This window comes from Micromys minutus (assembly GCF_963924665.1).
Source record: "Micromys minutus genome assembly, chromosome: 12".
Lineage (NCBI taxonomy): Eukaryota > Metazoa > Chordata > Mammalia > Rodentia > Muridae > Micromys > Micromys minutus.
Window position 1 is genome coordinate 26,249,606 of NC_137981.1, and position 288,358 is coordinate 26,537,963.

At 41.0% G+C, this 288,358-nt stretch overlaps 5 protein-coding genes across 6 annotated transcripts; 1 reads left to right on the forward strand and 4 right to left on the reverse strand.

The window, feature by feature from the left end:
* Nucleotides 1–17,086: 17,086 nt before the first annotated feature.
* PTPN20 (protein tyrosine phosphatase non-receptor type 20) lies at nt 17,087–88,017 on the reverse strand (the record flags this gene model as incomplete). The annotated part of the gene is given in 14 exon segments (XM_080926730.1): nt 17,087–17,152; nt 17,821–17,883; nt 23,398–23,613; nt 25,203–25,537; nt 34,053–34,143; nt 36,758–36,903; nt 44,817–44,822; nt 44,825–44,949; nt 47,366–47,463; nt 50,176–50,270; nt 64,582–64,757; nt 72,655–72,760; nt 73,653–73,852; nt 87,647–88,017. Coding segments are annotated over 14 exon segments (2,094 nt in total).
* An 802-nt stretch (nt 88,018–88,819) lies between these two features.
* Nucleotides 88,820–111,533, reverse strand: LOC308428136 (putative protein FRMPD2-like; the record flags this gene model as incomplete). The annotated part of the gene is made up of 6 exons (XM_080926449.1): nt 88,820–88,868; nt 93,417–93,760; nt 104,787–104,885; nt 107,480–107,694; nt 109,533–109,680; nt 111,426–111,533. The coding sequence occupies 6 exons, from the start codon at nt 111,531–111,533 to the stop codon at nt 88,820–88,822; spliced, it is 963 nt and encodes a 320-aa protein (XP_080782575.1).
* Nucleotides 111,534–115,369: 3,836 nt separating this feature from the next.
* On the reverse strand, nt 115,370–158,884 carry LOC308428307 (FERM and PDZ domain-containing protein 2-like; the record flags this gene model as incomplete). Its single annotated transcript, XM_080926731.1, has 16 exons — nt 115,370–115,504; nt 117,934–118,085; nt 122,449–122,556; nt 123,663–123,809; nt 126,481–126,575; nt 131,307–131,511; nt 135,525–135,681; nt 139,100–139,285; nt 145,043–145,198; nt 149,820–149,958; nt 150,553–150,700; nt 153,967–154,141; nt 155,391–155,462; nt 156,976–157,178; nt 158,162–158,228; nt 158,753–158,884. The coding sequence occupies 16 exons, from the start codon at nt 158,882–158,884 to the stop codon at nt 115,370–115,372; spliced, it is 2,277 nt and encodes a 758-aa protein (XP_080782857.1).
* A 462-nt stretch (nt 158,885–159,346) lies between these two features.
* On the reverse strand, nt 159,347–167,469 carry LOC308428308 (FERM and PDZ domain-containing protein 2-like; the record flags this gene model as incomplete). Its single annotated transcript, XM_080926732.1, has 5 exons — nt 159,347–159,487; nt 159,736–159,927; nt 161,899–161,964; nt 165,824–165,978; nt 167,346–167,469. 5 exons carry the CDS (start codon nt 167,467–167,469, stop codon nt 159,347–159,349), a joined length of 678 nt encoding a protein of 225 aa, XP_080782858.1.
* Nucleotides 167,470–223,261: 55,792 nt separating this feature from the next.
* MAPK8 (mitogen-activated protein kinase 8) lies at nt 223,262–285,171 on the forward strand (the record flags this gene model as incomplete). 2 transcript variants are annotated; one of them, XM_080925836.1, is made up of 12 exons in its annotated part: nt 223,262–223,399; nt 258,287–258,455; nt 260,171–260,300; nt 265,574–265,632; nt 265,735–265,873; nt 274,948–275,113; nt 277,785–277,856; nt 279,131–279,313; nt 280,429–280,553; nt 281,094–281,157; nt 283,535–283,612; nt 285,026–285,171. In XM_080925836.1, the coding sequence occupies exons 2-12, from the start codon at nt 258,334–258,336 to the stop codon at nt 285,169–285,171; spliced, it is 1,284 nt and encodes a 427-aa protein (XP_080781962.1). In that variant the 5' UTR covers nt 223,262–223,399; nt 258,287–258,333. The 2 variants fall into 2 exon arrangements, with proteins under 2 accessions (XP_080781962.1, XP_080781963.1); XM_080925837.1 differs by having other exon boundaries at nt 285,021–285,169.
* Nucleotides 285,172–288,358: the final 3,187 nt, after the last annotated feature.

Genomic DNA, 288,358 nt, shown 5'->3' on the forward strand with positions numbered 1-288,358 from the left:
TTTAAATTCATATTCATGGGATTAGTGGTTTTGAAATACAGAAATGCTTTAAGGGAAGCCAAAGCCATCCTTAGGATTTTCAACATCTTGTGAGACCATAACATATTTCACTGATGTGTGACTGCTCACAACCTCACATTCTGAAAACCATTATTCTATGATGCTAATATGTCCCACCACCTGCTCCTTCTCTTTGGTCACCATGGAGACATAAGCTAAGTGACCCCTTCTTCACCCCAGCCACTCTGGTTTCCATTGAGATAATTAACTTGTGCTTCTCTGAGTAAAGGCATCAGACAGTTTCTCACACTTCCATGAATTTACCTCCCAGGGACTGGGACTGAAGACAGGTAGTTTTGAAAACACATATATTTGAACCATCTCAATGAGCTTGAAAATCGTGTGTGTGTGTGTGTGTGTGTGTGTGTGTGTGTGTGTGTGTAAAATCATATTGACTTCTGCCTATAACACTGCTCCAAGAAAGAAGGGAAAACTAAAAAAAAGAATATAATGAATTGCTAGATAAATGGGTGGATGGATGGGCAAATGTATGAATGCATAATTTATGGTATCCATATTCAAGGATCTTATCTAATGAGAAAGTAAAATATGTGGCTTGATGAAGATCCATTTCTTGGCTGACTCTTGAGTCCCCTTGAGGCCTGCTCTTCCCCAGGGCCTTGCTGAGTTTTCCAAGAGGCTTGTTGAATTCTGCTCTGGATACTTTCCTCAATCCTTGATATCAACCAAGTTCCGCCAAGTGATTTCCCACCCGCTGATCCCTGCCTATGCCTTTTGGCTCCATCTCCCAACTGCCTTTGTTCTATGTAGAGCTGAGCTCCATCTGTAGTTCTACATTGTTCTCAAGCAGTATCCTGAGTAGAATCCGTTTGCCATGTGATTTCTACTTACCAGGCTATGGGTGTGCATGCACCGACTGCAGCCTGGGTGCCATTGGCCACGCTGGGTTAGACTTAAGTTACATGACGTTTCTCTTCTCGCTTTCATACTTGGCGTTTGAAGGGGCCAGGAGAAGATTTTCACAGTCTGGCCTGTACCCCACAAGTAGCCTAGATTTAAAGTACAGCACCCACACCTCTGTCAGAAGAAACACTGTGTTCTTCCCCCATTGGGACCACACTGTCGTCAGGGTCATTGATCCAAGTTTGTTCTCTTGGCCTAGGTCTGCCAAAATAAGAATGAGCTAACGAGAGGTAAGGCAACAGGCATAGGGGATGAACCCTGGTTCAGTTGCCACAATGCACCCAGCTTTGTGCTAAGTTGTCTGACCAGTCATCACATCTGATCTTGACCATCTCCCACTTTCATGATTGACACCCACCTTGTGGCCTGTTAACAGGAGTTGATCCAGCCTGTGCACTGTACAACATGGTAGTGGTTCTCCTGAGAAAGTCCTGAGACTGGCCTAGAGCCATCACCTAACCCACAGCTTTTTGATAAAGACCCATTAAAGATCTAATCTATATCCCCCAGGCAGAAAAGACTACATCTCAAAAAAAAAAAAAAACAGAGTAGTGTTCATGCATTAGGGAAAAGGAAAACCAACACCATTTACAGCTCACACATAGAATTTCCACCTTGGAGAAATATAAAAGGTTCTGATCACTGAGACCAGAAAGTAGTTGTTAGGCACCTTTGGGATCATAGACAAGAAGTGTGTCACCATTTACCTGGATAGGTGCTTACAGATTCAAAAGGGGACAAGAGGATTCCGCATTGAATTCTATGATAAACACTTGTTTATAGGAAGCCCAAGAACCCCAAACACAAGGTGACCCTAAAAATGAACTATGCCTCTCTCTCCTAAGCCATGAATAGCACTAGGCTGTAGCAGCTGGTTGACCAGCCCAAGAGATGTCTCGGGACATGCCTGGTACTTGCTGGTGTAGCTGAGTGAGGTGTACCGCTACAGCAGAATCTAAACCTCATCTTCCAAGCTTTCCCAAGCCGAATTCTGGAGGCAAAAACACCTCCTGGTTGTTCTCATTCCCCAAATGGCTGTGTTTTATGATGTGTTAAGTTTGGGGGAAAGAGAAAGTTCCTCCAGCTGTGGTGTCCTCCCAGCTGAAGACATTCCAGGGTTGGAGATTTATGACCTGCTGAGTGCCAACAGCCCACTGGCTCCACGAGAGTTCAGAGGATTGCCAGGGCTCTGTACCCAGCCCTGCATGGACTGTAGCCATGGCTCCCAGGCCAAGGTGTATTCTCTACAGGCTCCTGACTCCTGTGTGCTGGCTGAGTTGGTGGCCTGCTGTGTCCCAGCATCAGTGATCAGGAGGATGTCTCAGAAGAAGGGCTGGGCCCAAACAGTGGTGACAGAAGTGTGAAGGTCCTTCCTTGCCCTTCCTCAGGATCAGGGTCAGGTGGTAACTGCCAACGAGCCGTTGTTGTTTGTCAGTATCCCGCTCCCTAACCAACACCCCTAAGCTTTACCCCCTAGCAAGCCTCCTTTTACAAAAGGCTGTACTGAGAAAGAAGGCTTTGCAGTTGTCCAGCTTGGGCTCCTGTAGTGGGACTTATGCCAAGCTCTTGAGGAGGGTTTCTTCCTTAAAAGTGTACCTTAGAAAGAGGCTTCCCTAGAATGGCATGTACAATGCTTGCTGTGACATGTATGTGACACCGGCCATGGGAGTACTCATGTCTGAGATGCCTGAAGCAGGCGTGAATCAGAGAGGAATGGTTAGGGTAAGAAGGCTATGTATGGCAGGAAGGTTTTTTACAGAAGGTTAGAATGGTCCACCTAAGTCCCGTCCAGGGTCTCCCCCTGTGATGGTGTGTATCCTACCTGTGAAAATCTCTCTTGCAGATTCCTCTTACCTGGAAGGATGCCTCTGGGTTCTAGAAGGTGAGAAAGAGGGCCTTGATGTGGACTGAGATTTCAGGTTCGTGTCTCTGTGGCAAGGCTGTGAACAGCATGGTGGGAAAACAGTAAGTACACAGGGAGAGTGCTGGGCCATGCTCCTCTAAGCAGAACTCAATTGTGTCACAATTTCCAACTCCGAATAGCAAAAGACCACAGAGAGGTCACTTTGATGTACACACACCATACACCAATAGTCATTGCCCTTATTTACCTGTTCTTAGGGATAGCCTAACCTCATTGGGAGAACCTAAACTCTGAGCTCCTAGTGGACAAAAAACTAGAACATCAGCATTTAGTTCTGGCCTGCCATAGGAGCTGAGCATCCCAGTCCTCAAGTCCTTCAAAGACCACAGACCTCCCTTGAGGATTGCTGTGCACTTCCTGGGAGATTCTGGCCGGCAAGGGCTGCTGTGATCCCATAAACCATGTCTTCTCCGCAGGAAGCACAAACCCTTACACTCTAGCACTGCTCTCTCCAAGAGGTCATGCAAGAACAGGTTACTGTTGAGTTAGTATGATCTCACTTTGCTGCCCGTTCTCATTAACATTTATTTATTCAGTTATATAACGAATGTGTCCGGGGCCCAGAAAACACGCCAGGTGGAAAAAAATACAGAATAAATACTCCAGAGTTGGAAATATTCTTGACCCAAGGATTGAGCTTCTTATTAATTCAATGATCAACTGTGATCCGTTGCTCTGGGGGTGGTTGTATGAGGAAATTCTATCTGAGCAACTGGACAATAAAGGTTCTGGTGGTTGCTTTGCCCACTCTGTTTGTTCATAAGAAATTCTTATAGATGCCCTTTGACTTACAGTGGAATCGCTTCCCAGTGTAAGTTAAACCATCAGTCTCAAATCATAAAAAACAACCTCTAAGAATCTTAGCTCAGTCTAGCCTGCCTTAAATGTGGTACATAAGCCTATGTAGTTAGACAAGACCATCCTACACACAGCCTGTTTTATAATGACACATTGATTGTCTCATGTAATTCACTGAATGTTGTTGTTATAAACATGACAAATGGAAGGGCTTTTTGGATACTTTCACATCATCATAAAGTTGGAAATTGTAACTCAGCCCAATCTTTGTAATTAAGAAACCATCTGTGTATGGACAAGGGATAGGCAAATGCAAGGGATACAGTGGGCCAGCCTTTCTAGCTCCACCCCTTCCTCCCCAACTGTCTGCACAGGGCCAAGGCTTTCTCATAACAAGAGTGTGTTCTAGCTGGGGCTGGACAACACTGGCCAGAAAAAATTATGACACCAGCAGGCTGAAAGTTGTTACTAATGTCTGCAAGAGAATAAACAGGGACTTAAACTTGAAGAAATATCAGTCCAACTTTCTATCATGGAAGCACTCACAGACAAACCCACACCTGCTAAGGAGCATTCTGTACAGGGCCAAGACAAGACCACAGTAAGATCAAGCCAAGAAAGAGTCAAGGTGTCCTGACCCCAACAGGGATGCTAAGAAGAGGGCCACATTGCAACCTTTCTGTGATCCCAGAAAATTCTAGCTGAGCTGGAAAGTTGATTCTTAGCATTTTTACTGTACCTTTTCTATACTTAGGAACAGAAATGTTGCCATTTGGCTACAATTACCTGTGGTACCCATACAGTAGCATGCTGCACAGGTGGGCCACCTAGAAGTCACATGCTATATCATCTAACCTGAGTGTGTGGTAAACTACCATCTAGCCAAATGTGTGACTCTGAGATGTTTGTATAACAGTGCATTTATAAGAATGAGTTCTGGTTCTTCAGTGATACAGGGCTGATGCAGAGAATTCACATGCACTGTGGAACTACTGTTTTGATTACAGGTCTACCTCTTTTCTTCTTTTTTCTTTCTTTGCTTTCCTGCTTCTAATTGTTCTCAGTGAGTGGGCTGTCCCTGGCACTGGAGAGAAGAGTTCCTTCTCTACTTTTAATCATGTGGTACCATCTTTTCCAGCTTTCTGAGATAGAACAGGCAGGGGGTAGGATGCTAATTTCCACTATAACTTGCCACATTTAGAAAGGGGAAGCCTCAGTTGAGTAATTACTTTCATTGGATTGACCCATGGGCATGTCATTATGGCCATTTTCTTGACTGCTAACTAATGTAGGAGGGCCTAGCCCACTGTGGGTGGTATCATCTCTAGGTAGGTGGGCTTAGGCTGTATAAAAAAGGTTCCTTCCTCCAGGTTTCTTTTCAACTCTTCTCAAAAATGGACTGTGACCTGGAATCACAGGATAAAATAAAACTTTTCCTCCCCAAGTTGCTTTCTGTCATGGTGCTTAGCAGAGCAACAGAAAACAAACTAGGAGTGGAACTGAGATATTTAAGCCACCACACACAAAGGGCACCATCCTCTTACAGATGATTTATTTCAACTAGAAAATCTTTCATCTTTCTTTTATCACCAGAAGGGCATAAGCAAAACAAGAATTTCAGAAATTGAAGGATTTAGTGAACAGATTTCTCCAATGCCCATAAGAACACAAAAGCGAGCAAACTGTGATCCTGTTGCACATTCACTATAGAGAGCTTGCCTCTATTAAAAAACTGTAGGATGATGTCATTCTACAACAAAGTGGGTCGAGCCTATTATTGGATGAGAAAAAAAGGTAGGTGGGAAAAGTCTAGGAAAACAGAAGAGGAGGAGAAAGAGGGATATAGAGAAAAAGGCAACATGGAATCAGACGTGGATGTTTCTCTCAGCACATCTCTATATGGATAAGGGTTTCTATGGGTCAATTTATCTTATCTAGGTGGGTAGTTGATATCTTTGTCAACTAGTTGTAAGCTTATTATGTAGAGAGATTGTTGATTGAGAATTTTACATATAAACCTTTTTGATAAGTTACTGATTGTAGAGTCATGTTTTTACCAGGTGGTGGAGAACAGTGTGTGAAAGCAACACACTGGACGGTCGTGGATCACTCGGGACAGAGGCAGCCAGGGCAAGTGGAGTGGACCAAGCCTGGGTCAAAAGAGACTGGTGTCTGGGAGTACTGAGCGGTGGCGTGGAGCTGCTAAGATACAGATACCCCACAGTGCCATGTGACCCTATGGTTGCCAGTACTGGCGTGGGATAAAAGGTTTTTTCTTTTAATATTTATCATGACAGGAAACGTCTTGGAAAGAAATAGGACTCAGGTGTGGAAAGGTGCCTGTCTATGCAAAAGGCAAAGGAAGCTTCCTGACACTTGTATGAAATGCATGGTGAAAATAAGGTCTCTGCATTTGTTGTGTGGACTAAAGCCCCAAGAAAGCAGGAGTAGGGCTGGCAGTTAGGGGATGAGGGCTGAATAGAGGAGTAGCCACACCCATGTTAATGATTCCACAAGGTCTATTGCCTCATTAGAAAAAAATTGACTGTAGAGAGTTGAATGTCACAGGACCAGAGACAAATTGTCTCATATTATCTTTAGTCTTTCACAGCCATTCATTGCCAACCAGTGTATTCTACTCTTTGCAACCATCAGGTAACATTTTTGGGGTATAGTAACAACCCATTAGGAAGCAGTAAAACCTATTCCCTCACTTTGCTGAGACTCACTTCGCTTAAGTCGCCATCAAGACTCTTGGCGATGCCTTGGTTTACGACTTTTTGTTCTGTGACTGTAAAGGTTGGTGGGATCGATTCCACCTTGAAACACATTACTTGGAACAGCCTAAAATCCATGCTTCTGGGCCATGGTCATGGACATGTGGCTTAGAATATTCTTTCTCTTATTTCCTTTGAGGTAAAACTATGTTTCTGTTGGCAGTGTTACTCATTTAAAAGTCCTGAACTACTTGCAGGACAGGGACACCAAGTGTCCCTTGTAGCTGAGAGTGTATAGAGATAAGAGAAAAATCTAAGCTGCCTCTGATGGCAGGGTATGTGACTCAGGCAGCAGGCAGCACTTGTCTAGAGAAATAAGAGACAGAAAACAACCAAAACCTGGGGCTGTGAATGGACTGCAGCAACCAGCTGTAGCTCAACCAGCAGTAGCTCATAGAGAGAAGGGCTGGCCTTCCATGGGAAAAGAGCAGTAGGGAAACTGACCCAAGATCCTAGACGAAAGGAAATCAACAGTGCATTGATGAGAATACTAAACCAGAAAGGGATGATACTGAGGTTTCCACAAGACAGAGAAGAGGAAGGCCCTTGATAAGGGATGATGGGACAACAAACGATGTTGAAGCAAGAGGACAGTGTCTGTAAGAGATATTCTTGTTCATTATCCAACAGAACTCTGGCTTCCTGCTGGCTTAATGAACAGAAGGAATCAACAAACCATGCAGGCTCATGAAACTTGTGTTCAACATGCAGCAACAGTGGTGCTAAGAGAAAAGGAAATCATGTGTGGGAGACTCCAAGTGAGGAAAGCTTGGTACACAAACTTTACAGAGATCCAAAGTGCCACTCACACCAAGACAGTCCATACATGCAGTCAAGAAAGGCAGAGCTGGAGAGCTCACCCAGAGACGGGGGCTGAAGGACAAGTTCCCATTAACCAAGCCTTGCATCCTCTGAGGCAAAATCAAATACATTTCATTCTTCAGCTCTTTAACCTGCTCATCTCTACTCCTACACTCATGATTTCATACTGTTGGCCAAGGGCCCTGACGCCTTTCTCTGTCACTCTGTTCCTCCAGGTGTGAATATGCTAGCAGACACTCTGGGACACTGAGAGAAACAGTAGAGTATTTCCCAACCCCCTGTAATCACGAGCTCTTTCTCTTTTGGAGTGTACAGTAGGACTGGCTTTGTATAATATGCCTCAGCATTTGCATTTGGAGGTCATGCACCCATGTAAGAAACAAATTATAAACTAGGCACAAGAAGTAGCTACTAGTTCTCTATCCATGAAGACCGTTCATGGAAGCCACATACTGGGTAAATGACTCAAAGCCAAGCAAAGAATGGGTGAGTCTTTGAAAAGATCATGGAAAACGTATAAACAAAGAGCTAGGAAATGTGCTTACCACAGCACGTGCACAAGTAAGTCTGTCACCAGACTACCAGAGGGAAGTGACACTATGCATTGCACGACGCTATGAGAATCTACCACAGCTCCTGACTCCCCTCACCTGTGGCAGAAAAGAGCTGCTGACAAGAATGAGGCCGTGGTATTGCCTACCCTGTGTGGAAGAGAGGTGTCGGTTAGGGCGAAAGATACATGCCTGCACAAAGGCCCATGCATACAGGTGTCAAGGCTAAACATTACATTCTCCATGATCCTCATTGCAAAACGGAGTCACATCTTGGTAAACCCATGGAGGGGTGAAAATGCATGAATCAACCTAACTTACTGGCATCAGGCTTAGTGTCACAGCACCCATAGCGCATAAAACATTTCTCCCTCATGATCACACTGCTGACAGGCTGGTGGCTTCAGCAGCTGTTCAGCGTCTCGGCTGAGTATCATACTGTATACCATCTCTAAATTCATAGAATATGCACTGCCTTCACATTATGTCAAAGTGTTTTGTAAAAATCCCAAATTGAACTATCACTGGGTGGGGGACTCTAAAAATTAGCTATAGTTAGTTTGAGGTGTTTCTACCCTGCACAGCCAGGGTAGAACAAAACCACAGAACAGAGCCACATCCACACACAAGCTTTTCTTGACTTGGTACTTCCGGATTGACAGCCATTCTGAGGTTTCCTGTTCCCTTCCACAGCAACTTCTCTCTTGTCTAGTAGTCCCTGTCCCCAGGTACCCACCAGGACACCTGCAGGTCACCAGTGCCTGTCTGGCTTCTAGTAAGCAAGCATCAGTGATAAGCCAAACACTCCTTCCTCTCATTGAAAACCCTGGAGAAGGGCAATGGTTGGGATTCCCAGGCATTTCATAGCTGTCCTTCTTCGATTTATGGTTTACCTCTGCTCCAGCCCTTCCCCAGCTTGACATTGGTATCAGCACCACTGTAATGCTCTCGCTGTAATGTTTCGGGTAAGTTATGACAACTCTTGAACATTAAGTAATTTGGTTTCTAGACCCTTGCCCTCCTGGCCCTATTGACCCAGTAATGGGGCAGATGTGTTTTTCAGTTGCCTCATATTAACCTACCAATCCCAGATTACCAACAAGTAGCAACAGCCAAGTCTAGCCAGAACAGAAAATCTTTGTTTCCTCCCTCCCTCCCTTCATCTGAAACTTCTAAGGGAGCCCTTAAACTCTGTCACATGGACCTGATTTCCTCGGGGCTCCTGCAATTGCTTGTCTGCTTGTTTCTGACATGAATCACTCTTCAAATATGTTTCCTACCACTTTCAGAACAATCTTCCCCCATGTTCCCCATGAACCCCAAATCTGAAACCCTTCAGACTCACTAGCCAAAGGTGTAGCTTCAGATAAACAGGAGCAACCCTGCTCCAGGGTGGATCTGCCTTGCAAACTGATTACACAGAGGCTTTGGCTCTCTCTCAGGAGCCTTGGCACTCTCTACCTTCTGGACAAATCTCTCCCATAGAACTTGAGTATGAAATTAGGGTTTGGCCATTGTGCGTAAATGTCACAGTGACTTTCTACATAGCTCTGAGAGCAGTCATTAATGTTGGGGTTAGGAATTAGAGGACGGGGTGTGGGGGTGGGGCAGGTATTTTTTCCAAAGGCACTGGAAGTTTCTTGTTGACAGGTGTGCCACCCAGCATCCTGAGCAGGTTTCAGCACATCCAGCCTTGGTGAGAGTCAGCTATGACAGTCACTAAAGGGTACGTGTGCTAGTTTGTAGTGTGGAGACCAGTACTTCTCAGACTCTCTTGTTTGCCCTTGACAGTTTAATGTTCTGCCTTATTATCTGCTTCTTTCAGGCAGAATTCCCAGGAAAGAAGCAACTGGGCTCCACTTTACTAGAGATGGATATGCTGTAGAAAGAAATACTGCCTGTATGCACATTTGGGTTTGGTCTGTGAGGAGCGTTTTACATGTTAAGAAAGGAGAGGTTCTGATTGCCAGCATCTCAGTAAGCTTTAGCAGGAAGACATCACAGAGAATGGCAGGTGTACTCTGCGGCTTCTGGTAATCAAATTCACTCCTGTATCTATAAAGAATTTTAGCCCCATCACCAGTGAGGAAGAAGAGTTCTTTCTCAGAAAGGACACCCTGTCTCTTACTTGGGGTTGCCATCTGCGCCTGGCTATGGAGTGGACAAAGTTTTCCCACCTTCACCCCCATACATTCTGTGGAAGATGTGAGAGACGGGTGTGTGGGAGCCATACCTTCACGTTTAGTGAGTGCCTGCTGGAAATTTGCCTCCGATGCAAGGCAGTGGCTGGGAGATCAATACATTTCTGCTATTCTTAGTCTTCTAAGACTCCCTGTTTAACATTGAAAATGGGCAAAAAACCGGATTCAAATATTTCTTTGTGTCTGTGGAGTTGCACAAAGGGCTCTTAGGAATGACCTCACCCCACCCCAGCACCTCTCTGTGCACCATTTGAACCTCAATGTCAGTCTTCTAAGACAAAATCCTTGCTTCTTAATGTCTCGCTGGAAACCATTTTATGTTTCTTTTTGTTATAAATCTTTGCTTTCAAAAAGACTGACAGTGATCTAATTTTCCTATCACACTTTGAATAGATGCCCGAAGGAGTTTTAATTTGTTTCAAACTTCAGTGATTTCACTAGAAAAAAATCTTTGGTGTTATTGTTACTCATGTGATACCCTCAAGAATGTACATTAAAACTTCAACACATCGATGTAAATCTTTTACTTCAGGAATATTTGAGTGACTATCCAAACTGCTCTTGAACGACTGTATTTATTTCTGAATCTTTATGTTAAGTCTTCAACACCGGTTATCTATATGTTGGTTATATGTTACTTTTCAACTGTTGTGCTAAAACACCATGGCTATACGTGATTTACAGAAAAAGTCTAGTTGGGCTCACAGATCCAGAAGAATCCAAAATGATAGGAGCAGGCTGATTATATTTTATTCGTACACACAAAATAGAGGGAGGAGGTGGGCTGAGTCTAAGAAAACTCATACAGCCCTGCTTCCTCCTGAATAATTCCTCTGGTAAGGCTCCACCTGCCATCTCTTCCATAAGTTCCCAAACAGCGCCACCAACTGGGGAGCAAGTGACCAGACTGCTAAGCCCACAGAGGACATTTCTCACTCACCACCACACTCAAACATAAGCTTAATTTTTTTCAGGAATATCCAGTAAATTACTATTCAGAATTGTCCTTCGCTGTCTGAACCCTCACTTTGGTTACGTCTCCAACACTTGATATTGATAACTTTGTCCTGCTCACCTTCCCTCCTCACCTCCCCCCTTCACCTGCCCTCCTCACCTCTCCTCCTCACCTGCCCTTCTTACCTCCCCTCCTCACCTCCCCCTCACCTGCCCTCCTCACCTCCCCTCCTTACCTCCCCCCTCACCTCCCCCCTCACCTGCCCTTCTTACCTCCCCTCCTTACCTCCCCCCTCACCTCCCCTCCTCACCTCCCCCACTCACCTGCCCTCCTTACCTCTCCTTAGTGCTTATTATGATCAGAAATTTCCATTTTCTGTTTTGTTCGGCAACTGCTTCTTCTTTTCAACATTAATGTCTTACAAGGAGTTTACTTGTCTAACTGGGTTTACTTGCTTATTTGTGCCAAGTTTTTTCTTGATGTGTCAACTGATGTCGAGTTTTTTGTTTCTGCTGCTCTTTGGGTCCTATGTGACATTTCTAATGTCTGAAAATGAACTTGGAAATAGGCTATAGTTTCATCTGCTTTTTAAGAAAAAATGTTATTTCCCAAAATAATGAGTTTTTTGGGAATGTCATGTGATGCACCTTATCCTGCTGACTTCTCATTCCTCTCACATCTTCCCCTTACCTTTCATCTTCCCCACAGACAGACAGACAAGCAAATTATAGAAGTTTGGTTTGCTTCTTCCTCCCAGCCCTATGCTCCCAGAAATAAGACTCGGATCTAAGATTTATTCACAAATACCTTTGCCATATAGCTAGGCTCTCCTTTGACTAGATCACAACTTAAAATAACCCAATTGTTTTAATTCTGACACATAACTGGTTACCTGTGCTTAAGTGTTGTGCATTCCTCTTGACACATCATTTTGGGTGAATCAGCTGTGCCTGGCTCTATCCCAGAATCCTCTCTGCCTCCTGGATGTCCTGCCTTCTACTCTTTTCTATAGGCCACAGTTTGGAGAGTTCAACACTTATCTTAGTAATTGTTAGGATAACAGGAAAAAAATTGACATTGCTCAGATCGGGACTGTCAACCAGATCCACATACTATTTTTAAGACCCTGCAACAAATTATAGCAGAATCTGCTTTCTTTTGCAATGTACTGAATATTCTATAAGAGAGAATTATATATCTCAGTAAAATTTAAAAGAATTATAATGTTAATATTTAAAGTATGTTTATGTATAAACTAAAAATAGTTTTCAAAATATTTGGAGCATTTACTTCTTACATTTATTTTGTGAAGGGAACAATACATTGTGTCACCATATGAATGTGGAGGTCAGCGGACAACTTGTAAAGCAAGTAGGTCCTCTTCTCCCACATGTGTTCCAGAGATCAGGACTGGCAGGCTTGACAGCAAAAGCCCTTACCTATTAAGCCATCTGACCAGCCCAAAATATATCTGCATATTTCTAAATAACCCAGATGTCAAAGGGGGAAATTCAAAGAGAAGTTAAAGAATATTTCAAATGAAATGGAAATAACGCTTTTGCGATATGATGACATAGTCAGGAGAGCCGGTATATTTGGTTTGAGTTCTGACATACTTTATACCATTGAGACTTCCATATTAACTTTTCAAAACCTATTCTCAAGCTGAATATTGCTTTTACTATGTTTATATATAGACCTTGAATTCCTGATATTTCCAATAGTTTTAACATGAAGGGGTGTTGAATTTTGTCAAATGCTTTCTCAGCATCTAATGAGATGATCATGTTGATAAAACCAACTCCTGGTTTATTGATTCTTTGTATAGATTTTTGGTGTTGTTCTTGTTTGTTTGTTTCTACGTGGTTGATTTCAGCCCTGAGTTTGACTAAATACCTCTTGGGTGTATTTGCTTCTTTTTGTTCTAGAGCTTTTAGGTGAGCTCTCAAGCGCTAGTATATGCTTTCTCCAGTTTCCTTTTGGAGGCGCTCAGAGCTATGTGTTTTCCTCTTAGCACTGATTTCACTGAATTCCATGAGTTTGGGTATGTTGTGCCTTCATTTTCATTAAATTCTAAAAAGTCTTTAATTTCTCTATTTCTTCCCTGACTAAGTTATCATTGAGTAGAGCATTGTTCAGCTTCCATGTGTAGGTGGGCTTTCTGTCGTTCTTGTTGTTATTGAAGACCAGTCTTAGTCCATGGTGATCTGATAGGATGCATGAGATTATTTCAATCTTCTTGTATCTGTTGAGGGCTTTTTTTGTGACTAATTATATAGTCAATTTTGGAGAAGGTGCTATGAGGTGCTGAGAAGAAGGTATATTCTTTTGTTTTAGGATGAAATGTTCTATAGATGTCTGTTAAATCCATTTGGTTCATAACTTCTGTTAGTTTTACTGTGTCTCTATTTAGTTTTTGTTTCTATGATATGTCCATTGATGAGAGTGGGGTGTTAAAGTCTCCCACTATTATTGTGTGAGGTTCAATGTGTGCTTTGAGCTTTAGGAATGGTTCTCTTATGAATGTAGATGCCCTTGCAGCTCTGGACTTTTAATGCTAACCTTAACATATAACAGTTTTTTAAAAAATTACAGAATAGACGGGGATGATGAGGTGTCTCAGAGGTTACAGCCACTAGCTGACAAAGCTGGTGTCCCAAGTTAAGCCCCTAGGCCCCACAAGTAAAAGGAGAAAACTGACTTCTGGAAGCTGTCTTCTGACCCCCACAGGCAGTGTGGCATACACCCACCAAAGCATATGCATGATGGATCAAACTCAGGTGCATGCTAGACAAATGCTCTACCACTGAGCTACAATCCTGCCAAGAAACAGTGCTTAAGATGCTTTAAATTTTCCACCATAATTTCATTATTTTCCTTTCATCTCAATTAATTCTCTTTTTTTTCAAAACTCTCTTAGCTCTGTAGTGAATATAGTGCTCATCTAGAACCTGATCTACTCAGTTCTTATTAAGTTTAACCTTAAGTTGTTTTGCTTTTTGAAAGAGGGTCTCACTGTTTAGGCTTGGCTAACTTGGAACTCATGTGTCGGTACTTGAGTTCCCTTGGACTTACAGACATCTGCCTTCTGAAGGTTGGGGTTAAAACATGTGCCACAATGCCTATGTCTGATTTTGTACGACTGTTTTGTTGTTTTATGTTTAACATCTCTGTGGCTAATATAAAGAGATTGGCAAAACTCCCCTTTAAAATGGACAAGGAAGTAAATACTTTAGACTGCATAAACCATGCATTCCCTGAAAATATGAATAACCTAGACATTTCTATTACAGCACAAAAGCAGCTATAGATAATAATTTGTAAGGGACATTAGGAATGAAGACAGGCTAAGGTCAGTATGTTATCTATAGATAGCTGAACAACTATAAAGAAAGAGTACATTTCACAAAGGTGCCTTGAATTCTGACTTTTGGATACATTTTCTAATATTATTTTCAGTAAACTATTATTTTTATGAAGGCAAACAAGTAATTCTGTTCTGCCAAGTAATTCTGTTCTACAAACACTAATACTAGTGATTGTACTGTGTATTCTCACACTCTCACCAGCTACCAGCTAACTCCTGTGACAGTGCTGGTGCCTTTGTTAATAGGTTCTATTTCTCCACCCTCAAATATGATGTGATTTTCTAAAGAGCTTTGCCATTTTCAACCTTCAGTGATGATAGCTGTATTGGTCAGCTTCAAATTCCGACTGTTTCCTAATGAAAGCATTACTCCTACTTTTGGATCATAGCTGTTGACTAAGAACTCTGAGCCATCTGCCCTCCCCACTGAGTTCACTGACCGATATATATACAACTCTTTTTCAGTTATTCAAATCTCAAGACAACACAGAAGAAAATTAAGTCTTTCCAGAGCTTAGAAAAAAAGCTAAGTAGGAAATGAAACTTTCACTTTAGGTCTTCAGGGGTGTTTTCCTTTGAGATTTCTCAATAAAATAAATCACTGAAATGGCCTTGAGTTATATATGTAAGCCCCGTTGGAAGCTCAGTGCTCCAAAGAGACTAAGAGTGAGAAGGTCCAAAAAAAGTAAATCAGTAAAACCAGTGTGGAGGAAAAATATGTAACACTTCATTCTGAAAAGTCTTGGTCTAACACTTAAGCATCATTAAAAATATTTTTTGAAGTTGGAAGTTAACTAAATATCCATGCTTCTATTTAAATATCTTTAAGCTTGCTTTAAATAGGCTGTTACATCCTCAGCAAGGTTTCACATCCGAGGTAGGAAATGATTCATTACTAGTGTAGAAGTGTGGATTTCAAGCAATTCAAAGTTTTGCTTTGAAATTCACTTTCATGAATGAAATGAAAACAAATGTGGTCAGTATTTCCATGTTTACTTAAATTCACAGTAAAATTCAAAATAGCTTAGCTGTGAAAACACCTCAAAGAAGAGGCTCAACAAGACATGGGAATGACTTCTTCACAACACATCACAAGATCCTGATGAATTAAAATATTCCAGGCAATGCATAGTAAATATTTCCATTTAATAACAACATACAGGCCATGTTAGAAACATTGTTTTATATTATACTTATTATTTTATAGTAACAGAGTGAAAATACAGTTACAGATACAAATGTTAATGACCAATAATCAGAATGATAGTATTGCTCAGCACAGACTATTATGCATATAAACAGTATAAATAGCTATAATTATCAACTTGAGTTAATGTCAAATATATGGCATATAATTATTTTTAAAGTGAGAATTATCAATTTTAATTCAACCAATTCAAGTATTCATTTAACCAAAGAAATAAGCCTCTTAAAAGTTTAGCATTTATAATTTCAAGAATTTTCAATATGATTCACAGCTCTGACCGATACTGAATTCACTGTACAAATACACTTATCAATTTTCTTGTGGCTTATAATTAGGAGTGTCTGATCATTGAAAACCTTCAACCAAAGAATCACTACAATTGTCTGAGGCAGAATCCTGATATGATGAATATAACAATGGCCAGAATTTTTTTAACAAACATATGGAAGTTTTCACTTTCAAAACTATAAATTTGGTTTTCCAAAATCTAGTCCAATGTCTAGCATCTAAATAATCCTGTAGAGGAAAGAAAAAACTTAATGGTCCTCTAGAGGAAGAAAAAAATCTTTTTTTAGATCTAGGTCAAAAAGAAAAAAACTTGACAGAACATGTGCCAAGAATGACTCAAATTTATATAGTGATAGCATTATATTAAAGTTTATGGGATATTTAAGATTAAGAGGCAAGTGTCATGTAATACTTGCTTCTGATAAAGCAGATGGAAGAGTGTGCTAACTCTTGGGGCAGGATAGGAAAGTCTAGTTGGGTCTGGCAAACATTTCCATTGAATTTACAGATGGATGTGTATTTTGGTTTGAAACTGTTCACCGGTGTGTACAGGAGATGGTAGAGAGGGACACTATTCACCTACAAGGCGCTTTCCAGGGCAGCAGACAAGGGTCTGACTGCTGCTCCAGGAATGTAGCTCTTCCTTCGAAATCCCTAGGGCACTCTGGGACCATGGAAGTATAGGACACAAAAACCATTTTATATCAAAAGCCAGTCCCTCCTAATTAGAGTCCTTTTGAGTTATGCTGTTAGCAGCTGGGAGTATAGACTCTAGCTTCTTTAAATAGCACAGATAAATATGTCTGCAAAATGCCCACAAGAGGTCAGTCTATGAGCCTGCAGTCCATTGCCTCCAGGTTCTCCCAGAGTAGGGCTTGTAAAATGCTGGAAATTGTCTGAGGCTTTTGGCCACCTTTCCAAATAAAATCTTAACAAATACATTTAAGTCTTTTATTAAACTCTAAAATCCTACAAACCAAACAGCCAAGCCAAGGTTGTTTCCGGTAACTTAGTTCCAGTGGAAGGCATCGAGGTATTTTGCTCTTGTCCAGAAGGATCAAGTGAAAACAGTTCATTCTGTGCCCAGTGGTGCTGCCCTCAGAGACTTTCAGAGAGAAAATCAGCAGGCAGACTGCATGGCCAGCAGACGCTTGAACACAGATCAGGCTCCGAGCTGCTTGGTATCTCAAATGACAGGTGCAGAAGTCTTTCTTAATTCAGAGCCAGGAGATTCTGAAGAACTTCAAGCACAATTTCATAACAGAATTGATACTGCTCCTGTACACAACACATGAATGGCACAGTGGTAGGTAAAAAGACCCCAGTGTCTCCTTGGAAGAACACACCTGAAAGTTTTTTTACAGTCTCATCGAAAATTCCTCTCAAGCAACAAATATTTATCTATAAACACATAGGAATTTCTTTATGCAAATATTGATTTTAAACATTAAGAATATAAATGACCAAAATAACTGTCTTAGCCTAGGACTCCTTAACAGAGATTCTAAATGAAAGGAAAATGTCAGCGTCCACTTCTGTGCATCTTCTCTAGCTAATCTAACTCTAATTTTAAACATTTTTCACATTAATTTTAACATTTCAAATGTATACAATTGTTTTATGTTTCTATACCCAAACATATCTCTACTTATATAGACATATTATACATACCAGTTCAGAGGCAACTGTTTTTGTTGTAAATATTCTCTTTGTTTCTCCTGGCAATTACAAACTAATCTATGATATAAAAATATTTTTAAAACATGCTGATAGATAGATAGATAGACACACAGACAGACAGACAGACAGACAGATAGATAGATGATAGGCAAACAGACATAAATAGAGGCATATTCAACATTTCAAATGACTGTCTAGAAACTTAGTAATGCATTAGATCCACTTCTGCCGCATGGTGTTTGTCAGGTTAGGCTGGGAGTACTTGCCTTGGTTTGAATCATGCCAAAGCGCTGCTTCCTCATCTGGGTCACTATGTTCATGATGTCGAACTGAAAAGAGATGAAGGTAACTGGGTTATTCAGACAACAGAGAACATAAACTCATAGATTGATAAATGACTACCCAATGTCCCTTTCTAGTAAAAAGGGATGTCAAGAAGTAACTAATCTAGAAAGGTCTCCTTTCCAGTCACACTATACATCCAGCCTAATGAATAAGAAAGACTTGTTTTAGCTTTTGAAGGGGAAAAAGAAAACCATCATTTGTGAGGAAGAACACTCTCAGAGAATATACTCCCTTTATGCTAACCAAAGGAAGAGCTGAAAGCAGCAGTATGATTCTGGACAAGCATAGAAGACCTGCCTTGACCACATTATGTTTCTTATATGAAGAGCCCTGTTGATTCAAATAGAAACTTCTGGCAACAGTCACTGACACTGCAGTGTGTAACTGACAGCTAGAGACAGCTACAGACTGCCTGTCACAAAGGTCTGCTGCTAGTTCATAATGACATGAGCAGAACTGTGACAGGTTTAAGAAGTCTTCTAGCCACTGGGCACTGGTGGTGAGCACTCCAGAGAGAGACCAAGTGAGCACCCTGTGGATCAGCACAGGCACTCACCTGAAAAGTCAGCCTATGCTCACATGATGTTTTCAGATTTCTCGACTATAATTCCTCATATTTTATGTCCTCTCTCTCTCTCTCTCTCTCTCTCTCTCTCTCTCTCTCTCTCTCTCTCTCTCTCTCTCTCTCTGTCTCTCTGTCTCTGTCTCTGTCTCTGTCTCTCTCTCTCTCTCTCTCTCCCCCCCCCCCCGTGGGGATGCGGGTGGGGGGTGTGTACATATAGGATGCAGAAGTCAATGTTAGGTCTCCTCTCTCAGGAATTGTTCACCTCCTTTTATGAGCTAGATTCCTTCTGGAACGTGGGTCTCATCGATTAGGCTGGACAGGCTAATCAGTGATCTGTAGAGATCCACCTGTCTCTGCCTCCCAAGTGCTAGGATTACAAGTGAGTGGTATCATGCTCAACTTTTTACGTGGGCCTCAAGATTGACCTCAGGCCCTCATTATTACATGGTAAACATTGTTTTTAGAGATTTTTTTTTATGTATTCCAGATGCATGGCATTTCTTAAATTCAAAGTTTGAAATTATTTTCTCCTAATCTTTAGCCTGCCTTTCATCTTCTCCCGAGGGTCTTTTATAGAACAAATTATAGAGGGATTAGTCCAGAAAATAAAAAAGCCATGTATATTGAAAAGAAAGCAATAGATCTATTTTCAGATGACAAAATCATCTATGTAGAAATGACAAGTAACTAAGCCATAAATAAGATTCAGGAAAAATGAGATTGACAAAGTCATAGATAGAAAACCAACATTCAAAAATCATTTGCATACCTATGTCTTATTTCCATTGCAATAAATATAAGACAACAGAAAATTAAAACAGTAAATTTCCAATTTTGTCAAAGAAAATAAAATAAGATAAATTTAATGGAATACATAAAGAATTTATGTTCAGAAAGTTGTGGAATGCTTACAAGAGAATCCAAAAAGGACCTATTAAATTAAAAAAATATAAAATATATTCATGGATTTACTGATTCAATATAGGAAAGATGTCAATTCTCCCCAAAATTTATATAGACATAAAGTAATTTTTAACCACAATCCCAGAAGGCAAGCTATGGTGACTAGTTTTATGTCAACTTGTCAGATATTAGAGACATACTTGGAAAAAAGAAATCTTAACCCAGCAAATGTCTCCATAGCACTCATCATGGGCATGTGACTGATGATGGATGTGGGAGGGCCTAGTCCACTGTCAGTTGTGCCATCCCTGGGGAGGTTGGTCATGGGAAGCAGCCCTGTAACTAGCACTCCTCCTGCCTCTGGTGTAGCCTTGAGTTTCTGCCCTGACTTCCACCAGTGATGTACTGTGTGTGACATGGAACTGTGAGCTGAAATAACCCTTTGTCCTCAGGCTGCTTTGGTCCTGACGTTTTATCACAGCAATATTCTAATGAAGGCACAAACTAATCACAAAATGTATATTGGAAAATATAGACTCTGAACTGTCTAAGATGATCTTAAAATGTAAGAATGAAGTGTAAGGAATCACTCTATCTAATATTAAATCTTTTACATAGTTACAGACACACAGATCAATGGAACTGAGTACGGAATCAAAACAGCCCCTTGAGAACGCCCCAAGTAATGTTTGATAAAGGTATATCAGCAGTTCTGTGTAGGAAGAATAACCTTTTCAACAACAGTTCTGCAACAACTGGTTATTCGAGGCCAATAAGTAAATAAGAGAATTCTTCTCAATCAAAACCGCATGCTCAACACAGAGTGGGGACTTGGGTCTAAAATATAGAACTAGAATTTCTCAGAATCTCAGTTCCTAGACTTGATATTTGAAACATGATGCACAAAAAGGGAAACGAAGTAAAAGTCATTAAAGTTAAAACCTCTATCTCTTTGGAAGCTTTAAGATCGTAACAGTGCTAGGTAAAATTTTAACAATCAATCTGCAGTTCTCAACCTTAATTTACTGATAGGAAAAGAAGCTTTGCTGTATTATTTTATCAGAACAGACACAGTCTTTCCAGTGTGGTTGTACTGGCCAACAACAATACAACAAAAACAACTATTACATCTACAGCAATAACTACAACCACAACCACAACAATTACAACAACCACAACAACAACTACTACTACAATACAACAACAACCACAACAACTACAACAAGACAGTGGAAATGACTAGAAGAAATAAAGAGCAAAAAAGAATCAAACAAATTCTTTCTACTGGAACTGGGTCTCCACATATAATTATTTTTGGGATGTGCTAAAACTACACTTGCATTATTTACAAAGATGTGCTAGCTAACAAAACAAAGGAACTATTAACTTAATTGACATTCATAATAAGAAAGCATTTTTACAAAACCAGAAGGATAATTTTATAGAGTAGTAGATTAGAAAGCCAACGAAAGCAGATATTTAGCATTTCACATATTACTGCTCAATAGACTTCTTACAAAATAGTGTTTGATTTGCTAAAAGTAAAAATCATATACAGTCATCAAAAATGGTCAAAACTACTCTAATTTCTTTGACATTTTGGTAAATAGATGGCAAAAGACAGTTATTTCTAATGGTGCTTTAGATTGGTAAGTTAGCTAATGACAGGGATGACAGCAGTGTTGTTGAAGGAATCTAGAAACATTGCTACCATGATCCAATCAGTGTGTGACTGGTAGGCACATGATACAACCAAGAGGCTTCACTTTGGTCAACTGTGTTCGCATTCCTGACAGATGTACCTAGTGCTAAACTATAAAAATCCACATCACCACAGCACAGATGTGACTTGCACCTTATATTTCATAGGATGAAAATTGGGCATTTAAGTTGCAATGACACACACACAGAGAAAAGGACTTTAAGTTTCGATGGTAAATCAGCAAACTGCTTTATCAGGACTCCTCTACTAACAAATCAAAATGCAAAACCCAGTACCTTCCAGATGAGACGAGGTTACCACTGTTGTATAAAAGTTAAAGTATATAAAGGAAAACGTGTTAAACTTTGCATCAAGACTCCCTTCACTGCATTAGCTGCTGGTTAACACTTACTGTGTGCCAATGATAGGGAAAAAGGAAACAAGTTTCACTGAGAATATCTGACAAACCCTTCATGTTTCTTCAAGACAAAAACTAGTTTGTGTTCAAATGTTATAAGGGGTTTTCACCTAACTTGGTTAAATATTAAAGTGACTCTAAATATCAATAAGAAGGCATAAATGGTTGTGTATTCTATTTTTATATCTGTAAGGAGCACGGGAAGACACCCTGAGCAGTTGACACAGGCACAGGAAAGTCAGGGTCCCAGAGGCCTTTTCACAGAATAAACTCCCTGTGACAAAAGGCAAGCTCTGCTCAGTGAAGTTTCCCAGGCAAGTAGGACAGGGCATCTGTAAGAACTTCAGTTACTGACAGTCTGGGTGGTACAGAAAATCAAGAAACAATGGCTATGTTTCTTACTTTTAGCCACAGTATTTCATCAAACAGAAACATTATTTTTCATTGCTTTATCAAAGCTTGCAAGTGCTAGGCAAGCATGCACCACTGAGATAAACTCTCGACTCAAAGTACCACTGAGAAGGAAAAACTGCTAAATAAACTGTAAGATCAGCACTAAGGCTCATTTAAAGTGGAAGGAGCTATTCTGTGGGGACACGGTGCTGCTTTGGTTTGACAGTAGATGATAGACAGCGTTTACAGCTGCCACAGTCATTGAAACAAGAATAAGCATGCCATCATTTTCAGCATTTCAGAGCATGTCTCTGATTTTGGTTTCTGACCAGCCAGTTTACATTCACTCTTCAGAATGATATTCTGGTTTGTTTTGAAATACAATGTCGTTCTCATTCTCAGTCTCCCAGCCTGGAGTGGTCACAAGGGTCTGAATATGCCAGCACCGTCCTTCAGTGTTCAGAGACTAACACAGAAAAGTGAAAGACTAAGAGACACGGGCCCTGATTTTATAAAGAGACTCATCTTCCCCTAAAGACTGTTTTTCTAGCACCTCTTTGATGTCCTCTGTGGGTAAACACTGAAAATACAGCATCCATTTTTCTACCACAGGATGGCTGCTTGTTTTTTGAAGTATGGCTGTGCGAAGCCGAAGACTCCAGGAAACTGACCTCATCCCCCAGACAGGTAATAGCTTCCCTTCCTCAGTACTGCAGCACAGAATAGTCCAGGAATCTATTGTGCCTCACAATAATCCCCATATATCAGACTCTGTCTGACACCTCGGTTTAGGAGAAAGGAAGGGATTGCTAATCTTTGGCTCATACCCAGGAATACTTATCTCCTCGTTTTATGTTTTTAAAAAACCTGATTTTGAGGCTGGAGAGTAAACTCCCTGCTCAACAGAATTTACCACTGCTCCTGCAGAGGACTTGAGTTCAATTCCCAGCACCCATGCTGAACAACTTCCAACCACCTATAACTCCAGCTCCAGGAGGATCTGATGTCTCCATCCTTTCCTGGTGTGACCGTTAAATGATATAAAACAAAAAATGCATAAAAGAATAAACTGGTATTTGAGAAGATGTGCAATTTACATAAAACCACCCAAATCTAAAGTAGATAGTAAAATCAGCAGTTAAGCCTGGAGGCCCCTCATCAACCGAGCCTAAGATTTTTCAACAAGAATGTCAGATTTGCTCACTGAAAGAAAACATACTTCATTGATATCATCTAAAAAAAAGAAAGGAAAAAGAACACTAAAGCCCTAAGTGGCACACCAAGGAGGAAATGGCTATGTACAGAGTGCCATTACTCTCTACCCAAACCTAGCTATTCATTGACACAAGACACTTCAATCCTCACTGCCATTCCCAGGAGCCCGACGCAAACCCAGTGAGAATGTGGTCTCCCAAGCTAATGTGCATTCGCTGTGCTCAGATCACAGGCGTCCAGTAAGGACAGGCTATGAGAAGTTTAGAAACACGATCAGTTCATCTGCTTCACCACACACTTACCGAGTAGTTCTTCTCGATGGCACAGAACACAACATCCACACATATGAAAACCCCCGTTCGGCCCACACCAGCACTGCAGTGAACAAGGAGGGGTCCTGTAATGTGGCTCTTCCTCACATAACGAACATATTTTATGAAAAAATCTGCTGAGGCAGGAGTGCCATGGTCTGGCCATTTGGTGAACTGCAAGTGTTTTACAGAGTGGCTCTTTCCTGTCTGTTAGAGACAGAAAGAGGTTCATTGATTTCTTATATTAGAGATCTCATTTCAACTTCTACTACGGTAACAATGACGACACCGCTGCAGATGGAGACAGTGCACACCCTCAGCTTCATGTTAATAAAATCTCTGAAAGTTGCCAGAATTAGCTTTTCTCCATTTTGGAAAGAGGAACACAGGGAAAACAGTGAAGATGGGAATGTTGTCAGGGTGCAGGAATCCAGCACTCGCTCCCACCAGTCATGAGCTAGGAGCTTCACACGGGTTATCGACTCTAATACTTACATCAGCCTAAGATAAATGTACTATTTTGTCTCTAGGTCACAGGGCTCACATATTTAGAGCTTGGATTTGAATGTTTGCCTTCCAAATCCTACACGAACACTTCTCTTCTGTATCATGAAGCTGTGGGTAAACCAAGATTTCCAAGTACTTAAGAGTAGAAAGTGGGTTGACACCTCCAGAAGGACCTGTACTTCCTGAACAGGAGTCAATACTAATGTAGGACCAGCATGGCTGCAAACCCACTTGGTGTCACAGGTACCAAGTCCTAAGTGCCTTCTACGTCTGGCAATTTTATTAAAAAACAAAACAACTTCACCTGTGAGTGTTTTAGTTCCAATTGCTACTTAATCAAACTCATGCTCTTCTGCAGAAGTAGGGCATTTTATGTCCTAGCTGGTCCCTGCTTTTGTCCACAACCACCCTTTATCCCTCACTGTTCCTTGATAATGTACAAATTTCTGTTCCATGAGCATGTAATTTATTTGCTTCTTTAACTATACCCATGGCAATGTCTTTTTCAATTGTCAGCTTCCTTTCTTTCTCATCTGGGACCTTCACCACCCAGATGTGTTGTTAGCTTCAGTAATCCTCTTTCCAAATGATTTCCCATCTCAGTTCCCAAAGCACCCCATGTGACAACGTGAACCTTGGCATTATCATCGAGCACATCAACTGGAGCACTGGAGAGTGTGGGTGTCTCCTTGTTTGCTTGCCCTGTGGTAGAGCAATCCATCACAGCAGTAGGTACTCTTGACAAACTCAATACAGCCTGCCACACTTGGCAGAAGCCACCAAAAACATCCGACAGCCACTCCTTGACACTTTATGTTTTCTTTCTCTCCAGTCAAAGTCTGGCTAATCAGAAGTAAAAACTTACAGCTTTGTTTTTAGATTACAAAGAGGTAAAAAGTTACTCTATTTTCTTCTAGAGCTGGCTGTCCTGGAACTCACTCTGTAGACCAGGATGGCCTTGAACTTACAGAGATCCACCTGCCTCTGCCTTCTGAGTGCTGGGATTAAAAGTGTATTACCACCAGTAACAAAAGTTACCCATTACATTTTTTCTTTTTATTTACTCGTTGCTCATACAATACATCCCAACACCAGCCTCCCTATCTGCATTCCTCCCAGTCCTTTCCCCCTACCAACCTTCCCACAGATCCATGGATCCTCCATTTCCCTTCACAAAAGAGCAAGCTTCCCAGTGATGTCAAGCAAGCATGGCATGCTCTCAGTATATATACAAACACAGCAGCTTATATGGTAAAACATGCGTCTACAAGCAGCATGATAAAACTTACAGACTTCTTCACAATTTGAAATATTCGAATGATGAAATATTGAGTTATCTGAAAGTTCTCCAGAAGGACACGAAAGTGTTTGAATTCCAAAGGCTCCTTCAGAGATATGGGCCAGTAACTGTAACACTTGATAACTCCAGCTTCTATCTCTCTGGTGATCATAGCAATAACATTACAATTATTTTCCATGACCATTTGCCAAAAGTCTTCTATAGTATCTGGCAGTGGTCCTTGAGTGGCAATATAAATATACTCTTCTTCATGATTTACTATTCTAATATAACTAGCGTTGATGTAGTCCTTGTGTTTTCCAAGAGGAACACGTGTTGAATCATCTGTTATGGAAACAGAAACATGTGGTAAAAATGATGGACGAGTGGACTATGCTACCCAGACTTTATGTCCATGAATTTTTTTACTGCTCCCTCAAAAGAAAACAGCGTAGGAGATAATTTTCAAAAGGGCTGAGTTTAAATTCATCCCACCATTGCAACGAGACATTGGTCTGGTTCGAGGCCTCTGGCTTCTGAGACACTGTGAATACTGGATCCTCACTGGAACTCCCACTGGTTATCCTGTTGCCCTGTGTCATGGAGATCCTGCAGATTTGTTTCAGCAGGACTGGCCTTTCCATGTCCCATTCACAGATAACATAAACTTTGGGGGGTGGGTGAGTGGAGTATACTACGGGACACACTGTGACACTACAGCTTCCACGAGATGCTTTCTATGTTTTGCTTTGTTTTGCTCACTTGTTTGTGAGTGTGTGTGTGTGTGTGCTTTATTGTGCAAGGACAGAGGGTGGAGACGAGGGGACGGGGAGATGAGTAGGACTGGGCTGCATGATGTTAACTTCATAAAGAATCAATAAAATGTTAAAAAAATTCATCCCTCCATAAAACCTATTTGCAAGACATTAGACTTATACAATTAGGAGGAATTTAAGGGCTTGTTTTAAGAAACGAAAAAAGAGTGCCATCAGCATGTCCTATAGGACTTCTGTGAGATACAGCAGTGTTAGACCAAAGGGCGGTCGGTGTCCACTACTGTGCCAGTGAACACAGCACAGAAACACTCTCAGGGGCAACAGCAAATGGCACTCTCCTGAAAACTAGGAAAGTCTGTAAGTTTAGGGCAACAGAGAACAGAGTTTTTACAAAGTAGGATAAAGGTTTGGAGACAAACTCTAGTATTAATGGAAGTCTACCAATGCCCTTGTTCTAGCCGGGCAACCACCTCTCCCAATCCTTTCTCAGCCTCTACTGCGTGCACTGATGTGGCAATCAAAACAAGGTATATGGCAAAAACCAAAGCTGCTCAACGTACTGGCTCCACACAGCTGGGGCTTTGCCTCATATTGTCAGGAAGCATGAGAGAAAATGTCATTTGTCCCATAGTAATCATCACCTTTCAGGAGCCCTGACTTTACTGCACATAGTTATCTGTGCTCTGTCCCACCAATATCCACCTACGTTATGCTGACTTGTCACCAAGCAAGGCCTATGACTTCCAACATACTATACAAAATTCTCTTATTAAGATGAATATAAAAATATATTGCAAAATATAGAAAGGTACCAAAAATTTCAAAATGGGAGTAAGAGCAATACATGGGGCTAACTGATATAACATCACACCATCCCAAATGCTACTTTATATAAATATTTTTCATTTTAAAAAAGATTGAATGTGCCAAATAATTTAGTAAAATCTAGCTTACAGAAACAAACCACAATTACTCACTTCAAACTCCTGTCCTACTTGTCCCATTCAATGAAGCCTTTCTGGGCTCTACAAATCCCCAAGTAATTAAGTGTTCATTGACTCTTAAGAAAGACTCAGGTTTGCAGAAAGACATTGCTGGAGTTGGGATAACATTAATGAAGAGAAATATTAAGACCTCAAGGCCAACATCATGGAAGCAAACAACCACTTTCTGACTGGATTAAAGGTCCATTCCACATGATGAAGCCCATACTGAACACCATGATCAGACCAAGAACCTAAGGCTACAGAGTTACAGACCTGGGAGACTATTATGATGCTAGATGGATATAGTATTAAATCAACTCCTAATGACCTACCATTATACCCATATAGTAATGTGCCTCTTAGCCCTCATCAGAGGATCTTATATTTGTAGCAGATATTAATGATCAATGTATATATTTATAGCAGATAATTAATAATCAATGTAGACACCCATGGCTGGAGAAAATGCAGAGAACAAGAGACTGCAGAATGTTCTTCTCTAAATAAAACCTATATACAAACTTCCTCCACCAAAGGCTCGGGCACCACTGCAGAAGAGGGTGCATAAAAACAAGCCACAGAAGATGATGACAACAAGGGTGTGATTTCTGGACACAGCAGGCAGCTGCATGTGTGAACTCACTATATGTAGCAGCACATATAAGACCTGCAAAAGCCCGACAAGAGCAGACCTTAGCATCAAGAGGAGCATTGGGCACAACTCTGGCTTTCTTCAAAAGGGTAGGAGGAGGGGCTCTAGGAAGAGCTGGGAGAAGATGAACAGAATCAAAGCATGTAAAAAATTCTCAAAGAACTAATAAAACATTCTTAAAGCAACAAAACAAAAAAGACAGAGTGGGAAGGCACAGGTATATGAGTCAAAACTTGTGCTAAGGCATTATTAGGGTCATGTTGCTCCCATGTGCACCCCTGAATTTCTGAATCCTGGCTATAGCAGGTACTGTATGTTCAGTCAACTAAAGAATATTGTTCCAGAAGGTTCTGTCATCTATATTTATAATTTCCCTCAAAACATTATTCAGTCTTTAGATCAAGTAAGTCTCCTCAGATGGTGGATTCTAAATGAACCTCACAGGAAAAAAACACTGCTAAGAGCCATTTGCCACCTTTGTGTGGACCATGATATAAGACATTCTTTAGGTAAATTCAGAAAATGTACTGCACCTAGGAAAGGTAAATTTATAGACAAAACTTCTTTCTCCCCCCTTTTTTTAGAAAAAAAAAATCAGTTTTTTTCATGATAGAAGTTGCCATAACCTGCCACCTCGGGGAATAGGTTTCCTATCAAGGACTCGGCAACACCACATGCTTCTTGAAGCCTAGATACTTGGCAATGACTGGGTATAACCTGGTTGCTTTGGTTGAGTGTCAAGAAGTTTGTGAAGCTGAATTATAGTCTCCAATAGTGACAAATAGGCTGGTTTTATTTTATTTTTCATGAGCTAACAAACAATGGCAGAGTAATTACAGAAAATGACTGTTGTCCAGAGACAATATCCTACCCACATGGTTACTGTCCTCTGTTGAAGTCATTGTTTATGAACACCCACGTGAGACATAGGGTTTACGCGGGTTTGCTCGTTTGGACAGCTCTTCCCATATTCCATTTGCCTAGACCTCCTTTGTTATTACTTTTTCAACTTTGTTCCTTCTAAGGCCTAGACTACTCATCCAGTTAAGGCTGGCTATCACCTAAGTTTACCCGCCAACCATTTCTCCAAGAAAAGTTAACCAAGTACACCAAACAAAGTTCTTTTCAGGCAGTATAATTAATTCCCTTCACCATTACACTTCAGAAATGTTTCAAAAATGAGCTATAGTAGTGCAACTGTCTTGTGACTCAGGTAATCCACAGAAACAATTCAGAGCCATGTAGAACTCTGTTTCTCCTATCAATTGATTATAGGGAACTCCTCATAAGAACATAGATATAAGCTGAAAGAGAAGCCAGTGTTCCAGAAATGGAGATCATGGATATGTGGGCATTTTTTTTTTTTTTTTTTTTTTTTTTTTTGGCCGAAAAACTTACTTGTGCTTTCAGGGTTGTGGTGGTTGAATGAGAATGGGCCCCATCAGCTTGTAGATTTGAATGTTTGTTCCCCAGTTGGTGGAACTGTTTGGGAAGGATTAGGAGGTCTGACTTTATTGTAGAAGGTGTGTCACTGGGTGGGCTTTGAGATTTGAGATGTCACTTCCCAGTTCTCTCACTGTCTTATGCTTGTGGATCGAATATGAACTCTCAGCTCCTGCTCCAGGGCCATGCTGGCCTGCCTGTTGCCATGATGCTCATGGACTCTAATCCTCTGGAAACATGAGCTCCCAAATTAAATGCTTTCTTTTACAAGTTGTCTTGGTCATATGCTTTGTCACAGCAATAGAAAAGTTAGTAGTCAAGGGTCTAATTAAGAAGAATCTCACAACTACCATTTCTTTCTGATAAGCAAATGTTGTTGTGTACACCCAGTTTAATGGCTTGGTTGTTGACAGAGAACCATTATCTACTTAGTTCTCTATAATGTCATGCCGTCTCTGCTAAGATGTAATAATAGGCTGAAAACCTGCCTCTCCAAAGGAAAGCAGCTCCTAAAGGGATTGCAGGGCATCGCTCCAAAATCCCAAGGCTCTCTCTAGCATTGCAGCAAGTTCTGAAGAGCATCCCTCCTAGTAACCATTACATCTGCTGAATCTGAGCAGCAGAGCAGTTTTCAGAGTGGTCTACATTTGCAGCAGAATCTTTTCTTGAGAATCCTATCTAAAAGACGAATATGTTGCCACCAAGGAGCTACGGAGGCTCACAAGACTTTGTGTCTTCTTTTTGGCTATAGAAGCCTGATAAAGCAATTTACCCTTATCCATAGAAGGGTGCATTTAAAATTGTCCTACACACTTGGACCCTAGACATTTTAATCCCAGATATTCCCTTTAGTTGTAACTTCCACTTTCTGACATGAAGATGTGCTGTAAACAAATCCAGAGTATTTGCCACTGTTTATGCACTATAATGGCCTGTGAGAAACCGGATAGAAGGGAAAGATGGTTGAAATCCCTTTGAACTACATTAGGACATGACTGAAAAGCTGCTCTATCCCTGCATTTAAACTGTCAGGTGAGTTCCAGGCTTTGCCAACTGAAAGCAAACTACTTTCTAATGCCATCCACACACCTCCTCAAAGAGCCTTCTCAGATCTTTGCTCACTGATTGTAGGGTTATTGTTCTTTGACTTACAGAAATTCTTACTGTATTATAAATGTATTCTTTGTCAAGTGGATGTTTTGTACTTAAATTCCTTCTAGCCTGATACTTGCCATTTTGTCTTTCGAATGGTATACTTAGGAGAACAATTTTTAAAACGTTTGATGAAGACTAATTATTTTTCCCTTGGCAGTTTCAAAGTTTTGTATCCTACTGAGAACATTTTTACTAAATATAATGATGCTAAATTTTTTTCTTGGGTTTAACTCCAAGAAGTTGCATGCTTTTATATTTTTAATTAAAGACATCATTTATGTGTATTTTTATATCTATGTGTGCCAACTGTGGTATGTGGGGTGTGTGTGCATGCACATGTGTGTATGTGCACATGCACAGAATAAAAGAGATGTTAGATTCCATGAACTTGGGGTTTTAGGCAGTTATGAGCCATCTGATATGAATCCTGAGAATTGTACTAAAAAGAACAGCAGGAGTTCTTAACTACTCAACCATCTCTCTGGTACCAAATATGGTTTTTATTATATTTAGTTCTGTGACCTATTTTGAGTTCATTTTTATATAAAGTATAGGGTAAAGGTTAGAAGTATTTTCATTATTGTTGTTGTTATAAATATAGAGTTGACTGGAACCTTTCCTGGAAAAACACCTTTTCCATATTTTTTTGGCATCCTTAAATTCACATATTATCATCTTCCTTGCCTCCTCACATTGTTATAAAGAACACTCAGAAATTTAAGATATTACCATTGTCAGCACTGATTATGTCTTTATCCAGATACAAGTTACAAAAAAAGTAATCATCTTGAAGGAGGAGACTTGATATATAATATGTTCTCACTCCGTAAGCAGTTATTAAAATGATTTTAAAGTCATAAAATGTTAAATAAATACAATATGTTGTGTTTCCACATGGAAATCATTGTAATAAAGGCCTTCCTTTTTGCTTTGCATGATGGTACAAAGCCATAAATATGACTATGTAAACTGGAGTTCCAAGATATCTTAATAATCAATAGTAAAAATATGATTGTTTCAGGCCCTTAAAATTTTTGTCAAGGCTTTAAAAACCTTCCTGCTGATTATAAATTAACAGAAAAAATTAAAGCAAGATCCATATTTTGAACACTAACCCTAAGCCATTACAAACACAGAATTGAAGCACTTCATTTTCAGTTTAAACCGAATTTACTCCTTTTCGTTATAACTTAGAGTGAGCTTCTTACTGTGTCTTGATTGTCATATTCCATTATACATTTGAATTTGTTCTTATTGTTTTACCCTTTATATTTTCTCTGTTCTGAAACTATCCTAAAGTTTCTATACTGTAAAGCCTCTAGCCAGTACACATCTCCCAAGTGGCCTTCATCCTAACCACCCCAACTACTTAATGGTTTCATTTTGGTAAGTCACCAAATGTCATATGTATATATATATGGTTTTGCTGTCACTGACTCTGTGTTTGTGAGTCAGTTCTCTTGGTTACCCTGTTTGCAGGATGCCACACAGGATCCTCACTGGGAGATCAAGGGGCAGCACAGCTGCGAGCCCTGCTGTTCGTTCACACAACACAAACAGATTTGGAAAGAAGTCAGGTGAAGCCCTGGTGTGCTCCCCAACTTTTACTGACAGTCATTTGTACACTGAGGAGGTAACTCATACTGGCTATGTCTGCACCATTCACAGCTAAGGCACGGTGATGACTGAAATCTGCCTCGTGTTACAGTATTTCTAACAGTGTGCTGTATTATCAACAACATGTATGCATGCTCGAGTTTGCAAAGTGACGACTAACTGAACCAGGGGATAATAAATGACTTCAGAACTTTCTCTGTATGCATGATGTAGAAACCAGGCATGTTCATAGGCTGCTGTTCAGATTAGACTAGACTGTGTAAGCAAATCTTAAAATAGAACTCAGTTGAATTAGAGTTTAAGTAAAGCAAAAACTTTAGGATAATTTTCCTTATTTTTTAATCATTTAAGTAAACTGTTTTGCATCTCTACACGTCCTTCTCCACAGGATAGACTTGGAAGAGGATCATGTGCATGTGAACTTCATCTCCTCAAGTGTGGTTCTACTTCTTCTAGTCCTGCGAGGATCATTTTAAAAACCTCTTTACTTTCAGTCCTTGAAGAGTAATTAATTGCACACTGAAGGGATAAAAATCAACATGTAAGACCTTTGATCTTTCAGAGGAGCACCAAATTGTTTGCACTGCTAAAATGTTGTATAGTGGCCCACTGACCAGAGTTTCAGAAATACATACTAGTGAATCTCAGACTGTCTCACAGAAGATGACACAACGTACTGGTTTAACCATCTTGAGAAGGTGCTCATTGCTTTATAACAAGTCATTTTAATCTGAATGAATTAACAAAACATAAAAGCATCTATTCTGTCTTGGCAGACACTGTCCCCTTTGATTTGTACTATTCTCAAGTGTATTCAGAGAAACAATGAAAATCATTAAAGCATACTTTAGTGAGTAGGAAGTGTACTCACTCCCAAGGTAGTAGAACCCTTTGGAGAATCACCAAATCTAGTTTTGAGGAAAACAGCAAAGTCTAGGCTGATGAGCTATGAGAGACAGAGGGATTACCACAGCACAGAATGAAGGTAGTTCTTGCCTAGTGTCTTAGTTAGGGTTTTACTGCTGTGAACAGACACCATGACCAAGGCAAGTGTTATAAAAACATTTAATTGGGGCCGGCTTACAGGTTCAGAGGTTCAGCACATTATCATCCAGACAGGAACATGGCAGCATCCAGGCAGGCATGGTGCAGGAAGAGCAGAGAGTTCTACATCTTCATCTGAAGGAAGCCAGGAGCAGACTGGGCATCCTCAGGCAGCTAGAAGGAGTGTCTCCAAGCCCATCCCCACAGTGACACACTTCCTTTAACAAGGCCACACGTTCTAACAGTGCCACACTCTGGGCCAAGCATATGCAAACCATCACACCTAGTTTTAAGGTTTAATCATATAGAGGTAAGAAAAGAAACCCACAGAAGCTTTAGAGACAAACACAGAGAGAAACCACTGTGATGGTACCAGAGAGCCATGGAAGAGAACAGCTGGATGTCCTGACTAGATTGTAAGAAAATCACTGCAGCAGCTTTTTGAGTAAGAAAGGGACACATGAAGAAGATAGACATCAGCTGAGAAGTTGGAGACACTCAGTCCAGATTGGCAGCAATATAAACAAGAAGGATGGGGAGATTCTAGAGGTATTAAACAGGTGGGAGGAAGAATTAGCAAGCTCTTCTTGCATATAACAAGTGACTCAGCTTTCTGGCTTTAATGGTGAATGATTATATTAAGAAATGATCATAGAATAAAATTTCCAGTAAGACTGCATTTGAATTATTGTATTTTTGTTGCTGTCTTTTTGGGTGGTTGAGACTGACAAATGCTGTGAGCAAATACACTGAGGAAGAGAAACTGGTCTACTTTCCACCGGTGTAGGGAGCCATGAGTAGAGACCTTGGGATACCATCAAAAAGCAGCTGCCTGTTGGGCAGCAAAGTAGTAAGTTAGCTTTAATGTCTAGGGCAGAGGATATAAAAAGCCCCATTGTGTTTTAATTGTTTAAACAAACTGCTAGGGAAGGTAGGCAGGCTTAAGATACCAAGTGACAGATGTCTCAGATTTTGTTTTAGATGGGCAATCAAGACTAAAGGGCTGTGGAAATAGTTCATTGACAGTTGTCAGAAGAGACAGCATATATCCTAGAATATGCCCAGGTAACCCAGTGCTAGCTACTAGAGTTATTCGTGGCAAAGTTCAGAATTTTTCATGCAAAGAGTGGGCTTTTCCCTTTTCCCTACTGTTACCAGGAAAGAAATTTAAAATGTTCTCAGCTTACATGGAAGAATATCTCGGTATCTGTTCTTGTGTCTGTGCTTTAGCTCGTTCCCAACCTTGAAGTCATCAGGCAGAGTCATTTGTTCTAACTCCTTCAAAAATTAAAAAAGGCCATGTATTTACTCTTTTAAAAAAGTAAAAATCTCCATTTGTTAAGCATTTATTATCCTTAAGTTCCTATGTTGTAACCTGCTATTCAATGTTATATAATAAACAAGAGAAACTAGAATCTTATCCAATAAAGACTGCATACACTATCCCCAGTTAAGAGAATAAGTCTATGAGTCACTTGATAAAAAATGTTACATTCTCAAAATAGTTTTACTCCCTGAACACGACTGTTTACCTTTTCATGAAAAATAAAATAAAATAATACTTAATTCTTAGCTCCTAATCATCCATTACCATTTTATAAACAAAACAACTATAACAAATATTTCAACAAAAAGCTACAAAAAGGTTTACAGTTTACTTCTTGAAGAAATTATAGCTGGGTTACTGACAAAAGAATTATCTTCCTCTCAAAAGAAATTCTTTAACAAGTGTGAATTCACAAAAATTTATCAATCAGCTAGTTCTAGATACTGCAAAACAAAGACAAAACAAAACACTTTCCCATCCTTAAGCAGTTAATAAGAATATTTAACCAGGTATCATGTGACTTAAGGAAATTATAGTATTAGTGATCAAGTCTACTTGTGTCTGAAGATACATAAAGAAAACACCGAGAGTGAGCAACAGTTAATGTGAGTCTCAGTGAGTCACCAAGTGACTGTGTGAGCTGTAATGTGTGTGGGGGAAAGGTGAAGGATGCTCAAGGGTGTCCTTCCAGGCACAGCAGAGCAGCAAGAGTCGAAAGCATCTGTTAGCTCAGAGGTAGGATAAAACTAGGATACACCCTATTTCCTCATTCATTGGAATCTGTAAGGAACTGGTCCCAGGACTCCCATGGAAATAAAAATCTTTAAATTTTAAAGCATGTATATAAAATGGGAGGCAGTGTTTTCACATGACCTATGCACATTCTCCCTTACTTAAATGATCTTCCAGTCACTTGCACTCAATATAATCTAAATCCTACACACACAGTTCTAAAAGGCAGGATAGGAATCTGTACATTTCAACACAGATGCAATGTATTGCCAAGTATTTTTGACCTATAGTTGACTGAGACAAGTAATGTGGAGCTCACAGACACAGAGGTCCAATGGCACAAAAGAGACTAGGAAGCATCAGGTCTTCCTTGTTTAATATATATGGATAAATCCCAAGACTCTGTGTATTTTTCATGTTCTCTGCTAATCTCTGTGTATCCACTATTTAATCACCAGTGTTTAAACAAGTGCAATGGCTGCTGCCATCCTAAGAAGGTGCTGGCCTAGATGTCAAGCCCTAGGACACAGCAGCCAATTTTACTCTCTCTAAAAGCCAATTCTAAAACTAGCCCAGAAAAAAAAATCTTTAAGAAAAATCACGGAAAAAATTACACAACAGCAATGAAGGTTAGTCTTATTATATGATAAAGCTTAGAAATATGGAACCAGTGCCTGAATGACTGTCAATTTTTAAAAATCTAAAATAAAATGCCATCATTCATTACCAAAAAAATTAAAAATTAAAAACAATAAAATTCAGTAGAGTCTTAAGAAAAATGCAGATACAAAATAATGGTTTCTTCTAAAAGCCTTAAATCAAGTTAAATGCTAACTGGACACTGAATAAAAAATTAAAATACTGAAAAATATTTTAATTGTTCCTGAAAAGTATAATTATTATATTCTTAGAGTGAAATGAATATTACTAAAAATGGATATAATGTAAAAATCCAAAAGTTCTTTGATCACTGAATTTTCCTACTAAAAATTAGTTATCCCTTCATAGTAAACAGGTACATATTCATGTGCTCACATCTATGTGTCTAAATATACTACATATGTAGACTATACATACTATTTGTATGTGTATATAAAACTATACTATATGTAACTTATTATATGAAGAGTAATATAAAAAATAATAAGCAAAAATATGAGTAAAACTGCATGTTAATATGCAATGCTTAAAAACATAGAAAGATAATTTTATATTTTACAATAAATGATAGATCATCAACAAAACTCATGATCAACAGATGTGAAATTTTGACAGCACAAATACTCTTTCCAGAAATTTGTCCTTTAAATAGATACTTATAAAAAGTATATGAAGAACTATTGCTCTTTAAAAAGCAGAGAGTAGAACAAGCTAAATTTCCCAGAACTATTTTTAAAAATGAAGATATTTGACATGCAATGAACTCAGAGATACAGCTGTATACAGTGGTAATATGAGTGAGAATTGTTTCTTATAGAGAAGTTTCTTTAACACAGGAGACTTGTGAATAAAGAACACACCAACACTTCTTTAAGTCTACAATAGCAATACAAATGATAAAGGGGGCCCTAGAGAGAAATGGGAGGAAAAGATAAGAGAGTATCTATATATTTTATAGCCTTTTATGCTACTTGATTATTTTTACCATGTACATTTATTATTTTAAAGATATGGTATTTTAACATACAAGTAATATACTAAGTTAAAAAAAAGAACAGGAAAAAGAGGAAGAGGAACAAAAGGAAGAGAAAGGGGGAGGATAATAAAAGAGAAATTTCTTGTTGTGGTAGAAGAAAGGAAATTAGGAACTTTTCTTTAGACCAACATATTTACCAAAAACTCACGGATGATATCAAGCTCTTTTTTCTGGAGCATTTTCAAGCAATCCCTCAAGGCAGCTTGTGAGGAGCTGTTGAATATTAATGGCTGGATCTGAGCAATCTGAGCCAGCTCCTTCTCAGAGAAAATTGCTTCTGTGTCTGAGAAACACAAACGCCCACATTTGTAAGTTCTGTGTAGACCATGGACACTTAAGAAATATTTTATGTTTCTTAGACTCTTTTCCTCTTTCAATACAAATATTTAAACTTTAACTGATATTTACTTTTCCATAAGAGTTTGTTACATTTAAATAGATTGTCATTTTTAAAAAACAATATGCTATGTACCATGAAGTTATAAAAATCTGTCATTTGAAGACAAGATCCATTCAGAGTTATTAGACATAAGGTAGACTGAAGAATGTTCAGTTTTATACTATGAACATGTATGAATTAACAATCACACCAAGGAAAGAATGCTTAACATGGTGGATTTTTGAAAAGACAGAGCTTTTTGTCCTCCATGGAATCAAGTATTTCGAAGCCCCTGGAGTATGTATGAGAGGACATGCAGATTCCAACACATCTCCCTCTACAAGAACAGACCAAACAACATGAAACACATCGAAAGGCAGAGAGGGCCTAAGAATCATAACTCATAAGACAGAATAAAGGATATATACCATCACATACTAATAGAAGAGTGTATTCTTTATCAAAGAGCACATATGGAATCCATCATTTTAAAATGACCTTTGGGTCAAATGGTCAGTATAAGTTCCAAGTATCTGAAACTTTATAAATATCATCTGTGGGTCAAAAAATTTAATAAGTCTAGAAGTTCATAATAAAATATACTTTAAAAGTTTTACAATTTTAAGGTAAAATAATGAAGTTTTCAAACTCTCTTTTCAAAGAAAACAATGAACAGAAAGTAAGTTACTAAAATTAAGTTACTAGTAATAAAAGATATAAACATAATTAAACAAAAGAAGAAGATCATTTCCAAGAACCTGAACATCCTTGGGTAGCTCATGTTATACTGAAACATCTTGGAATGTCTTTAGAAGCCTTTTTGGGAGGCAGAAGGAAGAGGCTATTAGGTAGAGACAGCCAAAAAACTTGTTCTACAATTCTTATAAGCTTCTCTGACAATAGTAGGATAGGCAGTATTCACAGCCCATGAGAGGAGATACAGTTCTCACAACAGAGGAGGCTATTTTGATCTTCTTTGAACCAGGACAAAACAAACAAAAACACAAAAGCCTCAGAGATTTCAGTTGTATAGCATATCATATCAAAGCCAAAATCCATCTGGTAATTTGACAGATGCAGAGGCAGCAGTTAGAAAAACTCAACATCCTTTCATGTTCAAACAAAACCTTTAAATCCCAATAAATTAAAATTCTAAGGCATGTACCTTAACACCATAAAAGATATACATTATAACCCACAGCAAATTAACTGAATGAAGAAAAGCTAAACGTTTTTACTCAGAGAGCATGAGTTGAGCTAATGTCCATTTTCATACTATTATTCAACAGAGGACTGGAAATCTTATCCAGTGAGAAATGACAAAAAGGGAAAAGGAAGTGAGAGATCACTCATTAGTAGATGACACATTTTTCTATGTAAAAAAAAATCTGTTTTCCTCCCAAAACAAAACCTGCTAGAACAGATGAACTTACTAAATTTACAGGATGCAAAATCAACAGGTAAAGCCTATGTAATTTTATAAAATAATAATAAACTTGCTTATCAAGAAACCAATAAGCAAGCCAATTCAAGTCAGCTAAAATAAAATACCTAGTATACAGTGGTGTACTTCGATAATTCCTGTGGCTGAATTAGGGAAAGGCTGGAAGAAGCTGAGGAGGAGGGTGACCCCATAGGAAGACCAGCCATCTCAACTAACTCAGACCCCTGAGATCTCTGAGCTGCCAACCAGGCAGCATACAGCCAACCTCAGAGCTGGTCTGCGTTCCCAACTCACATATAGTAGCATACTGCCTGGTCTGGCCTCAGTGGGAGAAGAGGAGCCTGACCCTAAAGAGATTTGAGACCCAGGGAGTGGGGAGGCCTGGCAGGAGTTGGGAGACATCTCTTGGAGACCAGGGTGGGGGTGGAGTGGGGGAATGGGATGAGAACTGTGGAGGGCAGACCAGAAGGGAGACTGTAAAAAAAAGTAAAGTTATTTTTTTTTAACTTTAAAGAAAAGTGCCAAAGTACACATTGAAAAATAATAGTTTCTCTATTGTATGATGCTAGGAAAACTAAATATCTACACACACACACACACACACACACACACACACACACACACACACTCCATCTTCCACTGCCTAAAAATTTTTGAATGGACCAAATGCTTAAATGTCTGACATTAAATTACAAAACTATTTACTTCAAGAAAACATAGAAGTGTTTCAAGAAATTCACATAGACAACAATGCTAAAAGCTGAGATCCATATACAAGAAGGAAAATGTGACACGTGTTCTATTAAGTCTGGGTTACCTTTTATAATTGAACATTTTCCAGTTCTGTATGTTTTCCCTGTAAATTACTTTTTAAAAATTTATTCCTGAATAATTTTGTATTGTGTATTTGTATTATATATTCATCTGTTGACAAATACATCTATGCTGATTCTACTTCTCCAATATTGAGAATAGAGCATCCATAAAAATGAATAAGTATCTCTTGTGTAGAAGTGGTCTAGCTATGTCATACGGTAGTGATATTTTTAGTTTTTGAGTTTACTTTCCCACCAACAATGAATAAGGATTCCTCTTCCCACGCCTTGCCAGCATTTTCTTTCTGATGACAGCTATTCTTCCTGGGAGGAGATGAGCTCTCAAATGGATTTGTGTTTCCCTGATGGGTAAGGATGCTGAACACTTTAAGAATGCTTACTGACATTCTTACTTCTTCTTTTGAGAAGGATCTGGTCAGTTTACTGACCTGGCAGTTTTGTTTTAGGGAATATATATGGATTTCTTTACATACTCCAAATGCTAGCTGTTTGTCTGAAATATAGCTGAGAACAACCCCCCCTCCCTGTCTGCAGGCCATTGCTTCATTCCGGATCCCTTTGTACACAGAAGGCTCTTACTTCTTCTATTTTCTGTGCTATTAGGGTTCTGTTCCCAAATTCTCGTCTAGTAGTACTCCCTGTTACTGGCTTCAACTTTTCAAGTTTTAAGTTGAAGTCTTTAGTACAGTTTAATCTTACTTTTGTTCAGGACAAGCAATAACAGACCCAATTTCATTCTTTGCAGGTAGATACCCAGTTTTGCATAGCATCCTTTTGGGCTCTTATTCAACAAGTTATGGTCTTTTGTGTCTTTTTGTGTGTTTCATGAAACTGAGGACCCCATGATTTGGTGCATGAGTATTTAGCATTAATATGTCTTCATATAATAATTCTTCAAACTGAACAACAGCATTAACAAAATAGTACTAAGCATTACCCTAGAATTATTTCTTGACCAAAGTGGAGACTCTTAGCAAAGGTGTCTACTCTTTTCCTTCTCATTCAGTATTTTTAACTAGCCAGTGTAGTAAGTACAGAAAATCACATGAGAGGCAGATAAAGGGGGGATGTCTGTGAGTTAAGTATTACCATTAGAAAAGTTATAAATATATACAGGCTCAGCTATTGAGAGCACTTCCTGCTCTTTCAGAGGACCTGAGTTTTGTTCCCGGCATCAACATCAGGTGACTCACAACTGCTATAACTCCAACTCTAGGAATCTGATGCTCACTTCTGAACTTTGCAGAAACCTATAGTCATATTTATACATAATTCTGTGAAAATAATAAACTTAAAAATTATGTGTAGCTAGGCACAGGAGTGCCTTTAATCTCAGCACTCAGGAGGCAGAGTCAGGTAGATCTCTAAAAGTTCAAGCCAGCCCGTACTACATAGTGAGACACTGTCTTAAAAAAAGCCTCAATATGTATATTTGTGTGCATATGTGTATATATGTATACATGTGTATATATGGCTACACACATATATATCCTGAAATTAGTGAATTCAAAGAAGTCATTAAAAACTACAAGGGCAATTTACAAGTCAGTCATATTTTTACATTCTAAGAATGAATAGTCTACATTAAAATATTTTCACAAGTCCCATTTATAATAGAACCAAAACATGATATATTTAACATACAGACTTAAAATAAATGTACAAAATCTGTATAATGTAATTTCAGAACAACCAAATATTAATGAAAGAAATTAATGAAGAACCAAGAAGATTGAGAAATAAGTCTATTGGGGGTAAATAATGATTATTGAAGTAAAGGTGACAATGTCACCTGGCTCTCTGTCTGCTCACACACCACCAATGGGTGAATGAAAATTATTATATTGTCTGGTGTGACAGATTCTCCTTATCAAGGGGAAATGGGAATGCCTCTACCCAATGAGGATAAGGAGGGGTATGGCTGAAAGCCAGGGACCCTCTAAGGAATGACTAAGACAACTAAAGGCAAAAGAAAACCATAGCCATCCAATTTAAGCAGAAATGCTAATTGCTTGTATATTACAGAATGAATGCTGCAATCATTTTATCAGACCAAATAGACATAATTGTGCCTATGTAATTCACTTAAAAATACAAAACTTAGACCCAGTCCTTCTATAGCTGTTATTACAAACTATTTAGGATGATTAAGCAATGCAAGTTAAGGGTCAGAGAGTAAACTCATGGTAATATTAGATTCTGAGTTAATTATAATAAAGTGTTTTCAATATTATTCAAATAGAAATAGCTAAGAGTAGTCAAGGTTTAACAGTTCAGATATACTATATATACATAGTCTTCAAAAGCATTAAAAAGTCATAAAATGTGACATTTAAAATCATTTCATTATCAATAGATATTTTGACTAAAAGACATGTCTGCTCCTGATAGTACCTCCATCCCACTTCAAAGAAGATATTGAGCATCATAACCTTCATATGGAGTTGCTACAATTGTGGCAAGGTAGCCACTGGGCAAGAATTTCCCTAATTCATCTGCAGACAAAATTGCTATCCAGAAAAGGACACATGATGTGGGATAGTTGACAACTTAGTTCTGCAAAGACAGGATGAGCTAGTCATTCATAATTCCTGTTTCACATAAGGTCTGTCAGATGTTTGGTCTGTAAGATGGTGTATGCAAGTGCGTGCGTGCGTGCGTGCGTGCGTGCGTGCGTGTGTGTGTGTAGTTCATCTGGGAGCCCAGGACACTGGGGCAGGTAGCAAGGAATGCACCACCACTGACAGATCAATTTAAGTATTTAATTGGGTACAACTACACAAGCACACACATGCCACAATCAAATGAGGCGCTTGCAGATATGAAAGAGAAAAGAAAAAGTCATTATTGAGGGCATATGCAGCTTGAATAAGTATAATTGGAATGAAACTTTTTCTTTCAATATGAATATATGATGAAAAATAATCTTTCTCCTTTATAAGGTAGTAAAGGAAATGTAAGCTAGAGAAGATCAAAAACATTCAAGCAAAAGATAGAATTATTTTCTTTTCTGGGCAAAGATTATAAATGTGTACAATTGAAAATTATTTCAGCCATGACACATGCTTATAAAGACGGACTCTTAACACATTTGGTATTTTAAAATAATTAGTTTACACTGTTCATTACAGTTTATACAATTATCTCATTGTTATTGAATTTGTATTTTCCTGATTTACAATTAGATTAAAATACTTTTTCGTACTTCTCTTCTATAATGTGCCTGTTAATGTCTTTAGCCCATTTTTCTATTGGTTGTTCTTTACTTGTTGACATCTAATTCTTCGCATTTTGAGGACATTAATTTTTTGTTATTAAGGCCTCTAGGAGCCAACTCTTGGAAGTGTCTAATCTTTGTCCTATACTGAAACTGAGAAGACATGTACTTATAAATAAGATATTTTTTTTCAAGTATTCCTTAGCATGTTGAGAATCAGCCATGAAAGTCCTTGGTTAAAAGAAACAAATGTCATGCCCCAAAAACTTGAGCTGTCCTTCAAAGCTCATAATAAAGCAAAAAAGGTCATTGTGTCTGAATGCTGGCAGAACTGATAAGAACAGCCCCAGATATACAGGGTGTAAGTGTGTGTTTTTCTATGGCTCTCAATATCACCCTTTCCTTTTAAAACTTCTGGATACCTTATTTTTATTCTGGATATCATGTGCTTGTTAGGCACTAGACTAAGTTTTTGTTAAGCTTGTACTGCTGTTACAGTAGTATAAATCTGAGTAACACCATTTTTTTTACAAACTCAATCTAAAAGTATTATTCCTAAAACCTCATCCCCAATAATATTTGTCAAAGCATCTATATACCTAACAGAAAATCAATAATATAGATTATGGTACAGTCATACAATGGGTATTTACTATTTTTAAAGGCTAAAAAAAAATCTGTGATATGCAAAGCTACTTGTTTTGAAAACAATTATTACAAAGGATTGTATTCATATTTTGCAGACATACTTATATTAAAAGTTCTACCTTTTCTTAAGATATAGAAAGCTATTGTTAATATTACTCATGTCCTTATATATACAAGTTGCTAATCCCACTAAATTATTCTTTTGCTGAACTATCAGACAGCTGAGAGCAGAGCAACCAAAGTTTCTGAAATCTAAGACTGGGTCCTCTAATGAGTGTCAGGAATTGGAACACTATCACACTTATAGTAGCTAGTGGAAAAGAGAGAAGCCAAGAACTGCACACATGGCAAAGAACACGTGGACACTTGCAGTGCATTGACAGCTATGATATGAGTCAGTGTGACAATACCGAATCCTAAGTAGTCAAGAACACAGTTGGACTCAGTGTCCCAGATATCTAACAGGTACTCGTTAGAAGACCTGGGAGGACACGAGGGAATGGAAAGGATCATTTCCCAAGTAATACAGGCTTGGAAGAGGGGGGCTATTACCACTACGGAAAATGCATAATGCCCGAAGACGATCTAGCTCCCCACAAAACCAAAGTCTTAACAGTAGACAGAATTACAGCAAATTATTGTAGGAAACTGAGGACCAGCTGCAGTTAGGAAAAGAGCGTCCAACTAAGACTGTACTCCAAGTGAGTGGGAAAGAAACAGTGCTGGGCCCACCGTTCCAATGGGCCAACACTGTTACAAATCTCCTGTCACTGAGTGGGGACAAGAAACCTCTCACAGCAGAACTGCCAAAGACCTATGGAGAGGAGGGAATAAAATGGATTGAAGGGTGGGAATTGATCTCATAAGTATGAAGGGCTAGTGTATTTGATTTTAAAGTATGTATGTATAGGTCATGAAACAGAAATGGGAAAGAAGAGATCCTGAGAGGCAGATGAGGTAACAGAATAGATAGGGCCTGAAAGCAGAACCAGGACTATTGGTGAAGGAGGCAGGGGGACCAGCAAAGGGGGTTCAAGGGAAGGGGTGAGAACAATAGGGAGGTGTTGTGGGTTGGCCCACTGCTTTTTATATTCTGATGTTAGTTCTGCTTCCTTCAAAGGGGATGTTCCCTACAAGCAGTCCGACATGTACCCAGGTGATCTCTGTGAACCTTCTCCCCATTCTAACGGGTCAGTAAAGGCTAGAGCCTGTGATCGGACAGTGGAGGGGGAAGGGTAGGACTGGAGGCTTGAGAGTGGGTGCAGGTAGAGAGGCAGAAGAGTACAAGAAGGAGACCTGAAGTAGAGAGAGCCAAAAAAGAGATGAGGGAACCACAAGTAACTGGGGGTCTTATAAATGGAGAATAAATTAGTATAGTGTTATATCTGCCCAATCTAGGCTTATAGCTTATAATTAGAATAACTGGATTGTGTGTTTTTATATGGGCTTACTGGGGTTGAAAAAACCAGCAACAGAGAGAATAATGTAAAAACATTACGAAAGTGCCTTAATGAAATCCATTATTTTAAATATTAACTTCAAAAAATTAATTGAAAATAAAAAGTTAATATAAAGAAAAAAGTGTATGTAAAACCTTAAAATTTTATTTTCACATTTAAATTTTTTCATATCTCTTTCTTTCATTTCTTATTAAAAATATCTTTGTGCATACATTTGAGAGCTTACTAGTACCAGAAAGCACTGAAGAGACAGTCTTTGATGGCCCTGCAGACTCCGTATCCACATTGCTCCACCTGTTTCTGTGGGACAGGTCATTGACATCCCACATTGTCTCATCACTGTCACTAGAAGAAAAATATCCATGAGATTTAGAAAAATATGTAACTCATACATTTAGAGAAGACTCTCTCATAACTTAATTACTCAGCAGATAACCACCTTCATTTCATTCCAGCCAAGAATGGCTGCTCTCATCACCTGTGGACTGCTTCCTCCTGGGGTAACTCTACACTTAACATCTGGTCACACTGCATATCCCTCTACACTGGGCTTGAAAACCTGTAACCACTCCACCTATCCATCCTCCATGCTCCTTAGCTGGGCAACAATAAGTAATGGCACAGCTGGGACTCTGTAGACTAGTTTCAAAGCCACTGTTCTGTCCTTGAATAACTCCCACCATCCACCCCCCTCATGTAATCCATATGGAGTTACTTTCCTTCCAGAAAAGCAGTCCCTACTCCTAGAAGGCACAAACCAGAATTTCCTCTTGAAAACAGATTATCAACTTTCCTCATCCCTCTGTATCTGTCTGTTCTTCGATAACCCACTGTCTACATTTTCTCTCATCCTGAAGACTCATTCAGTTCTCCATCTGTTGAGCTAACAACTGTTAACAAGTTTTTAAAGCTCACTATACTCACTTCCTGTTCCCTCTACAACTTCTCACTACTGAGTTGACTTAGTCTATGTACGTGGTCCTGCACTTGCATTTGCAATCTCACTGAGAAAATCTTCCTCCTTTGATGTCTGAACTTAATTTTCAATATCTAGAAAACTTTTTTCAAAACTGTACTATGCTTGCAAGACCATAAGGAAAGGACACTTCATTGCACACAAACAATGTTGCGGCTGCTTCTTTTCACCATCCTTTCTACTGATCTTCTAATCGCACTTTATGCTTTACCATGCCCTTTTCTTTGGTTCTGTAGGAATTTTTATCTTATTTTATTTATTTACAATTTCCTCTTCATTTTTTGGAGCCACTGTAAATGTATTATTGATGTGCTTTTCCTACAATTCTAAACCACCCTCATTATTCCTTCAGTAACTTTCAAGGTAGGGGCTGGCAGAAAGAGGATAGAGGACAGGCAGACTGTCAGAGGAAAGAACCTGGAAATCTAACTTACTTCATTTTAATTTTAATAGACAATAAATATATAGGCTTAGATCCGCACATCCTGAGTTCCTTCACTCCAGCCCACACTATATCTTTAGTTTTTATTCTTTTCTTCTCCAGCTTTCTGTCATCCCAACTTAAATGCATCATTTCATTCTTGACAGACACTCTTGCCATTAGTAAGATAACTTCACAGGCCCCTACTTTTCCAAAACATCTCTCTTTTCTGAAATTTTCTCCCCTCTTTTTATCTGCTAGGTTTTTATTTATTTAAATTCTAAATCCAGAATTATCTCTTTTTCAAAAAGGCTTGTGAGGGGCTGGAGAGATGACTCAGCAGTTAAAAGTGCATAGTGCTCTTGTAGAGGACCTATGTTTACTTCTTAGCACCCACAACCACCTTCAATTGCAACTTCAGAGGATCTGACACCCTATGGTCTTCATGGGCACCTGCACACACATGCACAGATATACAAGTATACATGCACAGACACACATAATTAAAACTTAAGTAAATCTTTTTAAAATTTGTGAAAAACTTCTTTCTGTAAATAGTTATAAACTTCCTATAGCACAGTCTTTGTGTTTTAATGATACAATATTTGCTGTGAAACCATTTGTCTTTTTATGTCTGTTTGCCTAATTAAGCAACGATCTGAGTGGCAAAGGTATATATAGAGCGCTCCAGACAGTAGGGTATCAAAACACCTTGGAATCACCATTCTATTTTTGTTCCTTTAATGGGACAAAATATAATGGGACTTGTGAATGTGATACACATACACTTTACACAGACACACACATGTAATTATTTTAGAGTAGTGTTCTAGTGATTATAGCCAATGTTATTGGTAAATCTCCCTGGAAACAGTTTAATCCAACAGGTTTTGATTTACTATATAATACCTAAAAATAAACATTTCATAAGAAAACTTTTGTTTTAAAATAAAGATTTACTTTCTCTGATTCTTTTTTCTCAGACACAGTACTAAGAATGAATCATTCTATTAGTATCATTAATTAAAAACAAATTTTTCTTTCCAAAAACAGATCAACCGTTTAAGGAATCTCAATGCACACTATGCTTTATGCTACTTCCAAAACACTGTCTCCTCGCAGAGCGCCACACACATTTACAAAGCAGCTTTGTATCTACTGAAATAATAAAGATAATCTTTTGAGAAGTTATTTTTCTTGTTAATATCCTATCCTAAAAAAGATAAATCAGGTTTAGAAAGAATTGCATCATGAAAAAACCATCAGACATTAAGGGTCATTAAACACATCTCCATTTAGACGCCAGGTATGAAGAGCAAGCAGAGGACAGACAGAGAGCTCACTGGGTAATACCTTGTGCTTACCTCTCTAAAGGCTCTCGAAAAACAAGCTCATACTTATTTGAGAATGACAGATGGTGGGAGGAGTTTACATTCTCTGAATTCACTTTATTCCCAAAAATCTATAGGCATAAGAAAGTAAACAAATTATTATAGGCAAAACTTTAGGAAATTATAGTTTAAAAATATGATTGGTACAGTAAATCTTATGAGTAATAAGATTTTTATGATAAAGACGCTTGAAATGTACATTGATTTAGCAACTATTTCTCAATTTTCCAAAATAGAGTACAGAGTTCTATGTAAATACAAATACTACACTTAACATAATCAAGTTATCTAAAACCAATAAAAAACGCTTTATTTGGAAATGTTGGTTATTACTACAAGCTAAAAAGAAATTTCTGTGAGTGCTTATGACACTCTATTTAGTGTGAGTATAAAGTAGTTCGTAGCACTAGATTTATCTTTATTTCAGTACTTTCACAATCCAAGTTCAGTAATTCTAATTGTGTCTTCAACATGAACTCTTGCACTGCCTAAGGGAAAATGGTTGCTCTTCTTTCAGTTACTCACAACATTCTGTACTGCACCTGGCTAACTGGGAGACAACACTGAATTTAATTCATCAGAGGGATAAAAATCACATAAGGACACTTTTCAAATCACACTTCAATTCCATTTTTAAAGAGGCAAATTATTCTATCGGCTGGTAAGGGCTTAAGAACAGCTGTTGTTCTTTCAAACGACAACTTGCACAAGACTGGACACTCAGTATCCGGTCATGAGGGGAGGGGGTTACAACAAGGCTCACTCTTCCATGAGGAGTTTAAGAAGTTAACCTGAACTAGGGAAATGAGTTTCACAAGGTCTTACCATTCCATGAGGATCTATAAGTAGTTAAATTGTTACTAGTATGGTGGCTTGAATGAGAAATGCCCCTATAGGTGCTCATGTACCTGAACACTTGGTACCCATTTAATGTTGCTATTTGAGAACTTTTGGGACTTGGATCTTTGCTGGAGGAAGTACATCAATTGTAGTGGACTTTTGAGAGTATGACCTCATACCACTTCCTATTTGTTTCCTATGTGTGCAGTTGATATCGATCTCTTGACTGCCTATTACTGCTGCCTTTACCACAATTATGGACATATATCCATCTTGGAACCATACTCCAAAATTAATTCCCTAAGTTGCATTTGACTGTAATATTTTATCACAGCAACAAAAGTTTAACTTATACAGTAGTGGGATGTTTCTTTGAAGAACCTGGCCTTGTTGGGTTTTGGAAGAATATGGACAACTTTGAAACTTTGGACTAGAAGAACAGTTCAACTCTGTAAACAGAGATTAACGGGCTGTTTTATTAGGAACCTGAAATATAGCAGTGCTGAGAGTAACGCAGAGGGTAAAGACCCAGCTCAAGAGGTTTCAGAGAGTAACAAACTATATGAGCAATTGGGCTAAAGGACATTCCTATGATATCTGGACAAAGAATCTAGCAGTCTTCTTCCCATGTCCCTGAGACCTTACCTAAGATGAAACTAAAAAGTAAAGGACTGATCTATTTGCCCAGGAAAATTTCAAGTCTGCATAAAAATGAACCTGTGGAATGGTTATTTGTGACTACTTTTTTATATGTCTATAAAGAAAAGAAGCAAGTAGGGCAGAGAAAAATACAAATGTACAGTTTAGAGAGGGAAAAGAAGCACCAATAAACATAATGCTGCCCCAAGGCATTGAGTAGAAAAAAGAATGTAATTGCTAAGGAGATAAATGTTGTTTAGGAGATACCCAATCTGCACTAAAAAAAAATGAGAAAGATGCATCAGAAAGATCACATCCAGCTAAGCTTCCAACTTAGACCTAGGGCTAGAATATGATCAAAACACATTATATGAATGCATAAAAATGTCATAATGAAACCCATTACTCTCTATAATGAATATGTGCTAATAAAAAGGAAGTTCCTTGAGACATTCTGTGAAGTTGCTCGTCTTCAAATAATCTTTATTGAAGAAGAAAAACTTATTCTGTGGACTAACAGTCAAACATGACCCTAAGCTAAAGATTCCAAGCCAGATGTGGTGATAGCCTTGACATGTCTACCACACATATAACAAAAAGGCAGACAAGACTGCAAGAGACTACAACCAAGCTTCATCATTCGTTAAAGCAGCACTTTTCTTGCTGTACCTTCTAGGAGATGGAAGTGAGTGCAGCAGCAGCAGCTAAGTCCCCAAGCTCCAATGGACTGGAGAAGAGAAAAAGAAAATGCAACTGGGCATGTTACACACATGTGATCCCAGCTGAGAGAGGAGGGTTAGAAGAGAAACACAAGCCTCAGCTCTCCTTCAACACCCTGTGCAAAGCACCTATAAGCTTAAATATGTACTTCCCATCTTGACTGTATCCCTGTGTCGCTTCTAAAAAATGTGTATGCTAAGGATTACTTACAAGCTTGCCTTTCCATAATTTGAAAACATTGTACCATATGGTATAAAAAAAAATCTTCAATATATCTAAGAGTTCTTCATACTTCATGAAATTTTATTTTGTACCTGTTAGTAACACAAAATGGCATGAATGTCAAAACAAGTAAAATTTCTAGAGTAGCAATGAAAGATGTTTCCTTTAGATTGGCAAAAACAAAACCCTCCAATCTTTTCAATTTCTATTTTGGTCATTTTTAATATCAGAAGTATTCTTTTTAAATAAGAAGTAATTGTGGTAAGAAAAAGTAAATATATACTTATTCCTAAAAGAGCTGAGTCAATGGTCTAAGAACTACCATCAGCAGTTAGCAGACAGCCCACCCCCTTTTGTTTTACCGGTTTTGTAGGTGTCGTTTTCTGACTTGATGAAGGCAAAGACTTCCGGAGATTCAGGTCATCTGGCTCATCCTCATCTTCATTCTTCGCTCTTCCTAAACAAAAAGAAACAAAGATTTAATCACCTGAAAAGCACTAACAGAAGTTGAAGACCTGGTGAGAAAAGTCAAGCTATGGAAGAGAAACTCACCTACTTTCCAAATCGTCCTATGTTTATGTCATATATTAATTTCTTCCCCCTGCTTTGAAAAGCCAGCACCAAAGAGTATTTTGTTTTCTAATATTATACTTATGAAGCTGATCTCTCAGCAATTCCCTTTTTTCTTAATTGATAAATTATTTAACAAAATATTCTTTAAGGAAATTTTAAGTATAAACAACCTATAGAATCTACACATTGAGAGCTATAAAATAAAGTTACTCTGTATTTCAGAGTCCATGAAGCAGAAAGATATCTGTGAGTTTGGCTAGCCTGTTCTACACAGTGAGTTCCAGAACAGTCAGGGATACACACTAGAGAGATAATATCCCAAAAAAGACTGAGCCAAAACAAATACAAAAATAATCCTAAACATCTGAGAAATAAAAACAAAAAGAAACTCAGAGCAGCAATTTTACATCAAATTAGTAACATTTCTTTTTTGCCATGACAACTACTGGTGGGTTTTACAGTTTAAGAGCATACTGCTGGTAAAGTGCTTATACCTTTTCTGGAAAATGATACAGCAATAGAAAAAAAAAAAAAAAAAACACCCAGACACTTTATGTCAAGCTACCCAATCCTGTGTATTTATAATAAAAGCTATAATTTTCAATATGTAGTCCATAGCATGTCTATACTAAAAGGGGAAATCTGAGAATAATTCATGTGCTAAGTAAATAACAAAGAGAAAGGAAGCGACCACCTGGTCTGTCTGTGTATAAAGGGGACCTGAAGGACCTCTAGAGTTGGAGCTGCAAAGTCAGGAAATGACCACCCTCGCAGAGCCTAGCTTGTACCTCTAACGAAATAAATACAGAGGATCCTGAAAAAAAAGCCAAGCAGTCTTAAGCAAAAAGAAAAAGCTAAATCCATCATTCTTCCTCATTTCAAGGAACTTTACAAAGCTATAGCTATGATGATGACAATAGTATGCTGCCAGCATAAAATGTACACATGGGCTAAGAGAACAAAATAGACAGCACAGAAATAAACCCACACTTTGACTGACAACTGATTTTTCTCAAGGGGGCCAAGAATAAACAATAAAGAAAAGGTAGTTTCTCATGCCTGGCACTGTGCACCTAGCCTCCACTCATGGATACAGAGGCCAAAAACCCTACGAGAAGCTACTACTGCCATTTACCTAAACTAATACAATTTTTAACTTCTGAATATGAATCCTATGCCCACAATTAAGTGTAGCTCTCACCCCTCACCAAAGAAGACTTTTTGCAGCAGATAAAGGCTACTTATGGAGATCAACATTTGGTCATTTGGTCATCATGCTGAGAATAAGTGAGCTCAGGTTGCTGAGCTCCAGTTGGTACAATACAACCACACACCTAAGGCTCAGAAAACATTATGAAGAGGGAGAGGAATTGCAAGAGCCGGATAATCAGGATAGAGGGTGCTAGATGGTATCTTTGACATGAAAGCCAAGTCAGTATAGTTGCATCCATGAAATCTCAACATCTATGCCTAAATGAAACAGGCATCACAACGGTCTCAACCTTAGAAGAAGAACAACATAGCTCCTCAGAGAAAAATCAGTCTTCTCCAGGGATGAGCTCTCTGACAGATTACCTAATCCCAAGTGGTCATCCCTAAATATATGAACATAAAAACAAGACTAAATGAGCTCAGTAGGTTGGTTGGTTGGGTATGTACTAAAAGACTTTTGGTCAACCTGAAACAAGGGAGAATTATATGGGAAGAACACCAACTGGAAAAAAAAATGACCACTAGGTTGGTTTGCAGGCACGTCTTTAGGGAATTTTTTGATTAATGATTTATGTGGGTAATGCTAGCCCTGGGCTGGTGGTCCTGGGTTCTATAAAAAAAAAAAAAGCAGGATGAGCAAGCCATGAGGAGCCAATAAGCAGCACCCCTTCATGGCCTCTGCATCAGCTCCTACCTCCAGGTTTCTGCCCTGCATGAGTTTCTGACTTCTTTTGATGATAAACTGTGATGTGAAAATGTAAGCTGAATAAACCCTTTCCTCCCCAAGTTGATTTGATCAGTATTTTATCACAGCACTAGTAACTAAGAAAAATGCTCATGGTGCTTTATCACAGCCTTAACTGAGACGTGTGTGTGTATGTGTGTGTGTGTGTGTGTGTGTGTGTGCTCGAGTGCTCGTGTGCACATGCAAGATATCATGAACTTTAGAGGGAAAGCAGATGCAAGAAGAGCTCAAATTGGGAAAGATAGGGGTGGAAATAATATATAGTGCTCCTGAATGAAATTCTGAAACAATTAATAATCAACATTTTTAAAAGCCTAATCACTTTCATAAGTGATATTAGAGAAACCAGAATCCACATTCAGAAAAATAACACTATATCCCTAACCCAAACTAAAAACAAATTGTCAAAAATTATAGTATAAATTTATATTATCTTAAAATTAAAGACCAAAACTACCAACAACTAGAGTGAAAAATTCTTGGAACTGGTTTGAGTAATGAATTTCTAATATGACACCAAAAGTAAAAGTAACAGAGGCAAAAATAAACAAGCATCAAATTAAAGTAACTGCAAAGCAAAAGAAACAACAGAGAGAGAGGAAACCTAGAGAAGGAGAAGATATTTAAACCATCTCTGATAAGGGCTAATATCCAAAGTACGTAAGGAATTCAGACAACTCAAAAGGAAGGAAGACAACCTGATTCTAAAATGGGTCAAGGGCTAAACATGTATGCAAAGAAGAAATACAAATGTTGGCCAGATGAATGTGAAGGTTCAGTGTCAATGGTCAGTAGGAAAATCCAAGTCAAAAGTATGAGTGTGGTCACACACCAGTTAAAGACTACTACTACCAAAAAGGCGGAAGAGAGCAAGTGCTGGCTGGAATGCTAAAAGGCCTTCATTCTACAGTGTTGTCTGTAAGGTTGCAGAACGCCTGTCATCGAAGCAGTCTGCTGTTTCCATGCAAAACTCAGAACCACCAGAAAGTCCATAAACCCCACTGCTAGGTATGTTGTACTCAAAAAGAGTGAACTGAATATCTCAAAAGAACACGTGCTTCCCCTGATCCCTGCACTATGACTCTCAGCAGCCAAGATGTGGAACTAACCTGCCTGTTAAAAAAAAAAAATGGAGAAATAAAATACTGTAAACATAAATATCATGTAATAGTCATCATAAAAAGAAGGAAATTCTGCCATTTATAACAACATGGATGAACCTAGAGGACATTATGTTAAGTAAAATAAGCCAGCTCAGAAAACAAAACTGCATTATCTCAACTATAAATGGAATACAAAATCACATGCACAGAAGCAGAGGGAAGAGGGGTGTTGGTGGAAGGATACAAAGTCTTACTCACATAAACAAACATATCCTGAAGGTTGAATGCACTGCACTATTTCTAGTTAGTCATACTGTCACTGTAACTGGAGAGGTGCTACCTTACTTAACCATTCTTAACCATTCCTGCTACACAACAAAACTAGACACTGGTTATATAAAGTACTGGATACGTTCATTAGCTGAATTGTAGTGCTTAACTCACAATGTATAGCAAGGCTAGGGTGGGATCCCCTACGAAGAATCGAAGAATAGTGTGGACAGAGACTGTAGAAAAAGAAATAAAAGTTGGATCCAGAAAGAATAAAGGCAGGAATTCTAAAAGCAATGGCCAAAGCTGGTGGGTGCCACAAGTACATAATCCCAGCGCGAGGGAGGCTGAGGCAGGAGAACTTACAGTTCCAGACCATTGCAGAGGGGGTTTGAGGCTGACTGAAGCTAAACTGAAGATCCTTCCTCATAAAAACTAGACAACTAGACGAGGGGGGGTGGGGGTGGGGAGAAGGACAGGGAGGAGGACAAAAGGATGATCGTAAGCTACTGACTGGGGCTAGAGAATGACAGCACGGGCCAACGGAGAAAGGCGACATTGTATCATAAACGAAGCCCTGAGAAATGTGGATATCCTGAGCTCATATCTAAAAAAAATAACAGCTTGATGAGAAAGTCAGTGGTTTCATTATCGTCTTTGTGGTTTTTCAGGGCAGTGTGGTTTTCAAAAATTCTATATAATAAACTTGGTTTATGATAAGCAAAAATAATGTCATTTGAAAGGGATCGAGTGGGACGTGAATGTACTCCTTAGTGCTGTGCACATGAAGGCTTTCTACATGCCCATTCCTAGAGTCAGAGAGCTGGCCTCTGCTAGCTGACAAAGCCGCAGTCAGTCCCACAACTCCAGTTGCTCCTATACCCAAGATCCTCTGGGTGAAGGACTCATGAGAACTTACCGTTTTTTTTTCTAACCTCCCTGGGTGAAGACATGTTATCCCCATAGCCGGAATGAGATGGGCAAAAAGCTTCTGCAGACACTAAGCCTTAGTGCCTGGAGTCAGGCAGGTCTGGTTAGTATCCAGGGGCCAGCATACAACTGGAGCGCTCCTAATCAAATACACGAAGCAAACACAGTTTTTCTGTTAGACAACTGAGATTTTCACATTTTAACTAATAATTCAGTCACTGTCTTTGAAAGGGAACTCAATTCTTTAAATGCCTTATCTATGTTATTCAAATCAGAATAAAAAGAATTAGCTGCAAAGCCTATCACTGAGCTATTCATGTTCATTTAATTAATAAAAGGTCCTCACATGAATACTTTTTATTTTCTAATCATTGCCATAATTGCCTCCAGAAGATCATGTTTCATTCTTTCTACTGGTAACACACACACACACACACACACACACACACACACACACACTCACACACATGTGTGCTCACATTCACACATGCATATATGCAATCTTGAACTTAAAGTAAATCCCCTGCCTCAGCATCTCAAATTCTGGGATTTTAAATGTGGAGATATTTTTTATTAGCTGTCCAAAAATGAATTAACACGAATTTAAAGTGAATGTCTCAATATAAAGCATTTTAAAATGACTTACAATTTGAAATAAGACTGATGGAATCTTTCCAGTGTCTTGTAATGGCAAACTACTCCAACTATTTATGTGGAAAAAGTATAACCTGTTCAGATGTCTACTATTAAGCCTTCTAGATTTATTGAACACATTTGCTGATAGAAAAGATAGCACTAAAGACCAGAATTTACTGCTGCCTCCATCATTAGCCAGTGCTTTAAGTGTAACTCACACTTACTCTAATCTTAGTTCAAAATTCCAATTAAGAATCTAGATCTTCAAACTGTCTCAGAATGACCTTTGCTATCCTTCTGGTTCCTTCGGTGATTAATAAGCTTAATAAGATCTTAGATGTGATTTTAAATTCATGAGTAGCATTTTTAATTTCTTGGAAAATCTACTTTAAAACAGAAGAAAAAAATATTTTTGTTTATAGAAGGAAGCTAACAGAAGACTTCCAGCTGATAGTGAGGCAAATGACTCACTTGTGGAGCACTGAGTAGCACTGAGTAGCACTGAGGAACACTGAGGAGCACTCCCAGAGGCAGAGCCGAGATGCTGAGCTGTGTGTTAAGATCCTCTGATAATGACAATCCTCCACCCTTCCAACTACATAGTTAAAAATATGTTCAACGGTTCATTTTTAATTAAAGCCAAATTAATTTCCCTTGGAATTTTGTCACTTAAATTCTAAATATTCCTTGGTAAGTAGAGACCTAATTCCTTATTTAACATCAGGGTTTAGATATGCCATACCTCATACCTGAGAGCCCACCAAAAATGTGTTAAAAAAAAAAAAAAACTCAAATTCAATGATTTGTTTTCTTTACATAAATATACAAATATTGGATCTCTCTAGATCACAAATAAGTAGGGTGAAATCTTTATTAATCTATACCCAATAATCACCAAAAGTTAAAAATGCATCCAAGCAACGTTTTACGTATGCCTTTTTAAAATGTTTCCAGCATGACTGGGATGTTTTTAAAACAAAATTTTTGTTTAGTTTTCTATAAAGATAACCAATATTTAAAGTGACAATTAAGTTACCATTGATCATTTCATTCAAAAGTGCACACCCTCTTCTGAGATGCTTCTGCCAAACTCCAATGCAGTGAGTCACAGATAATACTGTAGAAAAACAAAAGGGAGAGTGGGTGAATAGACAAAACTAATATTGAGTTGATGAACATTTAGTTCCATGTTGAGCTGCAGGACAGAAATAGAATGAAGCCATACAGTCACCACTGTGGAGATCTGGCTATGCCCTATTCCTAAATTACTCCACACTGTATAAAACAGTACTTTTTCAGCCTGTGGCGTTTCCTATGAGATTTCATTCTACTAGCAGTGTCGTTTCTGTGGGCTACTGTGTATATCTGATTTGAAAGAGTTACTTTGTTTTTCTCTCACTCAGGCTTCCATGTCTGCCTCTGCCAATGCTGCAGTGATGAGATGCTGCTTGCCTCTGCTACTGATGCTGCACTGATGTGATGCTGTTTGCCTGTCTCCCTGCTTCTTCTCTTTGCTATTTGCTATTCTTGTACTTTTGCTTTCCACATGCTTCATAAACTCATTCATTTGAGATCCCAAATACGGCTATCATAGATCACCCTCCAGACCAAATACAAAGGCCTCTCTCTTAGGAGAGATGTGATAATGTATAGAATTAAAGGATTAGCTCTGAGAAGAAAGACCTAAAAGGGGGGAAAAGATGCTCAGTTGAGGGGCTAAGACAGACTCTTCACTATGGATTTTAGACTGGGTAAAAGATGCCACACTGACTACTTAGAGTGACATGTTCAGCACACTGCTCTGGCAGTTACTTCCAGGGCTCATGCTGTTGAAATACTTCTTAAAGTGCTAAAATGCCCTACTCTAAGAAGCCTACACTAGCCAGGAAAGATGAAAGAAACCTCAAGAACTGAAAACTGTTGAATCTGGAATTCCTATAGTCACCTGAAGAGATTATTTTTCTTGAAAAACAATAATTTCCTATATTTTTTTCCAAATACAAGTTTCTAAAGCTGTATTACTTGATAAGACTCATGTCTTAAGAATTGTTTTTGTTTTAGTTGGGGTTCTTTTAAAAATAAATGTTTTTCTCTCATCTAATTACAAAAATAGCCAGGAACAGGGATCAGCTCAGTAGTCAGGGTGCCTGCCTATCCTGCTCAAAGCTCTGAGTTCAATCCCTAACATCACATAAACCAGATATATGATGATGGTACACACTTGTACCTTCAGTTTTTAGGAAGCTAGAGACGGTAGGATTAGAACTTCAAGGTCATTCTATGGCTACACACTGAGTTCAAGACCCATCTGGGATGTATAAATCCCTGTATCCAAAAATAAATAAATAAAATAAAATGACAGCCAATATTCACAGTGAGTAAATTTCCCTGGTATACTGCATTCATCAGATTACTGATTACTTTGCAGTGTGGATATGTACGTGTTGAGGGTTATCAGGGAAGCACAGGGAAAGTAAAGGGCTCACAGTATCTTCTAAGCATCAACATGTTTGTCTTACACTGTGAAGAAAAAATGTAAGAAGGAAAGAGAAAACAATTCAGATTAGAAAGGAATTAAGAACATCACATGCATTCACAAGACCAAGATTTTTCTATGTGCTTATACTTCAATAAGGTGATATTTAGTAAAATAAAAATATAATATACTTCAATAAAATTGAGGTCACATAAATAAGAACAAGTACATAAAAGCAACTGTAAGTTACTAATGTAAAGCATTTTAAAGAGCTATGATCTAATTACAGACTGTGTCAATATTAAGTTTGTTGAGAAGTACTGTGACCATCCTTTTGAACAGGGAGGAATTTAAGATTCAAAAGCATTAGAATCCTATGTCAACTATGATTACTAAGTTATAATCAGGGAACTGAGAGTTATGAGACACTCTGAGCCTGCTCTCTTATTAGAACTAAAAATGGTCATTTAAACATCCTTTTGTTGCTCTTGTTTCGTTTTTGAGGAAGGGAAGCATTAGGTAGCCCTGATCAAACTACTCTGAAACTCACAGAGCTCTACCTGCTTCTGCTTCCCAAATGCTAGGATTAAAAAGCATGAGCCACCACATCAGCCTTTTTTGAAATTTGTTACTGCTGTTGTTTCCTTAATTATCTTTTGAAAGTGACTCCACAATCTGGAATATTTCTGCCATTCTGTACCAAGTAAATAATCTACTGTTCCATTCATGACTTAAATTCCTTCAGTAAAGCCCTTCCAACCTTCTGGACCTCAGAGCCATCTGCCATTCTGCTCTCTCTTTTAGAAGTATGCCTCTAGAAGATCTCAGAAAATGGAAAGATCTCCCATGCTCATGAACTGGAAGGATCAACATTTTAAAAATGGTCATCTTACCAAAAGCAATCTACAGATTCAATGCAATCCCCATCAAAATTCCAACCCAGTTCTTCACTGAGTTGGAAAGAGCAATGTGCAATTTCATCTGAAATAACAAAAGACCTAGAATAGCGAAATCCATCCTCAACAACAAGAAAACATCTGTGGGAATCACTATCCCTGACCTCAAGCTATATTACAAGGCAATTGTGCTGAAAACTGCATGGTACTGGTACAGAAATAGGCACATGGATCAATGGAATAGAATAGAAGATCCAGAAATGAGCCCTCGTGTATATGGTCACCTGATTTTTGAGAAAGGAGCTGTAAACATTCAATGGAAAAAGGACAGCCTATTCAACAAATGGTGTTGGTCCAACTGGCACTCAGCATGCAGAAGAATGAAAACAGACCCTTTCTTATCTCCTTGTACAAAGCTCAAGTGTAAGTGGATCAAAGATCTCCACATTAAACCAGGTACACTGAAACTATTAGATGAGAAAGTAGGGAAAACCTTAGAACTCATAGGCACAGGAGAAATTTCCTGAACAGAACACCAATGGCTTGTGCTCTAAGGTCAAAGATTGACAAATGGGACTTAATGAGATTGCAAAGTTTCTGTAAGGCTAAAGACACTGTCAAGAAAACAAAACGGCAGCCAACAGAATGGGAAAAGATCTTTACCAACCCCACATCAGATAGAGGCCTAATATCCAAGGTATACAAAGAACTCAAAAAGCTAGACACCAGAGAATCAAACAACCCTATTTAAAAATGGGGTATAGACTTAAACAAAAAGTTTTCAATCGAGGAATATCGAATGGCTGAGAAATATCTGAGGAAGTGCTCGACATCCTTAGCCATCAGAGAAATGCAAATCAAAACAACCCTGAGATTCCACCTCACACCAGTCAGATTGGCCAAGATCCAAAACTCAGATGACAACAGATGTTGGTGAGGATGTGGAGAAAGAGGAACACTTCTCCACTGCTGGTGGGGTTGTAAACTGATACAACCACTCTGGAAATCAGTCTGGCAGTTCCTCAGAAAAATGGACATAGCACTACCTGAAGACCCAGTTATTCCACTTCTGGGCATTTACCCCAGAGATGCTCCAACATACAACAAAGATACATGCACCACAATGTTCACTACAGCTCTATTTATAATAGCCAGAAGCTGGAAAGAACCCAGATGTCCTTCAGTAGATGAATGGATACAAAAATTGTGGTAGATTTACACAATCGAGTACTACTCAGCTATCAGAAACAATGACTTAACAAAATTTTTAAGAAAATGGATACATCTTGAGAACATCATCCTGAGTGAGATAACCCAGTCACAAAAGAACAGACATAATATGCAGTCACTGATAGTGGGATGCTAACCCCAGAAAGCTCTGAAAACCCCAGAAACAACTCACAGACTGTGTGAAGTTCAACAACAAAAAAAAGAATACATTTTAATTAAAATAGAACTGTATCACATCCCCCTTTCCTCCCTATAGCCCCTCCTAGTTTCTCTCCTATTCCCTCAAATTAATAGCCTCTTTTCCTATATTATTGTTACATATATACATGTGTGTATGTATATGTACCCACAAATACTTAATTACAACCTTTAAAAATGTATTCATATACTTTTATGCAAAAATGCTGAAAATTTGTACATTTATATTTGTTTTTTAAAATAAAGTTTTTCAATAAAAAAATTATAGATCTTACACAGGCATTCATGTAAACACAAGTCTGTTCACTTAAATCTAAAAGGACCAGAAAGATGTGTTTCCACTCATTTGACACGTCTGACAGCTGTAGTGGTCAGGGTTCTCTGGAGTAAGAGAACGTATGAATGGTTAGAATTACAGGCTGTGGTCTAGATAATCCAACAATGGGTATCTATCAATAAAAGGTCCAAAAATCCAGTAGTTGTTCAGTTTTTTGAGGCTGGGGGGTGTGTCTCTGCTGGACTTCAGTATATATTAGAATCCCAAAGATGTGGGCTCTAATGCCAGTGAAGGAATTGATTTGCTAGGGGAAAAAAAAGAGCAAACAGGAAAAGAACAAAACTTTTTTTTCCCATGTCCTTTATATAGGCTGCAAGCAGACAGTATGGCTGATTAAAGTCAAATCTTCTCACCCAAAAGGTAATTTAACACCAATGAAGGGAATATCAAGGATTATCATATGTAACTTGAGAGAATAAAAGAATGTCTCTCAAGAGATATTTCCACCTATTCTAAAAATTTATAGGGCTATGCATAGAAAAAGTTTGTGGCTATGCACGGAATCTGTATCATGTTAGGTATAATTATAACAGTTAAATAGATAATGCATTTGTGATTATAGATGGAATAGTTATGTTATGATAGGTGTAATCATGACCTGTTAATTGTTTGCATTTGGAAATTAAGCATGACATAAGGATATATGATTGGGTATTATGTTGACAAAGAGTGGAATTGTGATGGTTATTCTTGTCAACTTGATTGTATCTGGAATATAAAATATAAATATAAAATATAAAATTCAAAAAAAAAAAACAGAAGTATACCTCTAACTTCATGGATGCTTTATTTTAAAACACACAGTTCTTTATCACCAACCACAAAGAACCTCTGGTTCACAGGGTAGGATAAACCACTGTAACTGTGATCATGCCAGTTGCAAACACATGCACAGCACTTACAAGCGCAAACAAAAGCTGACATTCAAACCTGAAACCCTTCTCTTAGAAATGTATTCTTGAAAAACTGAGGGAAGGGCTAACCAATGATTGGCCTAACCTGAGACCCATGCAATGAGAGAGAGCCTGCTCCCAACAATTAATGACAGATCGTCTGCTCTATTTGCCTAGCATACTGTAGTCAGAGAGACTCCCCTCAGCAACTGATAGAAACTCACAGCCAAACATTAGGTAGAGCTGGGGAATCCTGTGGAAGAGGGGGAGGAAGGATTGAAGGAGCCAGAGAGGTCAAGGATACCACAAGGAAACCTATAGAATCAACTAACTTGGACCCACAGGGATTGAATGGCCTAACAGAGAACATGCATGGGATGAACCTAAACCCTCAACATGTATGTAGAAGTTGTGCAGCTTGGTCTTCATGTGGGATTCCTAACAGCAGGAGCAGGGGCCATCTCTGACTCTACTGCCTGCCTTTTGCTCCTTTCCCTTGATGGGGCTGCCCTGAGTAGCTATAATTAAAAGAAAATGTGCCTAGTCCTACTGTAACTTGATATGCCAAGGTGGATTATTATTCATAGGATGCTGCCCTTTTTATGAGGAAAGAAGGAGGGCTGGAGGATGGGGCGGTGAGATTGGGATGTAAAGTTAATTAGTTAGGTAATTAGGTAGTTAACTAATTTTTTAAATGTCTGCATGAGAAATCTGGCCCTTATTTGCTGTCTGTTCTAAAAAAAAATAACAAAATGTTCCACTGGCATCTTTCTCCCCAAGATAAACTGCCTAAAAGGGTCATTGGGGTGGTAAAAGTCAAGCCTAAGAAGTGGTGGGTCTAGAGAGCAGCCAGTACATTCAGCATCTACAGCAAACAGCAAAGCAATGGAAGGGCTGTGGATCTATGAGTCACCCAACTACCTAACTGCTCAGTAATAGGTGTCTGGAGTGCTTTTGCTCTACACAGACAGAAATCATGGGGAGAAAAGACAAAGCTCTTTAGTGCAGTTCATGGGAAGCTTCTGAAACCGCTGTAAGCATCAACAACAGACAACCTGAAGCAACAGCAGGTAATGCCTCCTAGTGTCACAACTCAGATGTAAGCCTTTGGCCGAGTGCACCCAGGTCCGAGAGCCCACCAAGACTCTTAACTTTAGGCTGTCAAGTGTGATAGCTTTTGTGTAGGCCTAGGAAGTTAACTCTTGACAGTGGCTAGCTTTGGCCCATGTATTAATCAGGGTTCTCTAGAGGAACAGAGCTTATTGGGGGGAAGGAGGGAGGAGGAAGTGAAAGTGGGTTCACGTGTATGCATGCACGCTCATGTGCATGTTTATTAGAATGGCTTACAGGCTATGGTCCAAGTAGTCCAACAATAGATGTCTTCCAACAAAAAGGCCAAGTATCCAGTAGTTGTTCGGTCTCTGAAACTAGATGTCTTGGGAGTCCCAATCTGGTGCTGGAGTCTCAGAAAGCTGCTGGGCTTCAGGCTATGTTAGAATCCTGAGAAGCAGGTTCTAATGCCAGCGAAGGAATGCCTTGGCAACAGGACAAATGAACTTGCTAGTGCAGGCAAAGGCAGCCAAGTTAAATGCAAAAACTTCCTTCTTCCTTGTCCATTTCTATAAACTGCCATCAGAAGGTGTAGCCAAGATTTGGGATGGATCTTCCCACTTCAAATGATCCAATCAAGAAGTCACAAATGTGCACAGCTATATGGGTTTCCAATGATCCCAGATGTGGTCGACAGCCAAGATTAGCCATCCTAGCCCTTCAGGCCGTGGCTGCCACAGCCATCTCTGCTACAGCTCTGTGGTTGGCTCCTTCCACAGCCACTGCTTTGCTATAGTGTATTTGTTGTTGTTTGTTCTGTTTGGCCTCTCCTGCAACTCCACTGTTGCTGTTGTAACGGCCTCCAGCAGTTCCCATGGCTCTCTCCTGCAGTTGTTCGAGCCTTGGCCAGTCACTGTACCACTTCTGTGGCCCCGTCTGTCTGTCACTCTCCACTGCTTGGCAGTGTTGGATCACAGCACTTTGCCAACTGTTCGATGTCAGTGCTGAAGCTTCTCAGCTGTTGCCACCGCCTCGTCTTTCTTTCTGACTCTGTGGTTTCTGCTGATATGGGACACTTCAAGATTTATTGTTGTGTTATGCATATCAGTGTTTTTCTTAATGTATGTACGACCACTGTGTGCATGTCTTGTGCCCGCAGAGGCCAGAGAAGTGTGCTAGGTGCCCTGGAACTGGAATTACATATGGTTGTAAGCTGCTATATGGGGGCTGAGAACTGACCCCGAGTCCTCTGCAAGAGCAACAAGTGCTCTTAACCACCGAGCCCTCTCCTCAACCATTCACCCAGCTGTAGAGCACAATCCCGGCAAGTTTATGACAGTCTTAAGGAGGTGCTTGCCTCTCCTCAGTGTCAGTTATGGCAATTTCCATCACTTTAAGATCTCACCCATGAGGTCCATGTTTCTAATAAAATTCTGCTCATGGTGATATACGTATTCTCCCAAACAAATGCGTGTTTACACAATTCTCTTGTCTTTTCCAGAATCATATCTATACTGCGACCCAAAACTTGTTAATCTCATCTAGAGTTTTTATGTCCTGTGCCTCACCACTCTTCCTGTGTCTACCCAAGTGGTACCCAATTCCAAAACCTGTGCCAGGATATGTGTCAGTTTCCTAGAGCTTCCAAAACAGAGCACTATACAACGAATTGGATGGCCTTTTTAAAAATTTAAAAATGTTTTATCCCACAGTTCTGGAAACAGAAATTCAAGTGTCAGCAAAACCATCCCTCCCCACCTCAGAAAGCTTGAGGAAAGGAGCGTTCCTTCCTTCTAATTCCTCTGGCTCAGCAACAGGCTTTCGTTACCCCTGGCTTTTGGTCACAGCTTTCCAAGTTCTGCCTCTACTGTCATATCATGTTCTCCCTGTGTGTTTACTGGGGGGAGGGGGATGCAGCAGAAATTTATCAATGGTATTCAAGAGAGTAGGGAGGGCCTCTCTTGTTATTATTGGGGTCTGGGATAGAAATTGTGAGGGAGATGCTCAGTGCTGGGAGCCGAGTTGAAATGGGGACTCCTCAGCAACTGAGGGCCTCTCTCTTACTTATCCTTGCTGGGGCAGGGGACGATGGTCCAGGATTTTTTACTCCTTAGAGGCCATGTAGGCCATGAGATCCACCACCCTGTTGTTGTAGCCGTATTCATTGTCATACCAGGAAATGAGATTCACAAAGTTGTCATTGAGAGCGATGCCAGCACCAGCATCAAAGATGGAAGAGTGGGAGTTGCTGTTCAAGTCGCAGCAGACAACCTGGTCTTCAGTGTAGCCCAGAATGCAATTTAGTGGGCCTTCAGCTGCCTGCTTCACCACCTTCTTGATGTTATCATACTTGACAGGTTTCTCCAGGCAGCATATCAGATCCACAACAAATACACTGAGGGTAAGACACAGAAGGGCATACCAGTGAGCTTCCAGTTCAGCTCTGGGATGACCTTGCCCACAGCCTTGGCAGCACCAGTGGATGCAGGGATGATGTTCTGGGCTGCCCCATGGCCATCACGCCACAGCTTTCCAGGGAGGGCCATCCACAGTCTTCTGAGTGGCAGTGATGGCATGGACTGTGGTCATGAGTCCTCGTGGTGCCAAAGTTGTCATGGATGACATTAGACAGGGGGCTAAGCAGTTGGTGGTGCAGGATGCATTGCTGACAATCTTGAGTGAGTTGTCATATTTCTCATGGTTCATAGCCATCACAAACATGGGGGCATCGGCTGAAGGGGCGGAGATGATGACCCTTATGGCCCCACCCTTCAAGTGGGCCCCTCCTTCTCCATGGTGGTGAAGATGCCAGTAGAGTCCACAAGATACTCAGCACCAGCATCACCCCATTTGATGTTAATGCGATCTTGCTCCTGGAAGATGGTCAATGGAAAGGGGTCATTGATGGCAACAATCTCTACCTTGCCAGATCCAGAGCTGATAGCCAGGCAACAAATATGGCCAAATCCATTCACACCAAACTTCATTATCTTGTCTAAGGGACGAGGCTGGCACTGCATGAGACAATGCAGCTATCGCTGGAAGAGGGAGAAGCAGAGGGTCTCCCTGTGTGTTTATATTTGAATGTCCCTTTTCCTACAAGAACACAAGTTATTGGATGGAACTTGCATTTATTTACTTCTGAAAAGGCTTTATTTCCAAATAAACTCAGAGTACCCAGTGCCAGGCTTAGAATTTTAAAGCATCTTGTGGGAAGTCAAAAATTCAAAATAAGAAAATTACAAGGATAAAATCTAGTTAACCTAAGTTTTGGCGATTAGTTTTCTGTTGTCTTTACTGTTGTTTTCTGTGTGTTTGATTCCTTGCTTGCTTGGTTTTTGAGACAAAGTCTCACTCATACACCCCAGTGCCCTGGGATTCATATGCAGATCAGACTGGCACTTAGCTGTGGTGATACTCCTGTCGCATGCTCCTGAGTGCTAAGGTTACAGACCTGCCACCACACTCGGCTGGCAAAAAGTTTTTCTACTTTATTAAAATTTTTAAAACTTCTATTTTTAAAGACATTGTTGAGAATAAAGAAATAAAAAGACCCAAAGAAAATATCTACAGAACAGATAACTAATCATTATAATCAAAAATTACAAAGAACTCTTAACATCATCAAGAAAACAAAATAATTTAAAATAAAGATCTGAACTAACTTGGCAAAGAAATAAACAGATATCTAATATGTTTCACATTCTACATTATTAAGAAATTACTAAACAAAACCAAATATCACTACTTATCTGTTCTAGTGGCTAATCAACAATACCAAATACTAGTGAGAATGCAGACTATCAGGAGTAAGTCATTGCTGGTGGGAAGGGAATACGGTGTCTACTCTGGTAGATAGTTTTAGCGTATTCTTACAGAGCTAAACATAGTATTATCTACCATGAGATTCAGTAATTATTCACTGGAGTTTTAAACATTTGTAGCTATTTTATTCACAATCATCCAAAATTAGAAACAACTAAGAGATACTTCAGTATGTGAATGGATACACTGTGATCTGTCCATCAAAGAAATATTACTAAATAATAAACAAATGGGCTTTCAGGCCAGATGAGATATGGCAATCTTAATGAATGTTGCTGAGAGACAGAAACAAATATGCATAGACATACTGGCTGACTCAACTAAGTAACACTGTAAAAAGGGTGAAGCTGGAAAGACAAGATGGCCCAATGGGTGGCGGGGGTTTGGAGAGTAAGTTCAAGGATGAATCAATAGAGCAGAGGGGTTTTTAAAGAAATAATACTGTAACTGTGGAAATACAGTATATTTTTCAAATTCTAGAGGAATATGCTAGGTAAAGAGTAAACCCTAGCGCCGAGTAGAGGCTTTTGTGGGTGCTAATACACAGTGATTACTAAGTAACAAGTGTGTTAAAGTAATAAACAATAACAACAGAGACAGAGAGATGAGCCCTCTGCATTGTTGCCCAGTTTCTCCATATGTTTATAAACTCCTTTTAAAAGCCTATGAAATAAAATGTTTAAACAAATGAGACAAGAAACTTTTATAATAACTGTCTGAGGCAAAAATAATAATTATACTGTGGAATTTACAACATCTAAACAATAAGACATATAACAAGTAGAGGTTTGAGATGCCGTGGTAGCTCACTGATATAAAATTACATTCTAGTGAAATGAGGCATTATTAAAAATAGACTGTGATACACTCTAAGTCTAAAACAATTAAGAAAAGGGAGAAGAGGCAGAAAGAAGGAAATGCAACAGCCAGTGTCAAGAAAGAATTATAAAGGATTCTTTAAAACATCCCTATCTAAATAAAAAAATGGGATGAGAAAGAATAGGTTAAAGAAACAAACATAAAATGGGCAAGACTTCAGAGAAACAGCCAACCTCAGCAATAATTATATGAACTGTTTGTAATCTTGTAATACAAATCAAAGAGACTGATAAAATTGAAAAAGTCAAATCCAATTATTTTTAATCTCAAAGAAGCCCACTTTATATAAGGAATTGATGTAAGAAAGAAAAAGATAACCAATGCAAGCACTGATTACAAGAAAAGTAAACACAAGCATCAGATAGCACAAACTCCAATTTTCCAAAAGAAGTTCCATAAAAACAGGCATCAAGAAAAATGTACAACCATTCCAGTGTATATTTATTTAAAAAAGACATGGCTTCAAATGTCATTAAAAGGTATTGGAGAGATGCTAAATAGTTAAAAGGACCTGCAGAGGACCTGGTCTGTTCTTAGCACTAACACAGCAACATATAACCTTCTGTAACTCCAGTTCTACAGAACCCAACACCCTTTCCTGGCCTCTATGGGTACCAGTCACATGTATGATACCCATACATTAGATTTTGGCAATACTCATACACATCACATTAAAAAATATTTTTCAAGTCATAAAAAAAAAAGGGAAAGGAACATCCACAATACAGGTGGAGAGAAGCAGAGAGAAAACCCAAGAGGACGCAGAAAACAAGAGCAACCCTGAAGTCATCTGACCTAAGTTTCACGGACACCTCACCCGTGTAGCACAAGAACAAACAGTGTTCTAAGTGGACAAGAGGCTTCCACCAGCTAAGTCATATTCAGGTTAAAAAATCATTACAAATCTTATGCTGACGGGCTAGAGAGATGGCTCGGGAGTTAAGAGTAATAACTGCTCTTCTAGAGGATTCAGGTTCAATGCCCAGACTCCACATGGCGGCTCAGAGCCCTCTGTAACTCCAGTTCTGGGATATTCAAAATCCTCTTCTGACTTCCATGGGTACCAGACATGTATGTGATGCCCATACATGTATCAAAATAAATAAATAAATCTAATTTTAACTAATTTAAAAATCTTACGTTGAAATACAAGATAAGTATGAATATGAAGATAAAGGGAAATCAAAACTGCAAGTCCTCAAACTGGGGGGTAGTTAAACTCATTCCTAAATAACTATCACCCCAGCTCAGTGACACAGAAAATACTTATTTTAATTGAATAAATAAAAATAAAACATCACAAACTTTAGGCGCACAACCAAAGTGGTGCTTCCGCTGTACAGTACAGATGTCTGTATGGAAAGTGATAATTTGAAAGATTCATGTTCTGATGTAAGAAATCTATAAAAGAAATGAAAGCCCAGAACAAAGGAATGGAATAAGGGACAGGAATCAGTAAGTAATGATGCCAACAAATAAAAGAAATACCAGTCTATTCAGAAGTATATCTGAAAACTAAGGAAAAAAAAAAAAAAAAAACAATTACTCCCAGACCACACTGCCCAGCAGAGCACTGTATGTGGCAAAAGCATCATTTAACTGCACAGCCCAGGTGACTACTATAAACTTAAAATGGAAATAGGGTGACTGAGAAATTCTATTTTTATTAATTTCATTTAAATCAACTTACACCACAGTAGCTGTGTGGCTGGTGGTCGTTGTCAGGCAAAATAACTGTGCTCACACTACTGAACAGATGAAAATGGACTGGGTCGGGGGGAGACAGAGGGGAAGGGGAGAGCAGGAGAGGATGGAAACGGTGAGGAAACAACAAAAAGCAGAAAAGATGATAGACCACGCCAGTGCCGTCTAGACAAATCGATATCTTACAAACAGTCTAGAACAGGTTTGATGCAGAGAGCAAGGAGTATTTCCAGAAAGACAGAGTCCTGCCGCTCACTCAAAGGAACTGACAGAGGCCTTGTGAGGGTAGCGAGTCACAGCATACAGACACCACAGGAATCTGGCCCATGTGCTTTCCAGCTGAGCTCTATTAGCTGGGAAAGTACCCAACAGAAGAGCACCAAGTAGAATTAATATATTGCTCTACTCATCTGGTTTTCCTTAACTTCCTTTATAAATGTTAAATAGTTTTGAGAATTCAGATATTGCAGAATTTCATTAAACGTATCTATATTTTTTTCATGTCATTGTAACTGATTGTTATGTTTGATTTTTTTCAGTTGTACACCTCCAGCCTAGAAATACAAAGCTGACCTTACATTTTGTCTTAGTTAAAGTCACTCACTGTTTCTAACAGCCTTGACTCCTTGGGACTTCCTATATTATCATGACCACAAATGCATTTTCATGTTTTTCTTAAAATCTACATATTTTTGTATCTTTTCACTCCATTGCATTTCCAGAAATTTATATTATTAGTACTGGACCCTTTGCATATTTCATTCTCCCTCCCTCCTCAAACCAGCACAAGCCTGTATCGCTCAAAAGCAGTTTTATCATACCAACAGCTCTTCACTATGAGTTCTTGTAAGAGTATCTGAAAAATGGATGGCTCAATGCATCTACTTTTAACGTACACATACATTTCTAAACATCAGAAAGACTAGATGTTTCATGTAAGGACTTATATTGTCCACACTGAGGTCTTCCTTACAATGAACAGAAATGGTGAAGCATGCACCCAGACACCATGACATTGGTGTAAGTACAGAAATAAACCTAAGCATAAATGAACAAAAAGGTAGAAAAAAATTCACATGGGGTCAATTAAGCTGTGTGACAAGTGCCTAGACTGTGGGAACAGGACAGTATTTTCAACAAATAATGATGAAAAAGCGGACATCTGTATGCAAAATTATGGATTTCACTCAAAGTTCATACTATGTAACGAAATTAATGTAAAATAGATTACATACCAAATCTAACCCCATAAAGTTGCCCGATAAAAACCTAGGAGAAGCCGAGTGGGGTGGTGCAGACCTGTCTATCAACCCAGCACCTGAGAGGCAGAGACAGGAATACCACAGCAATGTTCAAGATCAGTCTGGACTACATGAGAATTCAGTATAGATGGAGTGCATGGTACACGGGTGGGACGGTGCAGTGGTTGGAGATGCATGTCCATCAAGTCTGGCAACCTGAGTGGATGGAGACAGTCAACTCCACAGAACTGTCTGTCCTCTGGCTTTCACGCATGTGCATGACATGTGCACACATTAACTCCCCGCAATGATAATAAACAAAAGCTTTCTTAGAGATCGACCACCTCATGCGCATACTACAATCAGATGAAGAGCTTTGTAAAACCCCAGTGCCTGGCCACCCCGGAATAACGAGATCGGCATATTTGAGGATGAGATCCCAGCACTGGTTGTCTTTAAAGTTCCCTTGGGTCACCCCAAAGTGAGCTCCAATTTGAGAAGCACTGAAGAAATGAATCTATGCTTATTAACTGTCAATAACAAGACATAGAAACATATGCAAGTTAATTAACCCTTTTTCAGCCTCAGAATTGCATGTAAATTATGAAAAAAAAATACAAATCCTATGGAAGGAAATATGGCTGATTATGGCAGTGATCTTCAAACCTAGAAGCACGGGAGAATCAACCAGAGAACATTTTTAAAGTGCCAATGTCCAGACCCTACCCGAGCCATCCTAGCCAATTTAATCTGAATCCCCAGGTACAGCACCAGAATGCCGGTAGCTTCACTGAAAAGGGATTATGAAGCACCCAGTGCTGATATGCACTGCTTTGCTCTAACGAGATCCCAAACAAACTGCATAACCAAGTCACTCATGGAATTGTTTACAACTTGATGGATCCCAGAGCCTTACTACGACTTACTGATTCTGAATCTGTGAAAATGGAGCACTTCATCCTGCAAATGCTCATACAGCCTCGACTGCAGACTGGCTGGGCCACTTCTTCAAAGTGCATTTACTTTCTCTATCATCGCCTATCAGCAAAGATCATTTGGAATTTTCACTCGTTCCAAATTCCAAGCCTGTCCAGTTGCTTTCAATCAGTAACAAACGCATTCCTTTTGTTAACCTCTTTATACAGAATGCAGTGTGCAGTATACAGTATACATCATACAGTAACCCTCTTACAGATTTTGGCTTGGGGTCTCTTATGTACAGCCAAATAACTTACATCATTTACCATGAGCTGTACCCAGCACTGGCCATGTAGAAATACTGATCTTTGTAACCAAATATTTTCAATGATTTGCCAGTTTAGGACATCCCTCCCCTCCAAAAATGGACTCAGACCCCAAGCTTTTTGTAGCAGGCAATACTAATGAAATGTACCCTGTTGATGAGGTTCCTAAGTCCAGAGGAAATTTAAGTTATATTTTGCACCTATAAGCAAACCGATATCCATTTATTTTCCTCATATAGACAATACAACCAGAGGGTTTTGAAATAATCAAGCCCCAAAGGAGAAGAAATAATACCATGCCTGAACTCTAAGAAAACACAATGACTGCATAATTTTAATGGAACTTATCAACAAATAAAAATACTTCTATGAAGTCATCACATTGACTTCTTTGATCCTTACAATAACCTTATCAGGCAACTACTCTTTCCACATCATGCATTATTTAAAAGGAAACACAGTAGTTGAATGATCTGCTCACAGTCACATAATAAGGCAGAGTAGGACACAGCTGATCTGGCCTTGGGGTCTAATACTTTTAAATATTCTGCTGAAGTTATAGAAGAGTTATGGCCAAGCAGTTGGGAAAAAATGCAGATAAAGTCTACCACAAAAACCAGGACCTGGAGCTGTCAACATCAGCCATTTATTATTATATCTTAATACTGCCCAAGTGGTCAGGGAGGGATAATAGCCTATAAAGCTGACTCTTTTTTTCTGCCTGGTGATATTGGAGCTGTAGATTTTGTAACTTCGGGTAAATTAGGTCCAATATGAAATATAGCAATAAAAATATTTTTTACAAAAACTTAGGAATTGTCACTGTAATGAACTCCCAACCCACCCAGGATGATAGCTCCCAACACAAGCTGCCAGAATTACAAAGCTTCATAAATCCAACCAAACCAGGAGCAGATGCCTAAAGACAGCTGTACACTTCAGTGAAATCCGGTTTGACTGAAGAATGTGCCAAAGGAGAGGATCCTCTCCGTTGGTAAATGGCCCCTCTCTTAGGCACATTTGTAAAAACAGTGGAGGGGAAAGCAAGCAAACTGAGAACTCAGAGATTATATTATAAATGGCATTGACGCTTTTCATGAGTCTAATTCATTTAATCTTTGTAAAACCTTCCCAAGGTTGAACACATGCACAGAAAAAATACACCGTGAATCCACACTGGCTGGCCTCCCAAATCCTTGACAAAAACAGTCGCTTACACTGCAGCAACTCAATTACGTTTCCTATTTCCTTTCCCATCCACAGGACTATGTTACTGAATTCTTCTCCAGCAATATTTCCCCTCCCACACCAGCCCCGTTCCTGACGCACAGGCCTGCTGCCTCAATTTCCAGCCTGATCTCTACTGTGGTCTGTTTCCCTTCTACCTGGCCTGCTGTACCTCTGCTGCAGGCTTTCAAGGACTCCCTCAAGCAAAATTCTTCCTTTATCTTTGATCCTTTCTATGATCTCAATTACATCAGCATACGGACAAATTCTAGTTTCTCCTATTTAAAAAAAAAAAAATCAATTTGACCAAAAGGTCTCTCTTTCTTATACACTAATGTTGTGTTTAAATTTATTAAAAATTTTCCTACTTGTCAGAAACAAGGAAGGGGGTGAATTCTGTTTCCATTTGGCCCTGGTTTTTAGTTTGAGGTTGTTTTGAGGCAGGCTCGACCAGGCTGGCCTAACACTATCTTGTCTCAGCCTGCTTCGCAAACATCTTACACGGTAGCAATCACCACGAGCGACCACCTGTTTCCCCTCTCAATTATTTGATGTTCCCCTCTTCTTTATGGAACGCTCAATTCCATCCAGTTCCTTGAATGCCGTGCATACGGTAATAACTAAGAATGTTGACCCCAGCCCTAACATCCCCCCTGGCTTTAGAGCCAAAACCACACTAGTCTGTGTAACTTCAAGTTAAATTTGATCTCAGTTTTAAAATCCACTAGGTGATTGCTATTACGTTTTGTCACAACAAAAGTAAATCTACTCAGTGACAGATGGGTTGGGACAGATGGATATGAAAAAATAATAATAATAACGTAGTAGGTGCGAAGTTCACTGTAAAATTCTTCCCAAGCACGTTCTTTGTGTGCCTACACAAACAGACATCTCAAACTCAACATCAAAAGCCACTTCTAATCTGAAAACACTGTTGGTTTTTATTCAACAGTGACTTGTTACCTAAAGGACAGGGAATGGGCTTATTTCTTTCCTCTACACCTAGCTTCTGGAACATGTGCCAGGTACACTTTCCCCAACAGTTCCTGGTCAACTGATTTTCTCTCTAGCCATCCCACCCCCTCACTGGCTCTAGTGTCCATGATGCCCTTGATCTCCAAACCTCTGGGTCATTAAAGCCTGGCCTTAAGGCCCAGAGCAGCTTATTACCAATCCTGTCAGAAGCACATATGTCAGCAGGACTTCCTTTAGCACACTCCAGGGCTGGCAGGCCCACAGCTGTCACTGTCATCCTGAGGGTAGGGCTAGCCCAGCCCTCTCGACCCATGGTCAGGTTCACTCCACAGCCACAGGGAGCCTCGGAGTCCAGCCTGCGCTCTAGGCCTCTGCGCACCAATAGCTCCTTCTCCCTGAGAGGCAAAGGAAGGAGTCCCCTCATGCTTCAGCACCCCCTGACCTGGCCCACCTCTCCTCACCTGGACCTGTCGGCCCCCTGGGCCCCAACCGCCTCACCAGGAGGTTCGCGCCAGAGCCTCTATGTGTCCAATCTGTCCAATCCCGGAGACTGCCACGAGTCTGCGCACTGCTGTCCTAGCCTGAGCCAGTGCAAGTCTGGTCAGAGAGGACAGTGCTCCCCCTGCTGGTCTTCCGAGGAACTTCAGTGCCCACTGTGGGTCCTGCTCTTAGGTTCGGTTCTCTGCAGCCTATGCATTTCCCTCTCGGTCCAGGCTCATAAGGCCAACTGTTGTGAGAGCAGTAGCTGAACTGTCTACTGAATCCCAAGGCAACGCAGAAAGATTGGTACAAACGGAGTCCCCTAGTCTGTGCCAGGATAGGAAATGAATTGATCGCGCCAGTTGAGACAGTTTCAGCTACAGTGGTCAGAGTAAAAGAACTGAAGACGTAGACGTTGTCTCAAAGTGTGAAGCTAGAATAACTTGGCAAGAATAACTCCATTCATTTAGCCCAGTTTTCTAGGATAATGACAAGATGTATATCTGCACCGAGCCCCAACTTTTCATGCTTGTCCAAAAAGAAAGTCACACGTCTGAGCTGCCGTGTAGCTTAACAGCAAGAACCAACCTTTATCCAGGTACAGAGCAATGAGTTTCCTGTTCAAGGCTTCAAGGATGGGAGATACTCTCTCTTCATTGGTAACGTTTCTAAACCTGTGTTTCACCAGTGTTAAGTAGCATGAAGCATTTTACAGGTCCGACCATAAGCAAAGTCATCCCTTTGTTTCAAGAGAACAAGTCACATCAAGAAACGTTCCAACTTTTGTCTCAGTGTTTCAAAGGAGACAGTATTACAGATGTTGACTGAGACAAGGAACAGAGCATTGAGCCACATTGTGCTTACCCTCTATCTTCACTTCCTGCTTCTCACTAAACAATGAACTCACCGCCATCTCCCCTTGGTCCTGCTGAAAGAAGGGCTGGATGCCCTCATGGGCCAGACAGTGGTCCCAAAACAGAGGCTGAGAACCTGGTTACCAAGGTTCCTCTTCTCACTGAACCAGAGCTTAACCTCAAATGGCTTCCTACCACACTCCCAATCCCTTGCTCCACAGTGCAGTCCGGGTCCTACTCTACCGTCCCCCAGCCCCGGTCTCAGCTTTGCCTGTCAGGTTGCATTCTTCCACATCCCCATTCAACTTGGCAGACAAATGTATATAGTGGTCCTGGGCCTGCTGTTCCTCAGATCCCACCAACTTACTATTTTTGATGGTATAAGAAAATACCTGAGGCTGACTCCACCCATGGGATACTTGGTAAGAGCCCCCATAGATGCCTGAAATCACCAATGGTACCAGAGACAGATATACTCCTCCTTCCACAGATAGAGATAGATATAGATGCTATAGATATAGATATAGATATGGATGTGTGTGTACAGCTTAGTTTATAAATAAAGTGCAATAATATATACTTGACAATATTCATAATAAAGAAGACATTTTAAAATAATTTATTGTAATAAAACTACCACCATTCTACTCTTACATTCTTAACTAGCATTTGTTAGAACAAAGTACTGAGAAATCATGAAAGTCTCTCTGAAAACCAAGAAAGGCTACTAATTGACTGATGGGTGGGTAGCATATGCTACATAGATGAAGTTGATAAAGTTATTCTTGGGTCATGCATGTTGACTAGAGGAGATTGGGCTTTTATCACACTGAGAATTGTGATGCTAAACCTATAAATTATCTGGGAAGATTTTCCACCAAACATTTTTTGGACCACAGTAGATTACAGGTAACTAAAACTTTTTTAAAAAATCAAAATTGTGAATAATGAGGGGGATCTCTGTAATTTACAAGGTGTCTTAGTAATAAGAGTTTTACTTGAGTGAACAGACACCATGACCAAGGCAACTCTTATAAAGACAATATGTGGTTGGGGCTGGTTTACAGGTTCAGAAGTTCAGACCATTATCATCAAGGCGTGAGCATGAGGCACACAGGCAGACATGGCACAGGAGGAACTGAGAGTTCAACATTTTGCTCAGAAGACAAACAGGAAAAGACTGGCTTCCAGACAGCTAGGACAAAGATCTTAAAGCCCATGCCCACAGTGACACACTTCCTCCAACAAGGCCACACCAATTCTAATAAGGCCACACCTCCAAATAGTGCCACTCCCTGGGCCAAGCATTTTCAAACCACCATATTCTATTCCCTGGCCCCCATAGGCTTAATCAAACATATGAATCTATGGGGACCATATCTAAACATAACATGATGCAACATATATTTAGAGCAGCTTCCAAAGTTTTTATAGTCTATAGCAGTTTCAACAATGTTAAAAGTTCAAAGTTTAAAGTCTCTTCAAAGATTCATCCAATCATTTCCCAAAGAAAAACAGAAAACTAGCTGGGCAAACCCCAAACTCTGTATCTCCATGTATGATTTCAAGGCAGTCTTCAAATCTCCAACTCTTTTGGCATCTTTGTTGACTACAACAAACTTCTTTCTTCCTGAGCTAGTTCCACTCCATGTTAGCAGTTTTCCTCAGCAGGTATCCAAGAGCTCTGGCATTTTTAACATCTTGGGGTCTCCACATCATCTTCAATTTACAGCTTCTTGTTCCAATGTCTGGGATCAACACACGATCTTCTGGGCTCCTCCAAAAGGCTTACGTCACATCTCCAGATCTGTCCTCTGTAGCACTCTAGGCTTTGATTAACTCCACACCACTGCCACTGCTATTCTTGGTGGTCATCCTATGGTACTGGCATCTCCAATGCACTGCTGTCTTCCACTGCAACCAAGATTCACCAATAGCCTTTCATAGGCACTGTTCATGGTGACAAGCCACACTTCTTTGCATGGCCACTTCAGTCCTGGGCTATCAACTGCAACTGAGGTTGCACCTTCACCAATGACAAGCCTCAGCTGCTCTCCAGGACCCCTTCATAACTTCAAAACCAGTGCCACCTGGATGATTCTTACACATTATTAAGTCCAGCTGCAGCATGAGGTACAACCTTGACTATCTCTGGAACACAGCTTCTTTGTGTTTTCAGAAAATACTTCCCAAATTTCACCTCAGTGATGCTGGTCTCTTCTTAATCACAGCTAATTTTTTAACTCCAGATAACCAACATCAATTGCTTCAGTAGTCCCTTCTATTTTTGACTCTAAAACAGAGCCCCATGGCTGAATCTGCTGAGTTGTGTTGCTTGCTGGAGCTGGAACATGGCCCCTTGTTCTATTACATCAGCAGCAGCTTTCTGTTTCCCAACTCTATTACTGCCTAAACTTGGATTTCCTGTAATTTGTTCTGTTGAACAATCTGTTAGATTGACCTTGAACTCAGAGACCTGCATAGTTCTGTCTCCTGAATGCTAAGATCAAAGGTGCGTACCACCATGTCTAGACTTAAGTTTTTCTCTACTTGGAACTTGCTCTATACCAGGCTGGCATTGAACTTAGGGATTTGCTTGACTCTGTCTGCTGGGATTGAAGGTGTGTACCACCATGTTTAGACCTAAACTTAGCTGGGTGAGGATGACTATGAACCTTCCCCTGCTTTGCTCTCCAGCAATTTCTCCTATATTCCTCCCACCGTATTTTCCTGTTAACTTCATGTGCTCGCTCTTGTTTCTTTTGAATACTGAGTACATTTAGCGCTGCTTATATTTGCATGGGTATAGACCCATATACCTGTTGCATGAGTAGTCTTCGAGTGTCCCCATCCTTGAAGAAAACAGACTGACCCCCACCGCCCCCAATCATAAGTTGCCAATAGCTCCTTCATGTACACCATCTATGCTGGAATTTTGTCTGGCTTGATCTTGTGCAGATCTTGTGCAGGGAATCGTAGCCTCTGATTTTATGTGCCTAACAGCACAGTCATATCCAGAAAAATAGTTTTACTACAGGAATCTATTTTCTCTGACTCTTACAATCTTTCCACACCCTTTTCCTGGATGATCCTTAAGCCTTGAGCACAGGAAGTATGATATAGATGTCTGTTGGTCCATGTTCCACCTTTCCACTGAGGTGTGGGACATGGCTGCTGGGGAGGTGAAATACGGGGAATATTTGACTGTGTCTCTCTGTACCACTGCCACTGGGTGATGGGCTTTTGGGAAGCACTGAGACACCACTCAGGGGTTAGAAACATTCAGTCTAAGATGGAGAGGCTGAAGTTGGGGTTCCCTGACTCTCAAACATACAGTTGCCACTGGGGTGTTGCACAGAAGAGAGGAAACGGAGGATCAGGGGGTTCATGAGCCCTTGAAGAGGCCAGAACTATGAGGACGACAATGAACCCTGGCCAGTGAAATGAGGAGCTCTGGCTTAAGCTCATCCGTAAAGGTTGCAGCAGTTGTGTGGAAGTGCAGAGAGGCCTTCTATGAGCGACATGGGCTGCAGTTCTGTAGGCTAAGGCCTTCTCTATGCACCCCACGTTGGTTTCAATGGAAGAGATAGTCCATGATTATCCATAGCATTTATTGACTATTCATTGTGGAAAGTTGATTTGTATCAACTCATCAGGGTAGACTAGAGATTAAATACCTTTTGCAAGGAGGAATGTCCAGGAAAGGAAGCTTGTTGGCTAAACCCTCAGGGCCTCTAGGTACCTGATTAGCATGAAGAACTCTATCTTAGGGCTACATGACCACAAGTCATGTTTCCTTATGTGAGAAGTGTGTCATATGTTCCAGGCCAGAAATCTGGCAGGGGGCAGGGAGACACCTACCATCTCAGGTGGGTGGGTACCTGGGTGTCGGGGTATCAGGCATTCTCAATTTTTCTGGCATGGTCTATTGTCCCACAGCTGTCCTATTTAGAACTAAGCACTCCACGGTCACTTATTCTCTGCATGTGACCAGTTGTAGGAGGATCAAGAGTTTGTACCCAAGCTGGGGAAGTGGTTCAGTGGTGTAATACATGCCATAAAAGTATGAGGACCTGGATTCAGATCCCCAGAACACAAGTGAAAAACTGGGCACAGTGGCATGTGTTTAAAATGCTAATAATAGGAGTGGGATATGGAACTAGTGGATCCCTAAGCCTCACAGTGATATTCCTGGTCTCAAATAAATAAATAATAAAATGAATCAATAAAAATAAATGAATATATATCCATATATATGGAGACTGATCTAACATTTTTCTCTAAACAACCACATACATGAGAACACCTACATTAGCAATGACATACAACATATATCATACATACACCTCACAACACAGATGTACACTCACATTTACACGCACGAATGCACAGGGGAAAGTGTGTCCAAGTAAGGATTTTACTGCTGTGACACCATTACCAAGGCACTCTTATAAATGACAACATTTAATTGGGGCTGGCTTACAGGTTCAGTCTATTATCATCAAAGTAGAAGCATGGCAGCATCCAGGCAGACTTGGTGCAGGAGGAACTGACAGTTCTACATCTACATTTCAAGGCAAACAGGAGAAGAAAGGGCTGGCTTCCAGGCAGCTAGGATGAGGGTATTAAAGCCCATGTTTACCATGACACACTTCCCCAAAAAAGGCAGTGCCTCCTAATAGTGTCACTCCCTAGGCCAAGCATATTCAAACCACCACAGTGTACGTGTGTGTGTGTGTGTGTGTGTGTGTGTGTGTGTGTGAGAGAGAGAGAGAGAGAGAGAGAGAGAGAGAGAGAGAGAGAGAGAGACAGACAGACAGACAGACAGACAGACAGGCAGGCAGGCAGGCAGGCAGGCAGACAGAGACAGAGACAGAGACAGAGACAGAGAGACAGAGACAGAGAGAGACAGAGAGAGAGGCAGGCTAGGCTACATAGTGAATCCCAGACTAGTGTGGGAGACTGGCAAATGAGAAGAAATGGAAAAAGAGAAACAGCGACAGAAACAGAATAATCCCTTGAGTGACATTTACCCTCCACAGCACCCCTGTGCAGGTCTTTGCTTGGCTGCTTAGTTTATTTTGGGATGGAATTCTTCACAGCCAGAACTAAATATGAGTTGATGAGAACCATGAGCTTAAAAGAAGCTGTGTGGCCTCTCCGTGTGCTGCTTCCTTCCTTCCTGGCTTTGAGACACTTGCCATAAAAGACTCTATAAAAATAAATTGAGCGAAGCCTAATCCCAATAAAAGTTCCAGAGGAGACTGAAAACCATTTTATTTAAAGAGCAGAAGGACATGCACTTACCTCACCATAAACGTCTGGAGCCTGAGCCTGGCAGATGGCAGATACCCCATGAATATAAAATGATTGTTCCATTAGGTGGTAACTTACCCATCTACAGCTTCAATGTACCCATTGCTCTGCAAGTGGCAGCTCAAGGAGAGAAACTGTAGGCTTTGCCTGGAGAGAGCTGCATGAGGACCTGCCACGAGCTCTTGTATACCTATACCCAGTTCTACATGTCAGCTATAAAACAATGCTGTGGCAGGAAGCTGAATGCACACTGCCAGGTCTAAGAGACAAGCTGGACTCAGGGGTTTCAGTCCTATGAGTTGTTACTTGGTCAGAGCCCAGCCTTGTGCTTTATAGAGGGAATGCAGCATCGCCGATTTATTGTCTCTTATTATTTGAACTTAACAGAGCACAACTTCTTTGTGCTTTTCTAGTATCACTCAAACTTGTCCTACTGTCTTATTTCACTGGGCTCTCTTGCATGTAAAATCTCGGTCTGGCCCACAATGTGGAATGCCCAGAACAGTCCCATATCAGAGTAAGGCTCCCTCTGCCTTACTCATTGCTAGTCCCCATTTTATATTCCTGCCTGGCAGAGAGTGATCTCTGTAGTCACCTCCTTTCTCCCCTTGCTTTATATGCGTTCTCTACTCACCAGACTCAGGACCTGGCACCTCTGCAGTTGGCATTCTCAGTAAAGAGATGTCCAAGCAGGAATTTGAGCTGAGTCAAAGCTACTCATTGGTTTCTCAAGGATTCCCCCTGCAGAAAATCACCACATCCAATTCATGGCCAATGTGATGGTGCATGACCTCCACCCACTGTGGTAATTACTCACCATGAGGTCTCCAGCAGCCTCTGCAGGGCAAGACATCTAGATAGTGGGCTTACAAACTCAGTTATATAGTTCCAAAGACCCAGGTTCTCTCCATCTTTCTGCTCTGGCTTCCATAACACTAAGTTCATTTGGCTGACTCTTAGGATTAGTTTCATTTTCTGGGTCCTGAGAAGGCCATCAAAATCTACCCAGTGGGGTGCAGAAATAACTACTTGTAAATTTCTTCTATAGATTCACAGAGGAATGTTTTTAAAACACCCATCCCCAAATACCTATGTGTCTCCTGAATTAAATGTAATGTTCCATTCTATCACTACCAAGAGGCATTTCTCTGAAGCCAGCCAGCCAGGCATACCCAACAGGAAGAAGGATGTCATGATGCTGAAAAGGCCATTCATGGTCTATTCTTTCTGCAGTCAGAGCATACTGGCAGGAAGACTCAGAGAATCTGGAGCCTGTTGATCTTGAACAATTTCTTATCAGAAAGGAGGGTCATGGGTCTGACAGCCACAGATGGGTCTAAAATAACAGAATAGGACTCACAGCTCCCACCATTTCTCTCTTGTTCTATTTACCCTCACACCCACTGCCTCCTACTGTTGCTCTCTAGCTATTCAGTGTGTGCAACACATCTATCTCGGCACAGTCCCTGAGGCATAAAGCCATGGCTCGTGTTGCTTTGAGACCTTAGTAATTGCATTCTCTGCCAAAGAGTACAACATAACCTCGCCCCAATAATAACTTACCTCTGTGATGCTCTGCACCTTGGGAAATCTCAAATTCTAAGTGTGCAAAACCAAACTTATCACCAAATAAATTATCCTTCAATAGTCCCTGGATTAGCCAGCTTTCTGTTACTGTAACAAAACATCTGAGATTATCTGCTTTAAAAAGAGGAAAGGTTTATTTAGACTCTCACTTTGAGAGGTATCAGTCCATCCTCATTTGGTCTGATTGTATTTGGGCCTGTCTTCCTTGAGCCAATTGTTTTCCTACTCCACAAATCAGATTTACTCTCTCCAGTGTGAATACTTCAACGGACAGCAACTGTTTGATAATTCAAACTCCTTTACTCACAGTATTGGCTCCTCTACCTCAGCTTGCCACTGTTCCGTGCCCTACAACACAACTCCCCTCATTCAAGATTCACCCCTCTGTTGGTGGTAGACACTTCTTTTGAGTTTCAAATGTATCTGTTGTTTGTGTGCTGATTCCTGTGCCATCATTCTGCCACCAAAGCTGTGGTTATACTATCCTATGTGTTTGTATTTGATCTCCTCCATAGGAAGCAGGACCCTCATAGACAATCCATACCCACGTTCATCACTGTTTCCTTAGCCTGGCTGTGTAGTGAGTGCTCAACCAATACACATCATGGTGGAATGGGGCAAATAGGTACAGGTTTTCCCAGACGCTTTTGGTTCCTTTTATCTCCATGATTGCATTCAGCAACAGAGCTCATGTAACGAGAAAAGAGAATTGCTTTCGATCATTTCAATTTGTGGGAAACTACTACAAATTCCACAGTGATGTTTCCATGTAGACAGACATATCCATTAGCAGTCGCAGGCAACTCAGATGCAGTCAGTCCCTGTGGCCTATAGATCTGCAGGCCCATTCGGACTGTATGTAGGGGCAGCCATGGAGTAGTTCAAGTAGGTAAAGGTTGTAACCCGTCCATCTTGATCAGATCATCTCTGATTTTTCTCTTACTCGTGTGTGATAAATGTCATATAATTGTCTCACTACACAGATTCACACACTCACTATATCACCACAATCAGGATTACAGGGCACTTCCATCATCAATGGGGATGATTCCTGTTGCCGTCTCTCCCCCTCGCCTCTACATTTTCTTTAACCTCTATCTCTGTTTTCTAGAATGTTGTTATTTTAAGACTCTTATCCAAATGGTATCAAACTTGTTCTGTCTTTTGGACTGTTTTTTTTGTCTTACTTAGCATTAAGTCTTTAGAATTCCATCCACCTGGTTGTGTGTGTTAATGGCCTGTTCATTTATACATGGTTTTTCCCTCTTTAGTCCTTTATTTGTTGAAAGACACAGGTTGGGGAGGGGGGGGAGTTGGTGCTATCACAAAGTTACAATGAATAATTATATAAACATAAACTTTAATTTTGCTGGGATATACTCTAGTGTGCGATTTCTAAGTGTTGTGGTTATTACATGTTTAGTTTTATTGGATGTTTTAAAAGAGCATTCCTGGATTAAATTACTAAGTTACAATCTTAGCAGCAATGAAGAGATGGTGCAGCTTTTCCACATCCTCACTAGCTTTCGGTATTGTGTATATGAGTTTATATTGTCATGCAGATACATGTATAAATATATTAAAACTTTATTTTTCAACTCCTGGTGGCTCATGGGATTCAGCATATTTTTATTGTTTATATGAATCCGTCTAGAATCTGCAGAGCAGTATCTACTAACAACATGTCAATTTTCTATTTGGATTTTTTTTTTTTTTTTTTTTTTTTGCTATTAAGTTTTGAGGGTTCTTTTTATACTCTAGATACTAGCTCCTCGTTGGGCCCAGTTTCAATCCTTTTACCACTGTCTTTACAGAGGAAATGTTTCAACATTTTCTTTTATGGATCATCAAATACAAGATCTCTCTGTCAAGTCTTGGGTCCCAAAGAGGTTTTTTTAATCCTTTTCTAAAAGTTTTACCTTTTTGCAGTTACATTTAAGTCCATGACTTGTTTTATACAAAATGTGGAGTTTAGAGTAATGTTCATTGCTATCCCCATAGCTGCATTGAAAATTATTCTTTCTCTATTGAATTTCTTCTGTACTTCTCTCAAAAACTCCATTAAGAATATCTATTTCTGGGTCCTGTATTCTGTTCTGTGGATCTGTGCATATCTACATAGCCATAGAGCAAACCTTAATTTGGGGTACAGTGGCTTCTCCTACTCTATTCTTCTTCTAAAAGAGATTTTATCTATTCTAGAGCCTGTAGTCTAATATAAATATCAGAACACAGTTTCTTCATAGAATTATATTATGGACACATAACAAAATTGATTGCAGAATAAAATTATTGTGCCAGAATTATGATAGCGGTTTAGTAATTGCAGTAGACACAAAACAATTTGGGGAGACTGTCATCTTTACTACCTTGAATGAGTTAGCCCACCTTACATTCTATTGAGGGATAAATATGCATATATTTCAGCAACTTCTGGCACATATGAGAACTTGAAAGTTTTTTGGGGGGGCAAGGAACGAGGATGAGGGGGCAAGACAATTCTGGGTCAGTTGTCCCCAAATCTGGCCACATAAACAATCACCTGCTTGATAAAAGTAGGTCTCTCTGGGCATCATCTATCTCCAGTGACTCAGGAACCTCTAAGGATAAGGCCGTGAGTCTGGGGTTTTAGACCTCAATCATAGTCAGGTCTCTATGTGTTCCCTGTAGAGAAGATGTGTGAAGAGTGATTCGGGGCTCACTCTCCTCATGCTGCCTCTCACATGAAGCAAGTGAAAGCTGCAACCCAACTTTACAGGCTAGTTAACAGGTTTTTATGAAAATTGGCCCAGCACTGACATATACAGCAGAACATCAGGGGCTCTGTCCTATGGGGAAAAAGATTCTGTTTATTTGGTTATGTATCTTCCCATTTCATGTCTGGGTATGGAAGAAACAGCCAGGGTTCAGCAGATTGGTAAATGTTATTATGTAGTCATTTTATTGTATAGTTAATCAATTCTCCAAGCCCAAGGCCTATAAAACTATACAGCAACATGTAGAGCTATAACAGTCTGAAACAAGGGCTACTCTGATTGCTGAAACTTTCTTTTCCATAAGCAGCAGAACATGCCTATATAGCAGAACACGCCTATAGCAAGCACTCTCTCATTACATTATTAGGTTGCTCCCATTTCTCTGATGTGAGACCTTGTCTCTGCTATGTAGGCTTCATTATACAGGGTCACACTAATGTCTTTCACTATGGCCCAACAGGTCTATTTCTTCCATATATGTGTTAATTCTACTAGTTTTTGCTTATTAATGGTGGCAGCTCCATATCAACGTCAAGTAATGGTGACTCTACTACACTTCATGTTCTAAATGGTGAGAATCAGGCACTGGGATCCAAAGAGAGAAAAATCATTTAAAAAGAACACACAACTGTTTGGAGCTGAAGAAAGGACATAGAAAAATCAGCACAGAAATATACTTCTCAAGTGGCCTTTGAGCCAAGCTCTTGCCAGATGTTTTCCAGGACGCCTGGATAAGCACAGAGCCCAATAAGGACTCAAGAGTTAAACCAGAATGTGGCATCCGTCTTGGAAAATGGAGCACCAGTGTGGCAGACAGACACATTCTCTGCTCCAGCTAACCTTACTTAAAGAAATTAGCTCCCAATTCCTTTCATGAGGGGAACCCCACCCATACACACAAAAATTTGCTTGACTTAAACTTCAGAACTGAAGAGGAAGTTGTGGCTACTAAGGATGATTGACCTCAGAACTAGCCCAGGAGCTCCAGCCTAGCCCATTGTCTCAAAGACGCTTCTTTTTAGGATAGCAGAGCAAGCAGGTACACTTTCTGGACTGAAGTCAGCTGAGGGCTCTACCATCCAAAGGATGCCCACGCAGGAACCCTCGGGGTTCTGTCTCAGGAGACTGCCTCCATGAGTGTGTCCACCTAAAAGAGTAAGCAGATTTTAACAGGTGGATCATTGTTTGGACAGAAACCTCTCTAAATCACACAATTCAATCCTTTTCTTACAATCTCAGGCTGTGGGTTGGTAATTTTTTTTTCTATCTTTTGTTGTTGTTGTTGTTACTGTCTGCGGTGTTTTGGGTGGGGCAGGGGTTGTTATTGTTGTTTACTTTTGTCTGGGTTTCATTTTGCTTCAAGAAAGAAAAATGCTTTCTGAAAATGTGGGGGAAGGGTGAAAGGATGGGAGGGGGAGGGGGAGTGGTCTACTAGGAGGATTTTAGTGTTACTGCTCCCTTAGATGATATTCGATGGAACAGCTTGTGTGCATACACTTTATTCGGGGTGAACAAGGGCTATATATGAACCTTGGGGAGTGGGAAGGAGTCTTCAGAATGTAAATCATTGGCTGAGGCTTAGTACTAGAAATGTCTCATTTGCATAAAACAGCAGTCCAGGAATCCCAGGTACTTGCTGGGAAGGTTCTTATTGGGAAAGAGGAGGTTGAACCTGTAGTTTTCCCAAGGACTGCTTGGCCTTCCTCAGGTAAGGGGTGCCGTGTTAGAGCTCCCTAGACAAGGACAGGCAGAGAAGAGGAAGCTCTGTTGGTAAAGGGAGTCAGTCCATTTTGCACAGAGCTCAGAGGAGCTATCCTGATATGGTAGACTGTGGCCTCAAATAGCAGGTCCCCACACCTCTCACTGAAATGCCCATTCTCACCACGCTCTCTCTGGGAACTTAGGGTCCTTACCTGGGTCCTGTGGGTACCCACAGATTGTTCAGCCTTCTCTTAACACTCTGGCCCACTAAACTCAATAGATGAGTTCTCCATATATAAGCCTCTCCCTGGTAGTTTCACCATCCTATAAACTTGTAGACTTCAGTCCATGTCTGATTCCCTAGAAATGTATGTGAACTGCTTTCAAAGCCTCAGAATCCTCCTAGTGACAAGCTGTCTGTTTTAGATAAGAATGGGGCTTTTAGCATCTTATTCAATTTTCAAATACCCATCTCCTTCTCTGCTTGTCTGCCATTGTCCTTTGAGGTTCCAAGTTCAGGCATCTGTGACGGCAAAACATCCTTTTATACAGCCAGGGAAAGGCCCTCCAGGCTGAGACACAATGGGACCAAGGAGAACACATCTTTTAACTATTCCAGAATCTTCCAAAATGAACACCTGGTAGCTTTTGGTGCATTTTGGAAATAGGAAGAAACTATCAGGGGAAGTTTCTTGAATATTCTACATCTTTTTTGTACATTGGATCCTTACACATGGTAGGATTTTATGCAGGTATTGATTAGTCACATGCCTATAGAAACGCATTCTCCTCTTACTCCCAATCCGAAGGCTTATTTTACTTATTATTATTTACTTAGTCCTCTGTTGACTTTGATGCCAGCTCTACCCTCAGCTTTAAACTCCACTCCCCGATTCCAGAACGGGCCCTTGCATTCGTAGTTTTTGTTTTATTTTCGTTTTTGAGATAGGAACTTACATAGCCCAGACTAGCCTCTAATTTTCTGTGTAGCTGAGGATGCCCTTGCTTTTCTGATTCTCTTGTCTTTTTACTGGGATTACAAATGGTGCCACCGTGCCTGATGTTATGTGTACACGACCACCACGGCTCTACAAGCAGCATCCAGGAACATGATGCCTGGAGTACTCTCTCAATACATGCAGCCCAGGGGCAGGTGGGTGCAGACAAAGCTGACATTAGCCCTTGATGTGCTGACTCCTAAGAGCTAAGCCTGAGGAGAGGAGTGTCTGCCCATGTGCTGGAGGCAGCAGGGGGTGCATTTAACATGTGAACCCATGAGCAAGAAGGGAAAGCTTGAATTCTACCTGTGTGCTTTAGTCACTGTAGAGCCCGAAAGTAGCCTACCATGTGAGACAGCCTCCAGTTGGTAAGGTAATCATTATGAAAAAGGAACCACAGTAAGCACTCAGAAGAAATGGTTTCCAGATGATACCCAGGGGGACCATCCCTTAGTGAGCCTTGTGAAGCCTCACCCCACACCGAGTGTGATACCCACCTGAGCCCCTCATCCCGATCCACAGGTTCATCCAGGTCTTCCCAGTCACTCTCACTCCCTTGCGATCCTTCTGGAAGTGAAGGCTTTAGGAGAGCACCCAACAAACAGAACTGAGGCAGAGGAATAGTCTCTGAGTCCACCTCCAGACACTCCTCACAGGGCAGCTGGCCTGCGGGTGTGGAGGTGAGGGTCAGGTATTCTTCATAGTCCAAGGTGAGAGAAGAGCTTTCAGGTAAAAAGCACATGGCACCATCAGCATCATCCCTGTCCAATTCAAGACCGGAAAACAGAGACGCGGGAGTATTCCAGCCTGCATCAGAAGTTCCTGGCCCATCTTCTCCTTGCCTCTCAGGACCCTCAGCCTGGTTCATCACCTAAGACCCAGCCAGGTTCAAACAGTTCCTGCCAAAAGATACCCTTGGTACCAGGATGCAAACAGCAAATATAAAATGGTCTCTGAACTGGTGAGCTTCCCACGCTAATGAAAGCAAGAACAGATCAGAAATACTGTAGTGTGGGTAGCAAGCAGAGGCAACTCGATGTATTATTCCTAGGAGCCCATGGGGGAGCTGCTAGAGGGCACAGGACTGCAGGCAAAGCTATGAGCTGGGATCAGTTCTAGGACCTGCTTTTTACACTAAGATTCTGGATAGCTTTATTCTTCTTGTAACCTTAACTTTCTTATCTGAAACAGTGGAATATGATTGATAGGATTGTTAAAATGTTTAAATTAAATGATTGCTATACATCATATGCTTTCCAGAACTCCTGGCACAGGGTAAGGTTTCAATTGGTGAGATGCTGTTTTTGTGACTTTGATAGTCTGAACTATTTTGGCAGACAGATTAGAGGGAAAGAGCCCACAGAGAGTAGGAACAACCTTCAAAGCACTTTGTGCAAATACCAGGTCCTTTTCTAAGCACTGATAAAACGTGTGTGTTTGGAGAGGCAGCCAGCTGGAGTGACATTTATTCCCCATGTCAAAAAAAGGACACAGGAGGCAGACCGGTGAGACTCATTATTGGGCGATACACACAGATTCAAGAGAAAGATTCAGCCTTCCAGGGAGAATCCACGTTAGCCATGCCTGCCTTGGATGAGAAAGAGTAGTCCTGCAGACAGTGGGGTGCTCTGTGCAGCACAGCAGGCATGCAGAGAGATGCAGAGAGACACTCAGAAGATGTCGGTTGCTAATCTGGTTAGAGAAGATGAGAAGGAAAATCTAAGAGAGAAGGACAGAGATTTGGTTATTGTTGTTTTAACAAAAGAATGGGTGCTCATTTCTCAGCCTTTTCCTCTACACCAGACCAATGAATTAGTTCTGTTCCCTGCTCCCATCCCTGCTACCCTTCCCGCAATGGGCCTGTCACTTAAAAAATCAACTCTAGAATGCGCTGATAGCTGCTAACCCACAAAGAGCAGACAGTATGTACCCCAGCCTGGGTTTTTCTGTCAAAGGGCATTATTTCCATTCCTGAAAGATCACTACAAGATGCGTAAAACATGTGCTTCATGTGAATATATGCAGGCTCGTGTATAAAAAAAAAATGATTCTACCGCAACTGTAAAACAATTTGGAAATGGCCGAGTGCTTGGGAGAGAAATTGGTTTAAAAATTTAATAAATGTGATCAAACTGTGCATAAATTATGTTTTCTTATAAGCATAGTGAGGGAACACCAGGGAGTTATAACACAAAGCAAGCAAAGCCAAGCACTGCACAGGAAGAAACAGGAGGCCCTGGGAATGCAGAACACAGCTGCCGATGGCCCAGTGGAGCTGCCTGGCTGACCAAGCCGCGTCTTCGCCATCAGCCCCCTCCATACTTTTAAGGAATACCTCTAGTTTTGATGTGAGACTTAGCGGAAGAGAGAGAGACCTACTCCTACATCAAAAGAATAGGTGGTGTTGGGCTTCCTACAGTGACGCCCAAACATAATGAGATTTTATGTGATTGTCACCTTAAGCCCAAAGTTGAGTAAACCGCCTTGTGTAGAAACGTATCCTCAGCCATAGGTAGGCAATCCAGCCCTTCCGTGACAATGTACTATGAGAGTTTCTAGTCTCTGGCTATAGGATATAGATGAGAATGAGGAAGGAAAAGAAATGGACTCTGTGTTTGCTCGCATTCTAGCAGCCATCTGGTGTTAAGAAGGAGCCACCTGGCAGGAAGTTCTGGCAGCTTTCTGGGAATTTCAATTGATGAGGTTTGTCCTTTCTCAAAAAACTGCCCGGGAAAGACTAAGAGCACACTGTAGTGCTGAGTTCCTACTGTGTACCAGGCACTGAACTGTCCTGTTTCTTCTGACTTGCACAGCAGCCTGGGAGTCATGGGGCTAGTTTACAACTGGGAAGCCCTCAACTAAGGGAAAACAACTCTCCAGGCCCAAGCACTAGCAACTACTGACGCTGACTCTATAAACTACATGCTCCACCGTTTGTGCCTTTTGTTTTAACTGCACAGTGTGTGACCCAGAAAGGCCAGAGTCAAAGGGCTCACAGCCACCTCAGACCTGTGGTGCTCCTCAGGAGTCCATAGGGAACCTCAGTACCACTTTTGAACACTACCTAGGACCCTACTCACAAGTTGGGGAACCCTTTTGTTAGTGACTGTCCAGTGGAGGAAGGATGCCCATGCTTTATGTCTTTTTAGAGAGGAGACACATTCTTAAATAGAAGAAAATGAGGCAAAAGAAAAACCGGGAAGGGGGGGGCTTGTGGTGGAGATTGTTGCCATCCCTAGGACCATCATGCAATCAAGTGTAAAGGGGCACACGGTGCCAGAGGGCACAGCACAAAGGATGCTAAGGGTGCGGCTGCCTGTGGTCACAAGAGTCACCAAAAAAAAAAAAAAAAGTAAAACAAAAACTGGTAACCACAGTAACTGAGGATCAAAAGCCTCACTAGCCTCATTTGAATGTTTTGCACAAAACTGAAGGACTCCAAACGACCCTCAAAAGGAGGACACCCTCCAACAATGACAGGTTTGAGGCACATGATGTACCTTTGCAAGTAAGCCAAATTTAATCTGGTTCAGAAAAACAAAAACAAACAAACAAAAAAAAACAAAATAAAATGATTATCTTGGAAAAATGTTCTATTTCTTGCCAAGAAGTTATTGGCTTTTAATTGCTGCTAGGTGAGGGAAAGTCAGTTTTTTTCTTTCTTTTTTTTTTTAAATGGAATTACACTTGGTATATTGATCACAATCCAGAGCTGGCCACACACCCAGGAGTAGTCAGCCAACACAAACAAGACTCTGCGGTTTTTGGGTTGTTTGTTGTTTAAGAGGTAAGAGATGAGGTTGTGTGGGTAGGGAGGGCAATGTGGGAAGGTCTTGGAGGCTGAATTCAATCAAAATATATTACATGAAAATTTCAAAGAGTAAATAAAATATTTTCTAAAATAAAATATAAGTAGGAAAGAGAAAATGGGGTTTGGACTTGCTAGCAAAAAGTACAAAAAGGTAAATTTCAGCATAACACAAGGGAGTGTTGTCTGACCAACAGGGGTGTGGTAAGAAAAGTCTACTCACACAGGAGCAAGTTGTGTACCCTGGAAGCACTCAGGGAGCCCTTTCTGCAGAGCATGTGCTCCCACGTGGAGTATGAGCTTAGAGCTGACCATTTTTATATAAAACTGCTATGATGCCATATCATAAATGAAGTGCAGATGGCCTGTGCTAATTAAAAGTTTTAAATGTTTTTATTAATTTTGATGAGTTAAAGCCATCACATAAATCTAGAAATAACTAGACTTGCACTTAAACCCAGAAATTTTTAAACCCAGAAATCAACAATCCCTTTCCAAACTCCCTGATAACAAAACTTTTGGACATCTAAGGATGTTGAGATGGCTCAGCAGGTGAGAGGGCTTGCGGCCAAATGTGATGGCCTGAGTTTAAGTACAGAGAAAGAACTCTCCCAAGTGTTCTTGCAACTTCTGCACATTTTCTATAGTTTTTGCATTCATCACACACACACACACACACACACACACACACACACACACACACACACAATCATATTTTTAAAACCTTTAGATTTCTAAACAAATGGCATTATACCTATAGGGAAGAATTCTAATGTGTCTCACAGAAGCATATACTAAGTTTTTTCCTTTATCACCTCATCAAGAACATCATTTGATGCCCAGGATTCTATTGTAAGGAACTGTAGCTGTAACATTGTAAGGAACTGTAGCTGTAACACTGTAAGGAACTGTAGCTGTAACATTGTAAAGAACTGTAACTGTAACATTGTAAGGAACTGTAACATTGTAAGAACTTGTAACTGTAACATTGTAAAGAACTATATAACATTGTAAGGACTTGTAACTGTAACATTGTAAGGAACTGTAGCATTGTAAGAACTTGTAACTGTAACATTGTAAGGAACTGTAACTAACATTGTAAGGAACTGTAACTATAACATTGTAAAGAACTGTAACTGTAACATTGTAAGAAACAATTAGATGAGAATTAGGGATGGATATGCTTGCTCATGTTGTTTCTATGTTGCAAAGCCGTTGGGTTTTGTTTGATTTGTACAGTTTTAAATATTGTATCTGGATGCCTTTATGTACAGTAATTTTGACCCCTATTTGCCACAGTTCTCCCAGAGCCGAGCTGTAACATCCTCTCTTCATATAGTGGTCTCTTACTATCTGTCTGAGATAAGTTCAAGGACTCCCTCCAGATACCAGAATCCCCAGATGCTGGAACCCCTTACATAAAAGGTAGTACATGTTTCTGTATCTGCCACAGACCTCCTATTGTAAATATTAACTCATTTTTAGATTACTTATAATAACAATACAATGAGAATGGTTTATAGATAGTTGTTAGACTATATTGCTTAGAAAATAATAGCCCAAACACCTGTGTATATACAGTAGAAATTTATTCTCTAATATTTTTAATCTGGGGTTGGTCAGACACACAAGTAGGGAATCCATTGGCACAGAAGATTGAGCATGTTGTGCCACCTGTTGGTCCCCATGAGTCTGCTCTTGTCATTCTGTTACAATGACCAGGAAAGAGAGTCACTGAATCCCAACAGCTTCATATAATTTCAAACACAAATTATTATTACTGGTTGTTACCTGTTCATGTCCATGCATTAAGCTAAAAAATGTCAAGCCGCAGAAACAAACTCGGCCTCCTCTGGACTTCTTCTCTTTCCCCTCTCCCTGCCCCCTCCCAAGTTTCAAGACATATATATATATGAATGTTTTCAAACTGAATTGAAAAGTATTTTATCATAAGAATAAGAATTAAAACTAGAAACTTTTAAGTGTGGATAGGTACTGAACTACAGACTAATTTAAAAAAATAGTCTCTATAATGAAAGCTTCATCCTGGTTTGAAGATGGAAATACACTTTCAGGTAGTGTTGATAATAAAGTTTTATGTCATCAGTAGAAATGCACAAGGTCTCCCTTTGTACCACAGCAGCTGAAGAGGCCATGGGGGTGCGGGGGTGCAGAACACACACTGTGTGCTGGGGGAGAGCACGAGGCCTGCCATCAATAGTCTCTAGGACATACTGGGGATGATTGTCACCTGAGTGGAGTTTGCTTTTCCCCAAAGTTTACAGGTAAGGTTGTAGCAACTGCAACCACAGGCTTCCATTGTTTCTTGCTCCCCTCAAAAGCCTGAAACTGGGCTGGGCACCAAAAACCTCTCTATGGTGAGTGCTCGATTGATTGTGATCTGCTGTCATTACAATGCACACAGTTTACCAAGTGTCTGCAAACATGGCAAATCTTACCTTCCCAGTCTCCTGATATCACACACGGAATAGCAGTTTTCTCTCATATCCTTTTCCAAAGAGGTGGCCAGTGCTGCTGTCTCTGGTTCTGGATGCAGTTTGCACAGATGAGAATGGGTCTCTATCGGATGCATCAAGGACCTGGTCCAGGGCTTCTGTTTGTCTCCGTCTCCCTTCATCTCTCTCTCAGCCTTGTAGGAAGACTCTGGCCTGGGACTCAGACCTTCTCCTGCATCCATATAGGTACTGTCCCTCCAGTTGTCCTCTTGATCTGGGCTGGGGCTCTGCTCTGATACAGCACAGGTTGCCATGGTGAGTCTTTGGTCACCCGATAGTTCAGGGGACTATTGAAGAAATGGGAATGGTTACAAGCACTGTCTCAGACACTGAAGAAACTCTAAAAAAGGTTTAAGAGACAAAAAGGTATGGTATATATGAAACATATATATATTATATAGTAGTTTCTCTAGCCCATAATTTCAGTCTTTCTGATTTCTTTTACTGCACTCTAGAAATATTATATGGAAAGTTCAAAATATAATGAATCCATATATTAAAGCTGAAATGTTCTTCTGAGTAGCATGACAAATTCCCAAGTTATCCTCTTGCCGCATCCTGCACGTGGGTCACCCCTTGTGCCTAGTGTTTCCATGCTATATATACTACCTGCACGATATCACACTACCTCTCTTGGCCTGCAGCAGTGGTGCTGTGTTCATTTTAGTTGCTAATGGCCTTAAATGCAAGAAAGTGGTGTAAAGAAATATGGAGGCCAGAGTAGTTCTGTTGAGTTAATCTGCCAATGTCATTGGGTATATAGGAAAAAAAAAAGTACACAGAGGGTTCAGAATTGCCCAACCTTTTAGGTACCTACTGCAGGTCATCTTCCATGAAAGAGGGGAAATGGCTATATTAGCAAATTAAACAAAATGAAAGCAGGAGGAGAAAGGAAAAGAAAAGGAAAGAAAAAGGGACAAAAGGGAAAGAAAAAAATACTGTGCTTTAAACAAGATTCCTAGCCTCATCCCAAGTTCTGCAAGAGAATACCAGCTGCATCTTTCCCTCAACCTCCTCACAACTGCTGTGAACCCCACAGACCATACCCTCCCGGCACCCCCACACACTTGTTGCTTTGTCTCAGACCCCAACTCCAGCAGGTCCTATCTGCTAACCAAAGGGGTGCACTTCCCAAGCAAACAAGCAGACTGAAGGCAGATCCACACTCCTGCTCTTGAGATCCAGTAGCACCCAATCTCATCCCTATTGTGATGGCCCTTTCTTCACAAAGACCTTTCCTTGCCGCAACCCATCCCAGTTACACAGCCCCCTACAGTAGCGGGCACTAGCAGCTGAACAAGCTAGAGAAACAGGTAACGCATGGCATTCAGACTCTCTGAAAATCCAGAGAAAAAACAGAAACAAAGGTACAAAACATCCCTCCAACACAGACAAACCCAGAAATCAGCACCTAGGTCTTGAATCGTCCCATAAACAGATGCCCAGATGTCAGCAAAGAAATGCAATTAACAGCAGCCAAGACAACATGTCTCCACTACAGCCCACCTATCCTATCACATCAGGCCCTGAATATTCCAACACAGCTGAGGCACAAGAAAACGATCTTTAAACCAACTACACAAGGTTGATAGCAGCCCTTAAACATGAAATGAATAAACTCCTCAGAGGAATCCAGGAAAACACAAAAACAAATGGAGGAAATTGATATATGCCTTAAAAAAACCCAGAAAAACATAAACCAAGCAATGGGAGAAATATATTTAAAAAATTCTTAAAGATAGAAAAAAATCCACATACAAACAAGTAAAGAAAATAACTAAAACAGTTTAAGACCTAAAACTGGAAATAAAAGCAATAAAAAAAAAAAAAAAACACAAATTAAGGAAATTCTAGAAATAAAAATTTAGGATTTGTTGGGATTCTGTAAACCCCACCCCTCAGTTACCTGGCAACAGCCAAGAATATTCCACCCCACAATTATCTGGCAACAGCCAGGTATGCTCCACCCCACTTACCTGGCATTGTAAAAGGGGCTGCTTGCCTCCTCCTCTCTTTCCTGCTCTCTTACTCTCTCTCTTGCTCTCTTGCCCTTCCTCTACCCATTCCCTCTCCACGTGCTCATGGCCAGATTCTGCTCTTCTACTCCTCTTTTTCTCTTCCCTTCCCTTCCCTTCCCTTCCCTTCCCTTCCCTTCCCTCCCTCCCCCCCCTCTCTCTTTCTACCTCTAATACCCTCTTAACTCCCCCCCTCCATCTCATGACCTGAACCAACTCTATTCTGTACTATACCATCATGTGGCTGCTCCCTCAGGGGGAAGGGATTTCCAACATGGGTCCACCAGAGGCATCCCCCTTGCCCCCAGGCCTCACCACACCTCCATGGGCCATATCCCTCCCCTACTCTCTTCGTCTTTGTCCTAACAGGATTTTGAACTGGAACTACAGAGATATGTTTCACCAACAGAATACGAGAGATGGAAGAGGCTCAAGCACTGATATGATGGAAGAAATAGATAAGTCAGTTAAAGAAAATGTTACATATGAAACACTCCTGACACAACCAAGAAACAATGAAAATTCCAAACCTAAGAATAATAAATATAAAGAAAGAAAAAGAAACCCAGTTCAAGACTCAGAAAATGTTTTCAACAAAATCATAGAAGAAAATTTTGCTATCCTAAAGAAAGGGATGTCTATAAAAGTACAAGAAGATTACAGAACACCAAACAGAATGGACCAGGAAAGAAAGTGCCCTCACAACATAACAATCAAAGCACTAAACATATAGAACAAAGAAAGAATAGTAAAAGTTTCATGGAAAAAAGATCAAGTAAAACATAAATGCAGACCTATTAGAATTACATCTGACTCTCTAAAAGCCAGAAGAGCCTAGACAGATGTGCCGCAGACTATAACAGACCAGCCCACATTACTACACCCAGAAATATTTTTTTAAAAAAAATGATCAATGAAGAAAATAAGATATTCCATAATAATGTCAAATTTAAACAATATCTATCTACAAATCCATCCCTGTAACAGGTGCTGAAAGGAAAACACTAACCTAAGAATGTTAACTACACCCATGAAAACACAGGGAGTAAAAAATTTCACACCAACAAAATGAAGAGAAACATTTGCATACACACAACCACCACCAACAACAAAATAACAAGATCAAAAGTCATTGGTCAGTGATATCTCTCAATATTAATAGTTCAATTCCGTAATAAATAGATGCAAAACAAAACAAAACAAACAGGATGCATTCTTTTGCTGTATCTAACTAACAAAAACACCTCAGGGTAAAAGGTTAGAAAAACAATATTGCAAACAAATAGACCTTAGAAGCAAGCTGGTATAGCCATTTTATAATCTAACAAAATAGATTTCAAACCAAAACTAACCAAAGGGATAGGGAAGAATGACACATATTCATCAAAGAAAAAAAAATCCATCAAAATAACATTTCAGTTTAACATCTATGACCCAAACACAAAAGCACGCAAGTTTATAAAGAAACACCACTACAGCTTAAATCACATATTGTCTCTCACACACTGATATTGGGAGACTTCAATATCTTATCTCACCAATGGACAGGTGATCCAGACAAAAACCAAACAGAGAAATCGTGGAGCTTACAGACATGACAAACCAAATGGACCTAACAGAAATTTCCAGAACATTTCACCCAAACACAAAAGAATATACATTCTTCTCTGTACCTCATGGAACTTTCTCCAAAACTGATCATATAGTTGGACAAAAATAAAAGTCCAAACATACAGAAGAAAATTAAAACAATTCCCTATATCCTACCAGATGACCACAGATTAAAGTTAGATATCAACAACAACAGAAACACCAGAAAACTTACAAACTCATGGAAACAAAGCAACTTTCTACTGAATGAAAAAATGGGTCAAGACAGAAAGAAATTGAAAACATTCTAAAATTCAATTAAAATGAATACACAGTATATTCAAACTTGTGGGACACAATGAAAATAATGCTAAGAAGTTCGTGGTACTAAGTGTCTCTCCATTGTTTTTAGAAAATGGAGAGACTTCTTATTTGCAAGCACATCTGTAAGCTCTAGGACAGAAAGAAGTAACCATACATAAAAGGAGTAGATAGCAAGAAATAATCAAAACTGGGCTGAAATCAATAAGATGGAAAAAGAAGAAAAAAAGAAAACACTACAAAGAATAAATGAAACAATGGTTCTTTTAGAAAATCTACAAGATAAACAAACCCTTATTCAAACTAATTAAAAGGCAGAAAGAATATTCAAATTAACAAAATCAGAAACAAAGGGGGGATACCACAACAGACACTGAGGAAATTCAAGGAATCATTAGATTTTACTTTAAAAAAACTGTACTCCACAAAATCAGAAGATTTAAAAGAAATGAACAATTTTCCAATAGATATCACTTACCAACATTAAACTAAGATCAGATAAACCTGATAACTGCTAAGGAAATAGAAGCAATCATTAAAAGGTTCCCCCTCCCCGCAAAAAAAAACAAAACAAAAAAACAAAAAAAAACAAACAAACAAAAAAAAAAAACCAGATGGTTTTGGTGCTGATTTCTTTCAAAGAGAACATAATAACAATACTCCTAAAATTATTCCACAAAATACAAACAAAAGAAACATTGCCAAATTAATTTTATGAGGCTACAGTCACCCTGATGCCTAACAACATAAAAAACCCACAAGACTAATTGCAGATAAATTTCTACTATGATCATAAATGCAAAAATACTCAACAAAATACTTGCAAACCAAATCCAAGAACACATAAAAAAGATCAGCCATTTTGATCAAATAGTCTTTAATCCCAGAGATGCAGAAATAGTTTAATATATAAAAATCAGTAAATATAATCCACTATATAAAAAATTAAAGAAAAATAATCATTAACTTCTTGTCAAAGGTTTCTGGCAAATACAACACCCCTACATGATAAAAATCCTGGAGAGATGGGATCCAAGAACATGCATACACATAATAAAGTCAGCAAGCCAATAGCCAACATCAAATTAAATGGAGAGAAACTCAAAGCAAGCTCATTAAAATCAGGAAAACAACAAGGTTGTCCACTCTATATCTATTCAATATAGTTTTTGAGGTCCTAGCTAGAGCAATAGTCCAACTGCATGAGATCAAGGGGATACAAATGGGAAAGGAAGAAGTCAAAGTATCTTTATCTGCAGAAGATATGATAGTATACATAAGTGACCCTAAAACTTCTGCCAGGGAACTCCCACAGCTGATAAACAATTTCACCAAAGTAGCTGGGTGTAAAATTACCTTACAAAATCCTTCTCTATATACAAATAACAAGCAGACTAAGAAAGAAATCAAGGAATCATCTTGCATAACAGCCTCAGAGAATACATTTTGGGTAATTCTAACCAAACAAATAAAATCCTCAGATCTTTGAAGAAAGAAATTTGAGAAGATATCAAAAGATGGAATGATCTTTCATGCTCATTAGTAAGTAGAATTAACATAGTGAAAATGGGCATTCTACCCAAAGCAATCTACAAATTATGCAATTATTATCAAAATTCCAACACAATTCTTTACAGACCTTGAAAGGACAACTCTCAACTTCATACAGAAATTTTTTGAAAACCCAGGATAGTTAAGACAATCCTGAATAATAGAAGAACTTCTGGAGGTATCCACATCCCTGACTTCAAGCTGTACTAAAAAGTTATAAAAATAAAAATTACATAGTGTCAGTATAAAAACAGACATTTGACCAGTGGAATAAACCTGAAGACCCAGATATAAACCTACACACACACATGGATACTTGATTTTTGGTAAAGAGGCTAGAAATATACACTGGAAAAAAGCAAGTGTCTTCAACAAATGGTGCTGGTCAAACTGGATGTCTTCGTGGAGAAGAATGCAAGTAGACATGCCCTGCACAAAACTCAAGTCCAAATGGACCAAAGACATACAATAAAGGCAGATACACTGAACCTGATACAAGAGACATTAGGGATTGTCTTTGAATGCATTGGCACAGAACAGGACTTTCTGAACAGAATAGCAATCCTGTAGGCACTAATTAGCAACAACTGGTAAATGGTACCTCATGAAACTGAAAAGGCAAAGGACAATATCGGACAAAGAGGCAGTCTACAGAATGGGAAAAGATTTCACCAACTTTACATCTGACAGAGGGCTGATATCCAAAACATATAAAGAACTCAAAAAAATAGATATCAAAAATCCAAAATAGCCAATTAAAAATAGGGAACTGATCTAAACCCCAATAGAGCAAGCTCAAATGGCTAAAAACACTCAAAGAAATGTTCAACAACCTTAGCCATCAAGAAAATGCAAATCCCCTCTCTTGGCCTCTCTTGCCCTTGTGCTCTTGCAGCCTTGCTCTCCCTCTTCCCTTCCCTTCCCCCTTCTCTCCCAGGTGCTCATGGCCTGCCTCTACTCCTCTACTTCTCTCTCTGTCTCTACTACCCTCTTAACTCTCCCATGACCTGAATAAACTCTATTCCATACTATAAAAAGAAAGAAAGAAAAGAAAATGCAAATCAAAATGAGTCTGTGATTCCAACTTACACCTGTCTGAATATATAATATTAATAACAGGTGACAGTTCATGCTGACAAGGACATTGAACAAGGGGAATGCTTCTCCATTGCTGGTGTCTGCAAACTTGTATAGCACTATGGAAATCAATAATGATTCCTTGGGATATTAGCTATTAAGTAAATGATAATCAAGATAATAATCCATAAACCCAGAGGGATTAAGTAAGGAGGAAGGTTCCAGGAGGGATGTAGGGATCTCCCTCGGAGGGGTAAATAGAATTGAGTTTATGAGAAAATGGGAGGGGATGGGGAGCAGGTGTGGGGACATGGGGTAGGAGAAAATGCAATGAAAGACAGCTAGAATTGGAGGAGAGAACTTAGTACGAAGGAGAACCTAAAGCTGGAATCTACAACCCTAATAAATCTAGGATCCTAATGAGGAATCCTTGAAATGGGGGATACAGAGTCTCAGCTGGTCATCTCTTGTAGTCAGGCAAGGCTTCCAACGGTTGGCCACAGAAGACTCTAAATGACTTTGACTGTTGCTATCACAGAAGGATGCTCTCTAAAAAATGACAGTGGACCCCAATACCAAGGACAGGAACCACACAGCTCATTGGAGAAGATGAACCAGTGCCTACACAGAGTTCCCACCCTACATTCTAGTCTCTTTAGTGTGGGAAGGTACTCTGCAAGCTGCCAAAAGGAAAATATGGACACCAACCCAGCCAGGGAAACACTGACCCTCAATCTGCCCTGCCTGCAAACTACATCAGGACAATGGTGGCACAGGACCTGAGGGCGCAGCTAGCTAATGTCTGATTTGACCTAAGGACCACTCCACGACACTGCTTGGGTAACCAAGAACCAGAGACAAGAAAACCAAAGGATCTAGGGTAAAGCTAAACACGACTGATCTAGAAGCAAATGAAGAAATAAATAAAATTATTCTGGATGATATTCTGCTATACTCATAGATCACTGTCTAATCCACTCATTATCAGAGAGGCATCCTCTGGCAGGAGAGAGGAACAGATTCAGAAACCCACAGCCAGATATTATGTGGAGAGGGAGTCTAACCCGGAGTGCTCCAACAAATCTCTGCTCCTCAGAGCTCAGGAATCCTGCACAACCTTTGGAAAGGCTGTAAGAGACAGAGGATGTGGACACCAGGAGAACGAGGCCCTTAGAATCAACTAAGCAAGGCACATACAAGCAACCGAAGCATCAAGCACAGGACTGACCTGGGTCCAACCAGGTCCTCTAAGTGGTTTTTGGGGTATTTTGTTTGTTTGTTTGTTTGTTTTTGTTTTGTTTTTTGGTTTGGTTTGTTGTTTTGTTTTTGTTTCGTTTGGGGTTTTTATGTGACTTTTCACTGTGAGAATGAGGAGTCCCTGACTCTTGTACCTGTTCTCGGAACTCTTCCTCATGTTGGGCTACCACATCCAACTTTGCTTCGTCTTATATTTTATTTTGTCATGTTTGATTATCTCTTAGAAGCCTGTTCTTTTCTAATGAGAGACAGAAAGGAAGTGGTTCCGGAGGGAAGGAAAGGTTGGAAGAACTGGGAGGAGTTGAGGGAGGGAAACTATAATTAGGGTGTATCGTATGAGGGGGGAAATCTATTCTCAATAAAAGGAAAGAGGGAGAGAAAAAAAAACAAATTTTTTAAAATCCCTCTTTTCCGTAAGAATTGTTAAGTTTCTTTGTCTTTGCCTGTCATCAGAGATTCCTCTGGACTCCTAGCACAGGGCTCTTTCCTGCACCACACACCACTTCTCCCTAACAGACTTGATGACATCCTCTGATTGCAACCATTTCGCTTCTGGCTTTAATGACCTATTGTGACTTTTTAAAGTGTGAGGCTGCTTTTTTTTTTCTTTCTTTTCTTTTCTTTTCTTTTCTTTTTTTTTTTTTTTTCGTAGCAAGACAATTATGTATACAGCAGGGCATTCTTGTCTGAGCTAAGCCTCGCTGATAACAATAAAGATGTTTACCAGCTCCAGAAGTTAATATGCTGGTCTTTGATTTCTTTTTGGAGCCATTTTTATAAGTTTTTAACATCTGCCTAGTTCCCTCTTTGAACAGGTTAAGTGTGTGTTGATCTTTATAACTGTGTGGAAGTTAGGATTTTACACTTTCCTGAAAACTAGGTCAGCATTTCTACCCAACAACCAACTCCCTTCCTTTGCAGAGCAAAAAAAGCAAAAGGCTGAAGTCCCAAGCCTGGTCTCACTTGAACAGGAAAAGCTTCACATCCACCACCAAGGATCCTCCCTTGGGTGGGCCTTTATGACATCATACCTTCTTCCCCCCACCGCCACCAAGAGAAAGGGACACCCACAAAGATGCACACATATTATAAATCAAAAACAGTTACCCATAGACTGTATCTATTACAAAGAATATAATAAAATCTAAATCTAAAATGGATAAGATTTTTAACAAGAGACTGAAAAGTTACACCATTTTTACTCCTGGGAGAGTCCTTGCTCTCACTCTACCTTGGACATTCTCTGCAGGAGTCACTCCTCAAAGCTCCCAGCCTGTGATATCCATTGCCTTTTGATATCCCTAATACCTACAGCTTCACTGGCCCTGACTCAGCCTCTCCCCATCCCAATGTTACCTTCTTAAAAAACATACCCAGCCTCCTCCTCCTATACTTCTCAGTTAGCTTCCACCTCTGTGCCTTTCACTTGCTACAAAGTTTCTTTAGGCTCCCAGTGAAACTGTGTGGCCTTCCCAATCTGCTGCCAAGCCTCTGGCCTGCTCCATGCCAGAGGTGTGCCTGTAGATGTCACCTAGATATCACTGCTCTCTCATTTGAGGCTCCTGATGACCTTCTCTGCACCAGATCATTTTCCTATAGATGATCTTCCATCTTGCCCAAGGACCCAACCACTTTCTCCCACTTCCACCTCACAGCAAGAACAGCACATTAGTTAAGAGTCCTCCATCCAGGCTGGAGAGATGGCTTAGCAATTAAGAGCACTGACTGAGTTCAATTCCCAGCTCACGTCTGTAATAGGATCAGATGCTCTCTTCTGGCGTGTCTGAAGAGAGTGACAGTGTACTCAGATAAAGCAAATAAATAAATCTTTAAAAAAAAAAAAAAAAGATTTCTCCATCACTCACAGATGTCCTCCTTGTCAGCTTGTACCCTCACTGCATTCGTCATTAGCCTACCAGCCATTCTCTCCTTTGCTCTGTTCATGGTGCACTCTGAAGGAACTATCTCTAGTAAATTATCTCTTCCTAAAGCCACAGGGTGTTTCCCTGATCTTCTCTCTCTCTAGCTTTCAGCAACCATATTCAAACTGTTGCACTCTGCTTAGTGGCACCTTTGCTCACACTCTGTGTGCAAAACACACACTGCTTACTGGTTCCAGCTCTTCCCCCGCTTCTTCTCAACCTTAGCTGACTATACCAGATCTTTTAGTGCTGGGCTCTTCTTGTTACCCCCAGGGGAGGTGGTTGGCTCAACTATCCCATGCTTTTATGTAAGTTTATGTACTAGCAATTTCCAAACTCATTTTGGTTTTTCTGGGGATTTTGTTGTATTGTGTTTTGTGTTTTCTTTTTCATAGCCTGGATCTCATAGTTGTTCTCCACAAACCTGACAGAGCTCTTTACTGGATTCTTCAAAGCCTCTCCATTTTCTGTGGTCCCAGAAACTATTGTTTCTTTTCCATGTGCTCTGGAAAAGCAGCTGTGGCTCATAACCATGCTTCCCTGCCACCCAGGAGCTACCTTCAGCTCAAGGGATGTTTCAGTCAACGCTTGGGTTTGTCCCCTGGGCCAGTGCACACTAATGTGAGTGTGCTATTCTGCACAGGTTCCAGGGGCTATCTCAGCTCCAGCGCTCCCTGTGGGATCAGCTGAGATCCCTGTTATAGCTGTACCCTGACCTCATCCTCTGCTGAGGACAGGTTCCTAACCCACACAGGTGATGTTCCAGGAGGCCAGGCACATAGGCTCTCTGTCCTCAAGTCTCTGTCAAAGAATCAATTCCCAGAGATCCAACAGGGAGCCCCCAACAGGTGACAGACCATTTCATGTGTCAACTTCATTAGTCAAGAGTGCCCAGATACTTGGTTAAACACCGCTGACACAACTATGCCTTTGACCAAAGCAAGTACACGCCAGGCTGTGGGGCACCTTATCCAACCAGCAGAAGTCTTGGAGAGTAGACTAGCTTGCAGTCAGAGAAAGTTTGCCTCCAAGCTATCACCCCACTTACACCACACAGAACCTGTGCTCATGCGCTGCCACCTCTCCAGCTTTCCTGTCCCAACTGCTCCCCTGGGGACCACAGTCCGAACTTCTCAGATCTCCTGGGCAGGTCAGACCTACTGATTGGCCTTGTAGAGTTTACACTGGCAAGCCCCAGAATTACATAAGTTAATTCCATACAATAAGTGCCCCATCTGTCTATTGATCCATCCATCTATCTATCCATCTATCCATCCATTCATCCATCCATTAATTATCTCTCTCCTTTCCTCTGTTTATTTGGAGAATCAGACTAATATAAGCATCCAGGAAAATCTCTCCCATTTCTGGAGTTCCAAAAGCTCTGATCTATGCACCAGCCACATTCTTCTGTTTGGGGGAATCAGATGAATATACGTTTTATTTCTCAGTGTGAAAACTCCTGCAGGAAGTTCTTTGCCTTTGTCATGTGCTTAAGAGGCCAAAAGACACAGCCTAGAACTTGTATGACCAGAATGACTGGCAGGGCCAGTGAAGAGAAATAAGGACCCATGTCTCACCTGCCATCCCTGCTCCATCTCAGGCAGTGTCCCTGGAGGGGGTCGGCAGAGCAGGAGTGTCACTTCCTCTGGAGCCCCACGCAATAAATGGAGCACTTCCTACAAGAAAACCAGTCACAGTCATATCTGAGGTTGCCTCACTTGAGGCTGCTGCCTTGTGCTATTAACCTATTGTTTGGCTCCAGAAAATTTGGGATAGCAATACTGTAAGCTTAACCCCCCCCCCAAACTCCCAGTAGCTAAGAGCTGAGAACAGCATCTTGAGATCTCACAGCAGTGATTCGGCAGAGGCCTTCAGGGATCTCTTCCTGAAGAGGCTGAGGCCCTGGGGATGCTCCCTGTGGAACTGCAGTAACCTCATCTCTTTTCCTTGACTTTCCTCGTGAACCTGCCCAGGGTAATTCTTTCAAGGCTGACTCCTGCTGAGTGACCTGCCTGCTTAACCCAAATCACACAGCTCACAAACCCTGCCTGTGCCTGCCACTGCCTTTCACAACTGCTTTCTCCACCTGTTCATCTTTGCAACATAACCCAAGCTTCCACAATACTACCCCAGTGCTCAGACCATCCTCTCACTGACAGGGGGCGCAAGGAGATTGTATTCCCATCTCTTATCTACACCGGGATCTTTCAACCTCCTACCTCAGCCACCTCTGGGCTAGATATTCTTTGTTGGGGCCTGTATGTTGAAGGATATTCAGCATATCTCTCGTCTAAAATGGCAGCTAAAATGTATCAGCTGTGACAGCCACAAATGTCTCAGGATTCACCAAATATCCTCCCACAAAAGGCAACATTGTGCTCTTTAAGATCCTCTAGCCCAGCTGCTCCAGAATGCCCACTCAACTACTTGGGTCTGCTTTAAATTGTATTCTCCAAGTTTATGTGTGAAATGTCCTCCAAATGCTGGGGTGACGAAGGGTCCTCAACACATGGAGCTGTTGGAGGTGATGAAATCTACAGGAAGTGGAGCCTATACCCTTAAAGGGAATATTGGGTCTCTCTTCCTCTGTGTCTCACTATCTCTGTCTCTCTGTCTGTCTGTCTGTCTCTGTGTGTGTGTGTTTGTGTCTCTCTCTCTCTCTCTCTCTCTCTCTCTCTCTGTGTGTGTGTGTGTGTGTGTGTGTGTGTGTGTGTGTGTGTGTCTCCATTCCAGATGCTATTAGTAGAGAAGCTTCACTTTGCCCCACATTCCCCAACATAAAGTTTGTTTCATCACAGTCCCATAGACAGTGGAACTCGTGATATAGACATAGATATAGACAGAGACACCCCTGAAGCTGTGAGGCAAAATAAAATTTCCCTTTTTAAAGTCAGTTTTCTCAAGCATGTTGTCATTGGCCTAAAGATCACACAGCCCCTCTTCCTAGCATTTGAATATTTACACAGAAGTCTGGGCTTTCCTTCCCATGATTCATCCTTTGCAGTCTCTGTGGTTTTCCTGTCTTTTCCATCACATCATGGCATCTGAGGATGCACAGCTGTCTCCTCGTTGTCTATAGCTCCTCATGAGCTCCCCAGCAGATGATCCAAGAGATCTGCACTTGGATCACATAAATGTCTATAAACCCATGCAGCTCTGGGACCTTCACAGCCTCCTATCCCACACAGTACTATTTTCTATCTTTGAATGCTCTGCTTTGGCGTGCCCTATTTGGGCTGCATGAGGTCTCTTCATGGGCTTGGCTGGAGGAAGAGACAAGGAAGAGAAGGAGGTTGGTGTTGGCTTCTGGCTTCCTCTGCTGGGTCATCACAGATGATTCAGTCTCTCAATGAAGACCTCAGATCATGCCAGAGAATCCTTGTACCGGTTCTGTCTCTTGAGTTGAATAGCTTTTCCTTCCCACCCCTATTTGACTTTGGAAAAGTGAATAGCTATACTCCACATCGGGGTGCTCACCTCTAACTTCCTAATAACGTGCCCACACCATTATTGAAATCTCTTCAACTGATTCTATTTTCTACCAATAGCCCAACTAACAAAGACATTTTCTTGGGTTTTGTACAAGTCAATCTCTCTGTGTGTTTGTCTCTGTCTGTCTCTCTTTTCCACCCTCACTCTCATATTTTATATTTCATTTTATTCTTAATTCTGTATATGCTTATATCTTATATCAGCATGAATATGTTGTACATGTGAGTACAGAAGCCTGTAGAGGTCAAAAGAAGGACCAGATCCCTTGGAGCTGGAGTTACAAGAAGTTGTGAGCCATTGGACACAGGTGCTAAGAACCAAACTCAGGCCTTCTGCCAAACAGAACATGATCTTACTGACTGAGCCATCTCCCTGACCCTGCATATTTTTGACCACAGGTGAGACAGTCTATGTATGATACCTAAGCATGCAAAGCTATAAATTCAGCACACAAATCTCAAGGAGAGTGGAAGGGTCCCTTTGTGATCCCTTCAGCTTCATATGACCTCCCAGAATGTACTCAGAGAAACCATTAGCCAGCAACTCAAGTAAGGTTTCATGTTCAGTTCTCCAAGGGGCATGCTGAAAAGCAATACCTACTCACGGTCAGACAGAAAATAAATATGGGCACTTCCTGACGATTGCTTTCTATAGGCTCCAAGCCCAGATCCAGCTATAAATTCCAAAGTATTCTCTGTGGAGCTAGCCTTCAAAGAATCAGGGCTTCTATCTGCAAGCATCCAGAGTTGTACTTCCCCACCCCCACGGCTCTGAGCACCTGGAAAGTGAGGCCTTCTATGGGCTTTCCATTCACTGCCAGGATAATGTCACCAGCTGCAATGGCTCCGTGTGCTTCAGCTGGCTGCCCAGGGAAGAGCCTCTTAATCCTTACAAGGTCGCTCTTTGTGTGGATGCCGTCTCCTCTCTCCATCTGCACGAAACTGAATCCCAAACCACTGCTGTTCTTCTTCAGTTTGACTGCAAACTTAGGACCTGTTAACATGAGAACTCATGAAAACAGCCCCTTTGGTGTGCTGCAACTGGCCGGCCTTGACCTGCGAGTCACTGTGAGATAAATATTTCCTGTGCTAACCTTGACGATAGAGCCCATCACACGCATGACAGGTCAGCCCTGCCCACAAATAGAATCTAAACTGTAAATACACACCATCAAGTTCCCTTCAAAGCTTGCAAGTAGCTATATGCTTTAAAAATGAAAGGAAATGGGAAAGGTTAAATTATGTATCATATTTTAGTCAATACAGATGCTCCTCAGTTTATAAGGGGATAGCATCTTGGCAAATCCCATGCAAGATGGAAAGACTGTGTTGAGAATGCATTGAATGAACCTAACCTTCCCAGCATCCTAGCTTAGCAACACAGCCCACTGTGGTTTCCCCTGGCAACTGTGGCACTAAGCCACATCCACCACCACTTCCCAGGATCTCAGTGAGAGGCTCAAGCTCAAACTATGGTCTTTTTTGAGTGGTGTGACTTTCACACTCTCATTGTGCTATGTTAGACTGTTGGGATGTCTAAATCGATGTAGAATCAACACAAAAGATGGCTGAGGCTGTCTTCACTCTTCTTCCTGAATGTCTTTGCACTCCTGTGCATTCTACCCATTTGGATTGCCACATTTTAAATGTTCAACAGTCAGGCACATATGACAACTGACTTCCATACTACATGTTTAAATATAAACAACTAAATTTATAAGTAAGGATGGTGCTTTAGATGTACACCATCTGCTTACAGGATCAAATGAAATGTATTACATCTAGATTCCAATGTAGGATCTTACCGGTTTTTAGTACGTGCAGTATTACTAAATGGATCATAGGGACAGTGACATTCCACTCTGGAGAATGTTCTAGCTACTGTTTTGCTTAGCCATCTACACTGACCATAGACCAGTCACTGGCCTTGGGCACCTAGGGAGTCTGGTAACCAAAGGGAGCCTCAGAACTTTTCCTGGTTTGTCTTCACTAACTTAGAAGGTAGCCAGAGGGCATAGTGACGGAGCACTGTAACTTTTCACTGAAGCAGGAGTTAAAACAGCTGAAGCCAAGGATAAGGTCTATGGCATAAGTATGCCATTGCCATACTGGCCTCTGCTGTTAAGTGGGCTCATTGTTCAAATGGCCCATTTGGAGTGCACAGAAGAGGTAAGGGGGAACAGATAGAACTGATTTAAGGATGACGGCACCACCATGCATCCAACCTGCCTCATACCTCCTGTAGCAGGGCCATAAAACGCCCTGAGGAGAGGGAGGGATGTGGCTGAGCTCTAGCCCATGGCGTTCTATGCAAACAGGCCTTGCCTAGCAGAAAACAGAGAGGCAGAAATATACAGAGAGGCAACCCATTAGGAGATGCATGATGACCCTCTAGGCTAGTCATGGCTTTGCCTTTTAAATAATGCTACTAACAAGGCTGGGTTCCTGGCCTTGTCTCCCTGTCTGCCTAATCAGTCCTAGGATGGCATTGTTACGTGTGCCTAGCTGGGACAGGGAAACAATTGGATCTGAAAATAGCTGACCCTTCATGTGAACTTCATCCGTAAATGTTTGTGTGCATTAATATTCAGGCAGGTGATCAGGAAACTACACACAGCTTGGGAGCAGAATCCTTGGTGGTAGTCATTTGGGAATCACTCATTTTTGTTTTATAAGAACATTTTCTACCAGCTTGGATGATGATCATGAGCCACACTGCTGGCATTTTTTTTAAACCCAGAGGAAACCTCCCTGCCTTCCCCCCTTGACTTGACAACCCTAACGCAGTACCAAATGATATAACAATAGTAACACCCCGTTCTCTCCTCTTACCATCTGTCACTGAGACACAGCTCACAGGTCTGCCAGGCCTGGCTGTTACCAGGGAAACAGCCATGTGGACGTCTCCCATCCTGTCATCAGCAGAAGGACACTGTGGTGTAGCCCTGGGACCTCTTCTCTCTAAGACCAGCCGTGCCACCTAGAAGGATGAGTGGACAAACTCAGTTTACACTTCATAGCATGGCAACCACAGATGCTTCTTAAGTTTCTGGTGCCTCCAATAAGCTGCTTCATTTCGTTCTCAAATCCAAATCTCCAGTCTAGCTCTTCCTGTGATACAGATGAACAGATCCAATTGTAAACAAGTGTCATTGAAGGTAGTGTGTGTGTGTGTGTGTGTGTGTGTGTGTGTGTGTGTGTGCGCGCGCACCTCTGTGTCCACACATTCAGTAGCAAGCTTGCCTTCCCCCCCCCACTATCCCCCCCATTTTGCTTAAAATATTCTTCCTCTTGTAAATGCTCTTGAAGTACATGAGGTCATCCTCCATTAGCCTCTCATGGGCAACACTTGGGGTCATCTATCTCTTCCCCTTCTGTGTCCATGATCGTTTGGTTTAAAGCTTATGAGTTCTCCAGCAAAGTAGCTAGTTCTTTCAGAGTTTCTCCATCCCTCTCCACTGCAAGGGACAGGCAGTAAGCTCTAACATGGCTTGCTGGCCCACTTCCATTTCTTTGGTCCATTCCCAGCTTAGCTACTAGTGAACTGGTCTGAGACACAAAACTAAACTTGCAATGATCAGTTAAAAGCCCCCAGTATCTCCAATCACCTAAATCCTCATCCCAGGCTCAGGCTGATCAACACTCCTCCATTTTTTTTTTCTGGTTTGATTTCTTACCCTTCCCCACAGCACTTTATGCTCTTGTTGCCAAAAAAAAAAAAAAAAAAAAAAAAAAAAAATGGTTCAAAGGCAGTGACTGAACCTCAGCATGAAGCTTATTGGAAATGTCAAGCCTCCATTTGGGGAATTTAACCCAACTCCATCTTTCTCTTGTAATTGTCATTCAGCACCAGGCCCATGGCCCCACACTAGGGACTCCTACTTGCCATTTTGACAGTATCTAGATGTATGTTCTCTAACCATGTGCATTATCGACGAAGTAATAAACAGACACTGCTAATTAATTACGAGTCTTTCTCAGGATGTGAGGAGAGACGTCACCTGGACCTGATAGTTGGGTAGGAGACCCTTGGGATCTTTTCTTTCCCCGTCAACTCTTTTATCACCAGGAGAAGGCTGTGGAGGTGTGTGGCTAGGGATCCTGGAACAATTAAAGACTCCCATGTGAGACAGAGGACAGAGCTCTGTGGACATCACATGGATTGGGAGCACAATGAACAACCTCTAGTGCCCAGTGTCCTAAGTCTACTACACCTCTTGATGCAGTGAACAGAAACCCAGAACAACCCAGGACAGGTCCCAGTGGGTACAAGCACAGAGTGACAGACTGTAACACGGGGGCCACTGTAGGCAAAATGTGAGAGTAGGGACCAGAGTGCAGGTGGATGCCCTGTTAAGGGGTTGGCACAGGTAGGAGCGCAGCCGGTGCCAGCCCGCAGGAGCGTCTGTTCTCCTTCAGTTCTGTTCTGCTGTCTGAGGTCTGAGGCCAAATCAAAGCAACCGACTATACGCTTTCCAGAGCTATTTAAAGAGTGTGAGGTTTTCGACTTTACAAACATCTGTCTGCTACCTCCTGGGTTTCACATCTCACAGAAAAGCAGCAACGTTAAGATGAAGAGTGAAAAGGGGGGGGAGGTAGACTAAAAAAAAAAATCCCACTTTGTTTCTTGGCCACCTCACTCCTACCTAGAGGCAAGTGTAACTCCTGAGGTTGTTTTAGAAAGCTCTGGAAGTAAGGAAAAGTCCCCAGTAACAGTGTACTCACCTGCCCAGGACCCTTGAGACACTGCACTGCCTGCTTGTGAGTAAGGCCACACAGACTCACTCCATCTACCTGCAGCAGTCGGTCACCTGGGAAAGGAATGCCAGTCATGTTCCTGTGCAAGAACTCCTCTGTACGACCTAGAGGTCAGGAAGCAGAGTCGCCAGGTGCCCCTGGACTCAGCAAGAGCCTGCGTGAGCCTGAGCATCAGCTGCCTCTCTGATCGTCCTGTGCCTGTTCCTGGGGCATACAACAGAGCAAAGACATGAAAGCCTGTCTATTATTGGCTCACAGTATGGCCAAGCCAGGCCTTGTCACCCTTATCTTTCTTCCTGTTTTCCTGTGAAACTGTTTTTTTTTTAATATTTTCTTTCAACTTGCTCAGGGGTAGTATTTATATTTCCAGGATGTTTTCTATTTCAAGAAAGAAAGAAAATTTAGGACAATAGTTGATGTTGAAAATACTGGAATTCAAGAGGAAATAAATATTTGTGTGTGTGTGTGTGTGTGTGTGTGTGTTCAGTTAGGGCAGTTTTAGTCACTCCTTTCCTTCAGAGCAGTGAGAAATAATTCAGGGTAGAGAGAAAGCTCCTGGTGTCCCTGTGCTAAACTGGGATCACCAGAGGCAAGTCTGTCTTCCAGAGGAGAGTAGATAAGAAGCTCACAGTGACACCCAGCCAAAATGGAGTCACTGATGCCAGCACTATTTTCTAGGGAGGGGTAAAGAGAAAGCTCAAAGCTCATAATGCTCCTCATGCTAAAGTGGGCCACCAGCAACAGCCTCATCTTCCTAAGGAATACTCTTTCCCACCAGCAAGCTTCTCATAAAATTTCTAACTGGATTTTGTTATGAAGCAGGTGAACTCCTTCTTTTCCCAGGCAAAGAACCCAATCCTGGAGACAGAAGTTTCTAGGGCTGAAATGAGCAAGGCCTGAGCTGATACAGCCAGCATTCAAAACCACAGAAAGCACAACCCTCGGCATGAATGATCCATCCCTACCCTGTAGGATCTGTCCTTCCTTGGCAGCTGGGCCTCCGGGAATGATAGATTTCACATAGATTCCTCCATGAGGTACACTTGTATTAATGCCACCCTACAAAATACAAAGCAAAATACTCAACCCATCTGTCCCCTCTTCGGTACCTCCCACCTCCCTCACAGGGGAGCTCATTTCCAAACCCCAGGTGGCACATGGCAGGTGTCCTGTCATCAGCCCTAAGGACTGAGGACTTGTGTTCTCATGTTTGGCACACCTGGTGTGTTTGCATGTTTGTTTGTGGATACAAAATCAGGAGTAAAAATAAGTTTAAACAACTAATTATCTTGAACCTTTTCGGGGGGTGGGGGGACAGGGTCTTTCTATATAGCCCCAGGCCCTTTCCTGTAGGGTCGCAGGCATGTGCACCATGGTTGGCTCTGCACTTGTTTTTATTAATTTGACAACATAGCATGAACCTGCAAGTTAAAAGTTCAAGATCTGAGGCTGCCTCTTATTTCTAATTCTCTTGGCTTTAATATACTAGACATACACGTCGGCAGATATTTTATCAATGGTACTTTTCAATCTTGTTCAGTCTTTTACCTCTTCCCTGCCTCTACTTCCCACCCCACTGCTAATGGCACAGTAACAATGAATGTATGCTCACACACCTTTCTCTACTTTTCTCCATATATGTATGATCATATAGAAGTCAAAATGGACAGCTAAGCCAGTCAACTGAATGTCTCTGCTTTAGTTTGGATCTTGAATATCCCTCAAAGGCCTAGTGCTAAATCTTTGCTCCTGGCCTGTGCTATTAGACAGTAGTAGAACCTGTAGGAGGTGGAGCATGGGAAATCTTTACATTACCTGAGTGAGCCCTTGAAGAGCATTATGAGACCCCATTCTTCCTCTTTCCTTCACTTCCTGGTCACAAGGATATGACTTTATCTATCCCATCCTTTTACCATGATAAGCTATCAAAGTCCCAAAGAATTGGAGTCTGCCAATCATGAATTGATAATTCTAAAACTGCAGGCCATAATGAAGCTCCTGTAATTTGATTATATTTCTGGTGTTTGTTATGGAGGTGGTAGGCTAATTGATGAATGGCACTCTGGGCTAATGTAAGTCTGTGCAACAGATTCAAGAATCCTCGGAAACGATGTCTCTGGCAATGCACAAACCTTTAAGTGGCCAACAACCAGGAAAGGACCTCTGATACATTCATGGTCTGGCTGCTGCTGTGAACTCACACAGCCTACCTAGCCTTCCTTGCTAGCCTTCAGGCTCTTCATCGTCTCCCTTTCTGGGTCCTTAGCTAGCTTAGAAAAGTGGACTGAACTTGCACATGAACCATGCAGCTCCCCCTTCCCAGAGAAACAGATGTAAGTTAATTTCACACTATTTAGTAGTCTTTGTGACTTATTAACAAGCATAACCTAATCAAACTCAGCTAGGTTATGTGTTGCTCGTGACCAGTTTTCTGGCTTTCTTTTCCATGAGCACCTGGTGGAAACCTTTCCATGTGTGCCAACTCCTTTGTTTTAGAGCCATCATCCTGGTTTCTGTGCTTGTGTGCCAGAGTGCATTCTACCTTCCCTCAGTTGATCAGTTTTCGTTCTCTTCAATGCACTTGCCACCGTTTGCAACCCAGCATTCGATGCCTTCACATGCACAGCCTTACTTAATGGGATCCACACTTCTGTGTCAATGGCCCACAGATACGTACACTTTTTTCATTGCAGTAGATACTGCCAGCTAGCATCCCAATGTAAATGTGCATGTAATTATCCACATTTCCACCAGCTCAGTGTGACAGCTCCCTTTTCTGTGTCACAGCTATATTTGGCCAAGCTGACAGTAGAAACCCTAAAGTTTCCCTTTAACTTGCTTGTGTACTCCAGTAGCTTTTCACTGGTTTGAAAGTCTGTCATTCGTTCTGCAGCCATTTGGACTTATGCGAGACATCTCAATAATTATTTTTGAAATAAAAATTCTCCAAAGTAAATTAAGTGTTTTTACTAGCCGAAAGAAATCACCAATCTCCTCTTGGCATATGCATCCGCATATATCTGAATAATCTAAATTTTAGCAAGTTTATTTTAGATGTGAAAGTGCTGTGTTTGGTGTCTTGTAATAGGATTGTTTCATCAAGCCAAGAATAAATTGACCATACTTAGTCCCAGCCTGTTCTGTCCCTATGGACTCATGAGCCTTATTTCTTGGTGTTAAAAATCTGCTGGTGGTTCACCAATTCAAGGCTCCTTGCTATAGACACACAAGGGAAACAAAGCATGCACCCCCTTCGCTCATTTCTTGGGTTACCCATGGGATTTTTTTCAATGCCTGACACTTCATTAAGTGCCCAGAATTTCCATTATGTTTCTTGCAATCCAACATGTCATCACTGAACTCCATCCCTATCCTAAGGTCTTAACTAATGGGTCATGTCAGTGTTCAGTAATACAGACAGTGTCTTCCAAGGACCTTTGAATTTGTATGCACCACTTTTGTGGATACCATTTCTCATGCCCTTGGGTGCTTAGTTACATAGGGAATGTCCCTTCTTAGACATCTGCCAAGTAGAGATCAAAAACCAAGTACTGGGTCTGACATGGTGAAAACCTTAAAGGTGGAACTTTGTCCTGAGCCTTGGAGGATGGAACACAAGTTTATTTCAGCCCTGCTTTGGATGGCAGTGAATTACCTACTCACCCTGGGTTTCCATCCATGAAGTTACCTTACTGTCCAGCTTGAACTTGGAGCCAGACTAATTCACCCAATCTCTCTCACATTAGCCCCTCTACTGCTGCTCTTTTAGAACCTGTCCAAAGTGCAACCTAACGTTCCTCTGAGTCCCACAGAACTCTAAATTCTAATTACCCACAGAAATCAGTTTTACCCTTACATATGATGTGCACTTAAGGACAAGAAGCACATCGTCAGAATGGATGGTCACCATTTTACTGCTTTCCCAGTTGCCTAGAAAATCTTACGGTCACACTGAATCCGAGTGTTCCATCTTCTTTAACCAGCTCCACGAAGTAGATTTCACCAGCATCAGTTTCTAGAGAGGATGGAGGACAAGAACCAGCGCCCTGCCATAAGCAAACAAATGGAAAAAATGGAGCCATGAGGTACCTGCCCTACTTCTGCAGATGCTTAGTTAGCATATGACACTAGGAGCTAGCAGCATTGCACCCAGAAAGAGCATGAGCCTAGAAAAACATCTCCAGCTTTATCGATTCCTTTACATGTGACCTTGTGTAACACTCTCTCGGAATCTCTTCCCTCCATTTCCTAATCCATAGAACTGGACTCTAACAGTGCTTCCTATGAATGGACCAGCATGTGGCAGGGGATGGATGAATGTGGATTCCTCCTGTCTGCACTTTTTTTGCAAACGTTCATGTTAGAACTGAAGCTGTTTACATGCCTCCCAGATAATTCAACACACAATGCCAGCCAAGTGCAGCATGCTGGCTGCCAGTCGCACAGCAACTTCTTGAAGCAAAAGCAAACTTCAAGAGGATCTCTGACCATTCCTAGAAATACTGGTCATGTTACGGCTGGTTTTTCAATAGTTGAAGTCTTTATGAAAAAGATCATACCATGAATCAGGCAACTTCTTTGGTACTTGTGACAATAACTATGTAAGATTTGTTCATCCATGCAACTATGTATAAGACATTTATTGAGCATCAATTATGTCTAGGATGCTGTTTGATGATCTTCTCTGAAAATCCTTAAATTTAGTTATTATTAATACAACATTAAGAGATAAGACTTTCACAGTGATCAGGTCATGAAGGCACAAGCCTCATGAATCACAGTAACCTTTCTCAAATGTTGTTTCTCAATCTCGGACTTCCCAGTCACCAAATCATGATCCAAATAAACCACTGTAATTCACCCATTTTGTTATGGCAAACAGAAAGGGGAGTGAGGACATGGCAGTCCTATGCAAGTTTTAGGAGTCTATGAGAAGAGACACCTACCTATGTTAAATATTGTTTATGGTGCTTGAGGTGTTTAGCAAGGAGATTTCCAATCAGATAACTGATAAGTTTTGTAATAATAAGTTTATGAGAGTGTGATAAAGGGGCTGTCATCACATAGACACTCAGAGATTAAGCTAGTATGGGGAAAAACTGAAATGTGAAGCCAGGTATGGCTGAAACATAAGCTCATGGGCACATCAGGATTCCTACAAGGTGTGCAGAGCTTCAAGATCCCTGGTCCATGTTGGAAAATACCACTAACTCTCAAGAAACTAAACAGGCTGAAGTAAACTAAAAATCATCACTTCAACAGAAAAGCTTCTAAAGAGATCAGTACAGAACAAACAAAGTGTTAGTTCCTCCAAAGACTCCGCACTACCTGATTTGCCAAAGTGCTTGGACAAAAACACTGGAATTTGAGGAATGAAGCAGCCACCATGGATAAGATTCAAAGTGGAGACAAAATGGCCACTGTGCCACTGGTCACCCAACCACAGAACTGGACACGTGATCCAGAAGAGCCTGGATGGTATAGTCCTGTAGCTGTTCAGTCTCCTCTCAACTACCCCTAAAACATGCTTGCAGGTTTCCACTACAAAGACCCAAACACAAAGTCTTTTCTGCTCTTTCCTGCCAAAGGGAGCCTTCTAACGAGCAGCCTGAGAGCAGTTTCTGCTCTGAGGTCCAACTCTATAGATTCCAGTCTCAGATCCACCACTAACTCCCTGGATGGGTTCACATAAATTTTCCTTCTTGTACTCAGTAAAGCACTGGGGTGGGGGAGTAACTGTCATACCTACCTCATGTAACTGTCATCTAGCTTTCATGAGATTACTTATATAAGGTGCCCGGATGGGTGGACACACAGGCAGGTGACTATGGTCATCATTATTATTCTCTGCTGACTCTCTGCATTCAGCTTTTATTAGTTTGATTGATTGATTGATTGATTGATTGATTTTTGTCTAAGGCAAATTCTCACTATGTAATCCTACCTAGACTTGAACTTGCTGTGTAGATCAAGCTGGCCTCATATTTGTGGCAATAGTCTGGCTCAGCCTCTCAAATGTTGTTAGTATTATGAGAATGAGCCTCCATGTCCATCTCGTGCTTACTCTATCTTCTTGCTCCACTGGGAAATAGTAAGCAAGAGATGATTTAGTTACCAGCTCAAGGACCGATTAGAAGCAAGACTATAAGACACCTGGTGTCCTATGCCTTGTCCTCGGTGCCAATCAATTTCCTCATGTTGTCAAGATCAGAAACAGCTCTGATAAATGAGTAGGAACACTAGAGACTCTAGATTGAGCCCTGTCACCTGTATAAGCAGCTCTACCTGTTCCCCGTGCTACCAGCTTATAGCTGCTTGATATGGCACATCAAAGCACAGGAGTCAGGACATGGGAGCACCACTGGGCTCCACAGCCTATTCCTTTCCTTCCAGAGTCTTCAATGTAAACCAAGAGGATAAGTATCTATTACTAGAGGGAAGGTTGAGGCCCCTGCCTTGGCGGTGAGCTTAGCACCTGAACCATTTCTGATCCTCTGACATTTCTGTCCTGGTCATGTTTGTGTGCTGACTGTCTTCCCTGGCACCTGTTGCTCAGCATGTCTGTACAGAACGTGCCAGAACTTGCTGTGCTATTCTTTTCTTCACTGGGGATGTTCCCACAAACACCTACAAAAGAACAAGTCGAGAAGTTAATGTTTAGAGAAGCTGGAAGATTGGTAGCATCCTACATGAGACAGACTTTTCCTTGAGTGATGCAAAGAACTTTTAGAGTTGCAGAGGATGCTATGAATTCAGCATTTCAGAAAGAATGTTGTGTCTAGAGTAGAGAAAGGAAAGGTCTAGATGTGATTGGAAACAAATAGAAGTCACTTGTGTGATTGGGATAGGGGAGGAGAAGAAAAGAGATAAAAGAAAAGAAAGGAGAGGGGAGAGAAGGGAAGGGGAGGATGATGAGTTCTTTCCATCTTCGCAACAGGTTACCAGGAAACTGTCATCTCAGTTTAATTAGAATCAGATTAACTAATTGATTAATTAATTAATTAAATTGAAAGGATGAACTAGTGTCACAAATCCTATGTTCAACATTCGGGTTTCTCTTAACCCTAACCTTAGGCAAAACTATGTAACACCAAGATCAACATGTAATATCCTTGGGGTGTACTTGGTGACCCCAGGCTCTTGGCTCCTCTAAGTGAAGGTTGGCCATGAATTCCTGCTTTCTCCAAATAAGTAGCGTAAAATAAATAAAAAAGGATGATATGTGGATAAGTAGGTAGACCCTGGAATAAGGTAGTTAATGTAGCTGGCCTTTGATTTCTTTATATCTAAAATATGTCAATAGCATAATATTGCAGCATTACTGAAACAGATTATTCACAGGCTGAAGATTTTGTGTGTGTATATATAAAGATGTGTGTGCATATCAGCAATTGTAATTTACTTTGCTAATATTAGTGGCTCAACAGATATGTATTGGAGAAAGGCAAGCATCATCATGTTTCTTACAACCTGGAGGTGGTAACACAGGTGTAGACATACTATTGTGACACAGCTTACTAGCACTCAGGCAAGTATGTGCACAAGCTCATTTGTTGGATCAGTTTGATTTAATATATTTGATCTTGAGTAATCAAAGTCTAAGACTCTTCGGTGTTGAGCGAATGGCGAGGGTACCAGTTCGGTCTCAAAGGCCATGGTCCTGATCATTTTTCTCATATAGTTCACTGTCATTATACTTTGGGCAGTATTATAAACATCCATCCACTTTCTTCTATGCCCTCATGAGAGCAGATTGTCCAACTGTGCCCTTTGTACCTGAAGTATAAGCTAGGAGTCATGGAGGTTAATTGTGATTAGCAGCTTGATAAGATCTATAATCAGCTAAGAGATGTATCAGGTCAGTAATGGCATTTCCAGGAAGCCTTTCCTCAGAGTGGGCAGCACCTTCTGACCTTTCAAGAAGCACAGTTCTCTTGCTGGATCTTCTGTTGTTTCTGAATAGCTATCCTTAGCAGTGTGGACTGAAGACCAGCAGCTCTCAGGAATCTTCGAGGCTCAATGCCACATGGGACATCTGAGGCATCCAGCCTTGTGAATAAAGCAGCTACTGTTCTCAGCATCTGCAGAGCAGACACCCACTACTGTGCTACCCATCCTTCATCATTTAAGACAGTCTTTTTTCTTTAATCTCCTTTTGCAATATACATATTCATTCTATTGGTTCTATTCCTCTAGAGAACCCTGACCTTTTGCAGCCGATTACAATTCAGATAACAATAAAAGGTCATAGCTGCTCATGATGGCTATTAGATGCTGGCACCTGATACCCGGTCTAGAACAGCTGCCTTAACAGAAGACCACCACTGGATGTCTTTCCCCAGCAATGGATCAGCTCAGGCGAAATAGCGACTGTGGCAAAGTCATGTTCCCCACAATGAACTGGGCCACCACATAGAGATGGTAAATAACTCCTAGACAGTAGATGCACCTGTTGTTTGAACTCTTGAAAAACTTGGTCAAAGTGTCTTAGATTTTGGACACCAATTTCTAACAGCTCGACCACTATAGTTGGCTGTCCTGGGACTACACTGAATTGTGATTTGCCCATCTGGTTTATTTCCTGACAACACAGGAAGTGAACCGAATGCCCTCAAGGTGGAGAATGTGAAGGGAAATGCAAAGATTACCGATGTGGCTCAGAAAGAGGTGTCAGGGCTGTAACATCCAAGAGAGACAGTTAGTCCTGAGGCTGCTCCTCCCCCCTCCCCTGGGCATCATGAAAGACCCTAGTGCCACTACCTGAAGTGAGAGTAAGAGAAAGCTACTTGGTGACAGTCTGTGTAGGTGGGAAACTAGATTTCCAAGATCCGGTGTGATATCTGCATTTAGAGATGAGCCTGACTTTGCAGGCCACCTCACGTAAGTTACACAATCGCCAACCCAAAATGCATCAGTGGTCCTCAGTAACCAGGGTGAGGGGGAAACCTCCAATGTGTGGTCCTTAGTAACCAGCCTCCCTCCATTCTCTCTTTCAAGAACCCCACCAAAATGCCCCGAGAAAACATAAAATTATTCTTTAGTCTATGCATTTATTTCTTAGCTGTTGTTTTCTAAGTCAAAATATGAAGAAAACAACCTTTTCCAACTGAGGCTTTAGGAGCTGAGCTGTTGCTGCACAGGAAGAACACTGTGCTTAAGGGCAGAAGCAGCCTGAGGACAAGTTTACTCTCTTTCCCAGATGCCCACGTAACGCTTCACCTGACCTCAGCTATAGAAATCTTGGACTTGAATGTCCATAAGAACTCCCTCCTTCTGTATCTGTCAGGCTATGGCAGAGCCTCTCAGGAGACATCCATGTCAGGCACTTCTTGGCATCCACAATAGTGTCTGGGTTTGGTGACTGTATATAGGATGGATCCCCAGGTGGGACAGTCTTTGGATGGCCTTTCCTTCAGTCTCTGCTCCACACTTTGTCTTGGTATTTCCTCCCGTGAGTATTTTGTTCCTCCTTCTAAGAAGAACTGAAGCATCCATACTTTGGTCTTCCCTCTTTTTGAGCTTCATGTGGTCTGTGGATTGTATCTTGAGTATTCCAAGCTTTTGAGCTGATAATATCCACTTATCAGTGAGTACATACCATGTGTGTTCTTTTGTGATTGGGTTACCTCACTCAGGATGATGTTTTCTAGTTCCATTAGTTTGCCTAAGAATTTTATGAAGTCATTGTTTCTAATAGCTAAATGGCACTTCAATTTGTAAATTGTACCACATTTTCTGTATCCATTCCACTACTGAAGGACATCTAGGTTCTTTACAGCTTCTGGTTATTATAAATAAGGCTGCTATAAACATAGTGAAGCATGTGTCCTTGTTAGATGTTGGAGCATTTTTTTGGGTATATGCCTAGGAATGGTATAGCTGAGTCCTCAGATACTCATAGCCAACCATTGGACTGAGAATGAATTCCCCAATAGAGGAGTTAGAGAAAGGACTGAAGGAGCTGAAGGGGTTTGTAACCCCATAAGAAGAACAACCATATCAACCAACCAGACTCCCCAGAGCTCCCAGGGACTAAAACACCATCCAAAAAGTACACATGGAGAGACTCAAGGCTTCACCTGCATATGTTGCAGAGGATGACATTGTCAGGCATCAATGGAAGGAGAGGCCCTTGGTCCTATGAAGGCTCAATGCCCCAGTATAGGAGAATGCCAGAGCGGGGAGGCAGGAGGGAGTGGGTGGGTGGGTGGGTAAACATCCTCACAGAAGCAGTGGGAGGAGAATGGGAGGGGGGATTCTGGAGGGGAAACTTGGAAAGGGGATAACATTTGAAATGTAAATAAAAATATCCAATAAAAAATTCGCTCCCTGAGGATGTTGCGGAGGTGAGGGGAGGAGCTGGAAGGAGAGGAGTGAGGGAAGGGTACAGAGCTATGATTGGGATGCAAAGTAAACAAATTAATAAATTAAAAAAGAATTCCCTCCCTGTCATGAAAGGAGGATGGGCAGAAACACAAACGCAATGGATGTATCCAGCAATACGTAATGAGGAGGTGGCTGCCCTTCAGGGAGATATGCAATTGTGGGGCCACACTCTGCCCCTGCCATTACAGAGCATACTGATTTACGCCAGTGGACTGCCTGCTTACAAGCCATGGCCATGCTTGCAGAGAGCTACAGAGAAAAGTTACATAGATCTTTGTGTGCTGTGCTCATCGTGAAAACGGGGAGACAGAGCCATTGTCAAAGTAAAATGAAATGAACCTTTTGGCTGAGAAATGATTAACTCTATGTCATCAGGAGAATTCTGGATCATTCTGACAGCCATGCTGAATGTGAAGCCCTCCAGGCTGATGTGATTCAAGGCTAGTATCTTCCCTCCTGGAGAGAGAGAGAGAGAGAGAGAGAGAGAGAGAGAGAGAGAGAGAGAGAGAGAGAGAGAGAGAGAAACAAAACCTCAGTAACCCCAGCAAGGAAACCAGAAAGGTGGTACCTTAAAACATCTTGGTCAATTTAACTTTGAGTATACCTGGTTTGATCTTTTTAGCTCTTTCTGCTGGTCCCCCAGGGATAAGGGAAGATATGAAAATGCCAGGCTTTGATTGCTCTATATCTTCTCCCTCGTTAATGACGAAACCTGTAATCAAGATGGCATTTAGGGATAAGATGATAGTGACTTAGTGGCTCACACAGCTACCAAGTGCTGATGACTTCACCTTAGTAGGATGCCAGGGCAAAGCAGACTGTTCCCTCTAATACCGACAGTTAAGGCTAGACATGCAGCCCACCAACACAAGCTGGCTTTGTGACAGGACTTGGGGTTGCCAGCACCCATATGTGCCTTGTATGTGCTTCACACGCAAGCAGGTTCACATGCATGTGTGTACACACGCATGTAGAGCCCACAGTTTTATGTTGGATGTCTTCCTAGATTCCTCTCTGCTTTGTTTGTTACTCTATACATTCTTTTATACGCGTTTATGGGTGTTTTATTTGCATGTGGGTCTCTGTACCATGTGTGCAATGCCTGGGGAGGCCAGATCTCCTGAGACTGGAGTTATGGTTGTGAGGCGCCCTGTGGGCTTCAGGCCTTCCACTTTATCTATTGGAGCAGTCTGCCGATGCAGAGCCCACTGATTCAGTCTAAGGAGCCAGCTTGCTGGTGGAATCCCTGCCTCGGTTTCCCAAGTACCAGCATTACAGGCACAAGACCACATACACCCAACTTTTTCTTGTGGGTGCTGGGGAACTGAGCCCTGGCTCCACGTTTGTGTGGCAAGCGTTTTATCAACTGGGCCATCTCCCCGGTCCCGGGGGAGATGATTTCTAACCAAATACTCTCTTTTCGTAATTTTTCTTCTTCTACAGTTTATGGATTTTAAATTGTAACTAATAATTGAAGATGAGAAAAATTGCCTACTCCTCTGCATTGCTAAGAATCTACTTATACTGGAGAAAGGCTGGTGTGAGATTTGTCTGTGTATGTGTGTTGGGGGGGGACATGATCTTGTGCTTAGACGCACCCTGAAAATACATCAGTGCCTGCAAAATCTTTTTTCCCAAAAGTCTCAGTGGTTTCTTGAGGCATTAAAAAAAGAAACAAAAAATGGAAAGAATTGTCAAAAAATTTAAGATAGGAGAGAAGTGTCCTGGTTGGGAGAGTGGAAAAGTCAAAGGGAAGAATGGTGCCCACTCTCCCTCTGCTGAGTAGAGCCTGGACCCCACCTTTGGGAGCCCCCTTACCAAAGCCATGAAGTGGATCCCGCTTCAGCATCACACACGTGATGTCTTGGTTGGGTTCTTCCATAAAGCCCTTCCTCTTGCTGTTGTGTGACCCTGAGGCAGAAGCAAAGCAGTATATTTGGCTTTTCCTGTCCAAACAGTTGGAACCTAACAAAAACGCAGACACAAAGACGCAAGAGCAGCTCATAGAAAATCTTCCACCAACCTGGGAACAGATCACTGAGCGTATTCCACTGGACCACAACTGAACCACTGTTAGTCAAGACTTGGCTTAAAGAGCAGAGACCATGGCAGAGTGGCCAATGTTGTCCATTTTCTATATGATTTACCATAAATCTCCCCCCACTCCACCCTGGTGCTAGAGATGGTGCCAAGTCCTGCTTGGCTGTGGCAGAGATGGCCTGCCGTGGTTCCCACCACTGGCAGAGAGTTTCTATGAGTGTCGATAATTTCTGTGAGTAAACATGCATATACTTTATGTTCCTCCTTCAGAGGCAAAAGTCAATGACTCCATGATAATCAGAGACAGCACAAGTCCTGGAGGTGAGGTTGTAGCTAATGTCTCAGCAAAATGGTAAATGCTGAGACCTTCAGGACAGCCCTTAAGGCTGTGGAAAAAAAATTCTAAAATCATGGGTTCAAAAATTTATAATTTCTCAGTTATGCAAAACTTAAGGATGTGATATGAATTGTATGAGGAGTTTCACAGATCTAAAAGAAGAAGCAGCCGCACTGTGAACCAGCTTGTCAGAAAGATAGGAAGGAAGAAAATAAAGATTTAGAGAGTGGTAATTGCAGGGCAAGATCCTAAGTTTTTTTTTGTTTGTTTGTTTATTCATACAAAGGCAGGCAAATTCCTGAGTTCAAGGTCAGACTGGGCCAGAGGGAGTTTGGGTGCAGGCCCAAGAGTAGTTAGAATGGCAATTTCAGCGCAGCTTATCTTCTGTGCTTAACCGAGACAGGCAGATCTCTGAATTCTTTGACAATGTTTTAAAAAAAAAAATTGTTTTCTGTCTCTTTCTAGGAATCAAGGGGCTGGGACATGGGATGCTGATCATAGGATAATCAGAGGGAATCTGGAGTAATAACTGAATTAATATGTACATAAAAGACTGGGTTTTTAATCTTGAAGATATGAGTTTTTCAGAAAGTTTTTAGAACAGCAAGAGAAAGCTGTCTTGAAAAAGAGCAATCTGAAAAGCTGTCTCAAGCAGAACAGAGGCCATCAGATTATAACCCACAAGTTGGCTTCAAGTCATTTGTTTCCCTGCTTCCAGACACCCATCCTTCCAGGAACCACTCTCCAAGCTGAGACTGGTCCTTGGCAAGATGATCCTAGGCAAGCGCTCTACCCCTGAGTTAAACCTCCAGCACTTATTTTTTTGACATGATCTCTCAATGTTGCTCAGACTGACCTCCAGCCCACTATGAATCGAACGCAGGGCTCAGATTCTTGATCACACTGCCTCTGCATTCAAGTCACGTGTGTTGCCATGTTTACCTAACTTATTTTTTCTGTTCTGGCCTTGAGACAAGATTGAGGGTAAGTGCCAGCTATATTTCCTGCCATTGACAACTGAAACTAAAACACAGAGAGGAGGCAACACAGTCTCCCCTCTCTGTCTTGCAATGGCCTGGATTTTGAATGACTCCAAAAGAGAGCTTTGTTACCACTGTGTGCTGCTACTAGATACAGTACAACCTTTGGGTTTTTTAAAGGTATATTAAAAGTGAGTCATTGCATGTGTGGTCTTGAACGAGATATTCGACAGTACTCTCTTTGTCTCTCTGTCTTTCTGCTTTCTGACTCTCATGAGTGAACAGACCTTGTCCTTCATTCACCCCTATTTTGATAAACTCTACCATCACAAGCCCAAAGCAACAGGGCCCAACAACCAGAACAAACACCTTGGAAATTGTGGGTAAAAATAAACCTTCCCTCTCCTTTGTTTTTGTTTTAAGACAGTATCTTACTATGTAGTCCTGGCCAGGCCAGAACTTGATATGTAAACCAGGCTTGCCTTGAACTCCCAGGGATCCTCCTGCCTCTGCGTTTCTACCTTTTCTCTTTTTAAATTGACTCATCTCATAATTTTTTTTGCATAAAGAAAAGCTAACATGAATCTCTACTAGTCAATATACAGGGGTTGACAGCCCAGCCTATTGGCCCCAGAGTACTTCCCAAACGGGTATCTGGAAGAGACCCAGAGGAAAACCCTAAAGTTGTTTCTAGAAAGCTGGCGTCCTGGAATAGGATACAATTTGTCATAGTTTCAGTGAGAAAATCCCCAACTAGTGACCAACCATCACAGTCAATCTACATCTTTCCTCCCAAAGGGCCATGCCTGAGCCTAGCGGGCAGACAGTTTAATTAATAGTAGAGAGATATGGCAGTATCGAGATCTGGCTTCTAGGCCCAACATTCTCTAAGTATTATTTCTTAGTTATAGAATCTTTGAGTTTATTTTTTGACTGGGACCTTGTGGAAAAAAAAAAAACCACACTGCCTTCCATATGCATGTTCTCTCAGGACATGAGGACCTACTATGGGCTCATGAGAAGCAACAGAGCTGGTACTCCTGAGACTAGACCAGAGCTTTGGGAACCACCTCCCCAAAACTATCACCTTCTAGATTCATAGGCCACCCAAGGCCAGATGTTACCTATAAGAGGTCTTCTCAAATCCAAGGAGTTTTAGCAGTAAGTTTTAAAGTGATATGATTGCGAACTTTCTTTGGAAAACAAACTGAAGCAGTGGTTTGTAAAGACGTGCACGTGTGCGGCTCTTTCCTGCACCTGGCCAGGGTTCAGTCCGCACCTGCACACGTGCTGTGACCAGCTGTCCCGAAGAGCGTATGAGCTGGCTTCTGGTTCAAGCCAATGCTGTGCAGCGTCTCTCCGCCAGTGTACGGGCTGAGGGGAAAGATGAAAGGGTAAGACTGGTGCTCCCGGGAGGAACTTCCTGGCCATTTGTTAGGGTGGCCTGCAGAAGGCAGCTTTGTGGCCAGAAATTCAGTGGAACTCTAGACCTCCCCCACAGGCTGGTCTACTGAGGGGGACAGCAGAAGTAGGAATGCCCTTAGGGTCTCTGTCTCAGAGGGCTCATGACAGTCACCCAGACTTCACTTGGATCTCCACTGTCCATCTCAGTTTGCATATGCAGCTGCTCCAGAACCCCATTTCCTCAGCAGTCAAAGAAGAATGATCTTCCAATTTCCCAGGCTCATGAAGGTCTCCAAACTCAAGCTGAAGCTGAATAGAGCTATGCTGGCTCGCCTGATGATTTATTGTGTGTTCTGGCTTTCAGCTAAGAGAGAGCCAGGCAACTCCACATATGTCGTGTCCCTTGAGGACTGCATACTCACCCATCTGTCAGTACAAATGAGTTGGGTGCCCCTCCCCCTGCAACACACGCAGAGTTTCCGTGTAGGCATTCAGCTAGCTACATGTGCAGTGGCATGGTCTGGATGTATTTTGTTATCCAAGGGATCAAGGGTTCGACTTTTGAAAGTTTGGTTCTCCAGAAGCTGATATTGGGAGGTGGTTGGATTTTTAAAAAGAGGGGCCTAATGGGATATGATTAGGTCACTGGGGATTTCCCTCTTTGGAAGTGATTTATTAGTTCCTATGGGACCCCAGTTAGGTTCTCTAAGATAGTTGTTCTGAGAGAGCAAGACTGGCCTGGCTTCCTGGCCCTGTCTTTTCACAAAGACATCTGCCAAGAGATAAAGCAGCTAGGGCTGAGAGTGGGGGTGGAGGGTGTAGCGGAACCAGCCCCGTGCTGTTCTCGATGATTCTTGGTTTTCAACAATGTGAGCTATCTGAACTCTTCTCTCTCCTTTAAGGTACTCTTATCGTGTCATTGTTCATATATCAACAGAAAACAGACTGGTGCATATAATATTCCAGTAAGAAAAGCCTGTTCTAGATAGTACACTGGCAATGAATCAAGTGACCCAGAAAGAAGCAGAGTGCAGAAGGTCAGAACAGTGTGATGGACTATATATGCCCTGTCCAGGGAGTGGCACTATTAGAAGGTGTGTCCCCATTGGAGTAGGTGGCCCTGGAAGTCAATCTTCCACTAGCAGTCTTCAGATAAAGATGTAGAACTCTCAGCTCCTCCCGTACCATGCCTGCCTACCTGAATGCTACCATGTTCCCACCTTGATGATAATGGACTGAATGAACCTCTCAACCTGTAAGCCAGCCCCAAATTAAATGTTGTCCTTTATAAGATTTGCCTCGGTCATAGTGTCTGTTCACAGCAGTAAAACCCTAACTAAGACAAACAGACACCAATATATGTGTGTTCAGATCTTGGGAACAGCCAGCAGCGGGTCTCCAGCACAGCCAACTGCCACAACAGTGCTATTTAGCCTGTCCCTAACATCCTTACCACACTGGTTAAATACCTGGACAGCAGCAAGGGATACTGGTGCAGGCAGATCTCCATGGAAACCTCTGAGGGGGTGATGCTCCCAGGTTTGGGAGGCGGGGCTCTAGTAGAAGCAGAGGCCGACTAAACTAACTCTTTCCAAGCTGGGAGAAGCCTCATTCCCTTGCATCTGGCCTTGCAGCAAATCCAACACAGTCTGACTAAAACCCACTAGGGGTCAACCCTGAACCAGCAAAGAACCAAGAGTATATGAGTCAGAGATGAACCAGCCCTATGGGGGTTTGGAGGGCATCAGCCTTCCAAGACCCAAGTGCCCAGGGAGAGATATTGGCAGTCAAACAAGCTCAAGAGGAGGACCTGAGAGGGGCTTGGGAATGTAGTGTCTTTTGGTGTCCTTTTAAGAACAGCAAGGACTTATCTAGCCTGGGTTTCTGTGGCTCATGTGATCTGGACCAACCAGGGAACCGTCTTCAATTATTCAGAATCCACTTACTGTTGGCTACAGAAGAACAAATAGTATATGAGTCAGTTATTATATGAGGAGTCACACTCGCAGACAGAAAGTGGATAGTGGATGCTAAGGACTGCTTTAGGGTTAGGCTCGGGTGGAAGGGAGTGCTGACACAGGGTAGTTTCTACATGGGCAGACCAGGAGCCCCAGGACGGTGATGAGGTCTAACAACGATGTAAATGTATCCAATGTCACTGTCTTAGAAACAACAAAATAGAAAGCATAAAATGGTTCTGATGATACATTTTATGCCTTGTGTATTTTACCTCAAGAGTAGGTTTTTTTTTTTTTTTTTTTTTTTTTTTTTTTTTTTTTTTTCCTTAAAATGGCAGCCTCTCAAAATCCATTTACTGAAAACTTCCACATTCTGGCTTCAGAGCTGAGGACACAGCTGGTGCATTGCTATTCTTGGGAGTCTCTGAGCTTAGAGCAGACGGATGAAAGAATGTGCTTGTTGGGATGGGCACACACGGGGAGAGGCTATCCTACACAGGGCCAGTGCAGCAGCGGAGGGCCAGCCCTTTGCCAGAGGACAGGCTTCAGAAGAGCCACCAGAGGAAAGTGGCCAACATGGCTGTATTCAGAAGCTCTGCGTAAACAACATCCATAAATGGCACCGGTGATGAGGGTCCCCTTGGGGTCAGTGCCACAGGCTGCCTGTCATTCCCATTCTGACTCCAGCCTGCATGCCTCAAATACCAAGCCATCAGCAAGACCCACTCTTCCCGCCATGATCTTGCCTGGTCATTTCTGCCTACTCTTGAGCACCAGGAGGCATGGGCCACATCTGTGCTGCAAATACTGAATCCACGGCACCCACCCAAGACAAGCATGTAGTAGATGCTGAAGAAACTACTGCAGCTAGACTGACAAGATACAATATACTCCTAAGGACCTGCTTCTACCTAAATCACACACCTTAAGGTCTCCAGCATTTCCTATAATTGTATCACAAGGAAGTAATCAAGCTTCCAATATATGATTTTTTTTTGGAAGATGTGCTATATTCAACATTAACAGAGACCTTTAGAGAAACGAGATAGTACAACCTCACTTCCTTTCTCTTGCTATCCTTTCTCCCCCACCCACCAGAAATGAATAGACTTCTTTCACCACAAACTCCTGCTATGACATGCAACTGGTCCCAAATCAGCGAGGCAGATGACTGATGACTGAAACTGTGAGCCAGTATTGACCTTACTTCTTTTTATGTTTATTACCTAAAGTATTTTGTTACAGCAACACTGGCCTTCTGCATTTTCTTTTTGTTTCTTACAGTTTAAATTATAGTGTGTGTGTGTATACTCATACACATATGCTACAGTGTGTATAAAGGTCAGTAAGCAGCAGACAACTTTCAGGGGTTGTTTCCTCCTTCCACAATGTGGTTACCGGGAATACAACTTGGGTTGTTAGGCATGGCATCAAACACCTCTGGCTGCTGACTCTTCCCAGTCCTGCTTCTGCCTGTAAACAACGAAGTGCTAGAAAGTACTTTAAACCAATGAGTGACACTCACACACTGAGATGAGGCCCATTTCTGTTCCCTTTGAACCTGTATGAACCCAGGAATGATGGCAGAAGTGAGGACATGCTGGCGCTGGAATACTCGGCATGACCGTTGGCAAGCTCTTCCAGGTTCTAAGAGCTCAGAGCAGCACTGCAGACCCTCACGGGCCTGAGGCTGCAAAGGAAGACAAGGGCCCCAGCCCGGAATTTCCCAACCACCTCCATACAGGGGGCACCCTCCAATGACCATCAATAGCACATAAAGAGGAGCTCTGCCTCCTTTCCTAACCCATGAAGCTATGGAGCAGGATAATAGGATGACTGCCAGCCTGCACCACTGTTCTTAGAGCGAGCACTTTCTCATGGAGACTCAGAATGAAGTTTGCTCCCTCGATATTGGTTGACATTTGTACTGAATAGGGAGGTGCGTTTGCATGGGCAGAATTGGGGCAAAAAATTGCTAAGCATTGCTCTAAGGTGTCTGCGTATATTCGTGTATTTCAGTTCAAGTGAATCATCTATTCTCTCCTGCTGAAGAGGATGTAGAACTCCTCTCCCCCCAAAGCAGATCCTCCCACCCCCTCTGCAGTAAGGAGCCTGGAGATTTGTGCTATTTGTGTAATTGACTTGTAAGCACGATCCAAGTTCTAGGCTATTTTTAAATGTATGGATCATTGTTTTACAATGCAACATCGCATTAGGAGCTCTCTGTGTTCACATTTGAATTTGAATGGCAAGCTGTGGGCTTTGAGAATAGTGGCAGGTCAGGGTGGCAAGTATGATCTCCTGGGACAGGCTACTGTGTTTGCATCCTAGCCCTTGAGTTTCTCCTTCTGGAAAATGGGAAGAAACAATACAAACAACTTTAGGGCATTGTGTGGGTTAAGTCAGCTAGGGAATAAGATCAGTACCTGGCTTATGACAGCCCATGGCGAATGATAGCCCATGGCTTAAGATAGCCCATGGCTTATGATATAGTCCATGGCTTATGATAACCCAGCAGTGATTACTGACACTGCTAATTTTGCTGTCTTCACTGTCCTGTTACCACCCAGTTCTCTCTCTACCAGAAGGTCTGAATAGAAGGATACGAAAGTGACATCTGGCCCTAGGGTGGTCAGCTTAAGCAGAGTGGTCTACAGTCCACAGACTTTAAAGCTTCAGGTACAGATGGGTCCAGTGCACCACACACCTAGCTGTCTGGGCTCTGAAGAAAGATGAAGCTTACCTGCTTCTGATCCTCTCCATCCTGGATTCCTTGCTACCTTGTATGTTCTCCATGGATGTGCCCAGGTGGCCTCCTGTGACATTCTGCAGCCTGGGTACACACAACTCATTTTCTGAGCAGGACAGTTTCTGAATCCAAGTGAGGGGGTTGGCCTGTGTCTGGTGTACAGAAGTCAAGCTGGCTGTTTGTGCAAGTTTATCCTGATCTGAATTGGGGGCGGGGAGACAGACAAACAGACAAGATTACATTGGCTTCACTCATTGTTCTTTTTCTGCACTGAGAGACTTAAAAACTGCCCCCTGCTAACTCAGAGAGTTCTTGTGTCTAGCTCTGAAAATACAAGTTCTTCTAATCAGTACTTGCTAATGAAACGTGCTTCAGAAGCCAAGAAGAAAGAAAAGATGGTCCCTGAGTTGAGAGACTGGGAGCCAGGAACCTGTTCTAACTGGTGCCACTCAAAGCTCCAGCAGGGCCTAGACAAAATTAGCGATCATGTCTCATTCTGTATTTACCCTCACAGACCTGCTCTTGCAAACAGTCTCATAACAAAGCATCAGGCATCCCAAATCAGGCTTTTCACTGTGCAGTATAATCTTTAACATCCACACAGCTTACTTTGCCCCCAATGTAAGAGTGTCCTGCCAGATCCTATAAGCACACATTAGAAGTGCAGACCCTTGGCTCCAGCCCTTTCGCCCTTCTCAGAAGGCTCAAGAAATGACTCCAGCAAGATACTGAAAATGAGACTGTGGTCATTAAGATACCACACTCCCCTATTGCTACTACTCATAGAAAACTGAGATTTCACTAAAAGATCTCTTAGGTTAACAAGGTCTTTCTCAAAGCTGCATCTTTTTTGCTGCCAAAGACACTGGCATGCTGGGATGGCAGTGTCTGTCCTCTGCTACCGTCCACCAGACAATTCACAATATGGGATGTCAGTTATGTAGCTGACAAACATCTAATTTTGTCTGGATGTTGAGGGCTCAAGCCCGAGTTGGTTGCAGCATCTCAAACTCACAAGAGGCATCCTAAACTAAGGGAAAGGTCACTGGGGTGAGTCGCTGGGCATCACAAGAGTAGTCCTGTAAGCATAGGTTCAGAGAAGGGCCAAGCACACCCCAAAGCTCAAGATCCACTCACAAAAAGGGCAGAGAAAAGAGCCACTCAGTCATATGACAGATGCTGCCTGGCTTCACCCTGGAACTGTGCACTTGCAGGAGCTGGTGCTTGTTACTTCTTCCCAGGGGCCCAGACAGAACAATGAAATAAATGCCTGTTGAGACAATGTGTGGAAGGATGACTGAGAGATATTTGGAGAATGTTCAACTTTTCACCCATGAAAGAAGCAAAGCAAGGCCACAGTGAGAGATCAGCTTTACCTGTCAAATGAGCAAAGAACACGCAATGGCATCTACTCCTCACAACTGAAGGAAAAATAATGAAATCAGCGTGCCACACGGCTCCAGCACTCCACAATGACATTCAAGAGACACAGCGAGCCTTTAAAAAGCCCTGGCTTGGTGCCCAAAGTTAAACTTCTGAGGTCAAGGAGTGGCATGAAAGCCAGAAAAACATTTTTTAATGATGCATATCACAGTCACATTTGCAACATTGAAAAAATACATCAAAAAGAAAATGATTAATTTCCATACAAATCATTTATACATCTATTCATCCATCCATTTATCTATCCATCCATCCATCCATCCATTTATCTATCTATCTATCTATCTATCTACCCACCCAACAAAAAGATGGGTGTTAAAGGCCGACCCATAGCCTTTATATGCCTATAATTATTTGCCTATAATCTGCCTGGAAGGCTGAGGATGAAGAGCCCCCATTTAAGGCCACTCTGGCTACACAGCAAGACTGTCTCTAAATTAATTAGCTGATTAATAAATAAAATAAAAAGCATGTATATACCACTTCTTATTTGTCACACCCCTGTTCCATACCAGAGCTGTGAAGGCTATGAGATACTGACCCTACCTTCAAAAAATTCCTCATCCATTACAGACATATAAACAGCTGAACACAGGTAAAAGGACAGAGGTCTGCAAAAAGAGGCAGTGGTTTCCTCCACCTGAGAAGGAATCAGCTGGGAACTGCCAATCAGGGAAGGCTTCAAGATGGCGGTTACCTTTCATTTACTCTAGAAAAAGCAGACTATCTTGGTAGTCTGATCCCAGAAGGGTTAGGTAAAGTATCACTGTGGAGGCCACTTTATTAGCTACATTTTTCTTTCCTGTGATTAAATAGTCAACTGAAGCATTCTAAGGTAGGAAAGTTTTGTTTTGGCTTATAGTTCAAGGGAGAGTCCATCATGGTGGAGAAGGCATGGCAGCAGAAGCGTGAGGCTTCCACAAGCAGAAAGCAGTGAATACGGGTGCTCAGATTGCTTTCTCCTGTTCAGCCCAGGACTGCAGTCTACAGAAATGATGTCACCTGTTCTCCAATTCATTCAGGCCATGGACTGACCCCTAACCCTCTGTATATATTGGCTGGAACAGAAACAAACATTAGGTAGAAGCCCCTGTCACCATTGTCACAGTACACCAAGCACTGGACAGGGATCTAGAAACATGACATGTTGCCCCACTAGTGCATAGCACAGACCTGAGAGGGTCAGTGTGTCCTAATGAGGACACCAAGATTCACATCAAGGGATGTGAGCTCTAAAGCCACATAACCAGTGAGTGGCACTCAGCTGAGTCTAAGGGACACCAGAGGCTTCTTCATTAACCAGGGCTTTTCTGCCTTGCACTTGTATTGAAGTCACTTAAGTTCTTTTAAAAGCATGTATTCTGGTTCAATAGGTGTGGGGTAGGTCCTGAGAAACTGCATCTTTAGCTGTTCTGAGATTTCCAATCCTTGGTAGCTCAGTGCATCCTTGTAGCTAACTGTTTCCTTTTATAAACAGGAGAGATACACTTAGAAGTCAAGAACAAGTATGACAAGGTCAGCAGCACTCAGAAGTCTCAGGCATTCAAGGCTCCACTAGTAAAATGGTGAAAGGCAGAAGCATGGGGGAAAGATGGGCTCGGAGTTCTGGAAGCACCAGCATCAAGCATCTGATACAGTTTCATTTCTCCACTCCCTGCTTTGCCCACACAGCAGTGCTGGTTCTAGCCTTGTAGGCTAATCTAACTAGTGGAGTTTGAGAGAACAATGCACATGTTGTGATCATAAATAAAATTTTCATGTGAGTGGGGGGAGTAGGTGGGTGTACATATGTCTGCCTGCCACTTGCATGTATGGTGCGTACAGAGTTCAGAAGAGGGCTCCTCTAGAACTAGTTTACAAACTATTACAAGGTGCCATGCAGACACTGGAAATCAAATCCACCTCCTTGATGGAGCAGCCAATGCTCTCAACCACTGAATTATCTCTCCAGGCCATTTTTGAAGGGATTATTATGAAGAAAAGGAGGAAGAGAAGTAGCCAACGGCTCCATAGCATGCAGTCAATCAACACTAGCTAGTGCAATGTGATTGAACGGCCTCATCTTAGCCACTAATCTCTTTCTTAATTACATCAGAAACACAAGCTCATTGGTAAAGTTTAACACTGAGAAATATTAAGAAAATATTCATGCTCATATGTGTAATTCCTTAAGGTGTTAAGATTTGGGTTTTAATTATTTCCGTATTTTTTTCTAGTTTTATATCATGAAAGTATTAATAAAAATATAAGAATAAGCTATCTATTCAAATTTAAATATAAATCACCAAAACCTAAATAAAATAATATTCAATGTCCTGCTGCCATTTGGCTGCTCAAGAGTACGCATGGCTGGCACCCCACGCCCTACTGAAGAGGAGAGATGTTCCCTTGCAGTGCAGCACTTTGGTCTCTGTTGCTGCGCCTCTGTCAGCACCGGGTCATGGACAGCTCCAGTTGCTATCAACGCCTGTATTATTACATTAGGACAAATATCTGCAGTCAAATTGTGAGTTCAAAGGATATAAATCTCCTTTCAACTTCTACAAAGTTAGATGGACGGCCAGAGGGAGGGAGTGAAAGGAGAGGGGGAAGAAGAGGGAGAAAGAAATAGAGCGAGACAGAGTGAAAGGAGGGAGGTTAGGGATGGAGGGAGAGACTGATATCAGTTGCATTCTGAGAAGATTGTACCAGTTTGTCCCAGTGTTATTTGCTGTTTTGTGTAAGAGCAAACCTGCCCACTTGTGTATTGCTAGCATAGTACATACTCACCAGTTAAAAGATGGTGAGGAGGCTCGGAACCCATCTGAGCATTAAACCAACGCTGGGAAGAGCAGAGTCCCAGCAAGTATTTACAGGTCTTAGCTGAATTGGTGACAAAGGTGTACTTTTTCCCAGTGGTGCTGCTGGTGATAGTTAGCTTCTTTTTCTGAAGGAAACAAACACAGACTTAGAACCCTGACCATCTTTACCTGTCCCTGATGGTAAAGGTCCCCAACTCAATAGCAACACACTTCTGAAAATGCAGGGCAGGTAATGTCTAACCAAGGCTCGATTTCTTTCTTAGATAATGGCTAAACAAAACCCTTCTACTCATTCTTCTCCTTCAGTGGTGAGCCAAATGCTCATCATATAATTGCTATTAGCAAGAAGTGTGCGGGACAGAAAGAACACTGGGTCCTCACAAGTCCACTGTAAAATGGCAAGCAAGCATTCCCATTGTTTTTATTGTACAAGCTCCGAGCTTTTTGTTCTGATGGGATGGGGAGTCAGCAGAGAACAGGCAGGCAGCTGCACTGTAATAAGAAAGCAGTGAAACTGAGCTATATTCAGAACCAGCCACCACCAAGGCAGCAAGGAAACTAACACTGACCTGGATCCTTGTTGTGCCTCATTATAACACATTAGCATACTAAGAGCTCCCACAATGGAGAGACAGAACACAAAATATAGGAGTGTTTTGAGCAGCATGCAAAGTAGTACATGCGCACTGGAAGCCTCCTCCCCTGTTTGAAAAAAACCATAAAAACAGAAATGCTTCTCCACAAAATGCAACCTGCATTTTTGTTCCGGGCTCCTCTGTCTATGGGAGGTCTGCCCTTCTTTTCTGTAATAAACTTTCACTTGTTTTTATTTCTGTCATACCAAAGACAAAAGGCTCCACAAATGACACCCCATTACAATTATGCCAAGAACTTTGTAAGCATCTTGTCTTCAAGGCTGCAGAATGAGGAATTGTTATCTTTACTCTAAACATGATCTAGAAATCCTAGAATCTAGAAACAGAATGCACCTTGTGCTGGCTGTGGTAGCATGCTCCTTTAATCCCAGTACTCAGGAGGTAGAGGCAGGTGGATCTCCACTCTAACCAGGGCTGTATAATGAGACCCTGTCTCAATCAATTAACCAGTCGATCAAATAAAAATAAAATCTAATAACTATTCTCCAATAAATTTGAAAAGGGACACACACACACACACACACACACACACACACACACATCCACGCATACTCAGTCTGTATTTGTAGCACAGAAACTTACAAGTATAATGAGCAACTCTTTCCTTGTGCAAACTGCACACTTGACCTATCCTGCCTCAGCCATACTAAACAATATGTTAAACTGTATTTCTATTCTCTCTTGATAAATTATTGTAAAAAATAAAGGAAAGAATATGCCATCCAAAATCTGAAACAAGAAACCACGCAGGCAGGCTTTGCCAGGAAATTAATACAGTTTTTTTTTTTTTCCTGGCATTTGTGCCATTTAAAAAGTATATCCTCTGACTTTTTAAATCTGTATCTTTGGGGGTTTCTTTTCTTATCCTAAACAGCATTCCCTTTCATGAGATAGCTTCTATTTGCAACTTTGAATTCTTTTGCTTAAAGAGGACCATGTGTAGTCTTCTACAGTCTGTTCTGCTCTGTGCATTTATCACTGAAATTAGAGGTAACGCTGGAAAACACTACTATTATCAACACAATCAGCTCCTTGTTCTAGAAGGGAAGAGTTTTGATTAAATAATTAAGAATGCATAGATGCTAAGGTGCTCAGGGATTGTACTTTTTGAAAACGGCATTCGTATTCCCTTAATACTTCCCTTTAGGGTGAAAAGATGAAAGGGGTGTGTCCGAAGCATCCTGGCTCTGGCTGTTACTACCTGAACTAAGCTTCCTGAACTGATCTCTCAGTTCTTAAATTTCTCAGCGATCACTACTTCGGGCTTGTAGAAGGAGGAAGAGTCATTTTTCTCTGGAAGATGTTTAACTGGCCATGAGCATCTGGTAATATGATGTCACGTGATGACTTTATAACTTAATAGTCCATTCATGCCAAGGAGGAAATTGATCATCAGGGGATAGAAATCCTAATTAATTCTAATTAAATAGTTTCTTTGAGCTTATGAGCTTAATGACTTCCTGGATTTAATTTTTTAAAAAATTGTTTGGCCTGGTAATGAAAAACTAATACTTATAAAATGAAACTTATGCATGCATGCATGTATGCATATTTTAAACACAAACTTAAAGGGACTGTTGAACTCATGGCCTCAAAATTTTCTATGTTTTGAAATTACTACTTAGAGAATCTGCATTTAGACAAATATCAGTAAAATCTTTGTTTAGTTAAATATGCAATAAAGTGAACAAAAACAATATAATAGTGTTGAATTTGATTCAATCATTTAAATTCTTTAAATATCTTTTAATTAAATTAAAAATAATTAATGTTCTAAAAAGTCATGAATATAAACATTGTTTATATTCAATTTTGGTGAAAAATGTCAATATCATGACAATATATGCATGGGTCAGTTTAATCACCTCAAATTATGCTGATTATTACATATTTTATGAAGGTTTATTTTTCTAAACACACATAATTTATTAGGAAATTGTATTACACATCAGACACCAACATTGTTAACTTCAAAAGCCAAGATTAAAAACAAAACACACACACACACACACACACACACACACACACACATACACACACACACACACACACAAATCTGAAACAGTTTACCTACAAAATGATTACATCAGATAATAAAAAATAATGATCTAACTAGGAGGAAAATGTCAACAATAGGAGAAGGGTAAATAGAGGAAAGACTAAATGTGCCTGAGCAAAGAACTTTGTCTTCAAATGAGTCATTAGTGGATCATATACTGACCTGGATTACCCCTGTGACAAGCAGGGACAGTCAGCTACTAGGGTTCAGTACCAAGTTGATAGAAACTAAATTCAGGAACTAAACAGTGAAGTGGGAGGGGATAGGGGGTGCAAATATGACTTGAAATGAACAGCAAGTTCATTTCACTGTTCAGGGGGTTTGAATATTTTAAGTTTTCAGTGGCCATTCAAACACTGTCTGCCAGGGTCACTGCAGTTCACCTGAGACACACCAGGTGCTTGAATGCTGGGTGCAGAGGAGACACAAATCCTCAGGGTAGATGCTTCAAAACCTTGCAGACTCCAGACAACCTCAACTTCATTTTTTCCTTCAGATCCCACTTGACCTTGCTTGGTCAAGCACAGATGGGCTCCAGGGTTTAGGAATAGTGCATGGAGAAAAATGTAGCACCTGAGGCTACAGGTTGTTCATAGAAGCTGAAAGCAAGCAGGCAAGAGGTAGCATAGGAGAGAAAAATGAAGGCTTCCTGGGGATCTTCCAGCTCCCATCTGCTTAAGTATTTGGTCCTCCCAAATACATCCATACACCAGAACACAGGTTGTTTGTAAATACATCTAGAGAAATTCTTGTAGCCATGACCAATTAAAATGGCCACAGATCAAGAGAAAGGGAGGCATGGGTGGCTACCAACTGAGCTTCACTCACATGAGTTGAAATCATCCCAGTTTCTCTCCATGGCAACTGGGATGTCGCGATTCTGCGGCTGCCTTTCACTTCATAGACTATGATGCCTTTGGTGCAGACCCCCAAGGCCATTTCCCTTTCTGGTCTCTTCTTCACTGGGGAGACAGGGTAAATCAGGACTCCATATTCTGGGAGTTGCTGAACAACCTGGAGGGAGGAAAAGGCCCTGTGAGGTTACCAGTTCAAAACCATGACTCTCAACCCCTGTGTGAAAAAGGTCCATCATTGCTAAGCAAGGTGAAGAAACATTTAGATAGAAAATTCTTTCTTATTCTGGAATACAGCTACATCTCTTGTATGATAACTTATTTTTTCTTTTTTTAGCCTAAAGAATTATTCATTTGTAGAATAGCTAAAAGAACATTTGAGACACATTTCTATAAATATAGGACACTAGGACATAAAGATGGTAAGCAAGTGTTTCTTAGGATTCAGACTCTCTTGGGACACCTCAAAGGGGTCCCCTTTCCCCACTTGTGTCAATCATATGGTCCCATTTTTTCATGTTCCAGTTGCAAAAGATGAGGCTTATGCACAGAAAGGAGTCTTCAGGTCATCAGCGAGGTTGTGACAGAAAGCTGAGCCAGGCGTAACCTGCAGGGGAATGTCTGTCACCCCAGCATGCCTTTCCACTTGGAAATGCCTCTACATAGGATCTCCGCAGTCCCAGATCTCACCTCGGTTTATCAAGCTAAGAGAATGAATTTTGCCAGAGGTCAAGGATCAATACAAACTGGTGGCTGAATCAGGCCAATTGAATTCTCAAGAGCATTTCAAGCATGAACACAGCATGAGTGTTTTACTGTCTAAACAGTAGTCACATGGCCAGGAAGTCCTCATAGGAAGGTCGATGCACATAGACCTGCAGGAAGGGCTTTCTGCTGCAGACATCTGAAAGCCTCTCACCGGGGAGATCTGGTGCCATATCTGTGTCCCCAGCAGACTACTGTGTCCTAGTTACACCATCTCCCTCATCCCCAAGCATAGTCATTAAGAGAGACCAATTAAAGGTTTTGTAAATCTTTCTCAAAGTTCATTGCTGAGCGCTCCGCTGTTGATAAGCAATCACTGTAGACAAGTGACAGCCAGCAGGCGCCCTGGCTCTCTGTGAGACTGTGATTAAATGCTTGGATGCTGAGCCTCCTGCTCTCAGCTTGAAGAGACTGTCAGCATTGTTCCCATTGTCATCATCACCATCATCATCAACATCATCGTCACCATCATCGTCATCATCACCGTCACCCAATCAAACACTCAGCACTTGTATTAAAATATCCATGGCCAGGCTGAACATTGATTAAAGTATGACAAAGAGAGGCTGCTCGAGACAGCGTGGTGCAGTAGGTTAAGGAATCTGATGAATTTATGGCTTTAAAGTGCTCAAAGAGCCATGGTGGGAATAAAGTCGCTTTTTCTAAATTTGTCTTTTTTTTCCCCATAAACCTTTTTAAATGTTTAGCAATCAACTTTTTGTGGGTTTTAATTATTCAAGAGTTGTGATATTGAGTAGAAATCCCTGCTGCTCAGCCAGATCCTCCTTTTCTTGTCCTTTCATAGCAATCCTGAGGCAAAGACTAGCTCTTCAAAGGAGAAAATAGAGGCTCAGAAGGGTAGGTAATCAGTCAGATCTGCTGAACTCGGTCAGTTAAATGTTTGTGTCTCTACAGGCCAAAATTAAAAGGAAACTGCTCCCCCTACAAAATCCAATATTTTAATGCGCATTTATTTCTTCTTATGCTCTCGTGGTCTAAGGGAGTCACAGAGAAAGTAGCTGTTGGGGATGGAAAGATAGTTCGGACCTGAGTTCCAACCCCAGCACCTATGTAAAAAGCCAGATGTGGTGGCGGGTGTTTGTAATCCAGGCAGTAAAAGCTGAGGTAGGAGGCTCACTGGCCAGCTAATTAGCAAGCCCCAGGCTCAGGTAAGATTCAGAATTAATATAACACCGCACATACAAAGAAAACAGCTGCTGAAATTATAGAAATTTCATCCTGTATTGCTTTTACATATATAATTGTTTTCACATAGCATGTAACCAATAAGCATGGTACCTAATAAGGCTTAATCCTCCAGGTCATTACATCCGAGCTGACAAGTACTGTTTGGCCACTGTGATGGTTTATATGCTCGGCCCAGGGAGTGGCACTATTAGAAGGTGTGACCATGTTGGAGTAGGTGGGTGAGGGTCTTCTAGCTGCCTGGAAATTTGTCTTCCACTAGCAGCCTTCAGAGGAAGATGTAGAACTCTCAGCTCCTGCAGCATCATGCCTGCCTGGATGTTGCCATGTTCCCACCTTGATGATACTGGACTGAACCTCTGAACCTGTAAGCCACCCCCAAATAATGTTATTTATAAGACTTTCCTTGGTCATGGTGTCTGTTCACAGCAGTAAAACCCTAAGACAGCCACACAACCAAGTGTATCAGGACCAGGCTTAGGTCAAGGATACAAGAGTTTGGCAGTACAGAAACTCTCCATTGAACAGGTGAAGAATACAAAGGTTTGTTAGCATAAAGACGCTCCATTGAACAACTAAAGGTTATTTGGACCTATCAGTGATTGTCGTTCCTAGTGCAGTCTAGACCCATATCCACACAGATTCACCAGCTGTGGCTAAGGACACCCATCCTCCTGGTTGTTTCCAATATACTCAGGTTGCCCATGTTACACCAACTATTGTTTCCTGTCCCTCTTGGTGTAAATGCCCCTGAAATATCAAGCCCTGTTGAGACAAATACAAAACAAGGTACAGGGCTATGAGAGCAGTTTGTGGCAATACACTGGAGTGGATATGGCCATATTTATATGGTTTGATTTTAAAACATTAGCTTCAATTTCTTTTTAACACACACACACACACACACACACACACACATATAAGAACATTTTGCAATTAGTGTATATGATGTTCCAGCTGTTGGTTTAGAAGTTTAGAGAAAAATCAGAAATAAATTTTCCTCTATCTGAGAGACAAATCATTCAACTGATCCAAGTAATAAGTCTAAATTGCTTGGAGGCAGGAATGGGGATCTGAATAGAAGGGTCTGCTTGAGTCCAAGAATTCACTCTCAACAGCTAGAATTCAGAGCATCCCTAAAGACTGGGAACATAGATTAAATATGCATAATGTTTTCTAGGACATCCTCAATCTGTTAAAAGTAAAGCAGTGTATCTGTCGCCCGCCTTCCATGGCGCCTTTCCTCAGATCTGCCTCCTGTCTCCCATGGCGCCCTTCCTCAGTCCTTCCACCATGGTTTCCTATTCTCCCAGCAGCAGAGAGCAAAGTGAGACTGGCACCAAGCTGTCTTAACTGTCCCTTGCTGTCCTGAGGATCACAAATGGATTGTCCTTTTCTATGTCACAGCAATCTGTACGCTGTGGCTGTATAATTCCATTTCTGAGAGTGTGTTCCAGGAAAACATGTCATGTAGCCAAGACAGACCCTTCACATAATTATGATCCTGATTTGCTGTAGGGACAGGTTGAAGGAGCCCACCTCCCAGGCAGTGAAAGCCAAGACATACAGCGCCTGGAGATGTCTCCATTAGAATGCTTAGTAGAAAAACCACAGGGTTTAACCGATGTGATTCCAACAAGCAACTGGAATTGTTTGCACATCGCAATCCCAGTCCCTAGCTGAGTGGGGACTGTTCAAGCACTCAGGACACCTGGAAAACAGTGGGCTAGCCTTGAACAGGTTGTGCAGGGATTTACACACTCACACAGCTGTGGATCTGCCAGACTGAGGGTGGTATTTAGTAGTGCCCACACTGGGCTGCTGCCAAGTCTGCTTCCAGTGGGAGGAAATGAATTGGCAGAGAACAGCAGGCAGCCACCTGGGAATGATTTCCTCTTTTCTATGAAAAAGGAAGAGCCTAGAAGAGCTATAATTAAATATCTAGTGACTATCTGTGGCACAGTGGCTATGTGTTAGACTCAGCGGCTCTGGGGCACTGCTGGTATTGACATCCTGGTTAGAGGGACAAGAGATTCCTAGGAGGGGTACAAGATGCCTCCACAATATGTAGCATCCATGGTTGAACTGAGCACTGCCAACATCCCTGTGACCCCACACATGCAGTTCTGCCCCTAATAAATGAAACAGAAATGCAGCCTATGATAGATACAGAAAAATAATAATTTCAGTATTACATACTGGGACTATTTATAAGGCAAGGAATATAGTGCTGAGGGAGGGTATGGGTTGACTCAGAGTAAGTTTTCAATCATTTTGCAATGCAGGGTTATATGGACACATAGAAGTACTCAAGTCATGTGTGCCCACTTTAAATGCATATACCTATATACATAGATAATGCATATAGAAATGTGAATATACCAAGATGTAAGTGTATTCACTCTCTGAGGTATCGTGGCAGGGAAATGCTTTCTTCATACTTGGGAGAAGCCTGGTGAACTCACACTGTGATACTGATGCTTCATGTGGGTGCAAAGCCCATTCTCTTCAACACTCTGCATCGAGAACAGGCAGCCTACGACTTAGTCACTGCGTCAGGCCACCAAAGGGAACGGTAGGAGCCAGAATCTGTCTCAGCATGAATGAACATTGCATGCAAAGGACCAAAATCTGCCCAGCGCTGTTTGCAAAGCTAGGAAGGAAAAGATCTTCAGCCTTAGGCTCGTAAGATGGTAAGTATTTTTATAGCCACAAGTGAAGAGAGACTGGATCAGAGCCCAGCACACGAAGCTCAGCCCCGCACAGGCTGCAAGCAGCACTCACCCCACAGTGGTGACAATGGAGGTGAAGTATTTGATCTCAGCTCTGTTCTCTAGCTCTGTGGCTGTGCATCATCTGATGGCTTTGAGGTTTCTGCCCAAGAGAATGTTGTTGACAGAGAACATATATGAGGCTGGACTATAGAATTCTGGGAATGTTTCTGGTGGGACTTAGATGATGCCCCCATTAGGTGTTGTGTTCATCTTCCTAGGCAATCGGCCAAAAGGAAAAGGCAGAACCTTGCTTTTTCAGTGCTTCTCTCAAACACTTATCTTCTTAAAGGCAAAAGCAAGCAAACAGACACATGGAGAAAATATTTTGACCCAACTTAGGAGGCTTAGGTACAGAGAAATGTACACATCCTGCATATCTGTTTGAAAGACTGTTCCCTAAGTCTGAAGGTCTAGCCATATGAACCTTTTTTAGAAGACTCTCCCCATTCACGCGCACCCCATTCATATACCTGCAAAGAGGCAACTCCTGCCTCACCCCACTGCTCAATGGCATTGGTTCTAGTCTCTCTGAGCATCTATCACAGTGTACCCACCTCTAGATACACAGTTGTCATCTCGAGACCTGGGACCCACCAATGACAGGGAACACATGCCTTGTCTCTGTTCCCCACAGCACCTGGCCAACAGTGACGGGAGACAATGGAGGGAGAGAAGTGTTCACAGTCCTGGTGTTCACCAGTGTGTGAAATTGAACTACTGTTGCTTTAAGGTTAGGAGAGAGGGGAGAACAGAAGGGAGTGACACCCAATCCAACTGTGATGACAGTGGCACAGAAGGCTGCATGCAAGGAGTCTCCCAATATCTCCACCCAGCTCATAGCCTAGTTCTCAACCTCAACTGTCCTCTGTATCATTTGTGAGGTCTCCCTGTCCACAGGAAATGCCACAGATGGCTCTCTAAGGTCAAAGTTAGACCCTGTGACACCCAGCCACACCAATAGCTCCTCTATTGGTCATTTCTAATGCTACCTATTACCAAAACCTCTCCATGTTGCTCAGGGTGATAAAAAAACCCTTTCTTTTGTGGGTTAAACCTTTGACTATAACTCATTGCAAATGTGATCCCTTCTGTTCCCTAGAGATGGACGCAGAGAGAACCATTGCCTACATTTCCTGACACCAATACCTCTCTCAGGACCCCAGAGGCCTCACCTCTAAGAACTCCAGCTCAGCATCCTCTCCCTGTGGTGCAGAACTTAGCCGGTGCATTTCCGAGAGTTCTACTTGGACCCGGATTGCTGTCATCCGCTCAATAAGCCTTGCTGGGATGTAATCTTGGATTCGGAAGTATGCTTTGCCCTCCACCTGCTGGGAAGAACATGCAGAGGAAAGATTAGCCAGGAGGCCTTTCAGACCGTTCTGAATGGAAGGTAAATGTTTGTGAACACCTTTGAGGTGCCTCTGGGACATAGTGTGGGGTTCTATATTAGAAGTGGGGTCGAATAAAAGGAAATCTTGGCTATGACATAATCTCTATATAGAACTATGTCTGGGGAGATCAGGTCCCTCTTCCCCATCCCCAGCCCAGACCTCAACCTCGCCCAGATCTGAAGCTTAGGAAACTGAGGCTCCAGCCCCTCAGGAGAGACTAGATGATCCATGCTATTTAGTGCCTAGTACTGGGTTCCCTCAACCCAGACGTGGGGACAAACAGAAGTATGGTGCAGTTCATGAAGGGATCATCTCCAAGTCCACTGCAGCAATTGAGGGAGACAGGAGTGGGTAGTGGGGAGCTTACACTACTTCCATATTTTTGATTTGATCTATCCTGACCTGGAGAAAACACTTACCAGCCATTTACCCCCAAGCTTTGATTGTATCCTGAAGAAGGAAGCTAGGAGCTGGGAGAATCTGACCTCTATTCAGAGGGTGGCTTAATCAGTCTGATGGAGTTCAGAAAGGCATACCACCATGTCCACTGCACCCCACATTCATGCTGTGGCACAGGCCTATCTACATGTGGTTATAGACTGAGAATTTCGGAACTCTACAGGTAATTCAGTCTGAGTCAGGGTTGGTTCTGATCAAACACACACACACACACACAGAGAGAGAGAAAGAGAGAGAGAGAGAGAGAGAGAGAGAGAGAGAGAGAGAGAGAGAGAGAGAGAGAGAGAGAGCACAAAGAAAGAAAAGAAAAGGAACTTTTCAGTGATGTAGTGCATTTTTAAAAAAAAATCTTGTTAGATTGGCCAAAATTCAGAATAGTGACAACGCCAAGTGCTGTTGGGACAAAAGCAACAGGAATCACATTCATTGTGTGTGGGAGTTGAAAGTGGTGCAGCCACTTTGGAAGACAGTTGGTCAACTTCTCCCAGCACTAAACAGACTGAGGGCCTGGCAATCAATCCCAAAGACGTGAAAACCTACATCAACAGAAAAACCTTCCATGGAGCCAAGAACATTAGATGCCCAGCACCGGACATAACTAAATAACTACATGTGGCTGTTAATAGCAGCTTTATTCATTCATAATTGCCAGACCTTGGAAGCAAAAGCTATACAGGGAACAAATAAGAACACCACAGTCCATCTAGGTGATGGCATACTATTTAGCCCTGAAAAAGAAATGCACTAACAAGAAAAAGACATAAAGGTGCTTAAGTGCATGTTACTAAATGACAAACCATTTGAAAGTTTGCATACTGTCTCCAAATACAAGATCTCCTGCTACAGATACAGTAAAGAGATGAGTGTTGTCAGGGGGACAGACAGGCAGAGCACCAATAAGGGGAGCTGATGGTTTCTAGAGCAACGAGACTACCTTGTATGACATGAGAATGGTGATACACGCCATTATGTATTTGTCAAAACCCATACAGTACATGGCACCAGGAGTGAACCCCACATGAACAGACGACCATCTGTTGGCATTGGCTCATCAACTGTAGCAAATGGGCCTTGTGGTACAAGATTATATTGTTCACAAGGGGAAACCGTGTGATAAAGGGGTTGTTGGCACAGCAAATCTCCACACTGTGTCCCGCCATTCATTCGGCTTTGCTGTCAACCTAAGTGCTCCATTATAGCGTGGATCTTAAGTCTCCCAGAGGTCCATATGCTAAAGCAAATGGCTCTATTGGGAGACGCTCAGGAAGTGGGATCTAGTGGGAGGGAAGGAGATCCTTAAATTTTTACCTTGAGGTTGCTGCCAGGACCTGGCCCCTTCCCTTTTTTCTCTCATTTTGCTCCTGGCTACTGTGGGTTTGGCTCTGCTCTGCCCCTGGCATTTGCTGCCTCACTGAGGCCTAGCTAAAGCAAAGGACCCTGCAAACATGAAACAAAATCTGCGAAATAAAGCTTCCTTCCCTTAATGGGTTACCTCAGGTATTCTGGCAGAGCAACAGAAAGCTGACTAACATGTGTCCTGAAAAATTATGTTTATAAAACATTTAGGGAGGGGAAAGTCACACAGAATCTTTGTCCATGCAGTTCTTGCTAAGAACATATCTAAAACACCAACATGGACCCAGAAAGTTCTAAGCACAAGAATTTTTGTCTCCATGGCCTCTATAAAAGAGAGTATTCAGGTGTAATTGGTGTGGTAATAATCATAATTGTCACACGCCCAACATGGAACGGGATACATGGAAGAAGTCCCAGCCCCGTGGAGTCCTAACAGGCAAGCTCTCCAGCTCCGTGGCAATGCTCGGGAAGCCTACAAATCACGAGAGGACAGAGCACAGCTGGAGCACAGAATGTCTACAGCCCTATAAATCCCCCACGTGTGATCAGGCGGGAGGGCCCTGTGCCCATGCAATGCTGTTCTGCTGTGATGACAGCGTGATTAAGGAGATTTATTTTTATACTAAATTGCCTTTGTCTCCCTCCTTAAAATGCAAATGTAATCATGTTACTTCCCTGCTTAAAATTCTGCAGGGGCTTCCATCTTTCACAACAGCAGTTCTCAGTTCTCACCACCAGCAGAAATACTTCCCAAACAAAATATAAGCCCCCTTAGTGAGACAAAGCCACCCCAAGTGTGACAGGTGCCACCTAGCCAGCCCCTTCACCTCATGAAATGCCTCGCCCCCCTTCCCAGCAGCAACACAAAGAGGGGCTGCCCCTTTTGAAGCCTCCTTGCTGTAGTTAGAATGTTAAATGTCCCCTGAAGGCCATATGGTTTCAAAGTCCTTGGTACTATTAAAAAGGAAATGGAACCTTTAAAACTGTGGTCCTCGATTTTGGGTCTCTACTTCTCTGGGGTTGAATGACCCTTCCACAGGGGTCACATATCAGATGTTATGCATGTCAGATATTTACATTATGGTTCATAACAGTAGCAAAAGTACAGTTATGAAGTGGCAACAAGTATAATTTTATGTTTGGGTTCACTAAACACAAGAAGAACGGTATTAAAGGGTAGCAGCAATAGGAAGGTTGAGAACCACAGCTGTAAGAGGTTGCTATGGGAGAGGGGTCACTAAAGACTAATATCTCCCTGGAGACACTGAGAGCCCAGATGCCTCCCCTATCCTTCCTGCTTGCCTTGGGGTAAACAGCCTTCATCATTCACTTCTATCATTATTTCCTGTGTCACCACATCCCAAAGTGACCGTGGATTAAAAATTCTGAAATTATGAGCCAAGTACATCTTTTCTCCTTTAAGCTGATAGCCACAGGTATTTTATGACAGTGATGAAAATCTATCACACTTCCCTAATGCTGTGTGAAGTACTCACACACAGAAAAATCAGGCATGACTATGTATTCTAGATGACAGCCATGTGTCAGAACAGGTTGGTTAATTGTAATAAATTTGGCAGAATAGTTATATTGTTTGATGGGGAAGACTATACAATTCAGGCAGGAAATCTTTGCATCTACGACTTGATCTTACTATAAAGCTAAAACTGCTCTAAAATAAAGCTTATCGACATATAGTTACTGAAGATAGAGTTTTTCGTACAGTGAATTCTGGTTACAGCTTCCCCTCCCCCACCTCTCCCAGACCCTCCCCACTCCCCCACCTTCACAGATCCATACTCTTGCTTACATACTTACTTCAGCTGCTAAGGCAAGAAGCTATTATGGCCAACAAGAATGACTGTTTGAGAGGACACGCCATTCAGTAACACTGCCACTGACTGACACAAACTAAATTTAGACTTTAACATTAGTAGCCACATACACCACAGAGTGTCCATCTAGACTACGCAATGTCAACACTCAAATATTCATGTGAGTTAGATGTTTAGGTCAATGGCAGATAAAGTGATCTCTTAATAAAGATTGGCTATTACTATTAGTGATGGTGGCGATAGAAACTCAGGAAGAGTGTAAACTGCTGTGGTCTGGGTAATCCCCAAGAGTCTACTGTGGATAGTCTTCATCTGCAGTGAGATGCTATCGGAAAATGATAGAGCTTTCATGGAAAAACATAGAGTGGTCCTTAGGTCAATAGAGGCTTCTCTTCAGGAGGGGCCATGGGACCTCAGCCTCTCTCCCTCTGACTTCCTATTTTACATTATGAGTTTCCCTTCACTTGTACTTCTACTATGAGCTACTGGTACCCAGCATCCTCATCAGAAGCCAAACCAATGGGGTAGCCCAATCTTGGACTTCAAGCTTCTAAACCTTTGTGCTAAATAAACATTTCCTTTTTATAAGTTGCTTTGCGGGGGTATTTTATTATAGTAGCACAGCTGACTGATAGAAAGAGGGATGTGCTAGACTAGAACTACATTACAAAGTATGAACTTGATATGTTTATCTTTACATAACCCAGAACACAGGCTTAGAATTCAGTGAAAGCGTGTTTGATAAGTGAACAGGTACGTAGGTGGTGAATGGATATAGTTTACCCCAGTCTCAGTTGTAGATGCTAACAACTCTTCACAAAAACAAAGCCTCTGTATTCTTTACAGCCTCTGCTCCCCATAGTCACCTTTCTAGTGATTCCACCCGAGACCCCAGGTGCCACCCCTACCTCCTTGGGATAACTGCCGAACTCAGCCTGCAGGGCAAGGACCCCCAATTGCAACAGTGTGTCATCGGTACAATACAGCCTCTCTTCTAAAATGTCTTTCCGGAGCTGCAGGTAGAACTGATGCCTCGTCAGTCTGTGCCTAGGAAAGGAACACAGGGATAAAGACAGCCTGAGTGCTGAGAGCCAGGAATGTGCCCCACAGTCTGAGAAAAAATGGAAACAACCCAGCAGAACCCAGAGAACACAGCCAGAGATTAGTGTGGATTCACCCATCCAGAGCCTGCCTCCTCCTCCTGATGAGGGCTTCTCCACATCAGACACTGCACCCAACCCCCAGGAGGATGTAGGTCAAACTGGTATAAAACTGACACAGTTTGTATCTCTGATAAGCAACAGAAAACAGAGATGGTGAGCTCCTGTCAATGCCCTACCCTGGAACCCTCACCCTGAGCTGTGGAGTGTGCACAGCAGGGACTTACAGAAAAGAGAACTTTGATGTTAAGTACGCTGTGTTTGAAGTACAAAGAACATTTTCTCATTTCGATTAGGGTCGGCCTCTAAAAGGCTAGTTTTCCTCTTAATTCTATTACATCAGAATCCCACAAACAGAAATTGGCCTTTCTATGTTATATGTAGTCTATCATCCCCTGCCTCTGCCTATCCTCTACCTGCCTTGCCAGCCTGGACAGGCATAAACCCTTACGTGATGCCGGGAACAGGCTATGGCACTCACCGGAGCAGCTCATAGTGACTGACAAAGAATTTTATGCGCAGAAAGAGTGTTAAAGTGTCCATTGAACCTTTCAGGTGCTGTTCTCTCCAGCCTTCTGGGGCAACTTTGCACAATCTGGTGTCGGTATCCAGAAAAAAGAACTCTTCACCTGAGATGGAAATCATTTGGAGGAAGAATCAACAGGGGGTGGCCCACCCTCAGACTTGTCCCTTAAGATCTGCCCAGAGGGGCACTATCTGGTAACCGGAGCTTCTTATATGAGCCATAAGAGCCAAGAGAAGTAGGCAAAAAAAAAAAAAAAAAAAAAAAAAAAAAAAAAAAAAAAAAAAAACCAGACACAATTACAGCCAGCCCACCTAATACACAGTCTTTGACCCTGCAGATTCAACTAACTGCATATTGAAATATTTATTTTACATATACTAAATATGCACAGACCCTTTTGTCATTGTCCCATATACTATATAGTATGACACACCTTGAATTGAACATTCTGCATGCTCTAGAGGCACAGGGGAGTGAACTCAATGCATGTACACACCACCTCATTTTATTTATGAATTTCTGTGGATTTGGAGGGTCTGCTTGAGTCCTAGAATCCATTTCCTGTGGATGGTGAGCAGTGTCTGTATTCATGACGAAGAGCTTCCACTTAGCATCTGGTTCCCAAATATCATCTTACGACAAATAAATGAGGTATGATGTTGAAGTCCCTGCCACATGCCAGGTCTTTTTGCATCAACTAGACCACCGTGTACCACCCAGGAACAGACATATTACCTACTAGGTGTTTGCATACTCCTCCAACTCATCCAGGAAGCACAGGCGGCCAGAGTAATGGTTTTCAAAACTGAGTTTCTCTCTCCCTCTCCCTCCCCTCCCCTTTCGTGTGTGTGTGTGTGTGTGTGTGTGTGTGTCCTTCCCTCCCTTTATCATTCTTTCTCTCTGCTGTGTAAGGATTCAATGAGAAGGATTTCCTCTGGGAACCAGCAAGCAGATCTCTATGAAAAATGACGTCATCAGGCACTTTGATCTTACTTTCCAAGATCCCAACTTCAAGGGGAAAAGGTTTCTTTTTAAGCTGCTCAGGCATGGCACTTTGTTGTAACAGTCCAGAGACCGAGGCAGAGATAAGAACAATCTCATGTGCAAGCTTAGCTCTTCATATCCTGCAGAGTCAATCCTCTAGCCTGTCTAGATCAAAGGTTAGATCAGCCGGGCCACTGAATACTCCATCCTTCTGGATCACTGAATACTCTCTCTATCTTTCTGCTCCTTTAAAAGCTGCTCTAAAAACAAACTGGGAGACATAGGCCACTTCCAGGATTCCTTCAGGTCTACCCTCCAACCTCACCTCAGTTTATATAGGACAACGGCTTGTCTAGGGTAGGACTCCCACCACAGTTAGAATGTAGGGCTTTTTAATTATCCACCAGCTTTTTCTGCCTGGGTAGGTATGTGTGAACAGGTAAGTAGATGTCCAGGTACCTCTAATGGCCATCACCCCATCACCCCAGCCCCCCCACCTTTGCTGCAGAATCTGATTCCCCACACCATGCTCTCCTTCCTTTAAGTTGGATGTTCTCCAAGGGTAAACGAGATGATCCCAGCACAGTCTTTCTGGCAAACCCTCCCAAGAAGGTAACTATGAAGATCCATGATTTCCCCAGGAGGCCCCTCCTTAAGCAACTCCAGAAATCCAGGAATCATCCCCATAAGAAGGGTTTATAATCACTTCCTAGACTCTAGGGTAAAGGGTGTCTTCACCTAGATTTAGTATTTTGATCTTGTATGTGCATGTCTGTGTATATATTGAGTATTATGTGCATGTTTGTGCATATATCGGAGTGCATGGATGCATGTGCCTATGGATTCCAGAGGACAATCTTTAATGTCATTACCATCCAGCATTTTCATTGAGGTAGGGATTCTGTGTGATTTGGAACTTCCCAGGTAGGTTTGATTGGCAGGCCAGCAAGCCCCAGGGATCTGCCTACCTCTGCCTCCCTTGCACTTGGATTACAATGTCACACCATCTCAGATTTTTGGGTACATGAGCCCTGACAATCAAACTCAAGACCCACGCCCCTGTACCCATTACAAGGCAGGCACGTTACCTACCAACTGAGCCATTGTTCACACCCTGGTTTCCACTTACATTATACACTTCAAATCAATAAAACACAGTGTTTTCTGTGGGCTGCCCAGTCATTGTAGCTCTCACCTCTCAGCACCAACACTTCTTTCACAGAAGACAGAGCCCATTACAGAAAGCCACTACTGGTCAAATGCAGAGAATACCTACCTGATTGTGGAGCACCCAACTCCTGTTGTTATGACCACAACTTAACCCCTATACTCAAAGTACCAGGAACATAGTAAGAGAGAGTGAAAAGATTATAAAATCCAGAAGACCAGAAAGTCTGCTGCAAGATTATGTTTTTCAGATATGACAGAAAATCTATACCCATGAAATTTCAGCAGCATAGCTGCCTAAACAAGGGCTGAATAGCAACAATGCCAATTGGCATACCAGTGTGGATGGGGGCTGTCTCAGGAGGCTCTAACCCTAGATGAAAAGCTACAGGTAAGAATTAGTTTTCCCCAGAGATGAACTCTATAATTACTTATCCAATACCAAGTGTCATTCCTGAAAACACATACTCACAAGCATCACTAAACACTGAACAGACTCAACAGGTTGTATTTGTGTCTGTGTGAACATAACAATAATAATACATAAGAGGCTGTGAATTTGAGAGGTGGAGCATGGCTGGAGTGGGAAGGAAGAGAAGATGTTGTAACTATATTTTAATTAAAATGTTCTCAGAAATAAAGTTACAATTCAGAGCTTTGAATAGTTCCTGGTATACAGCAAGCACTTAAGAATACAATGCTTCCTAAAACCTCTTAACAGCACAAAATGCTGTCCTTTCTGTTTGAAAGTGGGGTTCTTGTGGAAGGGATCTGACGAGAAACCTGGAGAGACAAGGACACCGCCACCAGCCCTCCTATGCCACACTAAGAGCTCCCAAGCAAAAGGGTCCCTCATGAGAAGAAAGACTTGGAAAGAAACATGCAAACCATTCTCGCAGGGAAGATTAACTTGGGATCTTTGGGACCAACGTGCAAAATGCCAGCAGCATCCCAGGTAATTTAGAAATGTCTTTAATGTTTGTCTGTCTGTCTTCGGAGCACGATAACCAACAGTCCTCCAGTCCACGTCCTACCCCTGTGTTTTCATGACAGTGCTCACTTGATGCTTCTCAAACAGGTACCCAAAGCACCCCCTATACTAACCTGTGTCAAGGTGAGCAAAGTAAAACGTCCCAGGATCAAGTAGCTTTTCAAGAGGAAACCATGCACCTGGATTCCCAGAAGCTCGGGTCACTAGTGTGACCAGGAAACACCTACCTTTCACATAAGCCAAGCCAAAATGGGCAGTCTCCCTAAGGTTGGCGAAGGATGTGACAGCACTGAAGACAGCTCCTGCTGTGGACTCCACGTCACACTTCACTTCTAGACTCTGTCCGTTCAGCAAGACCACACAGAGGTCTCTGAGAGCCAAGTAGGATTTCCCCTTTTTAGTCTAAGAACAATGACAGCACCAATGTTCACAGTCAAGCTGAGGCTTTGAGTCTTTAGCTTGGGCAGTCACCAGGCTGTGCGCATTCCACACAATGCCTCATCTAACTGTCTAACTGCCTATGGGATGGGTGTAGTTTTGCTCCCGAGTAGCCGATGAAAACCTGAGGCTTAGAGACATGAGGGACTTCTCCAAGGTTGCACAGCTGGTTATGGCAGACCTGACCCAAGTCTGAGGAACCTCTGAGGTCAGCAATGTGGTATAAGACCGATCCACAGCTTTCCCCATCTTTTCTTCAGACTCATCCATGATGCATGAGCCCCTGACTGAGGCAGGAGAGGCGTTCCTAGTGTTCACCCACATTGCTCCGAGCTACAAAGGTGGGCATGGGAGTGACATAGGAACCTAAGAAAAGAAGGACACCATCCCGGCCTTCCCACAGGCCTGCCTCGAGAAGGCCTAAGAGCAGCATTGCCAGGCCTGGCCAGACAGGCATCTTGGCTCTAGGCGTATGGAAAATGGGGAGGTTATCATGCCAAATGGTCAACATCAGCTGAGAACCTCACGGCCCCAGGCTGGGCATGAGCCATGAGAGCATTACTAGGCCAAACTGGGCAGCACACCCAAATAATGCTCTCCATCTGTCAGGCCCTTTCCTACCATCCCCCAAATAATGCTCTCCATCTGTCAGGCCCTTTCCCACCATCCCCCGTGCCTTTCTCCTTCCCTTCTTATCACCTCAGAGCCACTTCCATGGCTAAAGGAACATTTTTCCTCATCTTTACTTATTATCCTCTACCCCCTCTGACACTTATGTGTGGAAAAAAAGAAAGTCACATGGAAAGGACTTTGAGTGCCAGCCTATGGAGGTGCCCCACAGCATCTGTGCTGAATGAGATGAAGGCTGAACTGGGAGTGAAGGTAAGAAGAACAGGAAGCCAAGGAGCTCCTCTGCTGAGGAAGAATAAAAGGCAGGAGTGGGGTGGCCATGTCCTGGCAGGGGTCTGGAGGGACAGGATAGATGCAGGAAAATGAAGTGATGAAAAGACCACTGTTCTTTGCACAGCTCGGAAAAGGCAGCATGAGCAGAGATGGAAGGAAGAGACGAAGCAGACAGACAGAGCTTCATGGAGGTGGCACAGAGAGACTACCAAGTCGTTCTCAGAATAGACCCCACCTAAATCACAGTGAGCCTTGAGTTTGTTTGGCTTGTGGATTCTGTCCCATCCCAACCAGTCTAACCAGTAGTTACCACAATGGATCCAGGCAGATGTAAGGTCACCGGGGCCTCTCCAGCAAAAAGGATGAACTCCGGTCTGGAGAACTGAGAAAAATTCAGAATAATCAAAGGTAAAAGAAGATGGTTCTAGGCTTGCAGCCCACATCTCTCTGTCTTCTACAGCCCTCTGCTTCCCAGTGAAACCCCTGCCCCATGGAAACAGACCGCAACAAGACAGAGGTGACTTGGGCAGAGACAGCCATTGACAATCTCCAAAGAGGCCTAAGAGTAAGGTGGAGGAGACTGACAGCATGCCGACTCTCCTGGATGTTTCATTAGAGGCTAACATTCACACAGAATTATGTAATCTTCATGTGCGTCTAAAGCCTAAAACAAGCTTGGGGTAGAGGCTCACATCTGTCATCTCACTACTTGGGATGTTGAGGGAGGAGCATCAGAAGTTTGATGAGCTCAACAGTAAGGCCCCGACTCAAAAAAGTACCTTCAAGAAAATCAAGAGCTGAGGAGGTATTCAGTTGGTAAAGTGCCAAAGCCAAGTACTACGTGAGTACTTGAGCTCAGTCCCCCAAAACTCATGCAAAAGCCAGGCACAGTGCCATACACCTATCAACCCAGCCCCGGGGATGTGGGGACAGAAGGCTCCCTGGGACAGAAGGTTCCCAAGGCTAACTGAATTTGATGAGTTCCAGGTTCAGGGAGAGACCTTGCCTCAAAAACCAAGGTGGTGAGCAATTGAATAAGACCCCTAAAACTGATCTCAGCAAGCTAACTAGCCCTCAGCAGACTTTTCCTGCCTTCCTCTGAAAAAAATCAACAAGAAGTATAGATAGACTGCAGGGACCAACCCATATCTGCATGTCCCATTAGCTTGGCCTTCAAGACTGGGCAAGCTGGGCTGGAGAGATGGCTCAGCAGTTAAGAGCACTGACTTTGCTTCCAGAAATCCTGAGTTCAATTCCCAGTAACCACATGGTGGCTCTCAACCACCTGTAACGGGGATTAGATGCCCTCTTCTGGTGTGTCTGAAGACAACTACAGTGTACTTAGATACATAAAGTAAATAAATAAGTTTTTAGGAAAAAGACTGGGCAAGTTGGTGAGGCTGATCTCTGGCCTCAACTCCCCTATATTTCCCCAATCCTAACACACACACACACACACACACAAACACACACACACACACAGACGCCAGCAGGAAAGAAGACTCACTTCTTCCTAGCCACCTTGCAGTTCCAGGCTTGTCTCTTCATTCTGTCTGCCCAACGGGTCTCTGACAAGTGCACTCTACCATGACAGCTCTATTCCAAGCCAAACTGTGCAGTGGTGTGCTCTACACACACATGGCCTCAACTGCAGAAGTGGACCTGAAAGCAACCTCACTGCTTAAGCAGTATCTACTGTACAGCCAGGGAGGCAGAGAGATGACTGACTGATACCTAGCTTCGAGTGGCAAGGTTCGAGTTTCTGTCGGTTTAGGTCTATGAACCCCATCCCAGGGTCCCTGGGTCCTGAGGCCCCTATATCTGCTCTCTGCATTACAGGTCCCAGGTAGGACCATTCTTGACCATGTCCTCCAGCTCCGGCCCCCTTTGCTCACCTTTCCCTTTCTTTGCAGGAAATTCCTTGGAGGAGGTGTTACTGGCTGCGAGCTTTCTGTCTCTACCAGGAGCATAGTCCCAGAGCCACACCGCAGACCTTCCTCACAGTCACAGGGACTCACACCTGTAAATGTGCTGGCCAGGGGTGAAGACGGGTGACACACTTGGTGATGCATCCGTTCTGCAGCAGACTCAGCTGCCACTTCAGGTTATTTCCCACATCGTGAGAGGTTACACAGCCTCTTCTGTTGGTGAAGCTGAGATCCTTGGAAGCTAAGGCTATACGGCCATAGAGTGGGGAGATACATCTGCTTACTCCCACCCCAGGATTCTGCCTCTGTGCCCCCTATGATCCCAAAGTTCCAGTAATTCCTAAGTAGATCATGGCTATGGCTTTGATTTGGAAATATTAGACATTTAAACTGTTTTGATGATAAACAGTCATGTACCACCTACTGGTGCTTTGGTCAACAGCAGACCAACCACAAATTCGACAGGGATCCTGTGATATAGGAGCTGGAAAACTCCTATCACCCAGAGGGGCTGAAGCCATCACAGTGTGCACAGTATATCATGTACTTATAGGGGTGCTGGGGTAACAAACTCACTCCCCAGGAGTGAAGCTTCCCCAGTTTTCAGTTGTTCCCTGAGGCAACCAGAGAGGCCAGGAGAACTGGCTGGACCCCACTGAAATCACCAAGCCGTAAACATGAGCTCTGAGTATCTGTGGCCTGTAGCCACTGTGCTTTGTGGTTGTTTGGTATGTAGCAGTCAGGATGTGCCTAGGGACCACCACTAAACCAACAAGGCTCACGGTTTATCTCTGAACCTGAATGGGATTCCCAGAAGACATGGGGTCCCTGACAATACAGTTGCTAGTAGGCCCCACACCCATTAGCTTCTTACTAATGTCTCTGAAGAACATCACTACTCGGTAAAGAAGTGGGATATGCAGACCCCCTCCCCAAATTTATGGTGCTCGGTAGTGGGAGACATACCTGTTAACAAAGCTGCTGCGACTGTGTGCTGCGGTACCCCAGCACCGCTCCAGGGAACTCTGTGTCTCTGTGCTTCTCTCTGAAACTAACCGAACAGCACAGTAGGCAGGGGTAATGCAAGAAAACAGTCCAGAGTGTGGATACCAGTACAACTGATCAGCTGTGTGCCCTTCCAGTGTGTGGATACCAGCACAACTGATCAGCTGTGTGCCCTTGGTGAAATGACTAGATGTCTCTGAGTCTGTGTTCTCAGACTGCAAAGAGGAATGAGAGCCAAGCGGTATGTGGGGGCCAGAAGAGTGTTTGAGGGGAGGGTAAACCTAAATGATGAAACGCAAAGTAGCTCCTTGATTTAAGAACAATGAACAATAACTTCAAATAAGAATAAAACTAGGCTTCGTGAGACACGCCTGTAGTTTCCGTACTCAGAGGCTGAGGCAGGAGGATCCGAGTCCAAGGCTAGCTTATGAGATTCTGTTTCAAAATAATAAATAAATAAATAGAGTGCGGTGATCAATACTGATCAGTTTGACAAGCTCTGGAATCAAACCTCTGAGCATGTCTTGAGAAACTTCTTAGATTGGTTTAATTGAGATGGGACTATCCGTCCTCACTAGGAGTCTCACCGTTCTAAGGGATGGGTTCTCAGGCTGAATGACAAGAAGCAAGTGGGGTGAATGCCAGCCTTTATTTCCCTCTGCTTCCTGACTGCAGATGCAGTGTGACCAGCAGCTGCCTGTCACTCCTGCCACATGACCTCCTACATTGTAGACCGTACCGTATGCTCAAACTGTGAGCAAAAGCAGAGCCCGCCCCCTTCAGGTGCTGTGCCTGCTAGCACTTCACAGCAACAGGAATAGTAACTCTCGTATACCTCAAGTTCAGAAAGCTGGAAAGCAGGGACGGGCATGTTTAAAGGGTATTGTTTAAAAAAAAAAAAAGCCGCTCTTTCAGCACACTGATCTTCTGGAGGCCCTGGGTTCAATTCCCAGCACCCACATGGTGATTCATAGCCATCTGTAACTCCAGTTCCAAAGGACCTGATGCCCTCTTCTGGCCTCCACAGGCAACAGGCATGCACACAGCGCACAGACACACGAGGACAGAACACTCGTACAGAAAATAAAGTCTTTCTCTTGCTTTTCTAACTTGTTCTCATCAATTTGGACAACTACAGTTCAAAGAGCTAACGTTTTATGTAATCAACTATGAAAGCTGTATTAGGCGCAGTGACTCTAGGCATTTCCTGGGAAAGTGACACTTGTGTGGGAGCTCTCTGTGTACAGAGCGGGGATGTCCACACACTCAGGGCAGGAGAGCACAGAATGGTCACGTGACGTACCCTCTGTCCAAACAGGAACACCGAGGACTTTTACTCACCTCTCCGAGGCTGCAGAGCATCAGAGGCCCGAGACCTGAGGCTCTCGCTGCCAGCCTGGTGCAGTCTGCTCCTGAGGACGCGGCTTCTGTCCTGCTGTTCACAGGCGTTTTCCTCTACAACTCTCCGCTCCACCTGAGTGAGGGTCGAGGGACCCACAAATCAGCAACAAGTCAGAAGGCTGCATTTATACCGACACACGCAAGCTCCCTGTCACGGTAACTAACTCTTTGCTAGACACGTGCTCTAATGCTGAGCTTCTAAATTGTTATCTAATTTTCATTCATTATATTATTCATTTAAATTTAATTAGCTGATTTAAGTCCCAATCGCCACGCATAGCTGGTGGCTGCCTAGTGGGAAAGACGGGCTCTACAACTGACCTCGGAGATGGTGCCCAGCACCAAACCCACCAGCCGACTGATATGGAGACTGGCAGGGGCTGGGTACACAGCCACTTCTTCCTGATGAACCCGGCAGGCTTCCAGAACCGCCTGCAGTGGCCGCCGGCTCCGTGGCTGGTCTTCACACATGGCCAGCAGGAGGGAGTGTACAGGCTCTTGAAGCTGCAGGGGCTGCAAAGCATACACTGGTGACAAGTGTGGCCACAGCTGTAGCTATGAGGAGTGTCTGCTGCAGGGTACCAAAGCCTACATCTCCCGGAGACTCCAGAAAACACATTCATCACAACTGGAACAAGTCCGTTTCTTCTGGAACGGACATCTGATTTGTCATTGAGTTCGAGCAATGGTTTCTGCATCCAAAGTGCACAGTGATGCTCTCTAACCTTAGCTCTTCTGCTCAGATGCAAGCTTGGCAGACTGATGGAAAGCCTGGGCTGAATATCGTGGACCCTGACCTGAGCCAAACGCTTGGCCACACCAGTAGTCAGACACACATGCATACACACACACACACACACACACACACATGCATACACACATACACATGCATATACACACACATGCATACACACACACACACACACACACACACATTGTTGACCTGGTATCCTGCTACTTCCTACGTTTATTTGGTTCTCTCATGACAACTTTCCCCTTGAAACATGAGTACAAGGGAATCAGACCTTTAAGTTAAAATGGCTTGCATGAAGTCAGAAGCTGCAAAGGGCTCAGTCACAGTCACCATTGCTAGAAGTTCATAACCCCCCCCACACACACACACACACACATCGGGCCAAAGAAAAAATAGTCTTATACAAGAACTCCCTCCATGCTCTCAGGGAGCCTGTGTGGTACTTGTCTTTACAGCATGCAGGTCATTGTGTCAAGTGTGTACACAGTTCACTAGAGGCCACTGTGCCCAGCACAGTAGCTTCAGGAAGCACGGGCCCCCACAAGTATTCAGGCATAAACCTGACCTAGGCAGATCTCAAGCAACAGCAGGGCTTTGAGGACAAGGTAGAAAGACTTTTCAGGTGGCATTTTTGCAAAAACAGAGGGGTACAGGTGAGTTAGTTCGAAAGAGCTGGTGTGTGTGTGTGTGTGTGTGTGTGTGTGTGTAAGGAAACTGTGACTGTAGGGCTAAGACAGAATGTGTGTGGTGTCCCCAAAGAACTGGGTCCAAGATGGGGCTGGCAGAGCAGTAAGCCAAGTACAGGTTTACAAGTCACAGTCCTGAGACAAGTCCTGGGGATGTCAGAGAACCAGCAAAAGCCAAGTTCTGGAGTCCACGTTGCCTGGTAGATGCTGAAATATGTAACTGGGGTAGCAGGTAGCCTGTGGGGGTCTTACCTCAGGCAGGATGAGTTGTAAATAGTTTTCTGATTAAAGGATGGGAGGTGAGGAAGAGAGGGAGGGAGAAAGGGGGTGGACTGGTGAAAGGAGAGGGATGGTCCTGTGGTTAGGTTCAATGATGCTTTTATAGTCCTACTTTTTAAAGAACTCGTATGATGTCAAATGAAAATATGCATTCACACATGAATGCAGGTACGAACACCCATTTGCACATGCACACACACACATGAATGCAGGTACGAACACTCATTTGCACACGTACACACACATGAATGCATGCATGCACATGGTGCGTGTATTCATCAGTTGAATTGTACAATATACTTTACCCCATAAAGTTTCTATGTTTTGAGGCTTGCCATAGTCAGTAACAAGCTAGTCTGAAACCTCTTTCAGATGATACATAGTGGGGTGCGTTTTACCTCAGTTACTGAGCAGGGAACCCATTTTGCAGGGCAGCAGTTCACTTTTAGAATCAGGAAGAGCTGATTCTAAAAGCATGTGAGAGTGAAATACTCTAACCTGCTACTTCTTCTGGTCAGAGTGAACAAGTGAATCTTAGGTTGACTCCCAGTCCCAGCTTGGGTCTGCTTGGAGTGTTGGAGATGTTTGTTTATGGATTGAGGCAAGGGGGGCATGAGTTGTGCAATTGGCTGGTAATGCCCATGTGTGGCTTTGGACAGAAAGGTGTTAAGACCTACGCTCAATGTGTGTGGTCCAGCACAGGGGAGCTGCTAAGCTAATTCAGAGAGATGAGCTGGGGAGATGAGATTATTCTTCTGTACAGACCTGGTTTGGTGGAACACGAAACCCGGCTGACCAGTAGAGAGTCATCCCTAAGGAATAAACGTGCATCTGCCCAAGAGAAAAGCACATGGTTAGACGTCAGGCATGTGACTCCGCAGTCCAGCAGGCCAAGTACAGCAGTTTCCACAAGGAAGGGGTGGGAATCTGGCTATCCCAGCACCATCTGCACATTCTTAACCTTTGCTGCCTCCTACGCTGCAGGCTAGAAACTTGTTTTCTAGCAGTAACTATGACTCCCAGATTGGTGAAAAAATAAGAACATCTGTTAGGGTACTTCTGGAAAAAATTTAAAATGCTGCTTTATTGGGAATAAAGAAGCATGTGACTGGTCCCACGTGTGCCCTGTTGTTTCTGTCTGCAATGCCACATGATATACGGGATCACGGCGGCCATTTTGCCACCACGTGGAAATAAGCATAAGGAGTGGAAAGAAATTCGCCCTGAATCCTTGTTGATATCACTGAGCTGCTACCCACACCTAAATTTCTTCTGAAGTAACTAAAGGCTAACTGCGGGTCTGGATGCTGTATTTTGGACTTTCTGATTCTTGTAACCAAAGCCAGCTGCACACTACATGATGTGGTCAGTCTTACAACAAAACCCTGTATCTTGTCGGGAAATGACACAGTGTAACAGTAAGAGTTTGGTCAGATTTCTTGAAGCTCCTCATTTTTTACAGTGAACATTCGGAGTACAAAAGTACATGGAGTGATAATTATCCGGCCAAGCCTTTTGTTTATTTAACTGTATCTTATCTTCACAACAACCCTCTGAGGAAGATCTTTAACTGTCCCCATTTTAGGTAAGAGAAAAATAAAGCAAAGAGAAGCTACAGGGTTTGCCTGAATAAGACCCGAACATGGAATTGAATTCAAGCCCTAGAGCTGTTGTCCTTAGCTTCAGAGCTGTGGGCTCCAGGCGAATGAAAATCCTTTGGTTGATGCCCATTGTCTTGAAGATCTTTTTCTCAGGAAAAGATTTTGAAGGTCAGATGTGTTTCTAACATGGGCAGAGCTCTGGAAGAGAAGCCCCTCAAAGTAGTGAACCATGTGGAAAAGCCATGGTGCCTGGAGCAGAAAGGGGATCTAGCACAAGTGGCTTTGGGGTCCCACATCATAGGAATGAGGAGTGAATCGTGTGACCTGTGCCAGTAAATTATTGTCTTTATCTGAAATTGCACCCCTAAAGCCCATCCCCACCCCTAGACCCAGTGTGGGAAAGTTAGGCTTCATCGTCACAGCAGTAACCCTGATCAGAAGTGGGGTAGCATCTGAGCACAGCAGGGGCACTATCCACACCCAGGACATCTGGGTCCCAAAGCAATGTCTGAAAATGTCCCGGGGGCAAATTTGAGCCCAGTAGGCTCCATCCCAAATCCTAAATACAGCCTCCAGAGCGACATGGGAGAAGAGAAGGCAGGGGAGACATTTTGAAGGCAGATCCTGGCTCTGTGCACAGGAACACATCTGCTTGCTCAGAGGATATGGAGAGGTAGGGAAGCCTAAGGGGCTCCCAGCTAAAGACTTGCCCACATCTGCCACCTGCTCCTGGTCTAGACTTAGGAATGGTTCTAGATGCACTGTTTAGAGTAAGATGTCAGTCTCAGAATGCAGCCAAGGCTAGGGGAAGGTCCTAAGCACAGCCTCTACATTCTCCACCTCCCAGATACCCCTCACACCTCATGCCAGTTGGAGGGAGAATTGATGTGGTGAAGGGAAGGGAGCAGTGGTCATCAGAGCTGCTTGGATGTAGTAGACCAAGAGACCAGATGACCCCGCCTGCTGCTGCTTCTAAGGAGGCAGAGGATACTGCCTTCAGCCTCTCCTGGAGGCACTCCAGAGGCCAGTCAGAACGGAGGGGTAAACAGCCAATACAAACACTTTCAAGCTTCCTTAGAACCCAGTCCCACCCCACACTGGCTCTCTCTGACTCAGACTCCCTGTCATTCTTTCCCTAGCTAGCGTCTTCAAAGTATTCCTGCCCAGTTCTGGCCTCAGCCTCTTCCGGCCTTAGAATTCCCCAGGGCCTAGTGCTTCTGCATAGGAAATAGGGGAGCTGGATTTTCTCTAGCTCTGGACTGCCAGGACATAGGAGTGGCTGGACCTTCCTCAAGCCAAATTGCCATAGGGAGTGTAAGGTCTTCCCGGCGAGTGCTAGGGACACAGGGAAGTCCCCAGCAGTACTTCATAGCTAGTTCAGCTCAGCTCCTCTACAAAGCACTGTCTGAGGCAAGGATAGGGTGCTTCATTTAAAAGCCCAGAGCAACCAGAGTGTGGAGGAGGGGGAAAAACAAACAAGGGCAGGTATGGTACACAAAGTCACCATGCTGTCACAGAACCCAGGGAAGGACAACAGACATGGCTCCCTAGCTTCCAGAAGTGATCTCCAGAAGAGTAAAGAGACTGAACATTTTAAATCTGTCAATGAGGGGAAAGAGGAGAGAGGATTTGCCCTCTCAGTCAGCCCTCTTGCTCACCACTGGCTAGGGCTTGTCCATGTTGGCTATCAGCCCTTTGCCCCAAAATTTGCATGTCACATTGGTGTGTCCCTGTAGAAAGCCAGAGCTCAGAGTCAGTGTGACATGTTCAAGGAGGCTAGAACGTGGCAGGCAAATTAGCCCAGGTGGGGCACCAGGCTGTAGATACAGGCTAGAGTCTGAGAAGCAGCTGTCTCCATCTCCCCAGAGGCCCAGTGACTCACCCAGGGACCTCACAGCAGAGGAGGGTGTGCAGGCCTGGAAGAAGGAACCCTGTGCAATAGGTGTTCGTGTTCCCATCGGGACAGTATAACGTGGAGCTACATGGAGCCTGGTGAGCCAAACCTGGAAGACCTGACGGGAGAGCAGCAGCTTTCCGGGGTGGTCCTGCAGGGGGGTCCCCATGAAGGGCCAAGGGAGAAGGGCTGTGCTCACCCGGCACTGTGTGGCTACCCTGAGCACTAATAATTATTAGTTTATAGCTGAAAATACTGGAACATGTTGCTGTTCAGAAGGAAAATACTATTTCACTGAGGAAAGTCTTCAGAAGGCTTCACCATCAGCAAAAGGCACTTGGCATGGCTTTTATTTATTATTATTATTAGCTTTTTGTCTGTTTTGTTTTGTTGGATTATCAAGACAGGGTTTCTCTGTGTGGCCTTGGCCTTCCTAGAACTCACTTTGAAGACCAGGCTGGCCTTGAACGCCTGCCTCTTCCTCCCTAGTGCTGGGCTTAAAGGTGTTTGCCACAACCACCCAGGCCCAGCTTTGGCATATTTTATTCTCCCACCCCTCTCCATTACACTGCATCTCACATGAGTGCTGTCGATTCCTCACAGACATCCATTTCGTTTCTAGTTCATAAATGACAAGCGCCTCTGCTAAAACCACTTGAACTCTATATAAACGCCATTCACTTGGACGGCTCTTGCTTTATGTTACCAATGGTCACATTATGCAAACCATTTGCCCACAGTGTTCCCCAACATTTCTTTTTATATTCCCCTCCCTCTCCCTAGCTCCTCCCATTCTCCCCCCACGTGTGTGTGTGTGTGTGTGTGTGTGTGTGTGTGTGTGTGTGTGTGTGTCCTGGAATCCTGCCCCCGCCATCTTTTAGCACTGGGACTAAGGGTACGCACCACCACACCTGGCTTTCTGCATGCTTACATGCAAGCACTGTAACCAGCAAGCCACCTCCCAAGCCACCAACACTGTCTGTAATGCTGACAAATCTGGATCAAAAGAGTTACATTTGTATTGCTTAACTGAGAAACTTGGGTTCAGAAAGGTTGAACTGTCTCGTCCAAAAGCTACTATGTTGCTGGAAAGAAAGCCCGGAAACAACCAGCTTTAAGCCCACTCTTCCTCAGAACTGGAGCTGGGCAGAGAGTTTTGGGTGTCTTCTCTGGAAAGGCAGGATACCACACCTACCTGAGATGCATCAGGCAGCTCCTCGTTTGGGCCCTGTAGCAGTTCAGGAGCCTTGAATGGTGCAGCTTCTATGTGAGAAACATGGTCTTGGAAAGAAATGCTTCCAGCTGCAGAAAGCAGGAGAGACCAGGGGCAGACCACATAGTCTGATGAATCTGAAAAGGAGGCAATGATGGGGTATAGGTCAGTGTGCCTGTACTTGCTCCTAAGACTGATTCTGACCTACATAGACACAGAACAGAATAAATCCCACCCAGCACATAGAAAAGTGTATCACAAAAAGGTAGCTGTAACTGGACAAGAATTTAGCACCGACATCCAAATCTATCAAGGACCTAAAACTTTTAAAGACCAGCTAGAAATTGCTGCAGACCTGAGTTCCTTGCAGCTAGTCCAGGGCCTGAGGCAGCTGCTCATGGCACAGATCTACAGACGTTCTTCAGATCCCACTGGATGGGAGACAGGAGTGAGGGTTCAGGAGGAAGAGAAGCTAAGGCATAGGTGTGTGCCCTCACGTGCTCTGATGCTGATGCTGCAGCTGCTAAGTCAGGGGGTTTCTGAGTTGATCCCTAAGTGTAGGTTCTCTATATTTACTCCATCTATGATCTGAACACCTCATAGCTCTGAATCGACTTTTCTTCCCATCTCCTTTAACCATTTCGATGAACAGTTCTTCCCAGAGGAGGCTCTGCAGAGACCTCACAGGAAGGAGGTGCGCTCTACAATGTCTAGGAGCCAGTGGTATGAATATGAAATGACCATGTAGGAGCGCCTCTGTCCTAAACTCAGCCTCGGGATATGAAAGCCCTTCTGTTCCCTCAAGGCCTGGCCTCACCCTATGACCATTTTCTCATGGTACTGCAGGCTCTGGTCTTCCTGTCCACATACCGTCAGCCTGCTCACCGGAGCATGCCCACATTCCAAAGGGTCCTGCCTAATTTCCATGCCCTCTGTGAGTCATCATCTGACAACTGCCTCTACTCCATCTGGACCATGACTGAAAACTACCGCTGGCCAGATAATCCAGGGACCTTTGTCATCATGAGCTATAAGCACAGATCCTCCTCCAGGACAACACCCAAACCCAGAAAGGGACAAGCCCTTGGCTCCAAGGGTCCCTGTAGAATGGCCTAATGCCCCCATTGTCTCCACAGCACAGCTTGATGACTGTTTGTGTTAAACTCCCTGGTTTAGAACACGGGTTCTGCCTTCTGATGGGACAGTCTGACAGGTGTGTGGGCATGTCCCGACTGTTGGAAGAGGTCTATGTTGCTGCCTCTGGTTTCTCCATTAGCACCATGCAAGTCCACAGCAGAGGCATAGACTTTGGTTGTTGGTTCTTTGGTTGTGTGGCACAAGCCTTGGAGACATGCCACCTCTCACTTCAGCTGCCTGGCGGGTACCATTTGTGGTCTTGTTCTAAAAGCTTAGGGTTGATCACAGATCAAGACGATAAGGACGTTTGCTTAGGAAGCTTTACTTTCAGTGTACTGTGACTCGGTTGCCCCAAGCACTCACTTACCATTACGTAGGTCTTCTAGGAGCCGCTCAGCAGCCAGTGACAAGAGGGACCAGATTTCCTCTTCAGACAGGGCTTCACCTCTGATCTGCAGGGCACTGGCAAGTGTCACAGAGGCCACACTCATGCCTGTGAAGACACATATTACAGAGCACTGCAAAGTGGGAATGTTCCGTCACTCCAGCTACTGGGGACTGTGTGGATGCCCTGCTTCCATCCCCGAACCTCTAAAGCACAGAGCAAGCAGACTGGAGAAGGAGAGGTGTGTTCACTTCGCCTGGCCAGACAGGTCTGTGGTTTCTTGGTGACTTGGTCAATTAAGATTAGATGAAGGGTTAAACAAGTAACAAGAAACATGTAGCAAGTACCCCTCCTGTAGGAGAGTTCCCTATACCAGGGAGTATTTATTTATTACCTGCACTTCATCTCTGCCTGGGAAACAAGACTGACAAATGTTTTAGCCTGAAACGCAGGAGTTCACCTTTAGTTGTCAGCTCCACAGAGCTGGCTGCAATGCCAGCACAGGCCCTTCTGCCAGTGCCAGCGCTTGCCTGCAGAGGGAGAATTTCCCAAAGGGAACAAGAGCCTAAGTTCCAAAGCAGGAGGGTGCACAAAGAAACTGGAGGAAGTGCCCTGCCAAGAGAGATGCTTTGTTTCCTTCTAGAAGGATCCTTTAAACCAAAGCTGACATTTCAACTTGTCCCCCACCCCCAAGACACCCTCACTAATCTCCAAAGCCCTGCTGGAGGCAGCTGGAAGGACTAAAGCTTTTTCTAATCTGTTTATGGCAGCAGAGCTTTGGCTGCAGCAGAGCCTGGAAGGCAGGTTTACCCTGCGGGGCTGGGTAAGGAACCCACAGGCAGCCCCAGTCTCCAGGTGCTGAGCAAAGCTGACTACTCACCAGCTGCTCAGCACCTGGGGGTGGAGGCAGGTGCCAGGCTCTTCCAGCTGCACCTGGAGGGGGCTCTGGGAGCTGTGATTTGTCACAGGTACTCTATGAGGACCCCTATGGTCTCCAGTCAGAGGGGACTCTAGCCAGCCCAAGCAGGGCAAGCATGACTCTGGCAGGCTTTGTCCTTCTCCCTGATTATCTCTGCCTTGCTAAAACTCCATTAAATTTTATTCTTAATGCTAGCCACCAAGGTCTATGCCCTTATTTGGCCACTTCCTCCTCCTGAGGCTCACTAACCAAGGTCCAGCTAGCAAAGTTCAAAGATCAAAAGCCCCCTTTTGGCTCACCTGATTAACACGCTCAATTAAAATTAAATACTTCATCTAAACATGGAGTTTCCCTATTTACTTTTATAAACTACCATTTGCCCATGGGCAGCATCTGTCTCCTCTCCATCCAGAGGCAGTCCTTTGTCCTCAGGACACATGCCCATCCTCCTTCTCTCTTGTTCCCTTCCCCCACTTCCTCTTTCTCCTGTCTTTGTCTCTTATTCCCTGCCCTATGTCCTGGGGCAAATAGATCTCCTTTGAGGTGACTGTCTCTGAGGGTCCTGTACCCACAGACACAGATGGGAATCTGTCTCAGCAGCCAGGTGAACGTCTGAGATGCTGTGTAGATCTGGTTACACCAAGTTCTGCCGAGTTCTGCCTGTGTTCGTCAGAATCACACCACACCTGTATTTGTACAGTGATATATGTCCACTCAAATCTTGTGGAGAGGAATTAGGATCCAACCCAGGGTCTTGATTATCTCTTTTTCTCTCTGTTTCGTTCTTTATGCTTTCTCTCTTTCTTTCCCCTTCTCTCCCCTTAAAAACTGTTAAGGAACTATGAGCTAAACATTCCCTTTTATCTACCTGTTTCTAATTGTAATCACAGTAAATGGCTTTTATCAAAGATAAGGGAGAAAGACTTTGATTCTCAGACAAAACTCTCAAAATTCCAAAGGGAAGCCAGACTAGAAGAATAAAATAACCAACTGCAATGTAAATCTGTTAGGCCGACTGGCTTCTTAAGAAGTCACTTCAGTTCAGTAATGCCAAGGAGAAAGGCTGGCCTTTCAGCAAACAACCATGGGCTCTTCACAGAGGCCCTGAACACTGGCCCAAACCTCAATTAGCTCAAAGCGAGTTGTAGATTTACATAGTTCACAAACGATATCCTTTCAGGAAAGCAAAGGAGAAAGCATAGGGACCAGGGCTGGTTAAAGGTTTTGTGACTGGAATATCAAGGACATAATCTATAAAAGGTTGTTTAAGTGATGAATAGGGCATCAGAGAAATTAAATTTTTTGCTCTGAGAAAAATCCTATGAAGAGTATGAAAAGCAAATTTTACTATAATAAAATAAATTAAAACCACATATCAGAAAACACATAGCTAGAATATATATTTTTAAATTCTCACAACCCAACAATAAGAAAATGATCCAGAGGCAGCTGCCTACGTGTGAAGAGCTGAGTTCAAATCTCAGAGCACCTGTAAAAGCTGGCTGTGACATGGCCTATAATCACCTGTACCATGAGGGAGGAGCAGACAGGTGAACACCCAGGAGTTCAGATGCCAGCTGGTCTGACATACAGACAGGCAGCCCTGTCAGGGGTTGGGGGGCCCTTCCTCAAGGTAGAAGGTAAGGGCTAACCTCAGGGCCATTTTCTGACCTGTATGCACGTGTCATGATAAATGTATATCTACACTCACATTCATGCACACTTGCTCACTTGTACAAACACACACAAGAAAATAAACAGTATAATTAGAAAATGACACAATCATGTCCCTAAAGATGTTTACACAGATACCAAATTAAAACCATAAAAACATATTAGACATCATTAGATATGAGAGAAATGCAAATTAAAGCCACAATAACATGGTACTGTAAACTCATTGGAATTACTAAGATAAACATTTGTCATAATCCAAATGCTAGTGGGTAATGCATAGAAACCCAATCTTTACACAGCCAGAAAGACTGTGTAAGCTGGGAAATGGTTTGATAAAAATCCTATAAAATTAAGCGTGCAATTGCTTTATGACCTAGCATAAGCAAGTAAAACTGAACATGCATGTAAATACACATGCTCCCATGCACTCAGGAAGCATATAAGTGTAGAAGCTTTGCTTAAACTCACTGGAGTTGGTGAACCCAAACATGTGATGTGTGTGTGTCCATGCAGACACACATGTGGGCTGAGACGGTCTCAAAATTCAAACACCGAACCCTGCACAAAGACCACACTGCACCCAAGAGGCACATTGGACTTTGTCAGAAATGCAACTGCAAAGTCCAAATGGCAAATGTGTAGATCAAACAACTGGGGTCCTCAAGGAAGACATTATTTAAAGAAAGCTAAGGGAGGGAGAAAGGAAGGGAGGGAGGAAGGGGGAAGAGAAGTAAGTCACAGAGTGTCAAAGTAAACGCCTTTCTAAGTCTTCTTATCCACAGAAGCAGGGAGTGGCTCCCTCCGACACCACAGAGCTTGGCCTCAGCTGTGCCTCCTTTTAACCCCATTCTCTGACCTGGTTACTACCTGAACTGTCAGCGTGACCCCTGGAAATCTCTCAAAAGATTTATGCTAGGGCTGGAAAGATGGCTCAACAGTTATGAATAGGTACTGCTCTTGCAGAGAACAAATGACTTTTAAGAAGTAAAAGTAAAATCTTAAAGCTAGCCTCCAACAATGCTCTAAAAAAAAAAAAAAAGATTGGTCTGCATTAACTCAGTTCAGAGCCCCCTGGTGCCAACAGAAGTTTCTATAGAGGTCTTTTCAAAATAATCAGTATCTACTATTTAGCATTGCAGCTGTCCATGATCACAGTAGGATTTGCACAGGCAGCAAGTGAGTTGAAAATCCATATAGTAGCTGGTGAGATAGAAGACATCAGTCAATTCAAAAAGTCTTCCCATATCTCCAAGAAGCTAGAAAGTCACTTTTACTCGTAGAACTGTGTCCCAGTTCAGGGTGGTACATGTGCTCTGGGCTATTTACAAAGGCTCTAAACATTTGCCTCCAGCCCACCATCAGAACCGGAACAAGTCGGAAGCAGATGCTAAGCCAGATTTGTGGGCTGCTCAGCAGATGGATAAAGGTGTGTCCTTGTATCTCTCAAAGACCTGTTGGGAGCACAAAGGTCCTTGTGTTTAATGATAAGACCAAAGGGAAGCAGGAATGTTAACCTTGCAGCAGTCTCTTCCATGAGAGAGATGTACAACCTGTTTTTCCACCCAGAGGGCAGGAATGGAAGTAGTTAATAGACTGGTGATTTGTGCTATCTGTAGGTCCAGACCATACCAACCTCCATCAACCAGGACCAGAAGTAGCTAATAGACCAAATGACTTCTGTCTGCATGACCTATGACCTAGACCCCACCAGATCCTCCCCCAGGCCCTTAAGGTAATACATGTAACCTGTCTCTAGAACCCAGCTTCATGGAAGATGTGACATACACTTTGAGGTTTGACATAATATGGGAACTTGTGCCCTGGGAATTGTGTTACACATAATATCTTTTCAAATTGTACTGTACTCAAATACGCCTAAAATAAACTGCCCAGTGTCTGAACTTAGAAGTTTGAACTAACACCAGCTACTGAGTCGTGTTGAACTGGATTTCCTTCTTGCCCCACACAGATCAACATTCTGCTGGCCTTGGTGTCTGCAGAGACCCCTGCAGGGACCAGGAAGATATGTTGGATCTAGGCATTTAACCAACCTTCAGTGACTGCTAAATTAACTGAGTGGAGATCTCAGTGGCCACACATAACAGAGAGAGCAAGGCTCGGGAAGTAATTAAATGTGCAAATAGTAACAATGAAAAACAACAAGGCACTCCTGGGGAAGAGCAGGAGGGAGATTTTTCCAGAAGTGCCTTCTATATCATTTAAGATCGTATTTTCAAACCACTCTAGAAAAATATGATACATGCAAAGCAAGGACGAAAGTTGCCCATAGGAGCTGGAAAGATGCCTCTCTTGCTGGGCTGGAGAGATGGCTCAGCGGTTAAGAGCACTGGCTGCTCCTCCAGAGGTCCTGAGTTCAACGCCATGGTGGCTCACGGCCATGTGCAATGGGATCCGATGTCTGAAGATAGATATAGTGTACTCATATACATAAAATAAAAGAAAAAATCTTTTAAAAAAAAGATGTCTCACTGGCAAATGCTGCTCTTGTCAGGGACCAGAGTCCCAGCATCCACATGGTGTGGCTCACAAGTGTCTGTAACTCCAGTTCCAAGAGTTAATCTGGACTCCACTGACACCACACTCATGTGGTACATGAACACACATTTAGATAAACCATGTGTACAAATAAAAAATAAATAAGTAAAGCAGCCCATAAATAGAACAAAATGCAAACAAGTCATCATTTGCAAGGAGACCCAACTAAAAGGCCCAGTAAATATCTTCAACAAAATTATAGAAGAAAACTTCCCTAACCTAAAGAAAAAAATAATCATGAACATACAAGAAGCCTACAGAACTCAAAATAGATTGGACCAGAAAAGAAATTTCTCCTGGCACATAATAGTCATAACACCAAATGTTCAAAACAAAGTAATTATACTAAAAGCAGTAAGGGAAAAAGGACAGGTAACATATAAAGGCAGACCAATCAGAATTACACCAGACTTCTCAACAGAAACTATGAAAGCTAGAGGATCCTGGACAGACATATAGATCCTAAGAGAACACAAATGCCAGTCCAGGTTACCATATTCAGCAAAACTCTGTTACTATAGATGGAGAAACCAACATATTCCAAGACTAGACCAAAATTACACAATATTTGTCCACAAATTCAGCCCTACAGAGGATAATAGATGGAAAACTTCAACACAAGAAAGGAAACTACACCCTAGGAAAAAGCAAGAAAATAATCATCTTGCAACAAAACTAAAAGAAGAAAGGCACATAAACATAATTCTACATCTAACAACAAAAATAACAGAAAACAACAATCATTGTTCATTAATATCTTTTAACATCAATGGACTCAATTGCCCAATAAAAAGACATAGACTATCAGACTGGATAAAAAAAAATCAGGATCCAGCATTTTGCTGCATACAGGAAACTCATCTCAGCAACAAAGACAGGCACTACCTCAGAGTAAAAAGTTGAGAAAAACTGTTCCAGGCAAAAAAAATCCTAAAAAAAGAAGCTGGAGTAGCCATCCTAATATCAAATAAAATAGATTTTCAACCAAAAGTCATCAAAAAAGATCACTTTTTACTAATCAAAGGAAAAATCTATCAAGATGAACTCTCAATCCTGAACATCCATGTTCCAAATACAAGGGCACACACATTCATAAAAGAAACCCTACTAAAGCTCAAAGCATATAGTGCACCACACACAATAATAGTGGGAGACTTCAACACCCCACTCTCATCAATAGATAGATCATGGAAGGAGAAACTAAACAGAGATACAGTGAAACTAACAGAAGTTATAAACCAAATCGATTTAACAGACAACTATAGAATATTTCATCCTAAAACAAAAGAATGCACCTTCTTCTCAACACCACACAGCACATTCTCCAAAATTGATCATATAGTTGATCACAAAACAGGCCTCAACAGACACAAGAACATCTAAATAATCCCATGCATCCTATCACATCACCATGAACTGAGGCTGGTCTTTATAACAACAAAACCAACAAAAATCCCAAATACACATGGAAGCTGATCAATGTTCTACTCAATGATAACATGGTCAAGGAAGAAATAAAGAAAGAAATCAAAAACTTTTTAGAACTTAACAAAAATAATGGCACAACATACCCAAACTTATGGGATACAAAGAAAGCAGTACTAAGAGGAAAACTCATAGCTCTGAGCACCTCCAAAAAGAAATTGGAGAGAGCATACATTAACAGCTTGACAGCTCACCTAAAAGTTCTAGAACAAAAAGAAGCAGATACACCCAAGAGGAGTAGATGGCAGAAAATAATCAAACTCCGAGCTAAAATCAACCAAGTAGAAACAAAAAGAATTATACAAAGAATCAACAATACCAGGAGCTGGTTCTTTGAGAAAATCAACAAGATCAGAAAACCCTTAGCCTGACTAAACAGAAGCCACAGAGAGAGTATCTAAATTAACAAAATCAGAAATGAAAGAAGAGACATAACAACAGAAACTGAAGAAATTCAAGAAATCATCAGATCCTATTACAAAAGCCTATACTCAACAAAACTGTAAAATCTGAAGTAAATGAAAATTTTTCTAGACAGATAGCAAGTTCAAAAGTTTAATCAGGATCAGATAAACTATCTAAACAGCCTCATAATCCCTAAAGAAATAGAAGCAGTCATCAAAAGCCTCCCAACCCCCCCCCAAAAAAAGCCAAGGAGTTTAGTGCAGAATTCTATCAGACTTTCATTGAAAAACTAATACCAATATTCTCCAAACTATTCCACAAAATAGAAACAGAGGGAACACTTCCCAACTCATTCTTTGAAGCCACAATCATGCTCATTCCTAAACCACACAAAGACACTATCAAGAAAGAGAACTTCAGACCAATTTCTTTCATGAACATTGATGCAAAAATACTCAATAAAATTCTTGCAAACTGAATCCAAGAACATATCAAAGTGATCATTCCTCATGATCAAGTAGGCTTCATTACAGGGATGCAAGGATGGTTCAATATACAGAAATCCATCAAATGTAATCTACTATATAAACAAACTGAAAGAAAAAAAAAAACACATGTTAAAAGTCTTAGAAAGATCAGAAACTCAAGGCTCATACTTAAACTTAGTAAAAGCAATATACAGCAAACCAGTAGCCAACATCAAACTAAATTGAGAAACTTGAAACAATCGCACTAAAATCAGAGACTAGAAAAGGATATCTACTATCTCCCTACCTATTCAATATAGTACTGCAAGTACTATCCAGAGCAATCAGACAGCAAAAAGAGGTCAAAGGGATACAAATTGCAAAGGAAGAATCAAAATATCATTATTTGCAGATAATATGAGAGTATACTTAAGTGACTTCAAAAATTCCACCGGAGAACTTTTACAGCTGATAAACAACTTCAGCAAAGTGGCTGGCTATAAAATTAACTCAAACAAATCAGTAACCTTCCTCTACTCAAAGAAAAAACAGACTGAGAAAGAAATTAGAGAACCGACACCCTTCACAATAGTCACAAAGAATATAAAATACCTTGGTGTGACCCTAACCAAGCATGTGAGGGATCTGTATGACAAAAACTTCAAGTCTCTGAAGAAGGAAATTCAAGAAGACCTCAGAAGGTGGAAAGATTTCTCATGCTCATGAATTGGAAGGATCAATATACTAAAAATGGCCATCTTGCCTAAGTGAATCTAGAGATTCAATGCAATCCCCATCAAAATTCTAACTCAATTCTTCATAGAGTTAGAAAGAGCAATTTACAAATTCATTTGGAATAATAAAAAACCCAGGATAGCAAAAACTATTCTCAACAATAAAAACAACTTCTAGAGGAATCACCATCTCTGACCTCAAGCTGTATTACAGATCAATTGTGATAAAAACTGCATGGTATTGGTACAGAGACAGGCAGGTAGATCAGTGCAATAGAATCAAAGACCCAGAAATAAACCCACACACCTATGGTCACTTGATCTTTGACAAAGGAGCTAAAAACATTCAATGGGAAAAAACAAAACAAAACAAAAAAAGAAAAAACAGCCTCTTCAACAAATGGTGCTGGTTCAACTGGCAGTCAGCATGCAGAAGAATGCAAATCAATCTCATCTTATCTCCTTGTACAAAGCTCAAGTCCAAGACTTGATCAAAGGATCAAAGACCTCCACATAAAACCAGGTACACTGAAACTAATAGAACAGAAAGTGGGGAGAAGCTTAGAACACATAGGCACGGGGAGAACTTCCTGAACAGAACCCTAATAGCTTATGTTCTAAGATCAATAATCTACAAATGGGACCTCCTGAAATTGCAAAGCTTCTGTAAGGCCAAGGACATTATCAAAAGAACAAAATGACAACCAACAGATTAGGAAAAGATCTTTACCAATCCTACATCTGATAGAGGGCTAGTATCCAATATATACAAAGAACTCAAGAAGTTATACTCTAGAGAAGCAAATAATCCTATTAAAAAATGGGGTACAGAGCAAAATAAAGAATTCTCAACTGCAGAATATTGGATGGCTGAGAAGCGCCTAAAGAAATGCTCAACATCCCTAATCATCAAGGAGATGCAAATCAAAACAACACTGAGCTTCTACCTCACACCAGTCAGAATGGCTAAGATCAAAAACTCAGATGACAGCAGATACTGGCGAGGATGTGGAGAAAGAAACACTCCTCCACTGTTGGTGGGGTTGTAAGATGGTACAACCATACTGGAAATCAGTCTGGTGGTTCCTTAGAAAATTGGACATACTATTACCTGAAGACCCGGCTATAACACTCCTAGGCATATACCCAAAAGATGTTCCAACATCTAACAAGGACATATGTTCCACCATGCTCATAGCAGCCTTATTTATAATAACCAGAAGTTGAAAGAATCCAGATGTCCTTCAACAGAGAAATTGATTCAGAAATTGTGGTACATTTACACAATGGAGTACTACTAACTATTAAAAACAACAACTTCATGAAACTCCAGGCAAATGGTTGGAACTTGAAGCTATCATCCTGAGTGAGGTAACCCACTCACAAAAGAACCCTCATGGTACATACTCACTGAGAAGCAAATACTAGCCCAAAAGTCTCACAATACCCAAGAAACAACTCACAGAAATTATGAAACTCAAACAGAAGAAGGGCAGAAGGTGGATGCTGCAGTCCTTCTTAGAAGAAAGAACAAAACACTCATTGGAGGAAATAATGGGACAAATAGAGGAGCAGGGATTGGAGAAAAGATCATCCAGAGGCTGCCTCACCTGGGGATCCATCTCATATGCAGCCACTAAACTCAAGCACTATTGCTGATGCCAAGTAGTGCTTACTGGCAGGAATCTGATATGAATGCTTCCTCAGAGGCTCTGCCAGAATTATACTGATACAAAGGAGGATGCTTGCAGCTAACCATCAGACTGAACACAGGGACCCCAATGAATTAGCTAGAGAAAGAACTGAAGGAGGTGAAAGGTTTTGCAACCCCATGAGAAGAACAAAATTATCAACTAATGAAACCTACCACAGCTCCCAGGGACTAAAACACCAACCAATGAGTTCTCATGGAGAGACCCATGGCTCCAGGTGTATACGCAGCAGAGGATAGCACTCTAGCATCAGTGGGAAGAGAGGCCTTCGATCCAGTGAAGACCCAGTGTAGGGGGAGAGGGTGTTTGGGAGAGGGAACACCTTCATGGAGGTAATGGGAGGGGGAGGAAGATTTGGATTGGGGGGAAGGAGATAAACGCAGTAGCTAAAGTGACTCATCAGAGGACTTCAAAAGCTGACATCATTAAAAAGCAGTGAGCTCCAACGCGGAGCAGTGTAGGGAAAAGGAAGAAAAAATGAATAAAGAAAAACAAACAACTGCTCAGCTCTCTGTAGGACACCATCAGCTTCACTAAGTTCCTGAGAGCCAGAATCTCTGAGAGGAGAAAGAGGAGAGCAAGCCAGGAGCAGAATCGCCCCAACTAGAATAAAAACACTGAGCTACACATGGCGGGGAAGCTGACCCACAGAGTGGCACATCTTACTCAAGCGGCCAGCAAGGAACTAAGCAACAATGAAAGGGACAAAAAGGGAAAGAGGAACAGACAGCAAGTCCTCACTAAGACACACACAGCTGTTTTGTCATATAAACCCATGCTGGTGCAGGGATATAACTGAGTGATGTAGTCAACGTGCGGGAAAGGAAAAGGTTGTCGAGGATTCTGTCCCTCATAAAGGCTGGAGAGATGGCGTAGCAGTTAAGAACTTTTCCTGCTCTTGCAAAAGACAAGTGTTTGGTTCCCATGACCCACATGTAACTCCAGCTCACATCCACATGTAACTGCCAGTTCCAGGAGAACTGGCACTCCCGGACACACATGGTGCATGTAAACTCAGGCAAGCAAACCACACACACACACACACACACACACACACACACACACACACACACACAGAAATAAATCAAATAAGTCTAAAGGGAAACTGAAAGCCAGATCAAGGCATCCCCACATAAACACAGACACTAATTTGTTGCTGGCAGGTTTGCCCCATCGTGCCCTAAGAGCTCAGGGGACTCTTCAGACTGAGATTATCACACACTAGACAGTGACTCAGAACCAGAAAAGGTGACAGGAAAGTGGTCAGTTGCAACCCTTGGTTTAAAAGGAAGAACAACACTCAACATGGACTGCACACATGCTCACGAGGACCAACCTCTCCTGTTGCCAAGGCTGAGAGGTCCTGGAAACCTGAAGTGACACTACCACAGCATCCACAGTGAGCACAGCCCTGGTGCCGTCCTCATACCTAATCTAAAGCGTGAGCCCCTGCAGGAAGGAATGTGCACATCCTGCTTGTCTGTGCAAACTCCCTGCCCGTCAGGCTCCAGCCCAGCAGCAGTGTGTTATGACCTGCCCCAGGGTAGCTGGGAGCCAGAGGAGAGCTTAGAACCATCCAGAGTCCTGTCTTTCCTTAGCCACAACCTTCCACACCAGCCACCGGTGGAAGACACCCCACTGGACAGTAGTAGCCCTCGTGGGTCTATTTTGTAGATCCTACTCCAGGCCAGTCGTCAAGAACCAACCTGAAGTCTCGGTAAATATTCTCTTCAGTTGTGGTTCTGGGGCCAACTGACATTTCCTCCAGTGAAAACAAGCGCCCGCTTTCCACAGTGTTTACTGGATGTTAAGCAAAGTTCAGTGTGTTGATTGGGTCATTTCAGCCTCATTACAGAGTGTAAATGTCACTGGTGTAATACCCACTTTACAGGTGGGAAAACTGAAGGGCAAAAATAGAACGACTTGGCCAGCATCATGTGGCTTTGGGTTTGGGCTTGTGTCCCTGATTTCCAGGGCAATGCACTTTTCCTCCACATTCTGCTGGCTGTGGGGACAGCGTGAAGTACCTTACAAAGCAGTGGTCTGGAGAGTCTGCAGCAGGGAAACCTTTCATCACACCATGATGCCTCTGGGCTTCTCTCCAATTTTCTCTAAATGGTGTGGTGGGCAAGGGACTGCTGTGCGGGGGAACTAAAAAGGGTACTATTAACTATTAAAAGAATACGGGATCGAATTTCAAAGATCAATCTGGCCAGCCGGCTAGTGAGGAGTCTCTGAAAAAGCACAGAGCCAACAGCACTGCTCTGGCCAACACACAACCCCCATCTCATCTCTCGAAAACGTTTCTTTATCCCATCTCCATGGACCTGATTATCTGAGGACTTCTGGAGTCATCTCGAGGCCCAAGATCCCTCATGCCATCCCAGCCCAGGGCATGCATTCACACACCCAGCCCTGTGCTTTGGTGCATCCTGTCTGCCAAGATTCACTTTGTTTATCTTCAGCTTTCGGCAGCCCTCGACCTGGTTTGGTGCAAACTAACACATTCTGCTACCCACAACCTCTAGTACTTCTCACATGGACCACGAAGGCAGGAGCTAGAATTTCATCTGCTAGGCTGTCTGGGCAATGCACTCTGAGACATGCTTCATTTAATGTGTGCTTATTAAGGGCATAGTGTACTTGCAGCTCTCGGAGTAGGTAAGCAGCCAGTGTGACCCCCCTACCTTTGTGAGGGCTGGGGACAGGCATGGGAAATCAAGCAATGCACAGGTAAGCAGATAAAATACCTCCATCTCAGACTGACAGGCTGCAGAGAGAGACTGGGGTGGGTGGATGTATGGCCAGCATTCAGTTCCAGGGATATTCTTTAGCAGAATATCTGGAAAGGAATGTGGAGAGGTGGCATTTGAGCTGAGACTCAGAGGTTGCAAACTCACTCTATGAGGGTAGAGTGGGTTCTGGCAAAGAATGGACACAAATATCCCTAGACTTAATGGAGTTTGAGAGCACAAGAGCCCTACGTGGTGGGGAAGGTGGTGAAAAGGGAGAGGACGTAGACAGGGTGGGAGGCAGAGTCACAGAGGTTAGCAGGAGCTGTGTGAATTCTTGCCTGGCAGCAACAGCTTGGCCGGCTGCTGGCTGCTGCTGTACAGAACAGGCTGCAGTGCACTTGGAGCAAAGGCAGGCTGGGAGGCCTGCAGCTGAGCAACTGTGTGTTTGTGTGTGTGTGTGTGTGTGTGTGTGTGTGTGTGTGTGTGTGTGTGTGTGTGTGTGTGTGTATGGTGTGTGTATGTCTGTGTGTGTGTGTGTGTGTGTGTGTGTGTGGTGTATGTCTGTGCCCAGGCCTGCAGCTGAGCAACTGTGTGTGTGTGTGTGTGTGTGTGTGTATGATAGCTCACCTCATCTGTGCCTCACCTGTCCTGTGAATGAATGGCCCTCATCACTGACAAGGCTCACACCACCCTGCTCACAGGAAAAATCCTGCATTTGAATGCCCTAGACAACTGCTGAGCCATGCTACCTGGGTGGACGCTTGTGACAGGCCACTTACCCCAGTGCATTCCATGTGTGTTTTTTGTCAAGCAATGGGGCAGTATTGACCAGGCACCAGCTTCTGGAGAGATAAGAGTCTCTGCTGGCCATAAGTGTCTTTTGACTGAGTACTGGCCTTGAGCAGTATAACTCCCTGAACTACCCAGGCTCCTCTCCAGCTTCCATCAAAGACCCATGGAGGAGCTCTGTCCTTGGCCCATGGCTTCTAGAGAGACATACAGCCCTCTGGAATGCCTTGGGAGAGAAGTTGGACACAGGTCTTTAGAACCCATTCTTATCTCTGGGGTTCAGGGTACAGATGCCCACAAAGTAAATGCATAAATGCACAGCCACAGGAGACAGACTGCACACACCTCCCTACCCGTGGCAGCTGGTGGCCAGACACTGCTCCTTCCTCAGGTGGTTTTCTACCATCTATTACTCCCTTTCCTTCTAAGGTCCTCTGCATCTGCACTGCCTTCCATAACCTCTCAAGTATTGGCCTCCGGGGTTTTGATCTCAGGTCCTGTATTATGTTCTTGTGGCTGTTGTAACAAATAATCTCAGTGACTTATAACAACAGAAATGCGTTTTCATATAGTGTCAAAGGCTACAGGCTGAAATCAGAGTGAGAGCAGGGCTGCTCCCTCCTGGTGCTTGGTAGGGGTGAGGGTTGTACTCCCTCCTGGTGCTTGGCAGGGGTGAGGGTTGTACTCCCTCCTGGTGCTTGCAGGGGTAAGGGTTGTACTCCCTCATGGTGCTTGCAGGGGCAGAAGTTAGGGGGGCATATTCTTCACCTCTTTAAGTTTCAGGTTGTCAGAATTTCTGGGTTTATGGCCTCATCCTTTGAGCATTGAATATGGAGCCATGATATCTTCTCTGCCCCCATCTTTTAAGCACAGAGATGCGTGAGATCCACCTAGTTCATCTACAATACTCTCCCACCTCATATGCTTTTACTTGATTGCATCTACAGTCTCTTCTGACACATAAGGTAATCATCCCAGTTTCCCTAAATGAGGGTGTACTTTGAGTATGTTTAGTTTGTGGAGGGGTATTATTCAGGCCTTCTCAAGCTGTTTTCACTCCATACTCTCTCTGAAAAAGATACAATGTAACCTTCAGACATTGAATCCCCAGGTTTCCAAGCCTGTGGCTGTGTGACCTTATGCACTGGGATATGGTTAACCTCTCTGAGCCTCGGTTTTGTTATCTGAGGTCTAGGGTCAGCAGCTTCATCATAGAACTGATGACATTAAGTAGAAGCACTCAGAATAGAAAGGGAGTTGAGCTCATCTTTTTCCATCTGTGCTTTGACTATCCAGACCAGGTTCTCAAGCATCCGAACTTTGAGCAGCTTCCAAGACATGACTTTGAAGATACGGTGTTAATTGTTTCCATCTGTTTGCTGGGACTGAGGTACTGTAAACATCCCATTTTCACCCTTACTGAAACACTTCAACTATCTCAAGGCCCCCAAAATAGACACCTCAGAAGGAGCCAGGGAGGGTGTAGGAATTCTAAGGAGTCACAGCTTGCAGAAAGATCTTGTCCACACTGTTCTATGACCCAACACCCCACTACTTACACCTTTGGAGAGTCATTGAAAACTATCCGCCCACAGTCAAATCAAGATCTAGGAGTTTGCCACTAGACAAGCTGTATCTTCCCTCCTCACATAGGAAAAGAGCCTCTGTTTCATTCAAGCCTTTGTTCAAACCAAAGACTCCAGGGTTCTGCCCTTCCAAAGTTATTTGCAGTGATCTTTGCATCACTGTGACCAAACAAATGACAGGAATGACTTTAGAGGGCTGGATTGCCTTCATCTTGGTTTCAAAGGCATTCTCCACCATGGTGATGATCTCAGTGAAGTTCGTGGTGTGGCAGCTCTTTCTACAATGACTGTGGTGGTGTGAGCAGGTATGATCATTGTAAGCTCATATGTGTAAATGCTTGGTCATCATGGAGTGGCACTTTTTGAGAGGAATTAGGAGGTGTGGTCTTATTAAAGGAAGTGTGCCACTGGGGGTACGCTTGGGGTTTCAGAAATTCAAGTCAGACTGTCTTAGTTAGAATTTCTATTGCTGCCTGTGGAGGCAGCATTGTTAAGACATGACTTTGAGCAAGGACACTCTTGAACTCACACTTCCAGTCTGTAAGGCTGAGGGGCCATTTCCTATGTAACAGGTTAGTACTGCCCAACTGCCCACCTCTCCTTGATGCTCCAAGATGGATGGTCCTCTCATCTGTATCTTAGGCAATGGCAGCCACCCAGAGGTACAATTTAGAGCCATTTGTGGTAGCATATCTTCCATCCCCAAGTCTTTTACATACTGTTTCTTGCATTTGCTATAGTCTCACTTGCTTGGGAAATAAATTACCCCATGTAAATCCATTTATTTACAAATGAAACCATTTGTTATTGTAGTGATGAGAAATTCACATCATTAGATGTAACTAGAAGGTAATTATAACCATTTCCTTTTCAATGTATTGAATTCATGACAGATAATATTGCACCCGAGGCCTGGTCTTTTCTTTCGAAAGAAGTAATTAGTTTGAGAGATGGGAAAAGTCTGTGGTTCTAAACGTACTGTCTTCCTGACATTATCTGAAAAATTTTAAAGTAAAATGTCAACAACATAACTCGATGTTATTGACGCAGCTTCTGTTCTGCCCGTGCACAAGGGTGCTACCGGCTCTCCCGGAAGCACCCCTTCAGCCTTATGGGACTCTTTCTGTGTCCTCAGCATGAGCTGGCTGGACCCTCGGCTGTCACACTTTATGGTGGTGAGCTGAGGGAAATACAGTGCTTGACCTCATTCAGGGTTTTCTTAAACTTTTGTCGTTTTGTAGTTTCCATGAAAACACTTTGAACCAAACAAGGCGGGGAGGGGAGGTTCTTCTCCAAATGAAGACACTGAGATTAAGCTGCCGTATGTTTAAAACGTCACATGGCTGTCACAGGGAAGCATGGACCTGACAAGACTAGCTAGAGATATCTGCGTTGAAGTTGGCATCTATTTTTTTAAGGTTGTGAGTTTTAAATGTAGCTGTGTCTTAAGCCTTTGAGTTAAGCTTCAGAGTACTATGCGTCATCAATCTAGTGATTTATATATGAAAGGGACCGTTTCATCTGGTATCTGGTTAAAGTTCAACTAATTCATGTCTGTCAAGACCCTGTTCTCTGATTCCACTTAAGTCAGGATGTCTAGCCAGGACAGTGCTGGCACTAAGGAGCCAGAGGCAAGTGGATGTCTGAGTCCAAGGCCAGTCCCTACAGGGTGATTCTAGGAAATCCAGGGCTACACAGAGAAACCCTGTCTTAAAAAACTGAAGAGAGAGGGAGAGAGCGAAACAGACAGACAGACATAGACAGATGAAGACAGAGGCACAGAGAGAGGAAAAACAAGACCAATGGTGGGAACTGATGCCTCAGATATTAGCTGAAGTTAGACAAACAGAATCAGCAGACAAAAGATTTGTGAGCATGTGTGAGTGTGGGGGGTGTGAGGTGTGAGCATGTGTGAGTGTGGGGGTGTGAGGTGTGAGCATGTGTGAGTGTGGGGGTGAGGTGTGAGCATGTGTGAGTGTGGGGGGTGAGGTGTGAGCATGTGTGAGTGTGGGAGGGTGTGAGGTATGAGCATGTGTGAGGTGTGGGGGTATGTGAGGTGTGAGCATGTGTGAGTGTGAGGTGTGAGCATATGTGAGTGTTGGGGCTGTAAGGGTGTGAGCATGTGTGAGTGTGTGAGTGTGAGGTGTGAGCGAGTATGGGGGATATGAGGTGTGAGTGTGTGTAAGTGTGTATGGGGGTGAGGATATGGGGTGTGTGGGGAGAATGTGAGGAGGTGTGTGGGTGGAGGTGTGAAGATGTGGAGGTGTGGAGGTATCAGGGTGTGGGTGTATGAGGGGATATGAGGGGGTGGGTGTAAGAGAGGGTATGAGGGGGTGGGAGTATGAAGGGGTATGAGGGGGTGGGAGTGAGGATGTGGGGGTGTTTGTGGGTCTCTGTATATCTATATGTGAAACTGGTTTGTTATGAGTAATTGGTCCCCACAGTTATAAAGGTTGAGAACTCACATAATCTGCTATCTACAAACTGGGAACCTGGTACTGTATAATTCAGTCCCAAGTTCAAGGGCTGTCCAGGGCCTGAGAGCCAAGCGAACAGGCCATGTAGTTCCCATTGTCAAGCAAAGGATAAGATCTTCCAGTTCAAGGAGCTAAGCACACAAGAGATGAATTATCCCTCCTTCCTCTGCTTTTCCTTTGATCCAGGTCCTCCACTGGCTAGATGAGGCCCCATCCATGTCTGCGTTACAGAGTTCTCCAAATCAAATGAAGACACCCCAACAGACACAGTCAAACTGTATTTAATATCAGTGGCCCAGCCTCCTTGATACATAACATCAACTGTTGTACCTACAGCTACAGGGGGCAAACAGTAAACAGCATAACTCTTAGCTAGACAAGCATGATGCCCACACGAAAGGCCTCTTCACCTACTTTCACATTACCAAATATATCATGCAGGACTGTTGATAAAAATCTACAAGATACATATATATATATATGTATGTATATGTATACATATATATGTATGTGCATGTATATATACATATATATACACACACACATATATATGAGATAATACAATCAAGAGAGACAAGTGATTTAACCCATCCATGAGTGAGCTCTGGAAAACATATTGGAATTATCATACAAGAGATAAAAAAATTGCCTAGTATATTAAGGGCTCTAGTTTTTAAAGTGGCTAATATGCCTAAATAATATAAGCAGAAAGGTAAAAATTCTAAAAACAAAATTTAAAAAATAATGCTTGTAATCAGCAATGTGATACCAGGCCTGGCAGTATGACACCCATGATCCCAGCCTCAGGAGGCTGAAGCAGGAGAATTGGGAGTTCAAGACTAATGTGAGCATCATAGAAAATTCTAGAACAGGTGGGGATATATGGTAAACACTTGTCTCAAAAACAGAAAAGAAAAAAAAATCAGCCACATTGTGAGAAAAATGAAGATTACCTTCAGTGGGCTGACCATGCTCCGAAGAAAGAGCCAATACAGACTTTCCTAAACTGGAACTCAAGGACAAGGGGAGGAATGCAAATGTGGAGCAGATGATCCAGACCTGTGAGCAATTGGAAGACCGTGTCTGTTCTCTTAGGAAGAGAACAGTGGCAGAGCAAAGACAGTGGCATGTAACACCTGTTTCCAAAATGGTAGCAGATCCAGACCCAGGAAGCTCCAAGAACATTAATCAGGACAAAAAAATAAATAAATAACACATAGACATATAGTACAGAGGAAAGCAAACACAAGAAAATCCTGGAAGACTCCAGACAAAAACTGGAGCTTACCTAAAATGAAAAGGCTAAGAAGTATAACTAACGTTCCCTTAAAAGCACCCAAGCAAAAAGAGAGTGAATCAAAATATCTAAAGTCCCGAATAAGACCACCACCTACAACACTGTATCCAGCAAAACATGTTTTCCAAAAGTTAGGATATAAATTTCTCAAATAAGCAAACACAGAAAATTGGTCTCCAGAAGATTTGGCTTCAAAGAAATATTTTTTAAGCTCTTCAAAGAAGAAGAAAATTATAAATGCTATGAATTCATATCTTAGACTCTTTAGTCCCCTTATTCTTACTCATCTCTGAAACTAGTTTCAAATGACGGCAGTGACAAAGTATTATTCCATTATACATTCCAAATGAATGCAGTGAGTGACAGCCAGTCATACAGGATAGGGGAGAGACCAAGGTTACCTGCTGTTAGCTCCAAACCACACTTCTAATTGTTTAAAAGTGGATTCGGGTGCACTGTAAATTTTTACTGCAAAATCTAGCATAATCACTGGAAACATTTATAAAAAGAGATTTAACTGGTCTGGGATTAGGACCTTATCAATGGAACCTTATAAAGCCAGGCCTGGTGCTGCACAACTGTAATCCCAGCTACTTGAAAGGCTGAGACAGGAGTTCTGGGCTGTAGTGTACTATGTCCAGGGTGTCTGCACTAAGCTCGGCATCAATATGGTGGCCTCCTGGGAGCAGGGTACCACCAGGTTGCCTAAGGAGGGGTGAAACAGTCCAGGTAGAAACCTTATGATTATGATTATGATTATCAATGGCACAAAATGGGGCACTTACAAAAATAAACACAGGAGAGAGCAAAGTCACAAACAAAGTCACTATGAAATCAACTGTACCAATTATCACTTCAATTATAAATGGTCTGATCAGGACTGAAAGAAACTGACAAATAATTTAAAAAGAAAACCCTACCCCACTGGCTATAAGAAATACACTGCAAAAATATAGGAACAGACGGCTGAAGCAAATAAGGAGAAATGACAAAAACCAAATTAAAAATAAGCAAGAGAATGAAAATGTATCCTACTAAGCACAAATACAAGAAAGCTGCAGAAATGGTTATCATTTCAGAGCAAGGAAGACAGTCATGAACATTGCACAGTGACAGAGGTCAGTGCTCCCACAAGGCATGGAAAATCCTTAGTATGTATGCACTGGACAGCAGAGGACCAAAGTATTGGAGACACCCTGGTCAGACCCTTATATATTGCTTGCAAGAATGTAAATGGCCGCAGCCATTTTGGAAATCAATATGGAGGTTCCTTTTTTAAAGGCTAAAGTTAAAATTTCTATCTGATCCAACTATATCACACCTGGCATTATACCCAAAGGTGTCTCAGTCAGACTACCACAGTAATATAGGCATATCTACCTGTATTGCAACACTTCCCAATAGCCAAGATTTGGAATCAACTTAGATGCCTATCAACAGTTACATGGGTGAAGAAAAGGTGCTACAGAAACACTACGGAGTTTTATTTGGCCATAAACAAAGATGAAATTATAATAAACAAAGTATTATTGAAGATGGAGATATCAATGTCTTCTCTCAGTAATTAACAGATTCAGTGGGCAGAAAATCAATAAAGATGTAGTTAGGCTGAGTACCTCATCAGTCAACCGGATCCAATTGACATCTTACAGACTGCTTTGCCCACAGACAATATATCCTTTCCAGACTCAGATGGGGCTTTCACTAAGATACACCATAACTGTGCACCATAAAACACACTTGAACAAATTTACAGGTACAAAAATCATACAGATATGTTCACATGGAATTGAACTGTAAATCAGAAACAGAGGAACTGCAGAGATGGCTCAGCTAGTAAAATCACTTTCTGCACAAGAAGGCAGGCTAGGATTCGGACTCCCAGCACCATGCAAACACCAAGTGGCATGACAGCCTGCCTGTAATCCCAGCTAGACTAGCCAAATCTGTGAGCTCTGGGTTCAAGTGAGAGACCCTGGCTCAATATATAAGGTAGAGAGTGGCTGAGAAAGACACTCAAAGTCAACCTCTATCTTCCACAGACACACACACCACTGTCTGTATGTCTGATGAGGCAGCAGACATACACAGGTGCATACACACTTACATACATATATACATATGCCCTAACACATGCAGCAGACATACACACACATACACATACATATACATACATACATATACCAACATACACACATATACATACATACATACATAATACATACACACACAGAGAGATGCATGCATGGACATGCACACTCTTGTTACAATAACAGAAAACATCATTAAAATCCTCACATATGTGAGTATTAGACCTCATGGAACAAGAAAGAAATCCCAAGAGAAAAATTTAAAACAATTTATATTATTATTAATGCATTTCATTATGTGTATGGATGTTTTACCTGTGTGTACTTCCATGTATTATGTATATGCCTAGTGCCCATATATGCCAGAAGAGAGTATCTGATCCCCTGGGACCAGGTTTACAGATGGTTATGAGCCACCATAAGGTTGCTAGGAATTGAATCTAGGTCCTCTGAAAGAGCTGCCAGTGCTCTTAACCACTGAGCCATCTCTCCATCCCCAAAATATGTTTTAATTAAATGAAAATGTGTGAAATGCAATAAAAGCAGTGCGTATGCAGTATAACATTGAATACGCAGCCTGGGAATGAATAAAGATCTGAATCTACACTATAGCTATGTGTACACATTGTATATACCAGGAGTATTATGAACTTGAAGAAAACAGAACAAATAAGTCATATTCAAAACAGGAAACAACAGAGAATCCAAGAGCTTGTATCTTCAAATATAAATAAAATTGTTAACATATAGGCAAAAGAACCCAAGAAAAAAATAATATATGTGTGTGTGTATATAATATATCTTCAAATCATAAAATGAAAGCAGAGTCATCCCTTCTTATCCCAGGATAAAGGACAAATATGAACAAGTCTGCAGCCACAGTTTAGTAACTCAGATAAAATTGACTGCCACCTCAATAGATAGAGTCTAGGACATAGCATAATCAGCAAAATTGCTAAAGAAGTAGGAAGGCTCAAATTTAATCCCAGAATCCACATTTTAAAAAAATGGGCCACTAAGCCCGGCACACTTGATGTCCCCGCACTGGCAAGCTGTGACAGGCAAATCTCTGGAAGAGACTCGGTAAGTAATATCAAACTCAGACAGTTTCCGCCATGACGCCTGGTGAACATGGGAGGATGACATACATTCTAACGGACTCAAGAAATGGAAGAGAAGTTAACACGTTCTAACCTATTCTCTGAGGCTAGAATTACCCCAAGATGGAAACCAGAAAAAGGTTTGACAGAAAGGGAAAACCGCAGACAATCTCTTTCAGGAGTGAAGATGAAAAGTCTTCAGAAAACATTAGCAAATTGTATCCAATCATATATAAGCACAATCATACACCATGAGCGAGCAGAATTTAATCCAGGTGTGGTGGTTTGAATAGGTATGGCTCCCATAGATTCATATGTTTGAATGCTTGGCCCCTAGGGAGTGGCACTATTAGGAGGTGTGGCCTTGTTGGAGTGGGTGTGGCCTTGGAGTGGGCGTGGCCTTGTTGGAGTAGGTGTGTCGCTGTGAAGGTAAACTTTGAGGCCGCATATGCTCAAGCTCTGCCCAGTATAAAAGATAAACTCCTCCCGGCTGCCTGCAGATTAAGAGGTAGAAAACTCTCAGCTCCTCCAGTCCAATGTCTGCCTGCGTGCTACCATGCTTCTTGTCACGATAATGGACTGTCACGATGATCTGAAATTGTAAGCCAGTGACAATTAAATGTTTGCCTTTGTAAGAGTTGCCTTGGTCATGGTGACTCTTCACAGCAATAAAATCCTAAGACTCCAGGTATGTAACATTTTTTTTCAAAAATCTATTAATATAACTCACCATTTCCACAGGCTAAAAAATCATCTAATCATGCCCAATAATACAGAAAAGGCATTTTTACACTCCAAGCCCCAAGCATGATTTCTCAGCTAATCAGAAATAAAAAGGACTTTTCTCAGCATAACATAGAGTAACAACCAAAAAAAAAGCCAACAACTCATAAATTTATTATGTGTATTAAAGCAATACACAATGTTTATATAATGAAATATCATTCAGCCATCAAAAGAAATAATATAATGATCCATCCTACAGCATGCCTGAATTTTGAAAATCTATATCTGATAACTGATTTTATTCATAACAGGAATTGTTTATAATCGCAAAAACTGTTAAAAACTGAAATATTCTTTGTCTGGTGAATGGATATACATATTGTTCTATAGTCAAACCATAAAATATTGCTGAAAAAAATCAATAAGAGCTATGTGTAGCAATGTGGATAGATTACAAGGTCACTGAGCCAACTGAAAACTACCAGTTTCAAATGATTACATATTGTGTAATAAGCTAAAGACTGTGTTAGCAGATGAGAGTTGTAGGAACAACAGGTCCTCTCACAACCACCATTTAATCTGGGAATTAAGATTGTTTAGATTTTTTTAATAATGATTTATTAAAGTTGAAAATCAATTTATCATCAATTTATCATCACCTGCAGAATGCTCTGAAATGCTACACAGGGCAACGTGATCAAAAGTGTGTCCGCAACAGGCAAAGCAGATGCTCCTGGACAGAAAGTACCCAGCAGCAAGATAAACACATACGGAATTCCTTCAGGATCCCTGCAGGAGCCAGGGTCAGGCAGCTCTGACAGGCACCTCCAACACAGAGAACATAATCCCCACCTCTCTCTGCAGCAACAGCTGAGGAATAAACCTCTGATTGAGGGAACACAGACAGGGCAGAGGCTCAAGTGGGTTCTCACCCTGTCATAAGCCCCATGGAATCATATCCTGTTTTGAATTATTCTTCCAGAACTAAAGTTATCCCATTCATCCAAACTTATCCACCCAGAGTTGAGTAGTTAGGTACCAGCAATGGCTAGAGAGGAATTGCTTAACTGTATGCTTCCCACTTAACTGAGCTGAGAGATCTCACTGCTGCCCAGACAGGCAATGTGAGAACTGAGAGTGGGAGCCGCAGAGGCATTTCCCAGCATCCCATTCTGCAAGGCTTTGGAAAAGAAGGTGCTAAGCTGTCTCCTGGGCTCCATCTCCTCCCACTCTCCCACCCAGACACCCAATGCATTCCTGGAATTGGGAAGCTGTTTCCCCGGTGGCATCTACAAACTGCAGTGCAGCAGACACAGCAGATGAGGTAAGGGATAAAGACCACGCTGAAAGTGACCTCTACATGAGCAGCTAAAGATGAAAGAAAGAACCATGGGATTCCCATTACGAATATATAAGGAAGAAAATGAACTAATGAGTAGGCATCCTGGGGCTACAGAGATAGCTCAGCAGATAGGAGCTCATAGTTCAGACGGCTCTTGAAATGTCAATTCCTAGCACCCACGTGGGACACTAAGAACTGACTGTACTCTAACTCCTGGGGCTCTGACACCTTCACACACATACATGCACGCGTGCACACACACAAACACACACACACACATACACACACACACACAAAATCTTCCTTTAAAGAAAAGGCATAAAAATTATAATGCATGATTTAAAAATATGGAAGATTGTCTACCCTATATGAAATAAAAGAAACGCAACTAGAAACAACCTTGGGGTTGCGTCTCTACTTATCAAGTGGGCTTCTTTGATAATCAGGCACTCAGTGCTCTAGAGTTTTCCAGAGGCTGCTGTCATCAGAGAGCTGGGATGCTGGCTTATTTGAGTCTATAGAACAGTTCCGCATTGTGCAGCATGAGCCAAGAAAATGCCCATACTTGTCACCACAGTCTTTTTCTGGGAATTTATGGTAAAGATGTAATTGACCAAGAAGAGTGTAGAAAGATATTTTCCTTGGCTCTGACACAAGGACAAACAGCTAAACGTTGGTGGTCCTTGGGGTAGTTTTTGCCCTGGCAACTCTTTATATATCACTCACATGCTCGGAAGTTATCAACTGTCAACCCATCATCTCCATAGCTGTGTCCCACGCTCTGCCTTCCCCCTGTGCCCACAGCTGTGTCCCACGCTCTGCTTTCCCCCTGTGTCCACAGCTGTGTCCCACGCTCTGCCTTCCCCGTGTCCACAGCTGTGTTCAATGCTCTGCTTTCCTCATGTCCACAGTCTGCCTTCCCCCTGTGTCCACAGCTGTGTCTCACACTCTGCCTTCCCCCTGTGTCCACAGCTGTGTCTCACACTCTGCCTTCCCTCTGTGTCCACAGCTGTGTCTCACACTCTGCCTTCCCCCTGCGTCCACAGCTGTGTCCCACGCTCTGCCTTCCCCCTGCGTCCACAGCTGCGTCTTAGCCTTGCTTGGCTACTTAAGAGTAAATTCTTTTCTCTCCAGCCCCTCCTACTCCTCCTGCTCCTGCTCTTCCTCCTCCTCCTCCTCCTCCTCCTCCTCTTTTGCCCTTCTTTATCCATATACACTGCAAATACCCACTGCTGTGACTTGAATATCTTTATCCCATCCAGCATTCATGTTGGAACTGGACCTACAGCAAGGCAGTACTTAGAGTTTTGACTATGGGATTTTGCCCTTGTAGATGAGATTAGGTACCTTTTAAACATGATGCCCATCTACCTCTACAGCAGGAAGACCTAGCATCCTTCCCCTCAAAGGACACTGCATTCTAGTTGCCATATTGAGAGCAGATACTGGACCATCACCAGCCAGACAGCCTACTGGTATCTTCATCTTGGACTTCATCTTAGATAATGGAGCTGTAAAAAACACTGTCTGCTCTTTATAAATTACCCAGTCTCCAACACTTTAGCCTTACGTCTCCAGCACTCTTCCGTGATGTTACAGAACAAGGTGATTGCTTCTCTAGGTGCTCAAGCCCAACCTTCAAGCACCATTGTTGCTTCTTTCTCATCCCTCAATTCCCAACCACCTTTGAAAGTTTCTGAAAAACCATCTGTTTCTCTCTAGCAACAGTGAACCTACCGCCTCTGTAGTCTAAGTCATCAGCACCACTCCCCAAATGCCTCTGGGACCCTCCTGAATGGTTTCTTTCAGTGTAGTCTTACTGGTGTTCCACTCTTTCCCTTGTCCTATAGAGCCCTCGATTTCCAAAACACAGATCCAATCTCATCACTCCCCCCATGTTCAGGCCTTCAGCAGGTTTTGGAGCTCTATAGAATTTGCTCACATTGATGCTACTAAAAAGAGGCTTGGGAACCTGCAGCCCCCCCTTCCAACAGCTCCCCCTCACCACCTCAGGCTTCTGTCTTTAGATGTGCTGCACACTTCTCCTTTCCTGTCCTGACCAGCTTGAACACTGGCTCGATTGCTGAGGATGTTGAGAGCTGCTTCTCCTCTGTGGAGAGACTTCAACCCAGAAATGAAGAAAGAAATGAAGCCTGGCTCTGTGGACTGTACCTACAATCCAAGTGCTTGACAGGAGGCTGAGGCAGGAGAATCTCCAGTTGCAAGCCTAGGCTACTTAACAAGACTTCTTCAAAACACCAGAGAAAGAGAAGGAATAGAAAAAGGAAAGAAGGAGGGAAAGATAGAAGAAGGAAGGGAGGGCTGGTGGAAGGGAGGGAGGCGGGGGGAGAAGAAGGGAGGGCTGATGAAAGGAAGGAAGGAAGAAAGGAAGGAAGGAGGAAATGCTTAGACAGACAGCAATTTTTTTTAAATTCCCAGACACTGTTTTCACACCACATTATCTGTGGGAAAGTAAGTTCTGACAGATGAGTCTTGAAATCTTGCCATTAGGTTGGTGCCAGCTAACAGGGACTAGTCCTTTCTACCACCCCCAAAGTACTTCCGCTCTTTTCCCATTCCCTCCTACACACTTTCTATCACCACCTGCACGATTACCAACAACCACGGGCAAACAAAGCCACTTTACCACCTGGAGATACAAGAATAAAGAGATCTGTGGCTAAGGCAGGAAAAACTGGGCAGACAGCTCATAACAGAGCTGAAAACAACCGGGAGCAAAGTGAAGGCCAAGTCTCCAGACACTCCCCAGAGAGGACATCCGAAGACGGAAGTCATTAAAACCCCTGGAGCAACCAGGACCGTGGACACTCGTGAGGAAGTGGGAATTTCTCAGTAGAGAATTGACAGCTTTGAGGTCAGTGCAGAACCAGACCCTGGTCCACTTCAGGAGCGCTATGTGTTCTCTTTGACAGTAAGTCATCTGTCACCATGTTGGCCATATGCTGCTTTTTCAACAAATGCCCTTCACTCATGTTATTCACACTGGGCATGGGAGGGCACAGAAGGCAGCACACTGACAATGAACAAAACCACGACTTGAGAACTAAAGGGCTTCATAAGGGAAGGCTGAAAGTGGCCTAGGGAACTACAGACTGCATGTCCTCCCCCTTTTTGTTAATCATTTTATTTCTGTACATTGCAAATGATATTCCTTTCCTGGTTACCCCTCCACAATCCTCTCATCTCATCCCCCCTCCCCTCCCCTTTGCCCCTATGACGGTGCTCCTCCACGAACTCACCTACTCCTGCCTCTCTGCTCTAGGATCCCCCTACACTGGAGCACCAAGCCTCCCAGGACTAAGAACCTCCCCTCCCATTGATGTAGATAAGGCCATCCTCTGCTACAAATGTATCCGGAGCCATGGGTCCTCCATGTATAATCTTTGGTTGGTGGTTTAATCTCTGGTAGCTCTGGGTGGTCCAGTTAGCTGATAATGTTCTTCCTCTGGGGTCGAAATCCCCATCAGCTCCTTCAGTCCTTCCTCTAACTCTTCCATTGTGGTCACCAGGCTCAGTCTGATGGTTGGCTGTGGGTATTTGCATCTGTGTTGGTCGGGTGTTGGTAGAACTCCAGAGAACAACCATACCAGGCTCCTGTCAGCAAGCACTTCTTAGTGTCAGTAATAATATGGGTGTTTGGTGTCTGAAGATGGAATGAATGCCCAGGTGGGGTGGTCTCTGGATGACCTTTCCTTCAGTCCCTGTTCAATCTTGTCTCTGTCTTTCCTTTGGACAGGAAGATCTCTGGGTTAAAACTTTTAGATGTGTGGGTAGTAGCATCCTTCAACTCTGGGTCATGCCTATCTACTGGAGGTGGTCTCTACAAGTTGTATGTCCCCTTTGTTGGGTATTTTATCTAAAGTCATCACCGTTGGGCCCTGGGAGCCTCTTGCTTCCCTGGGGTTTGGGACTTTCTAGTGGTTACCCCAGTTCTGCATCCCCCACTGCTACATGTTTCTACTCAGTTTCCTGACCCTCTATACCTCACTCTTGTCCCTTCAGTATCTGATCCTGCTCCCCCTTTTTAATCCTCTCCCTCCTCGCTCCCTCCCAGAGCAGCCACGGTGACCACAGTGCAGGAAATGCAAGCTCAGGGGAGTCCCAGACCTCCTCATCAGAGCCTACATCACTGCCATCTAACATTCATCTCATAGTAAAAGTCCAGAGTGCCAATTCTTGGAGTCCCAGTGGTGTACTTGGAAGAACCAGATACAGTCAGCTGCAGCCAGTTGAAATTTGTCAGCAGAATTGCTGTACTGTATTCTATTGGATATATTCTATTTACATTTCAAATGTTATCCCATTTCCCGGTTTCCCCTCCATAAACCCCTTATTCCATCCCCACCCCTGCTTCTATGAGAGTGTTCACCCACCCACCCCTTCCTGCCTACTCACCCTGACATTCTTCTATACTGGTACCATCCCTGAACTGGTAGTCTATAAAAAAGCAACCTGAGCAAGCCAGTAAATAACATCCCTCCACAGCCTCTGCATCAGCTCCTGCTTCCTGACCTGCTTGACTTCCAGTCCTGACTTCCTTTGGTGATGAACAGCAATGTGGAAGTGTAAGCTGAATAAACCCTTTCCTTCCCAACTTGCTTCTTGGTCATGATGTATTGTGCAGGAATAGAAAACCTGACTAAGACACACAGAGTCTCTCACTGAACGTAGATATTGCTGATTCAGCCACACTGGCTAGCCAGCAAGCTGTAAGGATCCAGCTGTTTATGCTATAGCTGGGATTTTAGGTACTAGCCACCATGCTTGGCTTCTTACATTGGTGGGGTGAATCCAGACTCAGGACTCATACTTGCTTGGCAAGCACGGAACTAACTGAGCTATCTATTGTCCCAGCCCCAAATACCAGGAGTTTGGGTAGCTGATTGTTAAAAGCACCCATTAGCAAAATAGGGGTGTAGAAACCTCTGATTAGTGCTACACACTGTCATTCAGATCTACTGTTGTGGCCCCTGCCAACCCAAATGCACACCAATGAACATGACGTTGAGAGAAGTATGTTCTTAAGCAATAATCAAACTACTCATTTCTGGGAATTGCCAATTGCTTAGCGCGGGAGGCTAAATGTTGTTATATGGCTGATGTTGTCTCTACTTTACAGATATAGAAACTGAGTCTTGGGAAACTTAAAACATTGTTTGAACTTGCACAGAAGCCAGGCAACAAAGCAGTGTTTCAAATAAGCAAGAGCCTGACTCCAGTTAGTATCTTGTCTTTTGAGTCCTTCCTTTCTGTTTAGAAAACCAGTACTATGTTATCAGGCTCTAGCAGAGAGGCCTGGAACTAATAATGCCCCAGAGTTACTCATGCAGGCTGGTCCCAGATGACTTCTATTAATTCCCCACCCTCTGGGCCACAGTGTCACTCTTTCCTTGATGAGAAAAAAAAAAAAAAAAAAAGATGATGGGGCACCAATGAAAGGAAAAGTCACTGAAAGGAAAAGTCATGGGGCACCAATGTTGTGAAAAGATGATGTCCCGGGTTTCGGCACCAATGTTAGGGGAAGAAAGAAGAGAGTGGGGGGGGAGGGATATGGCCCATGGAGATGCAGCGAGGCCTGGGTGAAGGGAGATGGCTCTGGGGGGCCCATGCTGGGAATCCCTTCCCCTGAGGGACCAGCCACACGACGGTATAGTACAGAATAGAGTTTATTCAAGTCATGGGAGAGTTAAGAGGGTAGTAGAGGCAGAGAGAGAGAGAGAGAGAGAGAGAGAGAGAGGAATAGAGGAGTAGAGGCCATGAGCACATGGAGGGAGAGGGGGGAAGGGAAGGAGAAAAGGAGGGATAGGGGTGGAAGAGCAAGAGAGCCAGGAGGCAAGAGAGGCAAGAGGGAGAGGAGGGGACAAGCAGCCCCTTTTATAGTGTCAGGTCACTGGGGCAGAACATACCTGGCTAGTGCCTGGTAATTTAGGGGTGGGATTTACAGGAGAAAAAAGAACCATGCCCAGCAGTACCTGTGTCCTTTGCCAATGGCCGCATCCAGATGTCTCTGCAAGCTAGTCTAGGCCTTCACTGTAGACGGACTTCTCAGCAATACACAGGGATCAATGGCCTTTAAGTCTCTCTCCTGAAGGAGCCACCCCAGCCCTGCAGAGTCCAAGTCTGCCTCTGTTTATTGTTTGTCACTAAGCACTCAGTGACAGTCACTAAGCCCAGTGAGTATGTCAACAAGGCCCCTCCACTTCCCTGCCACTGTCTGCCCTGGGGCCCTGCTGTCTCCTAGAGCTGTTCCAAGGCCAGCACTAAGCTCAGCCGGATTAGGTGCCACTGAAGGACTGAAGGGAGAGGCTCAGGAAGGCTTTTCCAGTGATGTCACTTTATCACCTGGTCCACAACAAAGATGGGGGCGGGGAGTCCTGGGGGGAATTTCAAGAGCAACAGCTTGGTTTCATCAATTCCCAGCCCTCCCCCTTCCATGAACAGTCAGACTTCAGACCTGTACCCAACATAACCCAGGAACATACAAGATTCTACCCAGGCCCCAAAGACATAGAGCAGCTGAAGCAATGCCAAGAGGGATTCCATAGCCTCTGGTGCCTGAATTCAGGAAGGACTGGGTTGGGACAAAGAGTAGCAAGAGACAGATCACAGCTCTCTAGAGGTGGCTGTGAAAGAACAGGTCTTTTAAGCCCTTTCAGAATTAACAGTGTCAAGCTGAGAAGTTTCTTTTTCCTTTTTTCTTTTCTTCTTCTTTTTTTTTTTTTTTTTTTTTTCTTTTTTGGAAAGAAATAAAAATTCAGGTTTTTTTTTCTAGCAAAAGAATTTAATAAATTTTTGATGCAGCTGATGGGCCAGTGAATGAGTGTATTCTCATCTGCAGTAATAAAGATAGATCATGGTCTCTCTCCCTTTAAGGAATGCCAAGTGCACACCTCATTTGCAAACCCGACTACTAAGAAATAATTTCATGGGGCTGGAGAGATGGCTCATCAGTTAAGAGCACTAACTGCTCTCCCAGAGGTCCCGAGTTCAATTCCCAGCAACCGCATGGTGGCTCACAACCATCTGTAATGAGATCTGATGCACTCTCCTGGTCTGTCTGAAGACAGCTACAGTATACTTATAAATAAAATAAATAATTCTAAAAGAAGAAGAAGAAGAAGAAGAAGAAGAAGAAGAAGAAGAAGAAGAAGAAGAAGAAGAAGAAGAAGAAGAAGAACAAGAACAAGAACAAGAAGAACAAGAAGAACAAGAAGAAAAGAAATAACTTCATAGGTACACTTGCAAAGGCCCATGTAAGCATCTGAAAAAGGATGCAGACAGTCTGGCTGTTTTATTTAGTTTTGTTTTAACAGGTAAGATTGTTGATGTCTATTTCTGTAATATACTAAAACCCTAAAAGCCGTTAAGTGCCTGTCAATAGTGGGTCTGCAAACCGAATGTGGTTTACACACAAAAGAAAACTAAATGCACAGCTGTGCAGAGAACAGAACCAGATCTGGGTCTCTGGAACTTAGCAGCTGCCAAGAAAATGTTTTTCAAAGTGAAAGGTGTTGCATAGTCTGATACGATTCATTTTACTGCAAACAGATAAACATAAAAAAGAGGATATGGAGCTAGAAATGGTTCAGTGGTTAAGAGCATTGGCTGCTCTTCAAGGGGACCCAAGTACCATTTCTAGCATCTACATGCTACATGGCATCTCACAACCATATTCAATTCCAGTTCCAGGAGATGTTTTCTTCTGACCATCGAGGGCACTTTGTATACATGATGCACAGACATACATGTAGGCAAAACACCCATGCATGTAAACTTTTTAGAATGGGAAAAAGGTAAAAGTAAGCATATGTATGCATATCCTTTAGACAAGTCATGAACATGTACAAGTGGTTGCTTTGAAAAGAAAAATAATTACCTATTTTTACTCCTTGTGCTTTTGTATTATGTTGTTTTAAAACAAAAAAAATATACAATGTTGTTCAAAATTTTAGGTTTTACACTTCAAGTTACTTTTACTGGCACTCCTGAGGAAATAGGAAAGGCATTTTATGGTGATGTGTGTGAGTGTCTGTGTTTCTTCCAAATTGCTTTATATATCAGATTCAACCCAGGACTTGATAACACTCAGATTCGCAGGCTCTGCTGTGAATGGTTTTAGCCTTTGTCTCTGCGGATGAGCTAGGAGCAGGTGTGTTTCCAGCAGGTCCCCATATAATTCGCACTTAGTAATCTGCTTGTGCTAGCTCTGCACAATTGAAGACCGTCCCAGAGGGAGAAAGTAAATCTCTCTCGTCATGTAGCTGCTTGTGGTAGAACACAGAACATCTCAGACAGAGCCATGCAGATGGCGCTGGTCCACCCGAAGTCACTACCACCTGTATCCTTTCTCTTAGAAATGCTTGCATTCAGATGAGTCTCCACAGATAGTTCTATGGGTCAAATTAAAACAAGTGGAAAAGGTCTTCTTCAATATTGAAATGTTCAAATTTATATGTTTTTCAGTTTTTCAACTGGCTCCACTCTCAAGGCTTGTTTATTTGTAATTATGTAGGGTCCTTAAAAGTATGGCATCCACTGCCAGTTAACAAGGGACTATAGACAAAGCATATGCAGATAGACTGTAACTGTACTCCATAGATATGCACAATTATTCCATATGGTTATAAAGGTTTACGTACCATAATCTACTATCTGCAACCTGAAACCCCACTCTAGCAGATAAAACAATTTCAGTCTGAGTTCAAAGCTTGAGAAAATCAGGAAAGCCAACAGGTTAAGCCCCGGTCCAGGGGCAAAAGTCTTCATGTCTGAACTAAACAGTTGGCCTGAGAGAAAAGGCAGTTTCTCTTTATCTGTTGGCATGGCCCAAACTTCCATTGCTAAAAGATCTGGGCCTCTAGCAGTTTTGCCTGAATTGGGTTGTTCTTGTTTCCCACAGACCCTAACCACAAGACGTGGTAGATGATTTCCAGTGAGTGGAGAGCATGTGTAAGCTAGACACAAAAGCCTCACTGGCACACAGCTCACAACTTCAGTCCAGCTCCAAGGGAGACTGGCCTTTGGTCAGATTGTCTTCTCTAGCCACAGTGTTGGGAACCAAGGGCATAATATGCATATTTCGGTTCTGTCTGGGATACCAGCGTTGGTACCACCATCCCTACAGGGCAAAATCCTTACTCTCAGTGTTCAGTGTGTACTGCTATAGTCTACATGTTTGATGCTAATTTCTTTTTCTGATTGTGCTTTCAGGATCTTGACAATCTCAACCAGGATAGCTGGAAAGCTGGACAGGTATGAAAGAACTGGCTGTTTAATTGTTAAAGAATATTTCAACCCATTAAAAGGACACTGGAAGTCACTGTCTGGAATGGTCACTAAAGTGTCAAATGCTCCTTTGTTAGGATGCCTTTCTCACTTTCAGTCTCAGTAAGAAATTTGGGAGAAGACAAGACAACCCCAGCGGCTGAGTACTTAGCATGTGGATTAGTTGCTTTTCTCAATGCAAAACAGATGACAGAGGCATCTTTCAGGGGCTTTTTCTTCCCTCTAGTCTCATAGTTTCAGAGGCATTTCATAGTGACTCTGTGGTGACATAAACATGTGGGGAAGTTGCTCAGGTGGCAACCAGCTCAGGAAGTAAACAATGGCAAAGGAAGCAAGGTCAGGCTTAAAGGTCTGTCCCCAGTGACCTCCCTCCACCAGTCAGGCTCCGCCTCCTAAAGGTTCCATAGCATCCTAAAATAGTACCACCAGCTGGTCACCAGATGTTCAAATAGCCTGCTGGGAACATTTTACATTCACACTGTCCCTGGGGCAGGAATAGTAAAAGTATTTGGTGGTTCCAGAGTTGTCCTAGGATAGGAAGAAGGAGAAGGTCTTCTGCTGAAGACCTCAGGAAACATTTGGAATTACAGAGAATCATCCATACAGGCGACTATTCATTTGGAAGTCTTCAGCATCCAGGGTACAGAGATGGCTCAGGCAGTAAGTGGCTTGCATGCAAGCACAGGGATGGGGATTTGGAATCTTGGCAGCTACAGAGGCAAACAGCAGGACATGTCAGCACACGTCTCAAATCTCCATCCTGGGGAGGCAGAGATGGAGGATCCCTGGAGCTCTTGGTTAGCCAGCCTAGGTGACTCTGTGAGCTTCAGATTCATTGAAAGACTCTGTCTCAAAATGTCAGGTGGAGGTAAACTGAAGAAAGCATCCAGTGTTGACCTCTGGTCTTCACACACAAACACACAAGCACACACATAGGCACGTCATACCTGCCTGCAAATGCATATGCAGAACCAACAACTTCTCTCTCCTGAAGGCAGTCAAGGCTCTAATAGTTCCCATCTGCCATTGGGGAAGAATCCAGAAAAGCCAGAAAGCACTCTTTTCCCACCTGGTATTATATTCAGGGGGTTTGAAAGAACAGGAATATGAGGACAGTCAGTGACAGGTGGTTTTTTTTTTTAAATCTTGTGATGGCTAATCTTGATCATCAACTTGATGGGACTGAGAATCAACTAGATTACTACTGCTTAGGCCTGAGTATGTCTAAAGATATTTCCAGAAAGCAGTCACTAAGAGAAGTCCCATCCTGAAAGGGTAACATCCTAAAGACCAAGACTCTGAGTGAAATGAGAGAAGGCAAAGAAGAGAAAGGCCATAAGTACAGTCATCTTTTCTTTCTTTCTGCTTTCTAGCCACCATGAGATGGTCACCATATATCCTCACCTCCCTCCTGGTCAGCCTTACCTTGGGTCTAAAGGTAACAGGGCCCATGCCAGTAACTAAAGCCCTCAAAAACAGTGAGATTCTCCCTCCTTTGCTTTTTTCAGAAATTGTCATGAGTCAGAAGGTCTGATTAACTCAGTTGTTAGTTATCTCTATTTCCCAAAGTTAATCCAGCTTGCCCTCCCAATTCTATATGCACAGACATAAATATGCATATATATGTACATTGTCACATATGTGCATATTGTATGTCATAGTTAGGTGTCCAGGTCTGGCCATCCAGGTACTGAGAAAGGCCAGGGAAGTAGCTTTGGTGGAGAGCCATAAACAGATGACTGTTGGCTATTTAACTCTCTTTGCTATTCTGGGGCCAAAAACTGATGGCTTCTGGCAATTATCTCCTGCTGGTAGCAGCAGGAGATTAAGAAAAAAGAAAAAAAAAAAAAAAAAAACCTTAGGTTATTTGGGCTCTTTACTCTTTTGCTCAAGGGCCTCTTTCTGCCAAGGAGAGATCATTAACTCTTCATGAGCCACAGAGAAAAGGAAAGAAAAGAAAAGAAAATGAAAGGAAAGGAAAGGAAAAGAAAAGAAAGGAAAAGAAAAGAGGAGAGGGTAGGAGAAAAGGAGAAAAGGGTTATACTGCCACTTTATTGTTGTGCTCGGGTTTTATACCTTCTCAAGATAATTGGTCACATGATTTTTTAAGCATTTTTACATTTCAAAAGTTCATAGTAACTTTAAACTAATAGCTCATGTTATAGGTTAATTAAAATTTAGGAGTTACAGCAGAATTGTTTCCATGTCTTTCCATTAAGACTAGTACCTGACTAATCATTCATTATCTATTTTATAGCTCTACAAGTTCACTATCAGTTTTAAGCAATAGCATTTATGTCACAAGTTAACATGGTTTTGTCGAGAGAGAAATCATCTGCCTTGTGTCTTATTTTGAAGTCTTGTTTAGATAAACTAGTTAATCTTTTATTTTCTGTCCTTGCGCCTACAATAAATTACCCATTCCCAGTTTATCACCTTTAGTTACCAGATAATGGCCTCATTCCTAACTTAGAAGAGATGTTTTCCTTGGTTATAAACTTATTTCAAACCTATTTTCTTTTCCTAGTGCAATTAATCCATGACACATGAAGATTTACAGAGTTCTATTTGCAGCTTTCATTCTACAGGGTGCTTGAAACTACTTGTGTCAATTTAGGAGTTCTATAAAAAATCATTATCAGGAACTATGAAATCATCAATTCATCTAAACTCATTCCTATATCAGAGTACATGTTTATGTTGATCTGCAGGAAATTTGTCCAACAGAGTAGGTAAATACCCAGGAAACCATTAAGCCAAGTAATAGTGGCAGGAAAGGCAGATCAGTGGAGAGAAGCAATCCTGGAATGTAGTCTCTGAGGGCCTTGTCTCTCAGAGCACATTTATCATAGCCGTGCAAAAGGGTGGACCATCTCCAGAAAACTCACTTGCTTTCCGTAGCCTTTCCAAAATGGCTTCTGTCAGTTAGGATTTTATTACTGTGAACAGATACCATGACCAAGGCAACGCTTATAAGGACAACATTTAATTGGTGCTGGCTTACAGTTTCAGAGGTTCAGTCCATTATCATCATGGTGGGAAGCATGGAAGTGTGAGGGAACACTTGGTGCTGGAGGAGCCAACAGTCATACATCTTAATCCAAAGGTGATCCAGGAAGAGGATCTGGATCACATTGGCCAGACTTGAGCATATGTCTGAGACCTCAAATGCCTACCTCCACAGTGACCACTTTTTTCTAACAAGGCTACATATCCTCCAATAAGGCCACACTTACTAATAATGTCAGTTCCCATGGGGCAAGCATTTTCAAACTACCACGTTATATATACATATATAATATAAGGTATGTATATGTATACATAGACACATATGTACATATAGAATGCCTTTGATTTGATGTTCTTCCATATTTAGACAGAACATACACTTTATCTTACATGTTAGCTATCATAGCTATTATAGACTGTGATTACATATATAAACCTCATGTACAAATACCTGGAGTTGCAAATTCTTAAGTGGTCCCACAGATTGAGCCTCCCCCACCCCAGCCCTCTGCAGCACTATACAGAACTAACTGCACATGAAGGATCTGATCCCCTACTATGGCTCAGTCCATGATCATGACTCAGGGACAAGGTCAGGTTAGGACTTTAAGACCCCCTGTTCCCTCTCTTCCTAGCACCAAGGACAATCTACTAGAGACCACAGCTCCTACCATGGCTCTTGCCTACCTTCACAGGTGCTGAAAACAACTTCTCCCCTTTTGCCTTCAGATCCAGCTGGTACATTTCCTGCTATTACCAGTCCCGGAATGCTGCTTTGCCATGTGTTTATCTTGTTCACATCTGTGGGAACAGCTCTTTATTGAGTTCTTAATAACCCCAAATTGGGGGGCTCTTTCCTCTGAGAGAATATGTACTGATATAATTATATAATGCATACACCCTGTTAAAAGACTTTGGGTTTTTCCTTTCTTTTTGGGGTGAAGGGTGTTTGTATGTGTACGTCCTCATGGTGTGTGTGTGTGTGTGTGTGTGTGTGTGTGTTTGGTTTTTCAAGACAAAGGTTCTTTGTGTAGCCCTAGCTGTCCTGGAACTCACTCTAAAGACCAGGCTGGCCTTGAACTCAGAGATCCATTTGCCTCTGCCTCCCAAGTACTGGGATTAAAGCCATTGCCTGGCTACCAATTAAAAGTATTAATCAAGTTCAGCATCCTGATCAATTGCACCTGTTCTTAGGTTCTTGAAGCAACCCCTTTCTCAATGTTAAACACATATGAGTAATGTGACTACATTAATCCCACTGACAGTCTTCTTTACCTAACCCTGTCTGAGAAATAACAACAGCAACTTTTTCTCCTGGGCCTTCAAGAGACACTTCTGTGCCTATTCTTACTTTAATTTCTGTTGTTCCTGGAGATATGTGGAGACACAGCTGCCCTCACATGTTCCCAGGGCAAAGGGGTCTTATTCCCCAGGTCTTGAGTTGTTCTCCTGTCGTAATGGGCCCACAGTCTCTAGACCTAGCAACTCCACTGTGTTTCCATAGTGCCTTATGCCCACAAAGTACACAGGCACATTTTTCTACCATGTACTATACGCTACTTTTACATGACTTCAATTCCTAAGACAGAGAAAGCTAAATAAACTATGGGGTCCATTACAAGTTAAAATGTTCAGAAAGCAAGAAAAAGGTAACAATTACAAAAGGAAGGCATTTTCTTTTGCAGTATCATATTACCAAACATAAGAAAAATAATAATGATCCATCAGTAAGTAACAACAAAGCCTGTACATCACAAAAATATTATCTTGGGGACAGAAAAGATCTCTCAGTACTTCTAAGCATTCACTTATATTACAAAGTACCAGAGTTCAATTCCCAGCACTCACTTCAGGCAGCTCAGAAACACTTGTAACCCCAGGTCCAGGGATTCATTGTTCTCTTTTAGCCTCTAACACAGGGACATGCACATGCACACATAACTAAAAATAAAGTAAATCTGCTTCTAAAAAATGATAGAATTGCTGAAGCAATTTTTCAACTAACATTTGGTAACATTATTTTAAGCACTACAATAAACAATCACATTTGATTAATGTGGCATCTTGATTGATCATGTTTTTCAGGCTCTCTTTCATCTGTCAGATCATCAGAATGTAAGGGTTTAGTGAATTAATAATCAGCTTTCCAGTGCATCATGGTTATTTTTTTTTAATTTCTGTGACTTTAAAATAGTTTATTTTGGGACTGATAGCTTCATATGGTGAGTCCATGACCATCTAGTGGGGAGTGTGGCAGCAGACAGGAGAGAAGGCATGGTTGCTGGAGGTAGCTGAGAGATCATATCTTGAGTCACAACCAGGGGCAAAGAGAGAGCCAACTAATAATGGCATGGGCTTTTGAGACCACAGGGTCTGCCAGTTGTGACCTAGCTTCTCCAACAAGGCTATGCCTCTCCATCCTTCTCAAACAGTTCCACAAACAGGGGACTAAAGCTCTAATATAAGCCCTTATGGGGACCATTCTCATTCAAATTGCCACAAAGTGATGCAATTAAATGTAACACTGGCTGCTCTTGGCAAGTAAAGTTAGCAAATAACATTTTGAAAAGTGTTTTTCTGCTAATATTAACAAATTATTAGAACTGTTAAGCATATCTTACAAGCTATGACACATTTTCTGATAAATTATTCAAAAAATTATCATATCTTGCATTGATAATATATTTTAAATGTTCATGTTTATTTATTCTGTTGTCATAAATGAGTATTTTGCCTGCGTGTGTCTGTGCATCATATATGTGCAGTAACTGAAGAGTCCAGAAGAAGTCATTAGATTCTCTGGCATTGGAGTTACAGATGGCCATGAACTGCCATGTGGGAGCTGAGAATTGAACTCAGGTCCTCTGAAAGAGCAGCCATGTCTCCAGTTCCCAAACTAATGAGTTATAAGGAACAATTTTGCTAAAAAGACTATTTTTGTGGCATGGTTTTGTATGAGTTGTGTGATTTAAATGCAAATTAATGTAACAGCATCTTAATGTTTCCTCCAACATTTCCTATAACTTTAAGTTACACAAGTAGCTTCATGATTTGTACACAATTCAAAACACTTACTTATGCATTCTTGTTAAGATACTGATGTATCTTCTGTCACTAGGAAGAGTCTGTTTAAAATGTTTTCCTCATTGATAATTAGCTTCTCTGAAGTTTATATAAAGGTAGTGTCCTTTTTCATCGACTGTGACAACAGCTCATTTTTATTTTTGTTTTCAAGCCTGCAGATGTTTACATTGTGAAATGTTTTCAAGACTAGACATTTTATTCTCTTTGAAGAACTCTCAGACTCCCTGGTATGCTTTACTTCCATGTCTACACTGCTTCATGATTTAGTAACGAAAGTAAATTTTGAACCTAACAAAGACTTATTTCCCCTAAATAGTTTGACTGTTGAATGTTCGCTTATGTTAAGGCTTACTTTCTAGGGAAATGCTTTGGGAATTTCTTATAAGCTTTAGGAGGTGGAGTCTAGACAAAAGTGTTCAGGTCAATAGGAAGTAACCCAGAACAGAATTCTGAGGCCAGGCCTTTGCTCTCTTTTGCTTCCTGTCATGAGATGAGTGGCTTTGTTCTACCATGTGCTGCCACTGTCGTACATATGTTGCCTCACTACTAGCTGAAGGGAAATGGACCATCAGCAAGATCTGACATGGACTAGAACTTCCCAAACTACGAGCTAGACAAAATAAACATTTTTTTTTCTATATAAGTTAATTGTCATGAATACTGACCATTTCTGTTCTGGATTTTAAACAAAGGAGTTAATATTTGTCCACTGGAATTGACTCTGAAGATCCAATAGAAACACCTTCCACCAAGTCTCACCACATCTCCTCTTGTTTCCATTACATTCTCCATCACTGTTCCCATGACTACTGCAGCTGCCACAGAAACATCATAGGGGTTCACACTCTGGATCTGATGCCTTTTCAGTGTCTCACAGTGCCCCAGATTCCCTAGGCAAAATATTGTAGCTCAGGGTAGCTGGGAATGCTTGTCGGTGTAACTACAGGGATGTACAAGCTGCATACTGGATTGTCTACTTCAATTACAAATCTCTATTCCAGAGATGAATCTGTAAGAATTTTAAGATGATAACATCAGAGCAGTAAACTTAGCAAGCATCATTTGTTAGGAACTTTTCAATAGTCATGACCTAGACAAAGAAGGATTTATTTGATTTAGGGATTTTCATCATTAATCTGTGACTCTATTGATTCTGAGCCCATTATGAGGCAGAATATTATGACAACAGGAGATCATAGAAGTGGCAATAAATAGGAAGCTAACAGCCAGGATCAAGCGACTACAGTCAACATACCTCACAAGGACCCATTCAAAGTGACCTATTTGCTCCAGCTAGAGATCACTTTATAGAGTTTCCAGAGCCTTCCAGAACAGTAGCACCAGCTGGGATCAAGAATTCTACACAGGAACCTATAAGATGTGTAGGCCCTGATAAGAGAGCATGACACCATGCTAATGCACAAGTCAGATGTTCATGAAACCAAGCCTGGTTTGAGGGGACACCTCATTTTAAAAAGGCCATGAGATTAGTCATTCAAGTGTGGACAGTTTTGAAAGTGTGGGTCATACTAATAATCACACTGGAGTACTGAAACACTTGACCCAGCTGGCTGCTTTGTACACAAAGGCCCATGTGATTCTCCAAGTGTTAAGCTTTACTTCTAATCACAGGCCACATACATTCCACAAACTATCTCTGGGTGTTTCACATCAGAAACTTAAACTATGATAGCTCATCCAGTTTGTCTCTGTTCATTTCCCTCTTACATGCTCTCCTCTGCATTTGCAGACACTCTTGGTCTCTTAAAGAGAGATGTATTTGTTTTATAAGCAGCAGTGCTTTTTCTGTATGTATGTGAACCCTGTCAATGCCTGGTGCCCATGGAGACTAGAAGAGGTCGTAGGGTTTGCTGGAATTAGAGATACAGACTATTGTGAGTTGGCAGATGGGTGATAGGAATCAAACTTGGATCCTTTGCAAGAGTAATAGTGCTTTTAACTGCTGAGTCATATCTCCAGCCCCTACACTCGGTCTTATTTTTTTATTTCTATTTCCTTATAATATATCCTGCTTATTCTTCCATCCTCACCCCATCCTTCACCAGTTCTTGTCCCCTCCCCATCCAGATCCACTTCCTTTTCTGTCTCTCATTAAAAAAGAAAGGGTTTCTGAGAAATAACATTACAAAATAAAGCATAATAAGATAAAAGAAAATCCATCACATCAAGGCTAGACAGGGCAACCCAACAGAAGGAAAAGAGCCCCAAGAGCAGGCACAAGAATCAGAGACCTACTCCTTCACTCATTCACTCATTCACTCATTCACTCATTCACACATTCAACAGTCCCATAAAGGTACTAGGCTGAAAGCTATACTACGTACACAGGGGACCTGGTGCAGGCCTTTGTAGGCCTTACGCTTGCTGCTTCAGTCTCTGTGAGTCAATGTGAGTCTTGTTTAGTTGACTCAGACTCTTATTCTGATGTCCTCCAACCCTTCTGGCTCTTAAACTTTCTCTACCTCCTCTTCTGCATGATTCTATGAGCTCCTAGGGGAGGGATTTGCTAGAGTCATCCCATTTAGAAGTGGGTCTTCTAACAGCTCACTCTCCATGCAATATCTGGGCTGTGGGTCAATGTATTTGTTCCCATTTGCTACAGAAGGAAGCTTCTCTGATGATGACTGCATAAGGCACTCATCTGTGAGTATAACAGAATATCATTAGGAGTCATTTTATTGATATTTATTTTTGACCAACAGTGTTGAGTTTTACCCAAGGCATCTGGGATATTTAGTCTCTGGTTCTTTGTCACCTAAGCAGTGTTAGGTATGGGTTTCATCTTACAGAGTGGGTCTTAAGTAAAATCAAGCACTGGTTCTGTGCCCTAGCATATTTTGCAGGAAGAGTAGATTGTAAGTCAAGTTTTGTGAATGGGTTGGTATTTATGTTTCTCTTTTGGTAGCCTGCAGAGAACTACATACACCAGAGACACTAGAACATAAGGATGAACACTCCATGTTGTCACTAGCACAATTTCTCCATGTTTGGGGAGCTGTGTGGGTGTTGTTCTTGTGAATGAAACAGCTGCTGCCAGTTTGCAGAGAACAACCCATTGTCTTTGCAATATCCTGAATTATTTGGGGAATTCCGTGGACGCCTTTGGCCAACAAATCAACTGAATGTAACCTAGTCTTGGTACTGGAAGCTTCCTATGGTGACAAGAGATGACCAGTTGGTACTATATATCCTCCATTAGGATCTCCTTCATATATTTCAATAAGTTTCTAATGCAGTAGGCTTCCATGTCATCTCCCAAATGCCCCTCAACTCTACCTGTTCCTCCCCACATTCCCTTCCTCAACTGTGTCTTCTCTCCCACCTGATCCTCCCGTTCCCATCCCCACCTGCTACCAGTCTACCCACAAATCTCTTCTATTTTCCCTTCCTAGAGAGAGCCATGTGTGTGCCCCAGTCCCCTTTTCTATGCCTAATCTCTCAGGGTCTACGAATTGTAGTTTGATTATCATTTACTTAATGGATAATATCCACCTATAACTCAACACATAAATACATGCCATGTTTATCTGGATTACCTTACTTAGGATGATTGCTTTTATTGGTTTCATCCATTAGCCCGCAAATTTCATAATGTAATCTTTTTAACAGCTTAGTGCTACTCCATTATGTAAAAGACACTACATTTTCTTTATCCATTTTTCTGTTGAAGGACATCTAGAGTATATTGTTTCTGGATATTATAAATAGAGAAGCTATAAACAAAGTTGGGCAACCATCCTGTAGTAGGATGAATGTTTCATTTAATATATGCCCAAGAATGGCATAGTTGGATCATGGGGTAGATAGATTTCCAAAATTCTAAGGAACTGCTATATTGATTTCCATAGTCCTCATACAATTGCACTACCACCAGCAATGGAAGAATGTTCTTGCTTCCTGCCCTTACCACCATGAGCTGTCACTTGTGTTGCTAATTTTTGCCATTCTGAAAAGTTTATGATAAAATCTTAAAGTAGTTTGATTTCCATTTCCCTGATGGCCAAGGATGTTAAATATTTTTTTAATTATTTCTTAACCATTTGAGATTATTCTATTGAGAATTCTCTGTTTAGATCTGTATGTACCATTTTTTTGATGGGATTATTTTTTATATCTAGTTTCTTTAGTTATTTATTTTGGATATTAGTCCTCTATCAGATGTGGAATTTGTAAAAATCCTTTCCAGTTCTGTTGGCTGCTGTTTTGTCTGAATGATGGTATCCTTTGTCTTTGTCAAGTCTTTTCAGTTTCATGAGGTCCCCATTTATTAAATGTTGATCTTAGTGCCTATACTATTGGTGTTCTGTTCTGGAAGTCTTCTCCTGTGACAGTAAGTTCAAGGCTATTCCCCAGTTTCTCTTCTATCAGGTTCAGTATATTAGGGTTTATGTTGAGGTCTTTAATCCATTTGGACTTGAGTTTGTGCAGGGTGATAAATATGTATCTATTTGCATTCTTCTAACACGCTGACATCCAGTTAGATGAGCATTATTACCTGTTTTTTTCCCCCAAGGGTGTATTTTTGGTTTTTTATTCAAAATCAGAATTTTATATGTGTGTGGATTTATGTCTGGGTCTTCAATTTGATTCCATTGATCAATATGCCTGTTTTGTTTTTATGACAATACCATGTAGTTTTTATTACTATAGCTGTGTGGTACAACTTAAAACCAGGAATGTAGAATATCCAGCTGTTATTTTATTGTTCAGGATTGTTTTAGCTCTTCTGGTTTTGTCTTGTTTTGTTTTGTTTGATTGCTTGTTTGTTTTTCCATATGAAGTTGAGAATTGTCCCTTCAGGGTCTGTAAAGAGTTGTGTAGGAATTTTGATGGGGATTGCACTGAATCAATCTGTAGACTGCTTTTTGGTTGGATGAGCATTTGAGATTATTCCATCTTATAATATCTTCTTTAATGTCTTTCTTCAAAGAATTGAAGGTGTTTTTTCCTTACAACATTATTTTTTAAAAAAACAGAGATACATGTACAGATTATTAAAAGCATAAAAGCATTTTAGCATAAAACTATATGAATATATTTTGTCAGTACTTGATTTTTTTAAGGTTTGATAGTATGCATTAAAATCTTACTATTTACAATAATCATAAAGTATATGTTAAACAAAATGTGACATGGAAATAGACTTGAAGTTTTTAATCATACAACTCTTTTACTTGCTTGGATAGCATTACCCCAAAATATTTTGTATTATTTGAGGCTATTGTAAAAAAAGATTTTTTTCTGATTTTTTTCTAAATCCATTTGTCATGTATATATAGGAAGCCTAATGGTATTTATGAGAAAATTTTGTAACCAGGTACTTTGCTGAAAGTGTTTATTCACTGTTCCCTAGTGGAATTTTTAGAGTCACTTATATATACTATCATAAATATATATGCAAATATATCTGCAAATAAAGATACTCTGACTTCTTCCTTTCCAAGTTGTATCCTCTTGGTCTCCTTCAGTTGAATTTTTGCTCAGGCTAAGATGTCAAGTACTGTATTGAATAGATGTATTGAATGAACAGCCTTGTCTTGTTCCTGATTTTAGTGAAATGGCCTCAAGTTTCTCTCTATTTTATTCGATGCTGGCTATCGTCTTGCTGTAAATTCCCTTTATTATGTTTAGGTATGTGTCTTGTATCCCTGATCTCTCCAGGAATTTTTATATGAAGGGGTGTTGGATTTTGTCAAAATCCTTTTCTGCATCTAATAAGATAATCATGATTTTGTTTATATGGTGGATTACATTTATTGATTTTTGTATATTGAATTATCCCTGCATCTCCTCAATTAAGACCACTTGATCATGATTGATGATCTTTTTAATGTGTTCTTGGACTTAATTTGCAAGTATTTTGTTGAGTATTTTTTAATCTATGTTTACAAAGGAAATTGGTCTATAATTATCTTTCTTTGTTGTGTCTTCATGTGGCTTGGGTATCAGGGTGACTGTGGCCTCATAAATAACTTGGCAGTGTTTGTTCTGTTTCTATTTTGTGGAATAATTTTAGGAGTATTGGCATTAGCGCTTCTTTGAAAGTCTGATAGAGTTCTGTACTAAACCATTTGGCCCTAGGCTTGTTTGTTTGTTTGGAAAACTTTTAAGGACTTCCTATTTTACTAGAGCATATAGGCTTATTTAAATTGTTTACCTGAACATGATTTAAGTTTAGTAAGTGGTACTATTGAGAGAATTCTCCATTTCTTATAGATTTTCCAATTTTGTGGAGTACACATTTCGGAAGTATGGCCACAATGACTCTTGGGTTTTCTCCTTGTCTGTTGTTATGTCCCACTCCTCTTTTCTGAGTTTGTTAATTTCGATATTTTCTCTCTGCCTTTTGTTTCATTGATTCTTTGCTATGTTTGTTTCTGATTTGTTGATTTCAGGCCCAATTTTGATTATTTCTTGTGATCTACTCCTCTTGAAGTAATTACTTTTGTTTTGGTGCTTTCAGTCATGCTGTCAAGTTGCTAGAATGAGTCCTCTCTTTTTTTTAAATGTAGGCACTTAGTGCTATGAACTTTCCTCTAAGAACCTTTTTTCATTGTATCCCATAAGATAGGTATGATGTATATTTACTTTCATTAAATTATTTATTTCTGTCTTAACCCATTTTTTTTTACTCAACAAAGGGTTATTTAGTCTCTATGAAGTTGTAAGCTTTCTATTGTTTCTACTGTTGTTGATATCCTTGAAATGGGGACGGCAGTAATGAGATGTCACCACAGAGGGTCTACTATAGCCCCCGAGACGAGACCGGGGGCTTGTATCTAGAGGGAAAGGAGAGGGAAAGATCAGCTCCAGACAGCTTACCTTCTTCCTTAGCAGGAGTGGCCTGTGGGTTATCAGGGGTAACAGCTGGAGTGGGGGTTGGGATGAAGCAGCAGGTGGGGTAGAGGGAGAAGAGACACAGTAGTGGGTGTTCTGTTGCAGAGATAGAGAGGAGACTGAATTATTGCCCCAGGTATGGCCTCTGGATTAGCAAGGGGCACCTTCTGGGATTGGGGCTGGGACAAAGGAACAATTGGGGGAAGGGAGGTTAGAAAAAGATCTGTGGGATCCACAACAGATGGGAACAGGGAGCAAAGAAGGTTGCCCCAGATGCTGCAGATCTGAAGATGAAACTGAGGGGTTGGATGGGGGACCAGAGAGAAGAGATCTACAGGCAGCCTACCTGATTTTTGTTTGTTTCTTTGTTTGTTGTTTTGTGTTTTGCCAGGCATGACCTCTATTCTCATTCTTAAAGGACAAAATGACTTGCCTCCATGTGGATTTTGCCCCAATCTCTTCTTTTCTCTACCAGTCTTGTGGCCCTTCCTGCCCAGTCTGCCCAGTCTGTCTTCTTTATTAACTTACTTTGTTACCTTAGACACTTCCAACTGTTTTAACTTTCATCTTTCTACCTAACATACCCAGGAAAGCCTTTCTTCTGAACCCCTCACTAGAAGAGCTGTCTCTGTCTCTCTACATAGGTTGACTGGACTATAGAGAAATGTTCACAGTCTGACACTCAAGACTCCTTGACTTTATGTTGGCCCTCTTAAATGTCCTGCCTTGGATCTATAAGCTGTAGGGCAGATTGAGGTTGGGGAACAATCTAGTAGTATATGGCTTATTTCCTAGGGGAAATTTTACTCTGTACAGTTAATTGCATTTCCCCCTATCTGGGTTGAAATTCATACCTTAGAGACAAGTTCTCAGTATTTAATTTTCTTCTTCACCCTTGCCCAATCTTCTTCTTGGGGCTTAAAATATTTAAAATATTGAGTAATATTCTGTTCCGATGCCCCACCTGCTATGAGTGTGCCAAAGATCTGAATTGGCTTGAGTTTCTAACTGCTGTGGCAGGAATAAAGATGTTGAAAGGAAAAAGAAAAGGAGGGGGCACTGTACCTACCCTTTCAGTTCTTATGAGAAAACAAACCTCGAGAAATTGACATTTCCCCAGGAATTTCATAGTGGGAAAAGGAAAATGCTGAAGTCAAAAGAAGGGACTATTGTCCAAGAAACTCATTTCACACAGCACTGACAACTTCTCAGAGTGTTGCCAGAGAAGTAAGGCTCAAAACCTGGGCCCTGGCAGCCCCAGCCAAGTAAGGTCAGTCCCTCAATCCCGATAGACCAATTAAAGAGTCAAGGGATTGTGAAAAGCATAAAAGGAAGATGATTCAGTGTGGCCAAAGTAGGAAGAGACTAAAAGGAGTCTAGCAATTCCCCTCCACTACCTTCACACATCCATCTTTATGATCTTGACAGGAAGTTCAAGATTATATAGAGAATAAGTGGTAGGCATAATTAAGCAGTCCTGGTCAGATATAAGCCTGCTCATCATGGACGAATCATTGTCTAGCTCTAATTTCTCCTGCAAGGTGGTCTGACATGTTGTAGATGTAGAGGCATTTTAATCTAGCAACAAGGCTACTCTGACAAGGGATGACATCCAAAGACATAATCTGGATGGCATATAGGTATGTCCTTGTTACATACCTTTGCTCTCTCTGGTGTGTACAGGCCCACCTTTATTTAATACACACTTTAAGCCCAAATAGTGACATCAAATTGAGGGGCAGACAAAGTGATAAATCAGAGAAAGATTTGACAGAATTAATCAGAGATAGGAAACAGCCAACCCTCATGAGAACTGACAGGAAAGAGAAGCTACATAAAGAACAGTGAGGGAGAGAGAATCGGTTGACTTCAGTTCAGTTCAGAGAGTTTGATTTGGTGCAGTTCATTTGAGTGCAGCTGAGCTCAGTTCAGTTTGGAGCAGAGCGGCTGAGTTCCTGGAATTCAAAGGCAGTCTTTCTAAGCAGAGCAATTCAGTCAGAAGCTGAGAGAAGTCAATTTGAATCAGTCAGCTTAAAGAGGAGTTTGAGCCAGAACAGATGAGTTGAACCAGCCAGCCAGAGTTCAGAAAGAACTAGAAAGAATGGTTTATTTGGCAGTAAGTCTCGAAAGCTGAAACATTCTAGGCTTAGATTAGCAGATGGATGCTGGAGGCTGAAGCCTCCAAGGTCTGGGCTTATAAAAAATTAGATTGTATGGAGGCTAGAAGACTAGGTTGGGTCTAGCCCTAGTGATGGTTAAAACAGAGAAGGAAACACTCTGGACTCAGCCCAAGCCATGTATTCATAAAACTTGGGTATGGCTCTCATCTCATCCCTTTATCTGAGGAAATAAAAACGACATTTACATTTGCACATAGATCCAGATAAAGATGATTGGGGACTAATTATAGCACAGCCTAAGTAATATCCTGTCTTAAAATTTCCTCTGCCTAGCTGTTACCTTTACATTCAGCCTTGTTCAAATTCTCTGGACATAAGCAGAATGCAACCAGGTTCTTTGCCAAAATATCACAAAATGTCCCCTAGTCTGGTTCCCCATGTTAACACATCATGCACTGAGCCTCTGTTGTCTATATTCTGAGCTCACACTAGAATGGCCCATGGATACCGATTAGTGCTTATAGTATTCAAGAGCTTTTCTAGCTCAAAATTTTACATTTTCCAACATTCCTCTTGCAAACTAGTTCCCAAAGCCTAAGAACCCTGTGGTGATGTTTATCACAACAGGGTCCCACTTCTTGGTAAAAATTTTCTGTATTAGTTACTCGTTTTATCTCTGTGATAAAATACCCCCAACAGAGGCACCTGAAGGGAGAAAAAGTGTGCCTGGACCCACAGTCTATCATGGCAGAGAAGTTACAGTGGCAGGGAGCCAAGGCTGCTGGTCACATTGCATCTACAGCCAGAAGCAGCAAGAGATGAATGGTTGTACTCAGATAATTAATTCATTTTTAAGAAGTCTAGTTCTCAACCTGTGGAAGGGTGCTGCCCAAACTGATGGTGTTCCCTCTAATCTCAAAATCTGGAAAATCTGCCCAGAGTCTGGTCTCTATGATGATTCTAAATCCCATCAAGTTGACAGTTGATGTTGACACTCACAGGGGTTCCCTGGGTCTTTTATTTCTTATTCTCCTCAACTGACCACATGAAATAAATTTTCTTTTTTTCCCCTTTTATCATTACCGTTGTTTAATTGGACTACTGACAATGTGTGGGAGAGCCTTGATTTTTTAAAGACTGCAAGGTGTTAGGCTCTAATCCTAACAATAACATTTAGAATTAACATTTTAAAATGCCAGACACAAGCCATTACACCACAACAACAAAAAAAAAAAAGTAGAAGATTGACATTTCAGGGTAAGGTAGATGATCCTGAGGTAAGAAGATCTGAGTACAGACCCCCAGGACCCACTTAAAAAGCCAGGCATAGCCATGCAGATGCTGTACCCACAGTGCTATAAGGAGCAAAGACAAAATGGGGTTGATGGGGCTTGCTGGCCATCAGCCTAGCTACAAGTTCAATGTCAGACTGCAGCTTAAAAGAATACAAGGAAAGTAATGGAATAGAATACTTAGTATCCTACTCTGGCTCCTATTCTTGTACAAACAGACATACCCTCCCCACATCTACAAATCAATCAATATTTTTTCAAATTAGCATTTCAATTAGTTAACATTTTAATTAGGTAGGCTTGACTCAAATAAAGTCCTAAATAAGTATAACTTTTGCTTGTTTTTGTCTTAACTTTTACTGCTATTAAATCTCTTTCCACATGCTTATGACTGGCCTCTACTCCTCTCTTCTCTCTCTCTCTGCTTCTACTACCCTCTTAACTCCCTCCAGGACCTGAATAAACTCTATTCTGTACTATACCGTTGTGTTGCTAGTTCCTTAAGGGGAAGAATTTCCAGCATGGGCCTCCCAGAGGCATCTCCCTTGCCCCCAGGTCTCACCACATCTCCATGCGCCATATCCCCTCAACCTCCTTCATCCTTTTTCTAACATTGGTGCTGAAACCTAAGATGTGGTCTTTTAACAACATTGGTGCCTCATGTGAGGAGATTAGATTTCCTCACGACCAGACATCTCTTTTTCCTTTCCATCTCCACTTTGTTTATCAAGATACAGACTCTTGCTGAACCCAGATCTTGCTAATTCTCCTTGGTCTAGCTTGCCAGCTCACCTCTGCCTCCACCCTTGCCAATTCCATGTCTTTACTCTAATGTGATGGGTTTACAGGTGATGCTTCCCTTGCCCAGCCCTTAAGTGGGATCTAAACTTTGGTACTCCTGTTTGCATAGCAAGTACTTTATGCACCGAGCCTCAGATCAAATTCCAAACATTAGCTAATGTCTTTTGTCAAAAGAAAATGAAAACAAAGAAATAAACCGAGTGAACAGTTTTAAATATTAACATTAACATAGTTCACTAATGGTTCCAAGTGCTCATATTTGTATAAAACATACAAATCCTTCAAAGTATATGGGCCAAGAATAGCAATCCAAACATATAACAAGTTAAAAAACAATTTAAAAAATGAAGTGGCCACAAATTTGCAACTCAGTTATTTTCAGAGACTCTAGGAAGAGATTAAACTCTGCCACATGCTTTTTTAAATGACAAGTTTCTGGGGTTAGAGGGATAAGTTGGTGAGTTTGGTTCTGGGCACTCATGTGTGGCTGTTCATAACTGTCTATGACTCTGGCTCTAGGATAATCTGATGCCTCAGGCTTCTGAGAGCACCTGTACTCAAGTACACTCAGGTACACTCATCCACACATAGACACATGCACAGGCAAACGTCTGCTCATCTAGAATTCTCCCTGGTGGGTCCCAAGATAGACAGACTTAGTGGTTTCCATGGCTACACAAACCACAGTAGAAACCTCCTCAACAACCTTGTCTCAATGGTTCAACAGTACCCCAATGGCTCAAAGCCCTGAAGACCATTTTAGCTGTCTCTGTCATACAATAAATCCTTGTATCTGTTACTTGTCTTGTTGACATAATGTCTGACAAAGGCAACCTCTTAGGAAGCTTAGTTTGGTTCCTATTTCCAGGGATTAGCCCATCCTGGTAGGGAAGAGCACAGTAGCAGTAGGAGGAGGTCACATCACATCCCACAGTCCAGGGGCAGAGAGCTAAGGATGCTTGAGCTCAGTTTACTTCCTCTTTTTTACCCAGTCTGGGACCAACAGCCCGTAGAATGATACCACCTATATTTAGGGAAGGCTTATCCAATTCAGTTAACCTAATGTAGGCAATCCCTTTCAGAATTACTCAGAGATTTGTTTCCCTGGTGATTCTAAATCCCATCTACTTGACATTCAAGATTAACTATTGCAACTCCCAAGTACTCGGAGGTAACTAAAAATCTGCCCAAAGGGGCTTTTAAATTGACCGCCTGTCATGTAAACTGTATAAGAGGCCAGGTGGTTCAACAGAAATGACACAGCTTAAACAAAGCTAATCCTCAGGACCCCACACTGAAAAGGAAGGCAAAGCCTGAGTTGCACCAATAGAGGACTTACAAGGATCAGACTTTCTTAAGAGCCCAAAGCAAAGACTAGACATTTGTTTCTATGCTTCCCAGAATAGAGGTGAAAAGGTGCTGATGCTGGCTAGGCTGGGATGAAGAAAAGTCCTAAAATGAAGTGATCTCAGAGCCTCCATGACCCCATTCAGTCTTTGCCCATTCAGGGTCAATTTGTTATGAGTGAGTTATACATTCAAAATTAAAACACACAAACAACCCCCCCCCAAAATTACCAGAGCTGTTAGTATCTGAGCCTGGGTCCTAACAAGCCCAGACATGCTAACCTTAGCAGCTCATGCCCAATAAACCAATTAAATAGACAAGCAATTGTGCAAAGCAGAAACGGAAGATTTATTCAATATGGCTACATTGGAAAGAGAAATAAAGAGTTCCAGTGACCCCCTTTCCACTGACATGAGGTTTAGGTTGAAATAGAAAGCAAGAGGTAAAGGTAACTAAGCAGTCCTGTCAATCAACGTGTGGTCCTGCTCATCACTTGTCTTAACACCCATCCTTGTCTGGGCTCCAGTCTTCCTTGCAACAATGGCCTGACACGTACTCAGAACTGTGTGAAATCTTTCCTGAAAAACAAGTTCCTCCTCAGGCTAGCACCAGGCTTCATTCTACTCCTTTCCCAGCATGCAATTCTTGGGGAAATTTAAGACCTGGGGAATAATGGTCTCAGTGGTCTGATTGCCACAGGGAGGAACTCAGGGTTTCTTTTTGGATGATCTCTGCTCCAGCATCACGAGAAACTGTCCTCTCCATACTCATCATCGTGGGCTGGTTATCCTTTAAGCATCCACTGCAGTGTAGAATGCCTTGGGTTCTGTAAGGAACCTGTGCTCCAGTCGCTTATTAAAAGAGTCACACTTTGAAGGCTCATAACTCTTCTCTTTGCCTTTTCCAGTATCCTTAAACCTTAATCTCTTCTAACCACTTCCCAATCATACAAGCTATGGAGCAGGGAAGGCTGACCAGTGATATCAACCTTTATCCTAGAATGAATTCTGTACGCTTTTTAGTAAGAGAGACAAATCTATTCGCGTGAATGACAATGTTACTGTCTGCTAATCTGTTTTAGAACAGAGTTAAAGAATTATTGAAGATTTCTTTACCAAATTGTCTTAAAAGGCACTTTCTCTTTTTAAATTAACACATTAATTGCACCTACTTTTAACATCCAGTATGGTTATTTCTCTTATGTATACAACTTGTAATGATCAGATCAGGGGACTTGGTGTAATACTATCTCTTCAAATTTTTATCAATTCCTTCTGAAGGAACATTCAAAATCCCCTCTGCTAGCTCTTTTGAAACATGTAACTGATTGTCATCCATCTTGGTTATCCTATTGTATTAGAGAACTACTAGTTTTTCCCACCTCTGCTTTCCTGAAGGATCTGTGTTTTCATTAGCAGCAGAGGGCCTCAGGGATCATTTCTGAGTGGGGAGGGGAGACAACTCCTGTTCTATTACAGGCCCCTGACAATGTGACAGCGGGCACATGCATCATAACTGCTTGCTGAAGGCCTCAAAATCCTTCCTCCAACAGACAAGAATTCTTTAGCTGGGCGTTAGAAGCTCCAGCCACTTAATGGCATCATGAAGAACAGTTTCAAACCCAGCTTCTAACTGAAGTGCTTTTGGCAAAAGTTGGAAATTCATAGGGGTCCTTCTGCCAAGGGTTGTTGGTAGAACACATGCTTGCCCATCTAGTAGGAATTGCAGTTTGGCATCTCAAGGATAAGGAGAGTGCCAGGGGAACAGATAGGGGAGGCCATTAATAATGGGTCTTCCCTAAAGTTGCCCAAAGGAAAAGGCCAGGAAGAGGGTATAGTGGGGATTTTATGGGAGCAGGGGATTCTGCCCCACTCTATCCCATATAATTCCTGAGTAAACAACACAGAGACATCAGATTTTATTAACAAGCTGCTGGCTCTGTGCAGAGCAGGTTCTGGGCTATTCTAACCCCCACTGCTAGAATATTAATAATCAGATAAATTCCCCCTTACTTGCCATCTGAGTCTGGTTCTGTTCCATGTGTGTCCTCTTGGCCATGTGCTCAGGGTCCATCCTGCCCCATGGGGACCTCCTTCCCTCTCCTTTCAGTCCCTACCTGAGATCCTCTCACTTGATCTGCCTTTCTATCTCCCCTACCTAGTCACGGGTTCTAGCTTTTTATTCACCAATCAGAGATTATTGGGGAGCATTCTTTACAGCACAATGCTCATGTTCAGACTGCAACCTGATTTTGGGGTGCAGAACTCGGCATCTGAAGACACAGTGCACAAGACCCACCCCAACAAAAGGGTGCTGTCTTCTCTGTCACAGGGAATCCATACCTGTCCTGAAGTACCTTTGACCTCTGAACTATAAATAGAAACATACACTGGAAGAGACAAGTGTTTAGTAAGAATTGTAGAGGGAGAAGAAGCCCATCTCGAGAAATCAAGAAAAGCCTCTATGATAAGAGTTTTTTTTTTTTTTTCCCACGATGTCAGCACAATCACGCTCTCTCCATCGCTGAAGACGTACCCAGGCCTTCCCATTATTCCTGCAACAAAATCATCTCCCACACAGGTTTGTGTATTTTTATCAGTCTTCTCATTTTTATTGTGCAATTTCTTCTTCTGTGGTGTTCCAACATAGCTGGCCTCTCTTCAGTTTTCCCAGTCTACCCTGTTCTTGCACTCCCCCATCACAGAATATTTGCACATCAGGTTAACTCTGACATAATCTCTGGTCAAACCTGTTCTAAACTTAGGAGGCAGTTCCTTAGAGAAAACTTTCCGGGTCTTATTAATACATTGGCTCCTCTCATAGGCTGATGTATCCTTACAATTTGCATTTTAATGCTGATGTTTTATTTTGTGTATAGTTATTATTTTCATACCACAAGAATTCTCCATAAGCTCTACTCATTGCTAGTGCTAGAGCACCACCTTTAAGAGGATAGGCAAGCAATAAAATGTTTACTGGAGAAATAAAAAAATGAAAATAAAAAATTGCTGAAAGTGACAGATGAAATGGGGTAGAATAAATGAATGAGAGTTCACATTCACTTCATGCTAGGATCCCTGGATATAGAGCATCTCAATATGTAATGGAAACATAGTCTACCTGAATTTATCCAGTACATAGTTATATATTTTGGAAATCATAGGATACTACACAGGTGTAAGAGACTGTCCTTTATTTTCCACTGTCAAAACAATTGGCATATTTTCCCCCAAGTTTAATATACTATGCATGTAATGTATTTTATAAAAACGTAGAATTATCCTATATGGATGTGTTGCTTCTTTCTCTTACTGGTGTTATTTTCCATTGTTGTAGAGAATGCCTTTGAACTCTTTAAAGTGCTAAATGTATTTTACTGCATAAACGATAGTAATTTAAACCTTTCCATCCATTGGCGTGGCTGGTCAATTTATTAGTGAATAGTTAATATTTGCCCGAGCCGCCTTACAGGTAAATTAGATAACGCAAAGAATCTGGAGCCGGCTCAGGAAAAAGGAGGTAACATTTTTCAGGGAGCTGGAGAACATTTACTCATTGGTGAGTGGTAGGCCCTGGAAGAATGTCTAACTAAGACTGTCCACGGCTCAGGTGTGTGCCCTGGCACGCGTGCCTGACCTTCAAACACTGTCCCCTCCTCCTCGCGAGGCTAGCAACCTAGCAGGCTTAAGCTATGACTGGTGTTAGCAGCCACGCGCCGCCACGTGCCGTCGCAGACCCGCCCCCTGCTGCTCCCGGCCACGCCCCTCGCACGCGGCTTTCCAGAGGCTGCTCGCGGCCCCGCCCTTAGGGGACCCCCGCCACTGCTGCCCGCCCTCCATTGTAGCCACACCCCCAGCCGCGGGACCACGCCCCCGTAATCCGGGCCCCCGGGGCTGCCCCGCCCCCAGGCCGCTCACAGGCGCGGAGGCGGGGTCCTGCGCGATGACGTGGGCGGGCGTGCGCGTTGACGGCCCGCGTCTCTGTTAGTCAGCGGAGCGGCCGAGGCCGGACATTGCGGCCGAAACGCGGAGCCGCGAGCAGGATTGAGTAGCGGCCGCAGTCACCGCGGGACTGCGCCGCTCTCCGCTACGAGCTTCCTGGTCGCCGTTGGCTGCACTGCCGGTGAGTGCGCGGGCGCCGTGGCTCGGGCGGCCGCCGCCTTTCCGCGGCCGTGACCCCCCCTCCCGGGAACGCGCGCGGGGCGGGGGCGGCGCGGGAACAATAGCGCGGGCGGCGGGGGCAGCGGGGGGCGTGGTCCACTCCGTGCGACCTGGCTTCACCGCTCCGGCCGGCTTCTACGTCGCGCGGGGGGAATGGAGCCGGTGGGCGGCAAGTTCGGAGGTGTTCCCGCGGAGGTCGGGCCGACGCGACCGTGCAAACGTCTCCCGCACCCACGGGGAGCGTGTTTGGACTGTGGGCGGTTTCTTTGTGCGGACGTGAGTGCCGCGACGCCGAGAAGAGCCGGGTGGCCGCGAGCGCGCTGGCCTGCGGACCGCGCCTTGAGAGGGGCGCCTGGCGCTGACCTTTTGACTTTCCCCCCGCCGCTGTCTTTGTCTTGCGCTTGGGTTCCCAGTCCAGACAAGGTAGAACCAAGTCCATTTTAAAGTACCATAGGGAACACTTTACCTTGTCATTCCCGAAAGTTTTCCATCCCACCGGGAATTTAATAACATGTTGGCTGCACTGTGTCCGGTAGTTGCTATTTTTACTTCAGAAATTAAGTGGTCTTTTCAGTAGAATTCTGGTCTGTCGGCCTATTGTGTTTTGAGATCAGTACCTCTTAGTCAGTTAGAACATGTTTATTTCATTCATTCGTCAACTGTTAGTATTGTATCCAGACGGAGATGTGAAGGCCAAGAGAAAGACCCTAAAGAATTAGGGTGTTTTGGAATAGAATAGATGTGTCTTTAAATGAGAAGATTATATAAGGAATGTATATTAAGAACGGTATTCGGCTCATTTTACTGGAATTTCCAAGGATAATGTTATGTTAGGAAGAATATCTAGATTTGGCTGAAATATACCTACCATCTTTATTCTTAACCCCCCCCCCCCGTCAATTTTCTTGTCATTGGTAATGGTTACTTGAGTCCTCTTATTGAGCCTGTTAAACCTGGGACGCTTATTGCTGTGTCTGACGAAAGCAAGCAATCAAAATGGTACTTAGAGGCCTATCTTGCATCATTTCTCCCATCACCTAGCATGGAAGTCATCATACACATTGGGTTGATTAAAAAGACATATAGACAAGATTTTCAAATTAAGCCTTAAATTCTTCCACGACGTTTTAGAAGTGTCACAAAGTTCAGAAGTGTCACTCTCTGTTGGCTAGATTGTAAATTAATAGAGAACCTATTAAGACTACCAGAGGGTTTGAAATCACTTTTTTCACTTCTAGGCCATTAACCACTACTGATATATATATATATATATATATATATAGTTGATAAAGTAGAGGATGGTGGCTTGTGTGTTCATATATATACATACATATATATATGTATATATATAAAGTTGAGCTTCTATACTTAAAAATCAAAGATGCTTCAAAATCTCCAAATGAAACACTTACAGTCTCTTGTAGATAAAGGGCATTTACTTGTCACTTTGTAGTCAAAGTTAAGAGCTTTGTCCACTTCCAGTATTTTAGGTAAGGGCTTTCTCCAGTCATATGCATGAATACATCCAGACACAACAGAGTTGTTTCATTAGAAATCTACCAGGATTGCATTTCTTTCTTTTAAAAAATTATGGTCATGGGTGTGTCTGCATGATGTTTTTGTGGGGGTAGGGGTCACACATGTGGAAGCCTAAGAACAAGTAAGTGTGTGGGCTTGGTTCTCGTTTTCCACCTTTATGTGGGTTCTAGACATGGAACTCAGGTTCCTGGGCTTCTAGGGCAAGTATCTTTACCCACTGAGCCTTATTTATCCTATTGTGACTATTATTTCACTAGTTTTTTTGTTGATTTAAGTTGAAAAGTACAACAGTGTATGTAAATGTATTTTACAAATATTTCTATTAGTTTAGAGTTGCTTACATTTTTTAGAGGTGCTTACTAGAAAGGTTGAGTTTTAACTTGTACTTATCCAACTCAAAGCATATGGGTTTAAAACTCCAAGTTTTAGGGGTGTCTCCTCAGGGGCTCTGCCAGAGTCATGCAGCTGAGCATGCTTGTAGCTAACCATCAGACTGAGCATGGGGACCCCAGTGAAAGGGGGTGGGAATGAAGGAGCCGAAGGGGGTTGTGGCCTCATGGGAAGAACAACATTGTCAACCAACCAAATCCTCCACAGCTCCCATGGACTAGAACACCAACCATTGAGCATGCATTGAGCGGCCCATGGATCCTGTTGCATATGCTGCAGAGAATAGCAGTGTCTGGCCTAATGTGAGAAGAGGCCTTTGGTCCAGTGAGGGCACGTTTTCCCAATGTAGGGGAAGCCAAGGCACTGAGGGGGAGAGGGTGATTGGGAGCTAGTGCACCTTCATGAGGACAAGCAGATGGGAGGGTAATGGGAGTGGGGTCGGTGAAGGGGATAACATTTCAAATGTAAATACAGAGAGTATCTAACAAAAAATTTAAAAACACCCTCCGTTTTAGTGCATTTCCACTATTTAAAAACTTTCTTTGCCATATGAAAGTAGTTCAGATGAACTTATTTACTGGTAAGATATGAATGAAAAAATAAGAAAATGAGATAGATACAGGTCTTAAGGCACCAAACTTTTGTTGCTTTACTTAGTTAAATATATTGGGTTCTGGAATGGACTCCAGAATTAAGAAATCATTTGAGTGATTTAGACTCTGCATAGGTTCAGCATGGTTTAGTTTTCTAAAGTCTGTTGTTTAAACAGCTTTTTTTCTGTTGGTATTTAATTCACATAAAGAGTTGCCCTTATAGAGTATACTTTATAGTGGTTTTATATAATTATGAATTCATCATTACTATACTATTCCAGATTATCATTGTGTACCAAGAAACCCCCCTTTTTAAAAAAATCTGATTTTTGAAAAGAAGAGGGTATAAAAAGATGGAGAATATACAGACTAGAAAACTACGCTTCATGCTCCTTTCAATACTGAGAGAGATTACCTGGAAAGAAAATTAGTGTAAGAGTAAATTGAGGCACAAAGTGGCCTATGTGTGCTGCAATCCTAGGGTTTGGGAGGTTAAGGCTAGATGAGTTTGAGACCATTCTGGGACCCAAGCTAAAGAATAAATTCATTCAAAGTGAATACAGTTAGAATCGTGATTATTTGTTCTATGACCGGTCTTATGGAAATGGGCTAGAGAAGATACTAGATGGCAGTGAAACAGTAATTTGTTGTTAATAACTAGCCATAAACCATCCTAGTGGTATTAAGGGGTTGTTGAAAAGGAGCCAGCTTGTTGCTTTGCTTTGCCTGTCATTTGACAATTTTGAGTCATCTCATACTTGAGATGCTTTACCTCAGGTGTTGAAGTATGTATGACTTAGGTGTCAGTTCTCTAGAAGACTGGTCAAGTTAGTAGTATGAATAGTAGCATTTCTGACTCATGTAGGACAAGGAAGTCATAACCCTGGAGCTTTACACATGACTCACTTGTTCTTTGAACTATGATGCCTGTTGTCTCAGTCCTGATCATACCTGAGCATCCAGGAGCTGTGCATTCCTACCCTAATGCATCTCTGAAAAGAGTCGGGATTCAGATTTTACTAACAGGTGACAGGAGCACTGACATGACTCATCCTGTCATTCATAGCAGTTTGTGGGCCTACCTAAGGTAGTCCAGGAACTTCTGCTTCCTTGTAGTTGTCATCAGAAGTGCGCAGTCTGCTCTACAAGCTGTTGGAATTGATGAATGACTAGAGAACTCCAAGCAAGAGAATAAGAATCAGAATATTATTAATTTGTCTCCAGTATCAGACTTATGCAACCTTTTTTTTTCTTTTAAATAAAAGCTAGATTTTCTTGAATGGCAAATTCTATTTGCTTCACAGCACCATGCCTTCTGATGAAATGAAATACTCTTCCAAGACTGGAAGATGGGAAAATGGAGACTTCATTATTCCAGGAAGCTTATGGGCTTAAGGCATGGTTACACAGTGAATTATGCTCCTTTAAAGGATGGGAAAAGCCTCCCCCTCCCAAAGCCTGCTGCAAATCTCTGAACAGTTTAGGGTTGTGTGTGTGTGTGTGTGTGTGTGTGTGTGTGTGTGTGTGTGTGTGTGTGTTATGAGGGCTTTGAGAAAAATTGTGCCATTTTCTTTATGCTGTGAGTTATATCACAAATAGAACAAATACCTGTGTCTCCTGTTATATCTTCAGAGATTGCAGATTTGGTTAAGATTTTTGCCAGTTTTTTTTTTTTTTTTTTTTTTTTAAAGAGTACAATTTCATTCTCTCTCTTTTTAGATTTATTTATTTTATGTATATGAGTACACTGTAGCTGTCTTCAGACACACCAGAAGAGGGCATCAGATCTCATTACAGATGGTTGTGAGCCACCATGTGGTTGCTGGGAATTGAACTCAGGACCTCTGGAAGAGCAATGCTCTTAACCACTGAACCATCTCTCCAGCCCAAGATTTGCCAGTTTTTAAAAAGGCAAAGTGTAGGAAATGACTAGCGTGTCTTTAGGGTCATCTCTGAGTCCCACTCCATACTCCACATGTAACTTAATTCTGTGACAAAACTAGTTTAGATTATATAGCTTGTCTAAGCCAGCCTTGATAGCCCTCAGATGAGAAGACTAATATCATACACCTACCTCATAGTGTCCTGCAGTTGAGTTAGGAAGTGCATGAAACTGCTGTGTCCTTGGTGGTAGGTAAGCATTCAGGAAGCTTTAGAGTTTTCAGTTAAAAGGACTTTTTTTTCCCCTGTTTTAAATGACTGTAAAATGTCAAATGAATTTTTAAGCATTTTGATTCATAGCACATATTCATATTCTGCAGGACATGCCAGTTGTTTCTGTCTACATCTCTGGTAGATTTGTTAAAGTTGGAAAAATCTCAACTAATCTGAGTTGACTGAGATTATTTGTGTTAGCATTTGGATCAGTAATCCTTTCTGACTTCAAATTTGGAAACCTTCCAAAAACAAGTAATGATCTCTGATATAATGCTACCACTGCACTTCACATGCCCCCTTTCAAAGCCATTTCCCATAACACAGAATTCCCTAAGCTTTCTTAGGTTTATTTTGGCAGATATCTGCAAAGTAGGAATCCAGGGAGCTGAGAGTAATTCTCATCATCATGTAACACTATTGAAGAAAATGGAATGCTGTCTCATCTTTAATGTTTAATCTCACTGAGGCCTTTGACTTGAAGAATGCAAATTTATCAGAGACCTGGTAACTACAGAAGTTCCTTCCAGTTATTAGTGTTTTCTGCAGTTTCTGGGGATATAATAAATGGTATATAGAATTTCTTGTTCCTTCTTGGGGATAGCAACTATGAAGACACTGATGTTATATAAAACAGATTGACTAAGAGCCCATGCTATGCCTCTTTAGGTAGTAAGTGGTTTGGAAGCCTGACACATACTGAAGTAAAGTCAGTTTCTATTCTATAGCCTGAGTCTAACTTCAGGGAATAAGGACAAGCATGCAAGCAAGCAGAAGCAAATATGTTGGCCATTTCTTTAGGCATTTCTTTTGCCTATGAGATATTTGGAAATGTCCCAACCTTAACATGGCTTAGCCTACATTTAAAAAATACTGTTTGCTTTATAAAGAGTAGAAAGTAAAGTATCTTTTTTCCTAAATTTGGTTATAGTTGAAAGTGTACAGAAGAGTCAAAATCACAAAAGGCAAACTCACTGAAGTTGTTTCAAAAGAGTATTGAAATAAGTTTATGGAAAGTATGGGAAGCAGATGACAGAGAAGACGTTGCTTATACTGGAGTCCTCCAAGTGGTATTTAGGCTATGAAGGTATCTTAGGGTTTTATTGCTGTGAACAGACACCATGACCAAGGCAATTCTTATAAATAAAAACATTTAATTGAGGCTGGCTTACAGGTTCAGAGGTTCAGTCCAGTATCAAGGCAGAAGCATGGCAGCATCCAGGCAGCCATGGTGCAGGAGGAGCTGAGAGTTATACATCTTCATCCAAAGGAAGCCAGGAACATACTGAGAATCCTCAAGCAGCTGGGAGGAGTGTCTCCAAGCACATCCCTAGAGTGACACACTTCCTCCAACAAGGCCACACCTTCTACTAGTGCCACTCCCTGGGCCAAGCATATGCAAACCATCACATTCCACTCCCTGGCCCCCTTAGGCTGTTCAAACACGAGTCTGTGGGGGCCATACCTAAACATGGTGTAATAAAAAATACATTTAGTCCAACTTCCAAAGTCCCCCTGGTCTGTAGCAGTATCAACAATGTTAAAATTCCAAAGTTCAAAGTCTCTTCTAAGATCCATCCAATCACTTAACTCTAATCCCTGAATTAAGTCAGGCAACCAGCTGGGCAAACTCCAGATTCCGCCATCTCCATCCTGATGTCAAAGCAGTCTCCAGGTCTTCAACTCCTTTTTCATCTTTGTTGATGGCAACAAACTTCTTTCTCCTGGGCTGGTTCCACTCCCTGTTAGCAGCTTTCCTTGGTACATATCCCACCGCTCTGGCATCTTTAACATCTTGGGGTCTCCAAGGCAATTTCAATGTTACAGCTTCTCATTTCAGTGTCTGGGATCCACATATGATATTTTGGGCTCCTCCAAGGGCTGGCTTCACTTGTTCAGCTCTGCCCTCTGTAGCACTTCCAGCTCAGGTTGATCCACTACACCTTTGCTGTTGTTCTTGTTGATCATCCCATGGTACTGGCATCTCTAATATCCTGGGGTCTTCCATTGCAACTAGGCTTCACCAATAGCCTCTCATAGGCTCCCTTCATGGTGTCAAGCCTCAAATCCTTTGCATGTCCCCTTCAATCCTGGATTATCAACTACAACTGAAGCTGTACTTTCACCAATGGCCTTCCATGGCCTCTCACAGTTCCAAGCCTCAGCTGTTCTTCATGATGACTTCATGCCTTCAAAACCAGTACCACCTGGGTGATTCTTACACATTACCAAGTGCAGCTGCAGCATGAGGTACAACCTTGGCTATCTCTGGAACACAGTTTTTTGTGCTCTCAGAAAACACGTCCCAGAAGATTTCACCTCAGTAATCCTGGTTTCTTCTTAATCATCACTTATTTCTTAGCTCCAGCTGACCAGCATCAACTGTCCCAGTAGTCTCCTTCTCTAAAATATAAGGCCAGAATCACATGGCCAGAGCTTCCAAGTTCTGCTGCTTGCAACAGCTGGAACGTTACCCCTTGTTCTATTACATTATCACCAGATTCCTCTTTTCTAACTCCTTCACTACTTAAACTTGGCTGTCCTGGATTTTTCTTGGTTGATTGACCTTGAATTTAAAGGTCTGTATGCCAGTCTCCTGGGCCAAGCATATACAAACCATCACAGAAGGTAAGGCTTGGTTTGTGCTCAGAGCACTTTTAAAAAATAAGTATTTCTCCAGTACTGAGAAGCTTTCTGATGCTCAGAGGATCCAGCCTGCCAGCCGCCATGTTGCCTCAAGCATTGAAGACTCTACATTTCCTGAAGGCTGTTAGTGGGGTAGAAACTCCCTATTCCTGAATTCTTGAGAGGATGACCTGAGGCATGATAACTGATTTAGCAGGTGAGGAAATAGTTATAGATTACTAGGAAGTTGTTGGTGATGTTGATGAACAGTTTATTTAAACAAGAAGCTAAATCAAGTTGATTAAATGGTGAAGTTTTGTTGTTACTGTTTTGTTTTTGGTGTTGTGTGGATGTAGACAACCTTAAAAGATAAAAATATGGCGTCCAAAAAGTGAGTGAAAATGGAAATGTTTAGGAAAGAGCATATTTGGTTGTCATAGGACTGGTGCTTTCCATAGGATAAGCAAATCAGTTTGTGTTCTTCCAAGGAACCTTGGTGTTTGGAAGGTGAATATTTCTGACTCTGATCTCTGTGGCTCTTGTATTTTTCAGTGAGGTAGGGCATTCAGGTAAGCAGAAGAGAATGGAAGGAAGTATAGGGAGTTTGAAGCACTGGTTCATTTAAAGGTTTGAAATTTGGAATTTAAATTTATTTAAATCTATCAGTCTGGTTTGTGACCGCCCCTAAACCCTGATACCACTGATTATAAAGAAATACAAGTAAGGCATTAAGGTTTATTCAGGGTGAGGTTTTGCCATGTTTAACACAGTTTTTATGGGAATCAAAACCACTAGGAGAAGAGATGGCTCAGTAGTTAATAGCATTTGCAGAGGACCCAGATTATATTAACGGGACTCACAAGTGGCTCATACCTGTCTGGAACTCCAGTTTTAAGATATCTGACTTCTCCCATCATGAAGTATGCACATGGTAAACCTACATGCAGACAAAACAATGACATAAATAATAATAAATCTAATTAATATTAATTAATTTTTTGTGACTGGATTTTTGCTATATGGCCCTGGCTGGATTGGAACCATTCTCTTGTTTGTGCCTCCCTCCTGGGTGCTGTGATTAAAGGTTAGCACCATCACACTCAGCTAAATAAATCTTTAAAGTAAAAAGTCAGAAGTATAGACAGATGGTTCAATAGATAAGGCTTCTAAGAATTTCCTAGTGTGAGAGTTGGCAGGTCTGCAGTCTTTGACATAAGTGGGTAGAAGAAGAAAAACCAGTGGTTTTCAACGTTCCTAATGCTGTAACCCTTTAATACAGTTCCTCATGTTCTGGTGACCTCAAATCATAACATTATTTTCATTTTTACTTCATAACTAACTTTGCTACTGTTGTGAATTGTGAAGTAGTATCTGTGTTTTCAGATGATCTTAGGTGACCCCTGTGAAAGTGTAGTTTAATCCTTTAAAGGCGTAATGACCCACACAGGTCGAGAGTCTCTGCTTTATGTACTCTTGAGGCAGATTTTCAGACAATTGGAGGCCTGCCTACTGATCAAGTATAATTTCTTGTGCTTACAGTCTTCTGGCTATAGATATTAACATCTAAAAATGTATTCTTAATAGCTCCTAGATTTGTGATCAGTTGAATAACTTGGCATAACAACATAGCAAGGGTGACCCAAAACTGATTATCACACCAGCTTAGTACAAGAAAAGAAACAAGGAAATAGGATTTTTAAAAGGTGTGCTGAGAGAACAGAGAATTATGGAATCTGATTTGGATAAGAAGGTTAAGTCAACAAATGCATAACAGAAGTTGTAGCATAGAGGTACTGAAATTTTCTGTTAGTATTTGGGATGAGGAAGATTTCACTAGTGCAGTGGTAATCAACATGTGGATCTCCACCCCTTTGGGGGTTGTACATCAAATATTTACTTAGGACTTCTAACAGTTGCAAAATTATAATTATAAAGTAGCAATGAAATAATTTTTTATGGTCAGGGGTTACCACAACATGAGGAACTGTATTAAAGGCCTTAATTAAATTAAAGAAGATTGAGAATCATTGCACTAGGTTATCAGTTACTGGCATCGATAATGCCCAAGGTGATCCTGGATGTGGGGTACTGAGGTGGGAAAGAAAGATATACATGTATAGAATCAGGAAGATACTAAATTAAAGAGAGTGCGGCTGGGAGTATAACTCAGTGTTAGAAGCTTGCCTAGCAAGTGCAAAGCCCTAAATTGTGTCTCTACCATATGTGTGTGTGTGTGTGTGTGTGTGTGTGTGTGTGTGTGTGTGTGTGTATGTGTGTATACATAGAAGGGTTAGCCTGGATATATGAAGTCAGCAAGCCATGATGGGAATAAAGATGTATACCAATGTTGGGGTAACTATTATATAGGGGTTTCTACGCTACCTTAGATCATTTTGTTCCCAAATAAAAGACAAAATCTTTATATTTATAATAAGCCTTAAAGTATTAAAACTGGATATCATCAACCCTCTATGCTATTTTATGAATACCCTGTCAGTAACCCCAAGATAACACTTGTCATGTTCTACCTAGGACACTCCTACTCCAACAGGCTGGCCCTAATGGCCATATGTTCACCATCTAACTACCCCATGGTGACTTTTTCTTCTTCCTCCTCTCTCTTCATGGTATCTCCCTGAGACCCCAAGCCTGGTGTCTTAGTTAGGCTTTCCATCGCTATGAAGAGACCATGACCAAGACAACTCTTTTTAAATTTACATTTCAAATGTTCCCCTTCTGGGTCCTACCCCTCCATGAGCCCCATCTTTTACCTTTTAGAGGGTGTTTTTCTATACACCCATCCACTCCTACCTCACCTCTCTAGCATCTCTCTTCTCTGGGGGAATCAAGCCTCCACAGGACCAAGTTCATCCCCCTCCCACTGAGGCCAGGCAGTCCTCAGTTACATATGTAGCAGGGACCACAGACCAGCCTATGTATGCTCTTTGGTTGATGGCTTAGTCTCTGGGAACACTGAGGGGTCCAGATCTTGGGATACAGAATTTAGCATTTGAATATATACCAGCACCAGACCAACCCACTGCAGATAAGTTTCATGAGCAACATAGAATGGGAAGAAAGGCAGGAAAATACCATAGATGTAGTATGTAAGTGTGCTTGTTACAAATAAGGAATTTTGGACAAGGTATCAAGAGAGGAGTAAGATAAGGGATTTATAGAGCACCTTTACAGTGTGAATTCAAGAAGTAAACTAGAACTGGCATAGCAGGCATGTGAGATATGGGTCAGTTCTCATGATGGGACACAGTGGTATTAGTTCTAGTGCTATAGGACTCTCTGGAAGTGGTGGTATTTTTTGTTTATTTGTTTTGGTTTTGGTTTTATTTTCAGAGGGAAGATAGGGTCTCACTATATAACCCTGCTGCTTATCCTAATCTTGCTAGAGACTGAGATGTTTTAGAGCTAGGCCCTGGCTTCTAGAAAAACTGCTTTGCTTTATGTTTTCTTTGCTCTTGGAATCTGACCTAACACAGGATAGTTCATTTCTCCATGCCTGGGCTATGTTGGCCTTTTGACTGCAGCATCTAATCCTCCCTGACTTCGTTGATCTGTTCAGAGTTCAATCTGATACCAGACTTCCTTAACTAGATCCTTGTCTTGTAAGAGTGAAGACACTCAGATGTCTTCTATTTTGTTTTGTTTTTCCAAGTTTTCCTGGGAGTGTGAGTGTGTGTGTGTATCCAGTTTTACTAGTTTGTCCCAGTGGGACAGTTAATAGGAGTTACCTAATTCACAACTGTGAGGAAAGTGATTTGTTAGTCTGCTGATGTAGTAAAATCCCTCATTAGACATTTTAGCGTATATGGCTCAGTTCTTTCTCAAGGTGAGATATGGAGTACTAGTTGCTGTACATTGTCACTTAGTAGAAAAGAGAAAAATATGATAAATGTTAAGAGGTGGCAGAGAAAACTAATTTTGCAGTTTGTCAGATCAAGCTAGTCAGTGAAAGAAAGCAGTCACATACAAAAACACCTGGCATAATTGGTGGCAAGCTGTTACATAGGCTATAGGATCCTACTCATTGTAAAGGAAGCACTGAGAAATTACAGAGTGAAATTTTTTAATTTCCACAGAGAAACCCTTGAATGACCTCTGAGTTAGTAAATTGGAGAGTAAGTATGAGGGCTGAGTTTATGACTGCCTTATCATTTTCCATGTCCACAGCCTATATGTTAGTATGATAACAGATTGATTCCAGGAAAAAAAAATGTAATTCTGTAGTACCCATAAGATGAAAGAGTGTTGACAATTTGATTTAGTGTATATTCCTATTTTAATATATGTATGTAACCGATTTTAGGTCTTTGTGAGCTGGTTTATCCGTTCTTCATTAATCTGTTTACATCCTTCTGAATTTCAGGATCATGAGTTTATCATCACCCTTGCTTATTGTATTTGAAGAGGAAAAGTAGCATTTCCTAAGAAATTAGTTGCTGAAGTGTTCTATTTTCTATGATTTTGTCAGCAATCTTTGATAAAACCTTTGGAAGATGGAAACTTTTTTAAATTGGTTACTTCTCTTTGTGACCTCTTCTCCCAAAGTTAATGTGGTATATGTGTCCTAAGAGCTGGTTTAAGAGCAGTGTTTCTTTGTTGCACTTGTCCATACATTCTGATATCACTGATTAGTTAATTGCTTGCTTTCCTTTCAGTTTTGGTCCTTTATTAACTTATCCCCTTAAATGACTCCCAACTTCTTTAGAATAGTTAAATATACAAACAAGTGGAAAGAGTCTTACAGGGAACACCATTTAACATTTCATCTCCCTCCTAAGTGACTTTAAAATTTTTAATTTCCTATGTGAAGTGGTCTCACTGTAAAGCTTTGACTAGCCCAGTACTTGATTTATATATAGACCAGGTTAGATTCTCTTGCCTCTGCCTTCCAAATCCTGGGGTTATAGGAATATGCCACCTAGTCTGGGTTATTTGTTTTTCCAAAGGTCAATTTGCTACAGCCAGATGCTTTAGGACTATGATGAAGGTGTTTGTGCCATGGTAGTTCATACTGATATTGGGAAGGTGGGCTATGATCAGAGTCCTGTTCCACTATCTTGTTCTGTCCCTTTGCTTTCTAAAGTCAATCCATAGCTGGTTGTCTCCAACCAGAATTCATACTGTTAGCTCACTAAGTTTGTCCTTACCTCTGATTTTTCTTTTCAAATGCTGGATCCTTGAACATACTAGGCCAGTTAGTTGTCTGGTAGATGATTCTTTGGTTTACCTTATTGTTTCCTTATGGTGGTTAACTTATGTCTTTAGATACTGCCCCTAAAACCAGAAACTTGGCATTACAGACTACTACAAATTTGAATTTAGGGTTTTCAGCTTTGATAACACTCTGTGTATTATATCATAGGTAAGACAAGATTTCAGGTCATGACTTAAAAGTATGGTCATATATGATTCAGAAGGTATTTCAACAGAGGTATTACAAAGATCAGAACTGTCCTCATGGGCTTGAGAGATGGCTCAGTGGTTAAGAGCACTAACTGCTATTCCAGAAATCCTGAGTTCAATTCCCAGCAACCACATGGTGGATCATAACCATCTAATGAGATCTGATGTCCTCTTCTGGTATGTCTGAAGACAACTACAGTATACTCATATACATTAAATAAATAAATAAATAAATAAATAAATAAATAAATCTGGAAAAGAAAAGAACTGTTCTCATGCTGTTATAACTGATCAGTGCCATGACATTGTGCTTTCCTGTATCCTGTTTCCCAGTAGCATTTAATTGCTATTTTTAGCTTTCATTGATTAGCTTTGGTTGAACCCATTTCATTTGCTCCTGCATAGTAGTTTACTTTTCTAACAATCTTCTTGCATCTATTAGCCAGATCTCCATTCTGTTCAAAGACTTTCTGGAGCCTCATGCAACAGTGAACACCTAACCCTACCCTACCTCCAAAAATGTTTATAAAGTCCCCATCCACAAGGAATAAAATATACTTTGAAGAGGTGACTCATGTAACCTGTGCTTAGAGTCAGGGAGCTATGTTTTAAAAATAATCTGTCCTACTTTCTGACTGTTTTTATCATGAATGTTGTTAGTTTGGTGCCTTTTGCATAGCCATTACTGGGAATCACATGATTTTTCTACCTGTTGATATGTATCTCTCAGTAGATTTTAGGACTAGCTTTGTATACCTGAAGATAAATCCTACCTAGTCTAATGAATAATTCCTTTTTATACTTTGTTGAAATTCATCTAACGTTTGTTGAGGATTTTTCATTGTGTTCATGCATTGTATTGGTCTGTGGTTTTCCTTGTCTGTCTTTGGTGTCAGGGTAATAATACTTTCCTTTAGAGTGAGTTAGGACTTGGGCCTTCTGCCTTTTTTGAGATTATAAAGAGCTAGAGAGCTGGAGAGATGAGTCACTGATTAGTTAGAACATAAACCACTTACAGGTTCCCAGCAACCGCATGTAGCTCACAGTCTCCTGTTAACTTAGGTTCGAGATCTAACATCAGCTTCTGACCTCCATCACACTAGGCGTGCATGTGGTAAACATATACATTGGCAGGCACTCACATATGCATAAAATAAAAAGAGAGAGAAAACATTATTTTCCTATGTGCTTACTAAAATTCACTAGTGGCCTTCTGCTAAAGAAGGTACTAACTGCCAGTTTACTTTAATAATCGGGTGACTGACACTTTTTCTTTCATGTATATGCTTCTGTTTAGGTTATGTTTGTAAAAAGAACTTTGATGGGCTCTTCACAGAATTGGTCCATTTTCTCAAGTTATCAGGTCGTAGATTCACTGTAATTCATAGCATTCCTTTGTTATTCTTTAAGAAAAAAAAAGACAGGGTCTTGCTAGTAAACTAGGCTGTCTTATAACCCACATCTTAGCCCACTCTGGCCTTAAGCTCATTATTCTCCTGCCTTAGCATCCCGAGTGTTGGGTTACAGATGTGTGCCATCACACTTGCCCCTTCATCATACTTTCAGTGTCATTTGAGACAATAATGATGACCCATCTCTCATTTTTATATTGGTAGCTTGTGTTCAGTGTTCTTCCCTCCTCCTTTGCTTTTTCCACACTTCCTTACTGCTGCTGGGAATCAAACCCAGGGCCTCACACATGCTAGGCAAGCAGTCTGCATCCCCAGCATTCTTTTTAAATCTTTAGACAGAATCTCTCTAAGTGGACCACCTGGCTTTAAACTGCAGCTCTTGCAGGCCTTGAAGTTGCTGGGATTTGAACTCAGGACCTCTGGAAGAAGTCAGGGCTCTTAACCAACGAGCCATCTCAAAAACATATTCACATAATATTTCTGTGTTTTAAAGAAACCAAAATTCCCACTACAGTGAGGCCTGTGATTCTGCATCATGTTCTTCCTTCTCCTGTTGATGGCAGTATAATAGGTGTCTCTCCTGCTATAGTGCCCTGGTTTGATATTGCAAGAGCCACTTACTTAGGGAAAAATTTTGGGGTCCTTAATTAGAAGTATCTAGAGCCATTTGTATATTCCTTTAAAATAGTATTCTTTGCAACAATTCTTTTTGGCTAAAAAAATAGACATTTTCATGAATAAAGCCATTTCTTTGAAGATTGAGGCTTTTGAAAAGTATATTAAATCCAGTTAGAGTATAAATTTTAAAGTATTCTGTATAGTATCCGTTAAATAAGACTAAAACACTAATGACAATGTCTATAGCTGGTATTTTTTGTATATAGTCACTGCTAGAATTGGAGGATTTTTATTTTGTATATAGTCACTGCTAGAGAAAAACATGTTTTATTTGGTCTTAAATTTTGGGTCAGAATTTAAAATTTCCATTTTCTGGTATGTTGATATGGCACTCCTACATCCTCTCTCCTGGCTTATTTCTATCCTATCCTCTGCCTTCCTAAAGTTATTAGGACTAGATGGTCATTCCCTCACGACACACTGCCTTTGAAAAGATTTTTCTGTTTGTTTTGTGGTTTTAAGACCTTGTCTCACTATGTAGTCCTGCTTAGCCTGGAATTCACATTGTAGACAGACTGGTCTTCAACTCACCCACCTGCCTCTGTCTCTTGAATGTTGGGATTAAAGGTGTGTGCCATCATATCTAGTAACAACAAGGGTTTTAAAAACTGTTCCATTATATGAAACCAGCTGTGATGGCTATTCCTGGCTGTCAACTTGACTACATCTGGAATGAATTACAATCCAGAAATGGAGGCAAACCTGTGGCTGTCAACTTGACTACATCTGGAATGAATTACAATCCAGAAATGGAGGCAAACCTGTGATCCAGATCTCTATTAAAACAGTCTCTATTAAACAGACTGTTGGTTAAGAGCACTGACTGCTCTTCTAGAGGTCCTGAGTTCAATTCCCAGCAACCACACAGTGGCTCCTAACCATTTGTAATGGGATCTGATGCCCTTTTCTGGAGTTTCTGGCGTGTCTGGTCTGTCTGAAGACAGCTACAGTGTATTCATAAATAAAATCTTAGAGAAAAAAAAAAAGATGGATGCAAACAGATCTCTGAGTTCAAGGCCATCTTGGTACAGATCATGTTCTAATACATACCTTTATTCTGGACCATACTTTCTGCTGGAGGCCTACATAAGGGCAATGGAAGAAGGAAGACTCTTCTTCACCTGCTTGCACTTACTTGCCAGCACATCTGGGAACCTACTTCTTCATGATTCCAGCTTATATAGAAGACCAGCTGAAACAACTAGTCTTGTGGGACTGAGCAACTACCAGATTCTTGGACTTCCCATTCACAGCTGCCTATTGTTGGATTAGTCATTACAACAAATTTCCTTTTTTTATTTTTTATTTTTTTACAAATTTCCTTAATATATAAAGATATTCCATGAGTTCTGTGACTCTACAGAATCATGACTAATACACCAGCAAAGTCTTTGGATCTCTCATGGAATGGATATACATTTTCTTAAATTTTAATGTACACTTGAAAGTTTGAATGTTGTCATTGTCAGTAAATACTGCTGTGTGCTTTGAAGCGATAGCCTCTTTATTCATTATCAAGAAAATATCTTCCATGTGCCCTATTTCAAGTCACTAGATTGTAACTCTAGTACTTGAGAGGCAGAAGTAGGAGTATCCTGAGTTCTGTAGAGCATAAAGTTGAAGCTCTGTCTCTTTAACACTCACACATCCTATATAGACCTAAATAAATAATAGTAGTTTTTCTTTTCATAGTTCTTACAAAACTAAAGTTGTGTGAAAAAGTGGCTCACAGATGTGTTTCTGAGATAGCTTGTACGTTAGCAGATAGTGGAAAGAAGTGCTTATATACACTTACCATATCATAATACAGGTAATCTGTAATTCTTATATTACACCAGAATTTAGCAAGTTAATTGCAGTGTGGAATCTGACATCACATAATATTTTTATGGTCTCTATTAAAATCAGTGATCTGCGCTTGTTTGCTTGTTTGTCTTTTTGACGGGACTTTTATGTATAGCCCTGGCTGTCCTGGAACTCTGTAGACCCGGCTGGCCTCAAATTTACAGAGACCAGTGTGCCTCTCTCTCCTGAGTTCTGGGATTAAAGGCAAATGCCACCACTACCTAGCCATCTGTGCTGTATTTTAAGTGAGTCTTTTGCCTGTTTGAGTTTAAAACATCAATATTGATCATTTGGAAAAATACTGCTTCGATAAGGTCTACCTAAATGTTGTCGTAGTTTGTCATAGTTGTCATAGTGTGGTCTGAGGACTGGTAGGAAACTGTCAAAACAGGATGAATAGAGCAAAGCAGTTCTGACTTGGTATTCACTACAGTCAAACTGCATGGGTTGTCAGAACTATGATTTAATAGCCAGTTTTTTTTTTTTTTTTTTTTTTTTTTTTTGTTCTCTACTTAATGTGCTGCATTCCCTTGTTCACCCAGCTCCAATACTAGCCCTGTAGTTATTTTCTCCAGCTGCTGTGGTTATCTGCTGGGTCCTTGTCATATAATCACGATGTTCTCTGACATGTACAAGATTGAGGAGATAGTGGACAGGCTGTGCCTGGAAGTGGAGTGCTAGATGATCAGGAGGACAGAGGTTAACATAAATGACTTGCTCATTGGTGGAAATGCCTCCCCTGTTGAGCCAGGAGGAAGCACAGTAATCATTGGATACCACAGAGTATTGTCATGAACTATCAACTGCAGAAACTTCATTAACAGAAGACTATATGAAGTAAATCAAAGACAACTACAGTCACATCAGAGGCGTACTTGAAGTATAGAGACCACAGTCAGAGAGTTTATGATGAGGTTATAGGAGAAAAGCTTCTAATTGAAAAGTAAAACCAGATTTAGATTGTTATAAAAATATAATGCAGTGATAGGTGGGGGTACCTGGTGGGCCCATGCCAAGGTGCCCATCTGAGAAATCATGTCATACTTGGTAGAAGGGAGATTTGGGGGGGGGGGTGAGGGAGAGGAGACAGGACCTGGAGAAGGGGCAGAGACAAACAGAGGGAAGCATAGCCATGGAGCAGAGAAAGACAGAAAGGAGGAGAGGCTTGCCTGTAGGGAAAATGTGGGAGAAAGGGAGAGGGACAGAGAGAAAAGAGGAGGTGGGGGGACAACTTGGGGTGGCAAGCAATGCTTTTATATGCCATGTCTGATGTACTGCCTGCACCTGGCAGCAGGTGATGACATAAGCTGTTGTTAGGTTCCTGGGAGGAGTCTAGAGGAATCACCTGTAAGCCAGCCAGTGTAGAGGCTATATTTTCTCTGCCCTACTACCGTAACCTCATACAGTTTTCTTCAAGGCTAGTTTGGAAATGGAAGGATGCTAACACATTTAACAATCACTTTGTGTCATTTATCTTATCCACAGCATAACAGGATGTTAGGTGGCAGTTATGTGATCTTGAAATCTGAGTTTATTTTGACTAATTTGTTTTGAGTAGTCATTGTTGGTTAAAAAGAATATGACTTGTAGGTTATCTGAAAATGCATTTCATTTTCTCTTTTTTTTTTAAAGATTTGTTTATATATGTGTGGGCCTGTTTGTATATATGCCATAGCTTGTAGGTTATCTGAAAATTCATTTCATTCTTTTTTTTTAAAAAAAAAAGATTGGTTTATATATGTGCGGGCCTGTTTGTATGTGTGCCATAGGTGGGCAGGTGTTCTCAGAGTTCAGAAGAGGGCCCTTAGAATTGGAGTTACAGGTGGTGGGTGGGTATGCTGTGTTCTTGGAATCAAACCTAGATCCTCTGAAGGCTGCAAGGGCTCTTAACTAAGACACTGAGCCATCACTTTATTCCCAAATTGAAATTCTTAAAAAGTTAAAAATCTCTGAGTTCCTTAGTTTTAGGTGGGAAATCTGTGCTAATTCCCTTGATCTTCCTGAATAATGTAATTTGCCTTTACCTCCTACTTGGAGTTTTGTCCTTTGCACATGTAGATTAGTTTTTAGTCAAAGCCTCAGGCAGGTTACTACCGCAGTGTTTTTTGGTGCTCTTTCTCTAGCCTTTACACCAACCTACAGATTCCAGTTACCTTTATTTTCCTCTGTCTCTTTATCTCAGTGAAGCCACCAAGTTGTGTTTAGTGTGGCCTTTTCTTACAGTGTTCTGGAAAAGAGTGCCTGTTGTTGTGGCAGGTCCATTACAGAGAGCTTACTTAATTTGTTTTTCCTTTTCCAAGCTTTGCTGGCTAATTTTGTGTTAACATAATACAAATTAAAGTCATTTTGGAAGAGGAAACTTCTTTGAGGAAAATAACCCCACCGATTGGCCTGTGGGCAAGCCTGTGGTGCATTTTCTTGATTAATAATTGATGGATAATAAGTGATGGTGGTGCCATCCTGGGCTGGTGGTCCTGGGTGCTATAAGAAAGCAGGGTGCCCTAAGGAAATGCTCAACATCCCTAGTCATCAGGGAAATGCAAATCAAAACAACCCTGAGATTCCACCTCACACCAGTCAGAATGGCTAAGATCAAAAACTCAGATGACAGCAGATGCTGGTGAGAATTCAGAGAGAGGAACACTTCTCCACTGTTGGTGGAGTTGTAAGCTGGTACAGCCACTCTGGAAATCAGTCTGGCGGTTCCTCAGAAAATTGGACATAGTACTGCCTGAAGACCCAGTTATTCCACTTCTGGGCATATACCCCAAAGATGCTTCAACATATAATAAGGACACATGCTTCACCATGTTCATAGCAGCCTTATTTATAATATCCAGAAGTTGAAAAGAATCCAGACGTCTTCAGTAGATAAATGGATACAGAAATTGTGATATATTTACACAATGGAGTACTACTCAGCTATTAGAAACAATGACTTCATTAAAGTCCTAGGCAAATAGATGGATCTAGAGAATATCATCCTGAGTGAGGTAACCCAGTCACAAAAGAACAGACATAATATGCAGTCACTGATAATTGGATACTAGCTTCAGAAAGCTCTGAAGACCCAAGAAACAACTCACAGACCATATAAAGCTCCAAAAAAAAAAAAAAAAAAAAAAAAAAAGGCCCAAAAGTGGAAGCCTCAGTTCTTGGGGGGGGGCAATAAGTGTATAGCACCCTCTCAGAGTGGGGTACACCTAGACCTTAAATCAATAATTCAGGAGCTAAGAATATAGCCTTCTGACAATTCTTGCTATTCAAAGATCACTATGTTTAATCTATACACACCAAGAAAACTTTGACTGTTTCCATGTTATGTTTTGTTTTACATGTAACTCATTGTAACTAGTAAGATTTCAATGTATACTATCAAACCTTTCAAAAAAATCAAGTACTGACAGAAATATATTCATAGAGTTTTATGCAAAAATGCTTTTAAAAATCTGTACACGCATCTCTGTTTTTTCCAAATAAAGTTGAAAAAAATAAAAGCAGGGTGCTAGGTATGGTAGCAGCTATTGCGGGGTGTCTGTCTTATTACTTTTGTGAAGAGAAGAAAAGGACAGAAATGGGAAGTTTTTAAGAATGGAGGAAATTTGAAACAAGTGTTACAGAGAATGGAAAGTAATTTTAACAGAAAAAGAACAGTATTGTGAACTCATGAAAACTGACCATGAACTAACAGTTGTATTCATCTGTCTTTCTATGCAAATTTCTATTTGGACTTGATGTAGACAAGAAAGTAACTGGATTTATTTATAGAGTGGTTGTTTTTGCAAATCTGGAATTTAAGGCGTTCAGAATATTGGTAAGAATTTATTTAAATAAGATGAAACATGAAATTAAGTTGACTAAAACAGGATATAATAAAAGAAGATAGGTGGAGGAAAGTAGAGTTTAAGATACTGAAGACCTTCTACAGTCAGTTAATGTTCATATTGTGATAACCTATTTACAAGGAAAAAAGATTGTGGTTGTTGAGTGGTGGTTTGAATAGATTTGGCCCCCAGAGATTAATGTGCTTTAGTGTTTGGCCATAGGAGTGGCACTATTAGGTGTGGAAGTGTGTCACTCTGTAGAGGTAGTTTGAGGTCTTCTGTGCTTAGGCTCTGCTTAACATGGAAACTATCTCCTCTTGTCATCTTATGGAAAACAGTCCCCTTCTGCTGTCTGGGGATCAAGATGTAGAACTCTTGGCTCCTGGAGCACCAAGTCATACTACCATGCTTTCTGCTATGCTGCTGAAACTGTCAGCCAGCCCCAGTTTAATGCTTTTCTTTTTAAGAGGTGCCTTGGTCATGTCCCTTCACAGAAGTAAAATCCTAAGAAGTTGGTCCCAGGGGCTAGGGTCCTGTGATAGGACTGACATGTTTTTGTTTGGAGGAATATAGATTTTGGGATTTTGGATTTGGAAAGCAGTAGAATGCTTTAAGTGGGGCTTAATAGGTCTTCCTTGTAGGGATATGGAACACATTGATGCTGAGAGTGATTTGAACTCTGGGGTCTTGGTTCAAGAGGTTTCAGAAGAGAAGAATTTTAGTATGTTGCATAGAGATCATTCTTGTGATATTTTGGTGAAGAATGTGGCTGTCTTTTGCACTTGTCTGAAGAGTGTCTGAGGCTAAAGTGAAGAGATTTAAATCAATTGCATTGGCAAAGGAAGTCTCAAAACAGCCTAGCATATACTCACTTCTGTGGTTCACTCTTATGAAGGTTTTGATCAAGTGTAGCAGGTTTAAAAAGGAAAAATACAAAATGCATGGTTCAAATATTAAAGGAAGTAGAATGAAGCTAAATTCTGTTTTCAAGGAGATAAACAGATTAAAGGAGTGTAGTAACCCTCCCACCCAGCTAAGCTTATTGGTTATGCATTTGCAGGCATAGTTACATCATATTAGGCGTTATTATGACTTGATTATTGTTTTCATTTGGACATAAGATATGATTGTATGTCACATTGACAAGGGGTGGATTATGATAGCTAGTCTCTGTTATCAACTTGACTATATTTGGAATGAACTATGATCCAGAACTTATAAAAATCTTGTAAAAAGGAATTAAAGAAAAGCTTAGGTTCAGGCTTTCCTTTACATACCTTTAATTCTAGCACGAAGGAGACAGAGATGCACATCTCTGAATTTAAGGTAAGTCTGCTGATCAAGTTCTAGGATAGCCAAGCTTAGGCAGACTTGAAGGAAACAGTTGAAAACAGAAAACTGGTGAAGATGTAATAGAATAAGGGGGGCATGATCAGCTCCAGCATACTGCAGAACTTGGCACCTTCAGCTACATGGCTCTAGCTTTAGAGTCAAGAATAGAAGGGACTACTAGGAAAATTGATGCTGATTGGCTGGAGCTAAGAAATTAGATGTGATAAGAAGAGTAGCAATGATTAAGAGACCAGCATCACTGAGGTGAAATCTTCTGGGAAGTGTTTTCTGAAAGCACAAAGATGGTGTGTTTCAGAGATAACCAAAGTTGTACCTTCTGCTGGCAGCTGCACTTGTTAATGTGTGAGAATCATTTAGGTGGTACTGGTTTTGAAATCATGTTGTACTTTAGCAGCAATAAAACCCTATGTAAGACATTAAGGAATGTTTGACTATTTCTAGAGGTGAATCAATTCAGGTAATAACCATAGTCACAGATAGTGAGGAATAGACAGATGGGTAGATTATTGTTGATGACCACATCAACTGAACTGAAAGATTTCAGTTATGGAAGGTTTAGTCTTATGAGTGGCTATCACTCAACATGATAGCAGGGTTTATAAGTTAAAGGGGAAAGTTTTAGTTAGGTGAGTAAAAGGAGGTGCAAATAAAGCAGTGGTGCTATGCATAAATGCACGTGGGAATGTGTGCAATAGCTCTGCCAGTTTTAAACCTAGGATATTTGATTTGAGTTTGTAGCAGTTTGGGATCCTTGATTGATGATCCAAAGAATATTTCTGGGGTGCTTAAACTGTCTCTTATTACCCAAGCTGAACTTACGGAATGATAGGTAAAAAGAGAATATCTGAATAAACAAAAGTCTCATAATATTTTGACTCTAATTATGGGTCACCTGTATGATTACAGAGGCAATTTTAACTGGACATATTTTGGATTTTATTTTGAGACAGAGTTCCAACTATTTATCTCAGTCTAAAACTGTATTATGAGCTGGCTTTGAATTAAGAACAATCCTGCTTCAGCCTCTCAAATTCTGGGATTATGGGTATATGCCATCTTGGATCAAATTATAGTTGGTCATCTTGTAAAAATCTTATATGTAAATATGGTTCGTGAATCTTAAAAAGTTTAGGGTAACAAATTTTTTTTCCATAATATTTAAAAGCTATACAAATTTTGTGAGCTACTTTTGAGTTTACAGTTTTGCTACTATTTATAACTCCCTGTTATTCCCGTAGAGCCACCCCTGTTTAAAATTATTGCCATTTTCTGTTTTTCAAATGGATATTACTTTTTCATCATATATTTAACCAAATCAGGACAAGGGCAGTGCGGCATTGATAGACAAATGACTAATCCGTATAGGTCAGCAGAGCACATTAGAAACTCAGACTTTGCTCTACACAGGCCCCTTGGTTTGGTTTTCTAGGTCTGGTTTTATTTGAGATGAGGTCTTGTTATGCTGTACAGTTTGACTTTTAGCTTTTTGCCTCAGCTCCCCAAGTAGCTGGGATTACAGATGAATGCAGTGAGCCAGGCCTCCTGTTGATTTTTGACAGAACTACTTACAAGTTATTTGAGCCAGGATGGCCTGTTTAGCGGCAGTGCTGGCATAGTAGTTTGGATATTGATAGGCTACAATATGAGCTGTTTCTAAACCCCCTATTCCATAATTTTGTTCCATAATAAATTTCAGATCTCTATATACATCTTAAACTATAAAATATCTCTTCCCTCTTTGTTCTCAGAGTCTGACACCTCATCCATGGCAAGAACTAGTCTGCTTTTTTGTAGTTCTATAATTTTTTTGTTTAAGATAGATTTTTTAAAAAAGCTTTCACATCTATCTAAAATGTTGTATGTATCACATTCATTTTTATTGTGAGTAGGATTTTCATGGTATAAATGCACCAAAGATGTCTTAGGGATGTAACTATGCTTGAAACAGTTTACTTCGTTTGGATTTTACTTATTCGAAATAAAGCCCTTTAACACAACCACAAAATCAAATCAGACAAAAAAACCTTCAAGTAAAAAAATATTCTCAAGGAAATAAACTAAAGGTAGGCACAGAATTTCTGGAAATCTAAATCCCAGGTATTTAAACTGGCTTTTATCTAGGAAGGCATTAAAAGGTTTTTTTTTTTTTTTTTTAAAAGATGTATTGTTATTTTGTATGTATGGGTTTTGTACTTAAGTCTGTATACCAATGTCTGTGTACCACCTTCATGGGTTTGCCAAGGAAACCAGCAAGAGCATCAGATTTCTAGAACTGAAGTTGTGTCCTTTGTGCAGTGTTTATTATAAGAGTATAATAATGCTATCATTTCCCCCTTTCCTTTCCTCTCTCTAACTGCTCCCTTGTACCCCTCTCTCATATTTATGGCCTTAAAAATCTCAATTCCCCCCCCCCGTGTGTGTTTAAATATATAAATACAACCTCTGAGTTTCTGAACTTTCACCTAGTAAAGTTGAAGGAGTTCTTATTTATGCCATTAACCCGCAGTTAACTCCCAGACTTCCTAGAAAATTGGGCAAGTGCTTTAGGGAAGTTGTGAGCAGATGTGGACATTAGTCCAGTGGAATACCATTCTACAAGGTAGATGATGAACTAGTTATGTACTAGTCATGGTAAGTGTGGATTCTGTTTGTGGTCACCATATCACTGCCCTTCTAGCCACACACTGAAATTGTTTTTTTTAAACCGAAAAATTTCTGTTTTTAGATTCTTGTTCATTTAATGTATATTTTCACCATAAGCCTATGGATTCCTTACAGTAGTGATCAAATCTTTTCCTTATTTCCGTTGATCTGGTCAAGTTTTCAGGCTCTGAAGTGTAGGAAAAGTCCATTCTACCTTTCTAGACTTTTCTGAAATGTTTGCACACAGTCATATTAGCTGTTTACTCTTTTAGCAGCTGCTGATTTTGCTCTGTATTTCTTTGCTCCCACAGTCAACTCCCTCTACTACTATCTCCTCTCCCCTTCTGAACAGTGAATTTAAGAAGGAAAAATACCTTGGAATCAGTCATCTTTTTACTCTTCATGGAAAAATACAAATAAAAACGTATTTTCTTATTACCCTTCTAGGATTTGGGGTAGTGGGCCTGAAATCATTACATTTTAGAAGTAAAAACAGTCATGTCAGTGATTTATAATCTGAAAACGTTAATTTGTACATAAGAAAAATACACTTTCTAATTGGGAGTAAACCCCACAGTACTGTACTATTTTAAGTAATTTAAGCAGTTTCAGACCCCAGGAGCAATTGGGTTGATTCGAGTACTCTGAAGAGGTTTTTATTCATTTTACAGGTTTGTTTTTTTTTTTAATGTGTTTGTTTTTGTTTTGTTTTGTTCTTAGGCGTTTTTGTTTTCTCTATCTCCCAAGGACCTGGACTTTTTAGGTTTGCCTCAGCCCTGTAAGTGAACTGGATGAGAGCCCAGAAGGACCACAATGTACTCCCCCATCCCAGTTCAACAGAAGCTGAGGCTGTTGGTCCTGACCCTCTCTACCAGTGACTACCTACCCCTGTTATGTTTTCTCTCTATTCCTCCTTCAGGCTTTTCTAATGTTCTATAATGTTTGTTTACATTCAGGTTATACAGTTTAAAACAACATACTTTGTGTGTTTGTTTTCATCTTTGCTTTCATATAATTTATTTTGATTTAAATTTGTAACTATCCTGTCATTCATTTTTTTTGGTAGCTTGTCAATTCTCTGCATTTATAGATTATATAATACACTGCTCCTAGTAACATTTTCCTTATAAGTAAACTTACTATTTTCCACTAGGTGGCTCATGTGCACCACTTTGGTTGCTCAAATTGACATCTGGCAGCCATTGTTTATCAAATCAAATGTAAAGACATTTCTGTGTTTCAGGACTTTACTTAGGGTTTCAGAATGGGTTTCTATGATTTCCTTCATTATTTTTTTTGGTAGTTTTATTTATTCTATCAGTCTTTTTAACAAATGTTTGTTGCTGCACCCCCTCCCCCAGTGTCTTATTGTTTGACTGCTCTTGTACCACTGGAGTTTAGTTGGAAAAATAAAATATTTACTTCTTTAAAAGTAAAGACAGTGCATTACATACTTAGAAGATTTTATATTTTACTTTTGACATCTGATTTGGAGTTGGCATCGTGGTGTATTTCTGTAGTCTTAGCACTTAGGTGAAATTGGGAAAATTGTGAGTTTGAGGCCAGTGTGAACTACATATGTGTAAAGAGTTATACCCTCACTCTCCCACCAATCCTACTGGCAACGACAGCATGTGGAGCTCAGCCCTTTCCTCTCACCTGTCATGACATCATGGCTCCAGTTCTGCCTCTCTATAATGCCACCCCACTCCATTTTTCTATCTTTCCACTTAATGATTTACAGTTTTGGTATGGTAGATATACTATTTAATCAACTTAATCTAAACATTAATTGGCCAGGGTCTTGTGTTTCCAGGTTTTTGGAAGCTCACACATACCTCCAAAATTACTACAGAATTTTATTTAAAACAAAGCAACAGAAAATACTGGAACACACTGCAAGGGAACCAGCAGGCCAGTTGAGTAAAGATACTCAGGGACCCAGATTATTTTTCAGGCTTCCTCTTACTCAAAAGGAGAAGGAATTTGGTACCTGGGGTATATATTAAAGTTTGTTCTGTTTTGTTGTATAGTCATTTTTTCCAATGCTCTTGTCTCCTCCCATAGTGTAACTGATTTTACTTACATGCACACCCAATTATGTAGAGAGCAATGACGACTCCTAGGGGATTCTTCCTCAAAGTTCATTAGAGGACACAGTTTTGCCTTATTGCATGCTCACCCAAAAGTAGTTCAGGCCAAATAATTCCAGGTTACTAAGCTGTTCCCTATTTTTGCCTGCCTTAGTTATATAAATAGCTAATAAATGAACTTACAAGACGTCTAACTGGGAAGTTCCTTTGCCCTTAAGCTGATGGCCTGAGTTCAGTCCTCAGGACCCACATGGTTGTAGGAAAGAACTCTTACAAGCTGTCTCTGGTCCAAATTGTGTACTGTAAACCATAATCTGACACCCATACACATTAAGAAGCAAATAAATAATGTAAACTGTACATGTAACATATACACCAATTTTTCAAGTTAACTAACTATTCAGAGGATGTCATTAACCAGAGTATAGCATTCATCCTTGGTAATGAGAGCATCGTATTATGAAATATCTGTAGCATCGTATTATGAAATATCTGTACAAGTATAATTTTATAACCATGACTATTAGGAAAAAATACTTGCAAGCACTAATAATTTAGTTGCTTCATTTATATTGAATGCTTACATGTTTTATATATCTTATTTTTAAGGTGTGTGTGTAGGAGAGTGCCTTTGCATGTGTGACTATAGGTACCATTGTAGTCCAGGAGTGAGCATTAGATCCCTTGGAGGTACTTTTACCAAGTGTGGGTACTGAGAACAAGCCTGGTCCTCTGAAATAGTAGTATACACTCTTAACCACTAAGCTATCTCTCTAGTTCCACGTGTTTATATTTGACTTTTCTTGGTTGGCAAAACAAGACTCAATTATAGGCCAGAGTGGTAAGATGGTTAAAAGACTATGTACTGTTATTTCAGAACCAGAGATTGATTCCCAGAACCCATGCCAGATGGCTCACATAGCCAACATTAACCCAGCTCCAGCGTCTCTGATACCTTCTTCTGGCTTCTGCAGGCCCCTGTACTCTTGTGTGCATTATGTACACAGATACACACACTACATAATTTAAAATAAAATAAATCTTTAAAAAATAGTTTAGTCAGATATGTAGATACATTTTAATACAATATAAAAGCTATTGAATATCCTGAGAAATAATAGCTAATTCATCAAAAAGACATGACCCTATATAATGGTTTATATTTGTACAGTTGAAGATAATACATTTCACATGAGACAAGAGTCACAAAAACAGAAAGGTTTGGTGTGTTCAAGAAATAAAAAATAGTTAATTGTTGTGGAGGTAATATTTTGAACAATGGAAAGAGCTAATATTTTTTGACTCAGTACCTACTTATATGAAAGAAGCAAAAAATAGGTAGGGAACATTGGAAAAATCATTGACGTGGCTTAGAGGAGAAATGGGCTTGAAGGAGGATAGTATCTGGAAACAGAAAAGGCAACTTACCAAAATAATTGGAATAAAATAACCAGTATTTGACAACCAGTTAGATTAATTCATTCAAAGTATCTTGGACATCTGCTTTATAATTCCAGGGAACAACAATGAACAGTATATTCTCTGCCTTTTAGTTCTGGAACTCAGTTAAAGCATGTAGTAAGTTTTATGGTGGGCACACTTTTCAGCAAGAACTTTAAATAGTCATTCAAGATGCAAATTAAGGATGGGGAGCATAGAGAAGAGTCAGGGGCCCCTGTAAGTACAGTGATCCAGGCATTCGGTAATGTTTGCCTTAGTTAGACTTTTGAATAGGTGGAGAGTGGATTTTTGGTAAAGTTTGAATCTAAAGTAGAACAAGTTGGGTGTGAAGAGTCAAGGATATCACGTTATCCTTAAGGCTTGCTTGACCTCAGAGATGGTGATAGCAGTTTGTGAGCTGGAAGAACATGGGAGAAGTAGATTTGGTGGAAGTTGAAGGAAATGGTTATTTTTGTGCGTGTAATTTGAGGCAGCTTTGAGACATTTAAGTTATCTGGTAGACCCTTGAATGTGAGTGTTTGCAGTAGAAGAGATGCTCAGTAGTAAACAAATACTTGAAACTCCTGAGTTTAGGTGATAACTGAAGTTCTGTGGATAGAATATATAACAAGAGATGAAGACCAAGATAGCCTTGAAGGAAATCCTGTTTGAAGGCTAGTGAAGAATAAGGACTACAAAGGAGATTGACTGGACAAGAACAGAAACAAATGAGAAAAATCAGTATTACAGTATTCTTAGGAGCCAAAGCAAAAAAAAAAAAAAAAAAAAAAAGTATGTTAGCCAGGAGACTAACCGTTTTGGTGGAGTTTTTTTTTTGGGGGGGGGGGGTGCAAGCCTGGAAACAAAATTGAGAGATATAATCTGTAAAGGAAGTGTAAAGCTATAAGATCCTCTTAAATACGTTTAAAAAGAGAGTAGAGTAGGGTATTTGTGAGCTTTCAGGAATTTTATGAAAAAAATCAGGAAATATTAAAATGTATACCCACTACTAGGCCACTGAATATTAATGTTCTTGATGACTCTCTAAAGGTTTCAGGAGAGCAAAGAAGAGGTTGCGCCAAGCTTATTGCCACCAATAATGCATTATTGTATGCTGTTTTATCTGTCAGATGTGCTACTATTAACGTTTTTTAAAACCTTAGTAGCTTATTAAGAAAAAAGTATTAGTCATTAGTAAAAGTTCTGGCTTTTTAAATTGGAATATACTAATGATTTAATTTCCTCAGGGTTATTATTACTGAGAACTCTTAATACTCTCAGGGCCTTTTGAGTTCTCTGTGGACCTTTTGTTCTTGTGAACCCAGAGTGCTGTTTGAGGTTACATTGTTTGTCATTATATTAACTTACTTGGTATTTGTATTCAGAGGCCTTTTTTTGTTCCCTCCCTAAAGCACTTTGTTAGAACTTAAAAGATTGCAGAGGCTCTATTTGGTGTATGTGAGGAGAGTGTGTTTCCCCTGCTGTGCTTTAACAAGAAAATAAAGATCTGTGGATGCTGTGCACCAGATTTCTCTAAAGGGTACCAGTATTCAGTCATTTATCTCTGACACTACCTATTTAGATTGAGTGCCTACTCTTCCAAGATTGTTCCCATTGCAGATGCCATTTGCAAAGCACAGTTGTTGGGTCTTTGCCCTACTTGTCAACTTGACACAACTATGCTGTAATTTTGACTGGTTTGATCTTGTGCAGGATTTAGCAGCTAGCCTCTGCTGCTGTAATTTCACCAGTGCAATAGATGTCACGTCCAGACATTTCACGACTCTTCCTCATCCATTCTCCACCTTTTATATTCTTTCTGCTTTTTGTTCTGTTTTCCCTGAACCTACAGTGCAGTGGGGAATCCTGATAAAGCTATGCCATTAAGAATGAGTCCCTGTATTGACTGCTGCCCACTACAGAAACATTTCTCTGACCAAAGTTGAAACAGCCCCCTGGGTCAGCATTTTATATGGAAACTCCCTGTGCCTATGGGCAGCTAGAGCCTCTGGATCAGCTAGGGTCACTTCCACTGCTGTGAGTTGTCGAAGTGCCTGTATGCCTGACTCTGGGTGAGATCCACTCTGACATGTTTCTTTCCTCAGTTTTCTTTTTAATCCCTACTGGGAACAGGCACATTTAATTACGGAAATGTATTTGTCATAGAATCTTTCTCTCCACACAGTACTTTTTTAAAATTCTAAATATAGTTACACTGCTGGCAAGATAAACTGGTGGTAATTGTATGTGGAATTAACTAATACAAAACATTATAAAATGCATCTGAGACATATATCACTTGCTATTCTTGCTATTCTTAATTTGTGGTTTTAAGAAGTGTCTCTGGTGATGGTTGAATGTGATCAACATTTTATTATAAGCCCCGAGAATCTTATTAGTAAAATACTTGGCAAAAGTTATTATTAGAAAATGTTAGGCATTTGAGCCTATCCCCAGGAATCACTATATTTTATATGATTAATTTTTGGATATATGAAGATTCAACCCAAATTAGTACAAAGGTGCTTTTAAAACTAGGAATTATCAGAGCTAGTGTTATCAATTTTTGATCCCAAACAGTGTCCTTGGATTGTAGAACTAGTAATAACAAACAAAGCCTTGTGTCTAAAGGAGACACAAAGGAGACATTCATTGTTAGCTAAATATAGGAGTGGGAGGAGAGACTTGAAGATCAACTTCAGAGCCTGTTGGGGTCAGGAGGTTATATACACAGCATAAAATAAATGAGAGGTTTCCAGTACCAGGCGTGATTTTTTTTATTGTTGAGTGAGCCTTAACACTAATTAGAGAACGATTCGTTATAGAATTGTAGAGGGTAGTCCCAATTGTCCCTAGTCTACAACACAACTCCTGCACCTGAAGGCTCAGGAATCATTGCAAAAGAGGGACTGTGAGGATTGTAAGAGAGCAGGAAGTTTGCTGTGAAATTTTGCTGCCTAAAAATGTCAGAGAAGCTACATCTTTGAAGTTGTAAGAACATGGCTGCCTAAAGAAGGACAATACCAGTAGACATACCAGTGTGGAAGAGGGAAAGCCTCAACTCTAGACAAAGAACAACAGGCAACTAAGGACTGCTGAGAGCAGAAGTCTTTCCCACGGAAGAGTACAAGTAACACATTACAGATTGAGCAGGTTATATTTAAATATTTAGGTGTGTATGTGTGTGTGTGTGTGTGTGTGTAAATATATGCATGCATATAATTTACGAAAAAGACACCATGAATCTGAATGAGAACAAGCTGGGGGTACATGAGAGTTTGGGGGGCAGAAAAGAGAGGAGGCAAACGATAAAATTTCAAAAACATAAATAAGTGTGAAAAGTAAGAGGGCAGGGGCAAGCTAATCAATTTATCTCTTTCTTGGAGTTCAGCAGAGATCCAAAAAGTTGGGTACCTCCTTATGATACTTTGGACTATCAGCTTGATAGGATTTAGAATCATTATGAAAACAAACTCTGAATAAGTCTGTGAGAGATTTTTTTTTTTTTTTTTTAGATTGATTGAGATGGGAAAACTCAACCCTAAATAAAGAGTCAGTCACACAGTAACATTGGTGGGGATCCTCAACTGCATAAAAAGGAGGGGAAAAATCTGAAATTGATCATTCATCACTCCCTGCCATAATGGATTCAAACTATGAGCCAAAATAAGCACTCCTTTCCTTTAAAAAAAAAAAAACTCAGGTATTTGTTCCAACGGTATGTAAAGAACCTAAAACACTCCTCTCTTGGTTTTTTTCTGGCAAGTGTTACAGTTGTTATCTACTGTCCTGGTGCTTGCTAGTAGGTATGGCATTTAAAATGAAGATTATAATGAAGTTAGAGTTGTCTGGATATCTTAGCTCCATCCAGGTTGGCTAGCCCACCTGAAGAGCAACTTCTGGTCCACATGGAACATTCTTTACCAAAGATACAGAAGATAAGGGCAAGGTAGGAATTTATAAGGTTATATAGGTAGTATAAGATGGAGCAGGGTTAGACTGAGAGTCAGAGGGTGGTCACTGACAGAGCATTTGAGTAGTATCACTAGGCCTCTGGTAGTCCTAGCACTATAAAAGGAAAATAAAAACAATAGGTAAAGCCAAGGAATTCCTTCCTATTCCAAAATACATACCACTGGTATAGAAATTTATGGGTATAAAATATTCTTATATAATCCAAATATTTTTTAGTACATTGGAAATTGGTATCTTAAAACAAGGTCACCTGTTTTTACTCAGTTGAATGTCATTGACAAAATTTTAATTCTTTTAAGCAACTAATGTTGACAACCTAAAGCCACCTTCCTAATAGTTTAAGATATTTGTATTTTGAATGCAGTGTAATTTTAGGAGCTTAGATATCAGCTAACTGAATGTGGTGTCAATATACCTATATTGTGTTCTGTTGTTTAAAGTACATGTTTTCTAGTACTGTTTAAAAAGTAGCCTCTCCACCGAGGACAGCCATTTTCTTCTAATTAAGTTCCTCTCCTGATTTTTAAAGGGAAGCCTCACCCCCTCTTTAGTCCCTATCATCTGCCTCTCCTAATGCCCTTCTACCTTGGGGCCCAACTATCCCTGTTTAAAGAAAGCAAAAATAATAATTTAAAAAAATCATTCTGAAGGTTAACCAGTCTCAACTTCTTTGTTAACCCAACTCTAACACTAATCTTAGCTATCTTACCTTGAACTTGTTCTTGTCTTTTAGAATAGGGAAACAGGGAAGAAAATAAAGGAAGAAAGGAAGATGATATTAATACATTGATACTAGAAATTGAGTCTATGCAAGGCATAGAGATAGTAAAAATGTCCTCTTCAGATATGTTGAGGGCTTAAACTAGCTGCCAAAAGCCAAGCCACCAGTACAACACAGAGTATTATTAATACAGTACCCAGCCTAGGGATCTAGAACCATACATCTCTGACCTCTAGAGTCTTGAGCCATAGCTTGTCCAAGCTTGGAACAGTGGACTCCTGTAGTCTGTCAGCTTAGCTATAAGCTCTTAGCACTAAAGCACACAGGTCTGCCAACAGCAGAAGGGCTGTTCATCAACCACTCTTTCTGAGGAGAGCCAAAGATGGCAAAGCTAATTGTGAGCTTTTGTAAGGTGTACAGTACAGTAGTAGCTTTTCATGTTTTCTTCTTCCACTCCTTATTCTTTCTTCTACAGGCTAATACCAGTGTTTTATTTCCCACCTTTCAGGACTTTCATCTGACCTCACTGTAGATTATGACCTGGCCCCAGGCTACCCATGATATTTATTGAGTTAATTGTCAGTTGGAGGGCTGGAGAGGTGGCTCAGCAATTTAGAGCACTGGCTGTCCAGAGGACCCAGGTTCAATTCCCAGCATCCCCATGGCAGCTCACAGCTGTCTGTAATTGCAGCTTTAGAAGATCCAGCACTCTCACAAAGACACATATGCAGGAAAAACACCAATTCACATAAAATAAAAAATAAAAATAAATCAATTAAAAGAAGGAATTGTCAGTTGGTTATTTTAATTGATTGTTATTATCATTGCCTTAATGCATCCCAGCTTCTCCTCCAGTAACACAGACACACAGGAAAAATTTTTTGGATTCCACTGGATTGGTGATTTACTAGGTTAATGAATGGTAGCTTAGAGCTGTCTCATATGCATTTTGTTTATCTTTGTTTTGCTTTAAATGGAGTCTCTATGTTACCTGGGTTATTCTTAAATTCCTGGGCTTAAATGGCCCTCTCTAATACCAGTTTCCAGAGAGCCAATATTATAGGTCCAACCTACATACCCAGTGCATGCATTTGAAATAGAATACTTGTATAATAAAGGAGAGATTTGTTCAGTACTTAAATGTGAAGTTAGGGAGCCCTGACTTTTAATCTGACAGGTGGTAAAAAATTGTGGTCAAAACCAAGATGAATTGTTTGATGCTCTAAACATTAGAAGAGTATTGTTTGTGTACTAATATATGAAGCCCCCTCCTCCTTGATCAGTGCATGAAGCCTCATCTTCCTTCTTGACCTTATATTTGTTTTCTGTCCTGCTTCTGTCCTTTCAGCCATTGCAGTGTACCAGGTTATCACCATTGGGTGTTAGAGATTTGTCACAATAAAAGAACCTTGTCTGTTAAACAGGTGTATTATGTGCTCGTAATTTACTGCCTGGCTTTCCATTGTAAAATAACAACAACAACAACAATAATAATAATATAATGATTTCTAGAACATGTTTAATTTGCTTGCTTTTGTTCTTTTGTACCTATGTATGTGTGAAGTGGGGGTGCATATGATGTGGAAGTCAGAGGTCAGGAATCAACACCAGATGCTGCTCAGGAGCCAACAACCACTCTGTATTTTTAGACTGTGTTTTGAATTTTGCTGGAATGTAGGGCTTGCTAATAAAGCTAAGTTTGTTGGTCAATGATGGCCAAGGGATCCTCCAATGCCCACCTCTCCCACACTGTGACTGCACATGGTCTTCCATTTAACCTAGCTTTTGGGGCTTGAACTCAGGCCCTTATACTTATGTTACAAGGTCTTTACTGACTAACTTATCTCCCCAGCCTCTCTTTTATTCTTTTCTTCTAAGGAAGGTAATTATGCATTTATACCAATTACTTAAAGATTAGAGAAACATTCATCATAATAAAAATGTTTTTAAAGAACCAGTCAGTATTTACTTACATGTAACATGTTCTGACCAAAGCTCTGTGGTGGTTTTGTTTCTTGTGGTGCATTTTTCTTAATAAGAATGACCTAGCAATCTGTGTTACTATGGTGAATAGAGTAAGGACTTGGATGTTAATACTATATAAAATACTTTTCTTAAGGTCATGTTTCTTTTTATTTTGCAGCCTTGGTGAATTTTTGGATGAAGCCATTAGACTAATTACTTGCCATCATGAGCAGAAGCAAACGTGACAACAATTTTTATAGTGTAGAGATTGGAGATTCTACATTCACAGTCCTAAAACGATACCAGAATTTAAAGCCTATAGGCTCAGGAGCTCAAGGAATAGTGTGGTAAGTTTTTATTTTGAAGTATGACAAATAGTCTTGAATCTCTTCTCTTTGTAATATAGATTCTTTGTTAAGCAATCAACTTCTTTCAAAAAAAAATCAAAGCTATGTAAATGAAAGCCATAATGTGTTAATTTTCCTTAGGGATTACTGGTCTATTATTATTATTATTATTATTATTATTATTATTATTATTATTACTCATAAATGTAACTATTAACCAACACTGCTATCTTGATACATAAATCATGACTAAATACTTACTTGGTCAAAGTCCTATAGAGACATCTACTGATAACAGGGAAGAGCAAGTGGCAGGCTTGTTCAGCCCATGAATGCATCTTTTCCCATAGCTGATTAGTGAAATATCTCATGGAATCTTCACTTTCACTCTGTGATGAAATGGGAATTTCAGAAATCTCACTACTTTACCATGGGGAGTGAAGTCAGCTGGTATATTTACATTTCAAAATCAGGAACCTTTAAAGATGATTTTATAAACTAACTTCTACAAAAGGTTCAGGTTTTATAGATGAGCATAATTCTTTATAAATCGAAATAGAAAATAGACCTTGGGATAGTTCTGCTACTGACTTAGAACCACTAAGTTAGCATTATAATATAGTGTTTGGAGAAATGCTAAGCCTACCCAAGTGTAATTACATCTTGATTACTTGTTAAATTTATTTAAAATCTGTTAAAAGAAATCAGGAGTGCTTATGACTCAGTATATCTATAAAGTTCTAGAACAGCTCTTGCATATGTTCACAAATACATGTACATAGAACTAGTCTTCGAAAAATTATTTCTAACAACAAAAGTTGAAACAGCATCAAGTCTGGCAGCAGGAAAATAAAAAATTATGATATAATCGAACAGCAAATATGTCAGCCAGGCATTATGAGAAGTATAGCGCTGAATATTAACACAGCCTACAAAATAGTGCACCTTGTTGTACTGTTTCTGTACTGTGAAATATGACTATATATAAAAAAGAGAAACACCTCTGAGAATGCAAGAGGAAGAAGTTCTTACCTGCAATGTTTCTCTTTTTTAGTTATCAGAACAATAATTGTTCACTCTGTGTGTGTGTGTGTGTGTGTGTGTGTGTGTTTTGCCTACATGTATGTCTATGCTATTTGTATATTTGTGTGCCCAGTGCTTGTGGGAGGCCAGAGGAGAGCATTGGATCCCCTGGAACTGGAGTTATAGATGGTTAAGAACTGCCATGTGGATGCTGGGAATTAAAACTGGGTCCTTTGACAGAGCAGTTAATGTTCTTAGGCATCTCTTCAGCCCCAGAATTCTTCAGTAAATATTTAAGTACAAGTCATTACATAACCTGTCTTTCTTGATAGCTGTGCAAGGCAAAGGAGTCATTTAGACCTTACACTAGTAATTTGTGCAGTGAGGCTCAATGGGTAAAGAAAGGAACCTACTGTTAAACTTCCTGAGTTCACACCCCAGGATTCATCTGATGGATGGAGAGAACCAATTCACAAAAAGTTACCTTCTGTCTTCCACATGACACCCCATACACACACATACATGCACATACAAATTTTAAAATATAACTTTTTAGAAATAAAAGAACTTGTGCCAACATATGGTCAGTGGATTTTGAGTGACAGTCGGTTGAAAAAAGTAAGTCTACTTGATTGGTTTGTAAGTTTGGTTCTAGAGATTTGTGCTTAATTTTTAAAAATTTCTTATTACAGTGCAGCTTATGATGCCATTCTTGAAAGAAATGTTGCAATCAAGAAGCTCAGCCGGCCATTTCAGAATCAGACCCATGCTAAGCGAGCCTACCGAGAACTAGTTCTTATGAAGTGTGTTAATCACAAAAATGTAAGTGATGAAATCAAGATTTATTCATGAATACCTGCCTGTCAGAGGCTTTAAAAAATATTAGAGGTTTTAAATTGCTTCTGTAGATTGAAACATTATTTAAAATCTAAAGTGATCTTCCTACCCCTACACCCCCATTATTAAGAAGTGGCAAAAGAAAAAAAAAACTGACTTCCGAAATTTAGATTGGATAGTTTTCTAGCATTTAATTTGTAGAAGAAATCTTAAGGAGATAGTGTTTGAAAAGTATTTTATTCAGAATTGATCTCATCTTACATCTTTTTGTAAGACATAAAGGTGACATTTCAAAAATGTATACAGAGATGAAATCATTCCCGTTTTATTTGGACATTGGGGTTTAACCGGACACAAAATTCAATCTACCTCTCTGCACCTGATTCCGACTTCTGGGTGGCAGTAAGTGGTACCAGCACTTACTTTTACTCCAATGACCACTGATAATGATAGTTGGGGGAAAAAAAAAAAAAAAAAACTTTGGAAATATTTACAGAGAACTAGGAAAACAATTCTTAACTTGAAGCTAAAACTTTCATTCATTTTGAAAATAAACAGTTAATGTTTGTAAGTTTGCATTAAACATATTGATATGTTTGGAATTACTTTTTTTTTTTAATGTAAGTACACTGTACACTGTAGTTGTCCTCAGACACACCAGAAGAGGGCATCAGATCCCATTACAAATGGTTGTAAACCATCATGTGGTTGCTGGAAATTGAACTCAGGACCTCAGGAAGAGCAGTCAATGCTCTTAACCACTGAGCCATCTCTCCAGCTTGTTAGGAATATCTTAATACAAGTTCTTCCAAACTGGGAGGACATAAACTAGGAGAGAATTGCAGAAAGGCCAGTTGTATGAAGCACTAAACTGAAAGTGTTGGCCAGAGACAGTGTCCAAGAATTTGTAAAATATAATGAGTTCCATACTTGTGGTGCAGAAAGTAGAGCTCATCACATTTGAAAACTAGCCACCTTTAGAACCTTTTGTGTATTAGAGTTACAGAGTCATCACCATTGGGAAAATGTAGATGTTAAGGATTAGGCTTATTATTTGGGAAGTTTATGATGTTTTGATGGTAGTGAAAGATGCTGAATTAAATACCACAAAGGAACAATAATTCAGCTGTCAGATGGTCGAGGGCATACAGTAAATGCTGAGATCTCAAGATGTAGGTTTTTGTGAGTTTCAACAAACTGGGAAAGCTTAATGAGGGCAGAGGAGTAGAAGAAACTGACTCTTAGAGTTGGGGTGAAAGTGGGTTTTTTTTGTTTTTTTGTTTTGTTTTTTTGGAAAAGGAGGGGTGCTGACAGAGGGTGAGTGTTCATTATCAAGAAAGAAATGGTGGTCTTTCTTGTTGCAGGTAGCAGGCAGACATGGTGCTGCTCATGCCCCTCCTGATGTGGGCATAGGTTTTTAGAGCTGTGGAAGTGTCGTCTCAGTTTTTCTTTGTTGAATTCAAATGTTCCTTCCTCCACCCTGGGTGGCAGCAAAGATTTTCTGTTTGCTAGGTGGAGAATGTGGAACTGTCTGCATATGCTTAGCCATCTAAAGTGGTCCAGACTTGATGCCCAGCATACTTTGTTTATTGAATGAATATAAAAAATTTAATATGGTAAAAAAAAAAACACAAACAGCAGCTCCACTCTGCTGCCCCTGGTGTATGATTGGCATTTTGTAGAGGTTTGCTGTTCTAGACAGATCATCTTGAAATCATGTTTCTCTGCTCTTTTTAAGGTTTCTGTAATTTTTAGTTTCTCTTTTCCTCAGGTCACTCAGGTCACACACTTAGTACACAAATGCTGCATGTCTGATGGATCCCTTTAATAGCTGTTGAGGCTTGTCTCTTTATTTCATATAGTAAACCACTTGACTCACATTGTCTAACAAGTAACTGTTCAAGGCTTGATAGCAAGTCACATTGCATCCTGTTGGTTTGAGAAAATTAAGTATAGTACTTTTTGTTGTTCACCTTCAGATATCAAAGGTGAAGGGTGGCTATTCTCAGAGTTACAGGCAACTCTTCACTAACCCCGCCGCATGCAAGCACGCAGTCACACACCTGCTCTGGCACAATATCTTCATTTCATCTTTACATTTACTGGCTTAACTTACCAGAATTGCTCAGATTGTCTTCATAATAGCTGGAACTGTTAAGCGGATTATAGAAGTTGCCATATATAACATTCAGAATTATCCATCTTCCCCTAATTCTTCATGTCCATATGCATGTTATTAGAGGCAGTTTACCTTTTCGAAATCTTTATATACTATATCTAGTTGCATTATTTCTCAGTTGCTATTATTCTTTGTCCTTAGAAGAAAGTAGTGTTTTTGGTAAGTTTTTACTTTGTTGTGGTGGTAATTATTAGTTCTTTGATGTCTAGTCATAGCTCATCTACTAATCAGCCCTTGACTTTTGCTTGACTATTAATTTTGACTAAGATAATTTTTTGTTTTTGTTTTTGTTTTATCTAAAATTAGGACAGCTGTACTTTCATTTTCCTTACAAAAGCTCAGTATGATATGGTTCAAACACTGTTCAGTTCATCAATTTTAAGTATATAGTTGGATATGTTCACTAAAACATGTGTCCTCTTGCTGTCCTCTCTTCTTCCCACACCCAACAGCTCTAAATATCCATTAACCCCAGTTTTGTTTCCATGCGTCTTTAACCTTTAATATCGCTCTTCTACTTTTGGTGTTCCCAAATATTAATAAAAATAATTCTACTACTTGTCTAGGTCCCCATATATATTTTTATCTGGTTGAGAGGCTCGAATTTATTTACAGTAGTCCCTCTAACTTAATTAGTTTTGCCCTTTCTGGCTTAATGCTTTTCTGAATATTGACTGACAGGTTCCTTCTATAAGCAGGGCTTCATACATGAATGGGATCCATTCTGTCGTCATGAAGATTATGTCTAGAGAAACATTCTCTTTCCTAAATTACTGGCAGATATTAGGTGCATTGTTGCATACTGGTCTAGGAAAGCAGATCAGCTAGTTTTTTCTAACAAGGTCCCTCTGTGGTGTGGGATGAACATGTTATGGAAGTGAGATTCTGTTACAGTGTGCTGAATGTAGAAATGACATGAACAGTAACTGAAGGCCAAGGATATTGGACTTTAAAAAGGAGGTCCATCTTTAGATAACTAATCTTAGTGAATAAATGACAAACATAGGAAATAATTTGAAAGAGGTTTTTTGTTTTGTTTTCTTAAACCAACATGCTTGAAACTAATTGGTATGGCCAAAGTGACAAGTTTTAATTTTTAGCAAAAAGATGGATCAGTTAGTACTGTACTCGGGGATTTCAAGTGGAGTACTGGAAAGGTTTACAGGCTTTAAATTTTGAGGGTGATAAATAATAAAAGCAGGTCTTTATAATACTATATATTATATATATTTACTACCTATATATTATAGGTAATAAAATGGCATCTGGATCTGCTGGAAACTGTTGTTACTCTGCTTATACTAGTCTGTTCAGGCTACTACCACAAAATACAGTAGACAAAGTAGATTAAAAAGCAAAGGTTTATTTCTTAAAATTCTAGAGGCTAGGAAGTCCTGGCTAAGGTGCTGGTTGATTTGGTTCCTGTTTGTTATTTTCTTCCTGACTTGGAAACAAACAGTTCTTGCTTTGTCTTCCCATGGTACATAAACATGGAGAAAGAGATTTTATTTATTTTTTTTTTTTTTGGTTTTTCTTACAAGACCATTAATCTTACCATTAGGAGGGCCTTGCCTTATGACTTAATTAACTCTAACTCCAGTGTAGATACAATTTCATTTGAGTCTATGCCTTCAGCATGAGTTTGCAGGGCAAATACAGAGGGTGAACCTGTTACTATACTATTAAAAGAAATATGAATAGTTCGGATGTGATTTTAGAATCCTTAGCCTGTATGTACACAGAATGAATGGGAAAACAAGGTTGACATACTGACTGATGATTGAGTAAACAGTGTTCTTTGAAATGTTTATGGTATTAATACTGGAAAAGGAGTCAGAAATCATGCTGAGCCTTCTATTATAAAAGGAGAGGGTGCTCTGAGAAGGGCCTTAGGAATGAATCTCTGAAACTGATAAGCTAAGTAAAGCTTCTAGTGCATATTTGGAAATGATGTACAGATAAATTCTTGAAGAAGACAGTTAATATGTAAAAAAAATATAGACATAAAAAGAAAAGCTTAAGGACATCAGTGAGATAAAATATTCTCATAGATGAAATAGTGTATTTGACTGGAAACAAAGAAATTGACAAAAATGAAGCTGGAACCCTGGCTCAGAGTTGAAATACTTGCTGCTGTTGCAGAGGATCTGAGTTTGACTCCTAACACCCACACAGTGGCTTGCAACTGTCCTTTATAATCTAACACCCATTTCTTGTCACCACAACACCAAACATACGGTGCATATATACATTCAGACAAAACATTCATACATACAAAATAGAAACAAACCTTCAAAACAAAACAAAAAGAAAATGGCACAGTGAAGTGTTATAAAAGCCAAGAGGAAGGAAAGGACTGGAACTCCATAGAACTACTGTTGTATACGGATTAGCAGAAACAACTTAATGTTTGTTGACAAACTATGCAGGTATTTATAATGAATAAGAGCTTGACATTGTGTTCGTAAATAGAAAGTGTTTTGTGAAGCCCTTTGGTTGACTTACTGATTTCTAAGACTTTTGAGGCAGTTTCATAGCAAACTTGAGAGAAAGATAGAAGTTTGTACATATCCCCTGCCTCAGCACCCTCAAAATCAGTAACCACCACCTGGGTTGTACATTTGTCATAACTGATAAACCTGCATGAAGGTATCACTCAAAGTTCATTGTTTACATTAGATTACATACATTCTATTTTTATTTCCAGTGCAAGGAGATGTACCCAGAGTCTCTGCATGCCTAGTAACCATGACTCTGAAATAACTGAAATGTGCTCTCAGCCCTAAGGCTCACTTGGCTTAAAAGAATCTATGACCTTGAACAAGTGTGGTATTTTTTATGCATTTCCACCTTTATACTACTCATTTTTATTTATCTGAAAGATCTTCTGAGCCTCTTGATCATTTTTTTCTCTCCTCCCTATCAGTGAAATTATAATATATGTTTACTTGTGCTTTGGGTATAAAATTGGAATGATTTTAAACTGATAGTGAATCGTTGTAACATAAGAATTTTCAGTTCCCAAATAAAGTATTAAGAAGTAGTTTCTAATATTTTCATCTCTTTGCTTTTGCCACAGATAATTGGCCTTTTGAATGTTTTCACACCACAGAAATCCCTAGAAGAATTTCAAGATGTGTAAGTGTGGTAATTAAAATGCTGTTAATACAAAGTTTTGCTAGTACCTGTCTATAGATTGTTGCTATACACCTTAGCTGTCATCTTTTTCTACCCATGAAGTTACATAGTCATGGAGCTCATGGATGCAAATCTTTGCCAAGTGATTCAGATGGAGTTAGATCATGAAAGAATGTCCTACCTTCTCTATCAAATGCTGTGTGGAATCAAGCACCTTCACTCTGCTGGAATTATTCATCGGGTTAGTAGAAAAATATCACCATGTTCTTTTCTAAAGATTTTTTAAAATTTTGTATAAGTATTGTGCTTGCATGTATTTAAGTGCACAGCATGCATGCAGTGTCTGAAGAGGCCAGAAGAGGGCAGCAGATCCACTGAAACAGGAGCTACAGACAGTTGTGAGCTGTCACGTGGGCATGGGAACCAAACCTCAGTCCTCTGCAGGAGCAGTGAGTGCTCTGAACTGTTGAGCCATCTCTGTAGTCCACCATGATCTTTTTCTTTTCAATCACCAAAGTGAAATTCATATAACAAATATTCATATACAATTTTAAGTATTGAGTAGCATTTAGTCCGTTCACGGTGTTGTACAGTTACCACCTGTGTCAAATTCTAATACTTGCATCACTCTTTCTCTAGTGAAAACGAAATTGTCACTCTTCATTTTATCTCTTCTCAGATCCTGGTAAATTCAGAACTATGGATTTAGCTGTCCTAGATATCTCATATAAATGTGATAATATAATATATGGCCTTTTGTTTCAGCCTCCTTTGACTTAGTGTAATGTTTTTGTGGTGTCTGTGTTGTATATATATTATTATTTCCTTTATAAATAAATAATATTCCATTTGTCATATTCTACAGATAATTTATGTATCACTGCCTTTCAGTTAAATACTGTTTGCTATGAGAATTCGTGTACAAGTATTTATTCAGTCTTTAGTCTTTTTGAATAGGATTGCTGAATCATGTGGTATTATTGAGGAACCATCAAACTTTTTTTTAATCTTTACATTCCTAGAATCCATATATAATGGTCCAGTTTTTCTGCAACATTGCAAGTATATATATAGTACCTAACCTTTTCACTTTAGTCATCATAATGGCTACAGAGAGGTATTTTGTTGTGGCTTTGATAAACATTTTCCTGATGGCTAATATTGCCATGACAGAACACCATGGCCTTGACAACTTATAGGAAAGAGAGTTTACTGAGGGCTTAACAGTTTCACAAGGAGTGTCTATGATTGTCATGACGAGGAACATGGCAACAGGCAGGCAGGCCGACAGAACACTAGAGCAATAGCTGAGAGCTTTATCTGCTAGCAGCAACACACAGAGCTCACTTGAGTGATGTGAGCTTTTGAAACCTCAAAGTCCACCTCCAGTTACACACCTCCTAACCCTTACCAAACGGTTTCACCAACTGGAACACAGTATCCCAGCATATAAGCCTATGCAGCCATTCTCATTCAAGCTACCACATTGCTCAAGGATCTCTTCATTTGTTCTTTGGCCATTTCTATGTTATTGAAAAACAAGTATTTTTAAGGCCTTGTTTCTAAATCAGTTGTTTGCCTCTTTGTTTTATATATATATATTCATTCTAGTTCTATACATATAAAGCCGTTACCAAACATAACTTATAAAATTATAGATTGTTTTCACTTTGCTAATAATGTCTCAATACATAAATGGTTTTAATTTTCATGAAATATCAAATATTTATTTCATGTGGTCTTGTGTCTTGCATAAAAATCTGCTGCCAAATTGAGGTCATAAAAATTCAACATTGCCTCTTTTTGTAAGTTTTTGGTCCATTTTGAACTTATGTTTTATATATGGTCTAATGCAAAAGCCTATCTTTATTTTCCCATCTTAGAAATCCAGTTGTCTAAGCTCTCAGACAATTGTATTGATACTCTTTCAGAATCTAGCTGGTCAGAAATAATGGTTTTATTCCTGGACATCAGTTCTATATAATTAGACTTTGTGTCTGTCCCTATATTAGAAACACATTTTTAAAAATTTTTATTATTTTTAAGAGAGAGGCATGCCATGTGGGTATAGGGCCCATGGAGTCCAGAGGTGATAGGATTCCCTGGAGCTGGAATTACAGAATTTAGTGGGCTATCATTAGGATGTTAGAGGTCAAACCCAGGTCCTCTGCAAGGCTTAACTGCTGAGCCATCTCTCCAGTCTATACCAGTTACACATGTACTGCTTTGAAATGGGATACTGTGAATCCTGTATCCTTTCTTAGTAATTTTAAAACCACTTTAAGTACATATGAATTTGGAGATTAGCTTTTCCACGTCTGCAGAAAAAGCCAGTGGACTTCAGACAATGATTTCATTAAATCTAAAGAATGAGTTGGTTGGTGATTTCATTACTTCCTACATGACTCTAGCTTGTTTGTCTTGAGGGCTTTGTAAGCATGAGATCTTCCCATTTCCTAAGTTGTGTTGGTTTGTAGTACTGTAAGTTGGCAGCTGAAACAGCAGGAGTTATTTTCTCACAGTTCTCAGTGTCCAAAACGTGGGTTTGCTGCGGTCCATAAGTATTCTCTTGTAGTTCACATGGTTTTTCCTTTGTCATGTGTATGTCACTTTGTTCTTTCTGACCTCCACTTATATGTTCATAAACACTGAAAAAAAATTTAAGATCATGTTATCTGCATCATAGTTTTACTGCTACTCAGTTTGGGCACATCCCCATGCCCCAGCTGCCCTAGCTAGAACTGTTGGAGAACAATAGCGAAAATAGTCATCTTTGCCTTGCTTGTGTAATAAGGGAAAGCTTTCCATCTTCCACTATTGTCTGTTTCCCATTGTTGCAACAAATACCTAAAGTAAGGCACACATAGGCTCAAGGGCCCTAGAACTACCCTGAGTTTAGACTGTCTGGTTGCAAATCACCAATTCTCCCATGTTCCTGACTGAATGGTAAGAGTCAGAACTAGGGGGCTGGAGAGAAGGCTCAGCTGTTAAGAGCACTGACTGCTCTTCCAGAGGTCCTGAGTTCAATTCCCAGCAACCACATGGTGGCTCACATCTGATGTCCTCTTCTGGTGTCTAAAGACAGCTACTGTATACTCACATACATAAATAAATAATTCTTTTAAAAAAAAAAAAAAAGTCAGAACCAGCCAAAGAGGCTTGTGGGGAAATCTCCATCATAGAGTTTTTAGTTGTTTTATTGGCTGCAGAGTATGACAATGCAGTGTTACTAGCAAGGGAAGCTCACCCAGACTCATCCAGGTATTTCATTTGTTCATAATAAATTCCTTAGTTGGCAGGAATCATTTTCTGATGCATGCTAATACATTGAATCTCTGTTTCCTTCAAAGGTTGTAACTGTTGCAAACTAGAGCCCTTCTCATAAATTTTGTTGTCAGGCTGTCATGGTTAAGACCTCCACACTAACAGGACAGTTCTGTCAAGCAGGATATTACACATGTTGCCATCACTTGTAGTTTAGGGCAAAGGCCAGACCTCCTTCTATAGAAAATGAATTCTTCTCCATTTATGTTCTGTTCCTTATTTACTTATTTTTGTCATTAGAGTGTTGAATGTAGCTGCAAGTTTTATACACCAGTTTAAATTACTATGCATATTGCTTACCTTAACTGTGTTATACTGCATTGATGGATTTTTGTATTTTGGAGTCTTTTATTTCTGGGATAGATCCCATTTGGACATGGTATATATAATCTCTCCAGTATACTATTGGAACTGATTTGCTAGTACTTCTGTTTAAGTTTTTTTATCTTTGAATTCATTAATAATTTAGTTTGTAGTTTTCTTATGAAGATGGCTTTGATCATATTTTGATATTAAGATATTACTAGTCTCATTATTACTAGCTAAGATGCATTCCTTCCTTTCTTGTTACTTAACTGCTTTTACTCATTTTAGAAGATGTTAGGAAAAATAAAGTATGGCTGAAGAAATGTTCTTAATGCAGTAAAGTTGAGCCAGCAGTAGATATACTGAGAGATCTGTTGGTGTGATAACCTGTATCTTAGACTGGACTAGGTAGGAAACTAGGGTGGAGCTATACATGTAAGTATATGTAAGAAGAAGCTTATTAGAGGGTTCCATTAAGATCAGTATCTATAACAAAGTAAAAATGGACAAAGGAAGAAATTACATTAGCTACATTTGTAATGTAATGTAGCTTCAGCTGGTCCTCCCATTTAACCTCTGACTGTGAAAACAGGGCTTTCCTGGAGGAGTTTTCTGAAGGCCAGCGGCAGTCATCCCTCCTAGGCAGTGGGAGAGTAATTTCTCTGAGCCAAGGGTCTGAACAGACATAACAGAGTCTATTGAAGCCACTTCTTGGATCACTCTTCCCATTGTGTAGGGTACTAAATTCTGTCTGTTCCTGTCGGATATTTTCTTGCTGTCTTTTTTTGAAACAACTCCCAAAAGTTTTGCTATAAGTCTAGCTGTCATTTTTTGCATTTAGTCCTCACAGCACTTTCATCTTCCATTCTGTGATTACTCACTTGGTTTAAGACTCAGTCTAAACTTGTATTCCTTCCAGGCACTGCAGTTAGAAGTCCCTGTAGGCATAGAAACCCATGCTGAGAGAGACTTTTCCCTCTAACTAGTTAGTTCTCACCGAGTCAGCAGAAAAGAGCTGTATGGTAATACACTGGCTCACATGCTAGCCTGGAAGTGACACATATCACCCCTACTCAGTGCATCAGCAGAGCTAGCCATAAAGACCTGCCTAGTTACAGAAGAGCAGGAAAATGTGAGGAGGGCACACTCATGAATGTTGGTGAGTACTGGGCCTGCCATCACCTATGGTTGTCTGACACATCACAGTTCTCTGTTCCACACCTTCTTAATGTGTATCATATTAATGTCTATCAGATTCAGACATTGATCCTTTGGGCTCAGAAACATAGGGACTGGCTTTGTCTTCCCTCCCCTTAAAGTTCCTTCTAAAGAATAGTCAGGTGGGGCAGGGTAGCCAGTCTCACTGGAAAACTGAAAAATAACAGATGATGATTTATTAGTTGTACTTGAAATTCTGCTAGATGTATGTTGTAAGTGTTCCTTTCTCTGGAGGTAGGAGTGTTCCCTCTCTGGGAGCTGAATCTGATTTTTGCACGGTGCAACCTGCCCACTACCTGCCTTTTCCCTATGGAAGTCTTCCTTTCCTCTCATAGATCTCAAGTTGAGTATTGAAGGCTGTGTACTGAAGGGCTGCTCAGCTTTCTTGGCCTGTTTCCTACCAGTGAAAGACAGGAGCACATGTGTATTCTATTATTGACATTCTGGACAGAGTTTCTTGCTGTCCTGTCCGTGTAAGTTACTTAGTAGCTTTCTTGACAACAAAGTTTTGATTTTGTGATTCAGTTTATTATATCAGAAACCGTTGTAGCTTTTTATTGTATGTCTTTTTGAAGCATATTTGCTAACTGACAGTGTTCTGGGACTTACTTGAGGCTCCCTTGAGTCTACCTTTAAGCTTTCGGGCTTCCAAGATGCCCATGGTTTCTTCCAAGATCTCCACAACTGGAAACAGCATAGTGCTTACTCAGGGTTTGCAGTGTTGGCCTATGCAGCATTACTCCAGACCTTGGGTCAGGTTCAGGGTTACTTCCAGGAACATCCTTTTCCTTTTCCCATGGTATGAGGTAGAAGATTAGAAACTGTGCTAACTCAGGCATGTTCAGAGTTATTTAGATCTGTTGAGCATCACATTATTTTGAGTTCCATTAACTTATATAATATTCCATTATAACAGGTCATAAGAATAGGCATGTAAAACAATGATGTGTGGTCCAGGGATAAGCCAAACCATCTGTTGCCCTTTTCTGGGTTCTAGCAGCATTTAGCTTGTCCAAAATGATGACACTGTTACCTTTCCTTTCTACTTTTAAAGTAGCCAGTTATTTCTAATGCAGACAGTAGCCACCAGCACACAAAGTTTCTAACCTCTTACAGAGCAAGGGTTAAGGAACTTTATATAAAGATCATATTTTGAATGGTTTTTTGTTTGTGGACATGACCTCTGTCACAGCTACTGACCAGACACTGCCCTTCTATCACAAAAGCACTGACAGCAAGTAAGTCAGCACTGTAGATATCATGGGGTGGAATGACTATGGTTAAGTTTGCATAAAACTTCCTTTCCGAAAACAATCAATTGAAGTCCTGTGCAGACAACATAAAATATTTTGCCTCTGCATAATTCAGGTCTCTTTACATTTTGATACTGCCACCCATGCTGTTCAATCACCAAACTCATGGTCCTGTGTCCTTGCAGGTTGATCTGAAATGCTTGGGGCCAGAGTGTTTCAGATTGTGCAATATTTTAGATTTTAGATATTTGAATAGACTTTACCAGTGAGCATCTCTTGTCTGAAAATCAGAAATCCCCAAATTAAAGATCTGTCATGATGGCCCCTGTATTCTTAGACTGATTTTGAGGCTACCATGTTTTCTTTACCATAGATATCAAAGTAGATATAACAACCTTTTGAGTATTACCAAAAACAAAACAAAACAAAAAAAAAACAAAAAAAAAAAAAAAAAAAAAAAAAAAAAAACTTAAATTTGAGCCCTTCAAAGTAGGGATAATAGAAACTCCCCAGTCCTGGGTCTGTTTCAGAAGGAATACACTAGACTTGGCTACAATAACAAATATCAAGCTCTTGTTTTGTTTTTTGTTTTTAAAGCGGGGTTTCTCTGTGTATCCTTGACTGTCCTGGAACTATCTGTAGACCAGGCTGGCTTAAACTCAGAGATCCACTACCTCCAGAATATTGGGATCAGAGGTGTGCACCACCACTACAGAGGCAGATATCAAACTCTTCATAGCCAAACATGACTAAGGTTTATTTTTCATATTATATGTGTAGGCAAATGGTGGTAGGGGTGGGCTCTTGGCTTTATAGAGATGCCCACTATCTACAATGTTACTAATCATCAAAGCAAGGGAAGATCTGCAGGAGGTCATGTTCTGACCCTTTCTCCACTTTGTTCCCATTCTACCTACTAGGTCTACTTTTGCCATCTTACCTGATTGGACAGAGAGGCTTGGACAGTGGGGGTTAGAGGGATAGAATGTTGAGTTATTTCTATCTGCTCAAATAAATGTAAACTCCCAGTCAGTCACTATTCCTATAAGTAGTTAAAACATATATAGAAAGATAAACCTTGAAATGGAAAGATGAATTTTAGTTAATATTCTTAGAAGCAAATACTCTTGGCAGTTTATTTTCATACACAGTTTCTTCTCAAATAAAAATGTATTTGCTCCTAATCATTCCAGAACAAAATATGAGTTTTTTTTTCCCCCTAGATTCCAACCATAAAGAGCCAGTAATCTCTAGCTATAACAACAGTCATGGGAGTGAAACTGAAGTTTATGATGTTTATTCTTAAGCATGGGCATTCCTTTGTTTTGTATTAACAACAATCTATTTGCAGGATAGAAATGATATTTTTGTCTTCTGTTGGAATAACCTGTATTCTTAGTATGCTTAATTTCAAAAGTTTTTAGTGTCTGTTTTCTAAGCCTGTCTACGATGGCCTTGTCTGAGTAACGTAGAAACAGCATATGAGCATTCTTACATATAGACATTTAAATATAGATCTTTATCCCGAGTCTTTAGCTTTTGGTATTAATCTGCTATTCATCTGTACATGAGAGAGAGTTTGACTGTGCTGTGGATATAAGCATTCCTCAGAGCTAAATAGCAAGAGCATGATGAATGTGAAGGCCTGGGAATTTATGCCACTGCCTTCATTTTAGTAGGCATTACACACATTTCCTTCTGCCTGGAGCTAAGAAGCAGTTTTTCACGAAGACATTATTTCTGTCAATGGAAAGTAATTTTATGGACTGGTGGGTAGCACCAGCAAACTAGTGTATGCTACATGTAAACAGAAGTTTATAACCAAATGTTTGTGATGTGTGTGATAATCACCTTTTGGTTCTTTAGAACTGAATATCTATTGTACTAAGACTGATTCCAAGCTTTCCTGTCCCCAAAAGTGAACATGTATGACAATCAATGCTCAAATGACATACCTGGATTATGTCAAGATTGTACAGATATTATCAGAATGTTAAAGTGAACATGTATGACAGTGTTCAAATCACATGTACCTGGATCATGTGAAGATTGTGCAAATATTATCAGAATGTTCCATAGTGGTTTTAGAGTGATATAAAGTTTATTGTGACTTTAGAATGAGTTTTTTTAATATATGTGAGTACACTGTAGCTGTCTTCAGACAGACCAGAAGAGGGCGTCAGATCCCATTACAGATGGTTGTGAGCCACCATGTATATGCTGGGAATTGAACTTAGGACCTCTGGAAGAGCAGTCTGCTCTTAACCATTGAGCCATCTCTCCAGTCCTAAAATGAGATATTTTTTTAGTGCTATTAATTTAGTATGTAAATGAGTGTAAATGCTGATTTATTACTCTTACCATAATATTGCTTTTATTGTTTTTAATTGGTATTTTGAGATGAGGTGTGTTATAATTTGCTTTCTATTGCTGTGGCAAAAACACTGACTAAAAGCAACCTGAGGAAGAAAGGGCTTATTTCATCTTACATTTTCATGTAACAACTCACCTCTGAGGAAAGTCAGGCAGGAACCTGGACTAGAAACTGAAGCTGATGCCACGGAGGAGTGCTGTTTACTGGCTTGTTCCTGTGGTTATCTTGGCCTGTTTTTTTAGACAACCAGGATCACTTGCCCAGGGATGGCACCATCCCACATCAATTACTAGTTGTCTACAGGCCATTCTGGTAGAGGAAGTTTCTCAGTTGTTCCCTCTTCCTACATGACACTAGCTTCATCAAAGCATGGGCCACAGTGCCTAGCACAGAGGTTCTTAATGAGATTTAAGATTCTTTTCCTAATCTCTTGTTCTGTTTATCCAAGAATTTCTAGGAAATACTAAGGTTCGATTTGTTTGGTTTCCTGAGACAGGGTTTCTTTGTATAACAGCCCTGGCTATCCTGGAACCTGCTTTGTAGACCAGGCTGTCCTCAACTTCACAGAGATAATTTTTTTAAAAAAAGGAAATAAAATTTTATTAAATTTTATTTTTAAGTAAATAGCCATTATTGACGTCTGTACTGGGTTTGTTTATGTAAATGAAATGATCTTAAATCTGACTTGTTGGGTTTGCCTATCGTAAGGCACCTCTGCAGCAGTACTGCAGTTTAAACAGTGAGCAGTTAACAAATGGACAGATTATGTAACTCAGTTAAGCAGTACAAATCTTTGTATCTGTCTTAGCAATCATTTTAATGTTTGTTTGTTTCTTGAAGGACTTAAAGCCTAGTAATATAGTAGTCAAATCAGACTGCACTTTGAAGATTCTTGATTTTGGACTGGCGAGGACCGCAGGAACAAGTTTTATGATGACGCCTTACGTGGTGACTCGCTACTACAGAGCACCAGAGGTCATTCTCGGCATGGGCTACAAGGAGAACGGTCAGCATACCCTTTTATGTAGAAGTATTCTTCTGATTTTATCAATTGATTTTTATATACTTCAGTTGAAATGCATTCAGTTAAGCAAGCATTACTATTTTAATGTCTATCCAGGATTTGATCATTTTGCCATGAATATTTGGGAAAGCATGGGGATCTTAAATGTGAAGACCTAGATGAGATTCTAAAACTAGGACTTATGCCCTTTGTTTGTCTGTAGTTTAAACAGGAATCTGTACTTAACAGTTTAACCTTAGTAGTGTATATTAGTCCTATTTGCTCTTATCTCCAGCATCTTTAGTCAGTCTTAATAGTTGCACTCACAAGCTGGGTGTGTTGGCACATGCCTTTAGTCTCCACACTCAGGAGGCAGAGGCAGGTAATCTCTGTGAGTTTAAGGACAGCCTGGTCTACAAAGCAGGTTCCAGGACAGCCAGGGCTGTTACACAGAGAAACCCTGTTTCAGCAACCAAAACAAAATAATACAAAACAAACAAAAACCAGTAGCATTTACTAGAAACTCTGAGAGTTACATTTTTCAATTCTAGAAAGATAGCTCAACCTCTGGTGGGAAGCACTACTGTTTGATTAAAGCACTAATGTCCGCCTTAAGGAAGTGTATCATGTTTCTAGGATGGAAATTTGAATAGTGGTTCACTTTAAATCAAGAAGCTATTAAGTCAATCTTGAAGGTTCTTTATACATACATACATACATACATACATACATACATACATACATACATACATACATAAATACGATACGATTGAAATTAGGGAAATTGCTTAATTTCTTTTATTTTTTTGAGCTAATTTAAAACGAATACTTTAAATATCAACTATCGGTTTTTAAACTACACATGCTGTTTTGTTTTCTTAGTGTCAGCATAAGGTTTAAGTTTTGTTTTGAGAATTAATAGGCATATTGCTTTTGCTGTGAAACTTTTGATTATCACAGAAATTGCATCACATGTTAATGTCCTGTAAATATGATCTTGACATAGCTCCTTACCAAATTAGAGAAGCTATCATAAGAATTGACATGTTGTCCTCTCTTAGATGAGAGTCACATAGATCATCTTATTGCTTTTCCTGCCTATTCCCCCAGATACCAAGTCACATCTAATACTTCATCACTATATAACTACATTAGCCAGCAGGGGGTGACATAGATGTCCTCCGTTTAGACACACACACACACACACACACACACACACACACATTCTCTCTCTCTCTCTCTCTCTCTCTCTCTCTCTCTCTCTCTCTCTGGAGCGGAAGAGAGGTGAGATTTCCTGTTTGGTTTTATTACAGTGTATTTCAGAATAGTTTGGAAAGTTTGGGGGTAATCTTATCTATTTTAAATTGCCTGGTAGCAAATGAAACTCCTATAGCAAGTTTTATAATATGGGGGTCGGCTAGGAGACTGTAGATCATAGATCTGTAGGCACTTTTGACACTTTGGTATTGCATTCCACCTAAACTAACTTTTAAACCCACAGCTTAAAGAGGAAAAAAAAAAACTTAAAAAACAGATAATGAAAAACACTTGTTTACCAGGGTTTCTTGGTAGATAAACTGTTTTCTGTCCATTTGTTTTTTTATGGGTGGGGATGAATATAAATGTAAAGTGGTGTTGCCAAGAGAATAAGTTACTTTTAGTTCAAAATAAACAAACAAAACCTTTTCAGTTAAATAAGCCTGGGAAACCCAGTTTGGAATGTTCTGAAAAACAAAAAAAAGTTAGGTTACTATTTTGTTAAAATACAGATATCTTTCTATTTTTAATATGCTAAATTATTTCTGTTCATGCTTCTTAATTTAATTTAAAGAGAGAGTAAATGCACAGTTAAACCTCAAAGTAGTATATCTTATTCTTATAATTTTATAATGTCATATACATTTTAAATCTTATAAATTTTGTTTGGCTCTGCTTCATATATCATATACAAAACCTGTTATAACGTGTATAGGTTTTTTAAACTCATGCAATATCTGTGCATAGCTCTCTTTTTAAAATTAGACATGTAATTAAAATGTCATACTTCATATTTTCTTTTGTGAATCAAAGCTTTTTGAAAAGTATTTTGTGTTTTAAATTATTCCATTATTTGAAATTAAAACCACCTTTTTCTTTTTGTGATGTTCTGCAGTTTTTCAGATGATGCAGTCATATTATGCTTCTTTGATTTTAACAATTTTTTGCTTTGCTTTTTCTTCTTTTGTGCTGCAAATATATAGTGGATTTATGGTCTGTGGGGTGCATTATGGGAGAAATGGTTTGCCACAAAATCCTCTTTCCAGGAAGGGACTGTATCCTTGTGCTGCTGCAGCAGATTAACTAGCTAGGTGATGAACTTTTTCTGTTTGCTAATAAAAAGAAATATATGCTACAGTTGTACAATACAGGTTTTTAAAATAGATGTAAAGTTTGTGGCTGTTACAGTTCAAAAATGGTTGCACTAAGAAGCTGAAGTGTTGGTAGGCTGCATTTGGCAGCAGGACATACAGTCTCTGCTGGTCATCAGTACATTCACTGTCATTCATTTTTATTTTATATTGCTTTTTATAATTTTAAGTGTATATGGTGTGTGTGTGTGTTTTTAGTGTTTATATATTTTTCTTTTTATTTTAACCAAAATCTTTATGTTAATGTCATTGCATTTTGTTTTCAGTTGACATTTGGTCAGTTGGGTGCATCATGGGAGAAATGATCAAAGGTGGTGTTTTGTTCCCAGGTACAGATCGTATCCTTATCTTTGGCCTAAAATGTAGTTTCTAAAGGTCAAAATGTATGGTATCTTGTCAGCCTGATCAGGTAGAATATATCTTGTCTCTTCCTGATACAAAGCATTGTTAAATGACTCTTCCAGAGTACCACCTCTTATCTGACATAGACTTTACTTCTCCTTGTTTATTGTTTTATATGTTAATTTTGAAAAGGGCTCAAGTGTGGTTAATTCACAGGTCCTTCCATGCTTAGAGTTGATAAATGTGAAAAGTTATGGCTTTCACTAAAGTTTCTAACACTTGAGAAAGTCTTTAACTATGTTGAAGGTAGCATGAATTTTGCAATTCTCTGTTGCTACTGCTTTTTGTTTTTTTCTTTTTGTTTGGTTTCCCCACATCTTTCTGTTACTGTTCTGTGTGTTATGTCTTGTTGTCTCATTACATTAACATAGTGTGCTGAGAATTCGGCAAGAAGTTTTTTCTGTGTTGGTAATTAGGTTGGATTCATGCTTTCAGTTCATCAGTTTTCAATATTTATGTTAACAACGATGTGTCCATCAGTGAGTAAGAGAATTGTTTTATGGAATGAGAATATTCACCATGTTACAGTAAGAACATGTAGGGCATTAGTCTTCAGTGGTTTGGAGTATAAAGCTAGAAGGAACAAGACCAGAAAGTTCTAGTCTGTAGCATACTGAGATACTGGCATCATTTACATTCATTTCAGAGCGTTACAAATGTTATTAGCATAGGCAAAATGGAAAAGGCAAAAGAAAATGCTACTGTTATCTAAGTTTTTATTTTTGTCACAACTGGATGTTTTCTGTTGGTGTAAAGAACTCAAAAAAGCAAAACAGACTAGAAATATTTCCTAATAGTTAGGAAATGCATTTACGTTTTTTTTAAGAGCTAGGAGAAAGGCAGATTTTTAAATGTTAAAATTTTGTGCAGTTTGCATTTATGTATAGTATTGATAGCTATTAGTTATAATTTTTATTTTCAATCTGCGTGTGTATGCCTTCATTTTATGGTAAAATTCCTGTTTATATACACCTGCATACACAATAAATAAGATTAACAAAGCTTATTTATTGATTATTTTTATCCAGTTGTAATCATTGTTTTTTGTAAGGTGGCTTTATATAATAGCTCCATTCTTCAAGAATTTAAAATTTTCCATTTTCATATATTTAGTTTTATATACATATATATATGTATGTATGTATGTATGTATGATTTAAGTGTTGAACATTTGATACTTGGAGTATTTTTCTTAGCTACTTGATAATAGATATTGATCAATGGAATAAAGTTATTGAACAGCTCGGAACACCTTGTCCTGAATTCATGAAGAAACTACAACCAACAGTAAGGACTTATGTTGAAAACAGACCTAAATATGCTGGCTATAGCTTTGAGAAACTATTCCCTGATGTGCTTTTCCCAGCCGATTCAGAGCATAACAAACTTAAAGGTAAGTTGTGTAATTGTATGCACTAAACTCTGTTTTGAACATACATGTATAGAATGTTTAGTTTTATTCTTAAAAGATTTAACTCAAAATTAATTCTGCTAGTGGAACATATAAAGATCTTGTTTGTCTCTGATTTTTGCATTTTAGCTGGATATGGTGACACTTGCCTTTCTTTAATCCTCATACTTGGAAGGCAGAGGCAGCAAGATGTCTGAGTTTAAGGCCAGCCAGGGCTACATAATGAGTACCCTATTCAGAAGGGGTGGGGGTCGTATTTTATAAATCATATATGTGCCCTGGTTTTATAGTAAAAATTTATTCTTTAGGTGTGGTGGTTCCCGATGTAATCTTAGCACTTGGGAAGATGTGTCTGATAGATTGTCAGAAATTTGAGATAATCTTGGGCTACCTAGTAAGTTCCAGGATAGCCTAGGGTACATAGCATGACCTGGTCTTTGAAAAACAAAGCAAAAACAAAAAATGGGGACTAGAGAGATTGCTTGCTGTTCGTGTGGAGGACCATGTGAAACAGTTCGAAACACTCACCAATCCAACTCCAGGATATCTAATGCCCTCTCTGGCCTCTCTGGGTACCTGCACTCATGTGTACACACATGCATCCACCCCTTCCCTCTGTACACACATGTACACATAACTGGAAAATGCAGTAAATCAAGGTGGGCAGTGGTGGTAGTAAGCACCTTTAATTTCAGCTTTTGGGAAGCAAAGACAGGCAGATCTCTTTAAGTTCAAGGCTAGCATAGTTACTGGATAGCCAAGGCTACACAGAGAAAACCCTGTCTCAAAAGATGAAACAAACAAAAACTGCAGTAAATCTTTTTTTAGAACTCATAAAAGTAAATAGCAAAAGCATCTTTTTTAAAAGCATAGGATTTGTTTTGTCTTGGTTTGGTTTGGTTTAATTTCTATAAACCAGGTTTGCCTAGAAATTGTGATCTTCTTGCCTCTGCATCCTCAGCTCAGCAATTACAAGCATATGTACCACCATGCTTGGCAAAGATGAATTTCCAAAAATAAATATAACCTCAACATCCTAAAGTGAATGATTGAAGAATCACATGAACTGGTATATATCAATATCATTATTTTTGCAGCCAGTCAGGCAAGAGATTTGTTATCCAAAATGCTAGTAATAGATGCATCCAAAAGGATCTCCGTAGATGAAGCTCTCCAGCACCCGTACATCAACGTCTGGTATGATCCTTCAGAAGCAGAAGCAGTAAGTTATTTTCTTAATGTTTGAAGAACATATTCTAATTTTAGAGCAAGGGTTAAAATTCAGTTCAAAGAGAACTTGTCATTTTAAATAAAAATCTAGATAGATGGTGTTTTCCTAGTTTTTCATAAAGAAAGCCTTAGGTTAATGAGCATCTATCCAAGCCATCATCAAAGTCCAAGAACCCCCCACTGTTTCTCTGTTGAACTCAGTTGATTAGAGGACCCTAGAATACCTGTGGGCACATCCTTAGGTAGAAACAATGTTTTGTATTCAAAGCAGAGCAGAAGCCTGTAATATAGGTAAAATGTGACAATTTTAAAACTTGAGATTAAAAAAACCAAACAAACAAAAAACCCAGCTTATTATTTAGACAGGAATCTTACAGAACTATTTCCAGAAAGTTAAACTTAATAATGATTGATCAACCTTTGTCTCATGATTCATTTTTGCAAGTCTTATGTCTAACTGGTATTTCATATAATTAATTGTATATATATTTCCAGTAAACTAACTCAGCTGTTACTGACTTGTGTCTTCCAGCCACCACCAAAGATTCCTGACAAGCAGTTAGATGAAAGGGAGCACACAATAGAGGAGTGGAAAGGTAACGCTCTCAGTCTCACACTGAAGGAGCTGCTGGCTTTCTGCAGTGATGCTTTCATGTTACAGAAATTAATGTTGCTTTCTGTTTTCATAACTTACATCTAATAATAAGTTTTTATTTGTCTTACAAAAGTAGAAAGTCTGTTTCCTTCCTTAATTTTGCAAATTTCCACCTCAGTTACAAGCACATTAGTGTTTTCTTTGTTCCAACAACTTATGCTTGGGTGTCCCATGTCTAAGATCACCGGTGGTTGTATTCAGTGTACTGAACAAACGTGTTTGTTGATGTATCTGTATGTCTTGAGGATGACATACCCTGTTGATCCACACAGCAGCCTTCACATTTTAACAGCTGGCAAGGTGAGCTCTAGGGAAGCTTAAGTCTCACTCTGTGTCCAGCTCTCTTGGGAGAAGCACTGAAGGTGAACCTGCACGAAGTCTGACACAAGAGCCATGTGTTTATGTGCACATATTTGAATATAATTGAGAAAGTAGTCCAGAAAGGCTGTATGCTGGACCAAATGTTTAATTTCAGTTACTTCCTGATTTTTTTATTAAAGAAATTGCAGTGCTAGCTTCGGCAGCACATATATTAAAGAAATTGTAGTTCTTGCTTCTGTCAGCAGGACACAAGAGTACCAGTCCACCCCCACTTTAACCAGTAGCGTGGCTTGCTTAATTTATCATCTTTGAACATCAGATCTAGTTTTGTTGCTATTTTATTAATATGGTTATACATAAATGCTTTTTCTTTTTTATTTCAGTGTACAGGTATAACAAGTTTCAACATCCATTTTCTGGCAAATGACATAATTTCATTCTACTTTATGGCTGGCTAAAACTAATTTGTATAAACATAAACAACTTTTTTTGTTACAGTTTTTGAAGACAGGATCTCAAAAAAGTCAGCTCTACCTGGCCTAGAACTCCCTATGTAGTCCAGACTAAAGTTAAACTTCCCAGAACTGCCTGCCTCTAAAGTGCTGGAATTAAAAATCTGTGCCACCACACCCCATCTCATCACATTTTCTTCACACTTTTTTGGGTTGATGGCCATCTACGCTAATTCAGATATCTCTTCTGTTGTCTACTGTAGATGCCTTTAATGGAATTCTGCTTTTTAATTTTTTTGAGGAACCAGTAATTTCTATAGTGACTGTTGTAATTTACACTTTTACTTTAATATGTATAAAGGTTCCTTTTTTCCCCATTTCTTTGCCAGCATTTGTTACTTTTGGCTTTCTTGATAGATGATAGCCATTTCCATTGATGTTGGATAGAATCTCAGTACTCTTTTTGTGTGTCCCTGATGATATGGAATATTGATTATTTTTCATACATTTATTGTCCATTTATATTTTTTTATAATTTTCTGTTCAGTTGAAAAAGAAATTTTCTATTTGTTAGGTGGTTGATTAATTGGTTGAGTATTCAGCTATTTGATAATGCTTTTAATGTGTGTATGAATATTGAAATGAAAGTGTTTGTGTGGCCCAGACTAGCATCAAGCTTGTAATCTCCCTGCCTCAGTCTCCCAAGTACTAGGATTATAGGATGTGCCATCTATGCCTGGTCTCCAGCAAGGGATTCTTTATTTAAAAACAAAAACAAAAAAAAAAAAAAAAAAAAAAAAACTTGAACTTTAGGAATTATACAAACATTTTATAGTTCTTTACATTTTTTTCACAGAATCACTTTCATGTAATTTTTCAAAGAGTGTATGACTCAAAGGTGATAGATAATGGTACCAAAGAAGTCAGAATCACAAGCAAGAGCAGGGTGTGAGGACACACTGCACCTTGTGTCTTTCCTCGGTCAAACTTGTCAAGCAACAAGCTGCTGCTGCCCCCCATACTCAGGAGTACAGGAGTTAGGAAGGTTGTTGGTGCTGACACCTGCTATAGGCTAACTTGGAAGGAGCAGAAGTTGCTGCTGCTTTTCTTTCAGTAAAAATGCCCTTCTGTCCCATTCTAACTATAGGTGCTGCTTTGGTTATATAAATCCTTCTAATTACAACCTTGTTGCATAAGGACAGGATCTAGGAAGTAGAAGAAAGATAAGCATGGACCTCAGCACTCATTCCAACAATTAGACAAGTGTCTGTAAGGCAGAGTGCTGTGTGGCTGATACACTGAAGGCAGGGGCTGGCTTCTGACAACAGCTGCCCTTTAACCTGCTGGGACAGTTAGAGCAGAAAGCTTAGCTTTCTGTCAACATAGTCTTCGGATGAAGATCAGTGAATTTCTAACATCTGAGTCTGAAGATGACACTCTATCCTCTGCCATTGCTATCACTGCAAGAAAACAGCTTGATGCACCTAACAGATAACAGTGCAGACTTAAGTATACCTGTGAGTCACTTTTCCTCTTCTTTTTCAGAACTGATTTACAAGGAGGTAATGGATTTGGAGGAGCGAACTAAGAATGGAGTCATTAGAGGGCAGCCATCTCCTTTAGGTTGGTTACAATATAAACCTGGTTGTGGTTGTGATTTTGCTTTACTTTCTGCGTTAGAAATCTTCAGGGACCTTGGATCTGCAGTTCTTCCCATGCTCATTCAGTTTGGTAGTTAACTTTGAAAGCAGTGACGCACTATTGTCTTGATACATTTGCTGTTGTCTCTCTTGTACTGACAGTTTTCACCAGCACCGCAGCCATGTCTTTAAAGAACAACCCCTCAGTGTTCATAATGTTTTTCTTTGAAAAGTCTTCAGTTGAAATAGATAAAAGTCACCACAAAATTTGCTAAACTTGCTACATGTACCATCCATCACATTCTGATGTTCTTTTTGGTACTTAGTTACACTTAAATACAAGCTCCTGAGAACCTCTTGTCTCTTGGTGTTCTGCGCATCACTATAGACAATGGGGACGATCCCAGATCCTGAGGAGTGTTTCAGCAGAGTTTCTACTTACTTTGCTTTCAGCATCTTGGGCCCCTGAATACTACACACTGTTTTTGTTCTGCAAATGTATTTTTGAGAACTTACGCTCTTGTGCTTCTAAATGACCCTTATTGAGTAAGCTTAGAGTTTGAAAGTTGCTACCTCTTGTTAAGATGTTTTAACATGTTTCTTCTCCTGAATGAGGGCTACCTCTTAAAATTTCTGTCTCTCCATAAGGTATTCCCATTTTTTGAGATTTTTGTTTGTTTGTTTTTTAAATGAAAGAAATGCTTGTTGGATATTGCTTTTTAGCAGAGAAAAGCATTTGTTCTTCTCTCTATTTAGTAAATCTGTACTTGTATTTGCCTGGTATTTACTAGGAGTTTACCTAACTAGGCTGGTTGGGTTACCCTGGTGGTCATGCAATCTCTTGTAGGTCCCTCTTGATCAAATGTTCTTCTCTTGTGTTGGCTTCTGCTTTGTAAGATAGACCAGGAGTATCACTTGGATATTGTGGGGTTTTTGTTTTTTTGGTTTTTTTGTTTGTTTGTTTGTTTTGTTTTGTTTTTTGTGAGACTCTATCAAAAGTAATTTTCTACAGTATTTTTAGTCCTTAAGACTTTTTAAAGTCACTTGGATCTTACAGATCTTCTCTCCAACAGTTTTGTATGTACTCTCAACTCTTTTGGAATACACCCTGAGGCCCATATATGCATCTTGCTGTAGGGCCATTCTCCATGTTACTTGGTTTTTAACTTCTTGTCTTAAAATAAACGTGTATTATGGAAAGAAAACAAGTATAGGTTTCTAGACATTTTCATAATTCTTCCCTCATAGCTGGTGTGCACAAGAGAACATTAGTGGTAGTTTCAATGCATAAGCCCAGGAGAATTATGTTGACACTGGAGGTAGGCAGCACAGTACAGACAGCCTGGTCTGCAACTCTCTCTGCAACTGGTTTGCTGTTTTGTTTCTCATAGCACAGGTGCAGCAATGATCAATGGCTCTCAGCATCCATCGTCTTCGCCATCTGTCAATGACATGTCTTCAATGTCCACAGATCCGACTTTGGCGTCGGATACAGACAGCAGTCTAGAAGCATCAGCTGGACCTCTGGGCTGCTGTAGATGACTACTTGGGCCTTGGGTGGGTGGGAGGGATGGGGAATTGATTAGTCATTGATAGAACTGCTTTAAAAACAATTCAGTGGTCATATTTTTGAGTGATTTTTTTCAGAAAATGTAGAATTCATTTTGTAGTAAAGTAGTTTATTTTTTTTAATTTCAAGTGTTGTAATTTAAAACCTAAGTTGTGTTTTTAAACAGCAACAAAACTGTATTGTATTTTTGCTGTAATTAACTGTATAATGTAAACCTAATTATTTTATCATGGTTTAAATTTTGCATATTTGCTTTATCTTATGCTGCTGATTTTTTTACTGAATTTGTAAGATTTTTGTTTATCAAAGCAACTATTATGTGGTGACTTGCATATATCATGAATTATTTAAGATGTTTATAAGTTTTTTATTAGAATTTATTTCAGATGTTTGTTCATGATGCTATCCTTCAGGGTTATGTGCTTATCAATGAAATAACCCCAGAGGAGTAAGGGAAAATAACCTGTAGCCAGTTATATTCAGGAATAACTACTGTAAATGATGAACGTGTGAAGAAACCTCCAATATTTGCTACTTGCCAATCCCATCTTAGTTAAAACAATTTGTAGGCAACCTTACCTAAATTTTAGCAAACACCCTATTATCTAAATGGCAGAAGAACTCAGAGCATGTCTTTAAAGATGCTGGGCACATCCTTCTACATTTTGAATCTCCCTACACCAACCTAACAAAAACTTAAATTAAGAAATGTGGCTTATTCTGAACATTTGTGGCATGCTTTAATCACACAAAGTGAAGAGGATACTTCATGAATATACATTTCAGTGGAGATCAACAGATGCTTCCCCTGTACTAGCTATGAGCCTGCTTCTGTATACACTGAGTTATCTCCTCAGGCTGTAGGTCCTGGCATTGGCCAAGAGCCTGGACTTTGCCTTTTGTACAGTTTCTGGCCTCTGGACCTTTCCCAGATCCTGTTCATTTAGCAGGTCAGTCTGTTGAGCACCAGTCTGTGGTGTTTCTGGCCATTTGATTCTACCTGTAGCATAATCCTCTTTCTACTAGCTGTCAGGGGGTTCCAAAGCCTACTTAAACTTCTGTAGGTGACGTTTAAATGAGCAATATACCGTTCATCTGAAAATAGTAGCACACAGCCATATGTAGGATGTCATTTTTTTAAGGACTGTTTCTTCACAGTGAGCAGAGCAGGCAGATAGTGGTGGCTCTTTAATCTGAGTCTTTGTTTTTGTTTTTGTTTTTTTATATATATATCTGATTTCCAGTGTGGACGTTGAGTAGTGTAAGAATGGTGCTGCTCCTGACAAGTGTGTGTTAACTGTTTACATTTTATATCTGCAGAATCCTTTCTCTGTAACTGAATTTTTCCTAAGTAAAATGTCATTAAGGTCTCATTATTTCTGAAATGCTGTCTGTAATACCCAGGCACCTTTGGTATTATCTGGAACAAGAGGGATTTCATGTAATGAACTGGGAAATGCATACTTCACAAGCTGCAAGGTTGTAGGAAGGAGCCCCTTGGAGTTCACAACCAAGAGGAGTAAGAGCTGGCACAGCTTGGCAAATTTCTGAAATCTTGCTTAGCAGGTTTTTTTGTTTGGTTTGATTTTTTTGTTTTTTGGGGTTTGGGGGGGTGTTATATATATATATATATATATATGTATATATACACATATATCTCTCTGTGTGTATATATATATATATTGTGTAGAATTACTTTTATGTAAGGTATTTTAAGTCATTGTTAATGTGCAATACTTAAGATTAAGATACATTACCTTTTTATGTACTTTTAAATATAGCAAGTTAGCTTATCATGATTTCTAGCCTCCTGCCTTTTAGTGATTTCTTTTTTTTTTTTTTATGTATAACATGGTGCATTAATTTTATTAGACAAGAATGAATTTGAGGCTGTTATGTCTCTTGGGTTGTAGAAATATGGTTGGAGTCAGGATTTTAGCAGAAATTGGAGCATGAGTGTGTTCTTATTTTATTATATTAGTTTTACAACTAGCTGGTTTTGTTTTCCCTATGATAAAATGTGTCACTATTGCAACAGCTGACATGCTTTAGTTAGTTTTCTGTGTTTTGTGTTTGATTGCTGAGAAGCCGTCTTTCTTGATTCCGATTTCAGTTCAGTAAGTAAGCAATACCAGTTCTGGTTGTGTCATTTGTTGTAATTGCCAGCTCCCACTTGCCAGCCGTCATGTGTCAGTTGTATTAAAAGAAAATGAGCTTTCGATGCTTAATGTAAGCTGAAATACTTAACAAAATTGTACCCTAAAAGCAAGGTCTGTTTCTTAAATGTATGCCTCAGCTTTTTAAAATCCACTGTTCACTCACACACGCACGCGCACACACACACACACACACACACACACCTTTGTTTAAATTTGTTAACAAAAATCCTACTGGTACTTTTAGAGTCTTAAAGCATCTTAAGTATTCTTTTAAGAAATTGTAAGTAACATTTGTGTCTATCAGGACTTGTTAAACCATCCTATAATTTGACTTTTAAATTATATATACTTAAGATACCCATCGTCTTACTGTCTAAAAGTTGTTTAGCTGAGAATTAGCATTCCACTTCATGGGTTAGAAAAGAGAGCCTTATTCTTCCCACATGTCTTCCTGGTTACAGTTCTCGTACCCACTAATATATAGTGACCATCAGTAAGATGACCGTGTTGTTGGAATTGCTTTGTTACAAATAGAGCATCTCACTCTGATGCTATTTGCTAAGTGGTTTTTACTGTGTCATGCCATGCTGCTGATTGCCAAATCTCAGAAGAGTGCACACCAGAAGCAAAGGCCCAGTGTGTTCACATCTGGCTTGTAAGAGAAGCAGTAGCCCCAGCCAACACAATGAAGCTTGGTTGTGTACAAAGCAGCAGCTTGCCGTCAGCCTGTTCCTCGGTTCTGAGCTCATCTTACTTTACACTTGGAGGCGGAAAGGACATTGACAGGATGAGCGGTAGGCAAGGGAAGCTGTTTCCTGAGTTACAGGTAGAACTTGGTTTACATTATTGGCCAGTTTTTGCCACACACATGAAGAGAACCATCAGTGTTGCCTAAGCGTTAGCCTGCACAGCATTTTGAGATTTAAAAACAACAACAACATAGTATATTTTCAGAAATACTGTTGTAGTTTGTGAGTGTTGCTCATTAGTCACACATTAG